This window comes from Balaenoptera musculus, chromosome 14 (genome assembly GCF_009873245.2).
Source record: "Balaenoptera musculus isolate JJ_BM4_2016_0621 chromosome 14, mBalMus1.pri.v3, whole genome shotgun sequence".
NCBI classification, from domain to species: Eukaryota; Metazoa; Chordata; class Mammalia; order Artiodactyla; family Balaenopteridae; genus Balaenoptera; species Balaenoptera musculus.
Window position 1 is genome coordinate 50,505,214 of NC_045798.1, and position 248,435 is coordinate 50,753,648.

The following is a 248,435-nucleotide window of genomic DNA, read 5'->3' on the forward strand; positions in this document are numbered from 1 at the left end:
CAAACACTGGAGATCAGCAACAGTCAGGACCACTTCCAAAAGCAGCAGATACGGAGCTGGGTCCTGAAGCCAGAACATTTTCTCAATTCATTTCATTAAAACTCTGTGCTCTTCCAAATGGACAAGTGCCCACATCAGTAATCTGGAGTTAGCGTCTCCAGCCTGATTCCATTTTCCAAATAGAATCCAAATATCAACCAGCACCAACAAGCAGATTTCAAACCTCAGTAGAGCTTGCTATTATTTATTACATTGTTTATCATATTGTTCAGCTTAGAATTGCCTAGTTTAATTAATAATGTTCAGGACAAAACTAGTTTGCTCTGCAGTATCCATTGTTCCCCAGGTATGAGTACAAACACTTGGTGTAAAAAGCAGATGCAAGCCGGTTGGTGTGCAGGCCCCCAGTTACAGGTACTTAATTCAGGGTGTGGGGTCGCCTCTTAAGTCCCCTTTCTGAGCCGCGCCGGCCTCCTCCCTCTCGGTTGGGGCCCAACAGTTCGGCTCCTTTCACCGGCTGCCACTTTATTCCTTGTCACCAACTCACCCTGGCTTCCTAGGGCCCTAATCAGCGTTAGGGACTGACCCGCCGGCGGCGGTCCCCACCTGCCCCCCGCACCCCCCGGGAAGGGGTGGCCCTGGCCGGGCTCTCACGGGTGGCCCCGCCAGGCGGCGGCGGTGGCAGACGGCGAGTCACGTGTGGCGGAGGGGGCGGAGCGCGACCGGCCGGGTGGGTGGAGAAAACAAAGCCCCCAGCTGTCAGTAGAGGAAGGAGGCGACGGCGCCGGAGCAGGTGAGTCAAGTGCATTTAAAGCGGTACCGCCCTGGCGCACCCGGACACCCCCAGTCCTGGCGCAGTCCCTCCCAGGGCAGACGCTGGCCGCGCCTCCTTCCGCCGCCGGGGGGCTGCAGTCCGCCCGTCGCTCAGCCGGCGGGACCGGGGGTCTCCAAGCCCAGCAAGAAGTTGTGCAGGGGTCGGCGCCGCGGCCCCCGGGTGTGCAGCCGCCGCGCTCCTACGGGCCGCATCCCTCCTTCGGGGCCCCAGAGCTGCGCACCCCGGGAAAGGGGAGGGAATCAGGGCTGCCACGCTGGCAGAGGCAAAGTGGACCGGCTCGGGGGGTGAGAGCCGGGCTGGCCAGGACTCTTGGCGCTGGAGAAGGAGGGGGTCTTGCGAGTGCGCGCCCGTAGCGCGCGGACCTCAAGGCGACAGAGTTGGGGCGCGGGGACTGAGAACTAGGGGCGCTGGCAGGGGCTGTGCGCTTCGGGGCAGACCAGGAAGTGCAGCTCACGGGCGACAGCCGGCTGGGGATCAAACCTTGGACCCCCCCAGCCCAGCTGCCGCCCCCAGGGCTTCTCCAGCGAAGACCAGCCCCACCTCTGCATTCCGACTCCGGCTCTCGCTTGTGCTCCCGGCGCCCGGGACGCGGGAGCCGGATGGGTGGGAAAGAGAGCGGGTTATTATTCTGATTTCAAGTGGTTTTCTGCAAGGGGCACCCTGCGCTCAGGGCGGGAGCTACTCCGCGACTCCCCATTCTGTTTGCGTAAGAAATTCTTCAGTTCACCCTTCAAAGGGCTGGGCCGTGACCAGAAATCCCACAAAGGGCGGGCAGGAGCGGTGGGCACAGAAAGACCCTCCCCTCTGAACCCGGAGCGCTCGGTCATGAGACTTTCAGACCCCGAAAGGGCCAGTGGACTAGGTCACCCCCTTGAGTCACTTTGCCAGTCCCGTGCCAAGGGCCGCCCAGTGCAGAGGGCAGAGCTGTAACCTCGGAGGCAGGGGCGCTGCAGCCATTTGATCAGGAGGAGCCTTTGTCTTAACCTCCAGCCCCCTTCTGCTAGTCCTCGCTGGGCCAGTAGCGCGTGGAGTAATTAATATTCCAAACATCAGCCGTCCCTTCACCCGGGCACCAGCCAACACTGCTGTACCCTCCCTGCGGGTTTCTCCATCTCTTGCGCACATCCTCTTCTTTTCCAAAAACATGGAATGTGGTCCAGACCCGCTAGGCAAGAGGAGGTCTTTAAACGCACTGTAGTGCAGTCACGTAAAATCAAGGGTTAAGTGTTCAAACCTGCACCCGCCCGCCCGCGAGGAGACGGAAGAACTTTCTTGATTAGCATAGGATCTGCCCTGGGGGCCGCACTGCGACGCGGCGGTTCGGTCCCAGCGAGGTGAAGAGTGCAGTCCCCTCTCCATTGAGGTTTGACGCAGCACCTGCTTCTAATCTGAAGGACCCGAGCCTTCCAACTTTGCTGAACAAGACACTGTGGAATGAAACAGAACAGAGATCAAAAGGTAACCGAAAGAATAGCAACGTTTGAGATACTTCGCTTAAGCACTAAATTTAGCTTAGTTTTTAGCAAGGGGGGCGGCGGCGGGCAGGGGTCCTTGCCAACCTTCCATTCTGGAAATGACCCTTGCTTTGCTAGCGTTCTTTGCTGCCAAATTAATTAAGATACCGGTTAGGGGCTGTCAGTAGATCTCCAAGATAGGGGGTTTGGGAGCCCACCGAGTGGTCGTTAGGTAAGCTCAACTGGCAAGTTTCACTTGCATGGGAAGAACAATGCTTCTTCAACGCAGTTTCCCAAATTTTGCTGCCTGGGGAACTTTGAAAAATCCTGATGTCCATATGTCATCCCAACCCATTTAAATTAGACTGTTTTGAGATGACAGTGAGGTTTGGGGTTGTTGTGTTGTGGTGTGTGTGTGTGTGTGTGTGTGTGTGTGTATGTATGTGTGTGTGTTTATGTGTGTGTGTGTGTGTGTGTTAATCTCCAGGTGATTCCACTGTGCAGCCAAATTTGAGAACCAGTGAGGCAAGGGCAGAGTTCAGTGGCCGGCAGCTGCAAGCTGCAAGACAAAATGCCAGTTTAACTACCTGGGTGGGTGGGGAAAACCACGCTGAAACTGGAGTGCTGCTTACGAATGCCTGGGGTCGGGGGGGGGGGGACTGTCACCTGGCAGCTTGGCTGGCGGTGGTACCTGCCACATCATTTTTCACCCTCTCAGCCTAGGGTCTGGTAGAAAGATCGAAGATCTACCCTAGTAGAAAGATCGAAGTTCACTGTCAGTGCCTGGTTTCTGCACGGTTGTTAAGGATACGTAGAAACTTCATTCCAGAGGTGATTCACGTGTAGCAGGCAGTGGGGAAACCCAGCAGAAACTAACTTGGAGCAGCCTGGTGAGTCAGAAGCCTGCACTCAAAGGCGGATCCCGAGAATAGGAAGTAATTACATGGAGTAGCTTATTGACACCCACTACTCCACTCCTTTGAAAGCACTTTTGAATATCTGATCACGATCTGTCTGCTTGTTTGAGCCGCTCCCTTTTCCAGCACCCTATCCTACCCGCTTGGTGTAAAGCTCTCTCCTGTTAGAAGAGGAGACACAAAGCCAACTAGATAGATGTCTTGTAATTTCCTTGGTGGGAGGCATGTAGGAAAAAAAAAAAAATGTTGGAAAGTGGTTTGGGTTATTTCAATTATGCGAGACAGAGAGGATGAATCTGCAAAACAAATTTTGAATACAAAAAAGTCAAATAACTGTTTGATTACACATTCAGAGGTAAATTAAAGGATCTATTTAAATAGAAATGGTTACATCTAACATTTTATGAGGAATCTTATGTTATTAACCAAAGGTTTCTTACTTTAAAAAAAAAATCATCCTCAAGGCATGATCCTAATAAGATAGCCTATTTATAGATGTACACAGTTTATGAAATACTTATTTTTATTACTATTAACTTCAGTTATCTCTCTCTTTTCCTCATTATTCTTTATATCATCATAACTCTCTTGCCTAAATGCTTTCTTCTGCATTCTCAGTTTCTTTAAGGGGGAACAACCATGCCTAGCACATAGCAAGCATTCAATATCATCAGCTGTTGAACTTTATTTGAACCCCTCATAACACCTATGTACCCTGCTTGGTATTCTGTTATCTAGAAGGGGCCTTTAATGTCTACAGCCCCTATAGCACAGAGCACGGGCCTTTTGTGTTTGTACTGAACATTATCAGAAGGTGGGGAGAATATTTATAAGCAAAGCATCCTGAGTACATTCATTTTTATTTTATTCCAAGACAGACATTCTGGATATGTAGGAGCCAAAGTTCTGTTACAGTTCTTAAGAGCCATAAAATGGTAGCTCATTCGTTTGCTTACATTTTTACATAAAACAATTTAGCATCCTGAGAATAATTAATAATTGTTATAATACTTAACTACACTCTCATGGACCCAAGATTCACTTCATGAAATTTTCACTCTCTACCCATTATTATGGAAAAAACACGTATTTTTTCCAAAAGGAACTAATTAAGCTAGGAGAGTTATTTCAGAGTAGGATAAATGGCAGATTAATAGTTAGACAGCTTTTATTGTCTTCTACCTACATTAAAAATTTATTGTCTTCTACCTGCATTAAAAATATCACAAATGTATTTAAATATCCAGCATATTTAAAAATGGAAATTTGGATGTATTCCTTGCTGGATACCAGCAAAAATAAATGTTAATAAGAATTTCCGAAAGCCAAAATGATGTAAATGAACCCGTTCTCATTTCTGTGTAGCTGAGAAAATTCTCTGGGAATGCACTTCTGAAATTTCAACTCCTTTTAGGGAAGGTGTAAGATACTGAAAGGCTGAAACATAGTCTAGAAAAATGGGACTAATTCAGATTAATCAGAAACTGTTCATGAGAGGATAGTACAAAACTAGCTCTGTGATATTTACAAGTGGGCCAAGAGGGCGAGGTACAAAGAAAGGGGGTATCGCCTCAACTTTAGAAGCTCTGAAGTTTTTGAGAACAGATGAGAACCACCCAGTCTTATTACCTTAAATCTATACAGCCCGTTGATCTTATTAACCTATCAGGGCCTAAACACAGCTGGGTAGATAGTATTCCCAAGTGCCAGATAGCACAGGTCCAGAAATTAAATGATCTTCAAAGTGGGGAGAAGTCTGGAGCCCTCACTCCTTTTCCAGGGTCTGGTCTATCATCCTGCTATTTCTTGACTAGCTTTGATGTAATCTCGTCTGGAGGTTTTGGGTAGGCAAGCTCAGTTCTAATTATATCATCCCTTCTTAAAGTAGGAGAAACTCTTCACCTGTATCATGCTCTCATTTATCCTCAAATTATCAACCTTTGAACTAGGCCAACCCCAAACAATTGGAGCCATCGTTGGCTTCTTATCCAGATAAGCAAAGTAAGAATTTTTAACTTGTATGAGGGTTCTTAAATGTTAGTCATATCATCCAGCAAAAGCTTAAATGCCCTGTACAGCATCTTTACTAAATAGTCCTTCAACTGATGCTTCACTGTCTTCCTGGCAGCACATTCCATTCACAGGAGGCTCTCAGCAGCATTCACTTACTGGAGACCACAAAGAACAAACCCAACTCTTTTACATGTTCACCTGCAACCATCCTAAGTGTTTAAAGTGAACTTATTCTCCTTAATCAGGACAATCTGGCTAAAGTATTTCAAATCTGTTAATTGTACAAGTTTTTTGCTCCAAATCTATAACCACAAATTTTAAGAGAAGTATTCAAAATTGTGGGTTGTTACACCGGAGCCTCATAGAATAGAATTATCGGTAAATTTGCTTCCAACAAACTTAATAATCTACACACTTCAGAAATGACTACTGACAAACTTCATGCAATGGCATTAAGCTTAGGTTGAGTTGAAACCCATGAGTCGATCAACAGATCAGCAAACTCGATCAAGGATAAGCCACCTATGACCCAATGTCTCTTTTTCTATAGCCTATGAATTAAGATTGGTTTTTGTATTTTTTAATGGTTGAAAATAGAGCAAAAGAAGAAAAACATTTGTGGACCCTTGAAAATTATGTGGAATTCAAATTTAAGTGTCCAAAATAGTTTTGTTGTACTACAGTCATACTTACTCACATATATGTTGTCCGTGGCTGCTTTTGTGCTGTTGCAGTGGAATAGAAAAGTTGCACCGAAGACTGTATGGGCCACAACACCTGAAATATTTACTGAATATTTACAGTCAAGGTTTGCAGACCCTGGGTTTATTCCAACTCAGTATACTTCCGTTTTAAATGAGAATTTGCTCACTGAAAACCTTGGTATTTTTTCAGTTTTTTTCGCCTTTAGAGAAGGGGAAAAAATTTGTTTCCAAACATAGGGCAACTAATCTCCAAAGATAGTTTAGTTTCACATTCCCCTTTTCTGTGTATTTATTCCCCTGTTGAGTATATTTGCAAAAGCAGTACATTTCTAAGTAATATGTGAATTTTAGTGATGCGGTCAGCCGTAAAACTTCTGAACCTAAACAGCCCAAACAGTGCAATACTAACTTACATTGAGCTACATCACCATTTCCAGAGCTCTAGAAAATAGGAAAACATACCCTTGACAACAAGCCCATGGTCACACTTGCCTCAATTCTTTAGCCGTAGAAACTTCCTTTTCCTCCACCCTAGGAGGGCGTTTGTATTCTTATTTGGTTTAGTATATTAATGCATAATTTGAGGATCTATTCAGATTTAGATGTTTTTCATTGACTGTCACTTCATACACTTAAAACATGATGTGGAAACTTGCTGCTTTGGGAAATAGCACCACTCTTCTAAAGTATACATTTAAGGTAAATTGCTTGCTACTTACAAAGGCAATGATCATTAGGTAATAAGCAGATATACATATAGTCACTTATGTCACTAAAGGCTGACAGTATGCCATGGACAATTTAGTTTGAAATTTCTAAATTCAAAAACAGATCAGATTATGATCCAGAAATTCAAATTATATGGCTTCTGCTCAAGGCTGGACAGATTAGTCTTAAGATTCTAGAAGGAATATTTGAAAGGACAACTACATTGATAGGAACTTGTCTTAATTTTTTACTGTAAGTGTTGCCTCTCATAAAATTTCCTTCAGTTAAGAGAACTTCCTCTTTTTGATGACTTGTTAATGCCACAGGCTATTTGCAAGTGAGTTTCACTTAGATTAATAGAGCAATTTTAAGGGTTATATATAATTTGTGTCCTCTTCATCCCTTCCAGAATCAGTACACCTGCAATTTAGAGACCAAAAAAATCAAACATTGCATTATAAGTAATGTAAATTTTGAGGTGCCTGAGGTCAGGTAAATCATTTCTGAAAACAAAAACAAATTGTAAGTGTATTTAATCCCATCCTAGGACTGTTGGTAGTAATGGCTTGTAGGTAACTAACTTCCAAGATAACTTAACCCACTAGTGTTCCTGATGGAGTAATTGGGGAAGGGGAGGAGGGGGATAACACAAGACAGATTGTCTAACTCCTGTGCTGACTAGGTAAGGAACTAGTCCAAGTAAAATTAACTTTCCGCCCTAATCGTCATTTAGATTTCACTAAATTTTTACGAAATACATTTTGTTTGATATAGTGTCTGCCATACATATATCACTCATAGTTCTCTCCAAAGTAGTTCCTAAAATTAGGAACTAATTGGATTGACTATATTTTTACCAGAATAGGGAATTCATAATTGTCAATTGCTTAAGCAGGGGCAAAACACTCAAAAGCATTTTGCTAACCCACAAACCTTGGTTCTAACTTAGAGTTAATTATAAACATCATGGCAGGAATGACTATTGGTATTTGAAGTCAGTAGAAGGGAAAATAAGCAAGAAAAGGCAGCTGGAAAATGAGGTAATTCCTGTTTTTTTTTCGCTTAACTATCTGAAACTTTTTATTGGCTGTCATACTTAAAAGTGAAATCAGAGGACTAAATTACCGTCTTTAAAAGCTGGTAAAGTCGGCTTTCAGCAACTGATAAGCAAGAAGGGAGAGAGTGCCTGCAATCACCTTACACTTTCCTTCCTTCAAAGATAATGTTAAATCTAACCAACCTGCCAAAATGTGATGTATTAAGAACTTCTCATGAGTGTAAGAAACCACTATCTCCATTTTCCCACTGAGAATCTTCAGTTCTCCAGAAGTGGAAAAGACAGGCAACTAGAAGAAACACTTTCCTGCTTTGCACCACCTGGTCCTTCCCCAGAAAGGGAGCTATTGATATAAGACTCCTGTTAGCTTCACTTCCAGCTTGCCCTCTATCATGATTTTTTTAAAGTGTGGTCTTTTGGGCACAAATCTCTTAAAAGGAATTTCCATAAATCAACAGCAGTAATAACCAAGTGCTCTATGTGGTATTGCCAAGTCCAGAAAGCAATTCCCTGTGCAGTTGGAATGTTTAAGCAACACTGTCAGGGTCTGTTAATTCTTCATCCCAGCATCTGCTCCCTTAACACCTAAATGTAAGTTAGAATCTAGGGTATGTTTTTAGCAATGGTTGCTGCATAAAACACAGGACGCCCAGTTAAATCTGAATTTCAGATTAACAATGATTTTTTTTTTTAGTATAAGTATGTCCCATACATTGCATGGGGTATTCTCATACTGAAAAAATTTATCTTTCATCTAAATTTCAAATTTAACTGGTCATCCCATCTTTTTGATGGTGGTTGATTGAAGTTTTGTTTTATTTTTGTTTTCTCTTTTTGTTTTTGCTAAATTTTACAATCCTACTTTTATCTCATAATCTCAAAATGACTAGCTTTCCTGGTCTGTAAAATATCTGATCCGAGACTCTATTTCTGGGGTAATAAAATATCTGAGCTGCCTTCACCTACTAAAGAGAAAAATCAAGCCATTATCGGAAGTTTTCCGCACATTTTGCTTAAATAAGAAGGGAAATAAAAGGTAAAGCCAGATCTCGAAAATTAGCAATTTTTTATTTGTAAGATATCTTAAGGTACTTTCTATTCTTTCACAGACCTTTTAATAAAGCAGATACTTTAATGGGTAAATTGTTAGCTCAAGTGGGGTAACATGAGAAACCCATCAACCATGTCCCCAGGACATTGTTGATTGAAGTTCAATCTCAGGTGATTCCAGTGATGCCTTGCTAGTCAAGTGAGGTCCTGGGACCTGTAGCCTCAGCATCACCTGGGATGCCTTGAAATGCAGAATTTTGGGCTCCACCCCAGACCTTCTCAATCAGAATCTTCACTTTAACAAGATCCATAAGTGATTCATATACACATTAAAGTTTGAGAAGCCCTGAGCTAAAGGATCCACTTTTTCACCATAAATTAGTCTTTATGTTTAATATCACGTTGCAATAATCCTTAACAAACTGTTTCTTTTAACACACAGGAAGGAATGGTTTATTTTGATCAAATATCTTCAAGATAGGCAACTATTGTATTTCTGTTTTATTCATATGAAAATTCTAAATGACAGTTTCTAATATTGTTTCATAATGAGCATATGTAATAAAATAAGACAAATGTAAGTTTAAAAAAGACTCTCACTAGAACTAACTCAACAGCCTATTAAAACATTCTGGGTTGTCCTTGAATGAATTAGGTGGCAAATAGTTCCTGGCCCTCAAATCACCAATAAATCTTTTTTGTGCTTTTTTACTTCATTTATTGCAACTTACATAAGAATATTTATAATCCAACACCACACATTCATGGTATCCCTAGGTTCCTCTAAAACTGAACAAAGGACATACAGTTTGGACCTATGGCAAATTCCAAACTACACTTATGAAATTCTAAGTTTTAAAAAGTAATTTAAAAGGTCCCATAGATCTTAATCCCTTTTGAGTTCAAAAACCTCCCTTCTCTATGCTTGCCTGCTTGTTTTTTAGAAGTTATAGGGTTGTATCGCAGAAAGAATTCTGGATGTTGGAGCAAGAACATCATAAGGCCTGATGTTTATAACCAGTTCTGCAGCTGATGGAACTGGGTGATTTTGGAGACCTTAACATCCTTCATCACCATCCCTCAAACTGTTCCTCATCTGTCAAATAGAGACTGTGGGGTCTGAAATTGTCTCACAAGATTCTTTTTTTTATATATAAATTTATTTATTTTTGGCTGCCTTGGGTCTTCGTTGCTGCGTGCGGGCTTTCTCTAGTTGTGGCGAGCGAGGACTATTCTTCGTTGCGGTGCATGGGCTTCTTATTGTGGTGGCTTCTCTTGTTGCAGAGCATGGGCTCTAGGCGTGTGGGCTTCAGTAGTTGTGGCACACCGGCTCAGTAGTTGTGGCTCGCGGGCTCTAGAGCGCAGGCTCAGTAGTTGTGAGGCACAGGCTTAGTTGCTCCGTGGCATGTGGGATCTTCCCGGACCAGGGATCGAACCCATGTCCCCTGCATTGGCAGGTGGATTCTTAACCACTGCGCCACCAGGGAAGCCCCACAAGATTCTCGTAAGGATCAAATTAGATAATTTTATGTGTGGGTTTTCATGATGACTGTGTCGTGTATGGTGATGTGGTCATATGATTTGTTTAGTGACCTGCTTCAGACACGGCTGGCAGTTGACTAAATATTACATGATGTGGTTTCCTACGACACGCCTGATTTGGAAGAAAGGTGGTGGTAATTTTAACGGTGCCATCTATGGAACCATCGAGCACATGTCTCATAGACATGCAGCTTGATGTCCATGGCCAGCACAACTCTCCCTTCTTCGCCTCAGAAACTTAAAGTTCTCCTCCTGGCTGGGGACAGCGACGTGTCCTAGGGAACCAAGCAATGAATTCCTCATCAGGGTACCACTCATGGCTCTGTGAAGTCAAATGACACAAGGCCTTTCCTGCCAGAATTCCATACAATTCCTCCTGCATTTTTTTTCCCAGGAAAAATTTACTAATGGGTTATAAAAACACATTTCAGTATTTTTAACTAACTTTTTTTTTTAAATTTCCAATCACTGTTTATTTATTTGAAAGGTTACTATGTATTTCTTAGGTTACTTCCTAGTTATTTTTACTAAAATAGTTATCTTTACTTATGAAGATATGAGAAGTTCATAAAAATTTAATATGGAATATTTTATTTTAAATGTTATTTTTTTTTAAAACAGGGATTACTTTCTTCTGATCCGGACGTATCCTCTTGTTTAGTTCTTTTTTGTCACTGACAAATAGTTGTTATATAGCTCATCTGAGTTGGCTAAAATATTGGACCTAATTCTCTCATGTGAGAATGCATCTGTGATATTAGTCTCAATAGTGTTAAGATACTTAACTAACCACAGATATCTTACTGAATAAATACTACTATAGCACGTTCAGACTACATTTGGCTTTTAATATTAGTGACACAAATTATGCAGTAGGTATCAGTCTTACCAGATTAAGACTGTTTTTATCCTTTGTACATCTTTTTTTTTTTCTCTCTCTCTTAAAATTTTATTGGAGTATAGTTGATTTACAATGTTGTATTAGTTTCAGGTGTACAGCAAAGTGACTCAGTTATATGTATATATATTCATTATTTTTTAGATTCTTTTCTCATATAAGTTATCACAGAATATTGAGTAGAGTTCCCTGTGCTATACAGTAGGTTGTTACTAGTTATCTATTTTATATATAGTAGTGTGTATATGTCAATCCCAATCTCCCAGTTTAACCCTTCTCCCCACGTTTCCCCTTTAGTGACCATAAGTTTGTTTTCAATATCAGTAAGTTTTCCACTATTCTATTTTTTTTTTCAGCCAAGCCACACCAAGTCCTAACCACTGGACCACAAGGGAATTCCTTCACTATTCTTTTTTTTTTTTTTTTTACTGGGTAGTAGCTTTGTAATTATTTTGTCAAGTTTAGCATATGAAATTGCTCTCACTTAGTTACCAACATTCTTAATTTGTTTTGTTCTTGTTTATAATTTAAACTGTGGATTTTATTTAGGGAGTAAATGTGTCTTGAGGCTTTTCATTATTTCAGAAATTAGACTATACCCTCCTGAGGTTGCCAGACTGTTGCTGCGGCCAAATTAGGCAAAGCTGGAGGGCTGGTGAGACTGAGCCAGGGTCTCAGAAGCCTAGTTAAGGATGACCTCAAGCCTGAGGAAGGAGAAAGAGAGCCGTCATTTGTTAAGTACTGGTTTCTTGCATTCATCATCCCATTTAACCCTCACAAGAATCTTTTGTGATGCTATCTCCATTTCACTGATGGAAAAACTGAAGCCAAGGGCAGTGGGGTAGCTCACCCACCATTGTGTGAGGTTGCTTGCTTTTTTTTTTTTTTTTTTTTCACACACACACACTGTATTTAATTTTAACAAGAGATAAATAGACTGACACCAAGCATTGTACATGGATGACCACAACAAAAGCAACAATGATTGCAATTACCAAACATGAAACACACTCATACTATGTCATAATATTGACATTCAGTCCAGTAATCCTCCACTGTAACAGCTCCTTTACTTTGCAGTGAAAATTGATTTGTATATTCTTTGCCTTTGAGTCCTTGTGGGATTAAAATAAATTATTATTCCTTTGAAAACACGTTTTTATGTTGTCATCATAAGCACATCGCTATATAATTGTTGTAATCAGTTATTAAGTAGCTTGGTGTCAAACAATCACATAATCCAAGATTGGAAGAAGCTGCCTGGTCATTTTGTTAAAGGAACCCCAGTGCAGAATTCTACCCACCCCCCGCAGCCCATGGAGGAGAAACTCATTTGTTTTGTTGTTGTTTTAATAAATTCATTACATAACAAATTCATTACAGAAACAAATTCATTAGTGAGGGTCTGAAGAATATGAGGGAGGGGCGTGAGGGGAAGCACTCCTCATCTTACCACCTTCATGCAACTATCACAAATCTATTTTTATTTTTGTGTGAAGCTCTTATTGTCTGTGTTCGCATTTAACCATATTTCGCCTCCCTCCATCAGATTGTCCATCCCCAAGTTCACGGAACACTCCTTCCACAATGAAAAGACTTAGTGGTTCATGAATACAGTGAAAGCTGCCCATGGTTCAGGTGTTGCTTAGTTTGAATGTGAGTTCAAACTGCCTGGGATGCCTTTTCCAGCCTTTGTCTTACCACAGGTGTTAATCCTTTTAGGTCCCCACCCCTCAAAGTGTTCTCCAGGGACCAGTGGAGTATCTTATAAATGCCCAAGCTCAGGCTCCACCCCAGACATTCTCCATCAGAATCTTTCCTTTAATAAGGTCCACAGGTGTCATTGTTGTGGATTAAATTTGAGAAACATTGTTCTGGAAAGTCTTTCCTAACCTCCTAACCATTGCTTCCCACCACCTCCCACTGGTCCACCCATCCAGGACAAGTTAGGTGGATCCCTGTGGTTGCCCTTTAATTCCCCCCGTGTGGGCCTCCCCAGCACATAAACTGGTTGGAGATGGTGATGGATGCGCAGTCATTGCCACATCCCCGGGTCCCGGTGCGGCACTTGACGTGTAAGAGTTTTATATTTGGAATTGTTTCATCGTTTTCCAACACCACTGCTTTCATAGATGAAGCAATGCAGAAGTAAGTTTTTCTTCCTGCTGGGAAATAGGGTACTCAGGTAGGGCTCTCTTGGCCATTGGCCTGCAGTTTGGGGGTCCCATTTGTTGCAGTCTTTATTATGGAAAACTTACGGGGTGGGGGATGATTCTCTGTCTGCAAGTAATTTCTGAAAGTCCACTGCTGGAACTTTATTTCTTTTACTTAAAATATTAATATCTATTCAACACCAACACCTCTGAGAGGAATCGCGCTTTACACTCGGTGTGAAGGTGGAGCAGCTGGCAGGTTTGCGTAAGTGTCTAGCGAGACACAGAGATACTGGTTATCTGACGGGAAAAGATACGGAACACTAGTAGGTGATAGAAAAGATAGTGGAATGCTGCAAAACAACTTCTAATTCTGACAGATGTTACAATAGTTTTGTCTTGAATCATACCATTGGTCGCTTTTCCATTTAAAAAAAAAAATCACAATTTTTAATCTATAAAAATCTCGGGATGGGGCTTCCCTGGTCGTCCAGGGGTTAGGACTCCGTGCTTCCTCTGCAGGGGGTGCGGGTTGGATCCCTGATGGGGGAAGTTCTGCATGCCGTGAGGTGCAGCCAAAAAAAAAAAAAAAAAAAATCTCAGGTTGGACTTTTCCCCCCCATCCTGCATCTCATCTATGACAAATTTCATCCACCCCCTACATTCAGAGCAAAACTAAACTGCTACCCTGGGGATTTTTCTTTTCAAATGTTTGTTTTTAAATTGTAGACAAAGTGCAGGTACATCTATACTGATGTTTCTAAACTCACATTCAAACTAAGCAACACCTGAACCATGGGGAGCTTTCACTGTATTCATGAACCACTAAGTCTTTTCATTGTGGAAGGAGTGTTTCGTGAACTTGGGGATGGTCAATCTGATGGAGGGAGGCTCAGCCCTGGAGGCTGCTGTTTTGAAGTAGCAGGAGACTGATTAAGGCTTTGGAATCAAACTGTACCCAGAAACAAGAAACATCTGTCCTGCAGGGCTATTGTTCGTCATATTTGAAAGGAACGAGAGGCTCCTGGTACTGCTTACCAACAGCTCTCACAATTAGCCACACAGACCACAAGGAGTATAATTATGTCCAAGAATGTGTGGGACTTCCCTGGTGGAGCAGTGGTTAAGAATCCACCTGTCAATGCAGGGGACACGGGTTCGAGCCCTGGTCCAGGAATATCCCACATGCCGCAGAGCAGTTAAGCTTGTGCACCACAACTACTGAGCCTGTGCTCTAGATCCTGCGAGCCACAACTACTGAGCCCGTGTGCCACAACTACTGAAGCGTTGCACACCACAACAAAGAGTAGCCCCCGCTCGCCACAACTAGAGAAAAACCCGCGTGCAGAAACAAAGACCCAATGCAGCCAAAAATAAATAAATTTAAAAAAAAAAAAAAAAAAAAAGAATGTGTGGCTTGCCCCGCCCCCCTTGGGAGTCTAGCCCTGTACTTAGGCATCACCATGGACACCAACTCCAGAGGAATGTTGAATCTGAGTTAGGTTTATCCCTTGTGGAAGAGTGTATGAGGTTGTCTTTCTGTTCCAAACTGCTTACCTGAGTGTCTGTGATGATACTATTCATGGTAATTTGCCCAGACTTTGGACCTTGGGTGGGGTTTGTAAGTCATTTGATGCCTTCAGAGTGTACCTTGTTGAGTAATCTGACGCAGGTGAGACATGCAGCATGGGTAGAACAATCATGTGTTCTATATGTTGTAACATCAAGCCTAAGTCCATTTGAGTCATATTTTCCTGTGGGAGTTGTGGCCCATCCCAGAGGAAAGCGATTTTTAACATATCCTTGTGAGGCTTGGTGGTGTTTTAAAGGTTGCTCTTGGATTCTGAAAGCTATGTGCATTTTTTGTTTGTTTTTCACAGTTGGGGGGTTTGTTTTAAAATGTTAAATAACCTTGTGACTAACCTTGGACCTTGATCATGTTAATAATTTTGTATGAATTTGGTCGAGAGAGTTTTACACCTTGATTCCTCTATCCAAAAAATGATACAAATGTTTGTTACTAATGATCATGAGTAGAGGCTCTAGAGATTAAAACATTAAAAGAGTAAGTTAAAATTATTCCGGATATGAAGAACCAGAAAGATGATAAAGAAGCAGCAGCAATAGCTACCAAAATATTCAAAAGAAAAGTAAACCTGAGTTAAGACCCAAAAAATGGTTGTCTCTAATTAACCTCCTATGCAAACAAGGATCTTCTCTTAAAATCTTTGCAAGTTAGGCATAACTTCATCCTTATTGTTTTTATTATTAACAGTAAGTCAGTTTAAACTGATTGTCAAAGGACCTGGTTCTCGTCCCAGTTCTGCTCAAAGGGCAATCCAAAACAGCTCAACTCAACCGTGACCCCAACTCATCAGTAAAGAGGGGCTCTTGTCTTTAACTTATCCTTTCCCCACAAGATATCCCAGTGCTCTGAAAGGTTGTTGTTAATCCAGCTTTCTTAGAATACAGTACCGTTGAAAATGCACTGAGGACTGTATTTTCTTTTTCCTCTGTAGAATCTACACATTGTTCAAAACATGAGGAAAATAGTTTTGATAGTCCACTAGCACATCGAATGATCGAGTTAAGTCTTAACGGGCAGATGCAGTGGTAAGATTCAAACTTCCGCTTAACATACAGAGAATGCCATTGCAGCCCGTCAAACTAGGAAAGCAATGGGATTTCTAGCAGAGCAGACGCATTTTATAAAGCATCCACTCAGAAACCCTCCTGCGCTCACTTTTCCCTGTGCATGTGGTAATTGGCATTGGGTCGTCTCTCCACCAATCAGCTTGGGCTGAGATATGGAGATGTCATATAATCACATCCTGTTAGAGGGAAGGGAGGACGTGGGTAAAGCAGAGCCACAGACTCAGTCTAGCATTGAGTTGTATTGTGCTGCCCCCAGATACAGGCAAAGACAAAAAAGCCTGCATCCCATGGTACAAAGGGCGTTCCCTTTTATAAGACTGCAGTTGTGTGCTAGAAAATGTAGGAAGGCCAAATGTCAACATTTGTGGCCGGAGGTAAAAATCATTGCCACTGTTGTCTTATGGCCCTGGTACCATCATTAATGCCAGATGGTGCTTGAGGAGGGGTTTATGATGAACAAAGCCTTCCCCTGTCTGGGCCATAGTGTCACTGCATGCCGGGCTCTGGAGACACGGCCCTAGGATGCCTTCCCACTCCTGGTGGGAATAAACACAGCAGGTGTGTTCCACCCATCTTGGAGGTCTGGCATCATCAGTGTGTTCTGGCAGAGGTGGTCTCACAACATCGGTACCTAACTCTCTGTGTGCTTTTCATTATGCCATGTTGGATTGACCCTTCATTATGCCAAGTACAGTCGACCCTTGAACAATGTGGGTTTGAACTGCATGGGTCCACTTATACTTGGAGATTTTGCAACAGTAAATACTACGGTACTGCATGGTCCCTGGCTGGTTGACTCCTTGGATGTAGAGGAGCCTTGGATACAGAGGGCCAACTGTAAGTTATACTCGGATTAATCCCCACCTTGTTCAAGGGTCAACTCTATTTTTAGAGCCACACGTAGCCTTGGCAGTCACCTCATTTAAATCCCATTATTTTTCTAGATGAAAAACTGAGGCATGGAGACTTTTCCTACCTTAAGGCTCAGCTAACAGCTCGGCCTTGGCAGTCCCCTCGAGCAGCAGAGAGGAAGGACTTTGTGGGGTGGGGAGCAACAAGAAGGCAGAAAAATAAGCCTCTCAGGATCCAAAAGACTTGAAAGAAATGAGACTATTAAACACTGCATGAAATGAAGTGATACCTACAAAGCCTGAAACCCCTCCAACAGTCTTATGAGCTAGGGTTCTACAAGAAAAGTTCCACTTGGGGTCAAAAGATAAAGTTTTGTTTTTTGCTGCTTTTTCCTTGGCTGCCAACCTTAGAGAGGTGATAGTCAAAATGTGGGGTTTGCTGAGGTCACGGACTTACAGCCCCCTCCAAAAAAGGCATCAAAATAGGTTTCAGAAGGGCCAGCAAGTGTCCTGCTGAAAGGATTCCTTCGGGTCCCTTTCATCGAGGCCACGTCAACAAGATCCCTTTCATTCAGGCTTTCTCTCCCATTCTGTTGAAGCTATTGGGTTTCCCTAGAGTCGATTTTATTTTGATATTTCCTGACAATCTAATTAATACTCAGACCCAGTTGATGAGGGATATGTATTCAAATTCAGTTATTTAACAGTAATGATGATAAACATAAGTATTTTCCATTTACCTAGAAATTTACAGTTGCTAAAGTATTTTTACACATAGCAGCAACACTCAGTAGCTGCACTTTACAGAAAACCATAAAAAATAGGGCCCAGAGTTTAAATGGCATGCCCAACGCCACACAATTGGGAAAACCTCAACTTCAGGGAATGTTATCCCAGGTCCAATGTTCCTTCTACCAGGCAGGTTTACAAATGATAGTCGGATTCTCTGAGTAGCCCTCAGTGGTCCCTTTAACCCATAAAGATACTGAGTTATAACAACATCTTAACCTCTAGCCTCTTTGTATTTCCCATGGAAAGATGCATGGGGTTTCAAAAAATTTGGGTGACAAGTCCATTTTTAGTACACAGTCGACCACAAATGATTGACAAATCCATTTTTAGTACACAGTCGACCACAAATGAAGTCTCCCGATACTCAGGCCTTGATGGTTACTTCTTTTCCCTCAGTTTGAAAATGCAAGTGCAGCTAGCAAGGCCCTGATTTGTCCAGGAGTGTTGTTAGAGAGTGCTGGCAATCTCAAAAGTCACTTTGTAACACAACATTGTAAAGCAGTTATACCCCAATAAAGACATTTTTTAAAAAAATCACTTTGAACCTGACACTTTGAGGCAGAATGATGGTCCAAGTACACTGTAGTGTTGTGGAGATCTTTAGTGTTTGCAAAGTGAAGTTTTTAGCTCCTTGTATAGTTTTGCCAGTGTTTGGCAGGTCATCCGAGCATCATCCTGACTCTCCAGCACACTGGATGTATGTGTGGTGGCTTCATCTTAATCAATGGTCTACACGAGAGAAAACTAACAGTGGCTTCATTGAGGATGCTCATGTAACAAGATTCAGAACCAGCCGTTCAGATCAGCAGAGAAGAAATAACAAGTGTTTGTTATTATCACACTCTAACCCATTTACACAGATTCGTTATTCAATTAAGTATGTATCATCTTGGAAAGGAGAGAGCTTTCTCTAAGGACCTAAAACTCTGGATGTGTACATGACCACTGGGAGATAAGGGATGTGAAGAGAGAGGAGAAGCAAGAGGAAAATGATGAGGTACCCCAAGGATGGAATTTACCTCTTCAATTTTGCTTTGATCTGTCCTGGATAACAAGGTCTGAGCTGTAAGTTGTTCAGATGATCCCAGTTGAAATAGACTGAGTGGCCCATCTGACTAAGCACAGGTCAGATTACCACCCAGCAGATTGTGAAAAGAGCTCAGAAGTGGAGAGACCACCTGCCTTGCAACTTAAAGTGTGGTCCCCAGATCAGCAGCATCAACATCACCTAGAAGTTTTTAGAAAGGTAGCCTCTCAGACCTTACCCAAGATCTATCAAAACATAATCTGAACTTTAACAGGATTTCCAGGTGACTCTTGAAAAACTCAAACTCTACATGATATCCAAGAGGACAGCAGTCATACGTTTTTCCCCTTTGTTCCATTCTCCCTGTCAATATCATTGCACTCACAGCCCCATGATATAATTAATTATTGTGTCTGTAATTAATTATTGTGTCTGCAGCCTTGGGGGCTGCACTGTGTATTAGAGCACCTGCATAATGCCTGGGATAAAATAGGTGTATAGGTGGCACTCAAGAGCTCCAGCTCTGAAATCTACAAATCTGAGTTTGAATCCCAGCTCCGCCACAAACCTCAGTTCATGTACCTATAAGATAGGAATAAAAATAGCACCCCTCATAGGGTTATTGGGAGTAAATGAGCTGATGCACGTGACATAACGTAGTGCAGCACCTGATGCATACTTGCTGTGTGTAAGTCGTAGCTGTTTTTATGTGCTCAATAAATGTTGAACAAATGAATGAATAGGAACTTCATGTGGAAAGAAAAACTTTAAGATGGTCAATACTTGGTGCCCTGTTGCTTCAAATATATGAAACTGAATTTTAAAACAATATGCAAAGGAAGCCTCACGTAAGAGAAGGAAAAGGTAGAATGGGTCAGAATGGATTTATAGGAAAGCATGCGATTTGGAACCAGAAGACCAGAGTTTGGATCCCAGCTCTGTCCTTTACTAGCTGTGTGATTTCCTACAACACACAAGCTCACTGAGCCTCAGTTTCTTCACCTGAAGAATGGGATCAGTGGTCCTCTTTTTTTTTCTCGGCTTATGCAAAAAAAAATTTTTTTTTTTTTTTTTGGTAACTGACAAAGTATCCCTACCTCTCAGCACAGCCCTGGCACTTAGGAGATGCTCCATAATGGATGTTTGCTCAACTGAATCAGAGCATGCAATGTCAACGCGATGACAATTGGGTATTAGAATGGACTGTGGCCCTCCAAAACACAACCCTAACAAAATCCTATTCCTTTGTATTTAATTTCTTTAGGGTAGGGGGTAGTATGGCACAGAAAAAATCTTTAAAACCTCCCTGTGGGCAGGTGGTGAGGGAGGGAGACAATAATGAAAAAACTCTGAATTAGAAGTTTGGCTCTGCAACTTAGTACCAGATGAGAGTTCCTAAGGAAAGATGCAAAGGAGAGAAAAGCAGCTAGCCAAAAAGCAAGCAGAGTAAACCTCTAGCAGTAGAAGAATTATGATTTCAAGATCTAGGTGAGATGGTATATGTCAGTGGTCCCCAACCTTTTGGGCACCAGGGACCGGTTTCGTGGAAGACAGTTTTTCCACGGGGCAGGGGTGCTTGGTTCAGGCGGTTATGTGAGTGATGGGGAGCGGCAGATGAAGCTTCGCTTGCTCACCCGCCGCTCACCTCCTGCTGTACCGCCAGGTTCCTAGCAGGCTGCAGACCGGTAGCAGTCTGCAGCCCAGGGGTTGGAGACCCCTGGTATATGTGAAAGAATCTTGCAAAATTAAGAGCTATAGACATGTATAACTATGAAAAGAAAAGAAAAGGCTTTAAGGAATAGTCAGCCCTCTGGATCAAATTCAATACACGGTTGATTGAATCCATGGATGCAGAACCTGCAGATACAGAAGGCCAACTGCACCATTTTGTATAAGGGACTTGAGCATCTGTGGATTTTGGTATCCATGGACGGTCCTGGAACCATATTGTATTTTCCTGGAACCGATTATATATATATATATTTTTATTATTCCTCTTTTTTCTTTTTAACATCTTTATTGGAGTATAATTGCTTAACAATGTTGTGTTAGTTTCTGCTGTATAACAAAGTGAATCAGCTATATGTATACATATATCCCCTTATCCCCTCCCTTTTGCATCTCCCTCCCACCCTCCCTATCCCACCCCTCTAGATGGTCACACAGCACCAAGCTGATCTCCCTGTGCTATGCAGCTGCTTCCCACTAGCTAGCTAATTTACATTTGGTAGTGTATATATGTCCACGCCACTCTCTCACTTCATCCCAGCTTACCCTCCACCCATGCCCCCCCTGTGTCCTCAAGTCCATTCTCTATATCTGCATCTTTATTCCTGTCCTGCCCCTAGGTTCTTCATAACCTTTTTTTATATATATTCTATATATATGTGTTAGCATATGGTATTTGTTTTTCTCTTTCTGACTTACTTCACTCTGTATGACAGACTCTAGGTCCATCCACCTCACTACAAATAACCCAATTTCATTTCTTTTTATGGCTGAGTAATACTCCATTGTATATATGTGCCACATCTTCTTTATCCATTCATCTGTCGATGGACACTTAGGTTGCTTCCATGTCCTGGCTATTGTAAATAGAGCTGCAATGAACATTGTGGTGCATGACTCTTTTTGAATTATGGTTTTCTCAGGGTATATGCCCAGTAGTGGGATTGCTGGGTCATATGGTAGTTCTATTTGTAGTTTTTTGAGGAACCTCCATACTGTTCTCCATAGTGGCTGTATCAGTTTACATTCCCACCAACAGTGCAAGAGGGTTCCCTTTTTCTTCACACCCTCTCCAGCATTTATTGTTTGTAGATTTTTTGATGATGGCCATCCTGACCAGTGTGAGGTGGTACCTCATTGTACTTTTGATTTGCATTTCTCTAATGATTAGTGATATTGAGCATCTTTTCATGTGTTTGTTGGCAATCTGTATATCTTCTTTAGCGAAATGTCAGTTTAGGTCTTCTGCCCAGTTTTGGATAGGGTTGTTTGTTTTTTTTTTAATATTGAGCTGCTTGAGCTGTTTATATATTTTGGAGATTAATCCTTTGTCATTTGCTTCGTTTGCAAATAATTTCTCCCATTCTGAGGGTTGTCTTTTCATCTTGTTTATGGTTTCCTTTGCTGTGCAAAAGCTTTTAAGTGTCATTAGGTCCCATTTGTTTATTTTTGTTTTTATTTCCATTTCTCTAGGAGGTGGGTCAAAGAGGATCTTGCTGTGATTTATGTCATAGAGTGTTCTGCCTATGTTTTCCTCTAAGAGTTTTATAGTGTCTGGCCTTACATTTAGGTCTTTAACCCATTTTGAGTTTCTTTTCTGTATACAGTATTAGAGAGTATTCTAATTTCATTCTTTTACATGTAGCTGTCCAGTTTTCCCAGCACCACTTACTAAAGAGACTGTCTTTTCTCCATTGTATATTTTTGCCTCCTTTATCAAAGATAAGGTGACCATATGTGCATGGATTTATCTCTGGGCTTTCTATCCTGTTCCATTGATCTATGTTTCTGTTTTTTGTGCCAGTACCACACTGTCTTGATTACTGTAGCTTTGTAGTATAGTCTGAAGTCAGGGAGCCTGATTCCTTCAGCTCCGTTTTTCTTTCTCAAGATTGCTTTGCTATTTGGGGTCTTTTGTGTTTCCATACAAATTGTGAAATTTTTTGTTCTAGTTCTGTGAAAAATGCCAGTGGTAGTTTGATAGGGATTGCATTGAATCTGTAGATTGCTTTGGGCAATATGGTCATTTTCACAATGTTGGTTCTTCTAATCCAAGAACATGGTATATCTCTCTGTCTGTATCATCTTTAATTTCTTTCATCAGTGTCTTATAGTTTTCTGCATACAGGTCTTTTGTCTCCTTAGGTAGGTTTATTCCTAGGTATTTTATTCTTTTTGTTGCAATGGTAAATGGAAGTGTTTCCTTAATTTCTCTTTCAGATTTTTCATCTTTGGTGTATAGGAATGCAAGAGATTTCTGTGCATTAATTTTGTATCCTGCTACTTTACCAAATTCATTGATTAGCTCTAGTAGTTTTCTGGTAACATCTTTAGGACTCTCTGTGTATAGTATCATCACCTACAAATAGTCCAACTATATTTTCAAGTTGGATATTTTACCTGGATTTATTGCCCATAATAGATTGGTTAGGGAAAAAACATTTATGAAGAAAATTAGCTTCTGCTCTAGAACTTCACTAGGTTATTTCCCAGGTGAGTGGAATTCAGCATGAATTTCTCCATCAAGGAATCTAGTTACTAAGACAGCCCCCAAACTGTTCGTAAGTGGACTCCTCTGTAAACCAAACCCCACAGCTGGGATCCCACGAGCAGTGTTAGTTGTTGCCAGATCAGCATTCTAGGGACCACATGGCTCAAACAGAAAACTCATGGGCAAAGGCTATGCAAACATTCCTGCACATTTTAACAAGTTCTGTCCACTTACCAAGACTTCTAACAGACTCTGCTGAAAATGTTAGAGTTTGAAAAGATTTCCGCACAAGTTAGACAATGATTATCCATATTTTGAGGGAGATCTTAGCAACCCTCTTGCCATTGCCAAAGTCTTATTTAGATTCCATATTACCCTTTTTACACTTTTAACATGTTACTGCGTTCCTTCTTTGGGTGGTCAAAGGAATAACAAACTACAGACAGGACACGTGTGAAGCAGGGTTCCAGTTTTCAGTATGATCTAAGCAATAAACTCGAACCCTGGACTCTAAGTGAATCTGATACCATTCACTGTGCTGCTTTCCTGCTTCATGAACATTCTGCTACATTTCATTATCAGTCATACTTATGAGCAAAGGAGCCGTTCTTCTATTCCAACTACTCTATTTTCAAGGATATCTATTTAAAATGGATAAAAGGATAAGTGAAAAATAGTTATCAAAAATATTTCACAGAAGTACAGTGAATGTGGTATTTCTCATATGTAGTTTGTCTCATGTCATTTTTAAAAATTTCTTTTATACATTAACACTATGACTATTCTAGAATAGAAAGGTCAATCTGTCTACTTCTATAGGTAGTAGCAGATGGATCAAGGAGTATTCTAGAAGAGAGAGTTAGGCCCAGTTTGTGTGAAAAGAACTGAATTTTTATTTAATTATAAAATAGTCTCTTGGGATTCTCTTTTATTTTTATAGAAGCCCAAATCACACGACCATAAGAAGTTTATAACATCATTAGCATTCTTAATATATCCCACCAAAATCCCTTTATCAGCCAGCTACAATTTTTCAAAAGCCCTTTTGTATACAATATGGGTCATTTGTAGTCTGCCTTTCTTAAGGCAAGGAATGCGTTGTACCGTATCCAATACCCAAGATTCGGTGCAGTTTGACATTTTCTTGCCAGATAACCTCATTTGGGTTTGGTTTCCCTGGTGTGTGCTCAGCTCTTTGCTTCCCGGCAGTCATGCCTCTGGTCCCCTGAGGGAGTTGAACTGGGCAGGCTCTTGGCCTCCCTCCGGTGCCTCTGGGAAGGCCCTGAGCCCAACTGGAGACCCCTAATTGAGACAGTGGTTGGTGGAGGGCACTCTGGAAGGCTGACATCAAGTAGGATCTGTCTAAGGAGTCATCCTCTGTGACCTTCTGCTGACAAGCTGCTTACAAGCTGCTTTATTCCTAGAAAGCTGTGGACCTCCCACACTAAAGACTGTGATCTACAACTGGAGTGTTTCAGTATCTCCAAGCTGCTGCGGGGAGACTGGACTTCAAGATACAGCTCATTCTGAAGATCCAAAGATAGCTGAGTCAACTCCTGGGAGGAAAACCTAGGTTCAGATCCCAGCAGCGTTCTCTTCTCCGAAAAGCTAGGAGCAGCTGGCAGGAGGCTGTAATTCCTGGCTCTTTGCAAGGAGAATGCTTTAACCTTGCATTGAGCAGACGCCTTATTGGCTAGATACGTAGCGTTGAAAAAAGAACTCTTCCTTTCAATGGTATGGCATGATTGGCAATATTTTTACAACTCTTTTTTCATTCTGATGTATCCGTTATGTGCCTGCGGTTTTATGGCCAGACAAGGAAGCAGCCTTTGGGGGCGATTTTGGAGCTAGGACAGAAGTTCTGCTGTGCCCCACATATGGGATGCCAGAATTCTGAGTTTGTTCAAAGAAAGAGGATTTGAAATTTCCAGAGGTTGAGGGAAAACAAAACGTGCTTTGTTAAAAGAGTCCGACCATGTTATGACTCTTATCCTAACAAAGCTATTTGGTCTTTTCAGGGAAAACAAATGCAACAGACAGGCCAGGAGGAGGCAGCTAACTTATGGCTGTTCATTTCTGAGGGGCTTCCTAGTGCTCAAAATGGGAAAAGTCAATGGGGTCTCTCCTAAGGTGAAGGGAAAGTCCGCCAGCTCCTCTTCGTGGGGTGATTACAGTTAGACCCTTATTTAGTGTGTGGCCCAAGTTAGAATAGAGAACACCTGCCTTGTCATCAACAAACCACAAAGGATGAAATTCTATTCCTGTGCCAATAAGATGTGGGAATTTTGGAAATTTATGGAAAGCATGAACTCGAAAGTATAAGAGATGGTTTCCAAAATGCAGAGTGTATCACACTGCCATTTAGAAGTCATTTCTGGTTTTGGGTGTGTGTATTTGTGTCAGTATTTTGAATTTTAAGATTGGGAAGGTAAATGTAGGAGCAAGAGGGGATAACAGCAGAGAAAATTCCAAGACAGGCAAGACTGGACAGCGAATGCTTGGCAGTGGGTTCTGAATGCTAAAGTTGTGGGTGAGAGATTATTTTTCTCAGATCTGCGCATATGGAACAAATTCCTGACCCAACTGGCCCACTGCCTTGGGGCTTTTGTTATTCTCTGAAAAGGTTAAAAAAAAAAAAAAAGAAAAAGAAAGGAGGTATCTTGCTCAATTCTAGTTGCTGTCCAATCTCCTGATTTTTTAAGTTAAACTTTTTAATTTGAGACAATTGTACGTTAACATGTAGTTGTAAGAAACAATACAGAGAGACCTCTGTACCCTCTGCTCAGTTTCCCCCTCAATGGTAACATCTGGAAGCTCTATGTACAGGGTCACAACCAGGTAATTGACATTGATACATGTTCAAGGTACAGAATGTTTCTGTCACCACAAAGGTACCTAGTGTTGCCCTTTTATAATCACACCCTCTTCCCTCCAGCCCTCACTCCCTCCTCAACCCCTGGCAACCACTAGTCTCTGCTCCCTTTCTGTAGTTTTCTAATTTCAAGAATGTTAGCTAAATGGAATCATACAGTATCTAACCTATGGATTGGCTTTTTTCACTCAGCGTAATTCTCTGGAGATTGATCCAAGGTTTTGCAGGTAGCAATAGTTCTTTTTTTTATTGATTAGTAGCATTCCATTGTATGGATGTACTGGTTTGTTTAACCATTAACCTGTGAAAGGACATCAGTGTTGTCTCAATTTTGGCTACTATGAATGAATCTGCTTATAAAGAGAATTTTTAACTTTTCTGGGAAAATGCCAAGAGTACCATTGGTGGGTTGTATGGTAGTTGCATGTTTCGTTTTTGGTTTTGTTTTGTTTTGTTTTTTACAACAGTCAAACGTTTTCTAGGGTAGCTGAACCATTTTATATTCTCACAAGCAATATATGAATGGTCTAGTTTCTTCTCATCCTCACCAGAATTTTAGATTGTTACTAGTCCTTATTTTGGCCCTTCTGATAAATGTCTAGTGATATCTCATTATGGTTTTATTTTTTTCACTTACCTAATGGCTAATGACGTTGAATATCATTTCATCTGCTATCTGTATATCCTCCTCAGTGAAATGTCTGTCAGTGTCTTTTGCCCATTTCCTAATTGTTTGGTTTTTTAGATGATTTTTGAGGGTTCTTAACTTATTCTAGATGCTTGTCCTTTGTCACATATGTGGTCTGCAAATATTTTCTCCTAGTTATACCTTATATTTACACCTGATGGCCAACAGTTCTTAATTTTGATGAAGTCCAATTTATCAATTTTTCCCTTGTATGGATTGTGTTTTTTGTTGTCAAAAACTTAAAAACTTAAAACTCTTTGTCAGGCCCTAGATCCCAAAGCTTTTCTCCTGTTTTAATTTTTTTCTAGAAGTTTCATAGTTCTGCATTTTACATTTACATAGTGATCTATTTTGAGTTCATCGTTTTAGAAAGTGTGAAACTTAGAGACAATAACTGCTCTGCTTATGCCAGGCAGCACAGAAAAAACTGTTTGCCTTCCCTGCCATCCCCACCACTGGGGACCCTAGACCTCCACCCTCACAAGGCCGTGCATTATTGAGCACCTACCACATCCCAGGAGTAGACCAAGAGCTCTCCAGGTGTTTTGAATCAATGTCAGAGGCCTGGCTTTTAACGTGGTGTTGTGTGGACAAAACAGCAGAGTCTGTCAGACTTAATTAGAACTTGTTAGTCGAGCTGCATGATATTGGGAAACTGCTCCACTGCTCTGAGCCTCAGTTTTTTCATTTGTAATAAGATGGTTTTGAGTATTAAATTAGATAAAATATGTCAAATGACTTGTGCAGGGGTATTCAATAAATGGTCTCATTCTTCTCCAAACTGATCCATTGCAGCTGTTGAGAATGTTAGCAACGGGCTCTTGTTGTCAGAACAGAAAAGACCAGTTGTATACAGCTGGTCCTGAATTTTCTAAGGGCTAATTATCTGGTTTACAGATAAACTAGGAACCTTATACTCTTGCTTCCTAGCTTGGTAGCCAACACTTCGCCTAGTAACGTAGCTACTGGTACTAGTTAAATAAAGAGGGCAAATGAAAATTTTATTCTGATTCAGTTAAAATATCTCAAAGATGGGAGGACTTAGGAAAAGAAACTGACATGGATGGGAACAGATGTTTTTAAACCTGATTTTTTTAGTTTTATCAACTCATTAAATTATGGGAAAAATGTGAAACACTCATAAAATTACATTCTGTAAAATATGTGAAGAAATTCTACCTGTTCTATCTGAAGGGAAAAAATTGTCAGCTTATCTGAGGTCAGTTCTTGAAACCATTCACGTTAAATTTTCTGATTTTTATACAAGCCAAATTCTATGAATTACTTTTGAACTCCCTTATTGAATGGTATAACATTGAAAATTCAGCTATCACCTTTGTTTATTCTCTCAGCACTTACATTTTGTTGTTTGCATTTTTTTCCTTTCATCATCTCCTCTTTCCCTTATTAAAAAAAAAAAATATATATATATATATATATATAAAATGCCTCCCTCTTCCCTTTCTTAAAATCTTTCTCCCAGTGGCATCTCCAGAACTATGTCTGGGATTAATCACATTGTGTTGGATCTGCCACAAATACTTTATTTTTATACAATTGATGTTAAACTAAACAAGCACCAAAGGCATTTCTGAAATGGCCATATACAGAAAACACAGAAGAGCAATGTGCAGGGTGAGGGCTTAGGTGGCAGGTGGAGAGGGGTCATTTCTAGTCTGTTTCTTGGGTGTGGTGGGAGGACCACTAAGGCTCACACACATCTGCATCTCAGGTCCTTTTTAGGAGCAACTGCTTGAGCCAGAAGCAGCCTCCCCAGTTACCATCCACCCCACCCCCAACCTGGGCCCCTCAAAACCCACAGCTCACACACATGTCTCAACCTCTGGAATTGGATCTGTCCTTCATCAATTTATTGTCTTATCATTTAGTCGGAGCATGTTTTGAAGATAAATAGCAAATTCATATAAAGAAAGTAAATAATTCCTTGATGGTGTATATATTTGGAAGTTTGATCCTGGCAATGCTTGTCCTATTAAAATTAAGCACATCTTTTTAAAATTATTTATTTATTTATTTGGTTGCGCTGGGTCTTAGTTGCGGCATGCAGGCTCCTTAGTTGCGGTACGTGGGCTCCTTAGTTGCAGCATGCATGTGGGATCAAGTTCCCTGACCAGGCATCAAACCCAGGCCCCCCACCTTGGGAGCATGGAGTCTTAACCACCTTGTCACCAGGGAAGTCCCTAAACACATCTTTTAACTAGAAGAATAAGCCTGTGTTGATACTAGATATAAAGTCTGCAGATTAACCCAAGTTTGGGGAAGTCAATACTTTAATTGACGCTGGCATTTGATACCTCACTGGGGGCATTGGTTCCTTGGGTTATCTGCTAACACATGATTCTCATCACATGAGGCTATGGGGGGGAGGGTAAAAAAACTCTCTTCATAGGACTGACATTATCTAAATACTCTCAAACTATGATTAATCAACCCAATAATTGATATAATAATGTAGCTGACAACCCTATTGCTTGGCTGAGTTACTCTCTCATATGATAAAGTCAACTGAATTTGGATGTGTGCTTTTTTTTTTTAAATTTATTTATTATTTTTATTCTTGGCTGTGTTGGGTCTTTGTTGCTGCGCGCGGGCTTCTCTTGCTGTGGAGCACAGGCTCTAGGTGCACGGGCTTCAGTAGTTGTGGCTCGTGGGCTCTAGAGCGCAGGCTCAGTAGTTGTGGTGCACGGGCTTAGTTGCTCTGCGGCATGTGGGATCTTCCCGGACCAGGGCTCGAACCCGTGTCCCCTGCATTGGCAGGCGGATTCTTAACCGCTGCACCACCAGGGAAGCCCTGGATGTGTGCTTTTTAATTTTCTCTTCCATTGCTGACCACACCCAATGAACTAAATAACCCTTTGCTCTGATGTTTTCAGCACAGTAAATGCTTTCCTTCTTTTTTTTCTTTTCATTTTTATGATCCCAGTATCCTGTTTCTCAAAGGAACATTTCATCTCGACAGCCAGGGAGAGAGCCTGGATGCTCAAGGTAAGATTTCAACATAAATTATGTTGCATGACTCCCTGTTTACAGATTAAATTGGAGTGCGTATTATTAATGCCTTTGTAACAAATTTATTTTCAAAATTCCATTATACAGTTAAAGCAAGTATTCGAGTAAACATGCTTCATTAAAACATTGTTTTTCAAACTACATTCCATTTCCCGTGTGTACTAAGGGCTAATTAACTGTTATCCGCAATTCCTCTAAAAATGCTCCAGCCAGTTAAAGTTTAACTTTGGAGATCTTATTGGTGAGAAATGAAGTGAGAGAATTTTAAGATATAGTCAAATGACCTCATGACATTTCTAATTATGAAGAAGGGATTATTTGTTAAAAATCCAGGCAACTGCTCTGTTGACTTTACAGTAGAGGTGGGCGTCTTAAAGGAGATGAAAGCTCAGAAAGCCTCATTTTTTCAGTTTAGGATTTGTGTTTGAGACACAATCATTTGACCTTCTGTTGTTTCCCACTGGTGTGCCATCTAATATTCCAGGACCTCACTAGAACAAAGGAACAATTAACTGAAATTCCACCAGATGGCAATATTCGGAAAGCCATCCTGTGAGGTTTCAAAGCTATGAGCTATTTATTGTTCACACAGAGAATAGTCTCACAAAGTGTAAAGTCCTAGATTTCATTAAGGGTGCTCTAAACATCTTTTGTTTTACTTTTTGCCCACAGCATCGAAATTTTTACTAGGGGGAAAATAAGTGTGTGTGGGGGTTATGTGTTGTTTTCTTTTGTTTATCATTCTGGAAGGATAAAATTAGAAACTTCATTCTTCAATAATTCTCCAAACAGTATTGGTGAGTCTTAAAAGCTCAAATCAATGGGTAATATGCCATATTTGTCTTGGGGTCTCTTTGTGATAAATGCTATGATTGATGGTCATTTTTAAATGAATTATTTGAGAAGAGAAACCGAAAATTCTTAAGAGTAGAGTTTTAAGGAGTTGCCTAATTATTAAACCAAGTGAAATTTACAGGTACAAAATTCTTATTTGTAATGATTTGAAATAATTAAGGTTTATTTAAATAGGATGAGTAAACTTTGCCCCTTTTGCTCTAATGAAAGTAGAGATGCTGTATGTACCCTAAGTGGTGCCCAAAGAGCTGCCCTCTTCAACAATCAGAACTGGCCCTAGGACACAGCTGGGATAGAGGGAAGGAAGTAGAAAGGCATCTGAGGGTGATTGAAATAGGAAGAACCAATAAGAGGAGCCACCTGAGCTTTCCATGTGCACATAAAAGCAGTCCCTGAACAGAACCCTCCGACACTGTTGATGGGAACGTAAGTGGCTGCACTATGGAAAACAGTATGAAGTTTCCTCAGAAAACTAAAAACAGAATTACCATATGATCCAGCAATCCCACTCCTGGGCATATATCCAGACAAAACTATAATTCAGAAAGATACATGACCCCCTAGGTTCATAGCAGCACTGTTCACAATAGCCAGGACACGGAGACAACCTAAATGTCCATCGTCAGATGAATGGATAAAGAAGATGTAGTATATATTATATTTACAATGGAATACTACTCAGCCATAAAAAGAATGAAATAATGCCATTTGCAGCAACATGGATGCAACTAGAGATTATCATATAAGTGAAGTAAGTCAGAAAGAGAAAGATGAATACCATATGATATCACTTATATGTGGAATCTAAAATATGACACAAATGAACCTATCTACGAAACAGAAACAGACTCATGGATATAGAGAACAGACTTGTGGTTGCCAAGGGGGAGGGGGTTGGGGGAGGGATGGAGTGGGAGGTTGGGATTAGCAGATGTAAGCTATTATATACAGAATGGATAAACAAGGTCCTACTATATAGCATGAGAAACTATATTCAATATCCTATGATGAACCATAATGCAAAAGAATATTTTTTAAAAAGAATGTGTGTATATATATATGTATATATATATATATATATATATATATATATATATATATATAATTGAATCATTTTGATATACAACAGAAATTAACACAACATTGTAAATCAACTATACTTCATTAAAAAAAAAAAAGCAGTCCCTGGACAGGCACTGAGTGCCCTTTGAAACCCACTCGTGTGCCCTAGAAGGGGGCCTATATATCTGGTGTCCAGGACAGTCCTAGTTAACTTCTGTTGTCCTGGAATATCATCTAGTTACCACTCCCTTTCACCCTCAAAATTCTGTTTGGATAATAAGGTATAATTTATCTTCCAAGCTGGCATGTTTGAAGAAAAAGTAATAGAAAAAGATGGCCTGATATCTAAATTGGGCATCTGTGTATAAACCTCCTTGTATATATGGGGCTACGGGACAAATTCTTTTTCTGTAAAGAGCCACATAGTAAATAGTTTTCTGCTTTGTTGGTCGTACAGTCTCTGTCACAGCTATTCAATTCATTGTAGCGTGAAAACATATAAACGTAAATGAATGGGTTTGGCTGGCTTCCAATAAAACTTTATTTACAAAAAACAGGCAGCCAGCAGCATTTGGCTGGCAGGGTTTACAGCCTTGTCTGAGATAATAGACAGTAAGGAAATAGGAGATGGTGGAGAACCAAGAAGACAGCCATCCTTCATTCTTCTCCCTTCTCTTCATATCCCTTCTGGGTTGCAGCCTCCTCATTTAACCCTCTCGGAAGCTAGTATTAATAGTTTCCTTGAGAGAGCAATTTTATCATCAGTTGTGTGGTTCCCGAGATTCCTTTGCTGGGTCTAACTGCTTGCTTCTCCTCCAAATCTGTTCCCGCACCTGCACACCACGCCTGTGCTTTGTACCTCATGACACAGAATAACATCCCTACTCGGGTATCACTTGAGTCCTAGTGTCAAATACTGGAGCGATAGCTATTAACAGACATTGTAATTTATGCTTTGGTCCTCACTAAATAACTGTCTATAGGAAATACAGCCACATTAAGGAAACTTTTATGTTGATTCTACCAGAATTTGTATTATAAAAATAATAAATGTAAAGGAAACTTTAGGGGAAAAAAAATCGCCCATAACAATACCATCCCAAAATAACTATTTTTCTTTCTTTTTTTTTCATATTTGCTATTCCCTTAAGTATTCCTGTTTTTCTGTAGTGGATAACATAGCACATGTGAATTTTGTGTTTTATTTGACATTAATCACAGGCATCTTTCATGAGTCATCAGAACAATCATTAGAATAGTATTATGTTGTATCAATGTGCCATAAAATATCTTCTAATTTTTCACTAAAAAACGCTATACTAAATTTTTTGTAGACTTTGTTATTGTTTTAGTTGGTTTAGTTTAGTTGTTTGTTTTTTCTTTGGTTTTGTTTATTTCCTTAGGACAAAATCCCAGAAGTAAGATTATTATCCAAGGATATGACCATTTGTATGACTTTTAATCTAGTTTACCACATCTTTTTTTTTCAAATTTATTTTTAATTTATTTTATTTTTGGCTGCGTTGGGTCTTTGTTGCTGTGCGCAGGCTTTCTCTAGTTGTGGTGAGCGGGGGCTACTCTTCATTGCGGTGTGTGGGCTTCTCATTGCAGTGGCTTCTCTTGTTGCAGAGCACGGGCTCTAGGCGCGCGGGCTTCAGTAGTTGTGGCGCGTGGGCTCTAGAGCACAGGCTCAGTAGTTGTGGCGCACGGGCTTAGTTGCTCCATGGCATGTGGGATCTTTCCGGACCAGGGCTCGATCCTGTGTCCCCCTGGCATTGGCAGGTGGATTCCCAACCACTGTATCACCAGGGAAGCCCCCCACATCTTTTCTTAAAAGGTTTGGAGTACTTCACAAGTGTTTGCAGTTTGAGGGTATTAGGCTCACCACAACTTTGTGAGAAGTAGCACTTAATTTATTCAATAATATTTATTGAATGTCTTCTATATGTAAAGAACTGTGCCAGTTACTTTGTGTGTGTGTGTGTGTGTGTGTATGTAAACATACATGTATCAATATATAAACTATGTGCTCCTTCCACAAACATTTATTGAGTGCCAACTATGAACTGTGTATTGTAGGATTTTAATGGTGATCAGAAGATAACTTCTGTCTGAGTTTGACCTTACTGGGGAGCTATGATACCTACGTAAATAACTGTAATAAAATACACAAGATGAGACACACCATAGGAGAAATACAGTTAAAATATGAAGGCATTTGGGAGGGGTGAGGGGAGGTAGAGATGGCATCTGAGTCAAACTTTGAAGGTAAATTGGATTGGGATGCTTGGAGGTGGTGAGATTTGCCCTTCATTCCATAAGCATGTCTTGATTGCCAACTACATGCCAAGTCCTGTGCTACAAGCTCGGGATATAAAGGGGAACAGACAGAGCTCTTAAAGCTTACTCTCTAGTGGAGTAGACAGCCTTTAAAAAAAAAATTGTAAGTGTGATCGGTGGGATGGCTTATCTAGCAGAGGATACATGGAGGTAGGGATGAAACCACGGTTTTCTTTGAAGAGGAACTTTGCCCTGGCTCCTCTTTTGGCACTGTCTTCATCATCAGTTATTGGGTCAGAATCTGTGGGAGATCTGCTTCTGGAAGTTTGAAGGTTACTCTAGTTGTACTGACCAACATTCCAATTAAAATTGGCCTACATTTACAGCTGGTTCCCCCAGTGGGCATATTCACTGAGAATGCACAGAGCCTAAGGCTGGGATCAGCAAGACCTACATCCTGGCCCTCACCAGCTGATGACTGAAGCAAAGCACTAAGAAGTACAGGGTTTCATGGGTGTTTTGTTTTCTAACAGCTGGAAGGAACCTCAGTAATAATCTAATCCAACTCACTCATCTGACAGATGCACGTTCTTGTGTGAAGAGAGTTGGGTGACTAGCCTAGTGTCAGACATTTGGTGACAAAGCCACGGCTCCAGAACCCTGGCTTCTGACTCTCACATGCTCTTGTTCCGTATTCACTGCTGTAATTTTTTCTGCCTCATCTATACCACCGAAGTAAAAAGAACTAAAAAGTGTTAGCCTAAGCATTCCTTGTGCCTGTAGAAGCAATATGTGTTTTACCCCTCTCGGACCACAGCAAAAAATAATTTTAAAGTAAATATTTTTAATTTTAAAAGTAATGAATAGTGGTAGAAAGAGAGGGAAACTTGGAACAAATTCCTGCATCAGCCATTTACCTCCCTTAGATTCTGGGCAAATAACTTGACCTCACTGAGTTTTTACATCTTGAGTTTGTTGTGAGAATAATTGGCAGTAACGTTAAGTGTTGGATACATTATGGGCACTCAGCAAATGTTTATTTTCTTTCTCCTTACCTCCTGGAGCTACAGGTTCTTGACAGATTTCCTTTTGTTTATTAATGAGGTGACCTTGTAAGACTCATGAGAATTAAATGATGGAGTGAAAGTACATTCATAAAAGTATCTGGTGCACAGCTTAATGTTCTCATTTCTGAATTTCACTGGAATACAGTTAAGTAGAGATTTAAAGGTTTTTATTCATGGTTCTTTATCCTTTTCTTCAATAGCTTATTTTATATGGTCTGTGAACATGTTGGTGAGACTTAAGAATTCATTCCTTTTCTCCATGATTTACTTCAAAATGATTTGTCAAAGAGAGAAAGATGATTAAATGAAGAAAATGTGGCTAAATATTAACTGCAGAAGATAGCTGGTGGGTATGGTGTACATTATGCTGTTATACAATTTTTTCTACTTTTCTGGATGTTTGAAATGTCCCAGGCCAAATTATTTTTGGAGGATTACATATTAAATATGAAGCTTCTACCATGGCCCCATCACCATGCAAGGTGCCGAGGGTATGTTTTGGGCAAGAAAGTCAGGGTCTCAACCCTGATGGAGCTATGGCCCACCATAGTGGACACTAATAAAACAGGCAACTTCCTCTACAGGGTGCTAACGGCTATGGTAGGAGCTCCCATGGCATGCTGTGATCCTCCTAGCAGTGACAGCAAAGCCATGACTGGTGCAGGGAGGTCAGACGGGGCTTCCAAGAGGCAGTGGCATCTCATCTAAGACCCAAAGAAAAAGGAGGAGCTAGCAGGTGTTGGGGAGAGGGGGACTGCAGGGAATGAGGGATTGTTTGGGCAGAAAGGGTAGCATCTTCAAAGACCTGGAAAGAAGATAAGAGAAGCATATGGCCTTTTCGCAAAATTGAAAGACATTCAGTAATGAGCTGCAGCATCAAGGTAGCAGATCAGGAAGGGCCTTGTGAGGCCAGTGAAGAACTTTGGGTTGTATCCTGAAAGTGATGGTTGAGGTGTTTTAAGTAGAGAAGTAAAACTTCTATCCTTTTTATCTTAGGATGGTCACTCTGGCAGCTGTATGGAAAGTGATCGGGAGGGGATGAGATTAGAAGTGGAGACACAAAGTGGAGGATGGTGATAGGCATCTGGATTAGCTGATGGTGGCAGCTGGGGTAGAGAGAAGTAGGTGGGTTTGAGTATTGTTTAGAAAGCAAAATAGACAGCATGGGTAAGGGAGAGGTCAAGGTCTAATTCATTCATTCAACATGTATATTGAGTGTATTGAGTGCTTGCTATGTGGTAAAGCCTATTTCAGTGCTGAGAAGAAAAAGTCAGGTAAGGGCTATAGGGAATACAGGGTGTGTATAGAGGGGACTAATGGAGAGGGGTCTTTCGCCAAAGCACTCATTATCCTTCGGGACCCCCTTCAGGGATGTCAAAGTAAGAAGTAGTCACCTGGCAACCGTGGAGTTCAGTGGGCTTCCCTGGGAGCTCCGCCAATGGCAGTGCTGTGGTTTGCAGAGGATGGTGCCCAGGTGCCTGATATAAGTAAGTGGGAGTTCTAGTGGTATTTACTGAGATAGGAAACACAGGGTTGAGGGAACACTGAAAGTGCGATGGCAAGAATCAGAAACTCGGTATTAAACATGTCGAGTTGAGGGTGCCCATGACATCCAAGAGTATGTATATAGAGATTTAGGATCTGAATCCCGAAAGAGGGAAAAATGAACCACAAATATAGTTTTGGGAGTCACTAGCATGCAAGCAGTAAGCTGTGAATCTAGGTAAAACTGTCCAAGGAGAACAGAACCTTGAAGATCACCAATATTTAAGGGGTAGATTATAGCAGCATTATTCACAATAGCCAAAGGCAACCAAGGTGTCCATCAACAGATGAATGGATAAACCAAATATGGTTTATACATACAGTGGAATATTATTCAGCCTTAAAAAAGGAAGGTAATTCTGCTACATGCTACAACATGGATGAACCTTGAGGACTTTATGTTAGGTGAAATGTCAGTCACAAAAAAACAAGTACTGTATGATTCCACTTATATGAGGTACCTAGAGTAGCCAAATCCATAGAGACGGAAAGTAGCATGGTGGCTGACAGGGGCTGGGAGAGGGAGATATGGAGAGTTATTGTTTAATGGGTATAGAGTTCCAGTTTTGTGAGATGAAAAGAGTTTTGGAGATGGATGCTAATGATGGTTGCACAACAGTGAAAGTACTTCATATTTCACTGAACTCTACACTTAAGTGGTTAAAATGGTAAGTTCTATATTATATGTATTCTACTACAGTGAGAGAGAGAGACTGATAATGATTAGCCAGAAACATGGGAAAAAGACCAGCTGTATATGCTCTCATGGAAGCCAAGGGAAAATAGCATTTCAAGACTGAGCAAAAAGCCAAGGATTGATAAACCCAAATGTTCCACAGAGGTTAAGTAAGATAATGACTAAAAGTGCCTATTGGTTTAGCAACCAAAAGGTTGTTAGTGATCTTGGTGATGACGATTTCAATCTCGTGGTCAAAGTGGAACCCAGCATGGAAGTTGAGGAGTGAGGGGGAAATGGAGGCATGGAGAGGGCAGCTTTAAATAAGCCCTGAGATACTCGGCTATAAGAATGAGGAGAGAAAGGGGGACCTGTAGGGAAGAAGAGTCGATTCAAGGTGGAAGAGACTTGATCAGTTCAAATATTGCTGGGAAGGAGCCAGTAGAAGCGGTGTGTTGGGGTCTGGTAGAAGGTTACAGAGCAGGAGGCAACTGGCCAGGATACACCTCTCCATTGCAACAAGCAAGAAACAGAATAAGATGACTACCGTGCAGGTAAATGTGTAGGTTTGGGGGCAGGAAACTTAAATTCTTGTCTAATGGCTTCAATTACCCTCTGAAGTCAAGGACAAGGCCATCTGCTGAGGGAGGGAAGGTGGAAAGGTCAGAGATCTAAAGAAGCTGAAAAAGTATCGAAATTGCTGGTTTGTGAATAATGACAGAGTGCTGAGTAGGGAAGCAGAAGGATGATCTGGAAGCATTGACACCCGCTCAGGTGTGGAGGGCATGAATTTATAGTTGTGCTGATCTTCTAGGCAGGGTGCCTCTTCCCCCCGGCCCCCCCAGCAGGGTTCAACAGTTCAAACAAGGCATATGTACGTGAGTAGATGAAAACTTTATAAGGGTTCCTTTTTGCGGAAACATGAAATGGATCTCAAGGGCAATATGTTTACTTTCAAGTGGGCAAATGCTTTATTCTTTCTTTTTAAAATGTTGCACGAGCCAAATGACTGGGTTAAGAGCTGTTGATTGTTTGGTTTATGAGTTCGATATTTGTACAGGGATTGTAACTAACTCACGAGGGCCCCCTGTTGACAGAATAGATTGTTGGGGGCCACCCTTAATTAACAATTGATTGGTTCAGAATGAAACTTTGAACGGTTTATTGAGTAGTTTGGTGTCACATCTCCCATTCACAAACTTGTACTGCCTGTTATTGGTGGCGCCACAGGCAACTATTGCATTGTGTGAAGAAATAAAACTGCCAAACTGCTCAGCAAACCGTCAATAAATTGTATATCCCTATAGGAGATTTCTGCCTTATGCATAGAGCACCAGGATCTGGTTAAGAAATACTCATTTTTGCTAGCAGAAGTGTCACTTAAATTACTCTGAGGTTGACATATCTTATCACAATTTTCTTTACAAGTGGGTTGTGGTATGTGGAAAGAATGCTATTGATGTCTCATAGGCTGGTGCCTGGAATGCTTGTATATATTGAGGCCCCCTAATCAGGAAATATGTTTCTTCTACCTGTCTTCACTCCCTAAGTTTATTTTTCTGGCCTGAAAGTCATTAAAAAATAAGAGAATTAATGAACAAAGATAATGGGTATGAAGCCTATGACATTTCTTATCCCACTGATACCCCACAGCTTCAGAGCAGAGTTCTAAATGTTCTGCAACGATAAAAATGTTCTATCTATACCAACTATTTGCGGAGCCACTAGGCATATGTGCCCATTGAATATTTGAGATGTGGCTATGTGATTAAGGAACATTTTATTATTTTATTTTATTTTATTTTAATTCAATGTAAATAGCCACAGGTGGCCAGTGGTACTGTATTGGACCACCCATTTCTAGAAGCCAGATTACACAGTACAGAAATTTTAAATGCAGCATACAAACAGAGCTAACCCAGGAAACTCACTCTGGTCTTTGATGGCCAAACAAGTCTGGCTTGGCCTCATCCTGCCATCAAGTTGGTTATAGCCTAGGGACGCTGGCCCATGTGAGGGTAAGCATGGGGGAGGGAGCAAGATCTGAAAACAACCTACTGCTAGGGAAGAGTCACCTTCATTTCTACCTGAATTTTGTCTCTGATACCTGAACACTGGAGTCCTGTGTACAAAGAAAAATGTGGGAGAGAGAACACACTTAATGCCTACTGTGTACAAATACCCAGCTAGCGACTTCACACATTAATGTCTCGGTTATCATATATGTCTGCTGTGAACCTTGTTTCTGCTTTTATAGAAATGAGAAAATTGAGTTTTCAGAGAGATGACTGGCTTGTTCAAGGCACATAGTAAGTGGTAGAGACATGATGCGAATCCAAGCAGGTGTGAATCCAAAGTTATTTCCACAAGCAGTACTCACAGACTTTAATTCCGTGTGTGTGTGTGTGTGTGTGTGTGTGTGTGTTTAATCCAATTATCTCGGAAGTTGTACCTGTATGCCACCTCTCCTCCCTGCCCTCCCTACCCCCTACCACTTCAGTTATGTTGATTGTAGCTTACCCCTCCATTGAAATACAACTATTAGTGTCATAGATGTACAGTCATTCGGACCGACTCAAGAAATAAAGACAGATCCCAACAGCTTAGTTACCATCACGATAAAGTCTCAAGCTTCCTGGTACTTCTATATACTTATGATATATCTTATGAGAGGTAGGTTAGATTATCTACAGTCATCTAATCAGACATCTCCCAGAGTTCAAATGCTGCCTGCCTTCTCACATGTCTCTTACATGTATATTTTCTTCTACTTCTATGGCATTTCCAAAATTTCCATTGTTGAAAATAATGGTAGAAACCATGAAAAGCAGACACCTATGATCCTACCCTAACAAATGCCTCCCTTCATATAATTTGACATAGTTGTAAGCATACCTTGTGCATACTTTAGGACACTGCTTTTTATTTCACTTTGTCATGAGCGGTTTCCATGCTGCCACACATATTCATGATCACAGTGTTAATATCTATACAATGGTATTTAGAGTTGACTTACCATTATTATTCCAACCTTCCATTGTTTGATGTGTAGAGTCTGTTTAAAAACTAACTTCGGTAGGTTTTAAACTTATAGATCATAATTGGTTGGTTAATACTCCTGGCTGGAAGTCTCCTATCTGTGTGTTTCCACATCCCCTGTGAATAGTTATTATACTGTGGAATTCCTAATTGGATATTACCTTGGATTTTAAACAAATTTTTCACATACGTAATTTTTAACTTCTAAAACATGATATTCTCAAGAGCAGCAGATGATGCATTCTATTTTAATTACCACCCCCTCTCCCAGACATTAGTTACATATATATGCTTCTTGAATTCTGTATAGTCTATAAAACTGGCTTGGGATCAGGTTGCCCAGTGACTTGCGGATGACAGATTTTCAGCATCCCTTACCTCAAATATCATTCTGCTTAAAATGCATGCACTGACATGTTTGTCTCTGTTTTAAAGTTAGTCATGTTTGAGTCTTCAAGAAAGCCTTTCAAATGAATCACAGGTGATCAGGCTGCTATCAAACTATATTAGGTAACATGAACAGTCAAGGTTAGAATAAGCCTCAGAGTGCCTCCCTAGAGGACTAAATTCTAGGCCATGAGGATTTTTTATTTTCCAATACTTCATACTTCTGCTTTGGAATATGGTGTTAAACCTTTACTGGACCATGACGGTTCAAACTGCTGAGATGTTGTTCTGTTATTTTTCAAGGCAATGACTAGGCTATATAATACCGCCTGGTAGAGTTTCTCTCATGGGATTCTTGTGTCTCTAACTTTACTTTTGCTCTTGGGGAGAGATATGTTTCAGATTTGTGTGAGGTAATGCCACTCACGCAACATTACTTTGGCTTATAAGCTGGATCGAACCATTAGCATCTTTTTACGGTGCCTGGCTTAGAAACTTTGCTTGGTCTGTCAGAAAATATGAACTGAGTGCTTGGAACATTGTGTAATTACACCGTAACAATGTTATACAGGTGTCTTGAAAGAAGAATATCCAACTACTCTTACCACCTGATCAAGAAAACAATGTATAATAAAAATTGCCTAACTCAGGCGCACTATTTTTTAAGCTGCATCTCATCAAAACATTGAAATTTGTATTGTATAGTAAGATATCAAAGCATGAAACATTTGCTTTTAAAAGTTAGTCCCACTTAGGTAAAATTATTTTGGAATTCAAGGTAAAAATATCAATAGTAGATAAAATTTTGGTTGAAAAAACTGACACTGCTGGCTCAGAGAACAATCATTTGTACAGAACTCAAATGTTTTTAAGTGATACAGAATTTTGGCCATCTTAGGATGCTCATAAAGACTTCAGAAGAGGCAGACTTTGAGCTGAGCCTACCTTTGTAAAATATGAGTACATTAAAAAAAAAAAAAGGAAAAAGGACACTGCAGGCAACAGTCAGAAGATACAGGGAACAGAGCATAACCCCTCTCAATGGGGTAAGGGGATGACTGATTCTTTAATGTGATAAATGGAGGATTAAGAAGAAAGACAAGCCGGGCTCTAACTGCACCAATTCCCAAATACCAGACTGTTATTTAAACTTTACATTTTAGATAGTAGGAAATATTGAACATGATGCAATACTCTATGGAAAAATTAGTTTTAAGATGGTAGTCTACACGGTTGTTTCCCTTCTCTGCAGATCTTCAATTGAAATAAAAGTTAAAAAAAATAAAAGCATGGTAATTCTGGAAACATGAATGAGGACCAGAAATTGACAAACTTCTAGAAGATAGAAAGAGATAGGACTATATTGCTAGCTAATTTTTTAATCAAAAGAAAAATGAAAAAAGAACAGATGAAATCATTCACAGAATTATTATAATCCAGATAAAATAATTCTGAGGATAGAAGAAAACAACAAAAAAATCTAATTACTATCCTTAGACGGTATGAAAAGTATTGCATCTATTAAACTTCACTACCCCCTTTTCAAAAGAAGAGTAGCTATGGATAAGAAGCAGTTAGAAAACATGAGTTTCTGCAAACTAAAAATCAAGAGAAAGACTCCCTGAATGTAGCTAAAGAGTATTCCAGAGTATAGAGCAAAAGATGAGAAGATGGAAAATGTAAGAAAAGTATTAGTGATATGGAAAGATGATCTTGAAGTTCAAGATTAAGAAGAGTCCTTAAAGGAAAAGTAGAGACATTGGAGAGAAAGAAATAAAGACATAAGGATTCAGATTAAGAGAGGCCACTGACCACTGAGTAAAATAAATATAAAAATCCCAAACCCGTGTTGGTGAAAGTTCAGGATAAAAGAGATTTAGAGCTTCTGGGGTGAAAAGTCAGACAATGAGAGCATTACCCACAGAAGAGTGATCACCTGAATGGCATAAACTTTGTTACATAATACTGGAGGCTGGGAGACAGTGGAACCATGTGTTCAAAGTTCAGAGGGGATTGATTTTGAAACCATGGTTCTGTACTCAGCCCAACTAAGAATAAAGTATGAGAACAAATAGACATTTTCAGACAAGAAAAGCCTTGAAAACTTCTCTTAGCCTCTCAAAAAACAACTTGAAGATGTAGTCCAGGGAAATACAAGAGAATAAAATAAAGGATAAATTAACATCCAAAAAATTATGGAACTAATGGAAGAGTCCAATTATAAGGAATATCAGGATGCCAGCAGTAATATCAAATCAGTTGATCCAAATTAGAGAGTGGGTTCCATGATGAATGTCTTACAGAAAAAAAGTCATTCTATTATATATATCTAGATTTATAATCTGAGTGTTTTTTATCATAAGATGATGGTATATATTTCTTCTGTCCAAAAAAAAAAATTGTTAAAATGTCTAGGAAAAATAAACTATATAGTATAGAAATATAGAGAGATAGATAACACATCTATGTATTTAACATACCTGTTAAAATTCAAGTTCAGTCTTAAAATGAGATATATTTTGGAACAATTAATGGCCTGTGAAAAAAGATAATTCATTTGACCTTGATGTTTTTGTTATCTTATTGTTTTGACTGCAAGATTGCAAGATTTAATGACATATTTATTTCTCTACGGAAGGTAATACCACTTGAGTTTGGAGAGAATAAGAAATTACATAATCATAAATGCCATTTACTAGATTTCAAGTTTAGAAGCAACCTATAGTCAAAACAAGGAAGACTTGACTACAGTCATAGAACATAATGTAAATATAAAGGATAAAGGAGACATAATGGTAAAACCATGCAAATTAAAAGTGGAAAGTTGAGAAGAAACATATAAAATGAAGAGTTAATAAGTAATATTCCTTGGAATGAGTCAAGAAATTTTAAGAATATTGTTTGAAGTTGTAAAGGTAACCACTGGAACAACTTTAAATATTAATAATTGAGAGGAGAAAGTTAATAGAAGTATGTTGAATTTCTTTTATAGTAGAAAATAGATACTATGTTGATAAATCAAGAATAAAACGGCTGAATTTTTAGAGATACAATTGTAACCTCACAAGAGCTAAACATAGTTTAAAAAAACATTAACTACACATTTAATATTATACATTCTGTAGTCCTCTGATGCTTAACATGTGCATATTACTTTTATAAACTACAAATAACTATTCATATATATAGAATGGATTGGAAGGAAAGAGCTTAGCCAGGAAGACTCCCAGAAGCTATAACATTTCTCTGCCTCTCAGGGGACACAGATTTGATGGAAACAAAACAAACAAACAAAAAACAAAACAAAAACCCAAAACAAACAAACAAAAAAAGTTGAGGCAATTTGAGAAGAATTGATAGCATTTGGTGGTTGTGCAGATATTTGAATAGGACGGGTTTTTTTAAAAAGGATGAAGCAAAGATATATGATATTTTCACACTTCACAAATACCTTTGCAAGGTAATCTACACTGAAGCTACTGACAAAGTGATACCCAGGATAATATACTTATTTTTAAACTTATCATTACCTTGCTGTTTCTTACCCAGTGGTATGTCTCCAGGCTAGTTGAAAAGTGAAAATGTAGCATTTTATTAGGTGATATTTATAATATGGTCGAATATTTATCATAATAAGAATATGATAACCCAAATATTTTTTATTTAATCATAAATGCCAAATACATTACACTAAAGAACCACTATAGGCTACAGTAAAGAATAAGTTAATAACATCATTTTTTGGTCAAAACTTTCATATACACAACCAAGAATTGATGCTTCAGGCTAACAGTGTATACTGTTAGATCAGATCTCTTTCAATGATTTGATTTGTGGCAGAGAGAAAGTGCTCACATTTTATTACATTAGAAGTTTTCAAAGTCCCAGGACTCAGAATATTTGTTGAGTTTTCAATAAGCTTCTAATCTTCCTCTGCTACCATGGGCTGGAATTTTAGCGTCTTCCTGGGCTTGATCCTATTTACTAAAGGTTTTTACGTAAATTATGAACTCTTCAGGACCCTCTTCCTTCATTCACACCCTGACCTCATCCCTCACTCATGGAATATCCTTTGCAATTATTTGCTGAAATCTTTTGACTATAAATGCCACTTTTTTTAGACTGCAGTAGAACAAAGCATTTTATACAAATAAACATATTTTAGTTCTGATAACTACATAACTTGCTTTTCTTTAGTAAATGAAAACAAGAATCTCAAGATTGATAAAATTTACGAAGATCTGTGGAACAGGATCCAAAAGTTCACTTAACCTCCATTTCCCATTTTGGAAAGAATTATAATCGTGTGTAAAATTATGCAGAAAATTTGGCTCTTACATTTGCCTGACATTCGAAAGGAATCAGGAAAATGTCTTTTCAGTAAATTTAGTATCTTTATACCACAGACAATATTATGGACAGCAGCACCTCTCATCACTATAAGGCACTGTCTTTTGCCAGGTAACATCAGTGTGAAGAGGCTCTGAGAGTTTGGACAGATTCTTTTTGTTTGGGGTTGTGGTTAGGTTTTTTCCCTCCATGTTGTAAATGGCTAGAGTGATGAATTTAAAGGGTGGAAGTAAATGATTCTTTGGCTTGGAGGAGGGGAAATGGAGAAAATAAAATAAAAGTAATCCAGGTTAATTATACATTTTAGAACCACATAATTAGGAAACATCGGAGGTTATTCTTAAATCTTCTTAGTGAAATCAAGCATCTTGCTTTAACACTAGCAAAGCCATATTTCTTCTCTTGATCTGAATGTGTCCTTTATATAGTATTTGTACAAAGCATGACATAAGCATGGATTTGCAGCTGTTTCGTAACCGCTGTGAAGTTTATTGGCTCAGCTCCACAGCACTGTGTCCAAACTTAAGGAACACTCCTCAAATATTGCAAATGTGGGAGGAGGCCATTTGTGGAATGATTTACTTCACCCTGAGTTGAGTGTTTTGCATGCAGAATGTGAGGCTGCTGTTTAACAGGTTGTGTCCAAATGTAAGTGACCAGCCAGAGAGCCTTTTTTTTGGACCTGTCATCCAGCCTCAGAACTTACCCTTTGAGGAATTTTGAATGTTCTAACCAGCAGTAGGAAATAGCAACCCTACAATTCTTTATTTCTTCTAAGCAATAATCGCCTTATGAATTTTTAAGCTGATATTTTAATTTGCTGAAAGCAGAGTGATTTGGACTTCAGTGATGTAATCTGATTAGTCAGAACAATTGTGAAGATGAGATGGCAGTAGCTGAATGTTCCTGGCTCTCTCTCCTCGTCCTGGATAGACAGGGACTCTGCAAGGACAACTCAGATACTGTTACATTTACATCATAATTCATCTGACCAAGTTGATCTCGTCTTCCGAGCTCTGTGATGAAGCAAGCTGAGTTATTTTAAAGTGGTAGCTTAGAGGTCTCGCAGTCCCACTGAACCTAGTCCAATACAATAATCACATGGAAGAATCTGTTTCTACAGGAACATTTGTAAAGGACTCACAATCGGAACGTTTACATGTTTCTCTCTGCTAATTACATGCAGAGGAAGTCTTTTCTTCTGCTGATACCAGGAGACAGAACTAGCATTCCTGGTTAAGAGTTAACCAGGTTAAATTCCTCTCTTGCCATAATGTGGTGGAGGTTACGTTTCTAAGGGTAGTTAGATTGTGTAGAGCCTTAAGCGCCAAAAGTAAAACGTGGAATTTTCATCCTGAACGTGATAGGGAGCCATTGAAGACTTTTGGAAAAGAAGGGAGAAAAGGTAGATTTCGTGTCGATACGTCAGAAGCACGGAGAGGAGCATCAGGAAGCAAGGAAACCCCTCCAGAGTCTCTCAAGCCAGGCATAACGTCCACAGTAGGGGTGTCAGAAGTGGGGGAGGAGAGGGAGGGGCATAAATGCCACACTGTGAAGTGAACAAGTAAGTGACCGAATCAGAGAGATGGGGAGGAAGGGTGGGCAAAAAGCTGAGGATTCAAAACTGATTGCTGGATTTGAGTCTGTTCAAGCAGGAGATGCGGAAAGAGAGGGAGCCAGGTAGGGGAGAATCTTCCTCGTTAAATACACTGTGAATTGTCCAAACCAATGGCGCCTACCTAATTTCTGCTTCTGCCTCTGGTCTGCTTCTTCAGTAAGTGAGAGAAGGCGGCGATGTCTGTAGACACCACACCACATTTTTATGAGGTACTTCTGGAAACCTGAGTGGAGATTTGATTTTTTGAGTTGCTCTCATGACAACTGTCCATCAGGAAAACTGGCTCGTCAGCACACAGGCCTATTCTTTGCTGCTGACATTTCTGTCACTACCGCATGGGGTCAGGTGTGTTCTCCCTCCCTCCCCGGAAATATTGGGCAGCTTTGAAGAAAAATCGGTGTCACCCGAAACCCTTCACCAACATCTGTCCCCTCCTTTCCCTGTGCTGTGGTGAGTCAGGAACTTCTGTGTGGCTTTGCCATCCGTCAGGGCTCCAGGTATGAAAAAGGACAGGTTCCCTCTATTTGTAAATTCCCAAGCCAGCTTGGGGCGTGGCTGGGCGTAGGGCAGGATTCCTCTCAGGGATACTCACCAACCTCTACCTCAGTTGTCTCCAACTAGTCATGGAGTCCTATGACTGATGGCATGAACTTTAGGTTCTGAGTCATTCAAGGGTCTTAAGCCTTTCATCATTGAAAATCAGACTTCTGAGGCTCACAAACGTCTTCAGCTTATCCTATTTGCCATGGGATTAAAAGTCTATTTTGAAAGTTAGCGCTTCAGCCCTGATTCTTTTCTTCCCTGGAATTCCTGCTGTAACAACCCTATGCTGAAGAAATGGGGAGTAAGAAGGTGAGGCAGGGTGTGTGTGGCAGAATGCATTTCCCAAAGCTGGTTACCACAGTACATCCACATGTTTCCCTTACAGTGTGATATTGATATTCCTCCCACTGAGCATATCAGTGAAGTCAATATCCCTTCCTCTTGAATCGTGATGGACTTCAGTGGTTGCCTTGACCAGCAAAGTATGGCAGAAGTTATGGTCTGTGACTTCTAAGACTAGATTTAAAACTGTCATGCCCTTCTGCCCTCTCTTTAGGGATCAGAGTGCTGGGAACCCAGCCGCCATGCTGTGAGGGAGCCCAGGCCACAAGGAGTGGTCTGTGTAGGTGTTCTGCCAGAGCCCCAGCTGAGGTCCCAACCAAAAGGCAACATCAACCACCAGTTGTGAGACTGAGGAAGCATTAAGATGACTTCAGCAGTCAGCCACCTTCTAATTACAATTGTGTGAGAGATAAGTGACAACCACCTAGCTGAGCCCAGTCAGCCTCCAGAATAACAAGAGATAATAAAATGATTGCTGTTACAAATTGGAAAAGAAGTAAAACTGTCACTGTTTGCAGATGACATGATACTATACATAGAGAATCCTAAGGATGCCACCAGAAAACTACTAGAGCTAATCAATGAATTTGGTAAAGTTGCAGGATACAAAATTAATGCACAGAAATCTCTTGCATTCCTATACACTGATAACGAAAGATCAGAAAGAGAAATTAAGGAAACAATCCCATTCACCATTGCAACAAAAAGAATAAAATACCTAGGAATAAACCTACCTAAGGAGATAAAAGGCCTGTACTCAGAAAACTATAAGACACTGATGAAAGAAATCAAAGATGACACAAACAGATGGAGAGATAGACCATGTTCTTGGATTGGAAGAATCAATATTTTGAAAATGACTATGCTACCCAAAGCAATCTACAGATTTAATGCAATCCCTATCAAATTACCAGTGGTATTTTTTACAGAACTAGAACAAAAAATCTTAAAATTTGTATGGAGACACAAAAAAACCCCGAATAGCCACAGCAGTCTTGAGGGAAAAAAAATGGAGCTGGAGGAATCAGACTCCCTGACTTCAGACTATACTACAAAGCTACAGTAATCAAGACAATATGGTACTGGCACAAAAACAGAAATATAGATCAATGGAACAGGATAGAAAGCCCAGGGATAAACCCACACACCTATGGTCAACTAATCTATGACAAGGAGACAAGGATATACAATGGAGAAAAGACAGTCTCTTCAATAAGTGGTGCTGGGCAGGGAGATCAGCTCGGTGCTTTGTGACCACCTAGAGGGGTGGGATAGGGAGGGTAGGAGGGAGGGAGATGCAAGAGGGAAGAGATATGGGAACATATGTATATGTATAACTGATTCACTTTGTTATAAAGCAGAAACTAACACACCATTGTAAAGCAATTATACTTCAATAAAGATGTTTAAAAAAATAAGTAAATAAGTGGTGCTGGGAAAACTGGACAGCTACATGTAAAAGAATGAAATTAGAACACTCCCTAACACCATACACAAAAGTAAACTCAAAATGGATTAGAGACCTTAATGTAAGACCGGACACTATAAAACTCTTAGAGGAAAACATAGGAAGAACACTCTGACATAAATCACAGCAAGACCTTTTTTGACCCACCTCCTAGAGTAATGGAAATAAAAACAAAAATAAACAAATGGGACCTAATGAAACTTCAAAGCTTTTGTACAGCAAAGGAAACCATAAATAAGACGAAAAGACAATCCTCAGAATGGGAGAAAATATTTGCAAATGAATCAATGGACAAAGGATTAATCTCCAAAATATATAAACAGCTCAAGCAGCTCAATATTAAAAAAAGAAACAACCCAATCCAAAAATGGGCAGAAGACCTAAATAGACTTTTCTCCAAAGAAGACATACAGATGACCAAGAAGCACATGAAAAGCTGCTCAACATTACTAATTATTAGAGAAATGAAAATCAAAACTACAATTAGGTATCACCTCACACCAGTTAGAATGGTCATCATCAGAAAATCTACAAACAACAAATGCTGGAGAGGGTGTGGAGAAAAGGGAACCCTCTTGCACTGTTGGTGGGAATGTAAATTGATACAGCCACTATGGAGGACAGTATGGAGGTTCCTTAAAAGACTAATAGAATTACCATATGACCCAGCAATCCCACTACTGGGCATATACCCAGAGAAAACCATAATTCAAAAAGACACATGCACCCCAATGTTCATTTCAGCACTATTTACAATAGCCAGGTCATGGAAGCAACCTAAGTGCCCATTGACAGATGAATGGATAAAGAAGTTGTGGTACATATATACAATGGAATATTACTCAGCCATAAAAAGAAACAAAATTGGGTCATTTGTAGAGACGTGGATGGATCTAGAAACTGTCATACAGAGTGAAGTAAGTCAGAAAGAGGAAAACAAATGTCATATATTAACGCATATATGTGGAACCTAGAAAAACGGTACAGATGAACAGGTTCGCAGGGCAGAAATAGAGACACAGGAGTAGAGAACAAATGTATGGACACCAAAGGGGGTAAGTGGCTGGGGGGTTGGTGGTGGTGGGATGAATTGGGAGATTGGGATTGACATATATACACTAATATGTATAAAATAGATACCTAATAAGAACCTGCTGTATAAAAAATAAATAAAATAAAATTCAAAAAAAAATTATGGCCCCAGTACACAAAGTGGGAACCTAGCTTTATATCTCAAAATATTACTTTGTAAATCTTAGTACCTCCATTACGGATGAAGAAACTGAGGCTGGGAGAAGTAATTGTCCAAGGTTACTCAACTTGTAAGAACCAGCGTCTAGTTTCAAATCCAAGTCTATATGAATCCAAACCATGACCTCTTTCCACTTCTCTTCTGTGAAAAATATAGTAAATGTACAATTTATACTACACTTTATGTTCTAATTGAGATATAGTTGACATAACATACTAGTTTCAGGTGTACAGCACAGCAATCCAATATTTGTATACATTGTGACATGATCACCACAGTAAGTCTAGTTAACATCCGTCACCACACAGTTCCAAATATTTTTCTTGTGTTGAGAACTTTTAAGATGTACTCTCTTAGCAACTTTCAAATATACAATACAGTATTATTAACTATAGGCACCATGCTGTACGTTACATCCCCAACACTTACTTATTTTGTAACTGGAAGTTTGCACCTTTTGGCCCCCTTCACCCATTTAACCCACCCCTCACCCCCCACCTCTGGCAACCACCAATCTGTTCTTTGTGTCTATGAGTTTGAATTTGTCGTTTTGTTGGGGGGGTTTTTCCACGTATAATTGAGATTATATGGAATTTGTCTTTCTCTGTCTGACTTATTTCACTTAGCATAATGCCCACAAGGTCCATCCGTGTTGTTGCAAATGGCAAGGTTTCCTTCTTCACTATGGCTGAATAATATTTGTGCGTGTGTGTGTGTGTGTGTGTGTGCGCGCACGCGCACTCACGCATGCTCATGAGAGCCAGTTTTCTTTATCCATTCATCTGTTGATTAACACTCTGGTTGCTTCCATGTTTTGGCTATTGTAAATAATGCTGCTGTAAATATGGAGGTGCACATATCTTTTAGAGTTAGTGTTTTTTTTTCCTTCAGGTAAATACCCAGAGTGTAATTGTTAGATCATATGGTGATTCTATTTTTAATTTTTTAAGGAAACTCAATACTGTTTTCCATAGTGGCTGCACCAGTCTTACTTTCCCACCAATGGTGCATGAGCATTCCCTTTTCTCCAAAGTCTCACCAACGCTTATTTTTTTTATAATAGCCATTCTAACAGGTGTGAGGTGATATCTCATTGTGATTTTGATTTGCATTTCCCTGATGATTAGTGATATTGAGCATCTTTTCATGTACCTGTTGGTCATCTGGATGTCTTCTTTGGAAAAATGTCTATTCAGATCCTCTGCCCATTTTTTAAAAACCATGTTGCTGGTTTTTTTCCGATTGAGTTGTATGAGTTCCCTATATATTTTGGTTATTAACCCCTATCAGATGTATGATTTGCAAGTATTTTCTCCCATTTGGTAGGTTGCCTTTTCATTTTGTGGATGGTTTCCTCTCCTGTGCAGAAGTTTTTTAGTTTGATGCAGTCCCACTTATTTGTGCTTTTGTTACCTTTGTTTTTGGAGTCAAATTCAAAAAATCACCACCAAGACTGATGTCAAGGAGCTTACTAACTATGTTTTCTTCTGGGAGTTTTATAGTTTCAGGTCTTATGTTCAAGTCTTTAATCCATTTTTTAAAATTAATTAATTAATTAATTGTGTGTGTGTGTGTGTGTGTGTGTGTGTGTGTGTGTGTGCCTGCATTGGGTCTTCGTTACTGCACGCAGGCTTTCTCTAGTTGCGGCGAGTGGTGGCTACTCTTCGTTGAGGTGCACAGTCTTGTTATTGCAGTGGCTCCTCTTGCTGCAGAGCATGGGCTCTAGGCACGCGGGCTTCAGTAGTTGTGGCTCATGGGCTCTAGAGCACAGGCTCAGTAGTTGTAGCACACAGGCTTATTTGCTCCGTGGCATGTGGGATCTTCCCGGACCAGGGCTCGAACCCATATCCCCTGCATTGGCAGGCGGATTCTTAACCACTGCGCCACCAGGGAAGTCCCTTTAATGCATTTTAAGTTAAGTTTTGTTTATAGCATAAGATAGTGATCCAGTTTCATTCTCTTGCATGTGGCTGTCCAGTTTTCCCAACACCATTTATTGAAGAGACTGTCTTTCCCTATTGTGTATTCTTGGCTCCCTTGCATAAATTAATTGACCATGTATTTATGGGTTTATTTCTGGGCTATATATTCTGTTCCACTGATCTTTGAATCTGTTTTTATGCCAATACCATACTGTCTTGATTACTATAGCTTTGTAATATTGTTTGAAATTGAGACGCATACCTCCAGCTTTGTTCCTCTTTCTCAAGCTTGCTTTGGTTATTTGGGGTCTTTTGTGGTTTCATACAAATTTTAGGATTGTTTATTTCTGGGGAAAATGCCATTGGTAGTTTGATAGGGATTATATTGCATCTGCAGATTGCTTTGGATAGTATGGACATTTTAACAATATTCTTCCAATCCACAACATGGAATATCTTTACATTTATTTGCATATTCTTTAATTCTTTCAATTTCTTTCATCATACTTTCCAATGTACACGTCTTTCACCTCCTTGGTTAGATTTATTCCTTTATTTTATTATTTTTAATGCAATTGTAGTGGGATTGTTTTCTTAACAGTTCATTATTAGTGTATAAAAATGCAACAGGTTTTTGTATATTGGTTTTGTATCCTGCAACTTTTCTGGATTTATTAGTTCTAACAGTTTTTTTGGTGGAGTCTTTGGGGTTTTCTATGTGCTATATCATGCTCTCTGCAAATAGTGACAGTTTTACTTCTTCCTTTCTGATTTGGATGCCTATTATTTATTTTTATTGCCTAACAGTATACTATATTAATTCTAAAGTGCTATCTTCAGTAAGGAAGATACCGTCTCCCCATCCCCACCTCAAAAACACACCTACTGCAGCTCTAATTTTTTTTAATCCTAGAGAAATATTCAGTGGCCTGGCTTGGGTCACAGACCTAACCTTGAACCAATCTTTAGGTCCGGGAGGATGGAATATTATAATTGGCAAGCTTTACTAGAATCACAAGGTTTGAAGGAATAGTTCCCAGAAGAAGGAGGGGAAGACAAAAATAATAGAAATGCACTAGACATGCTTTTTGCACTACATGCCATTATGTCTCATTCATATTGATTCCATTGCTGCCTCTTTGAAGGCTGATAACATCCTCATTGAAGAGACTGGAGATGGGCCTTTGGGGGAGGGTATGAAAGGCAGGCTGTGTGAGGAGTTAATCCCAAGAATTGATATCGCTCTCTCAGCTTGCTGTTAACTCATCGTGGTTCCCTATATGTTAAGATCCCTTTGGATTTCCTAGGGGTCTGATTCCTTCACATAGAAATTAAGTGGAAGCTACTTGAAGGTGACCCTTCATGCTTTCATGTGCTATACTCTGTAGTTGGACCCCTCATGCTCATGCCCTATAGCGAGTGTGAATTGAGGAAAGATACTTGGCATTATAAGCTCTTGAGTAAACAAAACATAAGTGCTAATTAAAACATTTCTGATGGAGACTTAGATCTTAATTCATGATTTCCAGTTGCATTCTCTCTCTCTCTTTTTTAATGAAGCATTTTTAATTTTCTTTTTAAAAATTTTATTTGGATGAGGTCAGAAATTGGGGAATTTCTCTTCCATTACTCACACTGCTTCCCAGCTGCTGGCCTCATGTTCCCCTGACATGCTTTTGAGGAGCCACCCGTGAGCCATAATTCTGCCCCACACACACCAGCCTTGTCAGAGAAGCCCCAGGCTCAGGAAAATCCTCCCTCCCAGTGTCCCTGCCATTGGTGGCCGAGGTCCTGAGTAGCTCTGAAACTCTAGAGGCCACTGGTACCTGTTAGAACTCCTGTCTTCCCGTCCCTCCACCTTGGCTTTGAATTCATATTAAGGAGTCTCTTTACTCAGTTGGTACTTTTTAATATCAAAATCAGAAATAAAGTCCAGTGGGCTAGTTAACTTTTGAGAGCCCTAAGGAAATTGTCTCTTGAAAGTTTGTGAGCCTTCTGGAAGATAATTTTCTTGTTAATGGTACCTAGAGTCTCTTCCTTTCCTTTGCCCGTCAACTGAGCCCAAGGTGCCTTTTATCCTTTCTCAGTTGTCCTGCCCAGTCTGTTCATCAAGATCTGTTTTGTTTAAATGTGGAAATAAAATAGGGGAAGGAAGTAAAGGCATTTCATGAACTTGGGCATGGACACATTTCAGTAAATGTTCAGTAAGAACATTCGACTAGGCATGTCTAGCGTTGGAGGGTTGAATTGTCACAGTCTTAGCAGAGTGAAAATGAAAGCAGATTTCAGCTTTGAAAACAATTACCAAAAAATGCCTGTGGTCTCCTCTGCCCTCCAGAAGATATCAAAGAAATATATATTGATGGTTGAGGCTTACTCAGAAAAAGAAAGTAGTTAATTACTATAAATAAGGGTAAGAAAATTAATTTTCCCTATTAATCACATATACCGCTAACCCCCAATCCTGGTATCTCTTCCTCCCTCCCTCTCCCTTTTCCTTAACCATAATTTTTTTTTAATATATTTTATTTTATTACTTATTTATTTATTTTGGCTGTGTTGGGTTTTCGTTGCTGTGGGCAGGCTTTCTTTAGTTGCGACGAGCGGGGGCTGCTCTTCGTTGCGGTGCACGGGTTTCTCATTGCGGTGGCTTTTCTAGTTGCAGAGCACGGGTGCTAGGTGCGTGGGCTTCAGTAGTTGTGGCACGCGGGCTCAGTAGTTGTGGCGCACGGGCTTAGTTGCTCTGCAGCATGTGGGATCTTCCCGGACCAGGGCTCGAACACGTGTCCCCCGCTTTGGCAGGTGGATTCTTAACCACTGCGCCACCAGGGAAGTCCTCCTTAACCATAATTTACAACTCCTATCCTTCCAGTCTCCATCCCTTACTGCCATGAATAGTCCTCTCCTATCCTGTCTCTCATCCCCACCCACCTTATTCTCTCTTTCTCCACCCTTTTCCTGGCGTTACTTCCTCGCTCCCTAGACTGAATTGCCTTCAGGACAGCAATCTACCTTCTCTTGCTTCTGTGTCCTGCTGTCTCATCCCTGCTGCTCCCCTAGATTCTAGATTCTCCCCTAGATTCTGCATTCTTGCACCCAGGTTTTGTCAGACCCTAGCGGAAGGCAGCCTGAGCTAGTGAACAAGGATGACAGCTTTGACGCCTGGCGGGTGTGTTCACGCCCAGCTTTCCCACTTCCTGGCTGATGAACTAGCTAAGTTATTTAACTAGCTGCCTCCTCTGACAAGCAGGATTTAAAATCCCCCTTTCCTATAAGTTTCTGTGAGGATTAAAAATACCTACCCAATTGAAACATAGCACTTGGTCCCTAAAAAGTACCCAGTAAATATTAGGTGTTGCTCTTATCATTGTCTTTGTTGCTGGAGAGGATTCCGCATCTGGACCAATAGATACTGTGAAGCCTGCTGTAGAGTGATGGCTCCTAACTTTGGTTTTAAGCCAAAGTCCTCACAATGGCCATTCAAAGCCCTGTACATTCTGGTCACTGTGATCTTTTTGACCCTCACCTCCTACAACCACCCTCCTACCCCACAACACACACATCACACACTCAAGTATAAGATTCACGAGGGCAGAGAATTTTGCCTGTTTTGTTCATTTCTGTCTCTCCAGCACCCGTTATTCCTAGCATGTAGTAGGTGTTCAGTAAATCCGTGTTGAGTGAATGACCGAGCCCCAGTACAAATATCATGGCCTTGGTGAAGTTTTTCCTGTCTCTCCAGTCATGGTTGCTCTCTTTTCTATATTCTTGTGCTACTTAATACATTCTTCAATTATAACATTTATCACATTGTATTTTTATGGAAAACATATTTAAAGCTCTTCAGTTTAACCAGATGGTATAATTCAGAAGCACATTTTTACTTAATAGAGTGAAACCTTAAATTGCACAGATTTGATTGATTGATTACAGAAATCATAATGTTCTGCAAGTTTGTGAATTGCGTTCCCATCATGTTCTGTGAGTTATTCCACAAAATTAAGTCCAACCTTGAGAAAATCCAAGAAAAAGCAAATTAGAAAGCAAATTCCAACACACAGAGAAATCTTCCCTTAAGCAATGGCACGTACTATATTTTGACATTACAGAAACCTCGCTATTTTACTAGCAAATGGGAAGGAGGCTTGCAAAACCCTGCCTTGTGGACATATCGGCATAGCTATAATTGTGGCTGATAAATAATCTGCAAAGACAAGTAAATCTCAAAAGTCAATCCTGGAAGGGTCCACTTGCTCAGGTTGGTTTTGAAGGAGGGCATTCTTCATCTGGGGGAAAACATTTACCAATTTTTCTTGAATAAAATGCTATTACTAAAAGCCAGGAGGCATATACATATTATAGAATTCTCATCAGATCTAAAGGAAGAACTAATAAAATCTTCTATGCCTCAGGGTTAAAGTAGCGAGCAAGGACCACTCTCAAGTACATCTCTATGCCACTGATGTGATTTCAGAGCCAACACCAGTGGCTGGCCAATCATGTATTTACTCACTGCTATCATTTTGGGTGTGGAGCATATTTTAAGCCACTGATTGATAACCTGTCCCTGCCATTCCCTACTGGAAAATACCAAGACATACATACGCATGGGAAGATTACTTGTCCCAGGGCAGCAGTGGTGACTGCTAAGTGGAATCTTCTGTCTGCATTCAGAGGCGATAACAATCTAAGGAAGCTCCCCCTCCTCCATCTAAGGTGGTGTGACAGCTGTGAATGCCTTTGACAGCAGTGATTATCAGCTTCAGTGAACACATTTTAACTTGGAAAAGGCATTCGTGATGAGTAGGTACTGCTGGGATGGAATCGGGATTAGCATCCATTCTTGGCTAATGATTTCACATCTTCTCTGCTGTTGTATTTTGGATTTCTCAAATCCAAGGCAATGCAAAATCCCTGTTTTAGACAAATCTCACATGTTGCAGAAATAGACAATGATTTCTGCCAAGATGCAATTATCGTTGCTCTCTGGCCTAAACCTCAAGAGAAACGGGACTGTGCTATAACCTAGGAACTTGGAAAATTAAAATCTGGGTTGGTGCCCAGTTCCATCTTCCTTGATTGGGCCTGTGGACTGGGACGGCGGCTGGTTTCCTTTTTCGCTCGTTGCTCTGGCTCTGTGTCTGCTGGGTCTGTCTTAGTAATCCTGCTCTCCAAACACACATTTTAAATATTCGTTTGACTTTCTGGGGGAAGGGTGGGTCTTGACCCCATAGAAGGGGACACATCTGGTGTCTAACAAGTGCTCATTAATGAACATATTGGCTCCTCCAATACTGCCGAGAGCTTTTTAGTGCAAATACTTGTTGATGCTAGTTAGTTGCCGACAATATATACATGACCCGTAATTTAATGTCACCTCATTCCTTCAGTATCTTTGTTAGGCCAGAATACTAGTGATCTTGCTAAGAATTACAGTTTCCCTACTTGTTGAAGATTTCTTTATTTTCTTCAGTAATCACTGATGGGTCTGATCTAAAATTCAATCTCTTAAAAATACCTTTGAGAGCACCTTATCAAATCCAGTCAACACTTCTGTGCCCTTATCTGTTTCTTGTTTGTTTTTTTGGGCGTGCCTTGCAGCATGCAGGATCTTCGTTCCCCAACCAGGGATTGAACCCGTGCCCCCTGCAGTGGAAGCATGGAGCCCTAACCGCGGGACCGCCAGGGAATTCCCGTTCTCTGCCCTTATCTGATTCAAACGTTCTGTGACATTTGGCCCTAGAGACACCTCCCTCCTCTCTGATACCCACTTCTCCCCTGGGCCCAGTGAAACCACTCCTTCCTGTGATTGGCCCCATCAGGCCAAATCCTTTGCCGTCTCTTTGCAGGCTTCTTTTTTATCACTCAGCTTTTAGAGAGTTCCATCCCAGGCCTTCTCTTTCTCCCTGAGTGAGGGCATCCACACCCTCAGCTTCAATGATCACCCATGAGACAATTTCCTCCAAATCATATGTATCTCCAAGTCAAACATATACGTTCAAAGACCCACATGTTCCCTTATTCAACAAATACTTAACGAACACCCACTGTGTGTGAAGCCTGGTGACCAATCATTGTCACCACTAGGATGTCCTATAGGTACTTCTCTATGTCCAAAACACGCTATGAGAATCTCTCTTCCAGAAGGACAATTCAATCTGTATTTGCCATCTTGATGAATGATACCGTTATCCCCTTGGTCACCCAAGCCACAAACTTAGGATTCACTTGAAATATCTTTCTCCTTCACTGCCCACCCTTAATCCCCATCAACATCGTGCCCACATCCATTTAGTCCAACAAATCATAGCAGTTATTCCCTCTGACTATCTCAGATCTGTGCTTGCTCCTACAACCCCTTGGCTCCTGTCTAAGTTTAGGCCTTCATCACTGTTTGACACATTTTGATCTCCAACATGGGACTTCCCGGGTGGCGCAGTGGTTAAGAATCCACCTGCCAGCGTGGGGGACGCAGATTCGAGCCCTGGTCTGGGAAGATCCCACATGCTGTGGAGCAACTAGGCCCATGCGCCACAACTACTGAGCCTGCTCTCTAGACCCCGAGAGCCACAACTACTGAGTCCACGTGACACAGCTACTGAAGCCCGCACGCCTAGAGCCCGTACTCCGCAACAAGAGAAGCCACTACAATGAGAAGTCCACGCACCGCAACGAAGAGTGGCCCCTGCTCGCCACAGCTGGAGAGGGCCCTTGCGCAGCAACAAAGACCCAACGAAGCCAAAAATAAACAAACAAACAAATAAATAAATACTCCAACATGTCTTCTATGCTACTGCAGCATCAGGCCTTCCTGATATGCAAATTTCACCATGAATTTCCCTCCCTAAAGCACTTCATGGTTCCAAAACACCTTCAGAGTGAAGGTCAAGCTTCATAGCTTGGCCACAGCCCCTCCTGCACCTGGTCCTGGTCCTGTCCCCTGCCATCGTGCACTCTGTTCTCCATCCATACTAAACAACTTGCTGTCTCCCGGGGATATCACACCCTTTCGTACCTCTGTACCTAAGTATATCTGCTTGAGAAGCCCTTTGTCTCCCCTCTACACTACCGTTCCTCTTTTAAATGACAGTAGAGCCTAGTGGAGAAGCATGTCAACTTTGGGGCCAAGACATCCTGGACAAGTTGCTTTTGCTCTTTGAGCCTCAATTTCATCATTAGGGTCATTGTGAGAATCAGATCAGATATTTGTTGAATCAGTGAATTATGTATTCATGTAGTGCCTACTACCTGCCAGCCCTTATGCTGAGAACCGAAGATATAGCAGTGGGCAAAGCAGTGGAAGCCCCTCCCTAAGGGATCTTGTATTCTGTTTAGCACAGAGAAAGTGAACAAAAAAGGTTGTAATTATTACTCACCCAAGGCTTAAGTAATAGCTCCTTGGGGAAACTTTTCAGACCTACTTCCCAGTTTCCATTCTGAATTAGGTGCTCATCTTCTATGGCTCTATATCACACTGTATGGTGCCATTATCACAGTATCATGTTGTGTCATAATTGCCAATATTTTCATCTTGCTCATCTACAACTCTGAGTTCCTTGAGGACAGAACCTGGGACTTTTCTTCTTATTTTACCATCTTGTAGCACACAAGAAATCCAGGTATAAGTGTCAAGTGAATGAGTGAATGAACATTTCAGAGTATGCTTAACTTATTGTTTAAAAATAGCATCTACCGCTGAAGACCATTTGCTATAGGCCAGAGACTGTGTCAATTGCTTCAACTATATTATGTAATTTAATCTTCATGGCAACACTATGAAACCAGTATTATTACACCTACTTCACAGATGAGGAAACTAAATCTTAGAGATGCAGAGTAACTTGCTAGGGTCACATAGCCCACAGGTGGTGAAACCAAGCCGGGGACCCAAGTCTGCCTGATGCCAGAGCCCCAGCTTCAATCCACGATGCTTGGTAAGAGGACCCATTTCTCTATGGGGCAGTTGGAGATCTAGGATGATGGTCTGCATATACTTTATTTTAGATACATCTGTGTACATAAGACAAACCTTAACCTACAGTCAGATGTACACGAGACATTTTAGCTTATTTGTGTGTATGTGATCTGTGCGACTCTCTTGGCCCCGCTGAGGGGGACGGGAAATGAAAGGTTTTAAAAAGTTCACAGTATTACAGCCTCTTCCAGTTTAGACTGTCTTTGGAGCGCTCCATCTCTTGGGTGAATATTCAGTCTTTTCAATGTCCTCCTCTCTCCCTGGGTTCTCTGCCTAACTGTACCAAGCCACTGATTTTAGCCTCTAGTGTGATGAGGCTGCACCTTGATTGGGGAGGAAGGTGTTGGGGAGACACTCTTTGAAAGCCATCTCTTCCCAGAGTCTCAAATGGGACTTCTGCCTCATTAGGCAAAAGAAATTCCCTTAGGCTGAGAACAAAGCCAAAACCTCTCTAACGTCTCCCTTCAGGGACATGGAGGTGGGAGATTCTGCTTTTTCCCACTTCCACCTGCTGCTTTCCAACCTTGGGGTTGGAAAGGGTACTCTCCCCGCCCTCTTCCTGCCTGTTCGGCGTTTCCCTCTGTCCTAGCATCCTCCTTCCCAAAGTGGAATGTGCCTTCCCCTTCTCCCCAGGGCTAAACTGGAGAATGGCTGCCAGGTTACCTGATTTATGGGGAGAGGAATGAAAACACATTTGTTTAATATTTTCCAATTATTACCCCTGTTACCCCTGCATCTCGGAGGGTAATCACAAGTCTCTGGGGGCTCTCTGGGTCCCTTTGGAGTGGGGTGGTTCAGAGCAGTCCTGGAGGAAGACTTACAAGGCTCTTAGGTACCTCCTCCACCTGCCTCACTACCCCCCCCCCACCCCTTTCAGCCCATTCACCCAAATTCCTGGTCATAATCCTCTTCTTCATGAACAGCCCAGAAACAGTGGGAGTATTCTCTCCACAAAATTAGCTGGTATAACCAATGATCTATAATACATGCAAATTCTGACAAACATAGTCCCTATGATAACACCAGTTATGTAACCTATTACTTAAATATGGGATCATGGAAAAGAAAGCTATCCGAAAGAGCCCCAAATGAGAGCGTGTATGCGGAAAACATTAAATATTTGATTTGTAGACTGTGCCTTTTAACCTCAGACTGTTCCCAAAAAAGGGGAAGCTTTTGTGAAGGGGAACAAATTAGTAAGGAAATTAACAGCCATGGGTCAAGTAACAGAAATAGTAAGAGGAAGTGTTGATCTTTGTAGCAGTAACTACACTCTCATGCCCCTTTAGCTCACTGTGCAGTGTGAGGCTTGCTGTGTATCTCTTGTACTTAGATATTTATCTGTTGTACCTTGTGAAGTCTTAGGTCAGAATTGGATCCTTATTGTATGAAAAATAATTCTCATGTAAGCTGAGATATGGATGGAGGAATCAACTTGTGCACTGTGAATTCACTGGAGAAAGTAGAAAATAAAATTATTAAAATATAGTTCAAAAGGAGAATACAGAATAGGAAAAAATGCCCCCTTATTTAAGATTATCATTACCATCTGGGTTGTAAACCATTTGACTCTAATTCTAGAAGCTTGATGCCAGAAATAACTTATTACCAGGGAAATATGCTGGAGAATTGTCAGGAATGACAAATTTTTTTACTTGTTTTAACATCTGTATCACAAAATGATAAAGCTGGTAAGCCATACAATGATGTGAAGGCATGAGCCTAGTACTTTCTGCTACATATATTTATTCTGTCTTTTACATTCCAATTCTCCTTCCTTTCCCACCCCCCAAAGGGTCAGAGACCACTTTTGATAAGCAGAGAATCCTTCAAACTCCCTTCTTCTTTCTGAAGGAAAGCACTGGACACATCTGGAATCTGTTCAGAATTTATAATCTAATCCATACACTTTGCACAGTACTAGCAATTCTATTCACGGCTCTCTTTTCACAGTGGTCATGTTGAGAAGTACATAAAGTACTTGATTCTTACCTTGATCTATAACATTTATGAGTTCACATTAAACATAGACCACCACTGTCCAATCACATTGATAAAAGCATGTCATTTTGAAGTTCCAGTTCACTACTTCCTGGCTGTGTGACCTTGAGCATGTTGCTTAATCTCAATAGTTTACTCATCTTTAAAATAGGGATGGTAATAATAATAGTACCTGGCTCCTAGCCAATGTATTTGAAAGCTCCATTGCAATGATACAGAACAGCTTGAATGTTGAGAGCCTCCAAATACTAAATTGGATGTTCACGTGTTTAATTCAAAGAAAATAAAATACATGACAAGGATTTAATTATGTGTATCAGGAGACGGTATAAGACTTTGAATTGGGAGGTCGTGGGTAAACATGATGTTCTAAGATGGTGGTTACCTTTTTTTTTTTTTTAACTCTCTTTGGGGATTCTTTTGTGCAGAAAATCTCTTAATTTGCAATCTTTGATCTTCTCCTTATTAACGTAAAGGTATATTGATTAGAAGGAAATGCAGCTTCCTCTTAGCTTTTCAGGTTTGGGGCTACTTTTGGGGAGGCGGTCGCTGCTGTTTGGAGAATGGGGGAGGAACCTGGAAGTTTTAACCCCTTAGTCTGATATACTTTCTAGAAGGAGGCTACCAGGTCGTCTTATATTTTTCTGAAACCAGACGGAGCTTAATTTTCATAACACAAGAACTTGGTATTGAAGGAGTTAAAGGGTCTCCCACACCCCTCTGCCTGAATCGTTCTTTTGTGTACACAGCTGCAGTGGGAGCTCGGGTTGGAAAGGAAATGGTTAGAGGAAGAGCTGGTTTTCAGACCCAGGCGAGTCTGCAAGGGGGGCCGGGGGTGGCCTGGGGTTTTACATGCCAGATGTAGGCCTGCCCGGGTGCCTGCTTGGAGCCGCTGGCGTGGTCACGCCGGGGCCCAGCGCTAATCAAGACGAGGTGATGAGTTAGCGCGTTGCTATGGGGATGGGCCGGGCCACGTGACCAGGGTGCTGCTGCCGGCGCTTTGACGTCAGCAGCCGGGAGGGCGGGCCTCGAGAGGGCGGGGCGGGATCCGAGGAGGAGAAGGGAGCTGCGAGCAGCGAGCAGGCGGCAGGCGCGGTCTGCGCGAGGAGCAGGCGAGCGGGAAGGCGAGACGCAGCCACCTTCCTCACCAGCCAGCCCACAGCGGTTTGTTCCCATCCTCGGGAGTGCGCCAATGCCCGGGCCGACCCAAACCCTGTCCCCAAATGGCGAGAACAACAACGACATCATCCAGGATAACGGGACCATCATTCCTTTCCGGAAGCACACAGTGCGCGGGGAGCGTTCCTACAGGTAATGGGGCTGGCACGGGAGCGGCGCCGGGCGGGGGACCGCGGCGGGCGGGCGCGCGGAAGTCCGCCCGTTATATAATGGAGCAGACGCTGCCCCCGGACCCGGCTGCAGACGGGCGTTTGTAAAGGCGGTTGTGATTATTTGCTCTCTGTTTCCATGTGTCATGTTGGGTGTGCACGGAGGCTTCCCGATTGCAGATGGAAAGCATTTTGTGAATAGGTTTGCTGCCTGCAAGGGGTCTCCCTCCATCTCTTTCCTTCCACATTGATTTCAAAATGCAAGCAATTTTCTCCCCCTCTCCAAAGGGAGACAGGCTGGAGCACTTCCTTTCCTCCTTCCTTTTTAGATTTTAAAGGAACCATGAGGTAGGCTGTGCCTGAAGACAGGGAACCAGGAGGATGGTGAGGAAAAGGTTTGCGCTTGCCCGGGTGTGCGTGTGTGCAGGAAAGATGGAATCCTCTAGATGAAGCAGCAGTCTGTGATGTTGAACCGCCAGATTGATGGAGCTTTGTAAGAATTCTGCTCGCTGATTGGTGCAAGGATTGACAGCAGAGGTCACGGTGTCAGACATTCACCAAAATTTTCTCCATAGAACCCAAGGTTTATTAGAAAGAGACTGGACTGCAATGGACCTGAAAAGAACTGGGTGCCGTTATGCTTTTTCTTAGGAGTTTATGGCCTCCGCATGGGTGGGGGAGCCCGCCCTTCTTATTTACAGTAGGAAGGTAATTCCTGGTATTTTGCTGAGGTCTGATTTGAGGATGGGACTGATCTTGGTCATTGTGTTGTGAGCCTTTTGATTAATGAGGCAGCCTGTACGGTTGGCATCGTTTTTACATTAGCATATCTGGCAATATGTTCCAGTAGATAAGCTCATTAAAATTGTTTGCATTGTTTGATAAGGATAACAATGTAATGGAGAATGCAGCTAGAGTCTAATGCAGCTCAAGGCCAGACTTTAAGGGAGACTGATAGCTTCGCTCATATTTCCTCTGAAGTTCTTTTGTACTGGGGTAGTTATTTTTAAATGTTACCTTGATAACCGCTAACAATGCTTTTGCTTTGAGGCAGAGCACACATACCTCTGAAATGCATCCTCTCAGCGAGCAACAGGAAATAACTTTTTTTTTTTTTTAATGCTTTCATCTAAACATTCAGATGGTATTATGGGCAGACTAGTCTGTGTGTGTATAAATATTGCATATTTTAAAAATAGAGCCAAAAGTACCCCCACATCCTCTCTCTTTGACCAAAGAAATGCTATGAGCTGACTGAAAAAAAAAAAAAATTATAAGCAATCTTTGCCCTGTCATCTCTGGCAGTTACATAAATACTGGGAGTTAATTTTGGCTGTGCCCATGAGGTCACCAAAATCTCATGCCTATGGTTCCAAGTAATATGTTGACATGGCATCCTTAGAGATTCCAAGTGCTTGTTAAAGCAAGCACTTAATATAAACCAAAATTGGTTAATATAAATTTGCTTAATATAAACCAAAATTGGTCCACAACCTCTGGGACTCTCCTTTTGGAGACCCATGAGACTGGAACTTTGGGTCCCTTCTCTCCTTTACTTCTCTCCACCTTTCTCTGGACATTCCAAAGCTTAAAGTAGAATTTAAAAACAAAAACAAAAACAAAAACTCTGAGTTGCTTTTAAACCGCACTTATTTAAACTGCTCTTATAGGTAATAAATTTGAAGCCCATATTTCTTCAGTGATTTCATCTCTGGCACGTAGGTAGCAATTGCTTTTAAGACAGAGTTCGAATTTTACCACATGGGCCGAACGAAGGCAGTTGTCTGGTTGGGTTTTATTAGTCATATGAACTAACTTGCAATGGCAGTGGAAAAATCATTTGGTAGAAAGGTTAAATGCTACCTTTTGTTGATAAATTATTGCTTTAAAATAAAAATTTTTTCACCTTTTAAATTCAGTCCAAGTTATTATTTCCATTTCCTGAACTATTTCCAGTTTGCTGTGTGAGTCCCTGTATGGTACCTGAAATTATGTGAAAAACAAAGCTGAATTTAAGTAAAGATCTGACTGAGCAAAATCTTACGTCACTAAGAGCATCATTGCCTTTGTATTTTATATAATAGGAGTATTGGATACTATAGTGAGAGATGTCATAGGTTAAATGAAGAAAGAAGACTCCAAAATTACATTTGTACTGTGTTATGTAAAGAGTGCACATGGAGACAGACACACTTGATATTGTCCTTGGTCTGCTTTTCTTTCAAAGTGGATGACCAACGTAGTATAACTACCACTTATTTTTTTGGAGGGGTGGAGGGGAAGGAAAAATGTGACACGTTTTTCTATCCAGGAAGTGTTCCATAATTATTTTGGCGTCCTGAGGCTGGAGTAATATTGCCATTTAATTGCTGAGGAAACTTGGAAGGCAATTTGAAAGCCAGAGAAGAGATTTAACCACATAAGTTTTATTTTGGCCGTAGGTTCATTTTGACCCCCAACAATGAGGTGAGCTTGAGAGTTCTGTTGGAGTGCCATGGAGGGGCCTGAGTCAGCCGAGACCCCTGGGAGTATCACAGGGAATTCTCTTTGTGGTTCCTTTGCTGACTTCTAGGTAGGGCCCCAGCAGGTCCTTCAATCTTTGGCTTTATTTTCTACATTTGCTTATTACATATAGACTCTCTCATCACATTCTTATAAAAGTTTTTGTGATGTTAACTTCAAATATTTAAAACAAACGCCATCTTAAAAGAGGTATGTAAATATAAGAAGAGTGCCGTTATTACTGAAAGGGGACTCTTCCCAGGTACTCCAGGACAAGAACACCCCTCACCTGGCTGGGAGCACAGGTGAGAGGAGAAACAGACACCCATGAACAAGACTGTTCTTTCCGGCTCCATCTGGGGGCAAGTGGTCACTCTTCCCAGGAGGAGACATTATTGTCATAACATTTGCACGAGATTGTTTATAAATAAGGATCAAATATGGTTCACAACCCAGATATCTTGATCCAGGTATCTCTTGGTATAAACATAGCCCATTTTTACAGCCTGGCCTAGAGTGGGTGGTAAATCATTATCGAAACAGAGTGCACTTCGATTAGCAGAGCAAGTTTCCTTTCGAAAATTACCCTTCCATTAGCAATTTCACTTGAAAAGAGCAAGTGCAAAAATGGCTCAGCAGAACTGACTGGATGTGTTTCCACGGCTCATGTCCACTCCTGTGTGATCGCCTTCTCAGCCCCAGCTTCCTCGTTGCATTTATGAGCGATAGAAATCCATATATTTTAAGAGCTGCCTAAAAAACAAATGTGGTGTGGGCCATCTGAGGTGACGCTGTTTAATTCACAGAGCGAACAAGTCGTGCTCTTGCTCTCCTGGGAGGGGCGACTCTCTCTAGCTCTGCTTCATGCAGATGCTCGTAGGAAATGAAATTTATTAACTGGCCCTCTGCCCACTGCATCTTTGTTTGCATACTACAGGCGTTTAAGAATGAATGTATAAGTCCAGAGGACTGGTTCCACATGGGTGTTTGAACACGCAACTACAGTAGCATGTGTTTCTGAATACTTAAAAAAAAAAAAAAATTACTTGGCCCCAGGCAATGGACTGTAAAGAAAAACACAATGAAAACTTAAGCCTAAAACATTGGCTCTGACATCCAACTTTGCCAGTTTTGAAAACTGAACTCGTGGTAAGGAAAACAAAAAGAAATATTTGTGTGTGTGTGTGTGTGTGTGTGTGCACGCGCATGTGCACAAAAGATAGTTGTGAAAGTGTGTTCTGTTGAATAGAAGCTATTGTAACACGCCTCACTTTAACCAGAATGTAGATTTCAGATCACATTCCCCCAAATAGCAGCTGCAGACAGCAGAAGTCTCCTTCATACATCTCCATTATGTATGTATTTGTATCATCTGGGTTTACTACTGTCATAGGAGGTTTTTGAAAACAGTGATTTTTGTCCTTAACATTTTTCTTAGTATTTTTAAAGGGTTACTTGATGCTTTGATTATTAGGTGCCCAATTTTTGAACTTCTTTTCAGGGTCCTTTGTCAGGGCGTCTGTTAAGGGGATGGTCTTCCCGGTGCCCTTGGTGAGAGGCTCACCCCTGCTCAGCAGTGGTTGTCACTGGTCTTATCTCTTTACGGTGCATTATCTTAGCAGAACAGTGGTTTGAGATGGTCCTCTGAATTTAGGAGGTTGATTTCCATACGCAGTATCTTTCCTATATATACAGAGACCTCTCGAAGCTGCAATGAATAATCCCTTAGATCAGTGGAGGGGGAAATACCGGGACTAATCTAAATATTCCATTTGGTTTGGAGAATTAATTTGACAAACGCTTGAGAGTCTTACTCTGGCCAAGCTCTCTGCCAGATGCCCCTTCAAGGACCTTGAGTTCTATTTCAAAGTCAGATGTGTGAGCTGTTCATTTTGTAACAGGTTTACTTTGTTGTGAATATTTGGCTTGGTCTGATAGCAAACGTGTGTTGCACTTCCTGAGCCCACAGTGAGTCAAAGTAGAAAAAGACACCCTCAAGGCCAGTGTGCTATAGGAAGCTGAGACATTGGTGGAGACCAACAATTTGGGTGAAAAGAGAGTACAGGCTTTAGAATTAGAATTTTCATTGGCCTGGCGAGGCACATATTGGGCAGAAGCGGAGAGTAGGGCAGGAGCATTGGAAGGCAGGAAGGTGACCGGAACTTGAAAATAGAAAGCCATTGAAAGCACATTAATTGGAAGACAACATAGTAAAAACAGGTGCATGCTGGAATTGATCTCCCGTTTTGCAGTGAGAGTTGAAAAGAAAATGGAATCCTCCAGTGCCCCACCCTGCAGTGTCCAGAATTCCTAGAGAATACTTAGTTTGCTCTAGTAGAGAGAACTCTCCAGCTCTAGTGTAGGTAGATGTTCCTGGCTCAAGTCATCTTTCCCTCAGTAGAACCAATCAGGGCAACTTCTTCCCATAACAGGACTGGTCCTTAGGTCAGATGGTGGCTTGTATTTACAGATGCCCACTTCATAGTTACCGGGCTAAAGAGATGGCTGTTGTATAGAGTTTACACTATTTTGATCCTCCCAAACTCCCCAGCCTAATTCGAATTTTACTCACCTGAACCAGCACAGACTTATTTAAAGCATTATCTTGTTTTTTCTAAAGGAGTGGAAGGTGGTGATAGATGCATAGGATGGTCAAGCTGATGGCTGCTTTTAGTGATGGACGCTTTTGTGTAATTTATCTAGTAAAGGAAATGTAACTAGAGCTCAGTCTTTTTCTTTTTTCTAGACCTCATTTGCTTCGGGCAGGTAAAATGTGCCAAAAGAGCCAGATTTGGGTTATGACTTGGAACAGAAGAGGAATAGGGCAAGAGACTTGAAAACGAAGAGTACGCGTTATATAGTGTGCTTTGGCAGAAGTCTGTAAAACTTGGGATCTTGCGTACAGAATTGGTCCCGAGGTTTATGGCCAGTGCTTCTTGTTATATCATCCTTAACATGACAGTGCTCTTCCTATGAGGCACACCGTTTTATTTTTCCTAGAAGTAGTGTTTATTTTTCTTTTATAACACATTAATTCTTTGTTCTTAAGAGAGCCTACCCTGGCAAAGCCCTGAGAGGTAATTCGTCAAAAATGCCAGCGGCATTGACATCTCGGGGCGGTGTTCTTGGGTTCACAGTTCTACTTTGGTTACAAACAGTAGTCTCCCCTCATGCAAGAGCCCTCCTGGTTCCGCGCAAGGTTTGCATTTGGTGCTCAGCAAATCAGGAGAAGGCGCAGCCACTAACATGGGCCCCTCTTCCCCCACCCCAGTCTACTTCCATTTTGTCATTTTGGAAAGCCAAAACGTGTTTTCAGGTTATTAATAATAAAATCTTTTCAATTTCCACTCTTTAAATAATTACACAATTATTGTTGTATTAAAATTTAAGCCAGAATTCCGGCAGTCTAGGAATCTGTTCTTTCAGCAAACTTACGGGGTTCCTTCTATATGCCAGCCTCCATGCCAGGCACTTGAATTCAGAGATAAATCATGCACAGCCCCTTCTTGAAAAGCCTCTAGTACTGGGGACAGCAGGCAGGAAGGCAGCGCTTGACGGAAGGAATCTGAGGTGAAGAGGTACCTCTGACCCCAAGAAAGTAATTCTGTGATTCTTGTGCTGATACTCGGCCAGGGCAAAATTACCAGTCCTGTAATTTTCAGAAGCTCTTAGAAATGGTGCATGTAAATAAAAACTATGTTTGAGTGTGTGTGTTCCCTACCACGACCTCAGTGTATAAGTTTTTATACAGCCCCAAGGCACAGGTTTGAGCATTGTTGAGTGACCTATGTGGTGGGAAGGTAGTCACTTGGGGAAAAGTAAAAGGCTTATCTCTTTTGATCCCCCAAGTTTTATATTTGTACTGACCATCACTTTAAAATAGTACAGTATACTAACTTTTGTGTAAAGAAAATTTATATATTCATATTTCCTTGATGTGCATGGAGAAACTGAAGGAATATAGACTAATCGCAGTGGAACTGTACAGACGGTCCCTGGGTACCTTTCTTTGTTTAAAAAAAAAAACTTGCAACTATGTAAATGCACTACCTAATCAATCAATGGTGTTTCATTTAACACCTTAGTAGCATTTTAAAAATTAAATGAGTTTTGACTTTTAACAGTGAGTTGTACGTGCTGAAGTGTGTTGGGAAGCATCTCAAAATATCATGGACTTGTTGAAGTCACATGGATGATATTAAAGATTTGCCTAACGCAAGTACCACCCTTTAAAACGTCGCAAATCACAGATGAAACGTGCTCCCACAGCATCCGCCCCTTGAGGTTTCACACATAGCAATGCATAGTCCATGTTTTGTTTCATTTTCCCCAGAGGCCATCGGAGCGTGATCAGTATCGTTTTTTTTTGTGATGCGGCCAGCCTGCTTAATATTCTCCAGGAATCTTGCACTAACTGCAAAATAATCCTGTGAGGATTCTTTGTCAGTATCCTCTTTGGATGTTTCTCTCCTCATTTATTGAGCACCTGGTGTGTGTCAGGTATTGTGCAGGGGCCCTTAAAAATGTGAGATTGTGGGTTATGGCCATTTTTTAGCCACTCGGCTGCTGTCCTCTGCCCCAAGCCCCACCCCCTGCCCCCAGCTCTGAGTCTGACTCCCCCCCCCCCATGGAAGTTATTGAGCAATATCTGGCCTTGATGGGACCCCCCGCGGTCGTGCTAGACACCAGCCAGGAAACAGGCCATCTGCATTCACCAGCCCTCCCTGCTCCTGCCCCTCCCCCACCCATCTGGGTGAAGGCTGAGTGGATCCCATGGAGACTGACCAATTAAGAAGAAACAATAGGAGAGCTTTGAATACATTATCCCAGCTATAGGGACCTGCTGCTCACCGGCGGCAACCACAAAATAGAAAGCTTGTGGAGCTCGTGAGCCAAAGTCTCTGCTAGAAAACGAGGAAGCGGAAGAGAGAGTGATTGGTGGGTGCCGTGGGGTGGAGAGAGCAGCGCAGGATGAGGGCTTCTTGGGGTGGATGTGTCAGTCCCTCCCCTTCCCCCCTGGCTTCCCATCTCTTTCTGTGTCTGGGGGCCTAGTACATCTGTCCCTCCAGCACGTATTCTCCAGGGAGAAGGAAAAAGAGATGAGAGTCATCAGCCGCCTAGGCAGGGGGCTGAGGACAGGAAGGCATGGGGACCTGTAAGTCTTTCCAACACCCCTTAGAGGGGCTGGCAACACACAATAAATGGAAAAGCAGGTTTGGTGTTTGGGAAGCCGGTTTGTCTTTCCCTGGAATTTCTGACAGGCAGATAGCATTGTCATATCACCGACTTTAGGATGTCAGTGTGAAAAACTGTGAACGTACTTGCAGGCTGTGTGATGAGTGTCACTGCTTCCTCACCTCCCATTCAAAACTTAGTCTACGTCCCATTAAGACCAACTGGGGCTCTCAAAGTCCCAGATGGCTGCTCAGAGAAGCAGGGAGCGGTAGCAGGCAAAGCTTGGGCTCGGGCATGAGACTTACTCTGCCACCCCTTTCTAACTGTTTCATCCAGGGTGAATTTTTTAGCCTCTCTAAGCCTCATTTTCCTAATGTGCTAATGGAAATAATAATAGCGTCAACCTCACAGTTCTTAATGAGGACTTAAATGAGATACGGAATATAAAGTATACCAAGCAGTGAATGGTGCAAAAGTAAATGCCTTTAAAAATGTTAGCTAGTACTGTTGCTTGTAATTTCAATGTACCCTTTTACCCTGTCTTTATAATAAGCTATGACCTTTGTGTCGTCGGTACCTGTTACAGTACCTGGCACATAGCCGATGTTCATTAAAAGTCCAAATTCAGTCTGGGAAAAATTCAAACAAATTATACTCTGCTGTCCCCCACCTTACCAACTTTATTAAGAATTAATTTTACATACCGTAAACTGTATCCATTTAAAGTATATGATTCCATGAGTATTGATGGTATGTATGCCTTTGAAGCCATCACTCCCAAAAGATTCCTGGTACCCTTTGCAGTTCATATCTCTTCTGTCCACAGCCCCAGGCAACCACTGCTCTGCTTTCTGTCACTGTAAATTAGACTACATTTTATATAAATGGAATCATACAAATTGTACTCTTTAGTGTCTGACTTCTTTTACTCGGCGTAATGATTTTGAGATTCATCCATGTTGGGTTTACCAGCAGATCATTACTTTTTGTGGCCAAGTAGTATTCCACTGTATGGCTATACCATATTTTATCAATTACCAGCTTGTGAACATTTGGGTTGATTCCAGTTCTTGGCAATTATGAATACAACTTCTATGAATATTCATGTATACATCTTTGTGGATCAAATGTTTTCATTTCTCTGAGGTAAATATCTAGGAGTGGAATGTTTGGGTAATATAATTGGTGTTTAAGAAACTGCAAATAGTTGTCCAAAGTGGTTGTACCATTTCACATTTCTACCAGAAGCGTAGGAGAGTTCCAGTTGCTTCACATCCTTGTCAACACTTGGTATTGTCAGTCTTTTCAATTTGGCCATCCCTACAGATGCGTACAGGTATACCGTTGAGATTTTAAGTTATGTTTTTTTGATGATTAATGATGTTCAGTGTCTTTTATGTGTTTATTGGCCATTTGTGTATATTCGTTAGTGGAGGATGTGTTCAGATCTTTTGCCTGTTTAGAAAAATTAGTTGGTTTATTGTTATAAGAGGATTATAAAAAGTATAACCTGGATACTATCATATAGTCTTGACTTAGTCTTGACTTAGATTTTAATGGGTTTGAGTCTTGTGTTTTTAACCTGAATATAATACCTGTCAAGAAAAAGAATAGTTTTTTCTACATGTTCTTTATCCCCACTGCCTTTTCTAGCAATTAGGTCCAGCTCTTAGTAAATACATATTAAATGATTCTATTAAAATAGACTGCAAAATAATAACAGGATCATTATATTAACTCAGGGAAAAAGCACTAAATCCACTTAAAAAGTTATATTAAAGAGTTAAATTTTGGAGCTGTGTTTTCTTTGGGGCCTTGCTAGATATGAGATGCTCTTTTAACTCTGTGGGGAAGAACCCTGTAATTCTGTAGATACTCTTTTCTTTCTATTGAGTGTTCCCTTAACACCGTATGAAACTTTCTGCTATTGAATTTAAAAGGAAAATGTGTGTGGAAATGTTTTCTTCTTTAAAGACAGCAAGGAGCCATTTTCATACTTTCGAAATTTTGCCCAGGATAATCAAAGCATTACATGCCTTCCCCGCCTTTTTTTTTTTTTTTTTTTTTTTTTTAAATCTTGCTCACTCCTTTTCATTCTATCTAATTTGGCATTTTTGTTGTTGTTGCCAGTTTGGCTCCCGACTTCTCAAAACCCCTAAGGAGAAATTGCCTCAAGTAGAGTTTAGAAACTGGGAAGCAAATCTCAGTAGGGTCCTAGGTTTACCTGAAAGGATCTGCTGAGGGCCCTTGTGATTTTTGAAAGGGTAGGAATGCTTGGCTTCCAGAATCTTTGCAACCGAAAACCAAATTTCTTAACCACATATGTTTCAAAACCCAAAGATACTATAAAATAAAGGTCACTCTTGACTTCACAAATGCCATAGGTCTACTAGTAGATTTTGAGTGCAACTTCTTTCATCTATCACTTATTCATTTCATTGCAAAACCATGAGGCCAGATTTCAGATGAATTACTGCTTCTATGATGGCAGTAATCTCTTGCTGTCTAGGTCATGGATGATTATTTTCTGTGTTCTGTTTAGGACTGAGCAAGTTATAGCCACTCGAGGATCAGTTGAGAGTTGAAAGTGTTCTTTTTGCTTTAATTGAGGTTGTTCCATGAAAGGAAGCCAAATACCACTCGACAGGACATCCTGTGATTCCCTTAGTTTACGATGGCCAAGAACATGACTTTTTTTTTTTAAATAAGATGATTGCTTGCTTCCTTTCCTGTTAACGAGGGAGCCCAGAACCGATGGTGTCCATTTGGCTTTAAGGGCAATAACTAGCAAACAACTAAACCTCGCTCCAAAATCACCTAAAGAATTATAGGACATGGAAGAACATCCAGATCTTTTTATGTGAGCCAACAATGATTTGGTCATTGTTCGCATTTAAGTGACTGCTGGTTCTGTGTCTCTCTGTGTCTCTAAACGGTCTTCTCATAAGGACACCAGTCATTGAATTTAGGGCCCTAACCTCATCTTATCTAATTACACCTGCAAAGACTCTCTTTCCTAATAAGATCACATTCTGAGGTTTCAAGTGGACGTGAATTCCAGGGGGGACACTATTAAATGTAGTGTGTGTGTGTGTGTGTGTGTGTGTGTGTGTAACCGTTTTTATAAATGTACCTGTATAAAATACACAACACCCCACACACTCATATAAAAGAGGTCTTTAATTTTATTTTTATCTTTATTTTCTACTTTTTCTCTAGTGAAAATGTACTGATATTTTAATATAAAAATATTTTTAAAAATAAAAAAATAGCACTTTGACATCTACTTTCTAAAAATAGTAGTTTTTTTTAAACTAGCATTCTACCTTGAAATTGTTTTCTTTGCTTCATCAAACTATTATGAAATTTTTTAACCTTAATTTAAAATAGGAATTAATCCTTTGTAGCATATATACACAAAAATATATAGTCAGTTAATATTTTTATGGTATTAATTGTGTTTATTATGCTTAGTATAACAATAACTAAAACTGAAGTAAAGTAAACTAGGTCTTTGAGACTTTGGGTCAACCAGTATAATATCAGGTCTTTGGTTTAAGTCTGGGGAGCCACACACACACACAAAAAAATTTACAATTATACTCAGTTGCTGAATTCAAATTAATTTTTAAAATATGTTTTAAAGTCTCTAAGTTAAATTAATCTTAGGAACCTAGAAACTAGGCATAAGGGCAGGATGGGGAGGCACTTTGCCAAATTTCATCCATTCAAATTGACTCAAATACTGGTCAGTTTTTAACATACATATTCACTCTGGAACTCACTTCATTTACTCACCGAATGCCTTTAGACTTTCCTGTCTCTAGTAACATCTCTATTTAGTCAAGTTGTTTATAAAGTCTTCTCATAAGTAATTTCCTTTCCCTTAATAATTTCTGAATGCTCATCAATCAACTGTTATTTTTCTGTCTTTATCCCACGTTTAACAAAACATTCCAAATTCAGCAGGGACCACAATCCCCCACGTTTGTTAAACTACAACAGTATATTAAATTTTGTCCTTTGCTCCTGTGAGTCCTCATACCATAGAACTGCAGAATCAAAACAGGAGGCTTCAATTCAAGAAACTGCTATACATCCACTCTTTCCTAAACCCAAGGGTCTGACTGTGTATCTGCCCCTCTGGTATTTCTGTACCTGATTCAGTTTGAACATGGCACAGTTCTTATCCACTTTTTACTCACATGCTCAGTATCTGCACATCCTTTTGAGAATCACAGTGTTCTTACACTGATGGCTGGAAACGTTTTAACTTTTGACCTGTGAGAAGGCAGCAGATAGGAGAGTGGAGAGGTACTGCAAGTTAAGAGTGAGTGAGTGTGCGTGTGTGTGTGTGTGTGTGTATATGTGTGTGTGTGAACTGATTTTTGTCAGGGGCTGTTGGGTATTTTGATGCAAGTCTATCAGCCCTTTCTTCATTCCCATAAATAGTAAATGAGTTTATTGGCTTAAAACAAACAAACAAACAAAACTCTTCTACTCCAATACAAGGCAGATAGGATTGGTGTTTGGTTGCCCAGACAAGAGTAGCAGGAAACTAGGGAAGGGGAAAGAAGGATAAACTCTGACTCTGGGGTGGAATTGTAGGCGGATAGCAGGGAGTCTATTCTCTGGCCTAAATGAGTCATTTCACCTGGGCAAGGAAGTTTGGGGAATAATGGCCTGGGGAACTGGTGATGAAATAGTGCTCCAAGTTTTGATAGTATTTCCTCACTGCTACACCAGTTTGGCTGAACATTACTAATCTTAGTCAGAAATTTCCATTTCCCGTGCTCATGACTTGCAGCCATCTTGGATATAATTCACAGGATGTCCTCTGGCGTTGGGGAGTGGGTTTGAGGTAGAAAGCCAATGAGTACCTTGTCAACTAAAGGTAGTATTTAAGAAGTTTAAGGGAAGAATTAAGAAGAGTGGGTGGCATGGACAGGGCTGGGGGTATGTGGGTGTATATCATCCATTTTAGAGTTAAATTCACAGGGACATATTTTAACACTGGCCTGTACTTCCCTCTTTCTTTTGGGCTTAATTTTATTGGTACTTCAGTTTCCATTTCCGTTTCAGAATGTTCTCATAAGTTTAAAAATGAATTTTGCCACGATGTAAATACAGACCTTTGGATAGGCACCAGTCTCTAAGAGTGAGATACCCAGAGGTTTGTGTTTGTTTGTTTTTTTTAAGAAATTGATTTTTTTGAACACATAGTCAAGACATCAATCTGAAGCCTTTTATTAGTTGAAAAAAAATTATAAGCAGTAATAGTGTACGTGGTCTCTGTCCATTTTGACTAAGCTACCACAGAAAGCAAATTGAGAGACTTGAGTCCAAGATACGTAGTAACTAGAAATGCAAAATGTGGTGATTCCTAAAATATTAGCATGGCTTATATGTTACAGCTGGCAGGTTTTTGAGCCAAAAATCATTCCCAGCATTAAACTGAGTAGAACTAGTTACCCATTTCAGGCTCTTCTTCAGGGAAACTTATGTTAAAAGATCATCTTGGTTAAAGGGAAAATGTACAATGAGGACTTGGTAGCACTAAAAAAGGAAAAATGGTTTTTATTCAAGACCACAGTGGTATTCACACTTGGAGGTCTGTCTTCTTCTCACTTACTCTCGTGACATCATAAAACCCGAGAGCAGAAAGGGACTTTGTTGAGGGCAGGAATCCTGGAATCAGCCCTGGGTCCAGATCCCAGCTCTTGCATTTAATAATTGTGACTGGGCGAGTGCCTAACCCTGCCCGAGTCTGTGTACCTTCTTCTCCATCATGGCATAAATGCAGTCGCTGTCACATAGCATTGTCGTGAAGACTAAATGAGAAGATGAGTGTTAACTGCGTACTCCTGGGAAGGAAAGAAGATCCAAAGAGGTGAGGCACATGTGCCCACGTTCGCCTAGCTGGTTGGTGGTAGCTCTGGGGTTAGAAGCCAGTGCTCCTGGCTCCTAGATCAGCGGTCTCATGAAGCTGAAATATGTACAAATAGTGAGTGTGCTTTTTATCCTGGTGTTGGAGACATGAAGAATGTTTCTCTATTCCCTTCTTTCTTTTAGACATCAGACACCAGAGTCCTTTAATCCACTCAACCCTAATTTATCCTCACCTGACCATCTCACACAGCACTAGAGACTCGTATTGACAGTTGGCTTACATGGCATGATTTCGGGAACCCTGTAACTTTCTCCTCCCCACGAAATTCTCCCTCACATGCATCCATTCGGGTTTTATTTACTGTGCACCCACTATGTGCCAGGCAGTGCTCTAGACATAGGAGACACACGGTAACAAAATATATTCTATGAAGAACCTGCCTTCATAGAGCTAACTTCATGAGGGCAAGAGGTAGTGGACAGACAGTAAACTAACGAGATAATCACAGCTTGTGTTAGTATCACGGAGGAAAGAACAGGTGGTGGAGGCGTACCTGGAGGAGGCCACTTTAGAGTGTGGTCAGGGAGGGCTTGCTGAGGAGGTGACATTTGAGCTGAACCTGAAGCATGAGATGTAACCCATGGTGCCAAGTGCTGGGAATGACCCCTTCCTTCGCGTAAGACCTTGAGCCCCAATTATCCCTAAGGATTAACCTTGAAGCTGTCGTCCCTCATTTGTTTTTTATTATGCGACGCTTTCAGGAAGTCACACAGCTGAGGATGAGAAGGACCGGAGGAGGAATCAGCACCACCAAGAGCACAAAATAGTTCAGAACCGGAGGTGGGGGGCACTTCTAACAAAATTTGCCCACCACCCGGCTTTGCCTGGTAGTGGTGGTGTGTTCATGCAGTCACCACATACTCTTCTGCTACGTCTCACGCACCTGGTTTTATGCAGGGGGCGTTAGCAACTGAGCATGATCGCCCACCATGGTGGCAGCAGCACCCATGCCCTGAAGGGTTGACCCGGGGTCATGCTGGGTGGGGGAGGCTTGGGACCTGACTGGAAATGACTTAGGATCATGGGAGAGAGCTAAGGTCAGGGTGAGAAGGAACAGGGCCAAGTAGGGCTAGGAAAGTTAAACAGAAGGCATATGGTCCAGATCGAGTGGATGTACCCGGAGCCAAGTTGAGGAGGGGCGGGGGGACTGGGCAAAAGTTGGTGCCCTGAGGAGGCCAGCCAAGCCTGTGGCATGGGAATGAGCTCTGGGTCATTGAAGTTATTTTCAGAGCATGGACCAAGCCACTCACTGTTTGAAACAGATGGACATTTAGGCAAATGTAATCAGTTATAATCAGTTGCATTTCTGACCATATGGCGTGTGTGTGTGTGTGTGTGTGTGTGTATGTGTGTGTGTGCTTATGGCTTTAAACTTTTTGCTTCCGTTATACGCAGTTGAATTTCATTCATGTCCGTGAATGTTATGAATGCCACAAAAAACTTTTAGAATTCCCAAATTTCTTCACTCCTTGGATAAGAGCCAAGTTTCCAAGTCATTTCAGGGCCGTAGCAATTGACTGTTAATTCTGAATTTAAAAACCCAAAACCTTTATATGCTGGGGTTTTTTTTTTTAACAAATCAATTAATATTTTACTTAGCATGCAATTTTAACACATTGAATAAATGAACACAAATCCTCTATGTCTTTCATCATTCAGCATGACCTCAAAATCTCAGTCAAGCTAAACAATCACTCTCTGGACTTCAGGGGGTGGAGCCAAGCAGGAGTGTTTTTTTGTTTTTCAATTTATTGAAGTATAGTTGATTTACAATGTAGTGTTAGTTGCAGGTGTACAGCAAAGTGATTCAGTTATACTTATATGTATATGCTATCTTGAAAATTGCATTTCTGTTTCATTTCCTTACAATATTGGGGGTAGCCAAGCTAAGGAGCCACCTACTGAATAGTACCTGGTGGGGTTCACGCAGATAACCACAGGGCTGTTAAATGGAGGTTGATTTTCAAGGCTAGTTAGAGAATCTCCTTTTGCAGACGGTTGGAGAAATCTGTTTTAATCATATTCTGTTTTTAAAAAGTAGTCCTTGGAATACTTGGTGATATGGCAGGAAGGAGCTTAATCTCTGTTTTTAAAAGGAACAGTTAATGGTAAATGGGATAGACACCCTGCAAAAAGAGTATTATTTTCTGTTCATTCTCTCTGGGAGATGGCAATTATTGCTGGAGGTAGGACCTCTGATTGTGAGACGACAGGGAGCTTTGTGCCACAATTAAAAGCATTATCCTCAAGCAGCGGATGATAACGAAGGGCACATTAACAATCGCAATGGTGGGCCGCTTGGAAGAGCCTGGAATAAAGAGCAGGCTAATGTGCCCTCTGATAAAACTCATATTTTATCCAGTGTTTCTCTAAGCAGCTTAGTATTAAAGTTCTTTTACACTGGTTTTCTTCACTAGCTCTAAATCGTGAATAGCCTAATTTCAAGGAAAAATCAGTATATTTCACATTCTGTGTTTTAATAAAATATATGCATTTTATAATTGTGGGCGTATCTTGATGCTTCTCTGCTGTCCTTGTCTAAAGTCAGTGCTGCACCCAGGCCTCTGACCCCGCTCAGCTCTCTGGGGAGGGTTGGTGCCTGGAACAGTCCGTTTTGCGTTGTCTGTCTCATCCCATAAGAGAGTCGTAGAGCCCTGTAAAAATAAAACAGATGCACATCTGCCCACGGTGGCTTAAGTGTGTTATTATTACCTGAAGACAATAAATGACCCCTTAAATTCCCCTCCCAGCCCTAGAGTCCATGCAGCCATCAATTATTCCACAAGTTAAGTGGAAGCCTTAATACCCAATTTTCAATGAAACTCAATACAGTTTCCAGAATGTCTCTCCAGGGAGATTTCATCTTGTCAGTGTTTGTCTTTCAGAGACCCTCTGTGACTCCGGCTTCCCTCCATCCTGATCTCCCTCCCCAACCAAATACTGTCCCCCTGCCCCCATGTTCTGGGTCACAAATAAAGAGCAAATGATGAATCGAGAATTATCTGGAGATATTCTTTCCTTGGTGAGATGATCCTCCCCCTCGTGGTATTGTAAATCTGGAGAATGAATTATGCACAGCTGAAAGGCGGAGAAGTTTCTGGTTCAGGGGACACTTACCAGTCACTCCCGACGGATGCCCAGTTCATTATCAGGGACAGCCACGGGGATTTCACATCAGCCTTTTGTGAGGAGGGAGCCAGGAAGCAGACACTCAGGCAGAATCTATTTCTGTTGTTACAAAGCTTTGCAGAGGAAAACTCTGACATTTAAGTGAATGTCTGCCGTTGGGACCCAATCTCTTCATCCCCCCTCAGGTTGATGAACAACTTTTGGAGTTCCTTCCTTTGTCTCCGTATTTAATCAGTGGGTATAAATATACACTTCTTTTCTTCAGTGTGTATTTACAGGTTACTTTAGAAAGATGCCACTTCTAAGAGAAGGAAATAATTCATTTTTAGATCAGTGATTGTCTTGATCTCTTTTTAAACTCTTATCATAATACTTGTGGGTACATAGAAGTGTTTGCAAAATGGCTATTTCTGTTAGGATGACCCCCCCAAAAATTCTTTCTGAGTAAAAAGCCACATTTATGAGTGTGTTTGAAATAATGCACCTCCCTTTACCTGGTATGTAGGAACAGGCCAACCTTGACAATGCTAAAATACGTGAACCAAAGGACACCCCTGTGGGATGGGAATTAAAGGTGAGGCCTTGACCTAGACTAAGTGTAAGTCCAGTGATTGGTAAAGAAAGTGTTCTTGTGAGTCACAGGTACTTCTCCCACCTTGACATATATGGAAACTTCAGAGCTGTTTTGGTCAGTGGGACATGGCTTCCTATGAAGCATTGATACCTTTAGACGTTACTTAAGAAACCACTTGGATTATAGATTATTAATGGACTTCAGAAATCCTTATGTGCCCAAGCTCAAAGATGTGTTTCCCAGGTGAAAGAAAAATGCCATTGTTCTTCATACCTCTTTTCCAGTCTGTTCTTTGTTTTGTAACTGGGTAGAGGGTGGATTCCATGTGTTGGTCTTAGGCTGGTGGAGGTGGATTACTTCCCCCAGTGATGGGGGAACATGTTGAAAATACAGATTGTTATGAGAGAGAGAGAGAAGAAAGATGGTCACAGACATGAGTATAGTTGTCAGTTGTCAGCGCAAAATTGTGTGAACAGAGTATATTGCCATGGGGGGGTGAATTTACAGAACATTTTATATTGAACATGAAATTTCCAGTTGTGTATAGACTCCTTTAGGGAATGAAATAAAGAAAGTAACTTAAGTCAGGGGGTGTGTGTGTGGGATGGGGGAGCGAGGGGGTGGCTTTTAAAGGTTCAGCTTCAAAATGCGTTTGGGGTAAATCAAAGCCAAACAGAGCCTCCTTACAGAGCAGCAGACAGAAGTCAACCACTTACGGAAGGCAGTTCTTCTGCAGATGGTTGTGTCTAAACTTGGGAATTCTGGCAAACTCAGACGATAGTTGTGAAAAAAAAAAATCAAAATCAAAATAGGTTCCATATGCCTCATTCCCAAAATTAATTTCTCAAGCCCCTCTCCTTACAGCCACACACCCAAAACAGCATCAGAGCCAGGATCCTGAGACACCTGGTCTATTGTGAGCCCTGCTGAAAAAACACTGCGTTTTCCTCCAAATGGAGTGATCAGTCACGTTTCCCCCCAGATGTACACAGTGTGGCTGTGGTCTGTTGGTAAGGGTGGGGCAGAGAGACGAAATGAATTACGTAAGAAATAATTCCAGTTGAAGGCCACATATAATGCTAGCTATGACATTTTATGTGTTTGCTACATTTTGAAGAGACATTCCTCTGGAATAATTCACAAACCTTGCCCAGTTTGTTCTTGGACACAACTGTGGACTATTTTGTAACTGGTTTAGGGGCCCATGACTAGTAAGGTGGTAGAATCCATGTTTTGGTTTCCATGGTTAGGGGCTTGCCAAGTCTTTATCCAGGCTTTGTTCAGTAGGCGAGCTCAAGTCTCAGTCCATAAAATTCCTTTTGTTTCAGTAGCAGAAATGTAATTTCTCATTTCTATGGCTGAGTGACTGCTGCAAAGCATAAACTTGCCGTACGTTTCCCGCCAGCACCCCCAAATGCTGAATACAAGATTGAAATGGGGCAAAATCAACACACTGGCCCTCAGCCTGAGGCTGGCCTTTTTCTGAAGTCACATGTGTCAGTGGTCACTATCCACAGACAAGCCAGAAATATGACTTCACCTGCTGGAGGTATGAAGGGATTTTCATTTTTCTGTGTGTTTTTGTTTCTCTCACTTGTAAAAATAAAATATATATGTATATATATATATATATATATATATATATATATATATATATTGCCAGCTTCCCAGAAAGGCATTTGGACATTCACAGAAACAGTGTGTAAACTATATGGTGATTATTGGTTTACTTTCAAGAAGAAGCAATGGATGCAAATTCATTTTTTAAAATGTATTTTATTGAGGTATAGTTGATTTACAATGTTGTGTTAATTTCTGCTGTGCAAATTCATTTTAAAATAAAATTTCAATGCCATTATCAAAATATGTGACCCAGAGACTGACATGCCAGAGAATTGTCTCTTACCTACTGCTCTCAATGCTGTTGTACTTACCAGGTTTTAAACACATAGTGACCTGGTTAAAGTTCCGACTGAAAGCCACAAATAAGAGGACAGTGCTTTGACTTCCTTTTTTACAAGGCTGACACAGAGAGAAATGCTTGTTCTAAAGAACAGATGTCAGGTCATCGAAGAATAAACAGTTATTTCTGTGGAAAAGGCACGCGGAAGATCCAAACAGAATAAACCATGCACAGTGCATTGGCTCTTTATTCTGTAGCATTCAGTATTACCTTACCTTTCTTAGCCACTTACTTTGCTTGCCTGAGTCTCTGGAAATTACTCAGTACATTTTTTAAAAATTAATATTTCAAATTGTTTTAATTCATACCTTCAAAAGGACTAGGAATCCACATTTGTCAGGGAAGAATACAGTTCCTGACCGGCTCCCCTCACAGGATTTTTCAAGAATCAAAATGGGAGCATGGTATCACTTTAACTCTAAAATGATAGAAGAATTCCTTTTGTTATCCACACAACATTTCTGAAGAATAAGCAGGGACCAGTACTTTCACCTTTATATTGTAATATAGGTTGACATCCAGGAAATTATAATGAAATCTTCAGATTCTAGTGGATATCTACAGAAGAGCTAAGACTATTAAACTCCACCAACCCTGAGTTTAAAAAATATAAATTTTGGAAAAATATAAATTTTCTTCTATGAACTGTTGAGTCAGCTTGAATAATTTAAGCTTGAAGGTATTGAAGTTGCACCTGTAGAAAGAAAAAGTTTTCTTTTTTCTGAAGGAATTAAGGGGAGAAAAAAGTGGATGGGCAGAGCAGAAATAGAATTCTTTTTCCATGTTAGCTGCCCCCTGACTTACTAGAGGTTGGGAAGAGCACTTCCCTCTCCGCAGAGAGAGAATCAGGACTCAGCTCTCCCTCATAAAATCTGAAGGTGCCACACATTTGGATGGGGAACTAATAAAGGGAGCGAGAGATAACCACAAAGTGAAATGAATTTAGAAGTATCTTGGTAAAATTTGGAGCAAGATAGATTATAAGAATATTCTAATCAGCATGGATGGTAAACAGAAATTAACTATGTTGAGTCCATTGCTGTTAATTTGAAGTAGGTATGGAAATCTATTTAATGTGTTTTTAATGTTTTATTTTAGAAAATGTAAGGAAATATTCCTAACCTTGACTGATTCACCCTTACTCTGTCCTCTATCCTAGTTTTCCCACAGGTCCCTTAACAATGGTTGTTCTTACTGCAGGGTTTCTAGGGATTGCAGTTGTGTCAGATGGAGATGGGGATGTGGTAGAGGTTAGAGTGGTGAGTCTAGTAACTAATTAACTGGAGTATTACTAAAGCAAAAATCTGGTGCTATTCCATTGTTTACCTGGTCATCTTAATGAGCTCCTTGAAGGCAGATAGTGCTTTACTTGCTGTTGTGAGCCGACTGTCTTGTTATGAAAGGATTGTTGTCCTTTGGTGAACGTTGTCAATAAAGGCGCAGAAAAGAGTGTGATTCATTGACAGAACCTGCAACAAATGACTTGCTTCCTTGTTCTTATGGATTTTTTAAAAGCTATCATAACTCTTCTACCTGCCCTTTGGTTGTACATTTCTTTCTACTATGTAACCACAGAACATCTTTACTCACTTATATATGGATTATCTTTCTAAAACACAGATCTGATTGTGTCTGTCCCACTTTGTGTTTGGTTTTGTTTTTAAATTATCTAGAGCAAAAATTTCATCCCAAGTTGGCTTAATGCCATCTGGCACAATTCTGGACCTTGGTGCCTCATCCTCCATCAGTACATCGCCTGGTAAAGCAAAAGCTTCTCACTACTGCCTATAGGCAAAGCCATTAGAAAAGTATGTGAACTGCCAAAAATTATGCCAGTATGTGAAAATTACACCAGACTGTCCAAAACACTTAAAATTTTGAATTTTTTTCTGAGGTTTTATGTAATATACATAGTTGATTTTAAAAATTGACTAGTAACTAAAAGCAAATGGTTTTATTTACTAAGTGATAGACTAAAGAAAACAGTGGAAGTTATTAACCAAAAAATGAAAAACCTTTTATTAATGTTGTGGAAAAGCAGTTACTCTAGTCACATTATCTGGGATGTCAGTGACATGAGTTTTTTTAGATCTTCAGGGGAAGAGAATCTAGAGACGAGGGTGCTTCTGGGGATGGGTGGATATTTATTTTTATACCTATCTATAAATAATAAAATCTTCACTTAGCACTTTAGGTAAAAAGCAGATTTTTGTTGCTTTAGGGTTAATAAGAATTCCAAACACAACTATTTCATAAATGTATAGATTTTTGTGTAAAACCTGTAAGACTAGATTTTTCTGTCCTATATAGTCGTGCTTAAAAATATTATCTCTGAATACCATTTGTGACCAAAGGAATAAGGAACCCTTGGAGAAATGACTGGTTTTAGGTCTAAGGCAGTGAAGGTGCAAGTCAAGCCTGAAGCATTTTGTCATACCAGAAAGCAGGGAAGTTAGCAAAGACTACTAGGATCTTCTCAAAAGAACCTAGAAACCAGTTTGAATAAAGGCATATACTGCATTGGATTGAAACATATCAAATGTATTTAAATCCATGAGTTCATAATTACACTTAAAAAATAAAACCTCATTGGTCATGTTTGTAGAATATTAGGAACTTACCTCATTGTTTTGAAAATCTGTAAATAAAGGGAAGGGATCAGGCATCTATCCTGCCTTTCATATATGATCAGTATCTCAAAGGGGAGATTTCTCTTTGTAGAATTATTCTAGCTAATAAATCAAGAATGAATAGAGGAAAAGAGAGAGGACTCAAATAAACAAAATAAGAAATGAAAGAGGAGGAATAACAACCAATACAGCAGAAATACAAAAAATCATAAGAGAATAGTATGAACAATTATATGCCAACAAATTGGACAACCTAGAAGAAATGGACAAGTTTCTAGAAACATACAGCTCACCAAAACTGAATCAAGAAGAAGTAGATAATTTGAACAGACCGATCGCTAGAAGTTAAATAGAATCTGTAATTTAAAAAACTCCCTGAAAACACAAGTCCAGGACCAGATGTCTTCACTGGGGAATTCTACCAAACATGCAAAGAAGAACTTATACTGATCCTTCACAGATTCTTCCAAAAGACTGAAGAAGAGGGAGCACTCCCAAAGTCATTCTATGAAACCACCATCACCCTGATACCAAAACCAGACAAAGACACTACCAAAAAAGAAAATTACAGGCCAATATCTTTGATGAATGTAGATGCGGAAATCCTCAACAATATATTAGCAAACTGGATCCAACAACACATAAAAAGGATCGTACACCATGATCAAGTTGGATTCATCCTAGGGTCATGAGGATGGTTCAACATGTGCAAATCAATTAGTGTGATACACCACATCGACAAAAGAAAAGACAAAAACCACATGATCATTTCAATAGATGCAGGGAAAGCATTTGATGAAATTCAACATCCATTCATGATAAAAACTCTCACCTAAATGGGTATAGAGGGAACGTATTTCAACATAATAGAAGCTATTTATGACAAACCCACAGCCAACATGATACTCAACAGTGAAAAGCTGAAAACCTTTCCACTAAATTCTGGAACAAGACAAGGATGCCCACTCTCACCACTTCTATTCAACATAGTATTGGAAGGCCTAGCCACAGCAGTTGGACAAGAAAAAGAAATAAAAGTCCAAATTGGAAGGGAAGTGATAAAATTGTCATTATATGCAGATGACATGAAACTCTCTATAGAAAACCCTAAAGACTCCACACAAAAACTATTAGAACTGATAAACAAATTCAGCAAGGTATCAGGATACAAGATTTATATACAGAAATCTGTTGCACTTTTTTACACTAATAATGAAGTATCAGAAAGAGAAAGAAAAAAAAAATCCCTTTTAAAATTGCATCAAAAAAAAAAAAAAAGACTTAGGAATAAAACTGACCAAGGAGGTTAGAGACTTACAGGCTAAGAGCTATAAAACATTGATAAAGGAAATTGAAGATCATTCAAAGAAATGGAAAGATAGCTCATGCTCTTGGATTGGAAGAATTAATATTGTTAAAATGGCCATACTATCCAAAGCAATCTACAGATTTAATGCCATCCCTATCAAATTACCCATGACATTTTTCACACAACGTGAAAAAATCATCCTAAAACTTATATGGAACCACAAAAGACCCAGAATTGCCAAAGCAATCCTGAGGAAAAAGAAGAAAGCTGGAGGCATAACCCTCGTGGACTTCAGACAATACTACAAAGCTACAGTAATCAAAACAGTGTGGTATTGGCACAAAAACAGACATATGGATCAGTGGAACAGAATAGAGAGCCCAGGAATAAACCCACATACCTGCGGTTAACTAGTGTTCAACAAAGGAGACAAGAATATAAAATGGAGAAAAGACAGTCTCTTCAGCAAGTGGTGTTGGGAAAGCTGAACAGCCGCATGTAAATCAGTGAAGTTAGAACACTCTCTTACACCATACACAAAAATAAACTCGGACTTTCCTGGTGGCGCAGTGGTTAAGAATCTGCCTGCCAATGCAGGGGACACGGGTTCAAGCCCTGGTCCAGGAAGATCCCACATGCCGCAGAGCAACTAAGCCCATGTGCCACAACTACTGAGCCTGCGCGCTAGAGCCTGTGAGCCACAACTACTGAGCCCGTGTGCCACAACTACTGAAGCCCATGCACCTAGAGCCTGTACTTTGCAACAAGAGAAGCCACCGTGATGAGAAGCCCATGCACCACAATGAAGAGTAGGCACTACTCGCCACAATTGGAAAAAGCCCACGCACAACAACAAAGACCCAACGCAGCCAAAAATAAATAAATAAATTTATAAAAAAAGACAAAACAAAACCCAAGATGGCTTAAAGACTTAAATATAAGACATGACACTATAAAGCTCTTAGAAGAGAACATAGGCAAAACATTCTGTGACATAAATCATAGCAATATCTTCTTAGATCAGTCTCCCAAGGTAATAGAAGTAAAAGCAAAAATAAACAAATGGGACCTAATCAAACTTATAAGCTTTTGCACAGCAAAGGAAACCATAAACAAAATGAAAATGCAATGGGAGAAAAGATTTGCAAACAATGCAACTGACAAGGGCTTAATTTCCTAAATATACAAACAGCTCATATAGCTCAATATCAAAAAACAAACAACCCAATACAAAATGGGCAGAAGACCTAAATAGACATTTCTCCAAAGAAGCCATATAGATGGCCGATAGGCACATGAAAAGATGTTCAATATCGTTAATTATTAGAGAAATGCAAGTCAAAACTACAATTAGGTACCACCTCACACTGGTCATAATGGCCATCAACAAAAAGTCTACAAATAATAAATGCTGGACAGGGTGTGGGGAAAAGGGAACCCTCCTACACTGTTAGTGGAAATGTAAATTGGTGCAGCCACTATGGAGAACAGTATGGAGGTTCCTTAAAAAACTAAAATAAAGTTACCATATGATCCAGCAATACCACTCCTGGGCATATATCCAGGAGAGAGGAAAACTAATTCAAAAAGATACATGGACCCCATTGTTCATAGCAGCACTACTTATAATAGCCAAGACATTGAAGCAACCTAAGTGTCCATCGACAGGTGTGTGTGTGTGTATGTATGTGTGTGTGTGTGTGTGTGTGTGTGTGTGTGTGTGTGTATAAAAAATGAAATAATGCCATTTGCAGCAACATGGATGGACCTAGAGATTATCACACTAAGTGGAGTAAGTCTGACAGAGAAAGACAAATATCACATGATGTCACTTACATGTGGAATCTAAAAAATAAAATGCAACTGACCTTATTTACAAAACAGAAACAGACTCACAGACATGGAAAACAAACTCATGGTTACCAAAGGGGAAAGGGGCAGGGGGAGGGATAAATTAGGAGTTTGGGATTAACATATACACACTAGTATGTATAAAATAGATAAACGACAGGGACCTACTGTAGAGCACAGGGAAATATATTCAATAACTTGAAATAACCTATAATGGAAAAGAATCTGAAAAGAATATATAGGGATATATATGTATGTATGTATGACTGAATCACTTTGATGTATACAGCATTATAAATCAACTATACTTCAATTTAAGAAAAAAGAATGAATAATAGAATATCACTTTGAAGTCTCTGAAGAGTTGTTGGACCTAGGCAAATACCATCAATGGCTAACGATATCACTTAAGGAGTCAATCAGACAGTATGTGTCTCCTGATGGAAGTTGAAACACTGCATGAAATAGTCTTGTCCCCTCTCCTCCATTAGAACTTGAATCAAAGCAAGCTTCTAGGTCAAATTACCAGTTTCTGGGAATACAAGGGAGAGAGGAATATGTTAAAAGGCACCAATGGGATGCAGCGAGAAAAATCTAGATTGTGGAAATTCTACAAGACAAACAACCCATTCCTTCAACAACAGTTTTTTTAAATGCAAGGGAAATATTAGAAATGGAGAAGAAACCTATAGATAAAAGAAAGTACATATCAAAGAATCACAATGTATGAATCTTATTTGAATTCAGATTCAAACAAATTGGAACAAAATTATAATACATATTTGATGATATTAAGAAATTTTATTTTTAGGTGTGATAATGCTGTTGTGGTTTTGTTTTCTTTTTAATGTCCTTATCTTTTAGAGACACATACAAAAATACTTAGAGATGAGATCATACGATGCTTGGCATTTACTTCAAAGTAATCTGGCTTGGGAGACGGAGGGTGGGACGATGGGAGTGTTGATGGGAATATAAATGAAACAAGATTGGCCAAGTATAGATAATTGTTGAAACCAAGAAGTGAACACAACTGGTTTGTTATTCTGTTCTCTCTCCTTTTGCATATATCAGAAAACTTTCAAAATAAAGGTGTATATATATATATATATACACACATTTTATAAAAAATTATGTGTGGTATAATTGTACAAAATTAGTAAAATTGCAAAATTTCAACCAGGTTTAAATATTAAAAAGAATTTGTTACCACTGTACACCTATTAGAATGGCCAAAATCCAAAATACCAACAATACCAAATTTTGGTGAAGATATGAAGCAATAGGAACTTTCCTTTATTTATTTATTTATTTATTTTTATTTATTTTGTGGCTGCGTTGGGTCCCTGCTACTGCGCATGTGCCCCCTCCAGCTGCGACGAGCGGGGGCCACCCTTCGCTGCGGTGCGCGGGCCTCCCACCGTGGTGGCCTCCCCCGCTGCAGAGCACGGGCTCCAGGCGCGCGGGCCCAGCAGTCGTGGCTCACAGGCTCCAGAGCGCAGGCGCATGGGCCTAGTTGCTCCGCGGCATGCGGGATCCCCCCAGACCAGGGATCGAACCTGTGTCACCTGCACCAGCGGGCGGATTCTCAATCACTGCGCCACCAGGGAAGTCCCGGAACTTTCTTTTTTTTTTTTAATGTTCATAATGACTTTATTTATAATAGCCCCAAATTGTAAACAACCCAAATGTCCATCAACAAGTAAATGAATAAACAAACTCAATATATACATACAATGGAACACTACTCAGCAATGAAAAGGTGTGAACTACTGATACACAGTGCAACATGGATCTCACAGTTTTATGAAAGAAGCCATACAAATGTATATACTATGTGATTCTATTTATAGAAAATTCTAGAAAATGCAAACTAATCTATAGTAACTTTCATTCATTGCTGTTGGGAATGCAAAATGGTGCAGCGACTTTGCAAGACAGTTTGGCAGTTTCTTATAAAATTGAATATGCTCTTACCATGCAACCCATCAGTCATGCTGTTTGGTATTTACCCAAATGAATGAAAACTTATAAAAACCTGCACATGGATATTTATAGCAGCTTTATTCATAATTGCCAAAACTTGATGGCAACCAAGGTGTCTTTCAGTAGGTGAGTGGTACATTCAGACAGTGCAGTATTATTCACCGCTAAAAAGAAGTGAGCTCTCAAGCCATGAAAAGGCATGGAGGCACTTTAAATGTGCATTACTGAAAGAAGCCAGTCTATGGTTCCAACTATGTGACATTCTGGAAAAGGTAAAACTATGGAGACATTAAAAGAAACCAGTGGTTGCCAGGAATGGTGGGAGGGAGGGATGAATCAGCAGAGCACAGAGGATTTTTAGGGCACTGAAGCTATTCTGTATGGTACTACAGTGGTGGATACATGGCACTGTACATTTGTCACAGCCTGCACAATGTATAACACCAAGAGTGAACCTAATGTAAACTATGAAACCTGGGTGATAATGTATCATTGTAGGTTCACCAATTTTAACATTTACCAGCCGGTTGGGGAGACTGGGGGGAGCAGTGGAGGACAGGGGGGTATGTGGGAAAACTCTGTACCTTCCACTCAATTCTGCAGTGAACCTAAAGCTGCTCTAAAAAATAAAGTTTATTAATTAAAAAAAGGAAACCAATTACACTGAACTCTAGCTATTAAAGCATTTTAAGCAAAACAAACCTTTTCTGTTACCTTTTCTGTGGCCAGTGTGTGCCCCTCCAGCAAAAAGTTGGGGGAAATAGTGTCATAAAATGGTCAGAAGTATATTAACAATCATAGCTGAAAGGAAGAGTCGTGCAGTCAGGCAGGACTTCCAGATTATCCAAATACTTTTTGTATACTTTTTTTCCCAAGGCTTTGTCCAAAGCTTTTAGGGATAGAGACTATCAGGTGAGGACTTTTCCTCTTCTTTTTTTTTTTTAAATAAATTTATTTATTTATTTTTGGCTGCGTTCGGTCTTCGTTGCTGCGCGCAGGCTTTCTCTAGTTGCGGCGAGCGGGAGCTACTCTTCATTGCGGTGCGCGGGCTTCTCATTGTGGTGGCTTCTCTTGTTGCGGAGCATGGGCTCTAGGCACGCGGGCTTCCGTAGTTCTGGCACGTGGGCTCAGTAGTTGTGGCTCTCGGGCTCTAGAGCGCAGATTCAGTAGTTGTGGCGGATGGGCTTAGCTGCTCCGCGGCATGTGGGATCTTCCCGGACCAGGGCTGGAACCAATGTCCCCCCGCATTGGCAGGTGGATTCTTAACCACTGCGCCACCAGGGAAGTCCCAAGGATTTTTTTTTAATGAAGTGTATTTGTAACCTGTTTCTAAAGTGAATTTCCTTTTCTCTAAAGCTGATAAAAAATATTCCCAACTCACTTTCTTTTTTTTTTTTTTTGCGTGGGCCGCATGGCTCATGGGATCTTAGTTCCCCATCCAGGGATTGAACCCAGGCCCTTGGCAGTCAGAGCGTGGAGTCCTAACCGCTGGACCACCAGGGAATTCCCCAACTTACCTTCTAAGTGAGACACTAAATTACATGAGAGATTAGGAATCTCAGAACCTGAAGAACATTTGAGTCAAGTTGAGGGAGACAAAAAATGATACTGCACGAACAATATATGAGATTTAACCATATTATAGCAAATATGTAGAACAGAGAGAAAGGGAAGAGAAAGGGCTTAGCCAGAGCAGGACTTTTACAAGCCCTGGAGTTCTGTCAGGGATCCAGAGCTTGAATGGATGTCTGTCATCTTTCTGAGTTAATTTTTTCCTTGTAGGTAAATAAACTTTGTTTGTTTGTTTTTTCTAGTTGGGGAATGGCAGTCAATGTGTATTCTACCTCGATAACCCAAGAGACTATGAGCAGACATGACATCATTGCCTGGGTTAATGACATAGTATCTTTAAACTACACGAAAGTGGAACAGCTTTGTTCAGGTAAGAGATTCTTTTAAGTATTTACGTAAACGTTTACTCCCTATCGTGTGGAATGTGATTTTATGAACCACAGATGATGTATTTTGGATAGGAAAAAATATATGTATCCGTATTGATATATAATTAAAGGGGGAAAGCTCAGATATAATTGAAGAACATATGGGGGAAAATGATGGCCACCTAAGAGCCTCGAGCCTCCACGACACATGTTACGAACGGTCTCGCTTAAGCTCTGTAACTGGTCTCCCAGCCTCTTCTCCATCATCCCCTGTCAGCCACCACATGTCTCCTCCTAATATGCAGATTGGGTCCTGCAACACCTCTCCTTAAAAACCTTCCAGGCTCCACACTGTCCTTCCTACAGGATAAAATCCACTCCTTGATGTGGCTGATAAGGTCCTTTCTGTTCTGGCTGCAGCCCATCTCCTTGGTGTCATTATCTACATCTCTCTCCCCTGTGCCTCAGTTGCACAAGATACTCTTTGTTCCCTAAAGACTCCTTCCCTTTTGCGTCCCACAGCTTTTTTTCAGGCTCCCTTTGCCCTTCTTTTCATTTGCAGTAAAATCTTGTTCACACTTTAAAATCCAACTCGGTTGTCACCCCCCCTGAAGGGTCCCCCAGATCTCCCAGGCTCCACAATGTTCATGGAACGCTGTGCCCACCCTTGCAGAAGAATGCATGCCACACTGTGTTAGAAGGTCCAGCTGTTACTCCCCTGAAGGTACCCAGAGCCCTTGAGGACAGGACTGTGTTTCATCCTTTGTCATGTGTCTGAGGTGGCACCCTGCCCGCCTGCTATAAAGTAGGTCTGCAGGGAATGCGTATTGAGCTAAACTTGTTTTAAAAAAGAAAAGATTTGACTTTAATGATAAAGTAAGGGCTTGTTAAAGAACATGTCACTAGTAAAGTAATTCATTCTTAGGTTAGAGTATTTATCAAAGAAATAGTCTTCCTTTGGGAACAGGAAGTATTTTCTTCTTGTGAACTAACAGGTAAGAGATTTCCTCTCTGCCTCTGGCTCTGACCGGAAATGGTGTTACTAGAAAATATTACTGAAATGTATTCATGTGAAATCCCACAAGACATGATAGGTACAAAATAGTCATCAGGTAGAGCTGGCGCAGTGGTGCTGGGGCAGCAGAAAGGCGTTCTGCTGGCTTTCTCAGTGGGTCATGTGTAGAAGGATTTCATGCGGTGCCGTCAGAATTTGGAACGCCTGCACTAGTCACTCTCGGTTGTGCCCAAATCCAACCCCCCAGTGAATACACTCTCCCTTCTCCACATCTAGACTGGATTAGAATCGACTGGCAGACAAACTTCCCATCTACTGACACCTCTTCTCCCATCACTGTTTTCTCATGAGCAAGACAGTGAGGGTGGCCAGAACCTAGGCATTGCCTCACCCACCCTTCCTGCGCCCAGGCCTCTAATATCAATACTGTGATTTGCAAGGTCAATAACGGATGCTAACCGGCCAGTTCTTTGCCCTGCAGTACGAGCTAGAGAAAAGCTGACTTAGACTATGATGGCGCCCCAGGTATGTGCTGTTGGCCTATTGAAATGACTTCTAAAAATTACTGACAGGAACAGCCCCTGTTGCATGCTTCTCAACTGCAAATCTCCACTCAGTCAAGTTTTATGGTGCCGTTCTTGCTGTGCGTTCTGGAGCTCTCTAATATTTTATTTTTAATTTGCTGGAGGAAAAGCAACCCAGAGTGTTTTCTGTTATTAGCCATTCCTTTTCTGTTAATAGCGAATACCACTTTATATTGTACTTGTGGGTCCGTTTCTCCATAGGGCCTGACACATACTCTTCCCTCAGAAAGGGTCATATTGGGATGAATGAAAATCAGTTGGAAACTGCTGTGGGGCAAAGACAAAACTGTGTATCTTTCCCATAAAGTGGCTGTATGTTCCTGTGGATAAGGGTCATGGGGTTGATTATCAAAGAAAAAGAGACACAGGGAGGAAGGAGATAAGAAAAAGAGTCATAGAGAAAATTGCCAGTCATGGCTCTAAAGTGTTGAAGGAGCCCATGAGGAGCTTCCTATGTAATGTACTTGGGGAGTTTTTGCTGACAAATGAAATGAGAAGCAAATTCGAATTTTTAGATACAGTAGTAATAAATGCTGGAGTGTATGTGTGCATATATATGTGTGTGTACCTATTATTTATATAAATATGTATAATTTCTTTGCATATCTTTCAAATTTCATATAAGGCAAATTCAACAAAAATCTTGGTAGCATCTGTGAAGAGTTCTTGTACAGTTTCCTTAAAGAAAGCATTGGTGTGCATTTTATAGTCGTATGTAGCTATGTTGCTATCCAGTGTGGCTTGATGAAACCTGTAGAAACCACTTTGATCATGAGAATAGATAATTTCCGTTAGGATAACTCACTAGTTACCTAAGGTTACAAGGTTGATGGTTCAGAAGAATATTTAAATATATATTGATTTAAATTATATTTAAAGTTTCCTTTCTTTATTGAAATATGTTTTTTTGTTTGTTTGTCTTGGTTTTTTGTTTTTTGGGTATTTTTTTGTTTGTTTTTTTTGGCTCAGAAAAACATGTTAATGTCCACAGTAGAGAGACATGTCTTTTATTTTAGGCAGTAGTTTCATCAGAGTGTGAACTGCGGACCATGTGCATTTATAATCTTCTGAAAAGCTGCTTAAGAATGCAGGTTCTTGGGATCCTTCACCTTCTAAATCAGTGTCTCTGGATGTGTGAAGCCTAAAGTCTTCATTCTAACAAGCACCCCAAGTACTTCTGTGCTGCAGCCAAGAGCTTGCAGTGCATTTTAGAGGAACTCCAAACCACTAAAAGTAAAGTTAAAATATCCAAAATTTATCTGGCACGATTTCCTCATTCATAATTTAGTCTGTGACTTTTCTCTTGCCTTCAGCAATAGCACTTAGCAGGAAGTGCTATCTTTTTATTTATTTATGAATTTATTTATTTATACCCTTCTTTGTTCTAGAAGGCATTGAAGGCAGCTAGGACAGTGCTATTAGGATAAGAACAAAACCAAATATTGGTGACCTAAGTGATTTATCCTCAGCATACTTAATGAGTAGTCAGTCAGATTTCTTGGAAAATATCTTTTCCTTTCAGTTTCATTTTAACTTCTTTAGTTTACTGTGTGTGATATCATTTTAGCAGTGTGCTGTGGAAAAACAGACACAAAATACCTTCACATATTTAACTGATTTTTTTTCTTGTTCAATAAAATTGTTCCTTACTCTTTTTCCTAAAGATTTATGTTCCAATCCTAGCAGCCCCCCTTTGGCATTTTTTCCCCCATTTGCATTATTTCCTATTTCTTTTTTTTTAATTTCCAGCTAAGAGATTGCCCTCCAGCTAATATTAAAACTAACATCAGCTTTCTTTAGCTCATAAAGAACTGACATACTGCTTCACGTGTGTGTGCCTTTTTCTGCAGAAATTTCTGCCTTTATATAACATCTCATTTGTTTCCATATAAGCATTTTAAAAGCTTTTTAAAGGAGAGATGATATGAGGTTTAACACTTAGAAACACGTTGCAGTAAGTTGCAAAAGAATGAAAATGACTCACTCTTTTCTCCTCTTAATTTTATCCCAAGGATGTAACCTTATGAAATTGTCTTTGGGCATGAAATCTGGGTCATACAGTCATATGCATATTTAGTTTGCATTCATTTCTTGTGAACAGCAACCTTTACGTTTCAAGTGAAAAGCTGGACTGTATAAATGAACAGTCTGTCAGTGGGTATGAATACTGCCTATAATAATATGACAGTATACGGCTCATCTACATTTGATTTGAAAATGAATATTTGTGGATTTCCCACGTTGGGATGGGGGATTGAACCACATGAAATACCAGATTTGTTTGGCTTAAAAATATTTTATGTTTTTAGTTCAATTGCCTAATAAAATGTTTAGGGCTTTTTGTGGGGTGACACATTTTGGTTTTACTTTAGTACCGGCTCAAACCAGTTTACTAGGTATTTTATAAAGGATTCAAGAGAGAGAATGGACATATAGTTAAGAGAAAAAAACGAAAATTTTTAAATAAAAAATTTTTTTCAAAGAGAGAGAGAATGGGCAGTATGGTGCTAAGAATCCCTATAAATCCGCTTTAGTGACTCGAGGTACCATATTGGAGATGATAGAAAAGGTAGTGAACTATCTGGGGCATAAGAGTGAAAAGAAATGAGGCAGGGAGTTGGTTGGGAGTGGAAGGAATGTATCTTTCCTTTGCCTCTTCACCCCCCATCCTCTGCTCTAACATACAAATTTCCTTTGAAACTTTTTTCTGACATCCATTTTTCTGTGTCCCAGTCCTCTCCCCTCACCTGGGATGCAGGCAGCAGAGCCATTGGTCCACTGCTGGGTCGCTGCCAGAGCTTGGCCAGCGGGCACCTGACGAGCGACTCTCCCATGCATGGGAGAGAGAGGCTACAGAGGCAGGCTGCCCTTCTCTCTGTGCCACCTTCCTTTCCTCCTCCCCGCTCTGTCCACAGCACAAGCGAACCACTGATGCTCAGATGCCAGTACTGTCACTAGGCTAGTTATAACAACTCAGTGATTTTCATGAGCATTTTAGTATTTGAATAAAATTTGGTTTGGATGAAACCATTTTTTTAGAATGGAAAATTTTAGATCTTTTCTTGACAAGCATTAAAAAAAAGACAGAGGGACTTGCCTGGTGGTCCAGTGGGTAAGACTCTGTGCTCCCAACGTAGGGGGCCCGGGTTCAATCCCTGGTCAGGGGACTAGATCCCGCATGCGTGCTGCAACTAAGAGTCCACGTGCTGCAACTAAGACCTGGCACAGCCAAAATAAATTAAATAAATAAATAAATATTTTTTTTAAAAAAAGAAAAATGATCAGGATTCGATTCAGCTTCATTTTGTGCTTCTCCACATTGTTTCAAGCTTTGTCTTGGATCAAGTTTTTGGTGTTTTCTTCTTCCAGGAAAGTTCCTGAATCCAGCTGGTCATGTCAGAGTCAAAAATGACAATTCTCAGTCCTTCGTGGCTCCCAGAAGGGGCTAGGCTTTACAGTAACACCGCAGGATTCAGAGGTGTGGTTGTCAGCCGTGCCTGGGCCCTGTAGGACAGGTGCTTTGAGCCCAGCAGAGCGTTCTTTGTGACGTTTTTGGCTGCAGTCTGTGCCTGTGAAATAGGTTGATCTCACCCTAGTATGGGGTCCCCTGTACCTTCTTCCTCCTGTCTGCAGAGACCTCTGTCAGGAGGACAGGTTAGTGATGAAATCAGCTCAGAGTCTAAATTTAGTAGACCTTCTCAAGAGAGTTGGCTCTCTTGAACTGAAACCAAGTAAGGATATTTCGTCGATGTCTGGTAGCTCCAGAGCTTACTTAGCTTTCTAAAATCATAGACTGTTATTTGCTTTCAGAACGTTAAGTCATCTTGGCTTGTGTTACTGTTGTTACAGATGTAATTGTACTATAGTGGAATATTATTCATATTGGTGATGTATTATGTAGAGAGATGGGGTTTTAGGGGTTTTGCTGACAGGTTTTCTCTGATTTTATTTTGCTGAAGTTAATTTTAAAATCCGTTTGCTTGGTCTCAGCAAACCAACTAATTGGCGAGCGGGGCAGGGGGGTGGGCAAAAAGTGAGTTGGAAAATGGGGGGGAGGGAGGTCCAACATGGGGTTCAGTTGTTGCAGTGGATAATACACTCCTGTGTCTCCGCTAATGTACCAGTCGAAAGGGAGTTTATTTTTTGAGCAGAATATGGGATACAGTAGTATATTTTTCCTTCTAAACATGTTTGTTTATACATATTTGCTACTTTGTTACCAAAAATAAACATAAATCGGTGTTTTTGTTGTGGTTTTTCTGTTTACTGCATTTTGTAATGCTAAATACCATAGTGGAAAAAAGTGTATGCATTCACCTCCATTTATCCAACTGCCCCTATAAATTTTGTTTTTTTACATAGATGATATATGTATCGATATATATACACACACACACGTATATGTATTGATACTGAAAGCAGTCAGCCATCTCTTCATCTGTCTCATTACTGTATTAAGTTCTGACAATCAATTTACTTTTATTTACACATGTTTTGAGCCCTTCTTTGGCCTAGGCCCTGAGGATCTGGATTAATAAGATGGGGTCGTGGTCCTCTAAGAGTTCAGTACGGCAGGGCACTGTCCTGCAGAAAACTAGAAAGCACGCTGTGGCCAGTGCTGTTTTGGAAGAGCTTTGAGCTTACAAAGGAGAGGTGGGGAACACAGCGAGTCTGCGGAGAAACACCTTCCTTCAGATTCTTTGGGAGTTAGTGGGTGCTGCCTTCGAATGGCTGTAGAATGGCCAAAGTTTGTGAAACACCTCAGAAATCCTCCTCTTGAGTCACATGGGGTGACCAGGACGCAGGATAATGTGTGTTTTATTAGGTCCAGCCCTTAAATACATGAAGTATGTTGTTTCTCTAAGAGAAATGTAGAGTTTTTCCGGATGATATCATATGAGTATGTGAAAATTGTTTTTACTCTATTTCTTTGAAGAAACTGTGCATACATCTGGGATTTTCCCAGGAAACCATGGAATTGCTCAGTTCTTTGGAAGAAATGCAACAAATATTTTCAGTTCCGTAAAGCCAGTCCTCAGTGATGCAATAGCTGGGCAGGCCTCTAACTGAATAGGTGTCGGGCAGCTACGTTAGTATTTTCCAGAGGGACAGACCTACAGATGTGTCGTTTCTTTTCTTACCCATTTCTACTGGAATCCCTCCTAAGTAGGAATGAACACCATAAACTAGGGGAAGTAAAACAGGGAAAACAGATCACCTGGAATGACGACTGGCAGTTTATATACTAACAAAAAATCAAGGAACATGTAATCACTATGAACTTAATATTGTGTCTTAACAGGAACAAAGCAAATTGGTGACATGTTATTAGAAATTTTAACTAATGATTGCCTTTGAGAATTCTCAATAAAGTCAAAAAATTTAATAATTGCAGGAATTTGTACAAGGCAGTACCCTTAATTAAATCCTAGACTTTCATCTTTTACCGTTTTCCCTTATCTGGGAAAATTCCCAGATGACATAGATGAATCCTGTCTTCAGGGTTCTTAGTAAGTATATCACTAATTCGCAAAATCTTTATCATGCAATCTCCCCTTGGGTTCAGATACTTTTTCTTCTAATCTACTATAGTAAGACTCTGCCAGGTTTCACCTGCTCCAAAACCATGAATGGGTCCGTGGTTGTGAGTTTGGAAATGAGAATTGTTGTACTGGGGGCAGGTCATCAAAAGAAGTGTAGGGTGTGTCCAGGTGATGAAGGTGATACTGATGAGAGTATAGGGCTTAGACCAAGGAATGAACCTCCAAATCCCCAACATTGACTCCGTTAGTGTTATGCCTGGAGCCCTGACTCAACGGCCCCAGAAATATTGGCGAAGGGTGTGGGAATCATAGGGCTGGAGCCCAAGAACATGTTGGGTTTTGTGATTCATAATTCTAATTTCAGAAACTTTTAGAACTCCTTCTCTTCTGATTTTGTCTTTGCTTTATGATAAGATGCTTAGCATATGATGATACATTTATTTTGAAATCATTCACCAAGATCTTTAAAAACAAGTATCTTAAGGAAAAAGAAAGGTATGTTCCAACACATTGTAAGTTATTTTGATTTTCCTAAAGATGTTAATTACTTTATGTGATGGATATATTCTTTATGAAACATTATTTTGTATTTATATTGCTATTTTTTTGCTTTCCCTTTTCTCCTCTTCAGTTTAAATCATCTAAAGACTTTAAGAGGAAGAGTAGAAAATTGGTGGAAAATAGTCATTTCCTTTTATAAATGAATTTGTGATTACTTAAGCACCTCATATGTTTATTTGGGGAAAGACTTAAGGACTGGAGAAGCCCTCCAATGTTTTTCAGTAGATAAACTGGAGGATCTTAGGAATGTGTTCATCCCCTTTCTTTGCTAGCAGGAGAGGCCAAGGACCTCATTTTGTTCTTTGGTTCTTTGCCCTTTGAATCTCAAACATGCATTTTGGAGATTCATATTTCATAGCTGAAACAATCCCATTCCATCCTCTTCATTTTTATAGCTCCAATTATTTTAACCAGCCACATAATACATGGTTTTGTACATTAGGGGTAAAATGATGTCATAGGGCCTCAACTTTTATGTATCGTCCTTTAGCATTTTCATTGTGCTTTTATGTGTATTATTTATTTTAATTCTTACAACAACTGTGTGCAGGAGAAAAATAGGACTTTTTTATTCCTATTTTATATAAGAGGATAAAAGCCCAGAGAAGCCAAGTGTTCACGGCTGATGCTAGCTGGGGCCTCCCTGGATCACAGCCTTACGCTCTCCTTGCTCGTGTGTGCAGCTGCTGTAGATGTGGAAGAGGGGTGTGTGCGTGTGCACGTTTTTGATTTTTTTCCATATCCATTTATCAGGAGCCCACTGAACATCTCTAGGAACAGAGGAGTTAGAAGTCCACATCCCCACCCTTTAAATTACTAATTGAGGTAATGAGACACATCTGGTAATTCTGCTGATTGCACACTGTGACCTAGTATCGTCATCAAGAACTTTCCTACCAAAGGTAGCCGAGATGCTAGTAGAAACATACAGGCATTTGCTCCCGATTTTATCAAATTCTTTTTCACTCTACCTGCTGAGAGTGGGCGGGGGAAGAGGCTCCCCTTCTCTCTGTCTGTTCTTGCTTCCTCTCCTGCTCTAAACTCTCTTGCCCTCCAAGCAAGATGAGGGGGCTCTGAAATGTTGCCATCTGCAGCGATTCGGTTCTCTCAGGATAATCCCTGGTCAGTGGAACAGTAACCAAAATAATGGCTCCTTAGAGACACACGTGCACATTTGAAGCCCAAGAATGTGGCCCTTTCCTCACGCTGAACCCAGGCTTATTTTAATAAGCTTGGACCTTAGAGGACAATGAACATCCTAATTTCTTCAATATCTATGCTACTGAGAAAAAAGAACATCTTCTAGAATAATGTTGTTATCAGCTTGGTCCCCCAAAGGATTTATGACTCAAGGAATCACTGTTTCCCACGTATTTCCTTCTGTTCAGTGAACCTGGATTGCTGTAGCTGTGCTGAGCACCTCTGGCAGTACTTCTCCAACTCCTTTCGTATGAAAAGTTGATGTTTTCTCAGTCTTGTACAAAGGGACATGCTGGTGCAACGTTTCAGAATAGTCATCCGTCTCCCATCCAGTTCTGTCCCCTTATTACCGTATCTTGTTTGCCATAGAGGAAATTCTAGAGCTGCCAGTGGTTTATAGTCATAGTGGACACTGTGCCAGCCCAGTAGAGAGATGAATTGTACCCCATCCCCAGTCTTGAAGAGTTACCCAGCAGTCAGCTAAGAGAGATCGCTAATTAAAATGCAAGTCCCACTTACTGCTGGGCTTCTGTAGCCATTATAGTGAAACAGTTCATTCTGCACTAGGGACAGAAAAACTCCACAGAGGAGTTGATGTTTGGGCTAAACTTAACAAATGAGAAATTTCTGTTCAAATGTAAAAGGTGGCAAAATGACATTTTAGGCAGAAAACGTTTGACCAAGGCAGAGAGAAGGTGCAGCATTTTATGCACGTACATGCACACATGAGTCTCTGAAACCTAGGTTAGGATTCAAGGCAGCAGAAGAAGGGGCAGTGAAGTGGCAGGTAATAAATGCCGTAGTATTCGAAGAAAGGGGAGGTTATGTCAGCCTAGAAAAGCTTCTTGGGTCTTTGGCCAAACAGCCATGCAGATTTAGTGGATGGTCAATAAATATTCATGAAATGGAGTTTAATTGAAATGCTCTCCTAACTATAGATAAGATTCAGGCTGAGAAGAGAAAGTTGGGGATTTCAAGTAAAGGTACTATTTAGATATTTTTTTGATGTTCTAACATATCGCTTTATGTATTCCTGAAGTCAGCAGATATTTATTGAGTGCCTACAGTGTGTCAGAAGGCGGGCTAGGATCTGAGGATACAGCTAGGTATGAAAAGCCGTACAGACTATACCTAGTTAGGACCCATTCCTTTACTACCAGAGTTCTCCCTTGACACATTTGTGTCCAGAGCATTCAAGATCCTTTTTCTCAGCTTTCCCCAGTGCAAAGCAAAGGTGGAGCAAGGTCCCTGGACAAAAAGTAGTGGTTCTCCAGCCTGTCTCACCATCAGATGGCCTTATAACACGAATGGGCAGTCTGTGCTCTGAATATCTGAAGCAGTAGTAGGACGTCCAGTTTCTACACACCTGAGATGAGGAAGCCAAGCATCTTCGAGTACTACTGTTCTTCAAAAGGAAATATTTTTTCTAACCTATTTTTTCCCAAATTGTGTTTTAAATTTACAGTTTATCAGCCATGTAGACACTATTAAAAAAGGAGTGTCAGAAGTCACTGTCAAATGTTTGGGCATGTTAGAATTACATACCTGGAAACAGAAGAATTGAATTGCTTGGCACCTCTTAAAATAACCGTCACTCCGCAGATTGGATTTTTTCCACCCTGTAACCATTGCATAATTCAGGCCGATTGCAAGTTACCTCTCTTTATTTGTCCCCTCCCTTGCAAGAGTTTGTTCTTATCCAAGTATTAACACTCATAAGCTCTTATGACCAAATTATTTGACAATAAGAAGCATGTAAATGTGAAACTCATGACAGCACAATTTCCTGCAGTTTCTCTTAACATCCTCTATAAGGAGGATCATTTCTCCACTATGATTTCTTTTAGATTACATTTGTATGACAATTCATGGTGTATGGCAACTTTAAAATTATGCATAATTGTGTTTAAATTCAGTGTTTTAAAAAAAACTCCTTTCCTGCCTTTTTTTGTTCTTTTTTTTTTTAACTAAAGTTAAATTCCAGTCTTTCTATTTATTCTGTGATCATGTGATTGAATCTCAGAAGTAAATACTTCTACAGTCCTCATACTAATTTGGGCTCCTCCTAATACTAGAGTTGTGCTTAGAAAAGCAAGGTGTTCTGGGGTTAACCTGCAAAATATACAGAAAGCAGTTTATTATAGAAAAATACTGTCTTAGGTATCACAGTCTGCATGAATGTTACGTGGTAGTTCCTCTATAATTGCTGGGGGCTTCCTTTGGTACCACCCCTGGCCTTTTGGGCTTTCTGTGGCCTCTAGGCCTCTTCTTAGGGAGCTGTGGGGAAGAGTGCTCACCTCTGGAAAATAGGGGATGGTATTGGTATTGGTGAGAGCCGGTAGACTGGATGTGATGGGGAGTGGCAGTAGGGAAGAAACCCTCACCTGCAAGACTCGGAAAGCAGGTGAAATGGCTTTGATCTGGGAAGAACCCTGCAGCTCCCAGTCCCAGAGACAGTGACTTTAGCCGTTAAAAAGCAACCTGAGTGAGTGGTCCATAGTGTAGAAATGGACTGCGGGTTTATGCTGGTCTGTTCACACCACTGCATCTTCCACTATACTAAAAGCCTCTTCATCAGCTATGATACCCAGAGTTCACATAGTGGCCTGCATATAGAACTGTTGATAGAATGATATGAGCAATGATTCAGTAGAAATTCCCTGAGAAATTGGGAGACGTTTATAACCTTTAGGGATTTTTAAAAAAATTTTATTGAAGTATAGTTGACTTACAGTGTTCTGTTAATTTCTGCTGTACAATGAAGTGATTCAGTTATATATATTCTTTTTCATATTCTTTTCCATTATGGTTTATCACAGGATGTTGAATATAGTTCCCTTTGCTATACAGTAGGACCTTGTTTATCCATCCTATATATAATAGTTTGCCTCTGCTAATCCCAAACTCCCAATCCTTCCCTCCCCCTTGGCAGCCACAAGTCTGTTCTCTATGTCTGTGAGTCTGTTTCTGTTTCATAAATAAGTTCATTTGTATCATATTTTAGATTCCACATATAAGTGATATCATATGATATTTATCTTTGTGACTTACTTCTCTTAGTATGATAATCTCTAGGTCCATCCATGTTACTGCAAATGGCATTATTTCATTCTTTTTTTATGGCTGAGTAATATTCCAGTGTGTGTATATGTGTGTTTGTGTGTGTGTGTGTGTGTGTGTGTGTGTGTGTGTATGTGTATACCACATTTTCTTTATCCATTCATCTGTTGATGGACAGCTTTAGTTTACTTATCCATAATCTCATTTGCCCCTAAAATAGATACGTTCTTACAATTGGAGCTTAAAAATGGCACAATTTAGGGACTCTTCTCTAAAGATATTTGTGCCAAGAAATAAGCGTTGGTTCCCCACTACCTACCAAATTAAATTAAGCTGCTGGTTTTAAAGCCTTGAACAGTCAGACTGCAAAACCATCTTTCTAGCATCTACCCCCATGACTCCCCTATCCATAGCCTGCATTTGCCCAAACTCATCTTTCATCAGATGTTGTAATTCCCCATTTTTGCTTGGAATGCCTCCTTTGAGGACCATCTCCAATGCCACCTTCCAGCCCATTCTTTCAACAAACTGTGTGCTCCCTCTTAAAGTCTTAAGGTCATTGAGTACCTGTAACCTCAACATTAGAGGTCAAGGTCCTTGAGGACTGGAAATGACCATGCAAGTTTGACTTGACTTCATTTGTTAATATTGATTACTCTTTTGGGGGAGTTTATTGGGCAGAATTTTTGAACTACTCCTTTAGTATTTCTGTGTCTCATAGGTTAACACTTAGAGTGGTTTTGTACTTTTGCTATTTTTTCCATGTGTTTCTCTGGTCTCTCAAAACTAAATTCCTTGGTCCTTTAAGAGTAAAATCATATTCCTCAATAAGTAGTTGTTGGTTTATTGGTTTTTCATTGATTAATAAACAAAGTGATATCCCTCTGTGCCACCTACAGATGGGCGTTTCTTTAGCCTATAACCACAGAAATTAGATAGGAAATCTATCTTTTCAGATTCTTACCTTCTCCTCAAGCTTTTCTTAATTTAAATCTTGCATTTTTACATAGTCACACATGTAATTTCAGTACTTAAAGAAAAAACTTTTTGTCCATTAAGGTAGAGGAGGTAATACAAATAAATGTGTGAAAATACCTGAATGGAAACACAGAGAAACTGTCTATATCCTCTGATACTACAGCTTTGCAGAACTTTCTATTTTGATGACCCTAATAGGAAAACTGACCCCTTCAGAATGGGTTTCATATGTACCTTTCTTCCTTGTTTTTCATGTGTAATAAAGGCTTTTCGGTGCCTCCTTGTCCTTCTCTATCTGGAATGCCAAATTCTAACTTCAGCTCTATTCTGGGCATTCAGCCTTTGGTGTGTCTCGCTGCCAGTTTCAGTATCAGACTCCCTGGGAGCCAGTGACATTTTGTCCTGCACACCATTCCTGCCTGCACTCCAAGTGCCTCTCCCCCTTCCTTCATTCATGATTCCCACGTAGAAGCCAGATCTTATGGTACGAAGCTGCATATGTCAGACAGCTTGTTTTGGTAAAAAAAAAATTTTTTTTTTCTGGACATGTAGAATTTTATTTTATTTTACTTTATTTATTTTATTTATTTTTTAACATCTTTATTGGAGTATAATTGCTTTACAATGGTGTGTAAGTTTCTGCTTTATAACAAAGTGAATCAGTTATACATATACATATGTTCCCATATCTCTTCCCTCTTGCATCTCCCTCCCTCCCACCCTCCCTATCCCACCCCTCTAGGTGGTCACAAAGCACCGAGCTGATCTCCCTGTGCTATGTGGCTGCTTCCCACTAGCTATCTATTTTAGGTTTGGTAGTGTATATATGTCCATGCCACTCTCTCACTTTGTCCCAGCTTACCCTTCCCCCTCCCCGTATCCTCAAGTCCATTCTCTAGTAGGTCTGTGTCTTTATTCCTGTCCTGTCACTAGGTTCTTCATGCCCTTTTTTTTTTTTTTGATGAGCACGTTACCCTAAAGGAAATCACTGGTGTTAGAAACTAGAAGTGAAACCAAGCACCCAGCTCTGGGTCGTCAATTAGCAGCTAAAAAGAAATCTTTCAAACCAATACGATGATTCTTCACCTGCCATTTCTTTCTTGTTTCAATTGACTGAATCTTTGTCTGCATCCATAGGCAGATTTGGAGTTTTATATTTTTCCCTAAGGCATTCAAATGCAAGACGATAAGTTACAGGGTAATTATGATTTCATTGAATAAAACAACTGTAAACAGTCCAGTTAGACTTTAGCGTGCTTTGCATTCCAGTTTTCAACACAGATAGAGTTGCAGTTAATTTCTACGAAAATTATTTTCACAAATAGCACTCTTAAAATACCAGCTCTGTTCTGAGTATTATGTATTTCTATCTGTTACAATCGAATTATTTCTCTAAAATTTACTTTTTTTAATAAAAATATTTGTACCTAAATCTTAATCAAGGGCTATTTGGTATGTAGATTTTTACTACATTGAAATTTCCTATTGAAAGAGGAAAACAGTCTTCATTCTTCCATGATTTTTTGATGAAGAAGCACTAAATCAACTCAGTACATTGATCTTAATATCTGATCGATTATCTCTATGGAAGGTGTCACTTTTAACATTGTTCTGCAAGTTTCTTAATAAAAATCTGATTTAAAGGTAACTTTACTTTTTAAAAAGTACTCCTGGGTTTTAAAGGCAGGTTGTGAACAGGGAACATTGGTATCTTTAACTGCAATTTGCTGCAGCCGTATAAGATTCTTAAAAAGGTTTGATATCATATGAATCAGTAAAGCTTGAGGGCATGTATCAGATGAAAGCCCAACCACATGGTTTAACAAGGATTTTTAATATATCTGCTGATACTCTTAAAAATCCGTCTGCCGGCATAATGATTGCTGGCTTATTTCTTTTTCTATAAAAGAAAGGTGATGAAAATGTCCTTTGACAGCTTCCTCTGAGTGTGGAGAAGGGCACGGATAGCATGCTTTCAGCACTCGGCACAAGTCACAGAAGCCTTCTGTGTCTAAGTCTGCGGGAGTTGAAATCTTCCTGCTGGTTCTAACTCCTTTTCCTCTTCAAGGAATTGGTTTGAAAGCTATTTGTCTTTGAGACTCATTTAAAATTTGAATTAAAAGTTTCTGACATAACTCCAAGCAGTGAGAAGAAGTAGGAAGCTCATTTGAGGACCGTGGGAATTCCCGGGAACAAGCTCAGCTGAAACCAGGTTTCTGAACTGCAGATCTTTATTTTTGCATTTGTGACTTGGGGCAGGTGAAGTAGACAGTGTTCTAAGTTCACTTTCACAGAGTTAAATAATACTGTGGTAACCGAAGCTATGAAGCTGCTGTTCATGCCAGGAATGTGAAAGATGCCTATGAAAACAGCACAGAGCTACTACCAATTTCAGCATATTTTTGTTGGATTAGAAAAATGCAGTTGAAGTTTGGGATTTTAAATTCCTTTAAAATGTTAATGTTTCAAAGCATTATTATCTCACAGTTGCCATTAAGCTCTTCAAGCCTTCTGTTTGTGTAGGTAGAGCGATTTCTGCTGATGTGTTGGAAATATGTAACCCTGTGTTTTGCAGCCCCACTTTCCTCGTTAGGGAGCCCTGATTTCCCAAAGGGAAATACTGCCTTCAGCATGAGGTTTGGGCTTTGGTAACATGTGCAGTTCTGCAGTGAGATCAGTTCCAGGAAAGACAGGGCTTAAGGCAAAAACAGAGCTGGAATGATTCTGTGATTATTGTGTAAAAGCAATATTCTAACAGGAAAGATATTTAATAGTCAGCTGCTGAAGATGACAGAAAATATGGTTATGTTGCTGAGTGTATCAATATCAAGAGCTCAGAGAGGAGTACCTGGAAGATATAATCTGGGAAGGGCATGAGTGGGTGCTCCCGGGAGTATCCCTCCAGGTGCAGCTGTGTACTCCTGGCTCCTACAGCAACTGTGGCAGAGGACGGCGATGGCTACAGGCAGGCGCGCTGGCAAAAGTCTTAGTCATATGAGGATGAAAGACATTGTTGCGTCCTAATTAGCAGAAATATCAAGTACCCCTTAAAAGACAAGTTGGTGATGGACTTTGAATTAGAGAATCATCTAATTTTAGAGCTTAGAGATCTGTCCAGACCAGACATTTCGCAGCTAGAAATACTGTTGGCTTAGAAGGGTGTGATGACATGTCACAGTCCGTTCAAGATGATTGAGGCTTAGATCCAAGTTCCGACAGTCTGGTTCTCTGTGCTTCCCGCCCCCTCCCTGGTCCTCACTGATATTAGTTTGAGAGAATAAGCTTTTAAAAAAGTTGTTTGCCTGTAATGATTTCTGTAATTAAAGGTATAATGGCATAGATGTGTCCAGTGAATAGACGTTGTCGTTCTTTTCTTCTGACCCTTCATCGGTACCAAGTAAGACTGTAGAAAGTAGTAACTGAAGACCTCAGTGACATAGGCTTTTCTGTATAAGGGCTGCCTGGCCTGGGAGAAAATCAGATGGGCAATTTGAGTAGCTGTTTGTGGCTGAACCCAAAATAGCTTGATATCTTCTCCACAGATTGTGTCCCATTTCTGGGAGAGTACTGTGAAATCTTGACAGCAGTAATATATTTTTTTTTTTCAAGGAATATAGAATGTTATTTATTTATTTTAATTTTTATTGGAGTATAGTTGACTTACAATGTTGTGTTAGTTACAAGTGTACAACAAAGTGAATAGTAATATATTACTGAGAAAGGATGTGCTTATTATATTTACATATATACACTATATATGTAAAATAAAGTTATTATGAGTATATATACTAAGATATAAAACCATGACCTTGGAGCAGATTAATGAGCTATCTATCCAGCCCAGGATTGTTCTATGAGGAGGAAACGGATGGCTCACACCCCTCCTGTCAGTCTGAAAGGTTCATATGTTCTCTCGCAGTTTCCTTTGTGACTCCTTATAAAATTATAATCTAGCAAATTTTCTAAACTCTCTTTGAACCCTAAAATTTTATAATTCCTAGAAGCAGCATAGAGAAGAAGAAAAAAAATTTTTAACTGGAGTTCAGAACAGAGTGTAAATTCTACTTTTGTTAGCTGAATGACTTTCTGAGCCTGTTCCCAAGTCTCTAAAATAGGATGATGATAATTAAAAATACTTATCTCTGTGGGGTTCAGAATGTTTAAACTAGATATGAAAGCTTTAATAGATTTTATACAAATGTAGGTGTTTTCAGTTCTTATATTTCTTGGCATAATGCAGTCCATAAACTTATAAAGTAATATTTCCTTTCCCTTTTGTTATCTGAAATTTTCCTTTTAAAAATGTCAGTTTATCCTGATATTCTTCTACTGAGGTCCTGGGGTCTGGTAAAAATGATATTATTTGTCCTCTCGTGCTTTTCATGATTTCATACATTGAAATCATACATCCTCAAATCTTTTGAGTCTGGATGTTCATTTTTGAGTTCTGCCTTTATACAGTGCCCCAACTGTTCCTTTTGGATTCCTGTCCCCAAGTTTTTCAGCTCCATTATGTCACTTTTGATATATAACAACTGAAACCATCCTTAGGGCTATAGGCACAGACATAGCATGGCACTGTACAAAGACAGAATATTTTCCCTTTTTCTACTTATTTCCTGACTATTTCCAGAATCTTGTTGACCTTCATAACTGCAGTAGCACCTTGAGCTGATAGGCTTAGAGCATAGCCCATCATAATTAATCTCTTGGTGAACACAACATCCTACAATTTGGAATGCTTTTACTTTGGTGTGATATCTAATATTTAGCCTTTTGAAGCTTATTTTTCACTTTTCTGAAGACTGATTTCCAGAGTGGCTCTTGTTTTGGTTAGGTTTTTGTTTGTTTTATTTTGTTCTGTTTTTAATGTATTTATACCCCATCAATTTTTAAAAGAATATGTAGCAACTCTTCCAGTAATACCTCATATTTGGGACTTTGGTAACATTAGAATTTTATCATTTACCATCCCTTGTTGTGGTTCAACTGCTACACAACCTGTAGACCTTCATTCATTAACTGGATGTTTATTGAAGCCCACACTATGGCAGGTACTGCAGTAAAGGCTTGGATACAGAGAGGACCAAGACCGATTAAAGTGCAGACTCTCTTGAAACCTACATTCCAGTGACGGGGGCAGTAAACCACAAACCAACATATGAGTTAAGAGTAAAATACCAGACATAAAACTAGATGAGGTGGTAGAGTAACTGGAGGGTGACTTCACATGGCATGGTCAGGAAGGACCTCTCTGAGGAAGTGACCTCTAAGCCTTGATCTGAATAGCAAGAACGTGGAGTAACAAGGAAGCCAGTGTGAAAGGAGCTTCCAGGGAGAGGTGGGCAGAGGCCTGGTCACAGGACACTGCAGACCAGGGAAGGAGTTTGGATTTTGTAGTGATTTCATAGGAACCACTGTGGTATCCTTAGCCAGGGGCAGTACATGAATAATGGCAGCCTTGGCATAATTTGATGAAAGTGGGATCTGTGTAAAATGTAGGCCCACATTATTGCAAGATTAATGAAATGACCCCAAAATCTCTACACCTCTCAATGAGGAACATTCTGATTTGTGGCTGGCTAGACTTTCAGGACAATGGCAGTGATTCCTGAATTTTCAAGTTAGTTGGTACCCATTTTGTCTAATTAAGGAATAAAATACAGAATTTCAAGGAGGGAGTGGTCACCAGAGCCAAATACTATTCAGAGGTTGAGTTGGATGAAGAAAGAAAAGTGACTGTTAGATTCAGTAACAGAGAAGCTATTGATGGCCTTGACCAGAACAGGGTAAGGAAGACAACAGAATTGATTTGAATGGTAGATGAAACAATGGAAATAGACAATTTTGTCAAGTTTTGCTGTGTATAGGAGGAGATAAATAGCATAATAGCTAATAGATCATGTGGAGTTAAGGAAGTTTTTTTATCTTATTTTGTCAAAGTCACATGATACTAGAGCATGTTTGCACATGTTAAGAATAGTCCATATGGAAAGAAATTGACATTGCAAGAGAGAGTGAGGATAGTTGCAGGAGTGACATCAACGAGAACGGGAGGGCAGATGTGATCCAGAGAACAGGTGGAGGGTCGACCTTTGATGGGAATCAGAACATGACAGCCTTGTTCAGGTTATGCCTGAGTGTGGTTTCCTGCTCCACAAGAACCACTGATGATGTTCTTAGTAGCAAAAATAATGTCAAGGTATCCTTTTCCTGATGTCTCTTTAAGCACTAGAGATTTGAGGAATGGAAGTTGAAAATACCCAAATGGACATAACCAGAGGCAACAGCAAGAAATCTTTAGCATAGTTCACAAAGTCAATAAGATAATTCTTTGAAATTCTCAGGGGCTCCTTTGACTCTAGAAAATGACATACGATATTATACCTAAATGATCATATAACATACCATTTACTGGAAATCCTAATGTGGTCCACCCTTTCTTCATTGTTTATTGAAAAAATTAGTCAGCTTATTTGATGCTCATGGGACTCTGAAATGCATAGGGAAGGTGTGAAAAGCCCAGGACATACAGGTAGCAAGTTGTGCAGTTAGGATTCTAACCAATTTTTTTTTTTAACTTTAGCGCTCAAGCTTTTATTTAATTTTTTAAATTTTATTTATTTATTTACTTATTTATGTATTTTTGGCTGTGTTTTGTCTTCGTTGGTGCACGCAGGCTTTCTCTAGTTGCGGTGAGCGGGGGCTACTCTTCATTGCGGTGGCTTTTCTTGTTGCGGAACATGGGCTCTAGGTGCACGGGCTTCAGTAGTTGTGACACGCAGGCTCAGTAGTTGTGCCTCTTGGGCTCTAGGCGCGCGGGCTTCAGTAGTTGTGGCACACGGGCTCAGTAGTTGTGGCTCGCGGGCTCTAGAGTGCAGGCTCGGTAGTTGTGGCACATGGGCTTAGTTGCTCCGCAGCATGTGGGATCTTCCCAGACCAGGGCTCAAACCCGTGTCCCCTGCATTGGCAGGTGGATTCCCAACCACTGTGCCACCAGGGAAGTCCCTCCCATATTTTATATTTATTTTTTAAACTTAAAAGAACCATAAGAAAATAAGACAAAAGCACACAAAAAATGTTGCACACAATCTCACTTATGAGTTTGCAAATCTAAACCAGCACTGTAATGAAGACTTTGTAAACATTACCAAGTAGGACTTAGTCCAGGAATGCAAAGATGATTCAACATTAGGAAACCAATGATGATGATTGATCATGTTAATCAAAGAAGGAAACCATTTTTATTATCTCCATGGTGGTTGAAAAGGTAGTTGGTACATATTTTTTGTATACCATATACATGTATATATGGTATAACAAAGGCATTATTTTCTGCATTGATTTCGCCCTAGAAAACCAGAGACGTAACTGAAAATTTATTAGAACTCATGAGTAATAACTCTGTAACAATAAAAGTAAATGTTTAAAAATCAATAATTTTCAGTAATCTAGATGAAATGGACAAATACCTAGAAAGACATAAACTACTTAAATAGAAATTCTGAATAGACCTATAAAACAAGAGATAGAATTAGTAATTTCAGTACAAATTTCCACAAAGAAAAGCCCAGGCCCAAATAACTTAATGGTGAATTCTACCAAATATTTAAAGAAAAACTAACACCAATCCTTTAAAAAGTCTTCCAAAAAGTAAAAGAGAGGGGAACACTTTACAACTCATTCTGTGAGGCCAATATTACCCTGATGACAAAACCAGGGACTTCCCTGGCAGTCCAGTGGTTAAGACTCTGTGCTTCCAATGCAGGTGGCATGGGTTCGATCCCTGGTTGGGGAACTAAGATCCCACATGTGGCACAGAGCGACCAAAAACAAACAAACAACAAACAAAGACATCACAAGAAAACTATAGACCAGTATCTCTTATGAATATAGACATAAAAATCCTCAACAAAATACTAGCAGAATAAATCCAGCAACATATAAAAAGGATTATGCACCATGATCAAATAGGATTAATGCAAGGTTGTCTTAACATATGGAAAGCAATCAGTGTTATACACCATATTAATAGAATAAAGGACAAAAGCCACATGAGACTCTCAGTGGATATTTAAAAAAGTATTTGACAAAATTCAATACCCTTTCATGATTAAAAACACTAAAACTAGGAATAGAAGGAAACTTCCTCAGTGTGATAATAATGCTATCTATGAAAATCTCATATCATACTTAGCAGTGAATAGAGGTTTCCCTGCTAAGACAAGGAATGAGACAGGATGTCCACTCCTGGCACTTCTATTCAGCATTTTACTAGAGGTTCTGGCCAGGGCAATTGGGCAAGAAAAAGAAATGAGGCATTCAGCTTAGAAAGGAAGAAGTAAAACTATCTCTGTTTGCAGAGTCATGATCTTGTATGTAGAAAATCCTAAGGAACCAACAAAAAACTATTATGACTAATAAGTCAGTTAAGCAGGGTTGGTGGATACAAGATCAGTACCCCAAAATCAACCTTATTAACATTAATTAACTATCCAAAAATAAAATTAAGAGTACAATTCCACTTGAAGTAGCATTAAAGAGAATACAATATGAATAAATTTAACAAAGAAGTGTAAGACTTATATACTAAAAACTTTAAAACACCATTGGAGGAACTTAAGTGGAAAGATATCTCATGTTTCTGGATTGGAAAACTTTATGTTGTTAAGATGGCAGTACTCCCCAGATTAATCTCTAGATTCAATTCAGTCCCTGTCAAAATCTCAACTACTTTTTTTTTCCCCACAAAGAACATTCTGTGTGGTTTTTTTTCTTTTTCTTTTTTAATTGGGGTATAGTTGCTTTACAATGTTGTGTTAGTGTCTGCTGTACAACAAAGTGAATCAGCTATATGTATACATATATCCCCTCCTTCTTGGACCTCCCTCCCACCCCACCCCCCATCCCACCCCACCCCCCATCCCACCCCACCCCCCATCCCACCCATCTAGGTCACCACAGAGCAGCAAGCTGAGCTCCCTATGCTATACCGCAGGTTCCCACTAGCTATCTGTTTTACACATGGTAGTGTATATATGTCAATTCCCATCTCCCAATTCATCCCATTCGCCCCTTCCCTCCCACCCCGTGTCCATGTTGAATCTAGAAAAATGGTACAGATGAACCTATTTGCAGTGCAGGAATAGAGATGCAGACATAGTCAACTACCTTTTTACACAAATTGACAAGCTGATTCTGAGATTAACAGGTAAATTCGTGGGACCCAGAATAGCTGAAACAATCTTCAAATGGAAGAAAAAAGTTGCAGGACTTCTACTTTTGATTTCAAAACTGACTACAGACCTGCAGTAATCAAGACAGTGTTACTGGCCCAAGGATAGGTGTATAGATGGAATAGAACTGAGAGTCCAGAAATAAACCCATATATTTATAATTAATTGATTTTCACAAGAGTGCCAAGATAATTAAATGGTGCTGGGACAACTGAATGGTCACATGCAAAATAATGAAGTTTGGATCCAAACCTCACACCATATAGAAGAAATAACTGAAAATGGATCATTGACCTTAATGTAAGAACTAAACTATACAACTTTTAGAAGAAATGTAAGTGAAATCATTATGCATTTGCATTAAGCAGTGGTTTCTTAGATGTGACGAAAGCCAAGTAACACAAGAAAAAATGGATAAATTGTACTTCATCAAAATGAAAAAGTTTTGTGCTTCAAAGGATACCATCAAGAAAAAGACAATCCACAGTACAGGAGAAAATATTTGCAAATCAGATATCTGATAAGCAACCTGTATCCGAAATGTAGAAAGAACTCTTAATAACTCACCAACAAAAAGGCATTTAACCCACTTTAAAAATGGGCAAAGAATTTGCATAAACATTTCTCCAAAGAAGATATACAAATGGTAAAAAAGCATATGAAAAAGGTGTTCAACATCGTTAGCCATTAGGGAAATCAAATCAAAATTTACTCACACTAGGATGGCTAGAATCAAAAACACAAGTGTTGGTGAAGATCTGGAGAAACTGGAACTCTCATATGTTGCTGGTGGGAGTGTGAAATGGAGCACCTGCTTTGGAAAACAGCCTGGCAGTTCCTCAAAATGTTAAAACACAGTGGTACCATTTTCCACTCCTAGGTATATCCCAAGAGAACTGAAAATTAGGTTCACACAAAATCATCTGCATGAATGTTTGTAGCAGCATTGCTCATAATAGCCCCAGAGTGAAAACAACTCAAATGTTCATCAGCTGATGATTCAATCAGTAAAATGTGTTACATTCGTACAATGGAATATTATTCAACCATAAAAAGGAATATGACGTTCTGATATGTGCCACGACATGGATGAACCTGGGAAAGATTTTGCTAAGTGAGCGAAACTAGACACAAAGGCCATGTATTTTATGACTGCATTTATATGAAATGGCCAAAATAAGTAAATCTGTAGAGACAGAAAATAGATTAGTGGTTACCAGGGTCTGGTGGGAGGAGAGAATCAAGAGTGGCTGCTAATATGTATGGGGTTTGTCTGGGGAGGGGGAGGTAATGAGAATCTTCTGGAATTAGAGAGTGGTAATACATGAATGATTCTGTGAATATATTAAAAACCACTGAATTATAAACTTTAGAAGATTGAACTTTATGGTATATGAATTATATTTCAATAAACCTCTGTCATTACATAATAAATGACTAAATTTTTTTTGAATTTATTTCTTTATACAGCAGGTTCTTATTAGTTATCTATTTTATACATATTAGTGTATATATGTCAATCCCAACCTCCCAATTCATCCCACCACCCCACACCGACCCCGCTTTCCCCCTTTGGTGTCCGTATGTTTGTTCTCTACATCTCTGTCTCTATTTCTGTCTTGTAAACTGGTTCATCTGTACCATTTTCCTAGATTCCACATATATGTGTTAATATACGATATTTCTTTTTCTCTTTCTGACTTACTTCACTCTGTATGACAGTCTCTAGGTCCATCCACATCTCTGCAAATGACCCCATTTCATTCATTTTTATGGCTGAGTAATATTCCATTGTATATATGTACCACATCTTTATCCATTCGTCTGTTGATGGGCATTTAGGATGCTTCCATGACCTGGCTATTGTAAAAAGTGCTGCAATGAACATTGGGGTGCATGTGTCTTTTTGAATTATGGTTTTCTCAGGATATATGCCCAGTAGTGGAATTGCTGAGTCATTCTATAATTCTATTTTTAGTTTTTTAAGGAACCTCCATACTGTTCTCCATAGTGGCTATTATCAATTTACATTCCCACCAACAGTGCAAGAGGGTTCCCTTTTCTCCATACCCTCTCCAGCATTTATTGTTTGTAGATTTTCTATGATGCCCATCCTAACTGCTGTGAGGTGATACCTCATTGTAGTTTTGATTTGCATTTCTCTAATAATTAGTGATGATGAGTATCTTTTCATGTGCCTTTTGGCCATCTGTATGTCTTCCTTTGAGAAATGTCTGTGTAGGTCTTCTGCCTATTTATTGATTGCATTGTTTGTTTTTTTAATATTGAGCTGCCTGAGCTGTTTATATACTTTGGAGATTAATCCTTTGTCCGTTGATTCATTTGCAAATATTTTCTCCCATTCTGAGGGTTGTCTTTTCATCTTGTTTATAGTTTCCTTTGCTGTGCAAAAGCTTTTAAGTTTCATTGGGTCCCATTTGTTTATTTTTGTATTTATTTCCATTAGTCTAGGAGGTGGGTCAAAAGAGATCTTGCTGTGATTTATGTCAAAGAGTGTTCTTCCTATGTTTTCCTCTAAGAGTTTTATAGTGTCCGGTCTTACATTTAGGTCTTGAATCCATTTTGAGTTTACTTTTGTGTATGGTGTTAGGGAGTGTTCTGATTTAATTCTTTTACATGTAGCTGTCTGGTTTTTCCAGCACTACTTATTGAAGAGACTGTCTTTTCTCCATTGTATATTCTTGCCTCCTTTATCAAAGATAAGGTGACCATATGTGCATGAGTTTATTCTGAGCTTTCTATCCTGTTCCATTGATCTATATTTCTGTTTTTGTGCCAGTACCATATTGTCTTGATTACTGTAGCTTTGTAATATAGTCTGAAGTCAGGGAGTCTGATTCCTCCAGCTCCATTTTTTTCCCTCAAGACTGCTTTGGCTATTCGGGGTCTTTTGTGTCTCCATATAAAATTTAAGATTTTTTGTTCTAGTTCTGTAAAAAATGCCATTGGTAACTTGCCATTGGGATTGCATTGAATCTGTAGATTGCTTTGGGTAGTATAGTCATTTTCACAATATTGATTCTTCCAATCCAAGAACATGGTATATCTCTCCATCTGTTTGTGTCATCTTTGATTTCTTTCATCAATGTCTTATAGTTTTCTGAGTACAGGTCTTTTACCTCCTTAGGTAGGTTTATTCCTAGGTATTTTATTCTTTTTGTTGCAATGGTGAATGGGATTGTTTCCTTAATTTCTCTTTCTGATCTTTCGTTATTAGTGTATAGGAATGCAAGAGATTTCTGTGCATTAATTTTGTATCCTGCAACTTTACCAAATTCATTGATTAGCTCTAGTAGTTTTCTGGTGGCATCTTTAGGATTCTCTATGTATAGTATCATGTCATCTGCAAACAGTGACAGTTTTACTTCTTCTTTTCCAATTTGGATTCCTTTTATTTCTTTTTCTTCTCTGATTGCCGTGGCTAGAACTTCCAGAACTATGTTGAATAATAGTGGTGAGAGTGGACATCCTTGTCTTTTCCTGATCTTAGAGGAAATGCTTTCAATTTTTCACCATTGAGAATGATATTTGCTGTGGGTTTGTCATATATGGCCTTAATTATATTGAGGTAGGTTCCCTCTATGCCCACTTTCTGGAGAGTTATTATCATAAATGAGTGTTGAATTTTGTCAAAAGCTTTTTCTGCATCTACTGAGAAGATCATATGGTTTTTATTCTTCAATTTGTTAATATGGTGTATCACATTGATTGATTTGCGTATATTGAAGAATCCTTGCATCCCTGGGATAAATCCCACTTGATCATGGTATATGATCCTTTTAATGTGTATTTGGATTCTGTTTGCTGGTATTTTGTTGAGGATTTTTGCATCTATATTCATCAGTGATATTGGTCTGTAATTTTCTTTTTTTGTAGTATCTTTGTCTGGTTTTGGTATCAGGGTGATGGTGACCTCGTAGAATGAGTTTGGGAGTGTTCCTTCCTCTGCAGTTTTTTGGAAGAGTTTGAGAAGGATGGGTGTTAGCTCTTCTTTAAATGTTTGATAGAATTCACCTGTGGAGCCATCTGGTACTGGAGTTTTGTTTGTTGGAAGGTTTTTAATCACAGTTTCAATTTCATTACTTGTGATTGGTCTGTTCATGTTTTCTATTTCTTCCTGGTTCAGTCTTGGAAGGTTATACCTTTCTAAGAATTTGTCATGTCTTCCATGTTGTCCATTTTATTGGCATACAGTTGCTTGTAGTAGTCTCTTATGATGCTTTGTATTTCTGTGGTGTCCATTGTAACTTCTCCTTTTTCATTTCTAATTTTATTGATTTGAGTCCTCTCCCTCTTTTTCTTGATGAGTCTGGCTAAAGGTTAATCAATTGTGTTTATCTTCTCAAAGAACCAGCTTTTAGTTTTATTGATCTTTGCTATTGTTTTCTTTGTTTCTATTTCATTTATTTCCACTCTGATCTTTATGATTCTTTCCTTCTACTAACTTTGGGTTTTGTTTGTTCTTCTTTCTCTAGTTCCTTTAGGTGTAAGGTTAGATTGTTTATTTGAGATTTTTCTTGTTTCTTGAGGTAGGATTGTATTGCTATAAACTTCCCACTTAGAACTGCTTTTGCTGCATCCCATAGGTTTTGGGTCGTCATGTTTTTGTTGTCATTTGTTTCTAGGTATTTTTTGATTTCCTCTTTGATTTCTTCAGTGATCTCTTGGTTATTTAGTAACGTATTGTTTAGCCTCCATGTGTTTGTGTTTTTTACGTTATTTTACCCTGTAATTGATTTCTAACCTCATAGCGTTGTGGTCAGAAAAGATGCTTGATATGATTTCAGTTTTCTTCAGTTTACTGAGGCTTGATTTGTGACCCAAGATGTGTGTGATCTCTCCTGGAGAATGTTCTGTGTGCACTTGAGAAGAAAGTGTAATCTGCTGTTTTTGGATGGAATGTCCTATAAATATCAGTTAAATCTATCTGGTCCATTGTGTCATTTAAAGCTTGTGTACTTATTAATTTTCTGTCTGAATGATCTGTCTGTTGGTGTAAGTGACGTGTTAAAGTCCCCCACTATTATTGTGTTACTGTCGATTTCCTCTTTTATAGCTGTTAGCATTTGCCTTATGTATTGAGGTGCTCCTATGTTGGGTGCATATATATTTATAATTGTTATATCCTCTTCTTGGATTGATCCTTTGATCATTAGTAGTGTCATTCCTTGTCTCTTGTAACATTCTTTATTTTAAAGTCTATTTTATCTGATATGAGTATTGCTACTCCAGCTTTCTTTTGATTTCCATTTGCATGGAATATCTTTTTCCATCCCCTCACTCTCAGTCTGTATTTGTCCCTAGGTCTGAAATGGGTGTCTTATAGACAGCATATATATGGGTCTTGTTTTTGTATCCATTCAGTGAGCCTGTGTCTTTTGGTTGGAGCATTTAATTCATTCACGTTTAAGGTAATTATCGATATGTATATTCCTGCTACCATTTTCTTAAATGTTTTGGGTTTGTTTTTGTAGGTCCTTTTCTTCTCTTGTGTTTCCCACTTAGAGAAGTTCCTTTAGCATTTGTTGTAGAGCTGGTTTGGTGGTGCTGAATTCTCTTAGCTTTTGCTTGTCTGTAAAGCTTTTGATTTCTCTGTTGAACCTGAATGAGATCCTTGCTGGGTAGAGTAATCTTGGTTGTAGGTTCTTCCCTTTTATCACTCTAAATATATCATGCCACTCCCTTCTGGCTTGCAGAATTTCTGCTGAGAAATCAGCTGTTAACGTTATGGGAGTTCCCTTGTATGTTATTTGCTGTTTTTCCCTTGTTGCTTTTAATAATTTTTCTTTGTCTTTAATTTTTGTCAATTTGATTACTGTGTGTCTCGTTGTGTTTCTCCTTGGCTTTATCCTGCCTGGGACTCTCTACACTTCCTGGATTTGGGTGGCTATTTCCTTTCCCATGTTAGTGATGTTTTCGACTGTCATCTCTTCATATATTTTCTCGGGTCCTTTCTCTGTCTCTTCTCCTTCTGGGATCCCTATAATGTGAATGTTGGTGCATTTAATATTGTCCCAGAGGTCTCTTAGGCTGTCTTCATTTCTTTTCATTATTTTTCCTTATTCTGTTCTGTGGCAGTGAATTCCACCATTCTGTCTTCCAGGACACTTATGCATTCTTCTGCCTCAGTTATTCTGCTATTGATTCCTTCTAGTGTATCTTTCATTTCAGTTATTGTATTGTTCATCTCTGTTTGTTTGTTCTTTAATTCTTCTAGGTCTTTGTTAAACATTTCTTTCATCTTCTCAATCTTTGCCTCCATTCTTTTCCCGAGGTCCTGGATCATCTTTAGTATCATTATTCTGAATTATTTTTTTTGGAAGGTTGCCTATCTCCACTTCATTTAGTTGTTTTTCTGGGGTTTTATCTTGTTCCTTCATCTGGTACATAACCCTCTGTCTTTTCATTTTGTCTGTCTTTCTGTCAATGTGGTTTTCTTTCCACAGGCTGCTGGATTGTAGTTCTTCTTGCTTCTGCTGTCTGCCCTCTGGTGGATGAGGCTATCTCAATAAATGACTAAATTTTTAAGATCTAGTTTCTTTATACCATGAATGACAAATTCAAAATTATAATGGAAAAAACAAATGCATGACAGAATTTAAGAAAATTTTGAGAAAAAGCAGAGGGGAAATTATTCTACAGATAGTAATACATATTATATATGTATTTAAATAATAAAGAGTGTGAAACTATCATGGGGACAGGACCTGCCCCCCCAAAAGAAAACCCCTGAAAAGACTTTAAATGCATGTATTAGGAAAGTCATAGAGAGTAAAATTAGTGACTCCTCAGTGGGAAAAGTATAAATTATCTATGAAATGATGGTGTTCAACACCGAGCTAACTTTATCAGTCAGCAATTGTGGTTGAAAATAGCAGAAAATAATTCTGGCAAGTTTAAGCAGAGACGGATTTACAGAAATCATATTGGGCAGCTCTCAGAGTCAGTGGGGAACCAAGCTCAGAAGGTGACAGCATCCAAAAGATGCGAAGAAGCTAGGAATAGATCCTCCCTTGAGCCACTGGACTAGGATGGTTAGGATGCTGCTGTGCTGCTGAAGCATCTGCTAGATCCCACCGCTGCCACCATGACCAAATTCTAATGATCCCTGCATGTTTCACTCACTCCCTTAAGACTCTGAGACCCAGGCAAGAGCATCCAGAGGCAGAGCCTAGGTCACAGGCCTGCATCTTACCCTGGGTGTCGGGAAAGGGATATCTGCCCACCTTCGGTACTGTGGTGAGAGGCAGGGCCCTGTTGCATCAAGTCAGATAGGAAGGTGTCCAAATGCTGGGGAGCCAAATATTTCCACTAACATTTGGAATAACTAAAATTAGAACCGTCCTTTATATCATAGGCCAAAATAAATTCCACGTCTATTCAGAATGTAAATGTGAAACTTGAGACCATAAAAGTACTTAAAGAAAATACACATGAATATTTATGTAATCTTGGCTTGGGAGAGTTGCTAAGCATCGTATAAAAATCAGAAGGCCATTAAAAATGTCAGTAGCGAATATTTAATGATCCGGAAAGGGAACCATGGTCTGTTAAATTTTTAAAAAATAGAATGGTATATGCCAGAATATTAACAGTGGTTTTCTCTGGATGATGAGACCAGAGATGATTTTTCATTTCTTCCTTCACACTCTGTATTCAAGTTTGGTGGGGTTTTTTTGTGTGTTTCAAAAGCTGTTACTGCTTTTTAAATTTGGAAGGTGATTTGCTTGCTGGGTTTGTACGAATACATAGATACCGGTGTCTCCATAAGTAAATTTTATGCTAAACACTACAAAAGTGAAAATAACCCTTTAAAGAGCAGGTAATGAGACACTTGTGTTTAGACACCCCTATCTCTATAAAAATCATGTTGAATGGCTTTTGGTATTGGCTCCATCTGGTGGCACTTCAAAAGGAGGACCTGAATAATTGGATGACGACTGTAAGAATGCCCCCCAAGATTATGATGCTTCTCTCACGTCCTCCAGTGTTTTTTGTTTTGTTTTGTTTTAGTTTGTCTTGTTTTTAAGAAAACCCATCTGCTTGACTACAAAAGTACCAGTCTGTACTTAGGGTATTGGCATCTAAAGGAAGCATCACAGATGTAAAGATTCTGGAGGTAATGTTTATTGTGGCCTATATTTCATCACTTTATACTCTTACCTACAAATAATGAGTTGCCCCACCATTTCCTGTTGTAGCAGCCCTTAGATTCTTGATATCTGGTTCCCTCTTTTCTGGGATTCCTATCTCAGTAAAGGATGCTCAACATCTCTTTGACATAAGAGACCAAGTGGGCTCTTCCTGTGTAAAGGTGAGTCGCCCAAACAGAATGAAAGGCTTCTCACAGAAACCTTGATACCAAAGGATGGAGGAGAGCCCTTTATGTTCGAAAGGCATATCATTGGCACGTTACAGAAACAGACCAAGAGATCTGGAGAAGCAAAGAAAGAAAGAGAACACAGAAATGGCCATTTGTTCCCATTCTCACCACTCAATTGCTTTTCCTACTTGTAAAAGAAAAATAATCATTCTGGCTTGGAATTTCTTTTTCTAAATGCCTTTAGCCTTTATGAGTCAACATGTATGATCTTTCTGGGATTTTCTAGTTGATATTGTCATGATCTAAGAGTTCTTCATAGAATGTATATATATATATATATATATATATATATGAAAGACTTACTAATATCTTTTTTTCTATGACTGTTTCCTCAGGGAACTCATTGAACATGTCTGTTATTTTTATTTCTCAGTCATAAATAGCATGACTCTGAACTTCTGTAAGTTTCAGAGTCTCCATGTCTCCATCCTTCATGTTAATATAGGAACCTCATTGCTCTGGACTAGAATTAAATTGGTATACAACTGTTTTTGGTATTAGTTGGCTTAGTTAAACAGTTTCACCTCAGTCATTTTGCAGAGTGGATATAAAACAGCTTGGGCAGCGTATGCATATTTTTTTGAGCTCCATATTTCATGTAGTTTGCTCATGTTGAAATTTCCTGCTATTTTTCTCTTATGTATTTCAATGATTTGGAGCCAGTAGCAGCTAGATGGAAGGAAAAATATGTTCCTTTTTTTTTTCTGATAGAAGCTAAGAAGAGTTGTTCATACACTGATTTCCTTGGTGTTAAAGAATGAAGTTCTGTTCACTGTTTGTGGAATCTGGTGATGCTCTGGTGAACAGCGTCGGTACCACAGTGGTTAGGGATGGGGAAGTGGCAGGAGCTGCATCAAGGCACGTCCCTGCCCACCAGCACCCAGCCCTGGTGGATGAGGAGATGTGGGTGCAATGAAGAGAGGAACACACACGGCAGGAGGGCTGAGGGCTCTGGGCTCCCGGCTCCCTCCTGCCCAGCAACCCTCAGTCGCACATGGTACAGTCACACTCACACTGGTCCTTTTCTTGTCTCTTTCCAGGAGCAGCCTACTGCCAGTTCATGGACATGCTCTTTCCTGGCTGCATTAGTTTGAAGAAAGTAAAATTTCAAGCGAAGTTGGAACATGAGTACATTCACAATTTTAAGCTTCTGCAAGCATCGTTTAAGCGAATGAATGTTGATAAGGTAGGAGACACACTTCTACCTCCATAAAATGCATTGTCTTTGTTTAGAATTGTTTTCATGCAGAGATGCAAAAATCCAAAAATGTGTCAATGGGATATATCTTGACATCACTACAGTAGGTTGGGTCCTGTACTTAGCATAAAGCACCAACCCTCACTTCCCATATTTGCATGAGGTTTTTATTTGAGGAGATTTCTAAACTTGTAGCCATTAGACTAAGAACGCTAACAGAAATTATGAATGCTGAAATGTTGTTATTCTGTATTAGCATTGCAGATGAGAAATTTTTATGTTTGCCAGATCCCACTGTGGTTCTTTGTGTGTTTTGTGTCTTTAAAGAAATAGCATAGTACAGTAGAAATGGCACGGGTTTGAATCCCAGCACCATGACTTGAGCAAGTTATTTAAATTCTTTGAGTCTGAGTTTACCCATCTGTAAAATGGGACTAAAACCCCCGTCCCTGTGGCTATGAAATTAAAGCGAGGACTACACGTTAAAGTGTCCAGTATATACACTCAGATTCTCACTCAATGTCCATAAAATATTCTTTCACCCACTTTGAACTTCATAATTTTATTGTAGAGTGATACAAATGAAGTTAGGCTAGAGTCCTTTTTCCCCCATAGAGGACGATTGCTGAAGCCCATTCAGGCTTTGCATGTTTCCTGCTATTCAAATACATATTACATTCATAGTCTTTATTTAGGATATAGCTCTTGGAGAGAATAGGTTGGAAAGAAATGAATTTTGAATAAAGGAAAAGAGAAAAACCAGCAGGGGAGAAATGGAAAGCTTTTCTTTTCATAGATAGTAGCAATAAATAGGCTATGGAAATAAAAATTTAAATTTTGGGTTATAAGAGATAGAGGTTAAAGGAAAGAAAAGTTTGCTGAACTGTATATATTTTTTAATTTATGCAATTAATATCTCCCTAAATCAAAGCATTTTTATCAAAATATTAAGAAAATTTTGGCTTCTCATTTTCTCAGAATTTTTATTGCAAAACATATATCCCCTTTAGCATTTTAATTTTTTGACTCCTTTTCAACTTGCTATCCTTTGCTGTGGTTAATTTCCAATTAGCTCCTTCTGTATTTATTCAAAACCAGAGTTATATAGATTCTTCTTCCTTATTAGCATCACTTCTCTGTACACTTCTGTATCATTTTTCTATATATGCTTCTAGATCAAAAAGAAAAGAAACACCCATTCATAGGTGTATTGACGGAACTTGCTATGTAACAAAGTTGGGGACTCCATATCTCCGTAGAAGTGTACACACAGAGAGTGGGTCCACCATTGTTAAGAAATTTGAAGATAGGGAATTCCCTGGCAGACTAGTGGTTAGGACTCCCAGCTTTCACTGCCGAGGGCACAGGTTCAATCCCATGTCAGGGAACTAGGATCCTGCAAGCCGCGGTGTGGCCCAAAAAAAGAAAAAAAGAAATTTGAAGATAAAATTCTTGTACTGGAGGGACACTGACCTTTATGAGCTTTGTTTGTCTCTAGCTTAATATGCTATGATTCTACCCAAAGATCCTGGTATAGAGACAGTGATCCCCGTTCATGTTTGTCATAGCCTGTGACAGCACATGGAAAGCATATGTACAAATATTTCCTCGCCACCTCAGATTTTGAACTTATGACCCCGGAACTTTCATTTTGATAGGAATTGCAAAATTAAGTCAACAGAAGTAAGTGCCTGCTTTGAATGACTAATGCATCATCATCATCTAAAACTGTTTATAAATGTTCACGTTTGGCAGAAAGCAAAATATAGTAGCATGTTAATTAAAGGGCCTTATGCTCCAAGAAGGCACTTTCTAAAACAATCAGAATATCAGCATAAACAAAACTTACAAATCAGAAAACATGGAAATACTTAAATAGTACAATGGAAAGACCTCTAAAGGGAATACTGATTGGCTCTTTAGGCTGCCCTTTAAAAACACTTAATTTACACCCAGTCCTGATAAAATAGTTACAAAATACAAAAAGAAACCTGTTTAAGAAATGTACCCCCATGGCACGTTAACTGTGCTCCAGTGTTACCCATAAATTACTGAGCCCTGTATTGTGGTTAGTTGTTTTTATTTTATGCTTGTCTCTCTACATTGTAAAGACGCTCCATGAAAGCTCATTTTGTTTCATAGGAACCGTTAGATTAGTGTGAGTTTTCATTGACTTGAGTCTTATTCATTCGTACTCTCTAATAGCTACAATCTTTTTAAGAGCTTATTCCAACACAGCTAGACCAAGTGTTACAAAGAAATAAGGAAAACCTATCAACCTTGAAACAGAACAACATCCCAGACCCATGTTTTTGGGGGGATATGGCAATAAACTTTGGTAATAAACATTCTATGAAGAGGATCAGCCCCTCTTGACAGCTCAGGGTATTCCTTGTTTTGTATGGTTTGTTCAGATGTATTAAATATTCCAGGAGAACCAACTACAACATTTTAATTTTTCTTTAATATAATGAAAAATTATATGAATGCTGGAATACCACTGGCTAAGACACTGGGGGAGAGGCCAGCAGACATGAATTGCAGATGTAAAGTTATATTTAGGGAACACTTCAGTTGTATTAAATACAAACAAGCCCGAGGATCATGACTCACCTGGTGATTTTATATTGCAGGTAATTCCAGTGGAAAAGCTCGTGAAAGGGCGTTTCCAGGACAACCTGGATTTTATTCAGTGGTTTAAGAAGTTCTATGATGCCAACTACGATGGCAAGGAGTATGACCCCGTAGAAGCACGACAAGGGCAAGATGCAATTCCTCCTCCCGACCCTGGCGAACAGATCTTCAACCTGCCCAAGAAGTCTCACCATGCAAACTCCCCGACAGCAGGTACCGTAACAATGAAATCCTAGAGTCACTTTCACAGGCCCTCCTGCGCTGTACTGTGAACCGATTTACACTTTTAAATATGGATCATCATCTATAATCCTTCAGAGGAAATTCATGAAATATCCATCCTGTCTCCTGTGTGGGCAGTGCCGATTTCTGTGTGACAACATTCAGCAAGACCTCACTTAGCCAACTTCATCCAAAAGTGAAGTCACTGAGGATAAATACCTAGAACTTTAAAAAATGTTTTAACTGTTTTGGAGAAAAATCTTTCTAAAATATATTACAAACATTCTTGCCTAAAAAACAGACTTTACCAAGCAGAATGTGTTCTTGTCCAATGAGGGTCATTATTAGAAACATCAGCTGTGATACTGGAGAGTTAAACGATGAAATCCTCAGAAACCATGTGTTTCCATCCTGAAAACCAGTGTTTCACACTTGTTAAGTCAACAACCTTAATTCTGTAAGAATGCAAATTCCTTATTTATGCCCAACCTCGATGAGAATTATTAGAAATGATTATAACAAGACTAATACTAAACTGTGTGGACATGTGTCTGGAACTCAAGGAAGTGTCGGCTAGAGGTAAACATTGGTGAGTCTTCCATATCCAGGTAATTGAAGCTGGAAGTGAGTCCCCAGTGAGAAGGCGAAGAGTCCCTGAGGAACTCGAACATTTAACGTTTGGGTAGAAAAGGAAGGGCTTACATAGGAGCGGGGAAGACACCAGAAAGATTGAAAGAAATGAGGGAATGACGTGTCAGGGAAATAGAAGGAAGGGAGCAGAACGGTCACCAGTGTCTAAATCTGCTGAGGAGTCAAGTACAGTGAGGACTGGGAGGGTCCTTTGGGGTCACTCAGTGGAATGATGGGTCCAGGAGGGGGTTGAGGAATTGGAGAAAGGAAACTGAGACAGCATAAAAATCCAACTTCAAAGCCATAGAATAAAATAAGCTTAAACAAAATAAACGAAGCACAGGTCTTTGGGAATACATACATTTAAGGGGCAAGAGGAAAAAGAGGAAGCTGAGAAAAGGAGGGACATCAGGGGAAAAACCAGCTCAACATCAGAGAACAAACAGTAGGACATTTTTAGAAAGAGGGATCACCAGCAGCGCTGAGTATTAATTGTTGGAGAGATCAGATAGGATGAAGCCTGAAAATAGGCCAAAGAAAGAAATCTGGCTCCTGGGAGGTGATTAATATATGTTCTTTAGAGAATTGGTCTGTAGAAATGCTGAATCCATACACCTAGATTGCAGCGGCTTATTAACAAGGGCATGACACACAAATGTGAAAGTGATGTGAGAGGAGATTCCACCTTCACCAAATCAGGAAATAAAAACATTTTGTTGGTGTCGGGAAAAAGCTGACAGTTGCTTTAGGAAGTAAGATTGGGGAGAGAATGGCATTGTCCTCGACTTGATTTTGTTTGCTTTTAGGACAAGGCACAAGGAGCAGGTTTGTAAGATGGGAGAAAGGTCCGTGAGAAGGAATAATAGGAAAAAGGAGGGGAAACTGGTGGAACAATGACCCTGAGGCTGGAGGGGGAAAATGGGGTCAAGGGCATCGAAAGAGGTTTGGTGAGGAAAGGGAATGTTTACCTTTTTCAGAACAGAAGTGTGGGAACAGTTTGGGTAAAAATGAAGCCACAGGGAGTTTGGGGAACAAAAGTTTATGGCAGTTCAAATTGGCCTTCAGCTTTTGTCAGAAACTGTCATTATTCTAGGACCAGGATAGAGAAGGGGAGTGGTTTGTCTCCTTCAGAGCTGGGGAGACACAGGCAGATGGAGTTGGGGGACAAGAAGGTACAAAAAACCAAGAGCGGCTGGTAGCTCTCACCCCAAGCTCTTTTTCTGCAGCTGCTAATGATATACAGATTCATCTTGCAACTCAGCTGCTACTTTTTCAAGTTTTCAGCAGTGGAACCGGACAGGCCTCAGAACATTTTTCTTCTACAGTCATAATGTGTCCTTACATTGGCACCAACCATCCTAACTGCCCCCCGCCCCCAAACAGAACTGTCATTATGCTGCCTTGGCCTCATTTTCGAGGAATTCCCTCATCTGTCTTTCACAAAAGCCACAGAGGAACTTGTGCCATTTTGATAGAAAGAATGTCCATGAACCTGGAAAAGAAATATATTGTTTCCAGAGCTTAACTTCTCTGGTGACAAAGCTCAGGAAACACATTAAAGTCAGCAGTTCATAAATTTGGTTTTTAATGTTCTGGAAGACAGTATTGCCAAGGTTTGTGTTCTGATACCTCGACCATGTTTACCTCATTGGTCTTAATCAAGGAGGAAGGATATTTCCAGAAGTCAAACCAGTCATACTGTTTTTTATGAGACATGTTCTGACTCTTGGACATGGTGGGGTAGTAAAACTATACTGAAAAAATTATAGCAAGGTATACATCACATGTAGAACATTGTTTTAAAAGCTATAATAGGAGAAAGGCTCCTATAAATACAATGAGACCTCATTTTTTCCTAGAGGTCATGTATCCAACTCTTGGGAAAACAGCCAAGAAAGTGCAAGCCAGAACGTCTTCTAAAAGTCAGAATAGGTGTTGTAAAATCTGTGCTATAAAATTCATACACTTTACTCTTTCCACAAGGGAGAGTTCCTAGAATACTTACCCAGAGTCTATTTGCTCTTTCTTTTATATATATTTATTTATTTTTAAAATTGACATCTAATTGATATACCACATTATATTAGTTTCAGGTGTACAACGTAGTGATTTGGCATTTGTACACATTGCAAAATGATCACCACAATGATTCTAGTTACCATCTGTACCATACAAAGTTAATACGATATTATTGACTATATTCCCCATGCTGTACTTTACACCCGCATGACTTATTTATTTTATAACTGGAAATTTGTACTTCTCGACCTCCTTTATTTGCTCTTTCTTGACTTGGATATAATTATAACAAACATGGGGATATGGTTTCTCAGCGTGTATCTTATTAGGGCAAGGAGTATACTGATAGCACTACAAAGTGTGCACATCAGTAAAAGAAGAGCCAAAAAATCTTAATGAAACCGTATAAATAGTCCAGCAGCCTGAGATCTCTATTGCTGAATCAAAGAGCTCCATGTCTCTCAGTAGCCCTCAAGATCTGTATGACACCAGCATGTGCTAATCGATACACTCAGAGTTCCCTTCTAATTCTTAAGATTTTAATTTTCTATTTATAATCATCTCTCCCATGAACTATTTTACAGTCTCTAAACTAGCCTCTCTGCCTCTGGTCTGAAACTATTCGAGACCATCCTCATACATAACTCTGATTGTGTCCATCCAAAACTTAAGACAAATTAAAGTGCTTGATGAGGTGAGGGTCAGCTGTCTGGGAAATTCACATATCTATGCCAGTCATCTCCCAGTGATGCCAGGTCAGTAGCATTCAGCAGTAATTTCTGTGCCCATCTCTAGGCCTTGGTCGTTTCTTAATCATCTGTACTAGTGGAAACAAGCAACATCTGGTGTAATCGAAAACAGGAGATGGTCTTTAATTATTTTTTCATTTTGGCTTTGGGATATTTGGTTCATTTTGCAGTGGCTTTCTCTCTCTCCAAATATATCCTTAAACTAATATTAAAAGTAATTTGCATGTCCTGACTATAAAACGTGCTAGATTTTTCTGCCATTTCAGTATAGACACCAGTATTCCGTGGATTCAGAGAAGCCGTAGAACCCGTTGGTGTCTGTGTATCTTTGGGTGACTTACCTGGGCCGTAACAAGCTTCAGCATGAGCAGAGGCTGTCGCTAAGGGTGGATGTCTGCCTGGCAAGTCTTATTCTATCTACATCCTGAGGAATTGCATCTTGAATTGCTTTTGATCTACCAACAAGGAGCATATATTAAAATACACATTTTCATAATGACAGATATCTATTAAGTGCGTATGTCATCGTGAGTCATGATGTTTATAAATTTATTGCTATGAGCCATATCTGCAACTCGAGATAGCTGTCAGCGGGATCAGTTTTTATGTGTGAGCACTTAACTAAACTTAAAACGAAATTTGAGGTTGCGGTTCCTATAGCAACCACAGCTTAGACATGTTGCAAATCCACATATATTAATGCATTTAAATCCAACTCCCATATACAAATATAGTGTGATGGATTTAGAGTTGCTATGGAAATTGATTCTGAGCTTTCTCTTTTCTTTAGGGGCTTTCCTTTAGGCATTGCAGCCTCAAAATAAAATTAGTAGAAATACTAGAAAAATGATTTCAAAAAGGAAGCAACCTAAGAAGTAGAATAGAATAGAATAAAGCATTTGAATGATCATAATTAAATTCCTAAATGGAGATTTAAATAAATCCTAACAGCATCTTTCAAAAACTGTATTGAGTATTTGAATACTCTCACTCTTAATTATCTTTAATTTTGGGTTCTCTAAGGCTGTTCATACAACCTTAACAAAGTGATTATGTTTATTGATTTTATTTGTTGACCAGTGTTTGCATATTCTTTGAGTACCTGTAATCTAAGTAAGCATCGCCTATCACCTTTGGGGAAAGAAGAGTTGCTTTTACTTTCCCCAAAAGTTTGGTGGTTTTTGGGGGTTTTTTTTAGGAGAAGCAATGAAATGTACCAGTTTATAGTGGTTTTTTTTATCCTTGTTCTGATCTTGATTTTTCTGGCCCAGAATGTGGTCTCCTTTGGTCAGTGTCACTTGAAAAGTATATGCATTCTGCAGTTGTTGGTCGTATGGTGTTTTAGAAATATCAGTATCAAGATAGTGGATGGTGTTATTCAGATCGTCTATGTTTTTACTGATTTGTTGTTGTTGTCTCGTTCTAACAATTGCTGCAAAGAGAGTGTTAACATTTATTGTGGAATTACCGGTTTGTCCCTTTAATTCTCTCAATTTTTGTTTCCTGTATTTAGGGCTCTGTTAGATGCGTAGATATTTCTGATTGTTGAGTCGTGCTGATGAATTGACCTTTTTATTTTATGAGGCTTCCCTCTTTATCTTTGGTAATACTTGAAGTCTATTTTATCTAATATTAATATAGCCACTCCAGCTTTCTTATGCTTACTGTTTGCATGGTGTATCTTTCTCCATAATAGGTAAATTTCCACCTATCTTTGTCTTTATATTTAAAGTGGGTCTCTTATAAACAGCATGTAATTGGGTCTTGCATTTTTTATTCATTCTGATAATCTCTGGACATTGGAGCGTACAGTCCACTGTTAATGTAATTATTGATTTGGTTGGATTTAGATCTATCATTTGTTTTCTGCTTGTCCCCTTCGTTTTTTGTTTCTCTGTTTCTCTTTTCCTGTTGTCTTCTGAATTTTAAAAATATTTTTTAGCATTCCATCTTAATTTATCCATTGCCTTTTTAACGGTACCGCTTTGCATTAATTTTTTCAGTGGCTGCTCTAACGATTACCGTATATATTCTGACCTTTTCACAGTGTACTTAATATTTCATGTAAAATGTGGAACCCTGGCAACCGTTCCCTCCACTGTCCTTTGTTTTGGCTGTCATATGTATTACATTATAAACCCCACAAGACAGTGTTATAACTTTTGTTTTAAATCAACACTGTCTGATATTGTGGCTTTTGAGCACTTGAAATGTGCTTATTCTGCATTGAAATGTGCTGCAGGTCTACAATGCATGCTGAATTTAGAAGACTTGGTATGGGAAAAAATATAAAACTAGTTAATAATTTTTATATTGATTACACATAGAAATTATAATTTGCATATATTGTATACATTTTGCATATATATATTAAAATTAATCTCAAGATTTTTTTAATGTGGCTACTAGAAAATGTTTTACTTACATGGTTCCCATTATATTTCTATAAGGCAATGCTGCTTTAAATAGTCATATGAATTTTAAAGATATTAAGAGAAAAAACCTATTTATTTTTCATATTTTTACCATTTCCAGTGTTCTTCATTCATTCCTGAACATCTGAGTTCCCTACTAATTTAATTTCTCTTCAGACTGAATAACTTTCTTCAGCATTTCTTGTAGAGCAGGTACAATGGCAACAAATTCTTTTAGTTTTCCTTTTTCTATGAATGTCTTTATTTCACCTTCATTCTTCTTTTTTTTTAAACTTCTGTGCGTCAAAGTACACTTTTTTAAAAATGTATTATTTATTTATTTATGGCTGCGTTGGGTCTTCATTGCTGTGTGCGGGCTTTCTCTAGTTGCAGTGAGCGGGGGCTACTCTTCGTTGCAATGCATGGGCCTCTCATTGCGGTGGCTTCTCTTGTTGCAGAGCACGGGCTCTAGGCACACAGGCTTCAGTAGTTGTGGCTCGCAGGCTCTACAGCGCAGGCTCAGTAGTTGTGAGGCACAGGCTTAGTTGCTCCGCGGCATGTGGGATCTTCCCGGAGCAGGGCTTGAACCTGTGTCACCTGCATTGGCAGGTGGATTCTTAACCACTGTGCCACCAGGGAAGCCCTTACCTTCATTCTTAAAGAATATTTTCCTAGGTAAAGAATTCAGATTGATCTTTTATTCCTCCCTCCCTCCTGTTAAAGATGTCTTTCCACTATCTGTGACCTCTAAAGATAAGAAATGCATACTCATTCTAATCACCTTCCCCTATAATGATAAGTTGTTTTTCTCTGGATGCAGTCAAGACTCTTTATCTGTGGGTTTCAGTAGTGTGGCTATGATGTTCTCTTTGAACTTATCTTGTTTTGGAGTCATTAGACTTCTTAAATCCATAAGTCTATGTCTTTTACCACATTTGGGAGATTTTCAGCCATTATTTTTTCAAATTTTTTTTCAGCTCCATTCTCTCTATCCTATTTTTCTGGGACTTCATTTTTCCATATGTTAGAGCTTTTTAAATTTTCCCTCAGGTCCCTGAGGCTCATTTTTTTCTAGTATTCTCTCTATTCTTTAGATGGTTTCTATTAATGTATCTTCAAGTTAGCCCTCTTCTTCCTCTGTCATCTACATTCTACTACTGAGCATTTTTTAAATTTCAACTATTTTTTTCAGTTTTAATTTTTTTTCTTTCTCTCCTGAGATTGCCTATCTTTCATTTATTATGAGCATACTTTACCTGACTGGGAATGGTTATGATAGCTGCTTTAAAGTTCTTGTCTGCTAATTCCACCATTTCCTGACTCTTCATATGTTGAGTAATTTTGGATTGTGTCCTAGACATTGTGATGTTATATTGTGGAGACTCTGGATTTTGTTATATTGCTCTGCAGAGTGTTGATGTTTCTGATGTAACAGGTATTAACTCAGAGTCCAAGTAAAAAGTACTCAAAAAGTTATATTTCACTCAAGGGTTCTAACCTTGGCCTCAAGCCTGTGCCATTATACAAGACCTTTTTCCTTATTATTGCCAGGATGCAAGTCTGCATTTATCTTTTGAGAAACTCCACCCTTTAAACATAAATGTTAGTCTCACCCCAAAGCTATCATTTACTCTGAGAAATGCATATTTCCCACGTCTTCTCTTTAGACTAAAGCAGTCCATAATGGCATTTACTTTCCAGAACCCTGTTAGGATAGGCACAGGCAGCGCCACCTTTCTTGTCCCTTCATGATCTCTCCATCAAGAGAAGTCAGGCCTATTTATTCTTACAACTTCCCAGTGTATATCTGCCTGGTACTGCTGTCTCACAGTCCCCAGTCACCTAACCACATACTGTACTATCCCTACACCTACTTACTTCAAGGATCAAATGTTAATTTTAAAAGATCATGCAATATCAACTCATAACAAGGAAGAGATGCATTTTTCTTACCAGTCCCATAATCAACAAGACTTCTTTTCAAATAGGTGTTAGCACTTCTCCTTATTATCTGAACAATGTATCTTTCACTCAGTCCCTGCCCTATATCAGCATTGCATGCCCTTGGCCTGTTCATATTGAGAAACCATCCCATTGCTAAGCTGCATACCAGTTAATGGCTACTCCCTTAGCTACAAGTAGGCCTGGAGAAAATGGGAAAAAATTATGATGGTCCAATTAATTAAATTCTTAGGAGACATTCCCTACTCCCTGGAAGGAGAGGAGGGGTATTGGTGGTTTTGTTCCTCCAGTTACACATCTATCATATGTGAAATATATAAGATAGGCGTTGGGATACTTTTCTCCTCAAAGAATAATTAAAACTGCATTTCCCTATCTATAATACTGATAAAACCACAGCATAAAATATGAGCAGTGCTCTGCCTTGCCAGGTTACTGAATATCTATGAGTTTGGAATATTGGGCACAGAGAGGAGCAAAGAGTCATGAAGAATTTAGGAGCTTCAGATAGGAATCTTCTGGCAGTGCCTGTGTAAGAGGCCAAGGGCTTCTTCCAAGGAAGAGCCGTGCATTTTTCATTTCCATCGCAATGTGTTTGCTTAAGGAAACAGCACCTTTGACAGACAATTTACTAATTCAGTTTATAATTTTTAATTGTTTTGGCTTTGGGGGATCAAAATATGTCACAGTTTTGTTTTTTTTAAACCGGAATTTTTTCAAGCTTAGAGATCAAAACCTACAAAATGCTGTGGTGTTATTATTGTGTAACGCTCAAAATCTAAATCTAATATGAATAGAATTTTTAATGGAAGTTAGGGAAAAGGAAAACATTTAAAATGTAGAGGGAGTCATCAAATATAGAGGGAGTAAGTATTGAATACATACTAAATGCCAGCTATTGTTCTAAACACTTAACCTGTATTAGCTCAGTTTAGCTTCACAACAATCCTAAATGGTAGACAGTTCCCATTACACCCCTGTTTTAAAGTTGAGGAAACTGAGGCACAGAGAGGCTCAGCAACTTGTCAGGGTCACACACTGGAAATAGGGAACCCTGGGATTCCAGAGCCCGATGCCCTTTAACCATTATATTATTATATTGCCTCTCTCAAATATCACGGATATGGTCTTGTGTTACGTTCTTATCTGCTCCCCACACTATACTGAACCGCAGTAAATTTTCACAAACGAAATTCAAATTGCATACTGAATGGAGGAAATAAAAGGCCCTCCAGTGTTGTAAAGCAGGGGTTCCCAACCCCCGGACCACAGACTGGTAGCAGTCTGTGGCCTGTTAGGAACCGGTCCGCACAGCAGGAGGCGAGCGGCAGGCGAGCGAAGCTTCATCTGCCGCTCCCCATCGCTCCCCAATGTCACATTACCACTGAACCATCCCCCCCTCCCGCAGTCCGTGGAAAAATTGTCTTCCATGAAACCGGTCCCTGGTGCCAAAAAAGTTGGCGACCGCTGTTGTAAAGGCTTGAAACAGAGCACATGCTCTTCTATTCAAACAGCATTTATTTATTTTTAAAGAGCAATAATTTTTATTTATTTTTTATTTTTTTAAGGGTTTTTTAAAAATAAATTTATTTATTTATTTATTTTTTGGCTGCTTTGGGTCTTTGTTGCTGCGCGCGGGCTTTCTCTAGTTGCCGCGAGCGGGGGCTACTCTTCGTTGTGGTGCGCGGGCTTCTCATTTCGGTGGCTTCTCTTGTTGCAGAGCATGGGCTGTAGGCACACCGGCTTCAGTAGTTGTAGCTCGCAGGCTCTAGAGCGCAGGCTCAGTAGTTGTGGTGCACGGGCTTAGTTGCTCCGCGGCATGTGGGATCTTCCCAGACCAGGGATCAAACCCATGTCCCCTGCATTGACAGGCAGATTCTTAACCACTGCGCCACCAGGGAAGTCCCAAGAGCAATAATTTTTAAATGTTCAAAAACATTCCCGTCATCCTCGCAATAGGCTCTTGGGTGAGAGTCACTATATTTTATATATGTTTGTAAATGCAGGAAACGTTAAGCCACTTGTTCCAGGCCTCTTATCAGCCCCGAAGCAGAAATGTGTATAAGACCCAGAAAACTGAGCCCTAGGTTAGTGGGATTACTTATCTCTGATTTCTTAATCCTTCAATTCAGATAATTCTCTGAGTAGATGGTCTGGGTGATTACAAAGTGAAGAGTAAATCCTTCAGACAAAACTGGCCCGAATTCCAGCATGTCATACTCTGTGCCCTCACAGGGGACTTTGCAGAAGAGGTTAAGGGCCTCCATTGTTGCCCCAGCTGCACCTGGGAAGCAAACCATCCTAGCCCTTTTTAAAACAATGCTGGGTCCTTTCATAACCAGCACTGGGTCGTTCTTACATAGCTGCTCCCTCTACATGCTGAAATATTAATCAGTTCTGCAACTCAACCGCACGTGTTCCCATGATGGATCGTTCCTTTTCTCTCCATAGATATAATAACTTGGCATTTAGCTTCTCAGCCTCACAATAAAACTTGTCAAACTTCAAAAGGCCATGACTTAGCATTTATTTCAGTTTCCATGAGCAGAACATCACAGATCACCAGTGAGCCTATTTTTCTGTATCATTGGTGCCTTTTTTTTGTCCCTTGGTATGTTGGGCAGGAATAGAAAATAGTTTTGACCTGAAGAATTTTCTATACTCCCTTTGAATTGGGGGAACTGAACTATCAAGCAGTTCTGTCTCGTTCAATCATTGTTTCCCCATTGCCTGACAAATAGATGGTTCTCATTTAGTATTTGTTGAATTGATTTAAACTGAATCACTGCAGTGTCCATCTGGATCAAGGAAAATGCAGCACTTAAGCCAACACGTGGCTGTTCTTGACGTTTTCTCCAGTCATCTCCATCACCTGAGGAGCTCCTTGCACCATAGCTCAGAAAATAGCATAGTGCATTACACAGTAGCTCAGAAAATATTTCTTAAACAACAGTTCCTATTTATTGGATTCCTTGCCGTTTTGTGAAAGCTTTACTTGAATTCTCATTCATTCAGTCTTTCAACAACTATTTGTTAAGGCACTGTAAGAGGTTCTGGAGATACACAGTGATTCAAGGAAGTTACAGCCTTGTGAGGAAATCTGGCACTACATAGACGATAGCATTAAAATGAGGTAAGTGCAATCAGGGTGTGTAGGAAGACCACTTGAGCTGGCCTCGTGTATTCTAGAAAGGCTTCTTGGAAAACGTGAGGTTTGACTAAGACCTAAGGAATGAGTAGGAGTTAGCCAGGTGAAGGGTATGGAAAAGAGCACCACAAGCAGAGAGAACAGAATGTTGCAGTCAAGAGAGAACGTGCTCTTTTCAGTGAAGTGCATGTTGTTCCATATGGACGTTGAGATGGGAGGCTGCAGAGGTGAGCCAGGGCCCTTGTATAATGGGTTAAGAGGTGGTGTTCGTGTCCTCTTGCGGCAGAACAACTACTACAAACTTAGCAGCCTAAACAGCACATGTGTATTGTGGCACAGCTTCTAAAGTCCAGGCACAGCTTAGCTATGTTCTCTGCTTTAAGGCCTCACGAGGCTGCAGTCCAGATATCTGCTGGGGCTGTGGTCTAATCAGAGGCTCATCTGGGGAAAACTCCCTTGTGTTGTTGGCATTTCCCTTGAGGCTGAAGGACTGAGGTTTCAGTTTCTTGCTGGCAGCTTCTCTCAGTTCCCAGAGGCCACCTGCAGTTCCTTGCCCTGTGGGCTCTTCCAACATGGGTGCTTGCGGTGGCAGTTGACTTCTTCAAGGCCAGTAGGGAGAGTCTCTCTAGTGTGCCTGCCAGCAAAACAGAGTCAGAGAGAGAGAGTCCTATGGGATTCCATATGAGGGGAGTCACATCCCATCACCTTTCCCATATTCTGTTGGTTAGAAGCAAGCCACAGGTCCCACCCACATTCCAGGGGAGAGGACTGCACAAAGGTGGGAATAGCAGGAGGTGAAGATCACTGTGGAGCAGTCACCTTAACTTCTGTAGTCACAGAAGTTTACAGTTTATTATGGGGACTCTGGGGAGTCACTGAAAGATTTTAAGTACAACAGCTAAGAAGCTGTTGCAGCCAAACATGTGGGAGTGGAGGGTGGCCTGAATAAAGGTCATGGCCATGTGGGTTATAGAGACTTTTAAGCAGGTTTAATCAACAAAACTTGATGGTGATGGGATATGAGAGGTGAAGGACAGGGGAAGCCAAGGATAAATGATGCACAAGTTTCTGGCTTGGTCATTGGTTGAGGGAAGCAGGAGCCAACTGGAGTAGAGTAGAGTGGATGATTCGAGTGGGGCTCAGCTCTGGTTCTCACCTCCCTGAGCTCCAGCTGCTCTGTGGCCTCAGACTGTCTCTCTTTGCAAGGGAGTCCGGGTAAGGTAGTGTTAATGGAGCACAGCGGACTTCCCACCATCAGCAAAACTACCTAAAACACTTGGTCTTGCCAATGGAATCAGCAGGACTCTGAACATCGTAAAGGAACTAAATAGTCGTGTTCCACTGAAATGGCCGTCTTAGTTTGTAAGCTTTTTGCTTAAATGACTGATGTATGCCAGGAATGCGTGACACAGTGATGTTGTTGTCATGGTGATGCCTGTGTGTCTTTATTCTCAGCGGGCTGTCTCGGTTTGTTGGACTCTTTCAATCACCAGCTTTCCCTACTGCTGCAGCAAACAGGCAAGGGAGTGTTCCCCTCAATTATTGTTGGGATTCTGGTACATCTTGTTTTCACAGGGGTGAGGGAACCTCACCATTTCTAGAGAGAAATTGCTCTGAGAACAATTTAAAAACAAGAATTTGAACTAAGATAGTAATTGTTTGGCACCTAATGCGTTTCAAAGCGCACTTAATTCTCTACCAGGGTGTGAGGGTGTGAAAAGTCAGCTTATCGAAAGAAATATATACCACGTTCAAATAACTTCTTACACATCAGAATTTTTAATATTTGAGCTAATTTTAAGATGAGGAGTTCTTTCCTGCATTTTTTTTTTCCCCTCTGAAAAATTCTCCGAAACCAGAGTGACTCAAGCAGAGCCTGGAAAATATTGGAGAATCACATGATGGCTAAAAATAAGCACATCATCTCCAGCAGGAACAGTAACCAGGGCAGAAGTAACTCGGTTCTTGAATGCTCACACTGGCTGGACATGCCCGGCAGAGTCAGGCCCACTCGCCCATCTCAGTGGCCACTGGTCAGGGAAGCCTCCGGCACTGGGGCTCTGGGCTCTGGCTGTCTGCGTTGCTCCCTGGCATATTTTCCCAGGGCAGAGCCGGTTAGCACACTGTGTGATGACCCCGAGCTGGGAGTAGGCTGGGAGGGACACCGGCTGACTCATAGCTCTTGTCACCGCCTCCTCTTCCTTCAGCCGTCCCCTTGAAACCAACAGCAGACACTATTGATCCCAGAATGTCTCTTAGTTGCTATTGATGTTGCACAACTTAAGTTGTGATAAATGGCTGGATATTTGGTGCCTGTGCTATAGGGCGTATCATAGGGTTTTCTAAACTGCAGCATCGTAAATGCTTTCCCCAAACCAGAACTCATCTTGAGCACTCACTGCTCATCCCCAGGGGAATGACTGCAGTAGCCTCCCAGCTGGCAGAGGGGGCCTCCTAAAACCCAAGTCAGATCATGTCACTCCGCTCAGGGCCCTGCCATGGCTGCCCTTTTCCATCATAATGAAAGCCGGCCTCCAGCAGTAGCCCGTGAGGTCCTTGGTGACCTGCACCCTCCAGTATCTCTCAGACCTCCCCTCCTCCCGTAGCGCCCAGCCTCCCTCTGCTCCAGCATCCAGACTGGCTGCCAAGCAGGTGAGGCCATGCCTTGGCACTGGCGCTGGGCCTTTCCTCTGCCTGGAATATTCTGCTCCTGGCTGTCCGGAAGGCCAGCTTCACCTCTCTCAGGTCTTTGCTCAGATCTCACTTTCCCAATGAGGCCTTTGAAGAAGTCAGGGTGACTCCTGCAAATGGCATGTCCCTTGCAGGGATCCTGGAAGTTGCAACTATGGAGCTGTTACAACACACGTCGTCTTCTGTGAGGAGGGAGGCTGTGAGCTGGGGTGAGCCCCACGCGCGCCCCGTGTGGATCTCGCCTCCTTGCATCCCTGCTGGGCTGCTGCACGACTGTCACCAAGGGGACTTGGGCTTTTTGCCCCTTGTCCTGGGTGGACTCAGAAGGGTCTGCGTGGACCCTTCTGAGTGAGGGGTTGAGACTGGAGGGGATCACGATGGGTGCTCAGGCCTTCCCTGAAGCTCCTGTTTAAAACTGCCACTCACCCAACCCTACCCGGCACTCCTTACCCCTTCCCTGCTCTGCCTCTCTCTCCATGGCATTTACTTTCTAGTTTATTATGTCACTTATTAATTTATTATTGTTATTGTTTATTATCTAATTCCCCTGTTAGAATGTAAATTCCACAAGGACCAGCATCTTTTGTTTCATTCAGTGTTCTATCCCAAGTGCCTGTAGGTTGCCAGGTACACAGTAGGGGTGCAGTAGATACTTGCGGCAGGAATGAGTGAATTGGGGAAATTTCAGAAGGCGCACAGAGACTTGGGTTACCATCCACCAATTCTCAAGACAGAGAGTGCGGAATGGGGGAACCGATGCCTGGGAGCCCACTGGTGGGTTCTGGGTGAACCAGTTTTTATAAAGATTTTCTTTAAATAAAATGAGTCTCATTTCCTTATTATTTCAGCAGTTTAGTTTTTATTTTGCTAGTGTCTAGAAATGGGAAACCCGTGTGCTTTCTCGTCATCAGTTGAATCAGGCCTCGTTTGCTGAGTAATAATGATCCGGTACACTTACTGTGTGCCAGGCTCTTGTGTAGGAACTTTCCACGTATTAACTCAGGTACTCTTCCCAGCTCTGGGAAGGAGGCACTGCTACTGACTCTGTAGAACATAAAGAAATCCAGGTGGCGGCAAAAGTCACGCCACTGAGCAAGCAGCAGAGCCAGGATTACTACAAAAGCTTCAGGCTGCAGGGCACCCCCGCTCTTAACCACTGCCTCCCTCGGGGAAGACGAAGGACACCCAGTATCGTACCAGGTCTTCATTCCTACAGGATTGATGTGGTTCAGGCTCGGCTGTGTGGAGCCCCTCCCCAAGCTGCTCAGAAGTGGAGCTGCCCACTTTTATAAGCTGACACCAAAGTGGCAAAAAGGAAGAGCCCAATTTTGCCTGTGGCTGCTCTGGTGGGACAGAAGCCGTAAGGGCTCTGAACTACTAATTTGAGAGTAAAATAGCCACCCTCTTAATGATCTCATGAATCAGGGCATCCCAGAAGCCCTGTTAAAGTTCCATTTGGACAGAACGCTGGCCTCTGAGGTGGGTTTTTTTTTTTTGGTTTTTTTTTTTTTTGCTCTCAGGGCAGAGCAGACTACAGAATCTACAAAGTGAAGGTATGGAGGCATTTTCGAAGGAAAGTGTGAGATCTTGAATTTGCGATGGTCAGGGTTGTGTGGGAGCTGTTAGTCATTCCGCAGTGTGACAGCTCTGGTGTCAGTTTAGTCACTTAGGAAACCCTCTTCCTGTGGGAATTGTCTCTTCTCATCAGTCCAACCCCATACCCTCTCCCCCAGCAGTGGCCTAATTTACTTATTTATTTTAACCTGGTTCATTATCTCAGTTAAACAATAAAACCTGTTTGCCAAGGTAAAGGGGATAAGGAAATGATGTCAGGTCCATCCACAAATGATTAATCAATGTAGGTACAAGGTATCTTCTGTCATGTTTCAGTTGTTCTGTGGAGTTTAGGTTTGCTTTTATTGATATATAATTGACATATAACCTTATATTAGTTTCACAGTTTGCAAGGCAGAAATAGAGACACAGATGTAGAGAACAAACGTATGGACACCAAGGGGGGAAAGCAGGGTAGGGGGTGGTGGTGGGATGAATTGGGAGATTGGGATTGCCGTATATACACTAATATGTATAAAGTAGACAACTAATAAGAACCTGCTGTATAAAAAATAATTTAATTTAATTTAAAAAGCAGAAAAAATTTATTAGTTTCAGGTGTACAACGATTCAATATTTATATATATTGCAAAATGATCATCACAACAAATGTAGTTAACAACCATCACTACACAGAGTTACAAGTTATTTTCTTCTTGTGATGAGAACTTTTAAGCTCTATTCTCTTAGCAACTTTCAAATATGCAATACAGTCTTATTAACTATATTATTACTATAACTGTGTAATGCCATGCTGTACATTACATCCCAGGACTTATTTATTTTATAACTGGAAGCTTTACCTTTTGATCCCCTTCACCCATTTCATCCCTTCCACTCCCCGCCATGGGCTTGTTAATTCAGTGGCGGGGGGCTGGGGGGATGCCCTCAAAGTAGGGAAGAAGCTGCGGACGACCAGAAGCGTGGTTGCTTCCTGAGTGTGTGTGTTCTTAATGTCTCTGTGGTTCTTGTCAACAGTATTAATGTCATATTTTTAGCTCCTCTGTTTATGATTTTGGCAGAAAGAATACGGCAGATTATGTGAGAAGAATTTCTAAATTCCATCAGAGCCCTGGCTGCGAAAGATAAAGCCAAGTATAAAAAAGGATAAAGTGCTTTTATTTGCTTCATCGTTATGAATTCATTGGGCCTCATAGGCCCAAAATGTTGGCACATTTTCCATAAACATTAAGCAAGCTACTAATTATTGACATTAGACACAGCAGTGCTCTGGCTTCACGAAGGCAGTGAATCAGGCCACTCTTTGTATTTTACAACTATGGTTTAAAATGTTTTAGCATCATATTTATACCCCAACTCCTGAAGGCATTAAGACAACTGCTCGAAGACTAGCATTGTAAATCATGTCCATATCCAGTGGGTAAAGTCAGAGAACTATAGGGACTTGTACAGAATTTATGTCTACTTTCCTCCGCTTCTGAAACTCCTTTTTTATTTTGAAGGGGAAATTAGGGGAGAGAGAGAAAAGCTTGAGGGAAAAATGATTCTTGTGAAACAGGACTACCACTAATTATATTTTCAGGACATCATCAAATGCAGCTTGACAAAAAAATTGAAATGTTTGATAGCTGCAAGAAAAAAAAATCTATTATCTGTATTATTGCCAACGTAGCTGTACTCCCTTTAAAAGCTATTATGTAAATGTTTTTCGTGTAAGCATCATTGAGCAGAGAGGCATGGGAAGGCCCAGGAGTGAAATCACCAGTGGACTTGGAGGCATTTAGGGAAGCATGAAGGCAGCTTTTGAGGATTAAAGCCAGGATTAGACGCTATAGAGGACATTATTGGGTCACTTCACAAAAATGGAATATGAATGTTAGTTTACATAAAAGTATTATATCAGTGTTAAATTTACTGACATTGATAACAGTACAGCTTTCTGATAACATCTTTATTATAGCAGCCCGGGTAAGTGAAAAAAGAATATCTGTCACCCCAGAAGCTGGGTACTCCTTAGGGTATGGTGTTTTGAAAGAAGGCAGCAAGCCTTGTAAAACAAATAAACAAAAACCTAGTTTTTAACTGACTAATGAGTGTGATATAATATAGGATATTGTCTATCATTATTTATTCTAAAAAGTTAAACCATGAAATCATTAAACACAATGAACAAAAGGTTGCATTTTCATCTTTATAAATTTTAGTATTTTAGCCTTAATCACGTGATAGCCCTGAGTGGTCAATTACATCCATATCAAATTGCAGCCTGTGAGGATTTAAAGAGCTCAGTTTACATTCTTTTGAAAATGAGCTTTGTGTGGTTTTTAAAAACCTTTAACCTCTGAAGATACTAAGATCTCCCTATGTCTTTCCTGGTCTTTCATTTCTTTGCATTTATTCGTTAGAAGGTAGAAATGTACAGTTAACTTGGTGCTGACCTCTTGTATTCTCATTCATCAGACATGCATTTTCCTCGATTATCAGTTTCTTTCCAAACAACTTAATCAGAATTTCAAAACCCCTCTCATTTTAAATTTCAAATTCTAATTACTTAATTGATCTATTAAATTTTTCAAATTTGTTTTCCCTTCTTTGTCCATACTCTGGGGGCAGACGCTTTTCTTCTGTCCCCCGTGTAGGGAGCATAGCGGGTAGAGCGTAGACCAAACCCCCTCTTCTCCACTGTCCCCTCCCTGCCCTGCAGCAGGGTGATGCCAGGTCTGACTCTCATTGCCTTCATCTTTCTCATCTCAGAGACCCACAGCCTGCATGCACGTGTGCCAGTTTGAAGGACCTGGGGCTCTGCACCCCAACTGACCTTTACAGGATCCGTGAAGCACAGATGCCACTTTAATGCCGAGACCCTGTGAACCACAGTAAAGTTGGACTCTGTCGGTAGCAAGGGATGTGTTTCTTCAGGAAAAAGCTGGAACTGGGACAGCGTCAGTAACTGCAGCAGCTCTGGCCTCTCTGCCATGAGCCACCCGGCATCTCCCGTGACCCCATTTCCCTCCCAGCCAGCTTCCTCTGCGTATTTTTAGGCTTTCTTTCCCTGATAACTTGGTCTTACATGGGGCCTTGGCTTGCCATGATCTCTTCTACTTTAACTTCATATCAAACATTTCAGGTTTTTCCAAGCTGCATTTGATGATGTCCTGATAATATAATTAGGGATAACCTTGTTTTACAAGCAATCAACTTCTATTCCTTCCATGCTTTTCTTTGAAAATTTACATGAGACTGGGTGAGGCAGAGTATAAGAACATGAGTGTGTCTGGTGGACCTCGCTCAGCTCCTGCAACCAGCCACGTCATAGTTGCTGACCTGCTTAGGGAGGCCTGCCCAGGCTGGGTGGGTGGGTCACTTGCTCTCTAGGGAAGCCCCTTCCCCAGAGCTGTTCTCTTCAGAAGAGGCGTGGACGGAAACGTTGCAGAGACTTGGATAGGACAGCCCAGCACAAACCATCTTGCCTCTCCCTGCTCAGAGTTAACCGTTTACTGACTGAATTTACCCACACGAACTACTGTCTTGACTCCATCTATAAAGGGCCTAAGTAATAATGGAAGGTGAACTTGAAACCAAGTAAGAGATCTCTTTCTGGGAGGCTGGTGGGTTTTGTTTGGTTTCCTTCAGGTGCTGCTGGCTCCTGCTGTCAGTGACTCTGAGGTTGGCATCAGCTCCTCGAGCTTCCCCTGCGATCTTTACCCTGGAGAGATGCCTGTCCTAGGCGTTCTTTCATGAGTTATAAAAACTTACTATTGAGTGTCTCCTCTGGATCAGGCATTGTGATTGGCCTTGGGAACATAAAACAGTAAACTAAACAGACGCAACTCCTACCTCGTGGAGATTAAGTCTAATGGGAGAAGTAGGCATTAAATAAGTCACTGTAGCATTACAGTTGATGGGTGTTGTGTGAAGGGTGTTTGAGCAACCACATTTAAGCTGAGACTCGAAGGCTGTTAGACATAGTCACTCAAAGGAGGGGAGGAAGAATTTCAGGCAGAGGGAACACAGCCCGATCACAATCCGTGGTCATGTCTAGAACATTGCCTTGTTCCTGAGAATGCTGAGTGTGGCCGTGCCTGGGCTTTTTTTTTTTTTTTTTTTTAATAAATTTATTTATTTATTATTTATATTAGGCTGTGTTGGGTCTTCGTTTCTGTGCGAGGGCTTTCTCTAGTTGCGGCAAGCGGGGGCCACTCTTCATCGAGGTGCGCGGACCTTTCACTGTCGTGACCTCTTGTTGCGGGGCACAGGCTCCAGACGCGCAGGCTCAGTAGCTGTGGCTCACGGGCCTAGTTGCTCCGCGGCATGTGGGATCTTCCCAGACCAGGGCTCGAACCCGTGTCCCCTGCATTGGCAGGCAGATTCTTAACCACTGCGCCACCAGGGAAGCCCTTTTTTTTTTAAATATACATTCATTTGCTTTATTTTTTAGATTCCACATGTAAGTGATAACATAGAGTATTTGTCTTTCTGTCTGTGGGCATTCTTAAATGACCCACTCCCACGAGGTCATGAGCTCCTGTAGAGCAGGGACTTCCAGTACAGGCCTCCTGGTAGGCACTTAATAAATATGTATTTAGTAAATAAGAGGGGTTGGTCATAGACAGTCTTTGAGCCACTTTCTGTTAGGCTTTTTTTTTGTATTAAAATATGACATATTGCTCATGAAAAGGTCTGAAGTAACTTGATTTTTCAAAGGCTGCTTCCCCAGCGAGGCTGGCTGGTGGCCACCCTTGGAGAAGGCTGTTTGTCAGGTCAGCACGTCCTCGCCCTGCCTTTCCTGCTGTTTTCCACGCTGTGTTCCTTACCCTGTTGGCGTAGCCTGGAGTTAGAGAAGCTGGCCAATGGGACACGGAAGCCATGTCCAGGAGTGTGTTTTCTGGGCTTCTACAGAGATGAAGCCTCCTCACAGCTGTTGAGCAAAGCAAAGCATCCGCTCTCTAGACAACTTGGGAAGTTCTGCATGGGTGAGGTTTCCAGGTCACTGAAGGTTTGAATACTCAAACTTTTTAAGTCATTCCCAATTTAAGCATTCTCAGTTTTACATATATTAGGCATTTCCCTGTATTTTTAGAAGAATTCTTTTTTTCTTTATAACAGGCATGTATTTTAAACGGTATGTTACTGTCAGTGCTTCTATTTTTTTTTTTTAATTTTTTAAATTTATTTATTTATTTATGGCTGTGTTGGGTCTTCGTTTCTGTGCGAGGGCTTTCTCTAGTTGCGGCGAGCGGGGGCCACCCTTCATCGCGGTGCGCGGACCTGTCACTATCGCGGCCTCTCTTGTTGCGGAGCACAGGCTCCAGACGCGCAGGCCCAGTAGTTGTGGCACACGGGCTTAGTTGCTCCACGGCATGTGGGATCTTCCCAGACCAGGGCTCGAACCCATGTCCCCTGCATTGGCAGGCAGACTCTCAACCACTGCGCCACCAGGGAAGCCCCTGTCAGTGCTTCTTGAGAGTGTGTATAACTTTGCATCTCTCATGACTCTGAAGACATACAGGTAGGAATTTTATAGTCTTCCTGCTTGCTACTTTGTAATTAGGAGATTGGTTGAAACTTATAACTGCTGTCAGGGTGCTTGCCTTTTTCTAATCTCTTAGTACCAGTAAACTGTAAAATTGGAAACCATATAACCAGGTTTTATTTACTTGTTCGTGTATTTAAACATTTGTTCCTTCACCAAATATATGTTCCGCCAAGTATTGTGCTAAGCACCGAGGTTGCAAAGCTGAGTATGATGAGTTCCTTGCCCTCCGAGAACCAGAGGAGCAGAGTGGAGGGGACTGTGGTGGAGAATTGGGCCAGTGGGAGCACCTACACCAGACTGAGCTGTTCTGAGTAAGCGGGAATGGCTGGGCCCCAGTAATGACCCTGAATTTCTAAACCCATGGAGTGTATAAACTTCACTGCATATATCTTGTGCCATCTGTTTTGGCTGCAGAGGCCACTTCCTGTGTCTGTCAAGTTCTAGATAGTGAGAGCCTGTCATGAGCTGAGCTTCAGGTAGATGAGGTCTTACCTGACATCAATGGTCCTATTTTTTTTTTTTTTGCCAATTTCTATCATTATTAGTGATGCTACTGAATAACTTGGTTAAGGTCCCAATCCTCAGGCTTCCCCGCTGTAAAGGCATATGTTTCACCCTTCATAAGCAACTTATAGGGTAACACCTTGACACGTGTGAACATCCCGTCCTCCAAAAACTTCTCAATGTTTTAGAGTCAGTTGATGAAACTTTCCTGAATCAGTTATGTGTATTGCAAAACTGTGATTTTTCTAGCATTTCTTTAGCATTTACTGGCTGTCAGTGTTCTGTGGAGATCTGTAGATCCTCCCTCTCCCCTACCCTCATTACGGACTAGATTTTTTTTTTTAACATCTTTATTGGAGTATAATTGCTTTATAATGATGTGTTAGTTTCTGCTTTATAACAAAGTGAATCAGTTATACATATACATATGTTCCCATATCTCTTCCCTCTTGCGTCTCCCTTCCTCCCACCCTCCCTATCCCACCCCTCTAAGTGGTCACAAAGCACCAAGCTGATCTCCCTGTGCTATGCGGCTGCTTCCCACTAGCTATCTATTTTACATTTGGTAGTGTATATATGATGGACTAGATTTTTATTTATTCAGTGCATTGTAATACATTACAGCCGTCACTCTTTTTGGTATGCAAATGGTCCAAATCTGGCCAGCTGGGAGCCCCATCGGGCTGGCCCCTGTATCCTTGACATTCATTAATCCTTGAGCACATCCTTGCTTTTTGACATGAGACGTCCCAGGCCCACCTTGTCCTTTCCCCGCCCCACCCCTGGAATCAGCCATATCTCAAGAAGCCCTTTTATTGCAGAATAACATTTAGAAGCCAGGACTTGGGCACCAGGAGTGCCTGTTGCTACAGAGATATCATGGCTCCTAGACTCTTTTAATGGCTAAAACTAGGAAATGCATTAAAAGAGGAAAAAATAGACATGTGCATTGATATTTCTCCTAAAGTGTTACTCTTTTATAAGGTCTGTGTTAGAAATTCAATTATGGTGATGCTCTGAGCTTATCAAAGAACCTTTCCTCTTTAAAAAAAAAAAAAAAAAAACTTAAAATCCCTTTGTATCTGTTGTTCTCATCTCTCCGGAGGGAGAAGGGACAACTGCATTAATCTCATGTCACTTGAGGAAAACAACCAGTGCTCAGAAAGGTTAAGTAAGTTGCCCAGGATGATTCTGTTGTTTTATTGAGTACACTCTTTCTAAGCGTTATCTGTGCTACTTCTGTGCTGGCAAGAGATTGCTGGCAGTGTCTCTTCTGTGTTTTAGTAAATTCCTTTTATATCACACTTTTGCTACATACCTAAAAAGCATTTCTGATGTTGCCAATATTCATAATTTATTCTGGTTCCTTTCAGGTGCGGCTAAATCAAGTCCAGCATCTAAACCAGGATCCACACCTTCTCGTCCCTCATCAGCCAAAAGGGCTTCATCCAGCAGCTCAGCATCCAAATCTGATAAAGATTTAGAAACACAGGTCATACAGCTTAATGAACAGGTAACTTGGCATCCCCAGCTCTGTCTCTGGGAGCAGTGACAGGTGTCAGGAGACGAGATGAGCAAACCCCTATGGGCCTGGGATAGGGGGAGGGAAGCGGCGGGAATCAGTGGCTTCAAGCGAGTAAGAATGAAAGGAACTATTGGGGCATATCATCAGTGGCCCATTGTGAATAAAAGATGTTAAGTCACAAATCTCAAAGCTATACATTGAGACAGAGGGACAGATGACCCGGCTTTAGGTAACTGCAGGCATGCAGGCCAACCTCCCCCTCCCCTACACCTCAGTGCCTGTTAGGAGCTCCAGGCTAGACCATGGCCACTTCTAGCCAGTCTAGATTGTGTTAAAGGCATCAGGGGTTAGTCTCCCTCCTTCCTTCCTTTCTTTCAGCAACTATCTGTTAAGCCTGTTCGATGTGACAGACACTATACCTGATGCTGATAATATAATGGCAGCAAGATAGAGAGCTTCCCTTCCCTCATAGAACTTACAGATAGCAGCCATACACCATTGTCCATTACACAAGCAAAAGCCAAACGCCGAACACTTCCCGCAAGAGTGAAAGTACACAGGAGCACTGAACCCAGGAATAGGGGATCAGAAAGGCCACAGTTAAATAGAACTTTCCTTTCTATCTAATATCCCTAGGATTGCAGTAAATCTAGATCTACTGCCTTCGAAATTTTCAATATAAAAGCTTAGGTACGCTTTCTAACTAACAATAGCTAATTTTGCCCAAGAGTCTACAAAGTTTAAAAGTAATAAAACAGTTGGTAGCATAGGGCCCAGCGCAGAAACCACCCACCCTCGCCCTGAGTTAGGAGGAGAGTCTTTTATCCTGGCCACTCCCACCCCTGGGAGAAGAGCCTTTATCCCAGGTGCCCAGGCTGTTCCCAGCCACTCACTGGGCATGGGCAGATCTCGGTGATTAATCTGATTCTTGATGAGCCAGCAAGAGTCTGGAAACAGTTTGTGAGATAGTTGTATATTTGCAAACAAGAATCTAGTTAAAAAGCAAGCAGTTGCTTAACTAGGGTGTTTCTTTACAATTCTGAACACTTTAATGAAAAAGGTAAAACCTTAAGTCATCCGGTGCGTAGGACTTTGATTTAGACACTGTGGAATGTTCTAATTACCTGCTGATTCTCAGTTTGAACCCTTATACATTTTCCAGCAATGAGTTCTTCTAGAATAAAAGGCAGTTAGGACAGCCCTAATTAGCGTTGGGCCACATGCCTGAGGCTCTAAGCAAAGTAGACCTGAAGAGAGTCGGGTGTGGGTCTGTAATACTTTAGATTTATAACCCTTTTCTCCTTAGGAACTCAAATTCTTTTGATATCTTTTGATATCTTTATTCTCTCATGTTTCTTCATCTACCCCTACCACACCCAGTTTCCCAAATCGCCAACCCAAAGTAGAAACACACTGGAACCTCGAGATCCTGCCTGCCCGTCTCTCGCTTATGGCCTTCTCCAACCAGCCCCACTTTCTCTCCTTGGGGCTGGCTCTGGGCTCCCTGTAGCTCTCCAATCACACACAGAGCCCCAAGGGCCCCAGCCCTCTACGATGCTTCAGCTAAACTGTTGTCCCATCCAAAATGCCACTCTAGAGAAGACACAGAGAAGCACATTCCAGTGGCCTTCCTCCTCCTGGTTGTAATTCCTTCATTACTTCCGAAGGCCTCACTCCCAGGCTGTCCCCCCATGCATTCACATGAAGGAGGAGTGTCCCCGTACCTCCCTCTGTCCCCCAGAGGGAAGGTCGGACACATCCTACATCGTGAGCCTTCACTCACCAGCTGTTTACTGAGCGCCTCCTTCAGCTGTATTTCCAAGGCTATGTTAGCGCTCCCTCCATTTTCCGTCCCCGAAGCCTACAGGGTGCTCCCCGAAGCCTACAGGGTGCTCCCCGAAGCCTACAGGGTGCTCCCCGAAGCCGGTGGGGAGCCACACAGGCATCACTGTGTTGGAACTGAGGACACGAAGACGAGGAAGGGCCAAGTAAAAATGCCCGGACCGAAGAGTGAATTACAGTGGTAATAGACAAAGTGACCAGTGCCGTAAACTTCAGGAATTCTCATTCACTTGGCCTCATGCCTTGATTTGGGCAGTCTCCCATGACATGCTATGAAAGCACCACTGTGCTAGAGAATTTCAGTGACAGAAATGAACCAAAAGACACAGGGGAGGAAAAGACATGACTAAAATAATCAGGGGCTGTTTCTGGAGAGTAGGTGAGCAAACAGGCAGTGGGATGGGGTCCCTGCTTGTGCTCAGGGACCATGGGGGCTGAAGAGTGGGGCCTGGTTAGCCCGCACAGACACTGTCTGTGGCTCGGACTGGAAGGCTGGGCGGATCTACAGTGTGGGGACACCTGAGCGGTGGAGAATTGGGAGAAGAGAACTTCCCCTTGACTTTTCTCAGGGGTCCATCCCCAGCCTCCCCTCCATTCTTTAGGCTCCTGCTCTGACACGTGAGGGAGCAAGGAGGCGTCGGAGTGGGACTGTGAAAATGGCATCCCATTTGCCAACTGATCTTTCATCAAGTAATTTAGCTCCTGTTGGTTTTTACCAGGGAAAGTTTAGAGCTGGGCACCTGTTAACCTCATGCATCTGGAATAGCAGCACAGGCCAACCTGGGCTGGGTGTTTCTACAGAGCCTCAGCTCTTGGTTCACTGTACAGACCACAGCACTTGAGAGGCTGACAAGCCTGGTTTCCGTGGGTCAGAGGCATCCAGAGACCCTTCTTGCCCGATACAGGGAAGGGGAGCTGGCAGACAGAAGAAACCTAAACTACCACAGATTCGCTGGTGGCACCAGTGCAGGCTTGAGATGGATCTGTGGTCGAGTCTGGGTGGGGTGGGGGGAGGTTCTAGAATAAACAGAGTTTTCTTTCTTCTGGAATTCAGGCAACTGGGTTGCCTTCAGTTTTTACAAATGTCCAAGCCATAGAATTATCAGAAATAAGAGTTGAAAGTTAGTGACTGAGGGAATTCCCTGGCAGTCCAGTGGTTAAAGATTCCATGCTTCCACTGCAGGGGGGCACAGGTTCAATCCCTCGTCAGGGAACTAAGATCCTGCAAGCCGCAAGGCGTGGCCAAAAAAAAAAAAAAAGTTAGCGACTGATCCTCCTTTGCTTTGTAACCAGCTACATGAGGGCATCAGTGAGGTTAACTCTGAGGAAGAACCATATCCTTGAGTCTTACTGGATGGATACAAGTTTGCCAGGTGCACAAGGAGATGGACACTGCATGTGCTGAGTATCTGTTTGAATGAATCAGTAACTCCAGACAGATAAATAGCATGTACAAAGGTCCGGAGTTACTAGAAACAGAGAGGTTTTCCACTCCAAATGTAATCGTTGGAAATCTGTGAAGGGGGATTTTTCATATACTGAAAGAGAGATTTCACCTGAGGAGAACCATGAGAGACCTAATTCACCTCCTGAAGATATTCTCTGCATAAATATAAATGCTCAAAGTGTTCAGAAAACTTGAGGGATTCTCCGAGAGCAGGAAGGGGGTGATGGCTTGGGCCTGTGTGGAGCTGCTCAGCCTGCAGCCTGGAATTTGAGACCAGATCTGCCTACACTGCCTGTGGTGTTTCTTCAGCCCAGGTGACGGCTCTGCCAGCCTCAACCCTTGCCCTCTTCCCTTCACCAGCGCCATCTCCATAACCACCGTGAGAAGCTGCAAGGCCCTTGAACCTGCATCAAGGGAGAAAAAAGGGAATGAGGGCTGTTCTGCTGAGGGACTGGAGCTTCCACATCTTCCCGCCTTTCATGTGATGAACTCGAAGCCAGAACTAGAGGAATTAAGACAGATCCGCTCAGCCTGCTTTTAGTCTCGCCCAGTTTTCCTTGTGCAGCCACGCCCCAGTCCCTCAGTAGGAGCATTGGTCTAGTTTGGCTCAGGAACATGTAGGAAGGGCTCCAAAGTCGAGGGCAGCTCTCAAGTGACGTGAAGAAAGGAGGTTCTGCAAAGCACGTCTGAAGGGACCACAGTGCCAGCCCCTCCCTCCCCTCCCCTCCCTCCTCCCGCTCTCGCCTCTCCCCTCCCTGTAGAGGATGAACGAGTTGGGGGAAAGATGTGCCCCAGCCCAGGTCAGTTACCAGGAGAGGAAGGCTGACTCGGAGCCCGGGTGGAACTGTCTCGGGCAGAAGGATCCCCGGGCCTCTGGGTATAAATGGTCGGTTGACAGGAGTGACAAGTGTGCTGTTGAAGCTGGGCATTCGGGCCCAGGCTCAAGCTCCGGCAGCAGCCCCTCATCTCTCCCCGGACCTGCACGTCGGTTATTTTTGCACATCTGTCTTTTCACGTTTCGCATCTTTATACGCAGGCACAGGTGGTCATTTATTTCTTATGCTGTATTTTGAGGGTTCTCTTTTCCACCTTCCCTCCCTCACAGGTACATTCGTTAAAACTTGCCCTTGAAGGTGTGGAAAAGGAAAGGGATTTCTACTTCGGAAAGTTGAGAGAGATTGAGCTCCTCTGCCAGGAACATGGGCAAGAAAACGATGACCTCGTGCAGCGACTCATGGAAGTCCTCTACGCTTCGGAAGAACACGTGAGTGTGAGCAGAGCCCTGACGCTTGTGTTCCAGAGTGCAGTGATGCCGTGCCTTCAGATACTGCCCTGGGACCTTAGTGAGACTTGCAGCTCAGCCAGCGCATATGATGTTCCCAGAGGAGTAAACACGACCCTCATGATCCATTGACCCATGCTTATGGGACCTGCATTCATCAATCTGGGAAGAGACGCGCGGATGGGTTGCCAGTTGTTGGGGGGAGGGGACAGGGGGACTTCGATTGAGAAAAATAGGCTTACACAGCCAAATCTCAAGTGGTTTTCAGCTCTCTGAGCAAATGAGCAGTAAGAATGTGTGCAAAGATTCTTCTTTCTTCGTGACAGATCAGAATGCGGTTAAAGGAAAAATTAATCTAGATGCTTTTCCCATCCCCAGAAGTCCCACAACTGTTTTTTCCTTCATAGCTAGCTGGTTGTCTTGGTTACACTTTGCCAGTACAGAGCAGCATTGTGTGACAGCCCTTTGTGGAAAAATACTTCTGGAAGGCCTCCTCTGTGGAGGCCCTGCTCACCAGGGTTGCTCCCCACGAGTGGAAGTGCCGAGGGGGGACCCAGGATGTGGCTCCGTCCGCGCATGGAAAGCAGATGTGAGAAGCAGCGGAGGAACATGAGTCTCAGGAAGCGAGGAGGGGAAGGGGCAGGATAAACGGCAGAGCCCAAGGCAGGTCACCCCAAGTCCGCCCAGACAGGCAGGGAGAGGCCCTGGCAGCTGCAGTGGGAGCCCCGTGGAGCTTCACTTTCATGAGGGTGGCGCCGTGAAAGGCAGGAGAGCGTGGGCCGGGGTTGCAGGCGTCCTTCTGCCAGGTTGGGGCTGAGGAAGTGTTTGGGTATGTGTGATTAGGAGGCCTGCAGGTGCCCCGGGGGCTCTGTGGTCGAGTCGTGTGTGTGTTGGTATTTCCACAGAACATAGGAAGCCACCAGCAAGTTTATCTTATTTCAGCCAAATACCAGGCAGATGTTTACTCCATGTAAGATTAAAATCCTAGCTCTGAAATTTTCCTAAACTGTAAGAAACTGTCTGGAGTTTGGGGACTCTCCATCACTTTTTTTGTTTCCCCCAGATAGGTATATATTCTTAAACCTCTTGGTTAGCTCAGACTATAGATCTTGAAGCCCTGGGAATCCGCCTGCTCAGGTCCCAGAGATAGCGACGGCTTTACAAAATATCATTCTCAATATTTTCAGATCTGACGGAAGAAACCAAAGGTTGGTTCGTAGTGTGTGCATCTGCACCACCCAAAGTGGCATTTTCATGACGTTCTGTATGTAGCGAGTGCTTTGTCATCTGTCAAGCGCTAGACGAATTATGGGTATTCTCTTCACAAGCTTGTTTGAGGCTGAATTCGCTGAGGTCTGTGCAGCACCGTGAGCCCGAGTGAACCGTGCCGCTGCCCGTCTGGGACGGTGCCCACTCACGGGAGCAAGGCGGCTTGCGGGATGGAATCTTCCTGCTGATTCTTACCTTCTAGCCTTCTGATTCCAACCTCGAGCCAGATCTTGTCCCAAAGGAGGAGTCCTTGTGAGGGAGCGCCGTCAGGTGAACTCCAAATTAAGGGTTGGCACGGCCACTGAATTCCTAGCTAATGGCAGGTAGGGCTGGCCTTAGGCAAGAGCCCTTGCCTCCTGAGAGTTCAGGGGGTGTCTTCCTGGATGACTACACTCAGCTTCTGTTAGGCCATTTATATCTCCACCACCCCCAGCGCACACACCAGCACCAGCTTACTGCGGCCTGGATTCAGAGAGCCATTCTTGCAGTGTATGGGCAGTTAACGCACACACCCCTCAAAGAGGTAATACTTCAAAGCATCATCAGTCATTAAGACTCATGGGTTTAGCAGGTCCTTTCCTCAAACTCTTGGGATGGGAGATGAGGGGGAAGGCCAAGGGCTTTACATGTATCAGCTCCTTTAATTCTCTGGAGAATCCTATTAGGTAGATATGGATGTTAGCCCATTTATAGATGAGAGAAACTAAGGCAGCTGAGAGGTTAAATAACGTTCCTGAGTGAATAAGCAGCATAATTTGCATTTGAACTCGAGTCCTGAGTTCGTGCCCTCCCTTCTCCAAGCCTGAGCCACCTTTTAAATGGGGAACATGATAGTAGTAATAGCTAACCTTGAGCATTTAGCATGTGCTAGATATTACGTTTATGTTCTATATATATATTTCTCACCACATCCTTATGTGGTGTACTATTACTTATCTCTGCTTTACAGATAAAATTACTTGCTCAATGACCCATCTTTAATAAGCTCCATCACTACCCAGGTTTCTCTAACTCAGAGCCCAGAATCTTAAGGACTATGTTCCCTGCTTCTCAGTATATTGGGTGCCATGGGGAAGGGGAAAAGTAAAGGTGGTACCTCTTGGGGGAAACTGCAGGACAGACTTTGTCTAATTGACAGTATTGAGTTGCATGTGTTCTGTATGTGAAGAAGGGAGTAGTCAAATTCCTACCTGGATTTTCTCCAAATAATTCCCTTCATCTTGTTTTGTTGTTTTGACACCTTCAAAAGTATTGTCTTGGCATCTTTCTCTGGGCAGTCTGTTTAATTCAGCATCCGCCAAGAACCTCCATTTTCTTCTGGCGGGTAGCGTCACTAAACCCACCTTTGTTGTTCTGACTGGCACTGTGCTGATGTCATCAAATAGAGAGAAACGTGGTAGGGAGAAGAGAGGGACAGTGGCATCACTGTTGAGTGTAAGCTAAGGAGTATCCAAAGTCCAGGAAGAGATTTAGAGGCAGTACCCAGGCTACTGGAAGCTGGAAGAGAAAATAGACTTAACACAAACTTACACGTGTGGGTTACCAGTGCAGAATCTTCAAACGCAGTTGCTGCCGTAATTCTTCTCATTCCAGGACAACTTCTAATGCAACTCTGTGTCTGGACAGCTCCAAAAGAAACACATCAGGCTATGCTGAGTTTTCTATAGAGAATAAGCTGGAATATGCCAAGTGTCCTTGTTTAGAATGTGACAAGACCCATTTTTTTAAACTTCGGTTTCTATAGAGAGAGAAGGCGAAGACTGTCTGTCACGTGCCCGGACACTGCACGGTATTTTCCATGCTGCACACGCGCACACATGACACTTCTTACAGAGGCGGATGGCGAGAGGCTCAGGAGCGGCTGGCCTGCTCTGCTCTCTGCTTCCCTTCCTGGAGGTTCATGGAACCGTCCTAGACACCTTAGAGCCGCAAGCGTTTGCCTCCCTCCCTGAGCGTAGCGAGTCCTGATTCTGTGGTAGCCTCCCAGCTTATCCAGGTTCTACCATTGAGGCAGTGAGCCTTTAAAAAGCTTCCACCCTTGCCTAGGAAAGGCATCACTTGGGAGAAAATGTGCTCAGAGGTTGCTGGGCCACTGCACCCACCCCACAAGCTCTCGGAGCCTCCTTTTTCCCTTGCTGTGCTTGATCCTGGCACTGTGTCCTGTTTTCAGGCCATTCACACACTTCAGTGCTAGGTGGACGTGCAGCCATGGGGGGCATGATGTCTGGGAAAAAATGCCAGTACTTTATTCATGATGCCGCTGGTCGGACTTCTGTGCACATCTGAGAGGCAGAGATTTCTGGTTGCCTCCCTCCTGGAGATGAGAGGGGTGCTGAGGAGTCGGAGGCTGCAGTGAGTGCCTGCTTTCAGTTCACCACAGATGGACCCGACATTGACACTTCAGGTGGAGGCATTCGCTGGAGAGGCCTCCTCCTTCAGTCTTTATTTAGTGATGTCTGGTCTTTGATTCTCGTGATCAAGCAATCCTAGGATAACATGTTTGGAAGATGTAGAAATCCAGATGAGAGTTTTGAGTGTGGAAGTAAACAGAGGCAGTTCAGTTTGCAGTCACAGAAACCTAATGGAAGTTTCCAGAGCAGATGGCCGGCTGGCTGTCCAGTGCCTCTCATTATGATTCTCATTATCTTTACTACCTAACTAGGGGCCACAGGTGTCTGGGCTTACGTCGTTGGTTAGCTGCTGCCCTGTGGGTCTGTCGGCTGAGGGTCACCTGCTAATACAGAGACACTTGTTTCCTGAGGTCCTGTCACGGAAGCCACTGTCGAATGACCTAAAGATACTCCCCTGCTCAGCCCACATCTTTTGAATTCAGCCTGCACTTCTGTCACTGGACGCAGCATTGGGTTTATAGAAAACAGACACAGCCCCTGCCTTAGAAGAGCTCACAGCGCCGTTGAGAGAGACAGACAGTGATACCACGAACTGGAATTTGTCAGGTTGTGATAAGTGCAGTAATAGAGACACAAATAAACTGGTGTGGGGAGCACATAAAGACAGCCTGGAGGGACAGGCAAGGACTTCACAGAGAAGATGACATTTGTGTTGGACGTGGAAAGATGATTAGGAATGTCAGCAGTTACGGAGTTAAGACGGGGGAGTATTTTTTCAGCAGAGGAAACGGCAGGAACAAAGCAGAGAGGAAAGAACAGCCGGACGCGCTGGTGTGAGTGGTGGCAGGTGAACCTGTTGTGCGCCGCCTCCTACATCTGGGAAGGTGGGAGCCGTGCCCCCTCGCCCCGCAGCCCAGCTTCTTGACGGCCCTCCCCCTCCTCCCCGCCTTTGTCCCCGCTGTCCTCCCACAGTAGCCGAGAGCATTCTTCAGTACTGTCTTCCTGCTTTGCTTCTCCTTCTAATGATTATTATAAGAATAAGGAACTCCAAAGCGTCACTCACAGCTGTGAGTGGCTTGATATGCAATTAGATTTAATTAAGTAGGTGGCGCCCCAGTGCTTTAGTCGCATGTTTGGCCTAGGTTTCGCCTGGCCTCCTCCTCACCTGTGCGTTTAAGTTCTTCAGTCTTGCGTGGGGCATAAGAGAAAGATCATTTTAGTGTGTGAGAGCCTCCCCAGCACTGTGGGCTGGGAGGCCCCAGTGGTGATGTGCAACAGCTGCCTCAGAGTTACAGGTGCGTCCTGCCAGACTTTCAGAGCACCTTAATTTGAACCCCAAGCATTAGCAATCCATTGGTAACCCAGGACGTTTGTTCTTTATAGCCGCGGTACCCAATAAGAGTGCTCTGGGGTCCGCAGTTTCTGCAGATGAGATGCATGCCCTCACAGTGGTGCGCCGTGCATGAGGGAGCTGCCCTTGGCCAGCTGGAGACAAGGGCACCGCACCCACCCCCTGGCTCATCAAGTATGGAAAGGAGGCCCGAGGGGGAGCCTTATCTAGTGGGTTTCTTGTCCCGCAGCTGGTTTGACAGGCCCACGGTTACTTGAATCCAAATCTTCCGACTTTCAGTCCTGAATTAAATCCATTATCCCACAGTTAACTCGCAGTCCATGATGTGAAGCAAATAAGATTTTCTCTAAAATGTCAAACAGATGCTCATTTCTGAGATCTTCCCATCAGCAGCCTGACACTCACAAAAACAATTATGTAAGAAAAGTGCACTCCAGACCAGCTGAAGTCTGGGCAGTATGATATGGAAGGCACCCCACTGGCATTAAAAAGTTAGGATGACGAATACAACAACATCTCTACCCCTTAAGGGACTCGGAGGCTCAGAGCCTGGCTGAAGAGGCAGCCGTGGAGCCAGCCAGTGGGGACACACGAGCACGCGCCCATACACACACAGGGCTGCAGCGTGCGACCTGATGGAAGCATGAATCAAGGATGTAAGGCTCAGAGGAGTGATCCGTTCTGGGGTGAAGGCAGTGAGAAGGGCGTGGGGAGGAGCGTGCGGCAGAGCAGACACCCCGGAGTTCCTGGCCCACCGTTCCTAGTCAGTTCCCATGAGCGTGAGTTTCCTTCTTTGCCCCTGGACTAGAGGCAGGCCGGTGGCTCTTCCTCGCTTGTTCTGTCCCAGCAAGAGGTGCTCTCCTGCTCCTGGGAGGGCACCTCTGTCCCTGAGGCACTAACTGCGCCGAGAGGACCACCCTCACGTGTGCCGAGCGGTGGGCAAAGAGGCTTGTGGAGGACGCTGCGGGGCCGGCCCGGGGACGAGCTGGCAGAGCCTGGAGCAAAGGGGGGCTTGGGGCTCTGAGGTCAAAGGACATCGTGGTTAAGGAGTTAAGGAGCGAGGTGTCCCAAAGGACAGCAGGATGTGGGCAGAGAGAGTAGGATTTGGGCCTTCACATTTCAGAGGTGGAGCAGTTTTAGGTATGATGACGGGGTGTGGTCATGGGGCGAGCTGATATTTATTAAATTAAATAATATGCTTCTTGACACCAAGCCAGTAAGGGACGGTGCTAGATTTGAGCCCAAGTCTTCAATACGATGTCATTTTCTACTCTTGTCATAGAAAAGACTATCTTTTAAAAAATTATTTTTACTTCTAGAACATATTCCAATGAGTTACCAAGAAAAAAGAATTACAGCTCACACTTATGTGCCAAACACTGTTCTAGGCACTTCACCTATTTTAACTCAGAGTTCTCTGTTGAATTCAGTGGCTCCATTGATTCATTGATCAATGACACTCATTGAAAACTGTTAAATGGGCACTTTTGTCCTATCCCCCACTTGTACAGATGAGAAAACCGAGGCACAGAACAGTTAAGTCACCCAGCTTGTAAATAATGGATCTGGGAGATGAACTCCAGGTCCATGCTTATAACCTTGACATTATGCTGCCTCTCAGAAGATAAGTGGCACGTGACCTTGGCTGATAGTCTGGGTCATCTGTTCTTGCACCCTCTCTGATGTCTTCCTCCTAACACACATGCATTGAGTTGTACAGTAAGCAAGGTCTGACACAGATGCATGAGGCCCTATCCCGACTTCAGTAACCTCAGGATCCAATGGATGAGGCCACAAGGTTCAAGACAAACAAGATTACAAGCCAAAAGTTTTAAGGCCAAGGAAGAAGCAAAATGCTGCAGGAGGAGGGAGAGAATCCTGGCTCAGGGATCTGGAGAAATGATCCTGCTGTATTTGAGTTGGATCTTGACGGGTGTGTCCTTGGCTAAAGGGAATACGGGCCAGACAGGAAGAGGGTGTGCAAAGTGCAAGCAAACACAAGCACGTCTGTACATCCCAGCGTACGCTCCCGACTGCATCGCAAAAGCATTGTGCATTCTGGAGGGAGCAGTCGGCCCTATTGATTAGCTACACTCCCTCTGCTTGGGTAGTAAAGAGCTAATTATTCTTTGTGAGATTAAAAAAAAAAAAAAAGAATTGGCGGATATAGCTGACCAGGGTTGACGTTCCCTGGAGTTAGTGTTCGTGATGTGCTTCCCTGGGTTATACGCAAGTGAGTAAATAGGTCATTTGAAGCCAAGTAGAGGAACACCTCAACCATCAGAAAGTAAGCAAAAAAAGTCCTCACGTACCCAGAATAGATGTCCCGAAGTCCCCGAGCACAAGCTCCTGAGCCCCCCTGTTGGAGACGCCGTCTGGCTGGGGGCAACCCAGAACCGTAGTTATTGTTCTTTCCTTACCTAACCGCTCTCACGAGCTGCTTCTCTGCATCAGATGAGTGACAGATTATAACAAGGAGTCTGCTTCAAGCAGACATGCTACCAGGTGAGGAGGAGGACAGCAGGGCAGGAAACAGGAAGCCATTGGACACGCTGCAGGGGCCTGGGGCCCTGTGCTGTGTCGCAGCAGGCTCACTCGTGGTTGTCGTGACGCTCGTGAGTCCTTGCCTCTGGTTTACTGTCGTACAGAGGGTGGGAAAGTATGTCGTATGTTCTGTGACGACGTCCTTCCAAAATGGTCGGAAGGAAAATGTGGTGCCTAAAGCCTGCTGGCCGCGCTCCAGAATGGGCCGCTCCTTGATGGGGCGGGAAGGTGAAGGCACCCCTGTGTGCGCCTTGGCTCCTGGGAGCGGGGAGGAACTTGCGTGGCAAAAGCTGTGGCGATGCCGTGCTGTGCAGCGATGGTGGGGCTGGGGACGCCGCAGGGCTGCCGGCGGTGAACCGCTTCGGCTGAAACCTCTCCCCCTGCCCCACAGGAGGGCCACCCGGAGGAGCCGGAAGCAGAGGAGCAAGTCCACGAACAGCAGCCCCAGCAGCAGGAAGAGTACTGAACCGTCTCAGCAGCTCTCCACACTTCCGTTTTGGTGGGAACTTTTCTTCTGGAGAATTGGAACACATGTGGCCTCAAGCTCATCAGAAACCAGTTGTTCCCAGCCTGCTGTTCCATCACTGCGCCGGCACCCATGCCAGCCACCGCGCTCGGTTCCCATTTCCTTCGCCAAGACACACTAGCTGCGGCCGTGGGCAGCCTCCCCAAGACATCACGGGGTCACATACCTTCAACTTCACCACTTGGCTGCTTGAGATCGGTTCTGCTCTTTGCATTTCTTTCCAGAACAACTGTCCCCACCCCCACCCCACCCCCTTTTTATCCTGGTGTGAAACAATGGTAATTTGATATATGGTATTTATATTGGCATTTCTCAACCCAGTGTCACTAGATGTCACACACATTTGTGGTGCTTTGATGTTTGCAAGTCTAACCTCTGAACATAAATTTGGTCGAATAATAAATCGGAACAAAGGGAAAGAGCTACTTGATATGAAAGCCATATGACAGTGACTTATTTCACGGGGAAAAACACCGAGTCAGTTTCTCCCTCTACTCACAAACGAAAGGGAAAAAAAAAAAAAGAATCAAAACTAGGACTTCAGGGCCCAGCAGTGTTCAGACATCAGCATGTTAGACAACCACACAGTATGCTGTTAGTTTTGAAAGACATTCACTCAAGGAAAACACCATCTCGACTTGGCCCTCTAACTGCTTGCCCTTTCCCTCGCCTCCCCCGACCCAGATTCTCATGCTGTTTTCTTTCTCAGGGTCCTCTTTGGTGGGGAGCCACTCTCCCCAAAAGCTGTCATCAGTTGTCTGCAGTCAGAGGGGGTCTGCATGGGCACAGGTCCTCCTGCCTCCTCGTGTGGGTTTCAGCCCAAATCCTCTCATCCACACTAGGGGATTCCTACTAAAGAAGGACTTCAGGGTGTGCAGCCCCGGGCGGCAGGGTCCTGCTTCATGCTGCACACTTGCTGGAAGGCTGGGAGTGAAGACTTTATGAATAGGAGTGTAAGCCCAAGGGAGAATCCTGGTTCTGAAGTCTGGTGTTGACACTGGAATGACGGCACAGGAAAATCTGACTCCCAATGCCTTCTGGAATAAAGAATTCCCCCTCTTCGATACTATGGCCCTCCTTGTCATTGACCTTCGCTAAATTGTGGCAATTCATAAACAGAGGAAACATTAATGAATTAAAAGCATTCCTTATTTTTTTTAACTAATATTTGCACATTTTCTTAGTATCTTTCCAAATCTTTGCCTCTTCCCCACCCCACCCTTTGACAGATGGTTTCCCTTCCTGGATCATTCATTTCACTCGGTTTCTAACTTTAGATTTTCTTTCACTTGTTATTTGACTTAGCAGGTGCAACAAAAACAGCAAACAAGTGTGCCCACCCCACTTTCCTCTTAATTGAAAAGCTTAAAATAAATTTCTGAATTATGTATCATAAAGCTTTGACATTTCTTTATTAACTGATGAAATACTAATTCTAAATTCTAGCATTGAAGCTTTCCACCAAAAGAAGTCTTCTCAAAATAAATCTTTTGTGGCAGAGTGGTATTTATTGAGTAACCTGTGAAAAAGATTGCTTGTATTTTTGAGGTTATTACAGGACACTGTGCAGAACTGGACAGATGTTTCATGGGGTTTGGTTTCCCTTTCTTCTCTCTCCTGCTTGCTCTGCGCTACAGCGGCAGCTCGTTTCTCTCAGGCTGGAATACGGCCTGGCTCTCGGCGGTGACATCCTCCCACACCTGGTCGCAGGGAGTGGTCGTGCTATACGCAGCATCGTGCTTAACAGTGTGTCGTCCCCACCCCACCCCCCCAAGGCTGTTGCACTCACTTGAGTTTCCTTCTTTCTAAATAGCTCTTGTAAAGAGGCACAATAAATAATTCCATGCAGGTGATCCTTCAGTGGTTCCTGGGCAGTTCTTTGCTTGCCTTGGACATGTCAGTAATACCCAGTGCCAGGTGGGTCAGGAACCACACTCCCATCATGTGGATGCACGTGATTACTGGGTAACGTGCATAAGCCTCACCAGTGACACTCAGCCACTCTGTTCCTCCCCAAATCCCCAACTTTCTCAGCTATAAACATACTGGCCAGATAGCTGGCAGAGACAACTTTCGCCAGTCATCCTACTTCCTTCTCCTTCCCGGAGTCTTGGGGCAGACTATTCATTTATTTAGAGAGGAGCTATATACTTCTCTTTCTGTCAACATCTGAAACGTCTTCCATTGCCCTGCATCACATGGGACATCACTGATGCTTTGGGGAATCTTGGACAGCTAAGCATCCCGGTCCTCTTCGGCTGCACCCCAGCTTCTGTGCAGACCACCTCTCATTTCCCAGGACTGCTCCTTTCTCCCTGATGGCTTTACCCCATCATTCTCTCATCTCGGCAGCCAGCGCGTGCTTTCCTCCCTCTATGGACCCCGTCACGCGTCGTCATGCTGGGCCGAGAAGCATCCCCTGGTGTGTGCTTTGCTTCTCCCTCTCAGAAGCCAGACTTCGGTCTTGGAGTCCCCTTCACACCCGCCGCAGCTGGTTATAGTACTTCCACTGCTCATATCAGGTAGGAAGTGATTGAAGCAGGGGGTAAAGAGAAAAGAGCAGAAAAGCAGAAAAAGAAAAGACAAAGACACACCCTGTTGACCCGAGAGAAGTAAACTCCAGAAGGGAACCAAGAACTCCTCCCTTCCCTGGTGAGTATTTCCATTATTCCATTAAGGTTTAATATGCATTCAAATTACTTTTACTAAATAGTACACCATAAAGCTTTTGTTATATATTAAATGTAAACTGAAAGGAATGTAAACATATGTATTGTTAATTATAAATATAGATAAGTAATGACATAATAGATGAAAAAGTCTTATTCAGATGTATCACATTCATTTTACATTACCCACCTACTGTCGCATGGTAGAATAGTTTTTTGTCTCTGAATATGTGAATAACTTGACTTGCATTTATCTTTTTACATATTTAATAAAAAAAAAAAGGTATATGTTAAAATTGGCCTGGATCTATAGAGTCTTAAATTTTTATGCTAAAGGTTTCCTTTTGAGTGAGCATGGTTATACGAATAGGCTATTTATGTAAAGTCACATATAGAGCCCACATTTTATTATGATTACATGGTGGGGGGCCTTGTTTTTATTGACAGCAAATGTTTTAACAGGAATTACAGGTTAGTATTAGATATCCAATGTAGCAGCTGTATTACCTTTTTAAAACTCTACCAAAAAAATTTTCTTACCGAAAAGAAGGATACACCATTCATTCCCTTAGGAAACATTCCACTTGCAAGCAAACAAAGGCCTCGCTCCTGCAGGTTCACCTCCTCCATCTGGACAACACAAAGGCTGGGCAAAAGCAGGCAGATGTTTTGAAGTAAAGCTTTGTGGCAAAACGACCTGTGATTGGCAAAAGCTCTTTGATTAAGTGTATTCTCCTCCGTCCCCGCCCACCAGTTTGCTGACTTTAACTAACAGTGATGATTTATAGACATAAATGGAACACCAACCTTACAGGAATAACTGAAAAAATGTATTTGAACTGGCCTACTGCCCTCCTGGAGACCCTGTAGAACAGGTGATGACAGTCTGTTGGAAGACTTTGCCCAGGAGCCTCCAGGTTACTGAGGTTCAGCTGACACCCTTTTACCCTGAAGGATGCCAGCCTTACTGAACCTGCTTTCAAGCACCACCTAGAGCCCAGTTTTGTTTCTATACTGTCCTTTGGCAACTGTTTTCCATTCATTTGCCTTTAGGCCCTTTTCTTTTAAAAGCAGAGAAGCAGGAAAATAACAAAGCTACCATCACTGCTCTCCACCTACACATTACTCCACAGGGTACTTCTGTGATGGAAGTCTGAGCCGTTACCTGGGTTGGGAAAGCTCATGCTCAAAGCACACATGTGTTTCCATTTAATTCACCAACCCTAGGGTTTTAAACACTAGATCTTAGACGTTTGTGCACAAATAGTCAAGAATATATGTGATTCATTTTACTTAAAAGGCACACTGGTGGACTCTAAACACATCACAAACAGTTCGAAAGTGGTGAGATAACATGTTTGCTCCATTTTATTAAACCTGAGATCATCGATAAAAATTTGAGGTGTTCCTACTGGTATTATGGGTAGGCCCATGAGTCCAGAGGGAGGGGAAAAAAGTTAATATACTTCCACTAAGTTCGAGTTACAAGATGCCAGTTCTCTAAAATTAAACACAAACTTCATTTCTCTGACCTTTCTTATGCTTCCTCTTAATGGCTAGAACACAGCCACTGTGACCGTTTAGGCTGCTATTATGAGTAAATATTCACTGACCCAACTTCTCAGCACTAACACAGAGTCGCCAAACAGCACCAAGTGTGAGAACAGAGCATCTCCCTGGATGTCTAACAGCTCCTGTTTTGCTGAACTGGGAACTCATAAGAGACACTCTCCATTCATTAGAAGAGCTCAGGCTTTACTGCCTAAGAGAAGGCAAAGCGTAAAATCCATTGAACCCTTGACCCTCAGATAGCACCAGGACTTCAGGTCACAAGACTGCCCAAGGGCAGACCCTTCCCCAAGGCTGTGACCTGGACCCCACAGTGTATCAGTAAGGCTTACACAGAAGGTGCATTTGCTACGGCCTTGCCTCCTCCTGTTGGGTTTAGGATTGGAACAAAAAAATGGAACGCCCAGCTGGAGCTAATTTGTTGAATGCCTTTTTCTCTCTTTCCACTGACCTAAAATGTTGAACCTTCTGCCAAGTTTTAATTTCTTAAACAGGTTTCTTTTAATATTTTGTACCTATTTTATCAAGACAGGGTGTAAATTGTTTTTAAAGAGCAAGAGCACATTAATGTACCTTTGAATTCATGCTGTTCATTAGAAACTAGCCCAGTACCTAAATGCATCCTCTTTCAGAAAATAAAGTTAAGTACACATTTCTTTCTGTGTAGCAAGAGCCCCTCATATTTTACACTATGGTATTCCTTTCAGCCTTGAAAGTTACCTGTATATTATAACTTAAAAAAAATTTTTTTTTAAGATACATTTATCTTATTCACTAAAATGTTTTGGTCAAATCTGACCATTTAAATGAGGCTTTAGAAATTACAGAAGTAATGAAAAGTTCCCATAAATGTATTCAGAATTTTAGTCTAATTCAAATTCACAGCTTACTACTAGGACACTCTCTTCCAATCTGATACATTTATGGTGCAGGTGAAATGTGGCCTCCTGCCAATGGAACAGTTTTTTACCAGCATGAAAGTTAAGTCAGAGAAAGAAAATGTCTCATAAGCTAAGCTGTCTCAAAGACAGGTTCAGGGACCTTCCTGTCCTGTAGACATAGACACTGTCCAGTCACCTGAGCTTAAAACAAAAAACCACGAGGCAGAGATAGCTTCAAGATGGCGGAGGAGTAAGACATGGAGATCAACTTCCTCCCCACAAATACATCAAAAATACATCTACATATGGAACAGCTCCTACAGAACACCTACTGAAAGCTGTCAGAAGACCTCAGACTTCCCAAAAAGCAAGAAACTCCCCACATACCTGGGTAGGGCAAAAGAAAAAAGAAAAAACAGAGACAAAAGAATAGGGACGGGACCTGCACCTCTGAGAGGGAGCTGTGAAGGAGGAAAAGCTTCCACACACTAGGAAGCCCCTTCACTGGCAGAGACGGCAGGTGGGCGGGGGTGGGGGGGAAGGCTTCGGAGCCACGGAGGAGAGCACAGCGACAGGGGTGCAGAGGGCAAAGCAGAGAGGTTCCCGCACAGAGGATCAGTGCAGACCAGCTCTCACCAGCCCGAGAGGCTTGTCTGCTCACCCGCCGGCCAGGACGGGTGGGGGCTGGGAGCTGAGGCTCCGGCTTCGGAGGGCGGATCCCAAGGAGAGGACTGGGGTTGGCTGCGTGAACACAGCCTGAAGGGGGTTAGTGTGCCACAGCTAGCCAGGAGGGAGTCTGGGAAAAAGTCTGGACCTGCCTAAGAGGCAAGAGACCATTGTTGCAGGGTGCACAAGGAGAGGGGATCCAGAGCACTGCCTAAACGAGCTCCAGAGATGGGCGCTAGCCGCGGCTATCAGGGCAGACACCAGAGACGGGCATGAGACGCTAAGGCTGCTGCTGCAGCCACAAAGAAGCCTGTGTGCGAGCACAGGTCACTCTCCACACCGCCCCTCCTGGGAGCCTGTGCAGCCCGCCACTGCCAGGGTCCCGTGATCCAGGGACAACTTCCCCGGGAGAACACACGGCGCGCCTCAGGCTGTTGCAACGTCACGCCGGCCTCTGCCGCTGCAGGCTCGCCCCGCATTCCGTACCCCTCCCTCCCCCCAGCCTGAGTGAGCCAGAGCCCCCTAATCAGCTGCTCCTTTAACCCCGTCCTGTCTGGGTGGGTAACAGACGCCCTCAGGCGACCTACACGCAGAGGCGGGGCCAAATCCAAAGCTGAACCCCGGGAGCTGTGTGAACAAAGAAGAGAAAGGGAAATTTCTCACAGCAGCCTCAGGAGCAGCAAATTAAATCTCCACAATCAACTTGATGTACCCTGCATCTGTGGAATACCTGAATAGACAATGAATCATCCCAAAATTGAGGTGGAGGACTTTGGGATCAACTGTAGACTTGGGGTTTGCTTTCTGCACCTAATTTGTTTCTGGTTTTATGTTTATCTTAGTTTAGTATTTAGAGCTTATTATCATTGGTAGATTTGTTTATTGATTAGGTGGCTCTCTTCCTTTTTATTATATATATATTTTTCCTTTTTCTCCTTTTGAGGGTCTGTATGTGTATGCTTCTTTGTGTGGTTTTGTCTGTATAGCTTTGCTTTTACCATTTATCTTAGGGTTCTGTCTGTCTTTTTTTTTTTAGTATAGTTTTTAGCGCTTGTTGACATTGGTGGATTTGCCTTTTGCTTTGGTTGCTCTCCCTTTTTTTTAACTACTTTTTTATTTTTAATAATATATTTTTTAATAACTTTATTTTGTTTTATTTTTTCTTTCTTTCTTTCTTTTTTTTCTCCCTTTTCTACTGAGCCGGTGGCTGACGACAGTCTTGGTGCTCCAGCCGGGTGTCAGGCCTGAGCCTCTGAGGTGGGAGAGCCGAGTTTAGGACATTGGTCCACCAGAGACCTCCTGGCCCCACGTAATATCAAACGGCGAAAGCTCTCTCAGAGATCTCCATCTGAACACTAAGACCCAGCTCCACTCAACGACCAACAAACTACAGTGCTAGACACCCTATGCCAAATAACTAGCAACACAGGAACACAACCCCACCCATTAGCAGAGAGGCTGCCTCTCTGCTAATTATAAAATCATAATAGGTTTACAGACACCCCAACACACCACCAGATGCGGTCCTGCCCACCAGAAAGACAAGATCCAGCCTCATCCACCAGAACACAGGCACCAGTCCCCTCCGCCAGGAAGCCTACACAACCCACTGAACCAACCTTACCCACTGGGGGCAGACACCAAAAAACGGGAACTACGAACCTGCAGCCTGCAGAAAGGAGATTACAAACACGGTAAGTTAAGCAAAATGAGAAGACAGAGAAATGCAAAGCAGATGAAAGACCAATGTAAAAACCCACTAGACCAAACAAATGAAGAGGAAATAGTCAGTATACCTGAAACAGAATTCAGAGTAATGATAGTGAAGATGATCCAAAATCTTGGAAATAGAATGGAGAAACTACAAGAAACATTTAACAAGGACCTAGAACTACAGAGCAAACAATGATGAACAACACAATAAATGAAATTTAAAATTCTCTAGAAGGAAACAATAGCAGAATAACTGAGGCAGAAGAACGAATAAGTGACCTGGAAGGTAAAATAGTGGAAATAACTACTGCAGAGCAGAACAAACAAAAAATGAAAAAAATTGAGGACAGTCTCAGAGACCTCTGGGAAAACACTAAACACACCAACATTCGAATTCTAGGGGTCCCAGAAGAACAAGAGAAAAAGAAAGGGACTGAGAAAATATTTGAAGAGATTATAGTTGAAAACTTCCTTAATATGGGAAAGGAAAGAGTCAATCAAGTCCTGGAAGCACAGAGAGGCCCATACAGGATAAATCCAAGGAGAAACCCGCCAAAACACATATTAATCAAATTATCAAAAATTAAATACAAAGAAAGAATATTAAAAGCAGCAAGGGAAAAGCAACAAATAACATACAAGGGAATTCCCATCACGTTAAGAGCTGATCTTTCAGCAGAAACTCTGCAAGCCAGAAGGGAATGACAGGACATGTTTAAAGTGATGAAAGAGAAAGACCTACAACCAAGATTACCCTACCCAGCAAGGATCTCATTCACATTTGACAGAGAAATTAAAACCTTTACAGACAAGCAAAAGCTAAGAGAACTCAGCACCACCAAACCAGCTTTACAACAAATGCTAAAGGAACTTCTCTAGGCAGGAAACAGAAGGAAAAGACCTACAATAACAAACCCAAAACAATTAAGAAAATGGTAATAGGAACATACATATTGATAACTACCTTAAATGTAAATGGATTAAATGCTCCAACCAAAAGACACAGACTGGCTGAATGGACACAAAAACAAGACCCATATATATGCTGTCTACAAGAGACCCACTTCAGACCTAGGGACACATACAGACTGAAAGTGAGGGGATGGAGAAAGATATTCCATGCAAATGGAAATCAAAAGAAAGCTGGAGTAGCAATTCTTATATCAGACAAAATAGACTTTAAAATAAAGACTATTACAAGAGACAAAGAAGGACACTACATAATGATCAAGGGATCAATCCAAGAAGAATATATAACAATTGTAAATATTTATGCACCCAACATAGGAACACCTCAATACTTAAGGCAAACGCTAACAGCCATAAAAGGGGAAATCAACAGTAACACAATCATAGTAGGGGACTTTATCACCCCACTTTCACCAATGGACACATCATCCAAAATGAAAATAAATAAGGAAACACAAGCTTTAAATGATATATTAAACAAGATGGACTTAATTGATATTTAGAGGACATTCCATCCAAAAACAACAGAATACACATTCTTCTCAAGTGCTCATGGAACATTCTCCAGGATAGATCATATCTTGGGTCACAAATCAAGCCTTGGTAAATTTAAGAAAATTGAAATTGTATCAAGTACCTTTTCCAACCACAACTCTATGAGACTAGACATCAATTACAGGAAAACATCTATGAAAAATACAAACACATGAAGGCTAAACAATACACTACTAAATTACCAAGAGATCACTGAAGAAATCAAAGAGGAAATCAAAAAATACCTAGAAACAAATGACAATGAAAACACGACGACCCAAAACCTATGGGATGCAGCAAAAGCAGTTCTAAGAGGGAAGTTTATAGCAGTACGATCCTACCTCAACAAACAAGAAACATCTCAAAGAAACAACCTAACCTTACACCTAAAGTGATTAGAGAAAGAAGAACAAAAAAAACCCAAAGTTAGCAGAAAGAAAGAAATCATAAAGATCAGAACAGGAATAAATGAAAAAGAAATGAAGAAAACAATAGCTAAGATCAATAAAACTAAAAGCTGGTTCTTTGAGAAGATAAACAAAATTGATAAACCACTAGCCAGACTCATCAAGGAAAAAAGGGAGAAGACTCAAATCAACAGAATTAGAAATGAAAAAGGAGAAGTAACAACTGACACTGCAGAAATACCATGGATCATGAGAGATTACTACAAGCAACAATATGCCAATAAAATGGACAACCTGGAAGAAATGGACACATTCTTAGAAAAGCACAACCTTCTGAGACTGAACCAGGAAGAAATAGAAAATATAAACAGACCAATCACAAGCACTGAAATTGAAACTGTGATTTAAAATCTTCCAACAAGCAAAGGCCCAGGACCAGATGGCTTCACAGGCAAATTCTATCAAACATTTAGAGAAGAGCTAACACCTATCCTTCTCAAACTCTTCCAAAATATAGCAGAGGGAGGGACACTCCCAAACTCATTCTACGAGTCCACCATCACCCTGATACCAAAACCAGACAAAGATGTCACAAAGAAAGACAACTACAGGCCAATATCTCTGATGAACATAGATGCAAAAATTCTCAGCAAAATACTAGCAAACAGAATCCAACAGCACATTAAAAGGATCATACACCATGATCAAGTGGGGTTTATCCCAGGAATGCAAGGATTCTTCAATATATGCAAATCAATCCATGTGATAAACCATATCAACAAATTGAAGGAGAAAAACCATATGATCATCTCAATAGATGCGGAAAAAGCTTTTGACAAAATTCAACCATTTATGATAAAAACTCTCCAGAAAGTAGGCATAGAGGGAACTTACTGCAACATAATAAAGGCCATATATGACAAACCCAGAGCCAACATCATTCTCAATGGTGAAAAACTGAAACCATTTCCACTAAGATCAGGAACAAGAAAAGGTTGCTGACTCTCACCACTATTATTCAACATACTTTTGGAAGTTTTAGCCACAGCAATCAGAGAAGAAAAAGAAATAAAAGGAATCCAAATTGGAAAAGAAGAAGTAAATCTGTCACTGTTTGCATATGACATGATACTATACATAGAGAATCCTAAAGATGCTACCAGAAAACTACTAGAGTTAATCAATGAATTTGGTAAAGTAGCAGGATATAAAATTAATGCACAGAAATCTCTTGCATTCCTATACACTAATGATGAAAAATCTGAAAGAGAAATTAAGGAAACACTTCCATTTACCACTGCAACAAAAAGAATAAAATACCTAGGAATAAACCTACCTAAGGAGACAAAAGACCTGTATGCAGAAAACTATAAGATACTGATGAAAGAAATTAAAGATGATACAAACACATGGAGAGATATACCATGTTCTTGGCTTGGAGGAATCAACATTATGAAAATGACTGTACTACCCAAAGCAAACTACAGATTCAATGCAATCCCTATCAAACTACCAATGGCATTTTTCACACAACTAGAACCAAAAATTTCACAATTTGTATGGAAACACAAAAGACCCCAAAGAGCCAAAGCAATCTTGAGAAAGAAAAACACAGCTGGAGGAATCAGGCTCCCTGATTTCAGACTATACTACAAAGCTACAGTAATGAAGACAGTATGGTACTGGCACAAAAACAGAAAGATAGATCAATGCAACAGGATAGAAAGCCCAGAGATAAACCCACGCACATATGGTCACCTTATTTTTGATAAAGGAGGCAAGAATATAAAATGGAGAAAAGACAGCCACTTCAACAAGTGGTGCTCGGAAAACCGGACAGCTACATGTAAAAGAATGAAATTAGAACACTCCCTAACACATACCCAAAAATAAACTCAAAATGGATTAAAGACTTAAATGTAAGGCCAGACACTATAAAACTCTTAGAGGATAACATAGGCAGAACACTCTATGACATAAATCACAGCAAGATCCTTTTTGACCCACCTCCTACAGTAATAGAAATAAAAACAAAAATAAACAAATGGGACCTAATGAAACTTAAAAGGTTTTGCACAGCAAAGGAAACCATAAACAAGATGAAAAGACAACCCTCAGAATGGGAGAAAGTATTTGCAAATGAAGTAACTGACAAAGGATTAATCTCCAAAATTTAAAAGCAGCTCATGCAGCTCAATACCAAAAAAACAAACAACCCAATGCAAAAATGGGCAGAAGACCTAAATAGACATTTCTCCAAAGAAGATATACAGATTGCCAACGAACACATGAAAGGATGCTTAGTATCACTAATCATTAGAGAAATGCAAATCAAAACTACAATGAGGTATCACCTCACACCAGTCAGAATGGCCATCATCAAAAAATCTACAAACAATAAATGCTGGAGAGGGTGTGGAGAAGAGGGAACCCTCTTGTACTGTTGGTGGGAATGTAAACTGATACAGCCACTATGGAGAACAGTATGGAGGTTCCTTAAGAAACTAAAAATAGAACTACCATATGACCCAGGAATCTCACTGCTGGGCATATACCCTGAGAAAACCATAATTCAAAAAGAGTCATGTACCACAATATTCACTGCAGCTCTATTTACAATAGCCAGGACATGGAAGCAACCTAAGTGTCCATCGACAGATGAATGGATAAAGAAGATGTGGCACATATATACAATGGAATATTACTCAGCCATAAAAAGAAACGAAACTGAGTTATTTGTAGTGAGGTGGATGGACCTGGAGACTGTCATATAGAGTGAAGTAAGTCAGAAAGAGAAAAATACCGTATGCTAACACATATATATGGAATCCAAAAAAAAAAAAAAAGGTTCTGATAAACCTAGGGGCAGGACAGGAATAAAGACGCAGACGTAGAGAACAGACTTGAGGACACGGGGAGGGGGAAGGGTAAGCTGGGATGAAGTGTGAGAGTGGCATGGACATATATAGACTACCAAATGTAAAATAGATAGCTAGTGGGAAGCAGCCGCATAGCACACCGAGATCAGCTTGGTGCTTTGTGTCCACCTAGTGGGGTGGGATAGGGAGGGTCAGAGGGAGACAGAAGAGGGAGGCAATATGGGGATATATGTATATGCATAGCTGATTCACTTTGTTATACAGCAGAAACTAACACACCATTGTAAAGCAATTATACTCCAATAAAGATGTTAAAAGAAAAAAGAAAGAAAATGTAAGTAGAACACGTATCACATCTGCCACATAGTAAGTGCTCAATAAATGTAATCTGCATATGTTAAAAAAAAAAAAAAAAAAACCATGAGGGCCTTTGGTCATTTGGCCCATTAACATTGCTCCTTGGGAGAAACCATGCCCTGGAATCCAGAACAGGAAGTGGCTGCTGCTTCACAGAAAGGGTATTTATTCCTGGTCACATTTTTTAAATGGAAAGGTGTATATGTTCAAAGTCTCACTCAACTGTCTCCTCAAGAGAAATAGAGGGAGAAAAAAATTACCTAACACAGCCTCTCTTTAAATGTAAAACACATATCCAAGAAAGCTGCTAATTCTACCTCAGAAATACCCATAAGAAATTTTTAAGCTAAAAAGAAGGCAGGGGTAAGGGAAGAATGTTTTTGTTTTCTCCTCCAATTTAATTCTTTTCAAAAGCTGAGCACCAACCATGGGCAAAACGCAGCAGTCACCAGTGACTTTTTACTACTAAAATATCATGTCACTGTCCCTCAAATACTCTAAAGAGGCACTCTGAATCCATGCCTGCCTCAGTCCATAAAAAGTAAACTCAAGCAGTTCACATATTCTTTAAAGCAGTATATTACACATAAGTGAGGACATCAGAGAGAAGGAGGGAACAATGAAGCCAGCAGTATGTCAGTGGCCTCACACATGCCCTAAAGGTCTTCTAGACTTTACTAGGACCAAGGGGGAAAAATTATCTCTGACCTTCCTACTTGCCAACACAGAGAGGAAGTAATCATCACTCCAAAGTGTCCATAAGCTGAAAACAAATCAGTTGCTTAGGAGTACACATACTTAGGCCTAAGAGACATTTCTCCATGCCTCCTCCGCCTAAGAAATTAACGATGCAGGGAATCTGACCTTCACAGCATCTCCCAGCAAATACAGTAACGGTCTAACTGGCCTGTCCCTATTAGTCATCAGGACTATCCCTGATGACATAATGCCAAGACGCAGTTCAGTAAAGACTAGTCTACCAGGGACCAAAACTGTCTGTGCATGGAACTAGCCCCCAGAGTTTCGGCCTTCATCCCAGGATGAAGAGTATCCAGAGGAACAGCGTGCGTGGTGGGGCTGCTACAGGTTCAACTCCTTGCCGTGGAGGCTGACGTGGACCCTGCAGGGCAGAGAGTGTGCCCTTCTGTGACCTGACCGGCACTAGAGGGCAGCTCTAGGACGGAAGGCTACCCATCAAGACCCAGTCCCTTTCCTGACAGTCAGCAACCTTGGGTGTGGGGCAGCAGTTCATGCTGAAGGCTGAGGAGCCCGGCCGGGACACGCGCTGGAAGTGCAGGCCACCCCACCGCTCATGGAGAAGGCAGGAGGCCCATGCGCAGGGTCACAGCTTTCCCCAGAGCATTGTAAGATCTGACTTGTGAGTTTCTGTTTTTTCTATTATTCTTGGCAATTTACCGATAAGGCAGTTTTCAGTGTAGATTACAAATATGAAACTACTGGCTGTTACTCCCATAACCCTCAAAATTATCCTAGAGATAGGAAACACCATCTGTCAGTGGACTAAGTCCAAACCTAAGTCTGCAGGGAAAGAAGGGATAATATTTTAATAAAAATCTTAACTGTATCTATAAAAACCCTTTACGGGTTGCAAAATAGTTTCCCAAATAACCATGTGGAGGAAAAAGAGAATAGGCTTTGGAAATACTCTGACCTGAAGTCAAATCCCAGCCACACCACTTCTAGCTGTGTGATTTTCAACAGACCGCATACCATTTCCTAGTCTCCATTTCCTCTTCTGAATATGTAGAGAAAACCTACCTGGCAAACTTGTTTTGAAGAATAAATGAGGTTACATGTATAAAGTACCTTACACATAGTAGATAGTTAATAAATAGTAACTACTGTTACTAGTTTTGGCTTTGATAGTCCTGTGAGGGAGGTAATATTATACTACTACGACCCTGGTACTAGACATTTCACTACTGCCCACTGCTCCCATCACCCCTGCAGGAGCAGCCCTAGCAGCCGTATATTATACCACAGAATCCTGCCCCCTCTCCACCACAGCTGATGGTCCAGAGTGGATGTCTAACCCAGGGGCAGTCAACCTATGGTTGCCAGTGACCACATGGCCTGACTATGAGCCAGACCAATCTGGTGCTTAAAAATTCTGACTCTCGACAAATAACAATCAAAAACCCAAGTCCCTGAAGGGACAGTTCCCTGAGTGAGGCCTATCTTTCCTACCTTGGAGGCATTTGGAGAAAAGTCAAATGTGAAATGAAACTCTGCTTTTAGAGGCTGCTACCCTCTACCCATAGTCGGTGCTCAAAATATGTTGTTTGCATTGAAATGTCACTTTCATGGGTATTTAGATTTAATTTAATTTGTTTTTTCTCACTCACTTATATGCTCTGAGGTCACTTCCTGAGCAAATGAAATAAGGAAGAGTAAATACACACAGGTTCAAAGTGAATTTTCAACACAAGTTAAACAATGATCTCTGTTTTCTCCCTTCACTCTCCTCTACCAGTTTTCCAGCCAACGGGCATGTCTACCCAACCTGCTGCCCCTCAGGGTATCCCCTCCCAGGGCAGTACAGCAGGTGGAGGCCACAGGGACGTCCCCTTTACATACAACACCCACCTTCCTAAACCCCCCTCTCAACAATAAGGACATGGAGGCTCACCTGTGTCCACCTCATTTCTGGCACCTCTTTTCACTCCTAAGAAGAAAAAAATGATCATATACTCATCCCACCCTCTGCAGTGGACATGATACAGTTTTTGACGCCGTGAACAGGACAAGTGTCAATTCCTCTAGGCTTTCCAGAAGCCTTGTAACTGCAGAGAGGACCATGGGGCCAGGAGAAAGAGCCAGTGAAAGGGCTCTGATGTGACGATCACTCTGCACTATCAAAATAACAAACAAGCGCATGTCCAGGTAACCAGCAAGGCAGCTATGGCTAAAGGAAGCGCACTAAAAGTCGCCATTATCTATAAAAGTTTCCTGTTCTTTCTGTGCTGCTCTCTCCCCAAAACTTCCTTTCCCTGAAACTGCCTTCCTTATACTGAGAAAACCTGGGCTATTTCCAAAAGACTATTTATGGGAAATACTTTGGATACATTTTAGTGATTTTTTAAAATTTATTATTTATTTATTTATTTTTGGCTGTGTTGGGTCTTCATTGCTGTGCGCAGGCTTTCTCTAGTTGCATCAAGTGGGGGCTACTCTTCGTTGTGGTGCACGGGCTTCTCGTTGCAGTGGCTTTTCTTGTTGCGGAGCACAGGCTCTAGGCGTGTGGGCTTCAGTAGTTGCAGCACATGCACTCAGTAGTTGTGGTGCGCAGGCTCAGTAGTTGTGGCTCGCGGGCTCTACAGCACAGGCTCAATAGTTGTGGTGCACGGGCTTAGCTGCTCCATGGCATGTGGGATCTTCCTGGACCAGGGATTGAACCCGTGTCCCCTGCATTGGCGGGTGGACTCAACCACTGCACCACCAGGGAAGTCCCTTGGATACATTTTAAAAACAGCTCAGAGATAATTTTAAGAACATACCTCACTGGACTGGCTCTTCGCTTTCAACATAGAAATCACACTGTCCACCTTTCTCCATATTCCCAACTTCTGAATGTCCAGGGGGAAAACCTAGCCTTACCACATTCATCAGGATCTTAGCTCCCAACTGCCTAGTGAGACCCACCAGCACATTCTGCTTTAGCCACCTCTGATGACAACCATGGCAAAGGTGGTGACCCTGCAGGCGGTCCGTTCCCTGACACCCCAACATGCGCTCAGTGATTCATCTACCAGCACAGTGTACGAGGACCCATCTTTGAAGCCTGGCAAGTTTTTTGGCCATTTACTAAAACTTACTCAGTTTGCTTATCTAGAACAGGGAGAATAACGGTAGCCCTGTTGTATGGCCACAGCCTAGCACATCATAGGTGCTCAACAAATAACAGTTACATACGTGAGCATTCAGCACAGTGTATAATCACCTATGTATATTTATCAGTGTAATTATTTGGTTAATTTCTAACCTTGTCATCGCTACTAAATTCCATGCACCACAGCCACATAGACTGTATCTGTATGGCTCAACATTCCGGCCCTAGCATCTAGCCCCCTGAGCTGATACATAGGAGGTGCACAATACGCTTATTGGTGAGTGGAAACTGCCTCTACAGAGGGTTGTTATGAAGATTTAATAAAATACTGCATGCCAATGAGGTACCACCTCACACCAGTCAGAATGGCCATCATTAAAAAGTCTACAAATAACAAATGCTGGGGAAGGTGTGGAGAAAAGGGAACCCTCCTACACTGTTGGTGGGAATATAAGTTGTTGCAGCCACTATGGAAAACAGTATGGAGGTTCCTCAAAAACTAATAATAGAGTTGCCATATGATCCAGCAATCCCACTCCTGGGCATATATCTGGACTAAACTATAATTCAAAAAGATATATGTACCCCTGTGTTCATAGCAGCACTATTCACAATAACCAAGACATGGAAACAACCTAAATGTCCATTGACAGATGAATGGATAAAGAAGATGTGGTATACATATACAGTGGAATATTACTCAGCCATAAAAAAGAATGAACTAATGCCATTTGCAGTAACATGGATGGACCTAGAGATTATCATACTAAGTGAAGTAAGTCAGAAAGAGAAAGACAAATACCATATGATATTACTTATATGTGGAATCTAAAATATGACACAAATGAACATATCTACAAAACAGAAACAGACTCACAGACATAAAGAACAGACTTGTGGTTGCCAAGGGGGAAAGGGTGTGGGGGAGGGATGGATTGGGAGTTTGGGGTTAGCAGATGCAAACTGTTATATACAGAATGGATAAACAATAAGGTCCTACTGTACAGCACAGGGAACTATATTCAGTATTTTGTGATAAGCCATAATGGAAAAGAATATAAAAAAGAATGTATATATATGTATAATTGAATCACTTTGCTGTACAGCAGAAATTAATACAACATTGTAAATCAACTATACTTCAATCAATCAATCAATCAATCAAAATAATGCATGCAAAGAGCTTAGCATTGTGCCTGGCACATAATCAGTACAGGTATACCTTGTTTTACTGTGCTTCAATTTATTTCACTTTGCAGATAATTGCATTTTACAGTTGAAGGTGTGTGGCAACCCTATCAGATGATGTTTAGCATTTTTTAGCAATAAAATATTTTTAATTAAAGCATGTACATTTTTTAGACATAATGCTATTGCACACTTAATAGACTACAGTGTAGTGTAAACATAACTTTTATATGCCCTGGGAAACCAAAAAACTTTGTGTGACTCACCTTATTGCTATATCTACTTTATTGCAGTGGTCTAGAAGCAAACCCAAAATATCTCTGAGGTATGCCTGTACTCAGTACGTTGTTGCCTGCTACAATTAGTAGTGTAGTAATAGTAGTAATAGCAGTTGTGGTGGTGGTGGTATTATTTCTCTCAATCCATGCCTGAATTGTGGTGTGAAAAGGAGATACTCTCTCTGTTCTCCAGAGAGGGAGGCAGCCATCCAGAGACCGTACCTGCGCTACTGCTTTTTTCAGATCCCCATCACCACCATTTTCGTTTCTAGCTTTAAATTCCTGCCTCCTCTCTCCACAATCTACCCACCATGATATACTCTTCTGGCTTATGTTCAGTCTCTAGAAGAATAAAAGTTTCCACAGTTAACTGATAGATGATAAGCTTTCTGCTCAACACTAAACACTGGAAACCGTTGGATCTACATGTTCCAAATGGTTTCTTTTGACCGAAAGGGGACTGGAGATCATTGTTAATCTAGCAGTGTCTTAAAAGAGAGAATGACCTTGCTTGGTGTCACCACAGGTTTCTCTCGAAGGAGTCAGGTCTTCTCTCTTAACACATTATATTGTGATTACTGGTGTTTAAGCCTGTGTTCATACCAAGGTATGAATTCAGGGATGGGACCATTGCATCTATAAATTTAATATCCCAGCATCTAGCAGTCTGAGCACAGAGCAAAACTCAGTGTATGATTGATTACCAAATAAAGAAGGGGAAAGGCGCCATGATAGAGTTTAGAGTTATTTCCTATATCTCCATTTTGCTCTCCATTAACACAGATAACAAAAATTTAGCTTTATATTAAAGAAAATTACAATCCAGGTGGTCAGAAGAACTAGAGAGATGAGAACACAGAACTGGAGAAAACAATGAAGTGTGGCCTCTTGGTCATGAGCATGGAAATTTAACATCATGATTTTTAAAAAGCTACCACTTCATCATATGATGTATTTTCAAGCTTTAGAGATTGAATTCCTCAATATATATTAGATTCTGATTACATGATTATGTTCGACTTTGAACTTTTCTTATATAAACCTCAAAACAAAAATGGAAAGGTCATGAAAAGAACAAGAAAATGTTGAGTCAGAAAAAGACTTAGCAACCCTATAGGCCAGTGATTCTCAAAATATGGTCCTGAGACTCTTAGAGATCTCCAAGACCATTTCAGGGGGTCCTTGAAATCAAATCATTTCCATGATGATATTAAGATGCTATCTGCCTTTCTCACTCCCATCCTTTAACCAGTCAGTATACAGCGGCTCTTTCCCAGGGTTACAGGATGTATGACATCACAGCAATAGCAGGTTTAACAGTCCAACTGTCTTCTATTAAGCCAGACCTTAAGAAAATTTGCAAAAAAAATGTAAAATAATATCACTTTTCTCACTGTTTTTGTTTTGAAAAAATAGTTATTTTTTGTAAAAATATTCTTTGTTCATATATAATAAGTTTATTATTGCTTTTTAAAAAGAATTAGTATTTTTAACTTCCCAGTTGTAGTTTCTAAAATGATAAATATCAATAACTATAACCCATATAAATAAAATTTCTTTGGAGTCTTCAATATTTCTTGAGTCTAAATAGGGTCTGAGACCCTTAAGTGTGAGAACCACTGCTCTAAACCCATGGTTTTCAACCAGGGATTTGCATTTGAATCAGGAAATCAGGTCCTGGCTTTTCTATGTTGTAACTGATAAAGAGGCAAAGAAGCACTCTAAGCTCCATGGCCTCACCTGTAACATTAGAAGGTGACAGTAAAAATAGAGGCTGGGATCGGAAAAGTATTGTGAAGTAATTATCGGGCTGGCCAAAAAGTTCGTTCGGGTTTTCCGCCGCATCGTATGGAAAAATCCGAACGAACTTTTTGGCCAACCCAATAGTAGCGACCATTCATATGAAACTGGATATAGAAAACGCAAAACAGTAAGAGTCAAAGATTTAAAGGTTTTTAGGCTAGGCAACTGGCAGGAAACTAGTGCCTCTGGTAGTTGAGAATAGCCAGGTTGGAACTGGGAGAGAAGCTATGAACCCACTGTTAGATGGCAGGTCCTGAAAGTGGAGATGTCCTGCAATGTCTCAATCGCTCTTTGGAGACAGAGAACTGCAGTGGAGGTGAGCGGTCCGAACCAGGGATATGGATTTGTGGGTTAGTTAGCCCTCTCTTGTGACAGGTGGCATCCAGAGGGTGAATAAGCCCACCCAGGAAGTGAATGTGGAACCTGGAGCTGTTCAAGGCAGAACCTGGGATGAGGGGCTCCTTTTTGGAGCAGGAACTAAAGAAGAGCCTAGGAGATGTTGGGAAAGGCCCAGCCAGATAACCAGAACAATGCAGGAGCCTGCATGGTATCCATGACATAGCCACTGGATGGGTGGGAAGATGGAAAGACAAAAAAAGAGGAAAAAAAAAAAACCAGAGGAGACAGCTTCCAGGAGGATTGACTGGTCAACAATATCAAAGCCACAGAAAAGATACAATGGTAAATTCTGAGAAGCTATGGATTTGACCAGAATTGGATCATTGCCAGCTTCAAACAAAACTTTTTAATAGAAAAATTTTAGTGGAGTCAAAACAATACATGAAAACTGCATGGGAAAAAAAATCTAAAAGCATACGGAAGGAAATAAAAAGGATGGGAGAAAGAAAAGGGAACAAAATCCAGCAAAGACTCTTGGTATTTAAGCCAGGACCACCTGTGTACAGCCATGATAGAAATACCCGATGGCTTCAGAGCTGCTGAAGGTGCAAAAAGCAAAGGGAAGAAGGGTGGGTACCAGGACTCACAGACTTTCATCGTCTTTAAACCACTCTGTTCATGGGACTATTTCTTATTACATCAAAAGAGAATCCTAAGAAATCCTACACATCAGAGGTCAAAAGACATTAAGAATAATGAGGTGAAGGTTAAAAGATCTATTCTGGTTATTTAAAAGAAAATATTTTGATTTTAATAGATCTTGACTTGCTATGAGGTACAAATAATAAAAATCAAAATATCAGAGATTCGTGTAGAAAAAAGGAATTGCTATGACAACCACAAGTTGGCCTCCACAGAAAATATAAATAGGAATCAGAATGAGAAAATTATAGAGAAATGTGACTGATTTGGAAACCATTTGAACTAGTACTATTCTTTAATGTTTTGCTCATTTGGCTCTGATATGAGAACATGAAAACATTCCTCCACTTCAATAGCTCCTTTGTATTTCAGATTAAAATGAGCAGACCATCAATTAACGAAATGAAACTGGAAACCAAGACCATCTAATGACTTACTCCACTAAAATGTCCCTGTCCCCTTCACTGTTAACTTCTAATATTTATAGGCCCATACCAAAATTCAAGAGTAGACATGCATTAAATGCATTATATTGCAGGCCAAATAGTAAAAGCAGATAACAGGGAATGAGGACTCAATACATCTTTAGCTGCCAGAATGTAAAGCTTCAAACCAGTTGTAAAGGACCAAAATTTCCTACCTCTTCTCCAGCATTTTCCATTAACCATGAAAATTCCTGAGACCTGCTATGAGATTTGCTACTTTTTTCACTGGTGAGGGAAGGTGGAGTAGGGAAGGGTCAGATTTCCCCAGCTTCTTTGGGGATAACCCAGTCACTTTCCAGAGTTCACTCTTCCAAAACCAGAAGAGTCAGATCTGCAAGCCCAGGGATCCCAAGGATTCAAAGTTAGGGTATCCAGTGACCTGATCTTCTGCACAGTGCATTTGCCTTAAGACATGTTCACTGCCAAGTGAGTAAGCTGGTTAAACATAGCTCTCCAATTAGCTAGGTTGTCAGACCCTGACCCAGGCCCTTGTGTTCTGCCTCCTGCCTGCCCTGTATCCTCACTTTCTTGGTCTAGCGGCCTCAGATACCTTGCTATACAGCTTCATGCCCAGTCTTCCTCTCTCTACTCTGCTTTGCTCCTTCACCTAGTCTGGCACCCGACTCGAGCTTTGGCCTAGATGCTGTTGTTCAATCTCCTAAGGCTCTGTGCTCTGCAGCCCAAGGGCCAGGCCAGCCCTGCCCGTCCTCTGAACCCATCTCCAGCTCTAGGAGCCCGTCTTTGCAACTCCAAGCCACTTGCCTATTAAGTGGAATGGTTTGGACACAGATCAGTTTTATCTACAGACATTCTCCAACAGCACTGAGCTTCCCGCTATGTCACCCAAGTTCAACATCTTCCCAAAGAGAAGGAAAGAATTCACTGATTCAGTGTGTCTGACAAAAACGATCACATACATGAGGGTCCTTCTGATGCTGCTACTGAACTATATGACTTCTCATCCCCTGTATTAACCAAACTAATTAAAATCTGTCATTCATACCATGATAAATTAATTGTAAATTAGAACAGCAATGTCACATGATTCAGAGTATATTTTGCTAGATCCTCCATAAGTCATCTTACACAACAATTTGTGACCATCAGCAGGTATAAATGTCAAAACACATAAGTCGCGTGATTTAAATTCAAGTTCCTTGCATCCAAGAACTTTAGTTTTGAGAATCTTCTATATATAAATCCATATAAACTCCAAGTCTTGATGTGGGATCATCAAATATGGGAAGGGCATCCTGAAATAACTTTTGCCATCCCCAGCACCTGAAGGCCTGAAGCTAGCTCTCTTTTCAAAAGATAGGCCGTTACTAAATGTGCAATGTATATACTGGCTGGCTTGGTCAGAGCAAGCTTGGTTCAAGAACTCACACTTCCACTTTGGAAGAGCCTTTGCCAGGGAAACACTAGCAAGGCCTTGAGATTCTACAGACACACTGGAGAATGCAGCACCAGACGTGAATATATAAGAAGTCTGGGGTTTCCCTGGTGGCAAAGTAGTTAAGAATCCACCTGCCAATGCAGGGGACACGGGTTCGAGCCCTGGTCCAGGAAGATCCCACATGCTGTGGAGCAACTAAGCCCATGCGCCACAACTATTGAGCTTGCACTCTAGAGCCCGCAAGCCACAGCTACTGAGCCGGCGTGCCACAACTACTGAAGCCCACATGCCTAGAACCTGTGCTCTGCAACAAGAGAAGCCACCACAGTGAGAAGCCTGTGCACCGCAACTGAAGACTAGCCCCCTGCTCGCCACAACTAGAGAAAGCCCGTGCGCAGCAACGAAGAGCCAACAGAGCCATAAATAAATAAATAAACAAACAAACAAACAAAAAAAGAAGAAGTCTGGGCTGCCTGGTCATATGTCACATAGAGCAAGGCTGCCCTTGGAGTAAGGAAGGAAAACAAGGCAGGAAACACCAAAAGGAGCAAAGCTTCATAAAAACCATCTTTCTTTGGCCCTTTCTTCAGATATGCCCTTTCAAGAAAAACAAACAAATACTGACTAGAAGACTTTATGGTCATCACAAAAACTCTCAGAATTCTAACATGCATTCATCTTTGCCACACAGAAGTATTTGAGCTAAATACTATCTTTCAAGAACATCAAGATCCTTGTTGTTGAGCACACCCTGGTTTCCCTTCCACCTTTGATCTCCAATCAACCACTGAACAAGGGACAAGCCAATAACACAGATGAAAAAGGATGTGTTGCCTCTCAACTACTTTGTTGCGCCTTGTTCCCACTAATGCCCCAGGCCCAACTGGGAATAATGGTCCCTCTTATGAAAGATGTCTCTCTGGACACAGGACGTGCATCAAGCAGAATTTCATGAAGCCCAGGGTCTTCTTCCAAAGAATCGAAGAAGTTGGAAACTATGCAACACAGCTGATGAGTTTCACAGCGGAGTTTCGAACCCAGAACAATCTGAACCAACAGCTCCGTACTCTTTCCTCTAGTACCTTCTAGTTCACCTTTCTAGGTTTAAACTTACATGTAAATATTATGCAACGTCTATGAAAAGCAAGGAACACACGGCAGGATCGGGAGGACGGAACAAATGAGGATTTGTTATAATTCCACAATGGTAAGGTGTACCATAGTGACAACAATAGAAATATTTTACTGTCTTATTAGAAAATAATATAGTTCTTGACCAGATATACCAAATTGCATTCTGCCACAGTAGTGGTACTGCTGACATGATCATTAGTTTTATTATTATAGTCTTATATATTTATAAATATATATTACCTTAGAAGTGTCAGCTAACATAGGTTGTTCGGGGGTTTTGTTTTTTTTTTTTTAAAATCAGATGCCCAGCATTTCTAATGAGCACATGATAGAAAATTTAAATTTCAAAGAAAATGTCAATGCCAAAACAAAAAGTGATTTTAAGTGTTCCTCCCACAGAATGCTGATTCTCCATACCATGGCCAGTGTACACGTGTAATTATTAGCTGGTTGACTGGCACCCAATGGACCAGATGTAAGCAGGACTCCAAACTGTTCATTTACTAACCAAGCTCTCCAGATACTGTCAGTCCTGAAAGGACTGAATCAAACGCACTGATCAAAGCAGCTGGGAGTGAGAAGGGGATGTGGAAGCCATCCAGACCAACCGCTCCTTCAGTCATGAGTCTCCTTCTAAGACCCCTGCCGTGAAGTCACCTGGCTGCACGCCAGGGTCATGTCTGTCCCTGGCTACACCAAACCGAGAGCTCACTATGTCCCAGGAGAGGCCAGCATGCCATCTTTGGAGAGCTCTAACTGTTTCACGATTAGTTGCAACCATCAGAGTAAACAAACCAGTGACTGGTCTGAGGACAGGGATACGTGCTTATTTTCCCCCCATAACACAAGTCAACAAGAAAGTCTCTAATGAAATAAATCCAAAGAGGGGTACAAACATAATTGTGACACATGTTTAGACTAGTTGAAGCAGATCAGGTCACTGGGCCACTGAAGAAATCATTCCGAAACCATATAAATGAGCTCACGTTACACGTCTACACTATGAAGTATTTTTTCCCTCTTAAATACATTTGCCACCAACCTGAAAAATAAATTCAGATTGTTGGATCAGTACTGATAGATAAATGTAGCACTTTGCCCAAAGGAGCTGGGTGTCATTGTCTGTATCACAGTCACTGGACAAGTTGGGCCCTTCTCTGCCCAACTGACCTACAGAAGATTTATGCCACAGGAAGCTGGGATGGTGACCTCAAAGTTGCTGAAATATTCAGACAGTCTGTGCAGTTCTCTGGAATAGCACAATTTGGGAGAACTAGCTTTGTAGATAGAAAATACAGGCATTGTCATCATCAAAAAATCTACAAACAATAAATGCTGGAGAGGGTGTGGAGAAAAGGGAACCCTCTTGCACTGTTGGTGGGAATGTAAATTGATACAGCCACTATGGAGAACAGTATGGAGGTTCCTTAAAAAACTAAAAATAGAATTACCATATGACCCAGCATTCCCACTGCTGGGCATATACCCTGAGAAAACCATAATTCAAATAGAGTCATGTACCACCATGTTCACTGCAGCTCTATTTACAATAGGCAGGACATGGAAGCAACCTAAGTGTCCATCGACAGATGAACAGATAAAGAAGATGTAGCACGTATATACAATGGAATATTACTCAGCCATAAGAAGAAACGAAATTGAGTTATTTGTAGGGAGGTAGATGGACCTAGAGACTGTCATACAGAGTGAAGTAAGTCAGAAAGAGAAAAACAAATACCATATGCTAACACATATATACGGAATCTAAAAAAAAAAAAAAAATGGTTCTGAAGAACCTAGGGAAAGGATAGGAATAAAGACACAAATGTAGAGAATGGACTTGAGGACATGGGGAGGGGGAAGGGTAAGGTGGGATGAAGTGAGAGAGTGGCATGGACATATATGAACTACCAAATGTAAAATAGATAGCTAGTGGGAAGCAGCCGCATAGCACAGGGAGAACAGCTCCGTGCTCTGTGACCACCTAGAGGGGTGGGATAGGGAGGGTGGGAGGGAGACGCAAGAGGGAAGGGATATGGGGATATATGTATACGTATAGTTGATTCACTTTGTTATACAGCAGAAACTAACACAACACTGTAAAGCAATTATACTCCAATAAAGATGTTAAAAAAAAAAAAAGAAAGAAAGAAAATATAGGCATTGTCAAGCTAGACTGTAGAGTGTTCAAAAGGGACATCTCACTACATTACAGACTGCCCAGGTAATGAAGTGACACTCACTCTAGTCAGAAAAGAGCATTTTGGAGGGCCATTTTTTCAGTTCTTAAACTAACACTTTTTAAATCTTTAACATTTTTCTTTGTTTCTCATTGTCTTTCATAGACGGGAGATTTTTTTCCTCAAATAGTGAAGCAGTTTAAGGCTTTGTAATCTAAGTAAATAACCTAAATATATCTTCTCTCCATGTACATTCTCAAGATTACAGCTTGGATTCTCTGAGTTTAATGAGGACTAGAGTTAGACTGTTTCCCATTAGAAAGAGAAAGGAGTAAGGCAGAAATTCAATAAGTGTTCAAGTAAAATACAGCCATCCTCACATCTGTATTATATTAGAGGAGACACAAGACAAAACATTGACTCTTGAGGTTAAATCTAAATTTCCTGCTTCAGTTCTGAAAGAGTTTGAGAGTTTAGATCAAAAAGGCAACAGAGAAATAAGACCAAAAAATGTCTAAAAACAAGTTTCAAAGGCTATAAAATGCCAACACTTAGTTACTTATTTGAAGCATCAATTTAGTCAGCAATTACCCTAGAGCCACAAACAAAAATTAGTGAAAATTCTACTACATGCTCTTTTTCCAAGTTCGGGATGACCCACCTGGGATCTGTGTGTCATAGGAGGTGCCAAACCACCACCTCTGATTCTTCAACTCTCTTGTGTGATATTGTTGAATTTCCACGTCTTCCTCTCTAGTATACTGTTACATCACACTTGAATTTCCGAAGATATTATTTCAGTCTCCTTTGGAATCTACTGGTCTTTAATTTCAAACTTTAATTTCATCCTGCAAAAAAGAAAACCCTAAGTCTCGGGTCAAAGATCAACAAGCAAGACAAATTATCTCAACAAAAACAAAAGAGCATGAGACCAGAAACAGGATTCAGGGAACTCTTTCCTTAAGTCTGGCTTTTGAGTCTGCAACCTCTATCGTTTATCAAGCTTGTGAGTAAAACTACGTTTGAAGAAAGTAATACTGACCTATTAACTTTGGTGGCTCTGTGGAAGCTTCTTTAAAACGCCACTGATCAGAAATACATACACAGACACACACACACAGTAGATGAAGAATTTGTTATTTTGAACAACTCAGAATGAAACAGCCTCTCCTATCGAATTCCATGGTAGAGTGAGATGCATATCTCTAAACCTTGCACGTTACAAAATTTTCCTCAACCATGAAGATTCTGATTGAATCAAGGGACTGGGATTAGAAGGAGATATTTACCATGAAGTCATTTTAGACAAATCTTTTATCAAGTTATGCCTTAGTTTCAGCATCTAAAAAATCTAGGTTCTATGCTTGGTCTTCAAGTCCTTTTACCAATTTATCCCTTGTCCTGTCTCAACAGATTATTAACCCTCAGCTAGTCAAACAAATCCTATTGCTGTTCTTTCTACCTCACTGGTTATTCCTTCTCAGTCTCTTTTTCTGCTTTCTCCTTTTAATGTTGGAAGGTCCCAGGGCTCAGTCCTTGGATGTCTTTTCTATCATCACTCACTCACAACCTTGGAGGGTTCATCCCGTCTTCATATTCCAGAGACTCTCAAATTTATATTTTCAGCTCCAACCTCTCTGCTGAATTCCAGACTTATATACACAACTGCCTGTTTAATATCTCCATTTGGATGTCTAATAGACATCTCAAACTTCTGTGTCCCAAATGGAAGTCCCAGTTTCTCCCTACCCGATCCCACAAACATCCTGCCCCTACAAGGCTTCCTGTTCTCAGCTAATGACAACTCCATCCTTCCAGTTGCTCAAGACAAGTTACAGTGTCACACTTGACTCTCACTCTCCACATTCAATCTGTCAGAAAATCCTATTGGCTGTAAGAAAGCCCTCAAGAAAACCGTATATCCAGGATCCAGTCTGTTTCCTTAACACTTTCATAGCTACTACCCTGATCCAGGCTCCATTATTTCTTACCTGGGTTACCTAATGGCCTCCAAAATTCCCTCTCTGCCTCTAACCTTGCCTCTTAGATAGCCAAGGAGATCCTCTTTAAACATCAGTCATATCATTTCATTCCTCCGCATCAACTCAGTAACGACTACCCAGACTACCTGTTTCACGCAGATAAAAACAAAAGTCCTCACAATGGACTGGTCTCCTTCTTCCCCCCCTTGATCAACCTGCTCTGATCACAAAGGCCATCTGGCTGTTCCTTAAACATCTCAGGCACGTTCCTCCCTTAGGTCCTTTGCACTGGTGCTTCTCTCTTTCTAGACTGTTCCTCCCTCAGAGAGCCATAGGGTTCCCTCACCTTCTTCAAGTCTTTGCTCAAGTTTCCTTCGTAGTGAGGTCCGCTCTGAATGCCTGATTAAAATTGCAACCACCCTCCTCCCCAACTCCCAATCCTCTTTCCCCTACCATACATTTTTTTTTCTTTCTCTAAAGTACTTATCACCTTCTAATATTTACTTACTTGTTTATTTTGTTTCTTCCCACAACACACACATACACACCAAGAGTATAAGCTCCATGAGGGCAGTGATTTTTATATTTTGTTCACTGAGATATTCCAAGGGCCTAGAATATAGACACACAGGGCGAATATTAATTGACTAAAGTCCACCAGGCCACCAACTTGCCCATTCTATTCTCTGAAGTTTTATCTGTGTCATGGTTCCCTTTTTAGAGTGACTTTCCCCAACCTCTCTAGCAATATAAATTCCTCTTTTCCTCACTTCAAGCTCCAATTTAAATCCTCCTCCTCTTAAATCTTTTCTACATTAGCTCTGCTCTATTGACCATGGATTTTTATGTACTTAGTCAACCAAAAAATTTCCATTAGCATCTTTGTTTGCCAACTCTGTAAATTTTAAGTCATACATGCATACAACTAAACTCTCAGTTCTTTATCTTACAAGAAATTCTGTAAGAACTATAGCCCCTGGAATTTGTGAATGTTTCATGCCTTTAAGAGATGCATCTGATGGAGAGAGAGAGATTATCAGAGAGTCCCTTAGTCACGGGGTAAATACTGAAAAGTTCACAAGCTTTCTTTGGTGAGAAACCCAAGCCCATCATTATGGGGTGAATCATGTCCCCCAGGAAAGAGATGTCAAAGTCCTCACCCCTAGTACCTCAGAATGTGACCTTTTCTAGATTACCTTTCCAGAGGTAATCAAATTAAAACAAGGGCATTAGGGGTGGGCCCTAATCCAATGTGAATGGTGTCCTTATAAAAAGGGGAAATCTGGACACAGAAACAGACATACACAGAGGGAAAATGTTGTGAAGACACACAGGAAAAACACCACGTGAGGAGAGAGGACTGGAGTGATGATCTGTGAGCCAAGGGACGCCTGAGGCTACCAGAAGTTAAGAGACAGTCCTGGAACAAACCCTTCCCTAGCGCCTTCAGAGGGAACACGATCCTGCCAACACTTTGATTTTTGTCCTCCAGAACTCTGAGGCAATACATTTCTGCTATTTTAATCCACCCAGTTTACGGTACGTTGTTATGACAGCCCTAGGAAACCAATGCACCCATTATTTGGATGCAGTAAATTGAGCTGAGATCTGGTTAGATACCCACATTTTCAAATTATTCAGGTTGCAACAATGTGCCCTGAAACTGAGGTTTTTTAACTGATTGTCTTGATTCCAGAGCAACTTTGTAATTATTACTTTACAATCATTCCACTGATAAGATACTCAATTGGGGATAAGGGAATCATCTTTCTACTCTAGAATCAAAAAGATCCTCTCTTTTGAGTACAAGGGAGGATCACACAATGGCCTTATAATTTCTACAGGCAAGCTGGCCTACAAAGCTGAAAGTCAGAAAACATTCTGCACTATTAATTGGCAATTATATGTTTGAATTGGATCTACACAGGGAGAAAAACAGTTTAGAAAACCATTAAAATTATGTGACTAAATTTAATCCATTGGTTCAGATTTTAGAAAAATGTCTGGTTTGAGTTACCTGGACCAGCTATCTAGCTTTCTGGTTCAATATACAATTAACCTTTTAGCTTTGGCATCAGGTTCCAAACCATATTCTAAAAGGGAAAAAAAATAAGAGCCACTGTTTGAAAGTTTATACTTCAGGAATAAACTCAGCTTAATTCCCTTGGAGGCCGAGAGATTCAGGTTATTGGACCTTTCCTAGGTGTGAGGGTGAGAACAGAGGCCACTGTCACATGAGCCTGAAAAACTTTGAACTGTTTTCCCCATACTGCGCCTTCAGACCAGATGCCATCTGCCCAGCCTCATTTCTTCCTTGAACTGAATCAAGAACTCCGTTTTTCCATTGCTGCAATGCTCACAGGTCTAGAAAGACAAGAGTTAAAAGTTTAAACATTCCTGTCAGTTACTGGATATTTTCCAGTAAAGGAAGAATCAGAATTAGCAAATCAAACCCTAGTGATTTACTTATACTGCATATTACAATATAATCCTAGCATCTATTGAGCTGTTTTACCAAAGTGCCAGACGTTTTCTATACATTATCTCTAATCGCCACAAAACTATGCAAGGAAGATGTTATCTCCATTTTTCTAAGGGGAAGATGTTCAAAGGAGCTAAGTGGCAGAATTAGGGTTTAAACCCAGGTCCTTCTGGCTGCAAACTCAGCCACTGAACAAGCAGCATTAAGAAGAGCCAGTCCCCACCACTTCCCAGAACTTTAATTCCATTGTTTTTAATTTTCAGAATAACCCTGGTAGACAGGAATTGCTGTGATCCCCTTGTCACATCTGAGTGGAATGACACTCAGGAACGTTACGTGACTTGCCTATAGCTGGATAAAAAAACAAACTTCTCTGTATTGAGTACTGTCCTAAGCTATTGGGTTTTTCCATAAAACCCAAATGAACTTTTTGGCCAAACCAACATTTATAACCATTATAAACCACCCTAAAAAGCAGAGGGGTATTATCCTCACTTTCCATGTGAGGAAGGTGAGGTTCGGACAGGTCACTTGACTTTTCATGTCACAAAGCTATCAAGTGGCAGAGCCAGGATTCAAAGCCAGGTCTGAGGATTCCAAACCCGTGCTCCTGCCACTGTGCCAGGCCGCCTTTCCCAGGGCCTTTTAGTAATTAAGTCAGTGTCACTGAAACTCTAGGCTACCTTTCAAGGGCTTATTATAACAAGGAGAGCACTTGGAATAAAAGTAAAACCACTTGACAACGTAGTACAGGAAGAAAAAACTGTGATCTGGGGTTACAATAGCCAAGTTGGCCCGGTCAGTGCACAGAGCAGCAAGCATTCTCTACGTTCCAAGTAATGACACTGTTAATTTGATTTATATAAATGGAAATAAAGAAATTTACATAAATGAAAACACCAGCAGGAGGAGGGAAGCAGGTATACATTGCCAGAAATGAGGTAGGTATTAAATGAGAAAGGGCAAAATAGGGAATTTCTGTGTGTTTTATTCATTTTACTTCATTTTTAAAGGCTCCTCCCTGCCTATCCTCTTCCCACTGCATTCAGTGACAGTATTCCCCTGCCTCTAACCAAAATGTTGCTTTGGCAGGAAATGAGGAGGAGGAGACTCCGTTTGAATGCAGGCTATTATCCTATGATTAACCCTTCTCCCTTGGATCAGAATCTGGGGTCCTTTTGCCAAAAAGGCAAACAAAAGAATAAGTTTACAAAACCCAAACCCTATCCCTTCTATGACATATTAGAGTGTTACACAATGCTTCCACATAGATTCCCTCATTTGATCTTCACATCAGCCCTGGGAGGCAGACAAAGTCTACATCATAATCCTCATTTTACTGACAATAAAGATAAATTCACTTAAGTGACTTGTTCAAGATCATACAATCAGTAAAACTCAGGCTGGAAGCCAGGCATTCTGTTACTGAACCTCAGGTTCTTTCCACAGCAGCATCATGTTCTAAATTATTTGAGAAATAACCTGTTTTACTGTATAATGCTGAATATCTCTACAGCTGCTATTGCAGTTACCACATAATCATAATTTTTTTATTACTGTTTGATAGACTTTTTTACGAGCAGTTTTAGGTTCACAGCAAAACTGAGCAGAAAGTACAGAGATTTCCCATATACCCTCTGTCCCCACACATGCATAGGCTCACGCATTATCAGCATCCCTCACCAGAGTAACACATTTGTTACAATTCATCATCATTTTTTAACCATAAAGAATCTTCAAATGATCATTCTTAGCATGTTCTTACTAGATAAAAATTAAGAAAGTATACAGATAATGTAGCTACTTTTAATGGGGCACATGCTATGCACTGGAGAATATGCTAGGTATTTGCACATTTAACTCTCACAACTCTAAGGAAGCTGTTGTTCTTTTTATTTTTATATCTCATGAAACTGAGGCTCAGAGAGGCTAAATGACTTGCCCACACTTACAAAGGAGGAGGTAGGTAGGATTCAAAGTACTCCAAAGTCTATGATATTTCTGAGGCACCAGGCATCAGGGGAAAGACTTCATAAACCACCTTACCCTCCAGTTAAGGCAAGATGACTCCTAGAATAATCGTAAGTCTACCAGCTTCCTTAGGAACCTACCCCAACCTAGCAATCCCCAAGTTGGTCAGTTTGTTCATTACCTAAACCCAGGAAAGAAGAGCAAAACAAGGTGCTACCGAATCAGTGAATGACCAAAATGTAACTGGAAAGCTGTGTTAGCATTAATATGCAGATTCATATTAATATGCAGACTCATTAATATGCAAACTCATATTAAGTTTGAGTCTCACCTTCCCCCATGCAGGCAATAATGAATGATCTCTTTACTCTCAGAGGATCAAGAACCCTTTGTTCAAGGCTTCCACCACCTACATGTGAACCTCAACCTCCAGCCCATGGCTAAAGTAATTTCCTTTGTCTCATGAGATGACAGTCATAAGACTGAGTACATAAAAGAAGGAGAAGGAGAAGGGGAAAGGGGAGGAGGAAGAGGAGGAGGAAAAAGGCAGTTCCCAGTATCTGGGGAACCAATGCTACCTAGAGCTCCTACTCACCTCCACTGTGTACACTTATCACCAGCCTCTCTGCCTCATCCCCCAGTAAACGTATGAAAGACCACGAAGAATGGGCTTCCCAGTCCCTTTACTTCTATCTAAACCCTCCCTAAAACACCACCCATAGTTTCAACCTGGCCTGAATGAACAAGGAAACTGGGTAACATTTCTAACAGGGCTTTACTTTTATAGTCTTTTTGTGTGTGTGTGTGCTATACAGTAGGTCCTTGTTGGTTGTCTATTTTAAATATAGCAGTGTATACATATCAATCCCAAACTCCCAATCTATCCCTTCCCCCCACCCTTCCCCCCGGTAACCATAAATTCATTCCCTAGGTTCTGTGAATCTGTTTCTGTGTTGTAAATAAGTTCATTTGTATCTTTTTTTTTTCAGATTCTCCATATAAGTGATACCGTATGATATTTGTCTTTCTCTGTCCGACTTACTTCACTTAGTATGATAATCTCCAGGTCCATCCATGTTGCTGCAAATGGCACCATTTCATTCTTTTTAATGGCTGAGTAATATTCCATTGTATATATGTACCACATCTTCCTTATACATTCATCTGTCAATGGACATTTAGGTTGCTTCCATGTCTTGGTTATTGTAAACAGTGCTGCAATGAACCTTGGGGTGCATGCATACTTTCGAACCAAGTTTTTCTCCAGACATATGCCCAGGAGTATGATTGCTGGATCATATGGTAGCTCTATTTTTAGTTTTTTAAGGAACCTCCACACTGTTCTCCATAGTGACTGTACCAATTTACATTCCCATCAACAGTGTAAGAGGGTTCCCTTTCTTCCACACCCTCTCCAGCATTTATTGTTTGTAGATTTTTTGATGATGGCCATTCTGACTGGTGTGAGGTGATATCTCATTGTAGTTTTGATTTGCATTTCTCTAATAATTAGCGATGTTGAACATCTTTTCATGTGCCTTGGCCATCTGTATATCTTCTTAGGAGAAATGTCTATTTAGGGCCTCTGCCCATTTTTTGATTGGGTTGTTTTTTGTTTTTTATGAGGTTTTTTTTAAAATTAATTAATTAATTTTTTGGCTGCATTTGGTCTTCGTTGCTGCACGCTCAGGCTTTCTCTAGTTGCAGCGAGCGTGGGCTACTCTTTGTTGTGGTGCACTGGCTTCTCACTGCGGTGGCTTCTCTTGTTGCAGAGCACGGGCTCTAGGCGCGCGGGCTTCAGTAGCTGTGGCTCGCGGGCTCTAGAGTGCAGGCTCACTAGTTGTGGTGCGTGGGCTTAGCTGCTCCACAGCATGTGGGATCTTCCCCGACCAGGGATCGAACCCACGTCCCCTGCATTGGCAGGCAGATTCTCAACCACTGCGCCACCAGGGAAGTCCAGGTTGTTTGTTTGATGGTATTGAGCCACATGAGCCATTGGTAAATTCTGGAGACTAATCCTTTGTCAGTTGCATCATTTGCAAATATTTTCTCCCACTCTGTGGGTTGTCTTTTCATTTTATTTATGGTTTCCTTTGCTGTGTAAAAGCTTTTGAGTTTAATTAGATCCCATTTGTCTATTTTTGTTTTCATTTGCATACTTTTACAGTCTTGAAATAATTACTACTACAATACTATCCTACTACAGCACTTTCCTACTAATAATATTGAGGCAATGAACAACAATGGTAATAATAACTGATTGAGTTCCTATTATATTCCAGGTGCTTTATATATTTAATCCTCTCTCAAATCTTATGATAAAAGGTCCATAATTCACATCCACAATTCTAAAATTTAAAAGTTCTGAAAACCCAAATGTATTTTCCTAAGTATACAGGAAACTCTTTTTGTGGCAAAACCTAATGTGAACCAAAACTGGGTTTTTTACAGTCTTTATTTATCCACTTGGTGTGAACGTCCATACATTTTGCTGCAAAATGAGTTAACGTGTTGGATTTGAGGGCACAGCCCCAGGCTCTACTGGGATGTAACATACTATGTATTATAGAATACATATGCACCTTTTTCTTTCTAAAATCTAAAAATATCTGAATTCTAAAACATACTTAGACACAAGAATTTCAGATATCTCCACTTTTCTGATGAGAAACAGAGAGTCACAAAGAATACAATTTTACTATTTACTTCCTTTAGGTCATCAGATCCCTTTTACTAATTTAATAGTCAACGTTCAATTTTTTTAATTCAGAAAAGGATAGCTATTACGTCTGCACATAATCTAATAGTCATACGTAAATGGATCATTCCAGTGTACACCCCCATCCAAACTGTGTTAAGAGCTACTGGCTTGTGGCTGACCTGAGAGAGCTGAGCTTGCATTTATCATCTCCTGTTACCCTGTCCAATCTCTAGCGAGGAATATTCAGTAACATCTCTAAGAACAATGACTTACTATATTCCATGCACTGTTCTAAGTGCTATACATAACACATTTAATCCTCACAACAACACATTGAGAATGGGCACTATTATTCCCACTTTATAAATGATGACTCTGAGGCAGAGAGAGGTGAAGTATATTGTCCAGTTAGTAAAAGTGGCAAAGCTAGGATCTGACTCTCAGCGGAAATCAAACAGACAAAAATCCTTTTTTTCACAGCACTTGTTGGGAGGGGGAGGGACAGAAAGTAAATAAATAAAATAAATAACCAAACTATATAGTATATCAGAAAGTTGATAAGTCCCATGAAGAGGAAGAAAATCTGAGCTTTTAATTACAACACTCTATCTCTTAGTGAAAGTAATGTCAGGTCTGGTGTCTGAAGGGTGAAAGAGAAGATAAATTTTAGGCTAAGTAAACTGAACACTGAACTCTACTATCAAAGTAAAGCCTGTAAATGAATTTCTTTTTTTTTTAAGAATACATAAGAACTTCCACTTCCAAGCATCATGGAGTAACAAGGATCAGATTTACCCTTCTACCTGAAAGGTTAAAAAATAAAAGCAAAAACCAGACAAAATATATGAAACAATGGTTTTCAAGATACTGGATATCACACAGTGGTGGACAGCGATTCCTGAGAAACAGGAAACAAATGAGGTGAGCCCTATGATTTACCTAGCTTACTGACTGGAGGGAAATTCCAAGCGGAAACCCATTTGTGGGATGTCCCAGGAGATTTTGGCCAGTTTAATAAGGCAAGAAAAGGAATAAAAGGCATCTGGCTTAAAAAGCAAAAAGTAAAACAGTCTTCATTTGCATATGACATAATTTTCTATGAAGAAAATCCTAAGGAATACTTTTTAAAGCTACAAGAATTAATAGGTGAATTTAACAACATTGCAGGATACAAGCCATGTACAAAATCAATTGTATTTCTATGTACCTATAGACTAGTGACGAGTAATTGGAAATTGAAATAAAATATCATTTACAATAGCATCAAAAATATGAAAGAAAGATGTATATAAACATCTTTTACACAATGATAAAAGATATATACATTGAAAGATATATACACTGAAACTATAAAACATTGCTGGAAAAAATTAAAGAACACTTAAATGATTGGAGATCTGCTCATTGTTTATGGATCAAAAGACTCAGTACTATTCAGAAGGCAGCTCTCCCCAAATTGATCTATAGATTCAGCATAATTCCTATCAAAATCCCAGCTGACTTTTTGCGGAGGAGAACAAGATGATTATAAAATTCATATGGAACTGCAAAGGATCTAGAATAACAATAGAAAAAGTGTTTTTAAAGAACAAAGTTAAAGGACTAACACTACTTGATTTCAAAAGGTGTTATAAAGCTACAGTAATAAAGATGGTGTGGTATTGTCATGAAGATAAACAAATGCATCGATGGAAATGCCTAAAGAGCTTATAAAGAAGGCCCAAACATATATGGCCAACTAACTTTCAACAAAGATGTGAAAGCAATTCAGTGGAGAAAGGATCTTTTCAACAAATGGTGCTAGAATATGCATAAAAAGTGAACTTAGATCAATACTTCACGCCATATACAAAGACTAATTTTAAATGTATCACAGACCTAAATGTAAAACCTAAAACGATAAAACTTCAAAAACAAAACATATATGAAAAATCTTTATGACCTTGGGTTAGACAAAGATTTCTTAGCTACAATGTCAAAAGCATGATTCATAAGAAAACAAATTGATAAACTGGACTTCATGAAAACAAAAACCTGTTAAGAGATGAAAAGACAGTCCTCGGACTGGAAGAAAATACCTGCAAAGCATTTATCTTATAAAAGATTTGTATCCAGAATATATAAAGAATTCTCAAAATTCCAATATGAGAGCACAAACAATCCAACAAACATATAGACAAAAGATGTGAACAGATATCATCAAAGAAGATATACAAGTGGCAAGTAAGTACATGAAAGGATGCTCAACATCATTAGCAATTAGGGAAATACAAATTAAAATAGCAAAGAGACACCACTACACACCTATTAGAATGGCTAAAACTACAAAGATTCACAGGAACAAGTGTTGGTGATGGTAAACTGAGCAACTTTAAACTCTCATACACTGCTGGTGAGAATGTAGAATGGTATACCCAGTTTGGAAAACAATTTGTTTATATCTTAAAAAGTAAAATATACACCTGCCATATGATCCAGCCGTTCCACCCAAAGCTTTGTACACAAATGTTCATAGTTCTATTTGTAATAACCAAAAACTGGAAACAACCCAGATGCCCACTCACAGGTCAATGGTTAAACAAATTGTAATATATCCATACGATGAAAAGAATGAAGTAATGATACATGTAACACAAGGAGGAATCTTAAAATAATTATGCTGAATTAAAAAAAGACAAATATATATGTATATAAAAAATATGATTCCATTTATACGAAACGCTAGAAAACTAATCTACAGGGACAGAAAGCAGATCAATGTGGTTGCCTCAGATCTCTCAGGAGGGAGAGATTGCAAAGGGTCATAAGGAAACTTTTGGGAGGTGATGCATATGTTCATTATCTTGATTGTAAGGATGATTTCACCAATGTGTACATAGGTCAAGATGTATCAATACTATCTGCACATACTTTAAACATGTACAGTATTGAATGTCAATTATACCTCAATAAAGCTGTTTTTTAAAAAAAATAATAACACATAAGAAACTAGAGACTGGCCTCCTTCTGCTCGAATCTACTGAAATTATATCACTTGCACAGATAGGCATAACTAACTGCAAATAGACAAATCAGTCCCATACAAAAGCTGAGAAGGATTTAGTTCTTCAAAAGAATGTTATAAATGTGTGTGATTCACAGATGATCAAACAATTCTAGTACAAGAAGGAACAGTTTTGCTATTTTTCTTTGCCTTCCTTATGCAAAATCAAGGTTTCAGATATCTTACAAACAACTTTTAACATGACCAGTAATTTTGTTTATTATGTGTTCTGATGATCTACTGCTATATCAAAAACCACTGCAAAAGCTAGTGTCTTGTATACAGTTTGGTCAGAACTCAACAGGAACAGCTCACTTCTGTTTCATTCAGAGCCATCTCAGATGGCACAACGGCTGAGAGCTGCAAGCATCTGAAGGCTCGTTGATCACAAGTCCAGGGGTTGAAGTTAGCTGTCGGCTGGGACCTTAGCTGGACTAGAGCCACAGCACAAAGCCTCTCTGTGTGGCCTGGGCTTCCTCACAACATGGCATCCGGGTCCCACACACCAACATCCCAAGAAGAGAGCCAGCTATAAGCCATGTCAACCTCTTCTAACCTAGCCTTTTAAGTCACTCACTGTCATTCCGCCACATTCTATTCTCTAAAATCAAATGACAAAGGGCAGTCCATATTCAAAGAGGGGGGATTAGATTCCACCTTTTGATAGGAGGAATGTCAAAGAATTTGCAGATGTGTTTTAAAACCACCGTACTGTATTTATTGAAAATGCATATTCCTCACTATCCTTTCAAATACGTGGCCAGGAGCTTTCACGGAAGCAGCACTGTGCTAGGACGCCAGGGCACTGGATTCAAATTCTGATACAGATTTGAGACTCTTACGTGGGTTAATTTTTCATGTTAAGAACGGGGACTAGGAACTAGTGTACAGATGAGGTCAGAGTGAGATGAGAGGGCACAGAGGGAAGGGACGCAGGCTGCTCAGTTCAGGTCTTCAGTAGAGAAAGGCAGTGGAGGCACCAGGCAAAACACAGTGTCTAGACTCCCAAAAGAATGCTTAGAGCCACTGATGGGTCAGTCCTGTAAAAGCAGAGTGAAGAATAGTGGCGGGCAGCCACCAACAGGGAAATCTTACAGCAGGTACACGTGGCTCTGAGGCCAGGATTGGGTTTTAGTACCCCTATTCCTCGGCAGAACTGTGCTTCCTCTAGACAGAAAACAATCTGCTATTATTATACCAAATCATACAGTATCATCATTGCATGCTTATCTGACCAGCTGTCTTACTAGACTAATATGCTCCATAAAGGCAGGAACCATGTTTAATTCATTTTTGAATCTCAGCACCTTGCATGGTTCCTTTGGTGCCCGATACTTTGCAAGTGCTCAGGAATAAACGGAACTGAACTATCAAGGTCAAAGCAGGGAACTAGTCTTAAGGGAGTAAGAGTCTAAGACTGGGTATCAGGACAGGATTTAGAATCTGGGAAAATAAAGGCCCAGTTATTAAATTGTGTGGTGGTCGAGGTCCTAGGCAGATGATAGGTGCTGAGGTTCTGCGTATGACTGGCCACAAGGCTGACCTGCCTGAGCTCTTAAACAAGGGTTCCTTAATTTCCCCCAAAGATTAATCCTAAAGTGTGGGTGTAAGATCATAGGAAGGGAACAAGGGCAGGGGCAGAAAGATCTGTGGCTGGCCCACATAAAAAAGTGCACCAGGCAGTCTGTGAGACCCCTTTCTTCTTCTAAGTCATTCTGCACAGAAGGGAGCTGTGCCTATGAGCACGATGCGTTCTGGACAACCTGCCAGGAATCCCCCACTGCACCACGTGGTTTCTCCAGGCCAGACTTCTCTGCTGTGAGCTCATCTATCCGACTGCCCCAGATTCCCAAAGGTATCAGACAGAGCTCATCACCACGCCCAAACTACCGAGTTCCTCCTGCATCCCCTGACTGCACGAGACAGAACCACTGCCACCCAGCTTGCCATGCCAGAACCAGGCCTTGTCCTGGACACCTTGCCTCAGTCATCCCCAACTTCCAGTTATGTCCTATTGATTCCAACTCTTTATTATTACTCAACACTGTCTCCTCGAAATGCAAATCAAAACTGCAATGAGGTACTACCTCACACCGGTCAGAATGGCCATCACCAAAACGTCTACAAATAATAAATGCTGGACAGGGTGTGGATAAAAGGGAACCCTCCTACACTGTTGGTGGGAATGTAAATTGGTGTAGCCACTATGGAGAACAGTATGGAGGTTCCTTTAAAAACTGAAAACAGAGTTGCCATATAATCCAGCAATCCCACTCCTGGGCATATATCCCGAAAAGACGAAAATTCTAATTCAAAAAGATACACGCATCGCAATGTTCATAGCAGCACTATTTACAATAGCCAAGACATGGAAGCAACCTATATGTTCATCAACATATTAATGCATAAAGAAGATGTGGTATATGTGTGTGTGTGTGTGTGTGTGTGTGTGTGTGTGTATATATATATATATATATATATATATATATATATACATACATACAATGGACTATTACTCAGCCATAAAGAATGAAATAATGCCATTTGCAGCAACATGGACGGACCTAGAAATTATCATACTAAGTGAAGTAAGTCAGACAAAGACAAATATTATATGATATCACTTATACATGGAATCTAAAAAAATGATACAAATGAACTTATTTATAAAACAGAAATAGATGCACAGACATAGAAAACAAACTTATGGTTACCAAAGGGGGAGGAGAGGAGGGATAAATTGGGAATTTGGTATTAACAGATACACACTACTATACATAAAATAGATAACCAACAAGGACTTACTGTATAGCACAGGGAATTATATTCAGTACCTTGTAGTAATCTATAATGAAAAAGAATCTGAAAAAGAATATATATATATATATAAATATATAAACTGAATCACTTTGCTGTATACCTGAATCACTGTAAATCAACTATACTTCAATTTTTTTAAAAAGAGGAAAAAAATCAGAACAAAACTGTCTCCTCTTCCAAGAAACCCTCCCTAACCCTAAAAAGTTGAAATGCCTTAAGTAACTTCAGATCCTGAACTGTCTTGCTACACTACCCAGATGGCCCAGGCAACGTGGTTGTTCAACAAATGTTTGTTGAATAAATGAATGAACATATTAAATAAAGCCACAGCCATTGTAAACCGTGCCCCCACCCAGCACTTCCTAACCCCCTCCCCTCCTTTGTTTTTTCCCCTCCATAGCACTTATTGCCTCTAACATGCTATAAATTTACTTATTTCTTTTACTTATTATCTCCTCGTCTCCACGTCCCTCTGAATGTAACCTCCATGACAAAGGGGTTTTTGATCGTTGGTTCATCCCTGAATCCCAAGTGCATAGAATAGCACCTGGCATTCAGTAAGCACTTAATAAACACAAACTAATGACAAGCTTCCACTGCTTAGCTGGTTTCGGACAGCCTTGGCATTTTCTAGGCAGTGATCCTCCTAGGTTCCCTGGCAATCACGCCTCCCTGACGTGCCACCCTCGCCCCACCTGGGACACTCTTTCCTCATCTGCCTGGGCAACAGCTTATTTTAGGGCAGCTGCTACTGCAGCAGAACCAGCTACTGAAGAAAACACTTCCCATCCCAACATCTGGAAAATTCACTTAGAAAGCCTTTCAACCCTCATGTGCCAGGAAAAGTAACTCTTTCACTTTTTACAAAGTAGCCAAGTGACTATAAAATATTAGTTTTCAAAATGCATTTAATGAGGAACTAGTTGGTACTTAAAAATTCAAATACCTGGTTCAGAGTCAAGATGGCATACTAGGAAGACGTGAAATTAACGTATCCTCACAACTAGGGCACCTACCGGGCACCTACCAGGCACCGGTGGGGGACCACGGACACCTAAGGGGATGGGAGGAACCCCCAGTGACCGGGTAGGACATGGGGCATGGGACGGAGTGAAGGGGGAGGAGAAGTGGAGGCGGGACGGGACTGGTGCCCCTGAGGGGCGGCTGGGGGAGGGGAAGGGACCCCACGCCCAAAGGGGGAAATTGGGAAACCACTGGGAGGGCAGAGGATCAAAAGGGAGTGTGGCCAGGTTTCCCCTGCCTACTTGGGCCGCCAGGAACCTGCTGAGATCCCGGGCCTGATCCTCTGCCCACCTAGGCCCCCTCCAGCCGGGCGGGTCCTGAGGGAGTGGGAGGGAGGGAAGGGGGAGCAAAAGTAAAGGCCAGACCTCCGGGACCGGCACCCCAGAGGGGTGGCTGGGGGAGGGGAGGAGTTCCTACACCCAGCGGGACCCACCCACCGTTAGGGGTCCATCGTGGATGGGGGAAACCCTGGGGGAGACAGTGGGGGAGGGGCATGAAGGAAGGGAAGGGAACAGGGCCAGGGCTTTCCCTGTCCACTTAGGCACCAGGAAGCCTAAACTTCTGCCCTCGGAGCCTCCCTCCTGCCATGCAGGGCCCAAGCCCTGCCCTACACCCCCACCCAGGGCCGCACCTCTACACTCGGAGACCCCCTCTGAGACCACCTCCAACGCACTGGGCCTAAACCCCACCCACACACCCCTACTCAGGGCCCCACCTCCAAACTCCAGAACTCCACACTCCAGAGGCCCTCCTTTCCACATGCTGCCTCTCCCCTTCTGAGCAGGTACTAAACAGAGGCCCTGCCCCATGCTTGAACCTCGCCCTGCCTAGGGCCCGCCCCACACTCAAACGTCACCCCCCCAACTGCCTAGGTCCCGCCCCACCCAAAATCCTACCCCTGCCTAAGTTCCACACCCACCTAAACTCCGCCCCCATAGCCAAGGCTTTTTATTTTTTTTCTTTTTTCCCCTTTTAGATTGGGGTTCTGTTTTACCTTGTTGATTCATTGTTGTTGATTCTTTTATATTCTTATTTTTCCTAAAAAATCTTTTATTTTTCTAATTTTATTTTATTCTTTATACTTTGTTATTGTTCTCTTGTTTTCGCTTGTTCCCCCCTCTTTTTCTTTCTTTTTTCTGTTGTGCTTTTACTTTACCTTGTTGCAGTTGTTTCAATTATAGTTTTATTTTTCCTAATATATTTTTTCTTTCTAATTTTATTTTGTTTTTTATTCTTTCATATTGTACTGCTCCTTTTTTTCTTTCTTTCTTCCTTTTTTTTTTTTCCACTGAGCCATGAAGCTTGAGGGATTTTGGTGCCCAGCCCGGAGGTCGGGCCCGAGCTCCTAGGGTGGAGGCTCTGAGTCCAAAGCTGGAATAACAGAGAACCTCAGACCCCAGGGAATATCAATTGGAGTGAGGCCTCCCGGAGGTCTTCACCTCAGCACCAAGACCCAGCTCTATCCAACAGCCTGCAAAGTCCAGTGCTGGACATCTCAGGCCAAACAACCAGTAAGACAGGAATACAGAACCACCCATCAAAAAAAAAAAATGAAATGACAAAAAAATATGTTACAGACAAAGGAGCAAGGTAAAAACCTACAAGACCAAATAAATGAAGAAGAAATAGGCAAACTACCTAAAAAAGAATTCAGAGTAATGATAGTAAAGATGGTCCAAAATCTCGGAAACAGAATGGAGAAAATACAAGAAACATGTAACAAGGTCCTAGAAGAACTCAAGAGCAAACAAACAGTGATGAACAACACAATTACTGAAATTTAAAATACCCTAGAAGGAATCAGTAACAGAATAACTGAGGCAGAAGAATGGATAAGTGAGCTGGAAGATAAAATGGTGGAAGTAACTGCCGGGGAGCAGAATAAAGAAAAAATGAAAGGAATTGAGGACAGTCTCAAACACCTCTGGGACAACATTAAATGCACCAACATTCGAATTATAGGGGTGCCAGAAGAAGAAGAGAAAAAGAAAGGGTCTGAGAAAATATTTGAAGAGATTATAGTTGAAAACATCCCTAACATGGGAAAGGAAATAGTCAATCAAGTCCAGGAAGCACAGAGAGTACCACACAGGATAAACCCAAAGAGAAACATGCCGAGACACATATAAATCAAACTATCAAAATTAAATACAAAGAAAAAATATTAAAAGCAGCAGGGAAAAGCAACAAATAACATACAAGGGAATCCCCATAAGGGTAACAGCTGATCTTTCAGCAGAAACTCTGCAAGGCAGAAGGGAGTGTCAGGACATATTTAAAGTGATGAAAGGGGAAAATCTACAACCAAGATTACTCTAACCAGCAAGGATCTCAATCAGAATGAAGGGGAAATTAAAACCTTTACAGATAAGCAAAAATTAAGAGAATTCAGCACCACCAAACCAGCTTTACAACAAATGCTAAAGGAACTTCTCTAGGCAGGAAACACAAGAGAAGGAAAAGACCTACAAAAACAAACCCAAAACAATTAAGAAAATGATAATACGAACATACATATCGCTAATTACCTTATATGTAAACAGACTAAATACTCCAACCAAAAGACACAGACTGGCTGAATGGATAAAGAAACAAGACCCGTACACATGCTGTCTACAAGAGACCCACTTCAGACCTAGGGACACATACAGACTGAAAGTGAGGGGATGGAAAAAGTTATTCCATGCAAATGGAAATCAAAAGAAAGCTGGAGTAGCAATTCTCATATCAGACAAAATAGACTTTAAAATAAAGACTATTATAAGAGACAAAGAAGGACACTACATAATGATCAAGGGATCAATCCAAGAAGAATATATAACAATTGTAAATATTTACTCACCCAACGTAGCAGCACCTCAATACATAAGGCAAATGCTAACAGCCATAAAATGGGAAATCGACAGTAACACAATCATAGTAGGGGACTTTATCACCCCACTTTCACCAATGGACAGATCATCAAAAGTGAAAATAAACAAGGAAACACAAGCTTTAAACACATTAAACAAGACGGATTTCATTGATATTTATAGGACATTCAATCCAAAAACAACACAATACACTTTCTTCTCAAGTGCTCATGGAACATTCTCCAGGATAGATCATATCTTGGGTCACAAATCAAGCCTTGGTAAATTTAAGAAAATTGAAATTGTATCAAGTACCTTTTCCAACCACAACCCTATGAGGCTAGATATCAATTACAGGGAAAAAAACTGTAAAAAATACAAACACATAGAGGCTAAAAAATACACTACTAAATTACCAAGAGATCACTGAAGAAATCAAAGAGGAAATCAAAAAATACCTAGAAACAAATGACAATGAAAACACGATGACCCAAAACCTATGGGATGCAGCGAAAGCAGTTCTAAGAGGGAAGTTTATAGCAATACAATCCTACCTCAACAAACAAGAAACATCTCAAAGAAACAACCTAACCTTACAACTAAAGCAATTAGAGAAAGAAGAACAAAAAAACCCAAAGTTAGCAGAAGGAAAGAAATCATAAAGATCAGATCAGAAATAAATGAAAAAGAAATGAAGAAAACAATAGCTAAGATCAATAAAACTAAAAGCTGGTTCTTTGAGAAAATAAACAAAATTGATAAACCACTAGCCAGACTCATCAAGAAGAAAAGGGAGAAGACTCAAATCAACAGAATTAGAAATGAAAAAGGAGAAGTAACAACTGACACTGCAGAAATACAAAGGATCATGAGAGATTACTACAGGCAACTATATGCCAGTAAAATGGACAACCTGGAAGAAATGGACACATTCTTAGAAAAGCACAACCTTCTGAGACTGAACCAGGAAGAAATAGAAAATATGAACAGACCAATCACAAGTAATGAAATTGAAACTGTGATTTAAAATCTTCCAACAAACAAAAGCCCAGGACCAGATGGCTTCACAGGCGAATTCTATCAAACATTTAGAGAAGAGCTAACACCTATCCTTCTCAAACTCTTCCAAAATATAGCAGAGGCAGGAACACTCCCAAACTCATTCTACGAGGCCACCATCACCCTGATACCAAAACCAGACAAAGATGTCACAAAAAAAAGAAAACTACAGGCCAATATCTCTGATGAACATAGATACAAAAATCCTCAACAAAATACTAGCAAACAGAATCCAACAGCACATTAAAAGGATCATACACCATGATCAAGTGGGGTTTATCCCAGGAATGCAAGGATTCTTCAATATATGCAAATCAATCCATATGATAAACCATATTTACAAATTGAAGGAGAAAAACCGTATGATCAACTCAATAGATGCAGAAAAAGCTGTGACAAAATTCAACACCCATTTATGATAAAAACTCTACAGAAAGTAGGCATAGAGGGAACCTACCTCAGCAAAATAAAGGTCATATATGACAAACCCACAGCCAACATCATTCTCAATGTTGAAAAATTGAAACCATTTCCTCTAAGATCAGGAACAAAACAAGGTTGCCCACTCTAACCACTATTATTCAACATACTTTTGGAAGTTTTAGCCACAGCAATCAGAGAAGAAAAAGAAATAAAAGGAATCCAAATTGGAAAAGAAGAAGTAAAACTGTCACTGTTTGCAGATGACATGATACTATACATAGAGAATCCTAAAGATGCCACCAGAAAACTACTAGAGTTAATCAGTGAATTTGGTAAAGTAGCAGGATATAAAATTAATGCACAGAAATCTCTCACATTCCTATACACTAATGATGAAAAATCTGAAAGAGAAATTAAGGAAACACTCCCATTTACCACTGCAACAAAAAGAATAAAATACCTAGGAATAAACCTACCTAAGGAGACAAAAGACCTGTATGCAGAAAACTATAAGACACTGATGAAAGAAATTAAAGATGATACGAACAGATGGAGAGATATACCATGTTCTTGGATTGGAAGAATCCACATTGTGAAAATGACTATACTACCCAAAGCAATTTACAGATTCAATGCAATCCCTATCAAACTACCAATGGCATTTTTCAGAGAACTAGAACAAAAAATTTCACAATTGTATGGAAACACAAAGACCCTGAAGAGCCAAAGCAATCTTGAGAAAGAAAAACGGAGCTGGAGGAATCAGACTCCCGGACTTCAGACTATACTACAAAGCTACAGTAATCAAGACAGAATGATACTGGCACAAAAACAGAAATATAGATCAATGGAACAGGATAGAAAGCCCAGAGATAAACCCACGCACATATGGTCATCTTATCTTTGATAAAGGAGGCAAGAATATACAATGGAGAAAAGACAGCCTCTTCAATAAGCGGTGCTGGGAAAACTGGACAGCTACATGTAACAGAATGAAATTAGAACATTCCCTAACACTGTATACAAAAATAAACTCAAAATGGATTAAAGACCTAAATGTAAGGCCAGACACTATAAAGCTCTTAGAGGAAAACATAGGCAGAACACTCTATGACATAAATCACAACAAGATCCTTTTGACCCACTTCCTAGAGAAATGGAAATAAAAACAAAAATAAACAAATGGGACCTAATGAAACTTAGAAGCTTTTGCACAGCAAAGGAAACCATAAACAAGACAAAAAGACAACCCTCAGAATGGGAGATAATATTTGCAAAGGAAGCAACTGACAAAGGATTAATCGCCAAAATTTACAAGCAGCTCAATATCAAAAAAACAAACAACCCAATCCAAAAGTGGGCAGAAGACCTAAACAGACATTTCTTCAAAGAAGATATACAGATTGCCAACAAACACATGAAAGGATGCTTAGTATCACTAATCATTAGAGAAATGCAAATCGAAACTACAATGAGGTATCCCCTCACACCAGTCAGAATGGCCATCATCAAAAAAGCTACAAACAATAAATGCTGGAGAGGGTGTGGAGAAAAGGGAACCCTCTTGCACTGCTGGTGGGAATGTAAATTGATTCAGCCACTATAGAGAACAGTATGGAGGTTCCTTTAAAAACTAAAAATAGAACTACCATACGACCCAGCAATCCCACTACTGGGCATATACCCTGAGAAAACTATAATTCAAAAAGAGTCATGCACCACAATGTTCATTGCAGCTCTGTTTACAATAGCCAGGACATGGAAGCAACCTAAGTGTCCATCAACAGATGAATGGATAAAGAAGATGTGGCACATATATACAATGGAATATTACTCAGCCATAAAAATAAACAATATTGAGTTATTTGTAGTGAGGTAGATGGACCTAGAGACTGTCATACAGAGTGAAGTAAGTCAGAAAGAGAAAAACAAATACCGTATGCTAACACATATATATGGAATATAAAAAAAAAAAAAAGGTTCTGAAGAACCTAGGGGCAGGACAGGAATAAAGATGCAGACATAGAGAATGGACTTGAGGACACAGGGAGGGGGAAGGGTAAACTGGGACAAGTGAGACAGTGGCACTGACATATATACACTACCAAATGTAAAATAAATAGCTAGTGGGAAGCAGCCGCGTAGCACAGGGAGATCAGCTTGGTGCTTTGTGACCACCTAGAGGGGTGGGATAGGGAAGGTGGGAGGGAGACACAAGAGGGAGGAGATATGGGGATATATGTATATGTATAGCCGATTCACTTTGTTATACAGCAGAAACTAACACACCATTGTAAAGCAATTATACTCTAATAAAGGTGTTAAAAAAAAAAGGAGGGTGGGAGGGAAACGAAGAGGGAGGGCATATGGGGATGTACGTATGCATATAGCTGATTGACTTTGTTATACAGCAGAAACTAACACAACACTGTAAAGCAATTATACTCCAATAAAGATGTTAAAGAAAAAAATTCAAATACTTGTGAAATTTTAACACTTAGAAAAACTTAGACTCAGGAAATACTAAATTTGGGATGATTTTTCTAAGTCAGTGGTAGAGAAAATCACCTTTATTTTTCCAGTAACAAAATCAAGGTTAGGGCCTACCTAGAATTAGCAAAATTATGTTGTCTTTTTTTTTTTTCAATTCATATGAAGTTTTTAAAAGGCCACTAAAGTGATTTATTCATGATTGTCTACATAACAACTTGTCTACATGCCTTAAAATATGGCAGACCCTTTAGATATGTCATGCTGTTTAATTCTAACGACTCTGGGATTGAAATATAATTAGACACATTTCAGAGTAGAAGAAATTGCAAATCAGAGCAACTACGTAATTGCTGTAACGTTTTATTTCTTAACAAAAAAGGAAGGGATCTGAAATTAATATGGCAAAATGATAAGATCTGACAAAGTTACAATGGTGGCTAAACATGGTATTATATATACATCTTTCTGAGCTTCAGATACTTCATAATTAAAAAAATCAATAATGATGGTAATAATTTGCCCATGTTACAGTGCTAATTAAGGGCAGAACCAAAATTTAAATTCACATCTGTTTGACTCAAAAGTCCATGTTTTTTCTCACAATATTGTGCTGCCTTGCCTCTCCAAAATAGAAGCTATGACATTTGCTTGAACTAGTACATAACCAAGTTGGAAGACCTGCAAAGTAGATGTAACTCATCAGTACGTAGTTATTATTAGCAGAAATAATAATACAAGTGTGGCAAGTATGTTGGATGCATACACTACGTTTTTCCAATGTCTCTGAGATGGTTCAGTAATCCTAGACCAGGAGATTGTGAAAATTATCCCCTTTTCTCAAATGGCACCTTAGGATAGAGCCCACACACGCTTAGAACCAGCCTCTCTTTCTTATAGTCCAAAACATAATTAAAAATAAAGAGCATTATTATGGACAAAGAAAGAAAAATGAGTAAACCAAAGACAGTAGGTGGGTAGGGGATAACTGTGAGTGAGTTCTGGAGGAGGAATGGGAAAGAATCCTGAGACTCAAAGAATAAGAAGAGAGAGTGGGAGAGGAAGGATTATATATAAAGGAGGCATAAAAAGAACTAGGAGATAAGGTGAAATCTGGAGATGGAGAAAGACAAGAGTTAGAGAAAGTAAAAGGAATATAGAACAAGAAAAAAATAAAAATTAGAGGAAAGAGTGGGACAAAAAAGTTAGGGGGTAAAATGAATGACATAAAGGAGAAGGCAGATGCAGATTTCCAATCATTTCATAAATTAGTTCCATGTCCTGCCATGTGGGTTTTCCCCTCCCTTTCCTGACATTAACAGGATCAGCAACTTTGAGTGCTACATTTTGCAATAGGAGGGTAATAAATTGAAAGCATCAGTGAGCAAACAGACCCTCACAATGAAAATTAAGCACTGAGGAATGCAAATTAAATCCCGACATGACATAATGCTTAGAAATGTGGCACGTGGCACTGAAACATGATGTTGTTCTGGAAGCATTGTCAGCTCTGCAGCAAGCCTCCAGACTGTAGGCTGCTGCTACAGATTTTATTTCTTCCCCCCTTAGTCCACCAGTGTACATTGGAATCTGACTCCATCTTTACTACTGAACAAGCAGGAGGAATCTTCATGCTCCCAACCACACCCACACCTGCCAACACCTTCATCCAGCAGGTTGAAGGGCTGAGTGGCAAGCAGCAGTGACACACGCCAAGGAAAAGGCACACTCTTCCGAAAGTTTTCTCTCTCGCTCTCCCTTTCAGGGAATTTTAAAAATCACATTCAGAATGCGCAAAAATGTTAGTCTTTAAAAACCTGTAGCCGTCATCAATTTTTCTTCCATATTCATTAGGTTTGTTTTTATAGGTAAATATTTCTTTCTAAAAGGGTAGTGGTTAAAATCCATAAAGCTGTAAAGGGAGACTTAGTAAAAGTATTAGCTTATTTTGCCCAATTAAGCACTTGTTCTTCAAGCGGGGATTAGTTTTGGTTTTGGTTTTGGTTTTGGTTTTGGTTTTGGTTTTGGTTTTGGTTTTGGTTTTCCTTGAAGGCACTTTGTAGCCATTTCATCTGTTTATAAAGAAGTTTTAGGTTAATTCCAGTTAGGTTAATTCAATAAGTGCCTACTTATATCAATAAGTTAATTCAACAAGTGCCTACTTATATCAAGGTACTATGGTCTAATCCACACAAATTTAAAAAATTAAACTGTCAACCATATGCTAGATGATATATTAAAGCTCACGTTTATGTATAGGCAGTTCCTAAGGAAAAGTGACGTGAGCAGATCAACAAGCACAACTCACCCATTCATTTCAACCTCCTGCTAGGGAGCACCACCTACCCCCCACCATGGTGCTGGGAACTCCCTAAGCTATACAATCACTGGAGCCCTTGATCTCCCCTCCCATCCTCTCTCCTCCCCTCTGCTGCCCCATCAGCCCTGCAGCCTCCCTCGGCAGGTGCCCCTCAGCTCCAGGACCGACCCAGCCTCCAGCCTGCACAGCAGATGCCATTCCCTGCTCGGGACACCTGGTGTGCAAGCAAGCCCTGGGCTGCACTCCTGCCAGAATGTCTACGGAGGAGCAGACACTGGCCTCAGACTCCGAAGGGCTGGGCTTGAGTCCGAAGTCCTCCACTTCCTAATTGTGTGTCGACGGATACTTTATTTCACCTCTTTCAGCTTCCATGCCTTTACCCTTAGAATGGGAAGACCATCTGCTCGACCATCTTCATAGGATTGTTGTGAAGATTTTGTGAGCCTACTATGTGGGAAAGCATTTTCTAAGTGCTATAGTGATATATACTTATTCAGAAGTAAACTATTTAGAGATATAAGCTGGTAAATAGTGGTCTAATTTTATAAATTACAGGACACTGGAAAGATCACAACCTGAAAGTCAGACATGGATCCAGTCCTGGCTCTGCTAGATAACCCCAAACAAGTCACTTACCTTCTCCCATCCTTTGTATGAGTTAATGTTTTTACTCAACTTGAAGATCTCTGAAGACCCTTCAGGTACTAATAATCTGCGAGTCTAGAGCAGCATTGCTCAATTGCACATGTGTTAAATAAGCTTTCAGGAACCAGCCTGGGAACGGAACAGTAAAACATTGCTTATATGGAAAAATGAGTTCTGAGCGATGACAACTGGCTTACAAGTGAACTTTTGGAACAAAATCAATTTGCAATTTGGAGACTGTATGAATCACTACTATAGATTTCCACTACAAAAAAAAACTTTGGTGAAGTTAGGAAATATCTCCCATGCTCTTCTGGAGTTGATTTTCCACAACATTTCAGCTTTGACGCTGGATGAGATCTGGGATGTACTTGAGTTTTTAGTTAACCAAACCACCACCATTTCTAAGGACAATGGCTGATTTCCCTTTTGGCACATGATGTGTGTGTATGTATGCGTGCGTGTGTGTGTGTGTGTGTGTGTGTGTGTTTGAGGAGTGAGGGAAGTGGACTGACATGGATTTTACTTAAAATCTGATATTTTATGAAATTATTATACATCATGAAAAGTATTTTGAATTCTTAGAAAAAGAAACATGCAATATTGACATACATTTTCATTTTTAACCTTTATTTTCCTCCTTGTATCATTCTGACATTAACTGTTTAAAGTGAAAAAGGAAAGGGCAGTGTATCCCTTAAGCAGTTCTAACAAAGGCAATGGGATAACTAGTACTCTCTGAAATTAAAAAATAAAATGAAATGAAATGAAAAGACTTTCTTCTCAACTGACCTTCCTAAAGCACGGAAGTCTCAGACACATATTAATCCTTGGGTCCCGAGTGCAGCATGTTATAGTAACTTTTTGAGGCTATGAGGGAGTATGAAGAGATCATGGGATATTGTTGCCATAGAAGTTTGGGGTTATGTATTAAGAACTTTACTTGACAACCTGTGAATGGAGGACACCTCAGTTGGAGGCCCAGAACCCTGATTTTTCACTGGCTCATCTCACATGGTTTCAATATATGGTTGTTATGATAAAAATAACCACAATCCAAGGAATCATAATTATGAAGACATGTTCCTCTAAGAAATTCTGTCACACATCTTCCTTCTCTGATGAATTAAGCTGTACTCACTGTCAAGAAGGTAATGTTTTCCCATTCAATGAAATGTCATGTGTATTCACTTTGTGTTTTATTATGAGATGCACAGATAACTTTTCTAAAGACAAATTTAAAACATCACATTTTTAAACAAAAATAAAATGAATTGCATACAGGTAGGCTCCAGAAAAAGTTCACACAGTTTTTCAGAAACTATTCCAAGGATCATGGCAGTTAACACGTTTAGTGATTGTCCTTTTCCCCACTATGGTGATATATTGTGTCTGATGGACTTTCCAAACTTAGTACCAGACAATAGACATTAACATTATCACACTCTGACAACATTATGTATTCGTGTAAAAAGAAAAATTAAAAACAAAAAAAAGGGGTTAAGGGGGTTGAGAGGTACAAATTTCCAGTTATAAAATAAACCAGTCCTGGAGATGTAATATAGAGCATGGTGACTATAGTTAATACCATACTGCATATTTGAAAGTTGCTAAGAGAATAGATCTTAAAAGTTATCATCACAAGAAAAAAAACTTTTTGTAACTAAAATATCAGGTTATTTCAACAATAAATCTGTTGCCCTGGCTTGAGAGGAAATAAAAATCAGTGTGAGACACTTCTTCCCCTCTGCAAGGGATCAAAACAGCCCCGAAGAGATCCTTGTCTTAGTCAATAGATCCTTGAAATCAAACCCAGGGTAGTCGTGCATTAAAAACATGATCTTTGGAGGATGATGATGATGATATAGTGATGACAACGAAAATAGCTGGCATTTATTGTTCATTTCTACAAGTGAAGCATCACACAAAGCGCATGATCTAAATTAGCTCATTTAAACCTTACAGTGACTCTGGGACAGTATTATCAACCCCATTTCACATATGGAAAATAAGCTTATGATGACTGAATAACTTGCCCAAAGTTACACAGCTAAGAACTAGCAAGGCCTCAACCCAAATTCAGATGGGTGTGTGTGCTGAACCTCTTCGTTTGCCCCTCCAGATCTACTTTCCACCTTAATCTCCGCACCAATTTGATAAATTGTGCCAATTTTATACCCAGGTGGTTGACCTCTGTGAATTGCATCAGTGGGCTTCCTTGCCTTCTGGATGGCAGTTGTTTAGCCCATAGGAGCCGAGGCAGGAGGTCAGAGGGAGGAAGGAGACTAAGGCTGGGCTGCTTATTCCCTGGGCTTCCTGCCTGTGGAGTCACCTCAAGTTTCTATGTCCCTCAAGTGATATCACTGCTCTTCTCAAGATGTGGCTCTCTAGATGGTTCTCTCCTGCAGGGTTCCAGGAACCAAATGCCCCCACTCCTTCATCCCTTCAAGCCAGAGCTGGTAACAGCTATATTGCTACTAGCTCTGGGTATACACTATCCAATGTGATTTCTATCCTTGTAAATTGTCCCTGAATTATATCCTCCATAGATTAACCTAATTTGAATGTATAGTTTTATTCCTATTGGGACCCTATTACAGTCCGACTCCAGAAATCATGTTCTCAACCACCATGTTAAACTACCTCCTAAATTATTGGAGAATCTCAGGTTTTCACTCTCCAGGATAAATGTAAATGGGCTCCAGTGTTACCTTAGAATAGTTCTGACCTCTGTGGGGCCTCCTGGAATCCAAGTCTGTTAAATAGTTTTCTTACACCTTCCCTTTACTACTTTATTCCCTTCTATGTCATATTACATGTTATATTATGGTATGGAATTATCAGTTTAAATACTTCTGAAATTAATCATTTCCAGTGAAATTTGATCTCTCAAAAAATTACATGCTTTTTCTTTCTAGGTCTCAACTGTCTAGGCTTTAGTCTTTCTTTTATGAGAATCTAAGCAGTAAAGACTACTATGAATATTTCTGCTCAAGTTCTTTAGAATGTTGAAAGGCAAAAATGGTGAGAAGAAAAAATACCTAGGAATAGGGCTTATTTCTGTAGCCCTATTCCTAGAGTACCATTTCCCAACCAATACTGTGGAATGCTCTGACACGTCATAATGATGGTCCTGGGGTTTCATGAGACCCAAGAGCCAATTTTTGACTAGGCATATTAGTGTGCAGGTAATTATTGATATATTCTCCAAGACAGAGAGTAGAAAAGAGACTGTACGTGCGCCTCTGTGTGTGTGTGTGTGTGTCTTACATACACCAGCAGTTCCCAAAAGAGGCCCTGGTCCCTGTGTCAATGCAGGAAGTACTGTCACTACGCTCAGGGGACTGTAATGTGACTCTAACATTGCTGCTTGGAATGCAATTCCCCTTGAAACTGATCCTATAGAATCACAATGTTACAGCTAGAAGAGACCTCAGAGATAAAAAAGGAAGCGGTCCAACCTCTTCATTTTTCAGGTGAGTCAATACATCAGGGCAAGAAGTGACCTCCGTGGATTTCCAGTCTAAAAGTCTGATACCATTAATCAAACTCTCGGAGTCCTGGGGGGCTTTCTGTTGTTCCTCCACATACTATCCCCTGTGTCCATTTAGTTCTCAAAACCACCAAGAGATTGACAGATGACACAACGTCTCAAAGTGTTTACTTATTAAGCCTAATATATTATAAGCAGTTTTACATATTATTATATATTTTACAAGATTTTTAATGACTGTATAGCCTTTTGGCTTTTGGATGTACCATAATTTAATTCATCAATCCCCTGTGTTTTATTCACCTTTATTCCCTCCTCCCTCCAGGGAGGGATTCCTGCCCTAGGGTGACAGGGATGGCCAGATACATGACACCTGACACTGGACAGATGAGACCGACAGCAGTTTATTGCTCCCATATACTCACGTCCCAGGGAAGACACTGCACAACACATGGAGCCGCCTGGGGGCTACCCTCGGGAACAGAGTGAACAGCAGGGTCTGTGAGAGGCAGGCTCCGTTGAAACAAGAGGGTGAGGTGACCCCTAGTTCCTGCAGGAGGGTGCCACTGGCTTGTCTGAATAATTCTGCAGACTGGCAGGGAACTGAAGCCCACTACTCAGGGATAAGCAGCACTGTGCCTGGCCCCCCGATAAGGAGAGGTTTGGGCCAGTGTATCTTATCCGAGGGAGCAGAATTGGGTGGCGGGGGGTGGGATTTGCAGTTAAGCCATTCAAGCCTCTCCACACACCTAGTTTCAGATGTCAAGGCAGCACATAATCTTTTTATTTATTTTTTTAACTTTTTATTTTATATTGGAGTATAAGTTGATTAACAATGTTGTGTTAGTTTCAGGTGTACAGCAAAGTGATTCAGTTATACATATACATGTATCTATTCTTTTTCAAATTCTTTTCCTATTTAGGTTGTTACATAATATTGAGAAGAGTCCCCTGTGGTATACAGTAGGCCCTTGTTGGTTATCTATTTTAAATATAGCAGAAGGCAGCACATAATCTTGAAACTTAACTCTAGGTCTTACACCACACCCTGTTGTTTCAATTCCCAATATTTCATTCTCATAAGCATAGCTACATTGGGCACCTTTGAACATCTATCATTTTACCTATCTCTGATCGTATCCTTAGGATAAATTCCTCAATGCTGAAATTCAATGGGAAAAAACAACAATAACACAAGCACTATTCTATACGTATGTATGGTGGGGGGGGGGTACTCCATCCCCTATCTGTCAAATAATATTCATATTCTAGGCAGAATGTTGTTTTGCTTTTATCTATTTTAACTGGATGCTTTATTATTATAAAACCTATAAGTTCTTATAAATACATTCAAGCAATACAAAATGGTATATAATGAAAAATAAAACCCTCCCTCCCCTACTCCCAAGCCCCACTAGGAGGACTTTCCCCCAAAAAAACTGCAAAATGTTTATGAATATACAAGCATACCATAGTATACCTTTAAAAATTTTTTGAATCCAATAAATGGGAGGATAATATACCTTACACTGAAACTGCAGAGTACTTCATTAGATGGATGCTGCATTGGTTTGCCAGGGCTGCCCAATAAAATACAAGAGACTGGGTGGCTTAAAACAACAGAAATTTACTTTCTCACAGTTCTGGCGGCTAGAAGTCCAAGATCAAGGTGCCAATAGGTTTGTTTTCTCCTGAGGCTTCTCTCCTTGCCTTGCAGACAGCTACCTTCTCATTGTGTCTTCACATGGCCTTTCCTCTCTGTCTGTGCCCCCTGGTCTCTTTCTCTTCTTATAAGGACACCAGTCATATTGAATTAAGGCCCCACCCTTATGACCTCATTTCAACTTAATCACCTCTTTAAAGGCCCTATTTCCAAATATAGTCACATTCTAAGATACTGGGGGTTAGAACTTCAACATATGAATTTGGGGGGAACACAATTCAGTCCATAACAAATGCACTATAAATTCTGTTGTTTTCAGCTTTTTACCATTATAACAGTGCTGCAATGAATATCGTTGTACATGTATCTTTGAACACGTATGAGTATATCTGTAGAATAAACTCCTAGAAGCAGAACTGCTGAGTCAAAGGAATATATTTTCATACCTATTGCCAAACTGCCCTCCAAAAAGGTTTGTCAAATTTAAACTTCCACCAACAGTGTATGTGAGTCGTCATTTCCCCTCACACCCAACACATGGCATATTATCAAACTTTGCCAATCTGTAAGTAAAAAGTGATATCTTAGTTTGGTCTGCTTCTTTTAATTATCAGTGAGGTTTTATACAGTATGCATTTTTCATAAGATGATTACCATCCTTTTTTCATACATATTATTATATTTACAGTGATTAAATGCTTATATTAAATATATTATGTTTAAAAATCAAAATTGCTAAAATGTCTTTATTCGAATCTATAGTCAGGTAATTAGAACATTGGTTCCACTATATCTAATTTAAAGAAGTATGGCCACACAAGCTTTGTACTGAATCTGTACTAAATAAGTACTTGCTGAACAAAACTGATCACTGGTGGCCTTTGCTGTCAGCAAAGGTAATAAAACCATCCCCTTTAAAAAAATTAAAAAAGCGCCTAATTATCAGTGCATTGCTGAGTGGTTGTGTATCTCTTCAATAACTTTGAATTAATTTGAACACATTTTCCTCTACCAATTCTTTTCCAGTTGACATGTAGGCATGACTGAGCCTGGTGTTTTCAAACTGGGTTGAAAGAAAAAAGGTTGTTTTTAATTTTAAAGTTACCTGAAAAGTTTGGTAAATAAATCAAATCTAATTTTTAACCTAGTACCAGTACAGACTTAACTTTTCTTGTATCCTGCTATGCTTTTGGAGCCTCTGGAATACACGGCACCAGGGCAGCCTCAAGACAGGAGTTCCTTTTACAATGAGCAGGCAGCGTAAGCAAGGCCAGGTACAAGTGAATAGGCAAGATGCTGAGAAAAGATGAGTATGCTTGCTATGGAACATAAAATTTTAAAAAGAAAAATCACCTGCAGGGTTTTGGTATGAGTGTATTTACGGGGAGGGGGCTCCACAGTGAGGGAGGAAATCATTTTCATACTGAATAGAACTATCCAGGTTTCCCAAGTGCCTCCTAATAGCTAATAGCAGCAGGAATATTTACGAACAGATACACTACTCAATTCTGTTTGCCACATGTAAATCTAAAAGTGCACATTAAGTTTGCCGTGTTTCAGGATTTCATCATGTTTTTGGCAAGAGTATGTACACATAAGGAGACCTTTTGTTAAACCACATAACTCTGATCTTGTTTATGAGCTCTAAAATTAAATTATCTCACATAAATACTCAGAAGGTAATTGTCATATTAGTCTCAATGGTCCACAGTACCACCACAAAAGATCCAGTCACAATTCATTCTGTGACATGGGCGGCCTGTCGGCTTGGTATAATATGCTGCTTCGTGGGAGTTTCATGACCTACAGACTCTCACGCATTTGGAGAGGGGAAGAGTGGCTGGAAGCACTTTTGCTGGATCTGTGGCAAAAGCATTTACTATTGAATAAAGGAAATACACTAATGTAAAAGAATGAAGACCATAGTTCAGAGCCTGCAAACTTTCACTGTGAAGGGCCAAATAGTAAATATTTTAGATTTTGCAGGCCATTAGGTCTCTGTGACAACTACTAAACTCTGCTGTTGTATCACGAAAACAGCCATAGACAATACATAAATGAGTAGGTGTAGCAGTGTTCCAATAAAGCTTTATTTACAAAAAAAGAGAGAGGCAAGCCAGATTTGGCCTATGGGTGATAATTTACCACCTCCTGCTCTAGACTATATTGATCTTCCCCTTCTCTGGTAGTTTCCTTTCTAAACATGCACAGTTACTATGTCCCAGGCCCTATTCGGCTTTTTAAAAATTAATTTATTCAATGTTCGAAACAACTCTGCTGTTATCATCTTCCCATTTTACAGATGAGAAAACTAAGGCACAGAGAGGATGAATAACTTTCCCAGAGTTGTACAACCAGTAAATGGCAGAACTAGAACTTGAAACCAGATAATCTGACCACAGAGACCACAGCTTGCCACCCACTCCTGTGAGCTTTTAACTGTGCTAAGAGCTCTCAAAAATTCATCCGCCCTTTCAGGGACTCCTGAAGCTCTCCAAGTCTGGCTGGTACCCAGAGCAGATTATTTTTGCCACTAATCATCCAAGTGGATCCCAGGTTCATTATAGTTCTACGTGAGACTTCTAACAAGGGAAACACAGGGAGACGCTGAGGGTCCCAAATCTATCCTGGCATTTGGATGTTCTCAGACACCTTATTAAGGTTTCTAGATCTTTATCCAGCATCTTTTCCCAATTTGCTATAAGTCTAGAAGTTACTGTGTCCCCTAAGGGATAACTTGGGACAATACTGTACTACCAAAATATGCTGTTTAAAAAACAAGAGAAAACACTAGAAAATTATCATATTTCATGTAAAATTAATGACTATAGACATAAAAATTTAGCCCAAAGTCCTCTTATAACACAAAATTATGGGTCATCTGGATGAAAAGTGATGATGTTTGTCACTATAAGCAACGGGATACTACTATGAGGTTTGGAATTTATCCCTTTAAATCTGAATAAAGTAGACAAATCCTGGCTATTGGTGTTACAATAGTACCAAGGACGGGAGGTCAATTTTAACTTGCTGCTTGCTGAACAGTCTTCATGATTTGATTGTCCCTCACCATCCCATCATAGTATCTAGATATCCTTTCAATCAAAACGTATCACTTCCGATAGGTTTAAAAACTCATAACTAAAGAAGAAAGAAAACTGAATATCCCTTTCGGAACATGGAAACTTCCTGTGATTGCCAAAAAGAACTTGAAATGCCTTAAGATTGAGATGATACATTCAGTCAAATCAGCAAATATAAATTAATAGTTTTGTGTAAGGATTTAGAACGTAAGTAGAATGAGAAAAGAGGTTTTCTCTGAAACAGCCTCTGGGAAAGGGAAGTGGGTGTTTTCACGTCCCATTCATAAAAGCCAAGGACAAGTCCATAAACTTCTCTACGGCCTTTACTGCAGAGAAAAAAAAAAAAAAAATCCTGTTTCTATTTGTTAAAAGTCTTCAGATTTCATATTCTGGGAGAACAGAGAATGTTTAGCTCTGAAACGGCACAAAAATCTTATGCAGGATATATTTTGTAAGTTTTAAAAAAAGATATTTTATCACATAAATGTGCCTTGTCATTCATTAGAAAACACCACTGTAGTATTGTGACCAGGTTCCCTAATGAGTTCTGAAGTTTTCATTGAACAGGAAAGATATGAAAGGGCAGGGGAGAAAAAAACATGTGAAGCCTACTATGTACCAAGCTCCATGCTAGGAAATTTGATATAAATTATTACATTAAGGAAATAGCTAATTTAAAAATGTTAGTTTCCATCTTCAAGTTTTGAAGCTTGCTGATTGTCATTAAAAATATTTTCTCTCATTTCAATTTCTGTTGGGAAATTTTTAATTTTATTGTGAAAGTGCTTTTCTTTTATATTGTATTAACACCTTCTTTTAAAAGCAGGCTGAGAAAGGCTGACCTGGGAAGGAGTCTCTCTCCTGCTTGAGGTGAAGGATTGTGCCTGCCCATCTTCTGACGGTTGTTAAGGACAAGGGGACCTCTGGAGCATTTTTACTTATCAAGGCCTTCCTTTCCATCTCCCACCCCCACCCCCAATTACAAACTGATATATTTTTCAATATGAGGACTTGTGTGTGTTTGCGACTATAATAAATGAGGCATGGCTTTGCAAGCAGCTGGAATATCCCCTCAAGAAGTCATTTACATAATTAAACACTGAAGCTCTGAACATGGTACCTATGGTGTGTGACCCACTCTTGCATCTGAGGTAACTTCAAAGCAGCATCACGTTCTTCCAGCAACTGCTCAATCAGATCACTCCTAAATCCTCACGCCTCCACGCAGCCTTCCCACGGTAACCTGGATATTTGCTTCATCTACAACAAACTCTCTGCCTTCTCTCACACTTCCTGCCTCAATTTTGCTGAAAAGTCACTTTCCTTGACTTAAACTAATTTACTCTTTTTGTTATGTTTCCTGTGTCCTGGACATTGGCTAGATTCACTTAGCTGCTTTAAGTTTTGAAATAAAGGCTATTGGACTCTGACCATAATCATTTACTGAATCCCTATGAACCCTTATCATACTGTTTGCTCTATTTGGATAATTTATATTTTTCTTTGCTCAGATAATTCAATTTCCCTCATATAGTCTCCAAAACAACCCACTGAAGTATATATTACTATCCCCATTTTACAGATGTGGAAGTTGAGCCTCAGAAGTTAAGTTAGAAATGGCTAGGACAGTGATAATGATTCAAACCCACTCACTGACTTCCAAAACTTATTGCTCTTAAACATTAGGCAATATTGCCCATAAAGTTCTCTTTATCTGGAGTGGTTAACATAAAACCATACATAATTACATCCTCAGAAAGTATCTTCAACTATATCTTTATAACTTTTTTAAAATCACTTTTGTAAGGCTAAATTTAGATGAGCTAATTCTTAACTATTTTCATTACGAGTACCATAGAGAATTTGACAATGCTGTTGGACCCTCTGCCCAGAAAAAAAACACATATCACACATACAACAGTCTAGATGGCTGCCAACTTTAGAGATGTCTCCACTGACAGATTAGAATCCTTCTCAGTCACAGGTTAATGTTGCCAGGTCATCTCTCTGCAGATATTACCAGCAAGCCCTCCCATTCTTTCATTTTATTTTCTACTGAGTGTGAAATGTACCGTTTCCATTACTACATTCTGGCCATGACATAGGGAAATGACTCACAATGGACTTTCCACACTGTTGAACCCCCACATCTTCAACAATGATGCTAAGTTTGGTGTGACCTTTCTACCCCGTCAGCCTCACAGATGTGGTGTTGTTTTGCTACTTGCCAGTACATTTTCCCTCCTGCTGAAATAGTCTTGACTTGTATATCAGAACACATAATAATAAGGCACAATCCATTTTCCTAGCACAGAATCATTCAGAGAAAGGGGTTTGACCACAAGGCATAGGAAAAAGACTAAGGAGAAGCTAGTTATAAGAGGCAGTCTAGAATTCCACAGAGGTTAAGACCCCAAGCTTTGGAGTAAGGTGGCTAAGTAAGACAGCTATAGGCTCAAGTCTGTGTTCTGTCACTCACTTCCTGTATGACCTTGAACAATTTATTTAACCTCTCTGACTTCCTTAATCTATGAAATTGGAATAATACTACACATCCCTCGTGGTCCAAGCTAATGTTAAGATTAGATGTTGAGATCAGATGAAAAACATACAAGAGTTTGGCACATAGGAAGCACTGGGTAATGGGTGGTATTATTATGTTATTCTTAGTACTTTTCAATGGACTGGTTATCTGGCATGATTATGAAAAACTATATTCTAGTCAGTAGGTAGTTTTCATATATATATTTATCATTGTTAAAAGTAATATGTAGTATTAAACCATGGACTTTTTGCCTGTACCCAAAAGGAAACCCAATCAATTGGATTACTGATTTTTAAGGAATTAGAACATAATAAAAATGCTTAAAGAGGAAATCATATGAATTCCCTATTTTTAATCATTTGGGAGTATCCTCTGGGCTCAGGGTTACACTAATAAACATTAATCATCGTTATTATATAATAGATATGCAGAAATACTGAATAAGAGAGGTTTCCAGATGTTAAAATATCAATTATTCCTTTACTATAGCACAATATTCTGTGACACATCCTTTTATTTAGAAGTCATCAAGGGGAGTTCCCTGGCAGTTCAGTGGTTCAGACTCCGAGATTCCACTGCAGGGGGCATGGGTTTGAGCCCTAGCTGGGGAAATAAGATCCCCAACTGCATGCCGCGTGGAGCAGTTAAAAAAAAAAAAAGAAGTCATCAAGAAGATTTATTTTTAAGAGATATTGAGAATGTAGTACGTATTTATTGAAGTGAAGTCCAAACTGAAAATCATACATGCCAGAGTTTTATATATTCTCTTATTATGTCTCACAACTTCCTAGCATGACAAAGATTATATGCCTACTTTATATTTGAAGCAATTGTGTGTTAGAAAGCTTAATTTGCCAATGTACACATCTAGTAACTTGTGTGAAAGTAACTAGTAATTAGTACGTTAGCATTCCAACCTTGGCCTAACTTCAAACCCATGTTGTTTTTAACATACTCTGCTGCCTGCCAAATTTTACAAGGGAAAAGACATAATTTTCAAACCAGTCAGGAACTCTGCTTATAAAATGTCTTACTCTCTACATTATCAATCTGATAACCTCCTAGAGGAAAAAATGGCAAAGTTTACAGAATAAATATACAGAATATGCTGTCTCCTGAATAGAGAGATTTTAAATTCAAAAAATAGAAGGTAAAAAATGCAATAGAATTCTGATCTGAGACAACAATTAAATTCAAAAATACAACACCCTTTTCCCAGCTTATTATGTGGGTTCAAATGAATGAGCTGCCATCCCAAACTAATTAGAACACCGGTTGTAAGCATAACTTGGCAATCTGATTACTTACTAATTTGAACGAAGCATCAGCAAAGGGCACATGAAAACTGTATGCATAAATCAAGAGAATTTCTCCAATTTTAATGAATCATATCTTTTAGGAGATAAGCTACAGTTAAAGGTTAGTTTATGTGCCAATTAAGGAAGCTATAATCATAAACAATTTGCCTGTGCCTGGAATAAAATTTAATCAATCTAGGATCATTTCCTTTTCATCTGTGCAAAAAAAAGAGTAATTTATTTATGTAATTATTACCAAGAATTTGGAAAAAAAAAAAAAGTACTGGAATGCAAGAACTAGGGTAGAAATTTAGCACCAACTGGAAATCTAACATGGACTAATAAGTCAGGCACTTCCATAGGTCCTGCTAATAAGAAATAAGTACCAGCTTAGCCCTTGAAATGTCACCTATATAGCCAAGCAGGCCAATGATAGATATTTATGAGTTTGCTAAGTCTTGCAGAACACAGAGAATGAAGAAACTCAGAAGATTTAATTGATTTTATCACCACAATACCCCAGGCTTTTCAAAATAGTACCAGATCCTTTTGTTGTAGAAGTTATCTGCCTTAATTTTTCTATTAGGACCAAATAGTTATCAAGAGTCAGAAGGGTAGGTATGAAAGGAAGTACAATATCTAAAGGTAAAATGATGCAAGCTAAGGCTCAATTAGAAAAGCCAAAAAAAGCATCCAGGTGCCTTATTTCATTCATAAGAAATGTGCCAGAAATCATTAACAGAAATGAACCATTTGGGAAATCTTAGCCAAAGCCAGAGATTTCTCTAGAATTCAGCCTTCTCTCTTGAGTGTAGCTATATCGTGCAACCCAATAATGAGGTTCAGAAACCATATTTTTCATCATTTTATAATGTACAGACATACTCAATGTTTAAATGACTGTATTAATAGAAGCCAAATCATAACACTCTGCCTCTGAACACAACAGGGACAATGAAGACTTGTGATATGAACAAGTCTGCTGAAATTTAAGTAATGCCAGAATTCAACAGCATAAGAAGAGGTGATTAAAGCTTATGAAACCTCCCTCTCATGGCTGCTTAGGCATTCATTTTTCCTTAATCTTCCTTTTTAAGTTACAAAAGCACTAAAGAATGTTTAGAAAATGAAGAAAAATCACCATGCACATCCCTGCCACCTTAAAACTATTATCATTTGCATTATCCCTGTCTAGTCTTGTTTTTTGATGTATATAAAATCCTTTCTTATACACCAAAAGGAATATATTATATGCACCTTGCTTTTCTTTTTTCACCTAAAATATTTCTTGGAGATGCATTCGTATTGGTATTTAAAGCTGCCTCACTCTTTTTAATGGCTGCATGTTATTTCAGTGTATGATGTAGCATAATTTATTTACCCAGTCCCTATAAAATACCAAATCACTTGTTTGTAATTTTTTGTTATTACAAACAACACCACAGCAAACATTCTGGTACTCATATCTTTATGCAAATATGAGAGTATATTGGTGGGATAAATTCCTCGAAGTGGAACTTCTTTAGTTGATGTTTTATGTATTATAGTTAAAGTCATAGTGTCCATTCAATTTTACAGTCTGGAGATTTCACATTGGATTTTATACACAATAAACATTTTCCATGTTGCTATATAGCCTCCAAGATTAAAGTTTTTGGTGGTTCATGGCTTCTTATTAAGGGGATACACTCAACCTTCCCTCTATTGTTAGGCAGTTCAACATTTCTAATAACTTGCTTCAATAAATAATGTAATGCTGTTCCTCACGCACTGTATGAGGACCCTGAGCCCCCACTCTGGTCCTCCTCTCCACTCCTCTTAGCACAAAGCATCCCCACTCTAGAATATTCTCCAGGTCCCCATGACCCTGGAATTCCTTGCCTAAATGGCATGATATATATGCTACAACATGGATGGACCTTGAAAACACTATGCTTAGTGAAATAAACATTCAACTGTTTGGGAATCATAAACAATTTCCCAAACTGGTTATCATCTTCAGAAAGTTCAACTTTTAATGTAGTTCAGATCTGACTTTAAGCTTCCGGGTTTTCCATCTTGCCTACAAAGCTCCCCTCCTTCACTCCAATATTCCACCCCACCACATTATAGAAATATTCCCCTATAGCTTTATTTGCTACATTTAAATACTGAGTTCATCTGGTATTCGTATAAACATAGCAAAAGGATGCATACCAAACTGTTAGCACCAGTTATCTAAACTTTGCCTTTATACAGGATAACTAGATCCTTTGTGATACATATGTATTACTTAATAAACTTAATAAACAACAAAGAATACTGTCTAGCTCTAAAAAACAGTAAATGTAAACATTACCATTTTCACTGCCAAGCTGAGAAAAGGAATAAAATAAAACAATTCATTTGGGAGTATTCAAAGGTACTCAGCAAAAGTAAAATATCAACCCAGATTCTAAATAACCAGTTTTTGTAAACTTTAGAGTAACAACAATTTTTTAAAATTTTCCCTTAAATGGTTTAACCAAATGGAAGAATAAATAAACCCATATTCCATTCAGGATAAAATGAAACTGTGGTTCACCTAAAGATCAAGCTTCGGCTAATTAGTAAAAGGGGCCAGACCAGAAGATGACAACCAGCCCAAGGAAAGAAAGAAGCACATGATTAAGAGAGCAGATGGTCACTTGCAATTTATTGTTTGATTTGGATTGATGGCCCAGTGAGGGAAGGCCTTTAGCTTAAGCTCTTCCCTTGAGAGCCCTGAATGGCTAGACTCCAGTGATTTGTTCAAGTTGGAGCCCTTCTCCTCCCAGAAGTGCTTCCATAATTCATAAAAAGTCTAATGTGTATATCAAACAAGCACAGACCAGGGGTCCATACTCCTTCAAGATGGCATGCTAACTAACTCCTTCTGGCCTCAGACAGGCAGAGTGGAAGAGGAAAAGCACCTTTTTATCTTCCAAAGATCCTGTTTAAAAAGCAAAAAACATTGAGAGGAACCTTACCTTATTTAAATCATTTTGTATATATACCTTAAGCTAATGGTAGCAAAGATCTGCCGACAGCCCTGTGAAAGTACAATCAGGCCTCAGGATAGGTAGAAATGGGTGAACTCAGGAAAGAGAAACAGCGTACTGATTTAAGAAGGAGCCAAAAGCATGCTTCCATGTATTTCTCAACTTTGTTTAGAATGAGCACATCCTGTACCATGCATGATCAGCTCTAAAAGGCCTTCCCTAATGTGAACTGTCCAACCAATTAAAAAGTATCTGTTTATTAAGCTGCAAGTGGCTATTGCATAAACAGAAAGCAATCCCAAACAAAACCACAGATAGTTCTGACAAGATATTAGTAGAACATATACATCTTTAAGTATTTTCTTTTTCATGTAAACATCTATTTTAAAAAAGGTAAAGAAACAGATTTGGATGGGGGAGGGGGGATTATGGCTAAGTCCAGCTTTGAGTTTTTCAGCTCAAAAAATATTTAAATAAATAAAAACTGGTAGTTCTTAAAGTCAGTCTGAGGTTACTGCCATTATCTCTTGGGTTTTGTTCTTATGTTATCTTTTTCTAACTAAAGAGAGAGAGAGAGAGAAATAAATCTGTATTAATCCCTTTATAAGCCAGCTTTCCAATTACTTTTTCTCCCAGATTCAGTATGCTTTTCATTACCAGAAAGTTACCTTGCATTAAAGTGAAGATTTACAAATTAAAACTCAAATCTTTTTTTTCCTAAATAACTCCACAAACATGTTAAACAGGAAAAGGAAGTTGGAGTTAGGAATTGGGAGGCTATAAGAATTTTTCGTTTCTAAAGGATTGGATGTGACTGCCAACAATTCCGTGGTTTTAGATGCTTTCAAAAGGAAGAATGTGATAATAGCTCCTGGGTGGAATAATTTTGGCTGGACTTGATTAAATCTAAGCTTAAAACTTATAGAGAACAGCTTGGACTGCATTTATTTTTTTTAAGTAACAGCTATGCATTTCATCTTACTGTGGCCTTGCCAAATTCAGGGCCTTTTGGGAGTCTGGCACCAGATTAGACACTAACAAAGCGAGCTAAATGCCCTAGGTGATATGTGTTACTTAACTCCAATCAACACTAATGAGTGTGTGTCTCACTAAAACCCTGCACGCGTAATTTTGGAAAGGAGTCCTTTCCTTTCTCAAGGAGCTATTCCATTAAGCTCCCAGAAAGTAATCAATCTAAAACAGACTGAGTGACAAACACTGGACATATTCAGCTCGCTTTTTTATTTGTACTCTAATGTCTTTTTCTGTTGGTAAATAAATTATTTTACACTTCTTAGAAATGCATCTAGAGTTTGCATCCAAGATCTTAAGCTTTGTTCTTGACATCATTTTCTGGTGGCTTCAGGACATAGGATTTTTTTAAATTTTTATTGGAGTATAGTTGCTTTACAATATTGTATTAGTTTCTACTGAACAGCAAAGTGAATCAGCTACACGCATACATATATCCCCTCTTTTTTTGGATTTCCTTCCCATTTAGGTCACCACAGAGCACTGAGTAGAGTTCCCTGAGCTATACAGTAGCTTCTCATTAGTTATCTGTTTTATACGTAATATCAATAGCATATATATGTCAATCCCAATCTCCCAATTCATCCCACCACCACCACCCCTCCCAGTTTCCCCCCTTGGTATCCATACATTTGTTCTCTATGTCTGTGTCTCTATTTCTGCTTTGTAAATAAGATTGTCTAAACCAATTTTTTCAGATTCCACATATATGTGTTAATATATGATATTTGTTTTTCTCTTTCTGACTTACTTCACTCTGTATGACAGTCTCTAGATCCATCCATGTCTCTACAAATGACCCAATTTTGTTCCTTTTTATGGCTGAGTAATATTCCATTATATATACAGGACATATGATTTTAGTACCACTGACAATAATTCTAGAATATTTGAAAAAATCAACTATATGTTGGATAACTCCTGGAGTCTCCATTTTCCAAATCTGAATACAAACAACACTAAATATTAAAAACTGCCCAATGGGTTTCTGGTTCCAAGACTAGATGGCATAAATGTACCTCTCCCTAATCTTCCTGCTAAGCACTGCTAAAATCCTGGGACATTATATATAAAACACAAATAAGAAGACTCTGAATATTTTTGCAGCAGTGAAAGAAAAAAACTCTATATCCATGAAAATATCCTTCAAGAATGAAGGGAAAATCAGACATTCTCAGATGAAAGAAAAGTAAGAGACTTTGTTGCCAGCAGGCTGCCCTAAAGAATGGCTAAAAGAAGTTCTTAAATCAGAAAGGAATGATAAAAGAAGGAAACTTGGAACATCAGGAAGGAAGAAAGAACAAAAAGAGTAAAAATTTAGGTAAATACAATAGACATTCCTTCACCTCTTGAGTTTTCTAAATTGTGTTTAATTGTTGAAGCAAAAAAATTATAGCATTATTGGATGTGGTTCTAAATGTAAGTAGAGGAAATATCAATATTTAAGACAAATTACATTATAAATGGTGGAGGTAAGGTTTCTATACTTTATTTGAAATGGCAAAGGCCAACACCAGTAGACTGTGATAAGTTATGTATACGTAATACAATGCCTAGAGCAACCACTCAGAAAGCTATACAAGGACATACACTCAAAACACTATAGATGAATTAAGACAGAATTCCAAAGAATGTTTTAGCAACCCACAGGAAGGCAAAATGGAGAAACAGAGAGAACAAACAGAAAATGAAAAATAAAATGGAATACTTAAGCTATAAGGTATCAATAATTACATTAAATGAAAATAGTCTAAGTTCCCCACTTAAACAGAGATTGGCAGAGTGGATAAAAACCATGACCCAGATATATGCTGTCTACAGCAAACTGCATACAACAACTTGCATGGCACTCAAGGTCATGATGCTGGGTGAAAAAAGTCCTCAGAAGGTCACATACTATATTTTTCCACTTATATAACATTCTCAAAATGACAAAATTAAAAATATGGAGAACAGATTAGCAGTTACCAGGGTTAGGGTTGGGGTGGGCGTGACTATAAAGGGATAGCATGAGGGAAATCTTTGCAGTAAAGGAATAGTTCTGTATCTTAATTGCAGTGGCGGTTACACAAATCTACACATGTTATAGAATGGCAAAGAACTATACACACACATTGCACCAATGTCAGTTTTCTAGTATTAATATTGTATAATGGTTACATAAGATATAATCCTTTTATAGGCATACTTCAGAGATATTGCAGGTTCAGTTCCAGATCACCACTATAAAGCAAATATTGCAACAAAGAGAGTCATGAATTGTTTAGTTTCCCAGTGCATATAAAAGCTATGTTTCGGGGGGAGAGATATATTGGGAGATTGGGATTGACATATACACACTACTATAAATAAAATAGATAATAAGAACCTACTGTATAGCACAGGGAACTCTACTCAATACTCTGTAATGACTTATATGGGAACAGAATCTAAAAAAGAGTGGATATATGATTATGTATAACTGATTCACTTTGCTGTACAGCAGAAACTAACACAACATTGTAAATCAACTGTACTCCAATACAAATTTTTTTTAAAAAGTTATGTTTACACCATACTGTTGTCTCTCAAGTGTGCAACAGCATTATTTTTTTAAAAGGTACACCTTAATTTAAAAATACTTTATTGTTTACAGAAACAGAAATATGGATCAATGGAACAGAATAGAGAGCCCAGAAATAAACTCTCATACCTACAGTCAATTAATCTTCAACAAAGGAGGCAAGAATATACAATGAAGAAAAGACAGTCTCTTCAGCAAGTGGTGTTGAGAAACCCGGACAGCCACATGTAAATCAATAAAGTTAGAACACACCCTCATACCATACACAAAAATAAACTCAAAATGGCTTAAAGACTTAAATATAAGACATGACACCATAAAACTCCAGAAGAGAACATAGGCAAAACATTCTCTGACATAAATCATACCAATGTTTTTTTAGGTCAGTCTCCCAAGGCAATAGAAAGAAAAGCAAAAATAAACAAATGGGACCTAATCAAACTTATAAGCTTTTGCACAGCAAAGGAAACCATAAACAAAACAAAAAAACAATCTACAGACTGGGAGAAAATATTTGCAAGCAATGTTACTGACAAGGGCTTAATTTCCAAAATATACAAACAGCTCATACAACTCAATAACAAAAAAACAAAAAACCCAATCAAAAAAAAAAAAGGGCAGAGAACCTAAACAGACATTTCTCCAAAGAAGACAGATGGCCAAAAAGCACATGAAAAGATGCTCAACAACGCTAATTACTAGAGAAATGCAAATCAAAACTACAATGAGGTACCACCTCACACCAGTCAGAATGGCCATCATTAAAAAGTCTACAAATAACAAATGCTGGAGAGGGTGTGGAGAAAAGGGAACTCTCCTACCCTATTGGTAGGAATGTAAATTGATGCAGCTCCTATGGAGAGCAGTATGGAGGTTCCTTAAAAAACTAAAAATAGAGTCTCCATATGATCCAGCAATCCCACTCCTGGGCATATATCCAGAGAAAACTAAAATTTGAAAAGATACATTCACCCCAAAATTCATTGCAGCACTGTTTACAATAGCCAAGACATGGAAGCAACCTAAATGGCCATCAACAGATAAATGGATAAAGAAGATGTGGTATATATACACAATGGAATACTACTCATCCATAAAAAAGAATGAAATAATGCCATTTGCAGCAACATGGATGGACCTAGAAATTATCATACTAAGTGAAGTAAGTTTGACAGAGAAAGACAAATACCATATGATATCACTTATATGTGGAATCTAAAACATGACACAAATGAACTTATTTACAAAACAGAAACAGACTCACAGACACAGAAAACAAACTTATGGTTACCAAAGGGGAAAGGGGTTGGGATAGGGATAAATTAGGAGTTTGGGATTAGCAGATACAAACTACTATATATAAAATAGATAAACAACAAGGTCCTACCGTATAGCATAGGGAACTATATTCAACATCCTGTAATAGACTGTAATAGAAAAGAATATGAAAAAGAATATGTGTGTGTGTATATATATATACGTATGTATGACTGAATCACTTTTCTGTACACCAGAAACTAACAAAACATTGTAAATCAACAATACTTCAATTAAAAAAAATACTTTATTGCTTAAAAATGCTAACCATCACCTGAGCTTTCAACGAGTTGTAATTTTTTTGCCATAGTAACATCAAAGATCACTGATCACAGATCACCATAACAAATATAATAATAATGGAAAAGTTTGAAGTATTGCAAGAATTACCAAAATGTGACACAGAGACACCAAGTGAACAAATGCTGTTGGGAGAATGGCACGGATAGACTTGTTCAATGCAGCGTTGCCACAAACCTTCAGTTTGTAAAAAACATATCTGCAAAACATAATAAACTGAAGTATGCCGGTATCTAGTTTCCCCAGTGGTTATGTTACATCTTATATAATCACTGGGGAAAACTGAGTAGAGGGTACACAGGACCTCTCTGTACTATTCTGCAGCTTCCTGTGAATCTGTAGTTATCTCAAAAACAAAACAAAACAAAGAAAAAACTCTGCCTAAGTTCAAATCCAGGCTCCACCACCCCCTGTGTGAACTTGAGCTCATTTAAACAATCTGTGCCTTGGTTTTGTCATCCTTAAACAAAATAACATTATCTACCACGTCATGGCAAGAAATAATTGAAATAATACATTATAAGAAAAGCTGTTCTGTGAGTACTAAGTGATTATTCGCATATTTCTGACTTTCCTTTGTTGTAGAGCTGGGCAAGATCAAGTCCTCTTTTCATCTTTGATTATTTACATGATCTACTTCATGTCCAAATCATACAGCTATTATCAGGGAGCCTATATGACTAATAAAATGTTTTAAGAATCTCTCCAACACATCTAAGAAAACGCTGGCCTGCAGGATGAAAACAAGAGAACTAGACACTGAGCATATCAAGGATAGGCATGGGCAGTTCTACTCTCTGACTTTATTCACACCCTACCTTGAGAATCAAAATATGCCTCCCAAAGCACAGGATGTTTACTATCCATATAATTTATTGAACAAAAGCAAACAAAAATGATACTGTTTAATTAATCAAAAGCCAATTAGAAAACCTGACACACATATAGCCAGACAAACCCAGAGGAACAAAATAGGAAGCCAAGAAATAAATCAAATACATTTGGGAGTTAAGTATATGAAAAGGGTGTTATCTGAAATTGGTCAGGGAACGTTGGAATATTCAATAAACTGTGTTGTAACAATTGGACAGCCACCTGGAAGTAAAGGTTAGACCCACACTTTACATCAGGATAAATTCTAAATGGATCAAAGACTTAGGTGTGAAAATAAAGCAATGAAAGTACTAGAAGAAAATAGAAACTTCTTTTTAACCTTGCGGTAAGGCAGGCTTTTCTTACCATGATACAAAACAAAGAAGTCATAGAAGAAACAATTAACAAAACTGACTATATAAAATCAAAAAGTTCTGCATGACAAAAACAAAACCAAAAACTCAAAAAAAAAAAAAGAAGGAAAGAAAAGCAAAAAAGCAAAGAATAAATGAGGAAAAATATTCACAGAAAACAATAAGATCAATAATCCTCTTTAAAAACATATCTGGTTATTCCTGTAGCACTGTTTATAACAGCAAAAAATTGGAAACAACCTAAATGTCCATCAGCAATAACCTGATTAAGTTATAGTTTAGTAAATTTTACATGATAGACTATTATGCAGTTGTGAAAAAATGGAAAAGTTCTTTAGTTAGATAATACAGAAAGATATCTATTATTAAAACTATTATTAGTTTTTTTTAAAAAAGTAAAGTGAAAACAGAATATATGGTATGCTTCCTTTTGAGTAAAAGGGGTAATTTAAGAAAATATAAATATATATATATATTGCTTATATGCAAAAAGAAACTCTGTAATGATATATAATAAACCACTTATATTGGCTATCCAGGGGGTAGGCAGGTAGGTGGTAACTGAGTAGATAAGAAAAATTTTTCATTTTATACTTTTTGTTACTTTTTTGAATCATTCAAAAATTTATCTGTTCAAAACATTAGATTAAAAACAACTTTTAAGCAGATTAGGAAAAGATTATTTTATTCATTTTAACCTCCATTAAAAGGTATCCCAAGCAATTTGAATAGACTGAAAATATTCTGATAAACACCTAATCAGAGACTGGGAGGTCTTAAGATGCTACCAAGAGCCCCTGAGTCGAAATGCTGAAAGATGATTTCCCACTCAACAGTCTAAGAAATTAGTTTAAATTTACTTCAAAATAGGAAGAATCATAAAAGTATTTTAGCAAATTTTAAAGGCATTAACAACTGAATTTTATGAAGTTCTGAGGTCACACTATTTTAAAGAGAAAAAATATATTTTTTTAAAGAAAACAATGAAGGTGGACCGTTGGCAGGGGTGGGGGAAGCAGCTTTTGCAGTAGGAAGATGACTAGTAGGAAACACCAAAGAGCTACAGTTTACTACAGCAGCAACCTAAAGTTTGAGAGAAATATTCCAACAGCTTATTATCTGCGTACATGTGTACTGTGTGTGTTTACCTATTTATTCATTTGTTTATTTATGTACTTGTTTATTTTAGTCATTCATTCATTCATCCCAGACTGATAACTTTCATGTTTTTTTTTAAATTTTTTTTTATTGAAGTAGAGTTGATTTACAAAGTTGTGGCAATCTCTGCTGTACAGCACAGTGACTCAGTGGTACACATATAGACATTCTTCTTTATATTCTTTTCCATTAGGGTTTATCACAGGATACTGAGTATAGTTCCCTGTGCTATACAGTAGGACCTTATTGTTTATCCATCCTTTATATAATAGTTTACATCTGCTAATTCCACACTTTCAGTCCTTCCCTCTCCCACCCCCTCCCCCTTGGCAACCACAAGTCTGTTCTCTATGTCTGTGAGTCTATTTCTGTTTTGTAGATAGGTTCATTTGTGCCACATTTTAGATTCCACATATAAGTGATATCATATGGTATTTGTCTTTCTCTTTCTGACTTACTTCACTTAGTATGATAATCTCTAGTTGCATCCATGTTGCTGCAAATGGCATTATTTTGTTCATTTTTATGGTTGAGTAGTATTCCATTGTATATATGTACCACTTCTTCTTTATCCATTCCTCTGTCAATGGACATTTGGGTTGCTTCCATGTCTTGGTTATCGTGAATAGTGCTGCTATGAACGTTGGGGTGCATGTATCTTTTTGAATTAGTTTTGTCTGGGTATATGCCCAGTAGTGGGATTGCTGGATCATATGGTAATTCTATTTTTAGTTTTCTGAGAAACCTCCACACTGTATTCCTTGTCCTTTCATTTTAAACAAAATAAATTTAAAAGCTGAAGGGAATTATATTCTTAAAGCTTTCAGACCTACAGAGCTAAAAACCTATTTAAAGAAGCAATTTTTTACAGAACATAAGCCTAAATTATAAAATGGGAGGGCAGCATGATTACCACATTGGTAAGTGATCATAAAAAAGTAAAAGTGATCATTCCTAAGACACTAAATATTAAACCCAGAGAGACTATAAATATACATACTTTCATAGCTTCTAGTCATTTCTAAGCTTTAGTTATTAAATGATTTACATCTTAACTATGGAAAGAGTACACAATTTTTCCAAATTTAAGTATTTTACCTTGAGAGAAGAAAAAGGAAAATTTACAATGAATAATATACACTTTGGATGGAAACCTGACAATATAAAACTGGGGCTTAAGTTTTTGTTAGGGGAGACATAAATTTAAGTCTGTATTTGTCAGCTGCAAACTGGTGTGCCTATTAAAAACTATTTACATTAATCTGCTTTGTCTTTTATTTTCCATAATCCAAGATGGGGTTGAGAGTTCCTCCCGCATGCTCCCAAAGTACTCTATGTATAATGCACCTTACTGTGTTCTAGAATTCTGTTGATGTCTCCATGACACCCTCTAGACAGGTTTCCAGAAGGCAGGACCCTTTGTCTTCTATTCACTGTAGTAGTCACAGAACCTAGTGGAGTGTTTGGCTTGATGATGATTAATAGACATTGTTGATTTGATTAGATATCAAAAAGTTTAGGTGTAGCACATATTTACTCTATTGATATTTTTGTTACCAAGACGCACGTCCGTGTGCCCAACGACGCACAGTGAGGCCAGACAATACCAAAACGCCGGAGTCTGGAGCAGAGAAAGGTTTATCAGTTGGTGGCTCCCTCAGGGCCAGGGGAGCCGACATCCTTTACGGCCCTGCGATAAACCTTTCTCTGTTCCAAATTCCGGCGTTTTGGTATTGTCTGGTCTCACTGTGCGTCGGGCACAGGGACCTGCGTTTCGGGACTTGCGTTTCGGTAACGCCACCAGTGCCCAGGCCTGACTGAAGAGGCAGATCTCAGTCGGTCACCCGCCAGCTCACCTGCCAGCCTGAGGCTGGGTGAGCTGGAGGGCCCTGGGGAGAAGGCCGGGATCTGCCTCTTACCTCACTCTCCACCTGACGACCACCACTCCTCCAACGGTTGGCTCAATGCCCCTCTAAAGGTTGCCCACTGACAGTTACTCACTTGGGGGCGGGGCCCACTTCAGCGCCAACCAACGGCTGAACGGGCTCTCCAACAGTCGCCCATTGACAGTTGCCCGCTTGTGGGAGGGGTCCACTGAGGCACCGACCAATGGCTGAATGGGGTCCTCTGTGGCAGCGACCAATGGCTGAGCAGGACCTCTAAGGCCGTTCTAACCTTACCACATTAACAGTCTCCGGATAACCACTGCCTGGTATCGGGGTGGGGTGGGTGTAATGGCGGGCAGCAATGGCCGAGTGCTAAAGGCTGCGCACTGCAGCGCTCTATTACATTTTTACAGAGCCACCTTTTTCATTTAGGCCAAAGTTATTTGATTTTTATGTATGCCATCACTTTTAAAAAGAGATGACAAACTTATAAGACTGATTAAGCATAAGAGAAATTGATCCTTACGAGTTTCACTATAAAATTCTCCAAGGCTAATTTTCTTTCTGTTTATATAACTCAAAATTAGCTGTAATAGAGTTTACTCTTTTACAGCGTCCTTGTATAACTCTGTGGAAAGTATTTCAGATTATTTGGTCCCTTTGGCTGTTATATGATTTTTATTTATAATTCAAATATTTGATGAATCCTCTAGATGTTGAAAAACCAAATTACTATGTTCAGAAAGTGTTAAATGTTAGTGGGAATGAGGAATTACACTGCAGGCTCCACTGTGATCCTACAAAAGCTGCCCTGCTTTATCTGGCCAAGAGGTGGCAGCATGCTCCAGGAAAACGTCGTGAAAATCCTGTGACTGGTTCTCCTGAGTATTTAGAACCACTAAAGAACTGCTGGACTGTGGGACACAGAGTAAACAAAAATTTAGCTATTCTACTGGTTCCAACCAAACTGAATGTCCAAAGCAGTAGAGGTCATTGGATGGTTTCAACCATTTTACAGCTAGATCCAGTGTCACCACTGTTGCTAATTATCACCTGCTTGTTAATTCACAACAGGTGTAACACAACGCAAACTAGCAAGGTTCCTGGCCAAGCCAGAGAGGAGAGAGGTAAAGGAACAAGGGAAGCTTGGGAATAAGAGGAACTGAAGAATGCTTTGAGTAGTCTGGAACACCTCTCATATGCACATTTGATGACCTTTCAGTCTAATAAACATGATTAATATGTGATATACTTTTACAGTTTATAATACTAACCCTTTATATATAACTATATAATTAACATAGATACTAACAATAATACAATCAAATAACTACAAAAACTAGTGAGGGTTTTTTTTTTTTTTTTTTTCTAGTGAGGGTTTTAAGGTCGATTAATTTACTCATTCTTTGTACAAGTATACGATTTGGTAAAAATAGAAGAATTTATCCCATGGCATAGGTACTTCTGTTTGACTGACATTCAACATTTTCATATATTTTATTATACCTGTAGGATGTGATCCTTTTATAGAATAATAAAATTATGGTGAACTATTGGGCCAGTTAGATATTAAAGATAAACAATTACTTGTTTGAGTTTGTTTGGTTTGGTTACATTCAGTCATTAGTTGACTTTATTTCATTCTGCCATGTCATCATGCTTAACTATATAAACTGTTAATTAATAGTGTCCTTGCTTTTAAAGATTTAAGAGATCCTGGCATGCTCTTTATTTAAAGAGTTCCTAGTTGCCATGCAGTTTCCTAGGAGACTGAGAAATCTGTTGCTATTTAAACACAAAACTAAACCGACTAGACTTGTTTAACTGCAAAATTGACTTGAGACCTGTTCAAAATTATATAAGGGAGTAGCCACTAAGCTTAGAAATGTGTGAAGTGTGCATCAGCGTAGACCTTGAATTTCAAATGAAACTTGGAGACTTCGTAGCACATCATCTTCCTGTGCACAGTCTCCGCTAGGACTCACCATGGGCTGTATGGCAGCACAGCACTGGAAGAAGTACAGTCGCGCAACATCACTTCAGGGCTACCATGGAGCTGACTGAGTTGATGGTGCAGGACCAACTGTTAAATCTTTCTGCACCCTAATTGCATGCAAGCAGTCTAGACATCTGCTAAATGTTTGTCAAAGTGTTGATGACAGTGATGATGATGTTAGTTTGGTTTGCTAAGAAATCAAACAAAGGAAATTTACCAGGTAAAGAACTAAATGGTAATAAAAACTACATTTTTAAGGACCGTTCCTAAAAATAAGGACTTCAAATTTTAAAAAGAAGTTAACAGTATGCTCAAAGTGCTTTGCTAGATCCTAGGAATACTAACATATACATGAGGAGCAACTCATAACAGAGCCCTTCCTAGGGTGCTGAGGAAGGTTTCAGAGGGAAACCAATATATAAAGCAGCCTTGAAGGATGCTTAGGATTTCATCCAAAAGCAAAAAGGTTATTAAAGACAATAGTCAGGGCAAGGGCAAAATGTTGAACAGAGCAGGATGAGAGAGATGATGCCTCAGCTTTGATGCCCTAGTATACAAGGGACAATAGCTGTGGATCAGAAGGAGGAAGATGCTGAATGGCGTGGTAATGGTGTGCACCTTATATTCTGAGGACACAGCGAGGCAGCAAAGATTTATAAATAGGATGATTACATCATCAGATTCATGTTAAGACTCTGGCAGCAATCTGCAAGATGCACCCGAGTAAGAGGGCAGGTGTGAGTCAAGGAGATCAGTTAAGAAGCTATTACTAGAAAGATAATAAAGGCTTGAATTAAAACAGTAAAAAGGAAAAGAAGACAAATTTGAGCTACTTCAGAGATGATTCAATACTGATCTCAGGTGGCCTTGGCCTGCAGCAGCTTGAAGCAGAATTTTGGTTCCCGGCCAGAGACTGAAGTCAGGCCACGGCAGTGAGAGTGCTGAATCCTAGCCACTAGACCAGTGGTCGGTGACAAGGCCCTGGCCTTTTGGCTTTGCAAAAATGAATTCCCACAAAGACACGGAAAGTAGTGAAACAAGCAAAGTGTTTACTAGGAGGAAAAAGAGTACTTGTGGATAGACACATGGGCGGGCTCAGAGGGAGTTGCACCCTCGTGGTAGTTTGAATCACTTTTATGGGGCATTTCTTCTGGGTTTTCTTTGACCAATCATCTTCCTTTGCCTGGTTTTGAGTCCGTATTTGGTATATCTCCGGGTCCTCCCATGTGCATGCATGCGTGTGTGCGTGCATCTCTTAGCCAAGATGGATTCTAGCAAAGAGGCCTATGGGTAGGTTGGCATCACTTACTATGGGGTGGTGCCCCCTCCCTTACTGACCTCCAAGGAGCCTTTCTGCGCCTGTGTAGTCAGGAAGGTCTCCTTGACTTGGAGAATGAGGAATATGTGGTCTTTTATCTCTTATCTGGGCAGGGCTCAGCTTCTCCTCCCTCCTGCTATTTTGGAGTATCTGTCACAGGGGACAAACTCTGGCTGCTCAGCCTGGGGCCCATCTATCTCCTGCCTCAATACAACCAAAGTTTTTAAATGACCAATTTTTCCCAGTCCCTTCCACTGGCCCTAAAATTTCTACTTAGTCGTGATGTGCGAGGTTAAAAAAGCAAGTTAAAAAGTAATTATTCTAATAATTCCATAATATAACAATTAATTATTAATAAGATTAAAAATAAAGGAAGGTAGTCAAGTCGGATTTGGCTGTGTGAATGTTGAAGAATTGGTAAACTGTCCAGGATAGATGTCCTCACAGGTTGGAAATTAAGATTTGGGGCTTGGTAGATATAGTAAGAAAGACATATTTGGTCTTCATCCCCAGTTCCTCGCACAGAACTCCTAAACCCCCTGGAATTTCCTGAGTGGTGGGGTGAATTTTCAGCCTCACCCAGCGACCTCCAGGGAGAGGAGAGGGACTAGGGATTCAGTTAATCGTCAGTGGTCGATGATTTAATCAATCATGCCTTTGTAATGGAACCTCCATAAAAACCCTAAATGATGGGTTCAGAAAGCTACCAGTAGGGTGGCACAATCCAAACTCTATGGGAACAGAAGCTCCCACACCTTGAGACCCTTCCTGACCTCACCCTATATACATCTTCATCTGGCTGTTCATTTGTATCCTTTATAATAAATCAGTAATAGTAAGTCAAGTATTTCCCTGAGTTCTGTGAGCTGTTATAGCAAATTATCAAACCTGTGCAGGAGGGACTGTGGGAACCTCCAATTTATAGCCAAGTCAGACAGAAGTGTGGGTAAGCTGGGAACCCACTACTTAAAATTGTTGTCTCAAGTGGGGGGCATTATTATGGGACTTAACCTTTAATCTGTGGGGTTTGTGCTGACTGGGTAGTTAGTGTCAGAACTGAATTAAATTGTAGGACACCCAGTTTGTGTCCACAGAGAACTGGAGAATTGCTGGCTAAGGAAAACCCACACATTTGGTGTCAGAAGTGTCATGAACAGAGAAATGGTTTTCCTTTAGTAAACAAGTCAGGAATGAAAATACAAATTGGGGGATCATTTATGTATGAGTAGAAGAGTGAAATCACTCCCCCAACAGAGGGAATATATATGGAGAGTGTTGAAGATGAGCTCAGCAGAAGCCTGAAGGAAGGAAGTAGGTGGTAAAGAGGAGCTAGCTAGGCAAAGTGCGGCTGGAGTAGTAGAGAAAAATAGTGCCCTAGAAACTAAAAAAAAAAAAAAAAAGGATAGGCTGTCAACAGTGACAAAGTGCTTGAGTTCAGGAAGGATAAGGATTGAGAAGAGGTCACTGGATTTGGCAATTACAAGGTCACTATCTTCTAAGGTTCAACTTCACTGGAATGGTAAGAGGAAACTGGATTAATAAATAAGAAGAGAGTATATTGAAAAATTTTAAAGCTATCACTTACTTTTACATTGAAGTACGATTTTGGGGAATTATGGAAGTGTGGAGATAAGGATACATACTTCCTTTTTTTTTTCTATTCTAAATTCTTTTTTCTTTTTTTTTAATTATTGTTTATTTATTTATTTATTTATGGTTGTGTTGGGTCTTCGTTTCTATGCGAGGGCTTTCTCCAGTTGTGGCAAGCGGGGGCCACTCTTCATCGCGGTGCGCGGGCCTCTCACTATCGCGGCCTCTCTTGTTGTGGAGCACAGGCTCCAGACGCGCAGGCTCAGTAGTTGTGGCTCACGGGCCTAGTTGCTCCGCGGCATGTGGGATCTTCCCAGACCAGGGCTCGAATCTGTGTCCCCTGCATCGGCAGGCAGATTCTCAACCACTGCGCCACCAGGGAAGCCCTCTATTCTAAATTATTTTACTCAATATGAAAGTATTATTACCTGCAGCAGTATAATCTCAGTCACAAAAAGATGATATAAAATAATGAATTTTTTAAAGCAATACAAATCCAGAAAAAGTAAGCAAACTGGATTGTACCTCCTGAAAAATGTTTTTAAAATAAAAGTATATTTTGGCATTTGGGAGGCCTAGAGGTAATATTGGGTAGTATATATATTAGTCATTTCCCACCATGTTACCTAACAAGATTAAAAGAAATGAACTTCTCATTAGATGTTGCCAAATAGAAACCCAATGAAGATTCAATAAGTTCACTGTTCTATTAAAAATTCAATTAAAACCTCAATCTCCTTCTAGTAACAATTAATACAACAACAAAAGAATATAGGCAAATAATACAAGCTCAAGACAACCAAATTAGATTTTTTAACAGGTCCAGCTTACCACAAATAATAGTTATAATGAAATGACGTGCCTTTTAACACCTAAGTCCTACAGCTTTAAAAAAAAAAAAAAAGCCTCCCCTCCACACTTTAATGTTTCCAACCCACAAAACCATTAGAAAATATTTCATTCAGCTTCTTTAGTAGAGTTGTTCTTTTCATTACTCATAATCCATTCATTTAGAAAGGCATTGCCTTTCCCCGCCCCACCCCCCAATCTTAGAATGTATCTTTCTTTGTTGAATCACCCCTAAGGCAGAACAGAATCCTGGTGGAAGACCTTTCTGAAGTGGCTGGCAGGATTAAGAGCTAGGATGAGATCTGTCATTGTGGTTAACCCATAAAGGGGAAAAAAAAAAAAGTAAACAACAATAAAGGCCTGTCTGTAGCTTTATCTCTGTTCTAGGCATGGTAAATGAAAGAATGTACCTCATGAGCAACCTCAACGGCTTTCTTTGACATTGAGGCAAAGAGAAACAACTCAGTAAATAAGGCCTTTGTTTACTGCCTTGGGTGCTACAAATAAGCATTGTCTTGTTCTGTTAATACATCTATTATGTCTCTAAAAAAATACAAAGCTAACAAAGCTAAGTTGGTGAAATAACAGTAACAGTAATAGAATTTAATTGTGTAATAATTATTCTTGATATTCTGTATTAATGATTTGGCATCTTGGAGTCATGGAGCCATGCTAATGATGCAAGGTTTTTTACAAACACCTCCACCATCAGGCATTCGGAAACCTGTCACAAACCCTCCAATCACAAGCATCAACTGTGTGTTTTGCTTCCCACTCAGTAGGGGACATCCCCACCTAGCTCTTCTCAGCACTATAACAAAGGTTTAGTCCCAGTTCTCTCTACTTCTCCCTGTAAGTGACACCATATGGCCCCATGTGGCATGTGGTGCCTACCATCCTCTGGGTAACTGTGAGTAATAAACTCTTCTTTCAAAGGTTGTTGTCTGCATGTCTGTCAAAACCTGATTAAAATAAATCTTAGGTTAAAATAAAGAGTCTAAGTATATTATTCAAAATTTTCCTTTCTGAATATTCTACATCTTTGAATCCTTCAATTACTATCACTAGTTTTGGTATTGTTAAAAGGTAAACTAAGGATCATGAAAATTTTGAAGAGTGTATTTGAGCAAACATCAAAGCAAATCAGGCAGCACCAAACTGAAAATGGCTAGGAGCACTCCACCGCAGGAGCTAAAGCAAAGGCTTTATAGAGCAGACATGGAAGCGAAGCAAGGAAATTGCTTGACATTAGCTTAAGTGATGGCCTCATTTGAGAAAGCCTAGTTGGCTGTTCGTGATTAGTTGTTACGTTTCAGTTTCTTAGCCTTGAGGTATTTACAGGAATCAACTCTGGCTTAGGTTTTTGTTTGCTTATACAGGCTGCCAAGGTATCAGAGCCACCTCAGTCAAACGACCTCCCTGTTGAATTACTTTAACAGAACCCATGCTCTCTCTTGTGTATTTGTTTGCTAGTCATACTGGGGAGACGACAACAGAAAAACAAAACCCCTGCCCTCATGAAGTTTATACTCTAGGTGTTATAGTTGTAAGTGAAGTGAGGAAGCTTATCTTTTATTTCATTTGAATCCCTCACTTTTCTTACATATACTAATATTCAATAATATTTGCTGAATGAAAGAATGATCCATTTTCCTTTAAGCATCAGAAGCCATTTTCTTTATCTTTACAACTGAATAGTGGTTTACAGTTAAGTTTATCTCACTTGATGAAGACCATGAAGTGTAGCACTGCTAAATGATATTTACATAATTCAAGCAGTTGGACTTTACTGAATGAATAGCTTTACTCACCAATCACCAGTTTATGAATGAGTAAGTGGGTCCTCACCAGACACTGAATCTACTGATGCCTTGATCATAACTTCCCAACCTCCAGAACTGTAAGAAATAAATTTATGTTGTTTATAAGCCACTGAGTCTATGGTATTTTTGTTATAGAAAAATGGGCTAAGACACTATGTAAGTGGAAATTGTCGACTAAGGCTCTTAAAAGTAATCAGTTGCTATCCCACTAGGAATTTAAACAAAGTCCTAGAAATTTGCTATAAATCTCTAGTCTACATCTCTTGCAACTAAGTAACTGGTTTATATATTAAGTATCTGTACCATCTTGTAAGGAATGATAGGAATTTGAATTTTTTTCCTAGTGTCTCACTTTCTTACCCATATAGGCCTATTACCTATAATAAGATTACCTACTGAAGTAGATGCCACTGTTGCACACTCATTATTCATCTATCTATCCCCTTTTTCTGTCTTTTTAACATAACCCTAATTTTGTTCACCTTCCCCAGACTGTCTGTGTCTTTCAGGAGAGGCTGGGATATGAATCTCAATTGGCCGAGCCTATCTTGGAGGCCTCACCCCTTTGTTAGTGATAGGCATGAACAGGTGAAGCAATTTTAACTAATGAGATATGAGGGAAAATCTGCTGGGGGGAAAGGTTTTCCTTAGTCTTAAAAAGAGACCGAATATAAGGGTGTCCCCCTTTTCTTGCCTCTGGGTATTATCTGTAATCTGTAACTGAGACCATTTTGGGACCATAACGAAAACCAGACTGGAGAACAAGCCAACACACTTAAAGATGGAGGAGCAAAAAGAGGGAAGGGACCTGGGTCCTTGACAATATTGTCAATTCATTGAATTAACCAACGCTGGTGATGGCCTGACCTCCACGCACCTAGCTATGTTAGGTAATAAAAAGGCTTAAACATTAAGGACATACAGTAAGGTTTTCTACCACTGCAATTGAGAGCATTTCTTCTCTCTCTCAATAGCTCCGCTCCTAAATAGTAGGCTTCTCAATATAACAAGGTGTGGTAGATTGAATGCAATGATAACTGCTTAAATTTCCTCCTATGTTCAAGCTGCTCTTCCTATTAAAAGGTAGTCTATTTCAAGACGCTTCCCATGAGACTAGTCCTGCCAGCAGAATACAGAAGAAGTATTATGCATATATAAATATAATGCCAGTTCCAGACCTAGGTCTTAAGAGATCAAGCATCTTCCCTTCCTCCTTCACTGTTGGAAACCAGGATGACGTAAGAAAGCTAGGCTAACTCCCGAATGATGGGCCACTACATGGAGAGAAACTTTATGGAGAAGAATCAAGTAACTCCAGCCAAAAGGCAGCACCAAGACCACAACAATGTGAGTGACACCATCTTGGACCTTCCAGTCCCAATTAGGCCAAGAGGACTGACACATAAAGCATCTTTGCTAAGCCCTGTCTGAATTCCTGACCACAGAATTGTGGGCAATAAAACACCTGCTGGGCTTCCCTGGTGGCGCAGTGGTTGAGAATCTGCCTGCTAATGCAGGGGATACGGGTTCGAGCCCTGGTCTGGGAAGATCCCACATGCCACGGAGCAGCTGGGCCCGTGAGCCACAACTACTGAGCCTGCGCGTCTGGAGCCTGTGCCCCGCAACGGGAGGGGCCGCGATAGTGAAAGGCCCGCGCACCGCGATGAAGAGCGGTCCCCGCACCGCGATGAAGAGTGGCCCCCACTTGCCGTAACTAGAGAAAGCCCTCGCACGAACCGAAGACCCAACACAGCCAAAAATAAATAAATAAATAAATAAATAAATAAAGCAGCTATAAAAAAACGAATCCTTTGAAAAATAAAAATAAAAATAAAATAAAACACCTGCTGTTTTTAGTCACTAAGTATTGGAGTGCTTTGTTAGGCAGCAACAGCTGAAACACAAGGTTGTATTATTTGTTCTCTTGCTTTGTAAAATTACCATAGTCTGTGCACAACGATTAAGAATTATTTAGTGAGCCACTCTGAATGCTAGTGAATATTTTTTTCCAAATATGTGTTTTAATTGTCTTAGCTCACAAAGGAGAATGTGTTTCTATGCATGTATCACCTTGTACTAACATTTACAAAATAATTAAATACTAATAAGAGGGGAAATATTTATAACAAATGAGAGTCGATATCCTCAGCAAGTAAAAACCTCTCTCAAATACAAAAGAAAAATAGTAACACCTCAATTTTAAAAATGGGAAAAGCCATTTCCATGAAGAACCATAAATGGTCAATAAACATGTGAAGAAAATACTTTAACTCAAGCTCAC

General features: G+C 40.4%; 1 protein-coding gene across 4 annotated transcripts; it reads left to right on the forward strand.

The window, feature by feature from the left end:
• The first annotated feature begins 724 nt into the window (after positions 1 to 724).
• MAPRE2 (microtubule associated protein RP/EB family member 2) lies at positions 725 to 163,517 on the forward strand. Of its 4 annotated transcripts, none has more exons than XM_036874782.1 (8): positions 725 to 793; positions 29,380 to 29,441; positions 92,059 to 92,186; positions 123,806 to 123,951; positions 126,597 to 126,810; positions 149,421 to 149,560; positions 153,967 to 154,125; positions 162,050 to 163,517. In XM_036874782.1, exons 3-8 carry the CDS (start codon positions 92,066 to 92,068, stop codon positions 162,122 to 162,124), a joined length of 855 nt encoding a protein of 284 aa, XP_036730677.1. In that variant the 5' UTR covers positions 725 to 793; positions 29,380 to 29,441; positions 92,059 to 92,065; the 3' UTR covers positions 162,125 to 163,517. The 4 variants fall into 4 exon arrangements, with proteins under 4 accessions (XP_036730677.1, XP_036730676.1, XP_036730675.1 ...); XM_036874781.1 differs by lacking the exon at positions 725 to 793 and adding an exon at positions 2,168 to 2,293; XM_036874780.1 differs by lacking the exons at positions 725 to 793; positions 29,380 to 29,441 and adding an exon at positions 62,893 to 63,158.
• Positions 163,518 to 248,435: the final 84,918 nt, after the last annotated feature.

What these genes read in the sequence shown, in the direction of transcription:
- MAPRE2 (XM_036874780.1), top strand. Translation starts at nt 63,040, where the DNA reads ATGCCCGGGCCGACCCAAACCCTGTCCCCAAATGGCGAGAACAACAAC. An exon ending in AGCGAATGAATGTTGATAAG is followed by an intron (nt 123,952 to 126,596) that starts GTAGGAGACACA and finishes TTTATATTGCAG; the next exon opens with GTAATTCCAGTGGAAAAGCT. An exon ending in TCATACAGCTTAATGAACAG is followed by an intron (nt 149,561 to 153,966) that starts GTAACTTGGCAT and finishes CCTCCCTCACAG; the next exon opens with GTACATTCGTTAAAACTTGC.